Genomic DNA, 229770 nt, shown 5'->3' on the forward strand with positions numbered 1-229770 from the left:
CTTGTCCCTGTCAGGGCCGCCGGAGCGGGCAGCAGCACAGCCTCAGCCCCGGCTGCCCGCGCTTCGCCCGAAAACCAGCTCCGGCAGCCCGCCGCGGCGGAGGAGCAGCGCGCCGCTTCTGCTCTGGCTTCTTTCCACCGGCCACCAGTTCCTGGCGCGTGACTTCCTCCGGTCGGCCTTAAAATTGGGGTCCAATGTAGTCATTTTGCGAAAACTTCCCTTCCGCCCGCGGGTGGTGCGGGAGCGCGTTCGGACATGTCCACACGTGAACGTAATCCCGCTCTCCTTCCTCCTCGGAGGCCGTGCCCTGGCAGAAAGCCCTCCGAAGTAGCTCACTTGAAGACGTAGTTAATTATGGGTTGGATAAAGAGGTGACCCACAAAGCCAAGGAATATAGAGCTATTAATATAGATGTAGTTATAAATACGTTACATAGCAATGTATACGTATCAGTTCTCACCTAGCTTTGCAACGACCTAAACTATGGACTAGATTTAGCACAAAAATAGTGGTGTCTCTGGTACCAGATCTAGACAACTGCACGCGTCGAGAAGTAGGTGTGCTTCTGAAGCCTTGCTAGGTAGAATTAGCAGGCAAATCAAATTATTCCTGATTTATTTAGCATTGTAGACAAGCAACGAGATTTGAAAACCGTTCGGTTTGATGAGAAAACAGCAAGGCCCTGATCCTGCATGCCTTGCACGTCCTGCCAAGTAAGGGCTAAGGCCCTCGGGGTCTAGTTAGGTTTCGAATTCAAGTGGCGCTCAAGTTAGGAATAGTTCGGCATGATTTTATTACAAGGGACAGCATTTCAGCACGCGTGCAATTAATCCTCAGTTATCTAAATATAGCAGGAGACACTGAATTCATCAGAATGAATGCAGGTTCGAGTAATGGAAATAATTTTCACTCCAGCTCCATTTCGGGTCGCGACGTTGCGTGCCTCACCACGGCTTTTGTTGTAACGTGGCCACTTCCAGGAATGCAAGGCAGCTCAAAAAGACACCAGCTACCCCGCAGTTGTGATGCTGGCATTCGTGCGTATGATTTAGCAGCTGGTACGGGAGGAGAACCACAGTAGCATTGAAGGGCCGGGAACCGAGATGAGAGAAGGGTGTGCACGAGGAGAAGACGCTTGGTCCAACGCGGCGTCTCCGAGGAGCCTCTGCGTGTGGCTTTCAGCAGCGAGCCAGAGAAGGCCGGCTGCGAGGCTGTGGCTGACGCTCAGCCTTTTCCCAAAACCTGCTGCTGCTTGGGGCTGATTGCGACCAGCGCAGAAACCTCCTCGCGGGGCGCTTCCTTAGGTCCCGAGGTTCCAGAGAAGCGTAGCGCTTTGACCTTGGGCTGGATTACAAGCTGCAAATCTAGTCCTAAATGATATTATCATCTTTATTTAATTGGCATTGCATTACTGCAGGGGCATTGCCATTAGATCTCATTGTACCGGGTGACGGCTCTGCCTGCATGTGGTAAGAAATGCTCCACTCCCTGGCAGAATTGCAGTCTAAGTAAGGCAGGCCAGGGCGGGAGAAAGGAAATAAGTAAGTAGTAACTCTATTAAAGAGATGATGGACTGAGGCACCGAGCAATTACATGACTCTGCTGAGGTCATACAGGAAGCCCGTGTCAGGACGGAGAAATAAAACTGGATCTCCTGAGCGCCGGCCCTGGGCCTTCACTGCAAGATTCTCTCTCCTCTTCAGAATTCACTGGTGTATCAGCCACACGGCCTTTATCAGCGTAAGTCACGGTACCGGTTCTTCACAGCTCCACACAGCGCAGGTGCGCCCGTGATATTGCAGTTTAGAGGCAGAATTAAAACCACAGTATAATTGTTCCTGCGCATTTTACTTGCCGAATGTGCACGCGCAAAACAGAAAGAGAGAGGAGCCCTCCTTATCGCCGTGCTGTGGCTGGGCCCACTGAAATACGGATAAAAACTGATAAAAAATTGAATCTAAAGCCTGCGCGATTTTCCAGTCTCTTCCTGTAAGTACTTCAATGCCCCAAGGGTGGGTTTTTCAAAAAGGCTCCGTTTATGGGAGTTTTATCGCTGACTTCAACAGGAATAAACTTAGGCCAGCCCTGAGGCCATTTGAAAGCCTCGCTCACTCACGGTGCCTACTTAGACTGCGAGCGTTGCAGGGCAGTGCGGCGTCTTCCTCTGCATCTCCTTTTATCTACTACCCCCGCTCCAGTTTGTATTGGGAAGCCGTGTGCCTGTCGCGGTGCCTGGTCGTACGGATCTGGCGGGGTCGCAGCTACTTTGCAGCTCCGAGTCCTCTCTCTGGGCGAGCTCAGCCGTCCAGGGCCCACGCAGGACCCGTGAGACGTGGGGGGCCTGCGGCACACGCTGCTTCGGGGAAAGCGACGTTCGGACGATAGCCCTCTGGGTGGGAATCCTCGGGAGTGACTTCTGTGCTGAGATTTAACTCTTCTGAGCTGCGACGTTCAACTACGGCGGGCTTATCATCAGCTCAGTTTTCATTCTCATTCTTCCATTTTGCCGATTCAGAGCCTCCGCTTCCTGCGAGAGAAGAGCGTGCCAGTTGGCGGTGGTAACCCAGATGCCATCGCTCCTTCGTTCTGCCACAGCCTTGCGTTCTCCCCAGCTGGTGGCTGGAGAAGCGCAGGACACGTTGCTGGCTTTGCCTCCCTCACACAGGTCTCTTACTGCAGAAGCACGGTCGGAGCTGAAGTTGCACGGTGGGGGCGAGGGACCTGGAACTTCTCGTCGTTACATCGTTATAGAAATCTACTGTAAAGCGTACCGCCGCTCAATAAAACGATGTGATACTGCGGTTACGTTACACAATGGCTGCATTGTCTACACGGACTTCGCACAAACAAGTGTACGAGGGGTTGTTTTGTAAGCCACCTGCAGCCCGGTCTGCCAGAGGTTTGTGCCCACTGCAATAACGCTGCCTACCCCTCCCGCCCACCCCGTGAGAGCGCGGCTCCCGCAGCGTGTTTTGTTGTTTTTTGTTCTTCCCACAGCCCCCTGCTACGGCCTTTAAACGCGGGCTGGGCAAAGGGCGGCAGGTTTTGTGGCTGATGCAGAGCAACCTGTGTGCTGATTAGAAAGAAATGCTGTCTATAAGCCAGCCAGTTTCATACTTTGAGACTTTAACCTTTCTGCTCAATTTGGCTAAAACTGGCTAATGGGTTCCACAGTTATTACAGGGAGATTGTCCGACTGGCAGGTAGACGCAGAACAAGGGTCCAAATTGACACGAAGGGTTTGCCAAAGATGGCTACAGAGTTCTGACTAAAAAATTTCCCTCAGAGTGATGAACAGCAATTTAAAGATCAATTGAAGCTGGGCTTGAGCCTGTGAACTGGCTGACTGACCGCCGTAAGGGAGGGGAGGGGAAGGAAGAGGAGCGCAGTAGCAGAAGGAAACGGTGACATTACTGCTGTGGAGAGAAGAACGCTTTCCTCAGGTGATCTTGGTGTTTGGTCCCCAAACTGTAAAGGCCATTAGTGTTCGTTCAGCTGCGCGTACGCCTAAACTTCAGCACCCACTGCCGAGGAATTCCCGACCCGTTTCTGCACCGTGCGGAGTAAGGTGACTACAGTCATCCACATTAAAAAACAGGATCACCTTTCTGGAAGAAACAATGTTGACAATGAAACCTCCAAAAAAAAAACCCTGGTCGAGCAAGGAGCTGTGAAGCTGAGGAAGTGGGAAAATTCAACCCTATAGCCTCAAACTGTCATTCGAGTGGCCTCACGTCTGCTGAAGCTGCATTGCCAAGGCCCACCAAAAAGCTGCACCTTGTAGGCCGAAAAAGGCTCAGCTTCTCCTGGTTAGAAGTAGTACGTTTCTAACAGTGTTTCGTACACTTAATAACAACCACAAATAGCGCATAGCGGTGTTGCCAGCTTTCTCAGCTTTATTTATGAGTCCTGCAATACTGGTGTTTTCCTGAAATCCCTGTTCTTAAAGTCCCATTAAAGGAGCATCTCAGCTTCCATTTTAAACCAATAGCCAAGTTCCTGATGCTCCATGGATGCGACCCAAGTATACTTTCAGGGCCAGGAAGAAAGTAGGAAAAAAACCCCCAACCCTAATTGCATATTTGAAAATCTTTTCAAACCTGATTTTTAAATTGACATTACGCTACTCAAAAGCTTGCATCATAAATTTTGAATACTTGGGAGTACATGCGATTATTGAGTTTATATCATTAGGGTGAAATGAGTCAAACGGCTAAGATCTGGCAAGGAACTCCACCGTTTTTTTTTTTTCTTTTTTCACTTTTTCACATTTCATCCTCACGACAGCAGCGTCTGTTAATGATTCAAGGAGACATTTAATCATCTCCCCTCGCCTCCTGCCGCATCAGGACACCTCCACGATATGAATGACCTCTCCGATACCTGTGGAGACAGACAGACGACCGCTCTCCCGCTCGGCTGGGGCTGGTCCGAGCGGCTAACTGCCGTTCTGCCCCCCCCCACTGACTCGTTGTGCAACCCGGGCATGTCGCTTAACCCGTCTCGGTTACCCCATACGGGCTTAATTATACCCACTTATCGCTTAATTACTCCATTATTATCATTTAACACCTTCCTTTGCCCACACAGCGCGGGGGGGGGGGGGGGGGCAGCGGCCCTGCCCGAGGACCCGCGGCGGGGTTACCTCAGCGGCGGGGGCGGGGGGGGGGGGGGGCGCGGGGAGTGTAACTGGCGGTTGGGCGCCCGCCAGGGAGGGCCGCCCCTGAGGCGCTGCACGCCGCCGGCTGCTCCCCGCCGACTGGGACGCCCGTCGGAGGGCCGCCTGGCGAGCGGGGCTCACCGACACCCTGCGCCCCGGCGGCGGCGGCAGGGCGAGCGGGGGCGAGGGCGACGGCCAGGCCGCGGCCACCAGCCCCACCGAGCCCCACCGCGCTGCCGGCGGCTGCCGGCCCCGCCCCCGCCCCGCCCCTTCGCCGCAGCCCCGCCTCCTCCCGGCGGCCCCGCCCCCGCCCCGCCCGCAGCAAGCTAGGCTGCGCCGTGCAAACAGATGATGTCATGCTCTAGAGCCGCGCGTGACCGCCGGGGCCCACCCTCGCCGCTCATTGGCCGGCGCCTGTCGCCCGTCAGGGCAACGGCGCTTCCCATTGGTCTCCGCCTCCACCCCGCTGCCGCCCCCTGGAAAATAATAAACAATCGAGTAAAATGCGGCGCGGGGAGGGGGCGCGAGGTGGGGGGAGGGGCGGTCCCGGTCCCGGTCCCGGTCCCGGTCCCGGTCCCGGTCCCGGTCCCGGTCCCGGTCCCGGTCCGGCTTGGCCGGGGCCGCTGCCGGGAGGCGGTGGTGGGCTGGGCGGGCTCGCTCGCTCGGTGGGCGCCGGGCCTGCTGCGGGACCGGCTGCCGGCCCGGCCCGGGGTGAGCGGCGGTCGCCGGGCCCTGGCTGAGCCTGAGGCTGGTGGGGAAGCGGCCGCTGGTGCGCGGTGTGGACGCGGGGAGCGGCGGCTCCGGTAGCGCCCCTGCGAGCCCTGCCCGGGCCCCGTCGTAGGAAGCTGCCCCCTGGCTCAGCGCGGGGAGGCTGCGGGCAGGCTGCCGGGGCTGCCTGCAGCGGCGCTGGGCGAGAAGCCCCTCCTGAGGGGACCGTCACACTTGCACGAAAAATTGCCTTCAGCCAGAAGCTGCGGCTGCACCGCGGGTCAGGCAGAGCCGTCTCTCGGTTCCCCCCGTCTCGAAGCGAAGTTGAAGCCCGGCCGTGGAGGGACTCGCAGGCCTGCCTGAGGCAGCGGAGGCCCGCATGAGGCGGGAGGGAAGGGGACCGGGTACGTGTCCGGCAGCGGGATCCAGCGGGCTAAGTGCCTAGAGGTAGGGCACCCGTAGGGAGAGCCGAAAGCTGCGCCTCGGAAACTGCGGCGTCGCTGGTTGTCTTCGTGGGACGAAAGATGTCCCCGAGGTGGCCGTCCTGTCTGCGTGGTGCTGTGCAGAGAGATGTAGCCTCAGTCCTTGCTTCGTTGTAGTGGTGCTCGCGCACCGCAGCCCTGACGTAACCGCCTTTCACAGCCCTGCTTCCCTCTGCCTGCAAACGCAAGGCACGCTTGTATAGCACAGGCTTTAATCAGGGATCAGGTGAAGAGAATGAGGGTAGCAGGGAAGAATTTAGCTTTGCTGAAATTCACAGCCTGGCCTCTCCTTTTGAGAGCAGGTGCCTACATACAGCCTGTTTCAGTTCCTGCAAAGAATTCTTTTCTCCTGTATGTGGCCCCTGGAGGAAGAAGTCCAAGCACCTGCCTCCCTCTGTTATTCTGTATCTCCAGTGGTCAGAGCACTTGCTGAGGAGCTGGAGATGTGGCTTATGATCCTTTTCTCAGAACTTGGTGTTTTGTCCTCTGACAAACCTTGGATGTAAAGTACACAGAGCAGACTTGGAAAAGGGGACCGAACACTAAGGCTGCTCCCCTCCCTTCCCCATGGCAATGTTGTTATTACTAGGTCACGGCCTCTCCTCGACTGCTCCCCGTGAATCCTGAATCCCCACCCTCTCCCCCAGGCAGCAGTACGGGTTCAACAGGCTGGTTGAAAATGGAGTGCGCGTTAGGCTAGCCTACCTCCCGGTAGATACTCTTCAGGCTAGCCTACCTCCAGGGTAAGATACTCTTCGGGAAGGTCAGGGGGAGGCATCTGAACCCCGTCGGGCAGAAGCGGAGAGACGTTGACCTCGGGTCTCCTGGTGCGGGGGCACTGCAAGGCACATGGGGGAAGGAAGTTCCCCCTGGGGAGCTGAGAAAGGGTTCAAAGGAGCTGCTGAAGTGTTAAGCAAAAGCAGTCAGCAGCTCAGCACATGGTGGGGAAGTCGATGATAAGCATTTGCAGCTGGTTCTCTCTCTCTCTGTCTCTCCCACCCTGGAGGAACTGGGCGGCTGCTGACTCAGGAGCTGCATCCAGTCGGAGGAATGGGAAGGGGGTCACGTTTCCTGAGTGCCTGAGGCGCGCTGCAGCGAGCGATGGGATAGCGACGGGCACCTCCTACCTGCTGTCCAGTCTTGGAAGAGCGATCATGCCACCACGCTGTAAGGAGCTGGAGCCCGCTGGTATGTGTTGGATGTGCTCTGAGCAGCCTGTGCAGCCAGGGCCATGGGTCTCATCTTGCACAGAGACGTGTTTGCACTCCGAATTCCAGCGCTGGGCTCAGGGGGAAGAGAGGCACGGAGCTGCCCAACATGGGGTGGTTCTGGGTATGCAAAAAGCAGAATGTCCTGTATCTTGGGATGCTGACAGCCTAAAAATAGGACTCCAGAGCCTCCGGAATTAGGCATCGGTTGAGCAGGAGCTTTTGGGCAGGCAGTTCTGAACTTTAGTCCCTCAGTTCTGCCCTGGTCCTGCTTCTGGTATTAAAGGCCTTACATTCCTTGCAGCTCATGTGAATGTCACTTAAGCGTGCTCGGGGCATGCAATTATAGCGAACTGCCCTGCAAACTCCTCCTGGAATCTGAAAAGTTGAATTCTTCCATTCGTACACACCCTCGCCTGCCCTGCAAAATCATTTCCTTCAGTCTAGCAAACCGCTGTGTTAAAGGTGTGCATCTTAAGTCGTTCACTGCAGTTTTACCCATGGAGAGCCAATGAGAGGGAGAGTGAGACCTGATTTTATTTTTTTAATTATTTTTTGGGGCTGCCATTTAAGTGAGCAGACAAAATTGAATGCACGCTGAGAACTGATCTGCTGAAGAGCCTCCTGTTTCTAAATACAGTAGCTACTCTTCATAATAGGCATGTTAAGCTTAAAATATATCTAGGTAGGGGTATTATAAGCCTTGTTTTACCAAAATGGATTTTTTTCCTTGGAAGTAAACGGGGAAAACTGGGGAGGAACTGTAGCTGAGGTCTGACAGATGTTCGAATACGTGAAGCTTAAAGAGGAACGTATCCTATTCAGTTTGCTCACAGAGGCTTTGTGACCTGTGTCTTCACAGTAATGATGACACAAGCTTTTTTGAATAAAAGGAAGAAATTAACTGCCTTGGCTAATTGTACCCTTGCTAGCTAGCTAACCAAGGACACCATTTGACTGTGAAAATTGTTGGTGCACCCAAATCTCTCAGCTGGGGAGAATATCTGAAGTGAGAGTGTTCCCATATCTGTGGGTTAGAAGGGCTATTTAAAAATCTTCCTAATTGGAAAATTAAACACTACTGCTTTAAAACAGTGGTGCACTGCTTTGAAAAATTAAGACCATATGGAACCATTTATTACTTTTCAATATGTATTCAGTCTCTGGTGCAATTTTATGTACCTGCTAATGCATAAAGTCTTTTGGAGCAGGAATAAAGCACCACAAAGCATGATTTAATGCTATAGGGTCACCAAATCTGTTTCAGATTACTGGATGTTTCAGTCTGCTGAGAAGAAGGTTCAGTCCCTGAACCAATGAAACAATGACAAGGGTGGAGGGGGGGAAGCCCATCTGAAACGCTTTGGAAATATAGTGCACATATCAACAAAAGCTTTTAAAGGATTCAGTGGGGATTTGGTCACGTAAGAGATACAGTTATGAAACAATTTATACTAAGTAACAGGAAAGTTAAAACAAAGTCAGTATTAATAATAATTAACACTTGGTTGCAATTTAAGACGTCTTAATGAATCATGTTTTCAAACAGTACAGGCCCACATAAGCATGTGACTGTAAGAGAAAATAAGAGCAAGTAATCCGGGAGTGCACAAAAGTGCTTTTGTTTATAGTTCTGCAGTCACTGGAAGTGCCTATTCTTGTGCTTATTCGCAAACACATCTGGCTCTTTCTTCCAGAAATCCTATCCAAATGTTTTTGTTCTGACTTTGTTAGAAGAGGACTTTGTGCTTCGGTTCTTTTCGTATGACTTCTACGAGGTTCAGTCTCGCAGTGCCCTTCCTCTGGCAATGGACTGAGATGGGTCCGATGCCTTAGCTGCTTTTTTTTTTTTTTTTTTTTTTGGCTGAGTCACAAGCCGTGGGGCAATCTTTGCTCTCAGGGCCTGGGCATTTTCCTTTCGCTGGTTCAGCAGGGACCGAGAAGAGGCCAAGGCTGACAACTTAACCGTGCATGGTCCGTGCCACCTGGCAACGAGCTCTGCAGGCAGGGGAGGCAATCTTTATGCCTTTATCATGAACCTGAGAGCAGTATAACCGTCTGGCTAGTTATGATTTAACAGAAAACCCATTTTTCATCTTGCTGTGGTGGTGTGCTTTCTTTTAAACGTCATCTGTAAAGTCTCCCAGCGAGTGGGAGCTTCGGTTTTGCTTTGTATTTCTTACACATACTGACAAAAAAATTTTCATATGACCATGGTCCACTAGCTTACTGAAAAAGAGCCAGATTCTTTCTTAGATACATGAGCAGACTGAAAGAGTTTGTAGTAACTTTTATACTTCAATCAAACTATTTTGTCAGTATAGATTTGTCATTTATAACCAGTGGATTAATTGACTGATTCTTTTATTAAGGTTGAAATCTTACATTTTTAGAAGAGTTATTAAGCAAGTAAATTAATCTTCAGCTTTCCTGTAGCACTGAAGCTTGTTCATCACTGTTGTGCCTTCCATCATTCTTTAAACATTAGATAATCGATAGTAGTAATTTCAAATAAATTCAGATCTTTTGTTTAAAATATAGAGAGTATGCATGCTTCTTCTGGATCGACACCTTAACATGACCTCTCCCACCTGCTCAAATTATAGCATCAAAATAAAATTCTTCAGGCAAAATGAAGCCAGTTGAATGAATACATAATTAGGATTAAGACAAATACCATGAGACCGAATTGCTGTCTGTGAATAACTTTTATCCAGATCCTGTATCTTAGCCGTTGGAAAATCTTAAATAAAATCTTCTTTAAAGTCCTTTTAAAACTTCCCTGAGAGTAGTTGTCAGTTTAGGTATGTATTCCAACTTTAACTTGTAAGTATGACTGGTAAGACTATTACTTGCCCATAGATGGCAATAGCATTACACAGCTGAAGTAGCCCCCAGCCTCTGAAATGAGGCTGTGGTGATGGTGAATGTTAACTTGAGGAACGAAAAGAAAAAATATCTTACCTTTTTTTTTTTTCTTCCCCCCCCCCCCCCTTTCCTGCGGCCGTGGTGATGGGGACTGTTCTACTTGCAGGAATGTTGGGACTAATCATGTGAGAAAAGATCCTGGAGTGATGAGGCAGCATATTTCCCATGTCTGAGGTCAGGATTTATTCTGTGAAGCTGACCTTTAAAACAGCCTGAAAATGAGGAACGTGGCACCAGAGAGCAGAGCAGGAAGCATGAAATGATGTAAGATATGTTTCTTCTGCGTGTGAAATACTTTATTTTTTATTTTTTTTTTAAAGCTCCAGCTTTGTGATTCAGCATTTTCTGCCACTGACAGAATATAAGGAAGGGGAAAATTCTGTGGAAAAAAGAAATTCCTATTGTTCTAGTCAAAATCTAATAAAATATTAGCCATCAAGTATTTTTGTTCCCTTCTGTTGAGATCAGGGGGGTGGTATTATCTTTTCCCCAAATCACTTTTCCCTCAACCTCCTGATCTGAGAACCCTGGAATGGTAGAAAAAGTGGTATTTAGGCTCAGCCTGGATGCCTCATCTGCCTGTAACTGGGTGACTGCTGTTTCAACTCTGACAAGTGATGGCAGGACAGTCCTGCCATGAGAAATCTTTGGGGTGCCGGTGCCGGGTGGAACTTTGATGCAGGATGGGCAGCTCAGGGACCCCCCAGGGCTAAAGCATCAGCCCACGTGTTTGGTCCCAGCTCAAGTGATGGGGATGCAAGACCTCAGACACAAGCCCTCCTCTCTGAGCTTATGCAAAAGTGCCTTTACTGCCTTTTCTTCCTTGTTCCTTGCCTTTTCTTCCTGCGTCCTTTCTCTCGCTGAGGCACAAGAGGCTGCACTTGCTGGAGGCTCTGCTGCGATGGAAATCTTGCCTCTCCAGTGTCGGCATGAGCCCTTAGACCACCACTGGGCAGGAAAAGGACGCCCCAGCCTGTTGCTGCCTCTCTGATCTGAAGCTCTCTGCTGACCTGTCAGGAAAGAGGGCTCGGAAGGAGAAAGCGAGGGAGTCACATCATCCTCCCTCCTTGGAGGCTGGTTCCGTGTTAAGACAGCGTTTATCTCTCTTGGTAAAGGGGGCGGTGGTGGGGAACACTCCCAGGTACTGGAACTCAGCTGGGACCATGGCGAGACTGCAAAATGGTCCCCGGCACAGCGTTGGCCCAGGCTGCTAGCGCTTTCCCAAAAAATTCCCAGGCGTGGATATAAAAAGTCTGGCTGCAGCCAGTCTGCTTTGATGGGTAAGAGAGTTTAACAGCCTGGACACAGCTGCTCTATGCCTGTTGGCTAGTTTATCCCTATGGATGTGGTCTGGGTGTGCCTGGGGTGATCTGTGCTCAGAGCGGTGCCCTGCGCAGGTGCAGCCTTGCTTTTCAGTGTTGAATCACGTTACAGTGAACAAGCAGGGAGACAGCCCTGTCATGCTTTCTCTTTACCTGCTGAGATGGCAGCACCAGTGAAGGTTACTGACGGCTGTTTTTTGGTTGCTCCAAATGCCAGCCAGAAAAAAGCCAGCTTGCATGGGCCTAAGACTCTGAATAGATTTTTTTTTTTTTTTTTTGAGAGTCCTAAGGGACAAGCAACTGGATATGAGCATGTACTGTATTTGTGAGACTGGCACTGGGATGGCTTGTGTGTTTTAAATTGATGTTGAAAAATGGGTGGTGGAACATTAGAGCCACACAAAATGATTCAGAGCCTGAAGAAAATGCCTTGCGATGGGAGATGCGAAGCACTCGCTCTCTCTAGCTTATCAAAAAAGACTGAGCGGGGAATTGATTATGATGGCGAAGGAACTTCCTTGGGAGAAAAATATCAGGTACTGAAAGGCTCTTTAATCTAGTAAATTATGGGACTGTGTAGCAGCAAGCTGAAACCAGAGAAATTCATATGAAAAACTGGGCACAAATTTATTGGAATGAAGGTGATTAATCACTGTAACAAGCTGTCAGGGCAGTCGATGCGTTTTCCAGATGTGTTCGAGCCAAGACGGGCATGTTTCTGATGGATGTGCTCTAACCACAGTTAAAAGCGTGAGTGACACCGTAGTCAAGTCTCGGGCAAGGTAACCAGGTGAGGCTTGAAGGGCTGTGACATACAAGAGGTCTGACTAACCGTTCCCAAAGGAGCTGCAAAGATCTAATGGTTCCCGTCTGTCCTTAACCTCTGAGAGACTGAGAAAAACAGCACTGAGCAGAAAGCGGAAGGGAGGAATCAAAATGACAGCCCCGTCGCTGGCACACTAATGTGCCCTCTGTTTCTGCAAGGATTGTTATCTTTCACCTGCTCGGGCCTCTACTAATGTATCCTAAACACCCGTCGCAAAACCCATCCTTCTCCAGTCCACAAGCGCTCTGTACAGATTGGTGTCAGCCTCTTCCATCTGAGGAGAGCTCAAATAAAAATCCACGATGCTCCGCAGCTCACGTGATAGCTCAGATAAGTAGTTTCCTTTTTGTTTCTTGTTATTTCATCCTGAGCTTTGGACTTGCCTGTTCTCCATGCCTCCTCCTTTCCCTAGTACCCGTTTCCTTGTATTTCCTTTGCCACCCAGCTCAGTGCGCTGTGCTGCGTTGATGATCCCTGGTGCAGTAGATCTTGGAGGCTGCTTCTTACTCGTTCTGAGTAAGAACTCGTGTGTTCCTCATAATATGACAAAATGAACCCTCTCACACAGATTTCACAGGGGATGGGTACGTCAGTGATGTGCTGCGTAGATAAGAGCTTGTCAGGGACTTTTTGGTAAAGTGCCTTTCATCCAGAAGCATAAATTTGTAGATGCTGTAGCTATTGACAGGAACGCACTAAGGTATCTTTGCAAAATACCTGCAATCTGTATCGAGAAAAGTGCTCTAATCTCATTTTAAAAACAAGACTTCTCTCCCAGAAAACCAGTTGGTGGTGGAAATTAAGAATTTCTTATTCCCTGTTGCTTTTTCCAGGGTCTCAGTGCTTTCCCGCTTCCTCCCCATCTGCTTGGGATGATGCAAGAATTTTATTCTCTCAAGCCCTAACTCAAGTCTGCTGGCTTCTCCTTGCTCCAGAGGGTAGTTTTGTACAAAGTCAGAGCTGAAACAAGGCAAATGAAGAGGTGGAGTTGTGCACCAGTTGTCATCCAGTTGTCATCAATACCCACAAGCCATTAACCTAGTGCATGGACTCTCTGGAACATGGGAAATCAGAGCTAGAGCAGGGGTTTGAACTGAGATCTCCAAATGGCAAGTGAGAGTCCTGAGCTTATTTTTATGTGGGGGGAAAAAAACTTTTTAAGAATAAGAAATGTTTTAAAATCTTTTTTTTGAGGAAATGCAAGCAGTCTTTCCTGCAGTTTTCCAGAGGCCCACATGCCTCAGGAAAGCAGTATAAGTATCTGCACGAGCAAAAAGCTCCAGCCCAGGAGGGTACAGAGGGCGTAAGAAGAATAAGACTGTAGCTGGAGAGATGGAAATGGCTTAGTTGGGGTACCAGGTGAAGTCCTGCAATGGCTGGTCTTATTTGCAAAGACTGCAGCTAGAAAGAGACTCAGGCAGGAGCTGATCCATACTATTCCCAGCCTTTGGGGAACATTCAGTTTTGGATCTGAAGGACCCATGGTTTAGGCTGAACTGAACCCCTGAGTCTAAAACTTCTGCAAAACTCTGGGGAGATGTTGCTTTTGGCCTCACTCTGTAGCTTGGATCCATTTGCTTGGATCCATCTGGCTAGTGCCAGATGAAGGTTATTCTCAGTGTCAGGAAAAGATATATCTTTGTTCCCTGGCTCAGATTAGCTTATTGTCGCCCCCCCCAGTTTATCTGCTTTTATATGCACATCCTACTGCTAAATGGGGGTAAAATAAGTGGGTAGTCCTTTTCCTCGCTTTCCTTTCAGCTCGTTGATTGCAGGATTCAGTCATATGCACAGTAATGTGTAATTGAAGGATGGTGGCTTTGCCCAGCTGGCTTAGATCTCACCTCTGAGCCTGTACTCAAAAAGACCTACCTATTCTGAGTGGCGTGGGAAGCTCTCCAGGGCCCGGAATGTGAGAAGTAATCAATTCTTGCAGAAACATTTCTGCGATGTCGTGGAATCCAGCCAAGAGACAGGATGAAAGTAAAAACTGTTTTCTAGGACATCCAGTTTCATTTGATTTTGTCGTGCCCATAGAACTTCTCAGCAAACGTCTGTACCCTTCTGTGTGTCGATTGTGTCCTGTGTCCTTTTGTGATTTGGTCACCCTGGCAATCCAGCTAATTTTCCAGAAAAGTCAGCTCCATCAAAGTTCATTGACTTGTTACATTAATGGCCTGCGTGCTCCTTCAGTAGTCTTCAGCATCCATTGATTGCAGGCTCTTTCATGGGCTTGGACCCGTATGAGAAGAGATCTGCAGAGAGGGTTATGCCCTGGCATGCTTGATTAGAGCTGATACTTTTTTTCCTTGTTTCTTCTTCACTCTAGCTGGACTGATCATCTTTCTTGTTTTTTGAAACACTGGGGCAGCTTTTCTACGTATTACCAGGCTTCTGTTCCAGCGGGTTCTCTATAGGAGTGAAGTTTTCTGGTAAAAGTCTCTTCTTACAAGCCTCCCTTCGACACGTTTGTAGAATAGTTTGACTGGAAAGAGTCTGAACATCATTTCTGCTTGTAGGCAAGACACAGAGGGACCCATGCATAGCAAGTTCATCTATATTTTCCACTTGAGTTTAGCATTTTTTAGAGCTTGAGGGTTAAGAGAGAGAGCCTAAAACATTAAATTAAACATGCCGCAACACTGAGCATTCAAATGCCTGGCTCATTGAATGCCCTGTGGGGTGCTTGTGCTCTATATGGGGACAACTGGGTGCCTCGGAAGAACAGAACCTGACCACACAAGGAGCTGCTTGCACCGGCTGGCAGAGGATATGAGCCTGGAAGGGGAAGTCATACGGGGAAGCCCATGCAGTCAAGAGCTGCTCACATTTAAAAAATAATTAAAAAATAAAGATAAAAAAGCCTTAAACATGAAATGTTAACCAGAGGTTGACCTGTGTCCTTTGATATCTTCCTCACTTCTTTGCACGTGTTTTGGAGAGGATACAGCCTGCACGTTCTCCTCGGGATACTGGCAATGGAGAGGATTGCTGCAGCTGAACCACGTGGGAGGAGGAGGAGTGGAGAGACTGTGGTGACGAAGGGGTGGCAGAACAGGACTGGGGAGCTTCCTGAAGCTCTTACCCAAGCCCAAGCAAAGGCCATCTCTTTTTATAGAGGCATAGTCATGGGGTTTTCTTTGAGGAGTCCACCATCCATGGGGTTTCAGGCTTGTTTAAAAGCCAGGCTCCTCCCAGCTGGAAGGGCAGTGGCTTGTACTATTGGGTAAGAAATGAGGCTGTATCAACTCCAAATCTGTTCCAGGTGTTGTCATTTTTCGAGAGCAACGTCAGGATCCCGGCAGATAAAGAAGACATGTGGCACTAAGATTCCTTCACTGAGATACAGAGAACAACTTGTTGTCACGGCTGCCCTTGAACTTGGGTAATTCGCAGCTGCACCTGAAGTTAGGCTATTCTTGCTTTCTCGTAAGGCCGCTTGTATGCACAATGAGCACCCCAGAATTAAGTAAAATCCCAGGCGTGGATGGCACTACTCACCAGCTCCACTTGCCAAAAAGTCCGCACGTGCAGGGGCAGCAATGACTCCTCCAAAGAGCTTCTGCACCCCAGGGTGGAGAAGGCCTCCCAGCACTGAGCCAACCTGGTGCCAGCATGTGCTAAAAAGGATAGGCAGGAGACAGCGATCCAGGCGGGGATACACCTGCCTGGGAGGTCACGAGGTAGCCATGCAGAAGCCCCAGGCTTTCCAAACGCTTTCGGGGGCCCGCCTGGTGCTTCACACCGGAGCACGCGTGCCTCGTACCCCACACCGAGGGGTTCGGCGTAGTGGTGTGGCTGGGAGGATTTTGCTGGAGCCATCGCAAGGCAGAATCTGGACGTGGGGGGAAGGCTGGGATAGGATCAAGCCATACCATATCTACCTGAATATAAGGCAGCCCCACTTCCAAGGAAGCCCTCGCTTCCCCAAACCAAAACCAAGTAATAATTGACTGCTTGTGTATTAAAAACATAAATCTTCCGTGTCCTGGTGAGGGTCAAGTCATCCCAGTCCTGCACAAGGCTCCACTGCCCGCCTGCCCTGCACTGCCCTATACAATGGCCTCCCCATAGCCCCATGCAATCCCCCTGCTCCCCTGTTTTCATAGACTCATAAAATCATTAAGGTTGGAAAAGACCCTTAAGATCATCGAGTCCAACTGTTAACCTATCACTGCCAAGTCCACCACTAAACCATGTCCACGAGCACCACGTCTACCCGTCTTTTAAATACCTCCAGGGATGGAGACTCAACCACTTCCCTGGGCAGCCTGTTCCAATGCCTGACTGCCCTTTCGGTGAAGAAGTTTTTCTTAATATCCAACCTAAACCTCCCCTAGTGCAGCTTGAGGCCGTTTCTTCTCATCCTATCGCTTGTTACTAGGGAGAAGAAACCGACCCCCACCTTGCTACAACCTCCTTTCAGGTAGTTGTAGAGAGCAATAAGGTCTCCCCTTGGCCTCCTCTTCTCCAGGCTAAACAACCCCAGCTCCCACAGCCTCTCCTCGTAAGACTTCTGCTCTACGCTCTTCACCAACTTCGTTGCCCTTCTTTGGACACGCTCCAGCACCTCCATGTCCTTCTTGTAGTGAGGGGCCCAAAACTGAACACAGTACTCGAGGTTTTGTGATGGTCCTGACTGAGATGGGATACAGGGTGTCCCCAACGCCACCACACGCGTGGCTTTTGCCTCCAGCCAGCCGCCCAGCGTGCCCAGCGCTGCTTCCAAAGGGCACTGCAGGGGCACCGAATGTTTTATTTCACGCCAGGAGCGTGGACACTTGGAATCTCCTTCTTTTTTTCAGCACTTTCTGAAAGGAATCTCTACCCGAGCCAGCACGGTATGCTTGACTCTGTTCTCAGTCTGACGGCAAGGTGAAAGCGGGTGTATTTTAGCCGCTGCTTTACAGAATTACTTTTGCAGAAACTGGTAAGGTCTTTGGCGGGCACATCTGTCCCCTGGCCAGGGCCCCCCTGTGCCGCGATGCCGCCCTGCCATCTTGTGGGCTTCGCCTTCCTTGCAGGCCACCACCGCTCGCTCCTCGCAGCATAACACGGTACCAGCACCACTCAGGCAGCGTATTTTTTTTTTTTTTTTCATAAGTTTTTCCAAAGCAGTTTTAAAATTCGAAAGATATTAAAAAAAAAATAAGAGTGGGAGAAAGCCTGCGGCACCGTCCTGGGGCACACAGTCCTTTTTATCATCAGGGAAACGACTGGCTGCAGAGCAAGTGGACGTGTTTTTCAGAGCCCCGGTAGCTGCAAGCTTTGTGGGGGTCATAGACTGTCCAGGTGTCTCCTTCCATTATCCTAAGGACAGGTATCCGGATAAATCTTTGCCAGTCTAGAATTTTATAGCCCCAGCTCGCTAATTTTTTACCACTGGAGAGCCCAGCGTATGCACGCTCTGGAGAAGACGAGTGAAGGAGAACAGGGAATGCATTTCAATTGAAAGTGCTACCGAACCGCACAAATAATGAGCGTGATTTATGTGAAATTGCCTGCTCGGTGCTATCGAAACACCCCGCTGAAGAGAGAGAGCATTGCTAGTGCTTGCACGTTGGCATAGGAAAGGGTGAGGAAAAAGAAATTCTCTCCCCTGTGGCAAGAGGAGAGATCCCAACGCACGGTGGAGCTAGACGATGGCGTATGACGCGCCCAAGTACAAAGGTATGCCTACAAAACAGGATTAGGCACTAGCTTTCTTTTCTCAGAGTCAGCCTTTCATGCTAATTTACTGCTTATCCCCTCTTAGCCCGGGTTCTCCATTTTGCCTGGATTATGGAACAGCGGTGCCTCAAGTCACTTAAAACACAGCACTGAACTTGTCTGTTGCCACTGACTGATTGACAGTAAATGCACCAAAGTTAGGGGAGAGGGAGCCACAAATTCTGACTGCGTGTCTAGCCTCTCCCTTCATCAGGAGCATCTCAGCCCAAGTGAGACAGTAAAAATCTTCCCAAGAGCCGTAGCACAACAGGGCTTTGTGCATCCCCCTTGCACGACCATGGGAGAGCTGTGGAGTGAAGGCAATGGGAAGAGGGGAGCTTGTGTCTGGTTTTAAGCCAAGAAATGGGAAGCTCTGCAGAAACACACCTCCCCACCCCGTTTTTAGCCTCCGCTCACCCTGTTATATGCAAGACACGTGAATCGAATCATTTTCCCGCTGAACAGACCGGAGGTGCTAAAGCCCAGCTCCTCCTTTGTAGGGACCTACCTTTCACTCTGGCCAGGTACCCAAGTACGTTGGAGGACTTTGACCCAAGGGCTGAGGCTTTTGCAGCTCATTTCTCGCTTGGGACATAGGCAGGAGCATGTGGCATTAACAGCCTAATGGCTTCAGCTCCAAAGGAGCTGGCAAAGGTGTTCTCAGCCCAGAAAGTTTTTCTGTTTTCTTTCCAGCTGTAGCAGTTGATCAGAGAAGCAGGTGGTTTACCAGTTGGTCGTGCTCTCCTTGCAAACCTTGTTTCTCTTCCACACCAAGACACTTAGCCTTTGATTCATCATCGCCTTCTCATTTTGGAAAAACTTGAAGTTAAATAAACCCTTGACCAAACAGGAGAACCACAGGGCTGCCTGGATGCTAAAGTGAGGTGGCAGATGGTTAAACGGGAGGCGGCCGGCTGTCGAGCCTTTGAGTTTCACTGGAGGAAGAGCTGAGGTGGAGGAGTGGGGCTGGGGGAGGAGGGCCGGAGGGGTGCCCGCGCAGCACCGTACAGCCAACCAAGGGCAAGCAAAGGGATGGCAGGCGGGTCCCCATTTGGCACGGGGACACTAGTCCTCAGGCTGAACAGGAAAAGGCGAGCTGGCAAGGACAAGGACACAGCTTTGTAATGGTACAGGGGACCCCTGGAAAGACTGTAAAATGAGAACTATCAATTAACAAGCTGCTGTGGCTTCAGGAAAGCCATTATAGGCATACTGGTGTAATGAGCACATCTGATGCACAGAAGCGATTTAACCTTCAGCCTTGTGCCTTCTAAAGCACCTCTGGGGCACTGGGTAAGGCTGTTAATTATTAGGGTCAACCTCAGCAGACGGAGGTGTCCTCAAGTATACATTGCTGTGATACACTCAGATAATTTCTCCATTATGTCAATAACTAATTTCCTAAATTGTTCAAGAATTGACAGATTAGCGACCATTAACCAAGCCTGAACTCACGGCTAGGGGAGCAGTTACAGGCCACAAGGACTGCGAAACCCATTCATAGGTCCTTGAGTACACACATATATATAGAATATATACACACACACACATATACATACACACTACTGTAACAGCTTGGTGTCAGCCATTAGTAAAACAAATAACCAATGCGTATAAAAAGCCTAAGTAGACAACGACAGACATTGGCTTGAGCAGATGTCTTGATGCTTGAGCACTGTCTTCAGGTGCTCTGAGAGCAGAGGATGAAGTCAGTCTGACTTTTAAAGAACTGTGTATTGAGAAATTGTAAATGAACAGAATCGCAATCAGACCAAAATGCCAATTATATTCTCTACCAAAAGCACACAATTTATTTTTCTGAAAAAAAAAAATATTCCATACAGCAGACATTTAATGGATTTGATAAGCCATGACAGATCATAGAATCATAGAATTGTTAAGGTTGGAAAAGACCCTTAAAATCATCAAGTCCAACCGTTGACCTATCACTGCCAAGTCCACCACTAAACCATGTCCTTGAGCACCACGTCTACCTGTCTTTTAAATACCTCCAGGGATGGGGACTCAACCACTTCCCTGGGCAGCCTGTTCCAGTGCCTGACTGCCCTTTCAGTGAAGAAGTTTTTCCTAATATCCAACCTAAACTTCCCCTGGTGCAGCTTGAGGCCATTTCCTCTCGTCCTATTGCTTGTTACTAGGGAGAAGAGACCGACCCCCACCTCGCTACAGCCTCCTTTCAGGTAGTTGTAGAGAGCAATAAGGTCTCCCCTCAGCCTCCTCTTCTCCAGGCTAAACAACCCCAGTTCCCTCAGCCTCTCCTCGTAAGACTTGTGCTCTAGGCCCTTCACCAACTTCGTTGCCCTTCTTTGGACACACTCCAGCACCTCGATGTCCTTCTTCTAGTGAGGGGCCCAAAACTGAACACAGTAATCGAGGTGCGGCCTCACCAATGCCGAGTACAGGGGCACTATCACCTCCCTGGTCCTGCTGGCCACACTATCCCTGATACAAGCCAGGATGCTATTGGCCCTCTTGGCCACCTGAGCACACTGCTGGCTCATGTTCAGGCGGCTGTCAACCAACACCCCCAGGTCCTTTTCCGCAAGGCAGCTCTCCAGCCACTCCTCCCCAAGCCTGTAGTGTTGCATGGGGTTGTTGTGACCCAAGTGCAGGACCCGGCACTGAGCCTTGTTGAACCTCATGCAGTTGGCCTTGGCCCAATGACCCAGCCTGTCCAGGTCCCTCTGCAGGGCCTTCCTACCCTCCAGCAGATCAACACTTCCACCCAACTTGGTGTCATCTGCAAACTTACTGAGGGTGCACTCAATCCCCTCATCCAGATCATCAATGAAGATATTGAACAGGACCGGCCCCAACACTGAGCCCTGGGGAACACCACTTGTGACCGGCCGCCAACTGGATTTGACTCCATTCACCACCACTCTCTGGGCTCGGCCGTCCAGCCAGTTTTTAACCCAGCGCAGAGTGCACTTATCCAAGCCATGAGCAGCCAGCTTCTCCAGGAGAATGCTGTGGGAGAAAGTGTCAAAGGCCTTACTAAAGCCCAAGTAGACAACATCCACAGCCTTCCCCTCATCCACTAAGCGGGTCACCTTGTCATAGAAGGAGACCAGGTGAGTGAAGCAGGATCTCCCTTTCATAAACCCATGCTGGCTGGGCCTGATCCCTCGGTTGTCCCACACGTGCTGCATAATGGCACTCAAGATGATTTGTTCCATGACCTTTCCCAGCACTGAGGTCAGGCTCACAGGCCTGTAGTTCCCCAGATCCTCCTTCCGACCCTTCTTGTAACAAGTCATTCACTCTTATGCTGCAAGACAAATCTCATTGCTCTTATTAATACAGGCCATATAATTTTTTGTACTTAAATGCAAACATTTTTTTCCAAGCGCAGCCCATGAAGAGCCAGTATATTTGGAAACTGCAATATAGGTAGGTAGGAAATCCCATTGATTCACGAAGAGGTTTTCTTGTTTTGTCTCAAAGCCAAGCATGACTGGAAAAGCAACTGTCCTAAGCGGAGCTGCTGTAAAGGGGCGCAGCGCTGAAGGCTTCGCCGCCCGAGCCGGCACACCGGCCGCACGCAGCTTGGGGAGGAGAAGGGAAATGGCCACGTTACTGTGTCAGGGCATTACATGTGTCTGGGCTTACCTGCCTGCGAGTCCTCTGGCTGACTGCCTGTGTTAAATCAAAGGAGGCCAAGGAGAGACAGGAGAGAGGAGGAAATGAAAGAACGATAGTGATAAAGCCTAATACCGATGGGCCTTCAGGGGATCGGTGGGGAGCGAGGTACTGGAATAAGCGCTGCCAGCCGGCTGCCAGAAGGGTGACAAGCTGTTTTTCCAAGGCCAGTGATGAACACAGAAAGATATTAAACGCTCCCCCAGGATAGATGAAAGGAGCGGGGAGCTGGGGTGTGGAAAAGAGGGAAGAGCAGCCCCTTCAGGAGAGACATTACTGGAGCTGCAGATGCACCTGGGTGTGCAACCCGAGCCAGGGACCGATGGGCTGCAGCGGGGATTTCCGGGGCTGGTCCGAGCTGCTGGAGAGGTGATGAGGGGGAAGCCCTGAGCACCGGGACCTCCCGCAGGCTTAGCCCGTGTCTCCCGATTTGCAGCGGGCTTTCGGCTGTACGGTCAGCCATTCTGCCCCGAAGGGAGAGCTTCATCTGTCCATCGCAGGCTGTTTGGAGGCGAAGGGGCCAGCAGGCAACGTGTTCAAAGAGAGCAGCCCTGTTTTGGATCAACACAGAGAGTGGGGCACGGGGGACAACATGGAGGCACCACCACACCAGTCAGAGGGAGGTGCACATGGTGGCAGCCCTCATCTGCTGAGCTTGTACCCTGGGAGAGATGGCAAGGGGAGGGACACTGCTCCCCCACCCTGAAGGGTGTCGGCTTTATTTTTTTCCCCACAGACATCCTTGATTAGACCTGCTGCTGCCACCTTTCCCCACACACCTCATCTCAGCTGAGTCCTTAGACTGCGAGGGCCCCAGCATCCCTGCTGCAGCATCCCCGCCATACCTGTGAGCAGGGGGCAAGCACCCGTGGGAGAGGCCAAGGGGGGAGAGCGAGCCCAGGTGCACCACGCGCCGGAGCCATCTTCCCACCGAAACCGGCCAGGCGGCTGTGACTGAAATTTAATTTGCCTGGTGCGTTCAGTGGACATTTTAATCAGCATTTCCTACAATCTACTTGGCAAAGAGGCTCAACTGGCAGCTGCCTGACTGAATGGGCTTTGCACCCAGTCTAACCTTCTCCATTCGCAATTTCCAGTGCTGGAAAACCTCTCTGTCTCGCTCTCAGAAGTTTCTATAGCAATCACGGCCGTCCTAGCGAAGCACTGAAAATGGCAGCCCATTCAGATTGTAATTTTGCTGGACAGTAATTGCTCCTCTCTCCATTGGCCTCTGAAATGTTACTTTTCAGGAGACATTAACCACAACTGGAAGAGACTGGTCCTCTGCCTGTGTTTTCAACAAACTTCGTGTCCCCCCCCACCCCAACTAACTTTGTTAGCTGCTTGCAGCATGTTTGAACCTTGACTAAGAGGGAAGGGTTGCTGGGCACACCGTACCTCAGCTGCAGGAAAGACGATGCTCTTAACAAGCCTGCAGGAAAAAACCTCGCCGCCCAACATGTCACGTTGTGACCTGAACATTATCCATCGCTGTAGGTAGAAAAAATTACATGAGTGTGTTTGGCCTTACTAATTGTACAAGACTGGAGGATACAAAGGGAGCTTTTTCTTCATGTCATTGAGCTTACTTTTCCTGGTTCAGTTAACTTCAGCTTGAACAATCACTTGATCTTTTGTTCCGTGCTTCATCTTTCAGCAGCTGTGATCGCTCTTAATTACTGTGACACTGAAGGACCGCACGCTAAAAATATATTAAGTAACAGAACGAAAGGTTTTGCTTCTTGCAAGAAGAGGATGTGGCAGCGTTATACCCCAGCTCACGAAGGAATCGATCAACCATTTCTCAAGCTCTTCTAATAATCTTTCCCTATACTTTTATGGCTATTGTTGCCTGCTGGAAAAATTAGCTTGAAGCTGAGTAAGGGGAATTGTGGATAAGTGTTTGCAATTTGGCTTTGGACTGACACAGTGTGATTGCACTCAAAGAATTTGAAGTCTTTGCACTGGCAGCAGTACTTGAATCTGGGAATATAGGATTCGCATTGGAAAAGAGTGGATTTTTATAACGATTTAAATGAACAATTTCAGCTAGAGAGTGGATTAACAGAGCCAACTAAACCCTTCACCCTGACAAAGAACTGGCGGGAGGACTATAGAAACTCATCCAAAATTTTACCAACATGAATGCAGAGTAATAGGTCAGTGAGAAGCATTTCTGTATTTTAATGGCGCTCTTAGAATTCAATTCAATTTAAAACAAAAGTTGTTTTACAAATACGTGGAGAATGCAGAAGGCTGGAGAGGGAGCAAGTGGCCTGCATCCTCCATCTGCTCCATCCTCCCTCTACTCTCGTGCACGGGACTGCCACTGCAACTCCTCCTTCTCGGCAGACGGAAAGGCAACCGCAGGCACTGCCCTAACCCACGGGCCAGAAACGCTTCCCATTCTGCAGGGGCATGGATGCACCCCCAGACCCGACACCCATGTGCGCCAGAGCAGCGGGAAACTCCAAGCCCAGGGGTCTCAGGGAAGCTGAGCCTCCGCAGACCTGTGCTCCTACCTCAGAAATGAGGTCGCAGAACAGCAGAAGATGAAGCATCCCAAGAAGAGCAGCGCTCTTCTCTGACAAGAGATGGACACGTCAGGGATCGCTCATCTCTGAGAGGAAACGGATCGGGGGGATACAAGAGAAACCTCCATTGGACAGACAGAACTGCCAAGGCAGAGTGGCTGCATCTCTTCCTCAAGTATCTTGGAAGAGCCCGCAAAGCATGCAAAGGGACATTTTTTGAGCAAAATTTCTAATTAGACCCTGACGGCTGACTGCTGCAGGATATTTGAGGCCAAAAAAAAAAAAAAAAGAAGGATCTTGAATCAGTCCGGAGGAGGATTAATAAGGCACGCAACTTTGGGCAAGGATGCGGCCTCCCGCTTCACAAACCTGTGTGAATCTCTAAACAGGGTATTAGGAAGTTTTCTGGATGCTCTTCTCAAACGTTGGATACTGCACTGCTGCAAGCAAGATACTGGAGCAAGTTGGTCACAGCTTGATATTCAATATGACGATCTCTCTCTTTGGAAGAAATGGGGAGATTGAGGGCTTCCAGTAAAAGGTAGGGGGGAACATCTGGAGAAGAAAATAGAAATTGTTCCAAAATCAAACCCCTCCTAAAATATTTTGAAGTGCTGGTTTCTCAAGCCCTAACTGTGAAACGCCGTTAGCCATCTGTCAGGAATACGGACCTGCCACTAGCATCCGTGGAGAAGCGTCATGCCACAGCCTTGCTCTCCCACCCACAGCACTAGGAGGTGCCGCGGAGGGCACCCGCGCTGGGGTGCTGCAGTGACCCTCGGACCCTCCCCACCCACCAGTGCCAGCACTTCTCCACCTGCCCAAATGTTAACTAACTGCTTCCCAGGGGGGGATTTTTAAAGCTTGCGTAAAACCTGTAACAACTAACCACAGAACTAATTCGCTGAGAGTAAAAGCAGATCTCGAACAGTAAGAATCCCAAATGAACGGAAAAAAAAAAAAAGAGCACTTTAATCGTGGTTTGCACTCAGCTGGAGCGCCCCACCCTCGAGCTGCTGGAGAAGAGAGTCAGAGAGGTGGAAATAAGGTTCCAAAACCAAAACCTAGGGCTGCCGGCAGCAGGAACCGAGGAGGACAAGTCTAAACTGCCTCTGGAGGAGGACTCTTTGGACGAGCCCTGGCTACATCTACCAAAAGCTGAGCCACGGGTACGGCAACAGCCTGCGGTGCCACAGCTCATCCAGGCGACCAAGTGCCCAGAAACTGGCAGTGCTGCCACTCCAGGGTTGACCCCTGGAGACGAGAGATTTAAAAAAAAAAAAAAAAAAAAAAAATCTCACTAAGTAATTAACACCAGGCCTATCTATTCAGAACACATACCTTAAAATAGTGTGAATAATAAGTGAAATGTTTATAAAATCTGGATTTACTAATTTTTCTTTATTACAACATAAATTCTTCTCAAATAACAGAAGGGTTTAACAGTGTTCACTTTGTTATATATTAGACTCAAAATGACATTTAAAAAAAAAAATTCTCAGTATACAAGGAAAATCCCAACAGAATTTACAAAGCCACTGTAGCTCACAAATACAGGAGCTAAGTTTGTAAAGAATCATATAAGGAATTTCTCATTACAGGTAGAAGAAAAACTACATGAATTGGTTAGGGTTTTAATCACAAACCTCAGATTTTTTTTTCTTTAAAATAGATGCATTATTAAAAAAAAAAATCATCACTACAAAGAGGCATGTTTTGTTTAGTTGATAGCATTAATTCTGTAACCCAAACAAGGAAACTAATCCACTTTGAGTAGCTAAATTATTTTTTGCACTGTTTACATACTTTACTGAAGTATTTTCATCCCAGAGCCTCAGCAAGCATCTTAGAATATTAATGAGTGAAGCCTGGCAGAACTCCAGTGTTAGCAAATAAGAAAATAACATCATTCCCACTTTAGGAACAGGGAAACTGAGGCACTGGGATTATTCAGATCCAGGTAACTGCAATAAGAAGACTCCTGGATCTTGATACTCTTAGACAGGTCTTGATGGAGAGACTAGCCTTCCTCCTTGTTAGACGGCTGGTGACCATGCTGAGCACTGTTTGAAACCTGGTCAGTTTTTTTAAAGTTTAAAATGCTGCAAAATAGGTGACATCTATCCAGCTATAGTGTCATTATGATCACCTTTGCTCAAAAAAAGCCATTAACGGTTTTCCTTTTTTAGATCAAAAAGCAAAAACGGCAAGAAGCGCATCTTCGATCCCTCCAAAGACCTGTTGGGAGGCGGCTGTCTCGTTACACCCAAAATACTGCAATTGTTCCCTCGATCTGTGCCAAGGTAAATAGAGAAAACCAGTAACTTTGAAAGACAGAATTGCATTATTTATTAAAAAAGATAAGTAAGAGCTACTGCACAAGAATGCAAAATGAAAATACAACTTTAAAGATAAAATGTCTATATGGATACAGTAACTCTGCTCACAGGAGCCATAATTTAAATTTTCAGGCATTGGGAACATTCCTTCGTCAATCAAGTATTTGAAGTAAATTAGCTGAGAGATTCTTAGCCAGGATGCGGCCTTTATAAACCAACACAAAATGTTTCACGTGGTCCATAATCACAAGGATTTTATTTCCCGTGACAGCAAAATATCATACTACATCAATAAGGTTACTTGAAAAGAGCTTTAAAAATAACTCAGCAATAAATGTTTGCTAAATGACTAAAAGGGAAATAAAAACAGGCTGCAGATCTGAGATGAAATGAATTTGCAAGTTAAGAAAAACCTAAAAAGCCAATACTTGAACTTGGGATAGAAGCATCCAGCATAAATCCAGCAATTTTAAGGCCATTAAGGAGTGTGCATCATTTATTCACAGGCATCTCACTGTTTACATTTTGGCAACTAAAACATCTTAAAGTGGGAATAAAAAGCCAGGCACCGCTGCTGTCTGACAGCAGGGAGGAGCAGGCCAGGCGGCAGGGGCCAGGACTGCCGGGAGTGCCCTGGGGCAGGACAGACCTGGTGTCGTCCATCGTGCCCCAGTGACAGATTCTGCCCAGCGCCAGGTGCCTGGAAGTTGCCTGGCCTCAGAAGCAGCCTCCCTCAAATTCACTACTGGAAGGAGACTATATGCATGCTACAGCAGTATTAGCAGCATCGTAAAATAAGCATATAGGGCCTCACTTTCTTCAGGGAAGTGGACAGACATAAATAGGCTTCTTCTGTGGTTGCTGTGGGGATCTCTGCCCCAGCACCTGGCCTGGCTGACAAATTGGTCCCATCAGTCTTTCCTTGTGGTCCTGACCTGAAAGTGGCAATCCACACTCTGCAGTGCAACCACAAATACTGCACAGTGATTTAAGTAGCTTTTCTTGTTTACAGCCTCTTTCAGCCCCAAAACCTTTCTGGAATATTGCCCATTTTTTCTCCTTGACTACTGCCGGCACCTACCAACAGACGGCTTCCTTGCTGGCCAAGGAAAGACTGCACGGTGGTTTTATTTAGGAATATGCCCTGGAAGCCGCACTGGCTCTGGAAGCTTTTGGGAACTTCCCTCCCGTGGTTTGACAGAGCTCACCTACATCCCAGGAGGCTTTCAACGATACCTGAGTCCCACTGCATTTAGGAGCTTCCAAAAAATCTGGGGTATCCGCGTTTGGGATGGGTGCTCAGATTGCAGAAAAGCCTCAAATAGCGATAGGCAAAGCTCCACCAGCTGGAGCACAAGCACCTCTGCCCAGGGAGCTGCAGGGAGCCCCTGGTTAAATGAGGCTGGTCATCACCCACGCAGACCGTGGAGAAACGCTTCACTTCCCGGGCCTGAGACAGTCTCCGTGGGAATGCAGAACCTGCCAGGACCTCCGCTCTCACACGTCCCAGACGTCTCACCTGTGTTCTGCAAGATTATGCATCTCCCCTGTGCCATGCGATGGAGGAGGACATACAGGCTAAACATAAACAGCTTTTAAAATAACGCAAATAAATATCCAGATGCAAGATGCTTTAGGGTGTACTACCACCACCTCCCATTTGCCCACAATACATTCTGGATCAGACAAGGCAGGAGGCATCTGAAGGCTACTAGAAAAAAAGTCAAGGCTGAAGCTTCAGGAGAGTTATCAGCACAGGCCCAGGCTGATGAGTATAGACTGCCATGTATAAATATAGAACCATACACACTTAAATTACATATATTAGTTTTATCTATATTTATATATATGTATAAATTAAGTATACATATGTGTGTGTACATACAGACACACATGCATGAATCTCAATAGTCCCTCTGTTGAGAAACCTAATAAAAATCTCTGAGAATATAAAGCAAGTATTTGGTTATTCTTAAGTATAAGCAATGTATTCTGATTGGGTTTTTCATAAATATGCATTAAAATTCTCCATGGTAGTCACCCTTGTGGGAATAACAACATAGTTGCCTAAGTTGTAAACTATAAATATAGGCTTTAAAAATTCTCTGAAGAACAGGTATAGCCAGTATAAGTAATTTCCAGGGCAAACAGAAGTGATCAGAACAGAAAAGCAGACTTGAGCATATGTCTCCAAAACATCTGTGTTGCCATAACACATGCAACTGCACAGGACCTCTCCAGCCTGCCCCCTGAAAGTCCCTTTTGAAGGCTTTCTGTAATTGTGACAGGGGTTATGACTGAAACAATTTAATCAGGCTTAACAAAGGCAGAGAAGAAAATTTTTGGTAACAGATACAGTACGAGAAAAAGATCATGTTGCAAAATCCAAGAAAACCCCTCAAATTTGGGGACTGTGTGTTATATATCTCCTCCCTAAGAAATTAGGGCAATCTTTTCAGTCCATCTGCATAATATTTTTCCCTATGAAGGGTTTCTAAATAAGCTCTTAAAATGACTTTTTATAAAAATACAGTATAAACCAATACACGCAATACCATATTTTGTTTCGGCTAGATTAAAACCAAGAATGATACAATTGCATTTTTAACTAAAAGAAAGTTTCCAGCTACAAACACGAGGATGGGTCATGTGTTTTGGGGAATCAGTTAATATCCCATCTTTTCCATAAAACACGTTCCTGTTGTAAGATGACGAATTGCCTCAGCAGTACTGCGTACTGCTCCCCTCGGATGAGAGCCAGTGTGCTAGCAGCAATGGGAGGTTTGGTACAGATGAAGCCTGAGAAAATTCAGGGTAGAGAGAGGTCGCTGGTGTAGAGGCAGCATATCCAGGCTTGCAAGAACTGCAAAATTTAGGAAGAGTATTAACTTGCACTTACATGTAACAGTATACCCTGTCTTATTATAGTTTCTTTTCCCATCCAAGATTACTTAGATCTTAATCCTGTGCAGTTTCAAGTATCTTCCAGCTCCTCCTCAGGCTCCTCTCTTGGTTCAAACAGTTAGTTTTCAATGAACCAGACTGAGCAACAGTCTGATCACAAGAAACTCTTAGAGCCTGAAAGTCAGCAGATGGCTACACACAAAAAACAGGAAAAAAAACCAAACCAAAACATGCTACAGAAGTCTTCCAGGATTCTAGCAGGGAACCTATACAGTATCAGGAGTTTCATAAAGAAAGCATCTGATCTTTCTTTTGTGCAAACTGCATTGTACATGACAGAAGCAGTGCATGAACCACAAAGTGCCCTCTTCACGTGACATTACACGTCTACTGTGAACCCTGCACGGCCCATTAACTTTGCCTCTAGACCAATTTTCCAGAAAAATTCTAACCCCATTAAACTTCCTGAACATCAAAGTTGTATTTTACAGAAAAGAAAATGAAGGCAAAATTTCACATGTCCACACAACAATAACCCGAGTCTTCTTAAGCACAAAAAACAACTGATGAACAAAAACATGGTCCAGATGATAAAGTGCAATTGTTATTTCAGTTGTGCTAAAAAGCTTTCCAATTCTGTAGTTTTACTTCTTGATGATTTTACTCAACTTTTAATTATAATGGTTTTTTGCTTCTGTCCCCATCTTTCCAGTACTGTTCAGTCTGCATTTCTGTAAGCCGTGAGACAGTACGCTGAAAGGCAAAGATTTCCTCTTCTCCTGTGAACATGGAGAGTCCTTTGGCAGAATCCTACATTAATACACAAAAACAGCACCACAGAACTGTGAGAGACATAGCTGTACCGACGTGCACCCTGTCTCACCTAAGGCTGAGTGCTTCACAGGCTTTGACAACACAAGACAGCAGCATGGCACCAAAAAAATACAATTAGTGTCCAAAAATTAAAGAAAAACACCTATTTCAGCTACGTAATCCTCTGAAGAAACATAGCAAAACAATAATTTGGGTGACATGTTAACCATCTATTTTCACTTTTCTGTTGATGAATTGTATACTGATTTAGACAAATAATTTAAAAATTCATTAACAATAACTAGGCTATAGGGAAAAGGAAAAACAGAATAAGGAACATGCAAAACAGTACTGTTTGTGAGGATTTGTGAGGCAGTCCTATATGGTCTAGGAAGAGGTAGAACAGACCATCTTTTATTTCTGTATTTTAAATGTAGAGGCTAAACTCAAATCAGTATTTTCATACATGATTGAACAGGTATAATGATTAACCATCAAAATGACCCTAAAAGTTACGCAAAATGGTTCTATATATTGTAACGTTTTCTTTGACTATGAATAAATAACATAACATGCAATTATGAGAGCAACAGACACACTGCAGAAAAAGCAGCAAATCGCTAGTTAAACGTTTACTTGATTCCTCTTCCTAAAATGCTGCTGTAATTATGAGACCAGAACCAATTTTGTTACAAAAGGGAGACGAGGTTAATATCATGTACCTGGCTCAACTCCAAATCGTCCATCAACACTCTGCTGTCCTCTAGCTCACCATTGTCATGTTCTACCAGGAACAAGCTTTGGAGAGGAGTCACCGCAGAACAAATAATACGCACCTGAGAGAAGGAAAACAGGCAACAATATCATCACTTGGGCTTTACAGAAAAGGGATAAAATACATGTTTGATGAAAAGCAAACTTCAAATTACAACCTTGGGGTTTTTTTCAGGTATTTTCCCTATCTCTTATTAGCACTGCTGTTACAGATTCACCTTAGTCATTTGGAATATGAACCTTACAAGACCTTTTTCTCAATAACAACTCATGTCACTTTTACTCAGAGAACAGCAATACTCAGAATATCTGCTACACAGGCAATGAGTTCACAATCAAGTTTACTTTCTAAAATAACAGCTATAAAGCGTTAGTAACCAATGCTTTCTTTCCCCTCGTAGTTAGATTCCTCTCAGCAGGTAAGTGCACTGCACACATATTTCCATCTAAACAATGTTTAAATTCCAAAATCCCCAGAAGGCTGAGTGGAGCCACTCTTGCTGTCACCTATGCTACTCAAGTGCACATTATTTGCTAATAACAATAACGATGCTGTTTTCATGTCTGCTGGGAAGAGATGCAATGTGCAGTGAGATACAGTATCGCTGGGGGGCTGCAATGAAGACAGACCAAAATAGTATTACAGAGGGAGACACTTGTTGAGAGCATGCAGGCAAAATGTTTGCATCGTGGCCAGGTCTCCACAAATACGCTCGCTCAGGTATTTTTTCCAAACAACTACTTGTGACAGGAGTTTAACGCTTATGCTTTTCCTATGGAGGTAGCAATAGAAAGCAGCTGTTTGCTTGCAGTTCTTAATGCCAACACATAGAAAGAGCAGACCACCCCACTCCCCCTATTTCTAACACACTATTATTAGTTTATAAATTTTAGCATGTCCTTTTAGAAATTGTCCATTTCCAAATCATAAAGCACAAAGAATCTGGCTGACTTGAATGAGACTACTCATACATTTGGTTAGTTCAACATCTTGCTGAATCGGGGCCTTTCTGATCATCTTGCCGGTACTCTGGAAAAAACAAAATCTCAATCGATATTTCCTGATTGCATAAATATTTAAGTGTGTGCCTATATAATCACACATAAGACAGGGTTTCATATCTTGTATTACTTTAAAAAAATCATCTTAAACATGAACTTCTCTTTGTTTTAGTAGTGCTGATTTTGCTTCCATGATTGAAACCTCTGTAAATCCACATGAGGTGCTGCATTTATCATTACTATTCCGTTAGCAGTTCTCCAATCTAATGTAAAGCCTACAGTGACTGTTTCCTTATAAACTTAATAATGTAACTATACTACTAACTCCTCAGTACCCCGTTCAGGAAGGCACTGATTCCTGACCAACTGCCCATACAGACTAAAATTTAAAAAATTTAAATTTACTCCAGCACAGTTGGCAGCACAATCTTTCATTATTAAAATGATGACATGGCTTCTGTGGTTTTCCTGGGTTAGGAAAGAAATAACATCACTATTCAAGAAAGGCAAATGAGCTCAGGCTTATATTTATGGTCATGCTTAATACTCACAGAAATAAATAAAAAAAAACCCCAACTGCTTGTTTGCCTTTATTGAAATGGGGCCTTTTTTGTGAAGCTGGAATGATGTTTCTTTGCAGTGCTACTTCATTCTGCTTCTGTTTTCCAAATCATTACTACAGAAAGCCTTACTTCAAACCAATTCTAACAGTCAGGGTTTAGGGCGCCCAATATTATACCTATACATATAGGAACGGCTTGGTTCTCACCTTATGCTCATAAAAGGTATCAATAAGAGTAATGAAACGACGAGCTTGTGTCCTTTTTGCCATTGTAAGAAGTGGTATATCACGAACAAAGACCGTGTCAAAATGCTTTGATATCTCCAAATAGTCACTGGCCCCAAGAGGCTGAAACAAAACAAACCACAAGAAATGGAAACCCATGATAGAATGATACATAAACACTGTATCTTGAAATACTACAATTAGAGAAGAGAAGATGTAAAGTTCTGATTATATTCTTATTTTTGTTTCTTCCTATCTTGCTTCAGGAATGCTTGTTTGCCTTTACTGACATAGATATATATGGGTGCTCATTCATACTGTTGGCTTTACCTGAACAGTGTTTGATAATTAAAAATATGGCTCTTCTGCATCCTGACAATGTTATGCTCTCTCTGACAACCTCAAACAAAACAATCACTATGAACCATAATCCATAGAAGAAAAGAAAAAACATGGGTAAGCTACAAAGTAAGCCTAAAGCATAAATAATTTGAACAGCTATTAGGATGCTTTCCAGCAGCAAGATTTTTAAACGCAAATGCATAGGCCAGTTAATAAATCATAAGTAGACCTGCATTTAGTTCACCCAAGACTAACCCAGACTGAATAAAAATCTTATGTTCTAAGTACTGAAAGCAACAGGACAAACAGACAAAACGCAATTTTGTAGCAGTTCCTTTGTTCATGGTTTCACCTGTCATGATGATGTAAAAATCACGCACAAATAGTAGTAGCAGCTCATTCGAGCACACATTCCAATACATTAATTTAAAATTACTTTTTCATTACATGGAAGATTTTTTCTGCAGGCAGTATTTTATCTTGAGCTATTAAGTCACCGTATTTAGGAGAAAAACTTCATACTCCTGAAATTCATCCCATTAGTTTTACTTGTGCAAGTACTTCAGTATCTTGGATGCAACTACTCCACAGAGCAAGAGCAGCAGCATTTTGCATGATAATGTCACAGCTCCCTTCCCAGCTAATGAAATGTGCTGTACCAGCAGTATCATATGGTTATAAAGCACTGCAATACTGCTAATACCTTAAAAACAGTAAGTAAAAAATATTTTCTCTAACTGAAATTGCTAGACAAATTTGCTGTAGACCAAGCATAACTGCTTGACTAGAACCCTTCTGCAAGAAGTTATTTTGAGCAATTATTAATGGCTGTTCATGACCAGGACTTTGGGTTTTATTTAGATGCAAGAATGAAAAACCCGTATAAATGGTCTATGCGCGAGCACAGGAGAGTGAAGCCCTGACGGCACTCCAAAAGTTCTTCTGAAAATTAATGGGAATAAGCTAGAGCTTCTCACCAGCTACCCCCCCGGCAGGTATTAAAGCCTCTGACTCTAAGCCAGTTCTCCCATTTGCAGTCTCATGAATCACCCTGCTGCCCCATTCACAACCACGCAACTTCCCCGTGACATCTATATAAAAGAATTATTACAAAAACTTCCAAGTGTTTTTAGCAGTGTTTAAGAGTAGTACATACTATATCCTCTCGTCAAAGTTACATACACTGTTTATTTTCTCCCTCCATTTCAGTCCCCCAGCCACTACTATGGACTTCTTAACCAGAAACCAAGAAACTAATCATCACGAGGGCCACCAGCAACAGCTTCATTCATCACCTCTGAAAAAAATCTCATCTGGACAAAGAGTAGCTGAACTCAAAATGTTTTGACGAAATAAAGCATGAAAAGGTTCAAGAAAGTGAAAGGAACTGCTGGATGGAAACATTACAGAGCTAGCCCACTGCATATCTCACCATCAGATACAAGCGACAGCCAGCTGGACATCGTATCAAGTGCAAAAGAAAACAACGGAAGCACTAAAAGCAACACGACTCAGATGCTGCTGGAGATTTTAAGATTGGTGGTAAGCAAATGGTTTAGGTAATGGTAATTTTTATTCCGTACTTAGGACTGTAGTGTTGTTAAGTGCAGAGAGACCAAGTATGCCTGCGTGCTGAGTACCCGAGAGGGACAACAGCAGTGATCTAATTGTATGGGAGAAAGGAAATAATTTCTCATGTCTCTCTTTAGGTAAGAAATTACAGACATCACTGCTATTCAGGTTCACTCTTTTATCACATGAAGAACCCAAGCACTCTTCTGCCGAAGCCCCAAACCCCGAGGAATTATTCTGTCTTGCCCCAATGTGATATACTTTCTCACCCAAACCATATGAATACACTCTTCTCATTTCAAATACAAGGTATCAAATATTAAAAGCTGGCTTGTAAAATAAATAAATAAATAAATAAAAATTAAAGGCTTCCAACTTTTGCAAAATCCGCAAACCGAAGTGCCCAACCGCGAGCTACGTATCTAAGAACTTGGTGGGCACCTTGGTGGATATCCACACATGAAAACGAAAAACCTGGGGAGCCGGAGAGAAGAAACAGGTGGAGGACAAAATTAAGGCTAATGCATTTCAAATTGGAAGAAAGGAAGATGGAATACTCTGCTTTTTATACAGACATGAAACCACAGTTCATAGAGGGTTACAATACACATCTTTATCACAGCCAAACAAGAATTTAATCTACTTCAGCAGTGCAAAAAGCAGGCAATTCAAAAATTCCTCTAATCAAGGACATAAAAGGCAGATCATTTTGAGCTGTTTAACAAGAATTTCTGAAACACCTATGCCAGCGCTAAGTGATAATAATCTGTAAATGTTGGCAGAAACGTGCCTCTGGACACTCCAAAATCTTACAATCAGAAAAATCTGAGCCTAGCAGCCAGGAGTATTTTAATAGAGTAAGTTTGTACCCCCCTGCCAAGACTCAAGTCTGGTGAGATGGAACTGAAACTCTGAGTCAGTCTGTCTGTCATTAGATATGGCTCAGTTGCCATCAGCTGTAGTTCTTTACATACAGGAGTTCTCAAACCCTCTCCTTTCAGAGTTTAGAAAGACATAACCCTGGAGATGAAGACAAAGCTTTTAATCTTGTTTTCAACACGACTTGCTCTCATCTTGGACAAGTCCTTTAATTTCCTTCTGCCTTACTCTACTTACTGCAAAAAGAAGGAACAACAAGCAAATTTGCAAACGCTCCGGGGACAGTTTAAAGCCCTTTTTGTATTCCTCTAACCTTGCTATTGGCCTAATTTCCATGCTGCCTGCAATTGCTTCGAAGCTTTTCTAACTCACCAGCTACACTCAAAATGCTCCAAACGCAGGAGACCACGATGCAGGCGCACCCTGACAACGTCTCAAGCCACATTCTCACTGGCCTGTTGCCCTTGCAAAACTGGCAGGAGGCTGGCACAAGCACCCATGTACCAACTCTGTGCCACACAGAAAAGGGAGCCAGGGAAAACGGGTTCAATGCCAGATTACACCACTCCTACAGATTCTGGCGGTACAGTCCATGTACAGAAGCTCCACTGAGGAGCAGATTTCTGCTGTTTCAGCAGCCAACAGCCCTCCCCTCCCCTTTACAGTACTGCCTACAGGCCCTTTTTCCTCACCCTGCAGCAAGTACTGGCGGGGTCCTGACGGCCAACGATACAGACTTGGGACAAGATGACAAGACTAGTGGCAAATGATTGTAGACACTTACCGTTGTCCTCCATATAACCCTCCAGGGCTGAAATTTATTTTACGAATCTCACCCAGTCACAGAAAGTATTCCCTTTTAGTCAGTAGCATACACGAAGGTATTACTTCCTCTGAAGTTGCTAACGAAGCTACGAATCCTCCTAATATTGACGCATATATATGTAATCCTCTTATTAAAAGTTTAGCCTGATTATTCTGGTCCACTGAACAACATTCTAAAAATAACAACTTGATTTGGTGTGTGTTTCTAGTACTGTCTGATCTTTTTTTGTTTCATCAATTATCGATCAAAACTCAACTTCAGAACCATAATGCATTTGTGTAACAATTGTCACTTACCATTTGTTACCAGTTCTTTCCCATGCTGCAATATTTTTCTTTTTTTTTAAAAAAAAAACATTAACAGATAAGAATCTTTCTTACGGAATTATTGTTCTGCATGTGTATATAAGGTAAAACTGTTGTAGATTTTTGTCATTAACTCTGATGCCAGGAGTCAGTATTTTATAGGCATCATACTAATGCAAAACACATTAGCACTAACATGGGCTGCCCTCCTAACAAAGTGTTTACTCCACTTCAGCCTACTTGACTGAGTTCTCGCCTTCATTTGTTTTTGTTTCCTCTGTCTACTTAATGCATTTTCAGCTATCATCATCGCAGTTCAAGTAGGATGTTTATTATTTGGAGCTCTCTGTGGACTGTTTTAAGAGTTAGTCGTCTCCTGTTCCTATTATATATTCCATTTAATTAAAGTATAAAGCATCCTTCTTCTTTGTTGACTCATCAGTGACAAAGTAGCTCATCTTCCAGAGATCGTCTGAAGAATATAGAAAGCTTTACATATGTTAGAAAAAGATATTTCATCTCAAGAGAAAACTTATTTTTGTTTATGTTGGAAGATATTCCAGGGTCAGTTCCAATACCATCCTGAAGAATTGTGATTGACAATAACTACAATTTAGTGCAGATACTCCAAAACTTCCTAAAACCAAAATACAGTTTAAGACTAAATACTATTTCCAACTTAGACATTAAGCAATAACAAAAAATTATAAAGCGCTCTCTGTTGTTTCCAAAGGACCCACAGTCTATCACTAGTAGGGCTGATAAAACAGACCACTGAGGTAATATTTTAAGACCATAATTCAAGAAGGGAACAGAAAAACCGAAGGCATGATCTCTGATGCAGCTGCATGCTGAAGTTTAAACTAAAATGTAAGATAGTTAGGGCACAGCTAACTTGGTTAAAACATTTAAAGACGCTGATGGCAGTGCAAATCTGTTGGAAAGCTCTGTAAGTTACAGGCAAAGATGAGAAGTTCATTTGAAACGTTATTAATAAATTGAGAATTTAATGAAGAAGGCAATTTCTTATCAAGTTTTACTGAAGGCTTCTGGTAGGAAAAAAAGGCATGTCATGGTGTAATTAAAGGTCACATCAGAGGGCATACTGAGGAAAGATTAAAATAACATGCAGTTTTGTTTTGGAGCTTCCTAACCAAGCATTATGAGCTGGCCTGCGACTTTAAAATCAGTATTTTGACTTGTCTGAACGCTACTTAACATGAGGCTATACAACTTGTTTGTTAAAATATTCACTAATTGATTCATTATTCTTTCTTTTAAAATATTCTTTAATGTATGTTTTAGTTACTAAGATGGAGGACACCAAAAATAAACACACCAATCATGTTTCCAGCAGTAATCACACAACAAAGCTACGTTTTAAAAACGTTATGAAAGCTGAACAGTCAGACACAGATGTTAGACACCAGTTGCCTGTGCACCCTTAATCTTTATCTCTTGGATATATGCTATAGTCTTGACTTATATTAACTGATGCTTCCTCGTCTCCCAGGACCCTTGACCTACCCAGTACGCAAAACAGTGGTTCTCATATAAGGCACACTGATGGATACATGTTTTGTCCTCATTTCTGGTGTGTCACAAGATCTCATTTTTCATGGACTTGTCAAATGCTTGTGTAGAAGAATAATTATGCATTTCTTCTTTGGCTTTTGTTACCACAACAGCTAGGTAATTCATCTGCAGTAATTAATTTATCTCCGCAACTACAGCTGTGAATTGAGAAAGTGACACTATCTTCACTTTAGAAACAGAGGACAGAGAAATTAAAGTTAAAAGCATATGCGAGCTCTTGATACCAGGTTAACGACCTCTGAAAGTTGATTTTTCAGGTTTCACGGAACACTACAAATTCCAAGTACAATGTTCACTGACTTCAGTTAGAGCCGTCACTATGGCAGTCTAGGACTCAGTGCCTCAAGAAGAACGTCCAGAAAATTAAGATTACAATTGCCAACAGTGAAAGGTGGGGTTTTGGTTGGGTTTCTCTGGTTTGGGGGTTTTTTGTTGGTGTTTTGTTTTTGTGTTTTTTTTAAGTAAGAATAATGTCACGCACTAACTCTGGTGCAGACTATGACAGAAGCCAATTATGCAAGGCAGCATTCAGCTGTATGTGATCATGTAATTACAATATCACATAGCAATGATTATTACTATAGTGCCTATGCAGAAGGAAGGAAAAACTCAGCTAACACAAGCAACAGTCATTCTGGAATTTCCTAACTGCATTTTGGTGTTGATAGCACCTTATACCTACTGCACATCCTTTGTGTAAGTTGTTTTCCAGCTTTGACACCCACATGGATGATCAGTAGAGCAGGATTCTGAGATCTATAAACCCTGGAGTAGAAGATATTTTCTGGATCAAGTACAGCCCCCTGCTATCTCAAGTTACCTCATCACAGAATCCTGGTAAGAACTGATTTTGCTTGGCCTTACAGCAGAAGTTTTTTAGTCACATTTCTCATAATGGAAAGCTGTTTCAGACCTTTGCTCTTCTGCTGATTAAGAAGATGCCTGTAACTTCCAGCTTTTTTTTTTTTTGTATTCATAAACAATTTTATATTAATGTATGACAGTGCTACTACTAACTGAGATAGTGTTTTTCCGTTCTTGGTCTTTATTTGCAGTGACTGATGTGGATGAGGTTTTCGCATTTCTTTTTTTTTTTTTTTCCCTCCCATGGGGAAGAGATGCATGCCATTCTAGCCTAGTCCCAAGTACACCTTTTCTGCTCCTGCTCTGCTTGAATTCATTTTCTTGCACACAGATAAATACTGCTTTAGTCATTGGTATTTGCCCATTTCCCTGTTTTATCCCAACTGAGTTGAAATGTCAGTCTCACTAGAGCACAGTCCTATGTTCCTTCATCGTTCAGCACAATCACTCCTGCCTTAGAAGAGCTTATCTATTAAATAGCGACGGACCTTCATACTGAACCTACAAGAAGTGAGATGTCTCAAAGACCTATCAGCTGGTCAAAGCTGGCTACAGACTGGTGGAACAGCAAAAGGCATGCTTCTGCTCCCAGAGCCCTCACTGCCAGATTTCCAGTTCCAACTCCAAAGTCTGGCATTTGTCAATTAAAAGGTGTCCAAAATTAGTTAAGGCTTTAAAAAAAAAAAAAAACAAAACAACAAAACAAACAGTTTCTGTTGCTTTGCACAGTAAGCAAACAAGCCTACAAACAATTTCAACAGCCAGAAGCAGGTAAAACACAGAAGGCCATAGAAAGAAGTATATATACATCAAAATTACACGTAAGTTCCCCCTAAATAAGCTACTAGATCACAATTCAAGTGATCTTGTGATTTTTTTTTAAGTTTTCAGAAGAATGGAGAAACTATGGGAATTAGGTTTATAGGTCATTCTATTTATAGGTCTATTTCAATATTGGCATTTACTGTCAAGATTTCAAAACCGTGGTCAACAAAGCTTTAAAATAAAAAAAGTACATTCAGGCATTTAAAGAAAAAAAGTTGAAGTAAAAAGGCAAACCCTTAAAACTACAATCAGCTTCAAAAATCTTGTCTTTGTGTATTCCCTGGTCCATAAAGTATACGATGTAAAACCTCAAGGTTTATGCAGCTTTCACTGAAGGGAGTGTTTTCTAAAATTAAGCCCTGATACACATAAAATAAGGTATGAAACTGAAAGGAGGTTTGACTAACAATATTACTACATTACAGTATTTCCACCTGAATAAGTTTCTTAAGTAGATTTTATAAAACATACTTTTGAGTTAGATTAGGCAACTTTTTGGGGGAGTGTAGAAACTGATTAAATTCTTAAAGCAAATGTAGCTAATGAAAGACAGACTCTCAGTCCAGAGCTCAAGCTGTAAAAGCTAATCTGCTGGGAATAAAACTAAGATCAAAATCAAACTAAGGAAAACTATGATTCTAAAAAGTTACTGAAAATAGTGCTCACTTCTGAACAACTCCAAGGTATGTTTATTTACAACTACACCCGACAATCCTAAAGATGACACCAAATTATACGGTGGATACATTTAGCAGTTTGTAATGAAGGTAATTCCCTCAAAATTATTCAGAATCATAAAAGTGCAAATGCAGCTGAGTTGTGGTATCCTGTAGGGGAGACATTCAATTGCCTTAAAGACAGACACTTGCATTCCTACATCACTGGTTGCCTTTGAAAATGGTGACACTTTTTTTTAAGCTTAGTTACATCTTCCGTTTTGAAGTGCAAGCTATTCAAGGTAGGAACCACATCTTTCCCCTGGTCTGTAGAGAGCACCTATTGCAATGGAACAACCACCTAACAGAAACTGTTTGCCACTTCTTTGTTGTGTTAATCTACACAAATACTACATTTTGCCAATTACAGAAACGCCTAACAACTTCTAGGAAAAAAAAAAAATCACAGTAAGATAACCTTTTACAACATAGATATTAAATTAATTTTCTTAGCCTTGTCATGCTGTAGTAAGTTTGCAAATGGTTAGTAAGCTAAATTCCCTTGCTCTGTTTTTTGAAGACATGACCTTATTTGAATTACTTTAAAAATAATGAACGCCATAGATTCATCTAGCCCCATATCTTCTAATAGTGGCCAGAAGCAGTTGTCTAGGGTGAATATAGGAATACGGCATATGGCTGATATACTTTCCCAGGTACCAGTGACTTCTTGTTTATGAACTTCCATGAATTTCTATATTAAACCTTTAGCATTTAATATGACTGTGTGTTCTTTAGTTTACCCATCCACAAAATCAGTTTTATAGATATAGTTTCCTATCATGTTAAGACACTATGTTCAGTGGTACTTGGCAGTTGGATGAAAGGATATATTTAATTACCTAATGAAAAGACCATAGGATCCATGAAACAAAGTTATTCAACTTTGTAAAGAAAAGGATAAAATGTGTTTGAGTACACTAAAAAAAAAAAGTCAGTATTTCCAGCAGAGGGCAGTAGTTGCTATGCACAAGCGAGAGGAAGACTTTAAAAGATAATATTGTGAGGAAGAGTGTATCTCCTTACTCCCTTAGGACCTTGGAAGATCACATGTAAGGTACGCTGTTGGCTAAATTACTTATACCAGATCAAGACTCAAGCCAAACTGTCACAATTACCAGTTTTTAAACAAAATTTTAAAAGGGAAGCGAAGAAAGAGGACTGGCAGAGAGTGATTTTTCTAAGCCATAGTGAACAGTGACCTTTATGTGTAAACACAGAGAAACGAAACCACTCTGATGGGGTAGTAAGACTTACATTTGCATGACTGCTAGTTTAGGATATTGTTAGTTTAAAATGAAGTTAACATGTACATTTTATTTTAAAAAGTATTTTCATCTGAACTTTGGATATACGTACAACTGCTGAGAAAACAGATAAGGAAAAAAGTTTTTTATAAACACATCGTGCAGTTCAAGTTATCAGATCTAACCATCCAAAAGCCTTCTAGAATTTGTCAAGGACAATTATAAACTGTATTTGCTTGTCAAGAACCAGCTCCTTAGAATCCACTATCACGGCGATTTTTCATTCATACACTATCTCAATGAAAAAATTAACTACTTATGTTTTGCAACAGTCTAACATTGGTAAATGTATCCCTCAATGTATAGATAGAGAAACTGACAGGAAGAAATTAAAGGCCACAAAGGATGGGGGAAGTTAACATCAGCATTAAAATTCAGGAACTATACGTCAGTATTCTGCTTGGTGCCTCTCCCAGCATTCTCTGGCTACATTTGTTCATTCTAGGGGGCCTTAGAAAAGATGGTATGATAACAAACATTTTGATGAAAACCAAGCATAGTTCTTCTGGATGATTACACTGGAGAAGCACGTTTACAGGACTCCATTCTAGCGAGGAGGTGACTACTTTCAAGCCATGACAAATGCTACCGCGTGCCATACTGCCACATAAACCCTGGTGTGTCAGATCTGAAAAACTGCTTCTCATTTTGCTCTAAAGCAACTAAAATAGACCAATATCCTCTCATCCAGCATTTTTTAGTTTTCCACATGTCCACATAGCCAGTAAAGCAAAAAAGCTAAGTGTATGGATTTGATATTAACTAAATTAGCTAAAACTTGGGATTGTCCTCAACTGGGAAACTATGATTTAAAAATTGATGCACACAATAATGTAACAAGATGCTTTCTACCAACTCAACCGCATGTCACATCAGCACTGCATACAATATATTCTCTGTATTTTATTTTTGTACACATTAATGGACAACTGGTAATTACCAATATCTGATGCATTATTTTAGACAGAAATAACTCCTTATATTCTTGACATGAAAAAATTTGATGCTAACACATGAAACAAGAAATGAAAGACTGTAATAGTAGAAGGGCACCAACTCACAAGGTCTTCAGGTATTAATTACAAAAGCAGATATTTTGAAAATTCTACTTAAAGCTAGGAGATGTCTCAAATGGTATGAAGTTACCAATTGCTTATTTTCTATTTTAATCTATTATGTATTGGCTGACATTTCATGAGATCATGTGATACCAAAGTGGAAAGTCTTTTAATATTTCCCTTTAAAACAGAACTTTGATTTTATTTCAAAGGAAACATAATTGAATTTGAAAAAGTTTTACAGACTGTTCATATGAAATATTGTATTATTACAAAAGGTACTGTCTAAGTAATCGTCTGAGCAATTTCAAACACATCTCTGTAATCCTACACCAACAAATGTAAACAGAGTTTTAGGTCTGGACATTTATCCCTCTGGACTGCACTATAACAGTTAACCAAGACCAGACCAGAAGACCTATTGTTGCAACGATGTGACAGCAGTCATTTGGGTGATAAGCTATTTCTCCAACATAACAAAAGCATCGTCCTTTCACACGTTGACTCTTGCAAAACTTAATTTTTCTTTCTGGAACTAAGGGTTATGGATAGCCAAAGGAATCAATTCACCAAGTTTTGAGTACAATGTTGTCCACTCATGTCGCAATGATTATCGAGAACCACATGAGCAGTGGTATACACCAGTTTTAGAAAACCGAAAAATAATATTGCAACTCCAAGATAATATTGCAACAATTCAGTATAATAAAAAACAACTTCCCAAAACAACTGATTCCCTTCATTACACTCACTTATCCCTCTACCTTAAATTAATGCTTCTGGAATTATGAACCAAATGTAACAGAGGAAATAAGTTTAACCAAAGTTAATTGCATTAACTAAATCAAATTATATGATATTTTGAGTTGTTCTGTCATAGGATGTTGACAATGTAAACTTTTTCACACACACAAAGTCTTGCAATCTTGTATTTACTAGATGGGAAGCATGTAAACAGAAGTCTAAACAGAGCTGATATCCACCTTCCATTATGAAACTAATTTTCATCTTTAAACTTTCCCATTCTGAATGGGTGCCTCAAACTGACTTCATATGAACAAGCATCTGTGTGTGTGAAGGAATATTTACTTGTAAAAGTTTCAGTCAGTTACTGTATTTCTGAGAGTAAGGCTATTATAGACCTTGCTCCTCAAGTTAGACTTTCCTCTAGCAGTGGCTCAGTGAGAAGTTGTAGTGCTTCCATGCTGCGGACCAGGAACGTCAAATTTGGAAGAAAGGTTGCTTGGTATCAGGGAAGTGTCTTATGCGTGTCCTGTGAAACCCCACTCAAATCCAAGGAAGTTACGAGCCTTGGAAAAACACAGTCTGAACTCACTGCACGGATTTATAGTAGACTAAGTATTGTCTGCTCCCAAAAGCATGAGGGGGCTGAGTGCAGGTTGTCCCCTCGAGATGGACTGAGCACGTTCCCCTGCCGGCTGCTGAACTTGTTCACTGCATGTGCAGGTGCAGTGAGAGAGTTGCCAACAGGCAGCGGGGGCCCTGACTCTCTCATGGCCCTAGTTTCAGACAATTTAAGACCAGAAGAGGTCATGAGATCCTCCAATTTCCTGAATTTTAGAGACAGCTAAGCCTAAGAACTAGTACTTAGCTCAAACACAAACACCTCTTCCTAAAATGACACCCCGTTTTGACCCAAACAGAGTACAAGGAGGCTTTGCCACTTCCTTCACTGTTTCAAATGCATGAACGTGTGCTTTTTCTTCTGCTTTTTTAAATCTGAATCTTTCTGTAGTCTCTGGTTTTCATTACGCTGCCTTCTACTAGATTTAGGAGTCCGCTAATACTTGTATTTTTTTCCTGTGAAGATAGCTGTATGTTATAAAACCATCTCCCAGTCCTCTTTTTGATAAGCTGAGCAAAGGGAACTGCAAGTCTGTCATCTGAGGGCACAAATTCTCCAGCTCAAACAATGTGCGGCTTTTTCAACAGCCTCTTCAGGTTTTTCAATGTCTTTTCTAAAATCCTGACGTCAAAACCACACGTAACATTCTGCCGTCAAACTGAGATGTTTTCAAAATTAAAACAATCTTTCCGTCCTCCTGTTTATTTCCACCTTACCCATCCCAGATGAAATTAGGTCTAAATGCTCTTTTGAGAACTCCTTTTGAGCTGCTTTTCCATTACAATGCTTAGATCTATTTCCAAGTCATCACATCTAGGACACAGGCTCTTCCTCCTGTAGGAATGATTTGTATTCCAAATTTCTAGATGTAAAATTTTGTGTTTGCTTAGATTAAAAAAAAAAACAAACAACCAACCAAAACAAAACAAACTCTCTCCCTCCTCCCCAAAATCTCAACTCTGCTAAGAAATAAATCGTTGCACACAGCATCCCCGTTTTCATTGCTTCGCCCCCTCCCCCGCCCCACCAAGCACCACTCTGAATTTACAGCAAATTTGTATTAGCATTTATGTTACATTCAAAACTGCTGGGGGAAAAAAAACGGTTGTACTGGGCTTGGTGTAAAAATGTGCTCATTAAAAATGCGACGCTCAACAACAATCCTTCAGTAATAATTCATTTTATATGTTAGTTAACTAGCTTCTCAATCTATTTAACAGATACTTTCTTGACACTGCATAATGCCAATCTCTTAGTAAGAACAGCATCTACAAAACTCAACCTTTTCCACGAAATCAGGGAGACTGCAATTAATTTCATTTCCATTCTTTAGTTATCTACTGTGTGAATCCTGAACCAACTGTACCATTACCCCTTCTGGACTAAAATCTGACTGACAGCCTGCAGTTTTGCAAGTTATCATGTGTGTAAGTGTTTTGCTTGATTTTTTTTTTTTTTAATACTGGCACATAATAGCACTCTTCTAGTACCATGGAATTTTTCTTGCACTCCAATATTTATCAAAAATAAAAAGCTAGTCAAAGATCTCAGCCTAGTTTTCCAGGACTCCAGCGACTCAAAATGTACTTGCAGGCTATTTTTAATATACTATAACTATTAACAGACTGGTTTCCCATGCTCTCAAGGTGTGTTGGTGCAGATTATAAACCAGTTTGCAGGGCTGTATGCGAAGTGCCTCACATGGGGCATGGAAAGTTATTTTACTATCCTTTAGTGAAACAAACATTTCACTCTGCTTCACCTAGAACAAGTATTTTTTGCAAAACCTTTTGCTTCTTCCACATCATTATTAAAAGTTCAGCCGTCTCCAGCTAAGAATAAGTCAGTAACATTCGGATAATAAAAACCATATCAAAACTCCCATTTTACTTAACAACAACAAAAAGTCTTAGAGCTGAGCAGACATGGTATTTGCCTGACCTTTAGTTTTTCTTTAATTTTCCCTGCACTTCATAACCAGTTGCCATTCATTCTATACTATTTGATTCTGTCTTGACATTGACACAGAACATACTTTTACTATCTTCTTCCTCAAAAAGTCCTTCTTGTTCTTTTTTGCTGTTGTTTACACTTCCCCTACCAGTTAGTTTTGGTCATACTTCCCTTTTGCTTTTGAAAATTACTCTTCCTGAACACTCAAATATGTAATTTCACTGTTGGGAAGTATCTTTTGGTTACACTGAATGTTAGAAAATTATGGAGAATGTCCCTAAGCAACACAAATTTCTAGATGAATTCATTGCTGTATCAGCTCCCATAAAGCTGCTCAAACCAGATGACCTTGTACTGGATGTAGTACATTTTATGCTAGAAAATTATCATTTGCAATTTTCAGGCTAATTACATTTCACCATTTTCTGCATTTCATCTACAGCATAAGTTTCCCATACAACGGTATTTTTTCTTTTTATGCTTTTTATAGCCAAGTGCTCAAGAAGCAATACACCTCATTCTCCATTTGCAACAGACCCCTATGAGTACTACCCTCTTGGGTTTGTTAATTAGTAGACTGATTGATATGTATTCAAGATCCTTGTATTAATTAACTTTAAGGCAGGTACCAGTCTCTTTAATGTTGCATACTGTCCTCCACCTCTTTTAGCCACTCTGTCCTTAAGTAGGCTGTAAGCACTGATTTCACATTCTTATTTTATTAATTGGCCCACGAGCTTTCAATAATATCAATTATATCTCCTTTTTCCCCATTAATGAGAATTTCCCATTTATTGTGCTTGTCACCAGGTCTTATCGCTGATATAAAACCAACTGCAAATCTTGTTTTCAATTCTGTTACAAGTTTAATTGGTTCCTATGACACCAACTTTAGACTGCATTTACCTACCTGGGACGCTTTGCTTGGGCTGTCAGTTAAGCCCCTTCCTGGTTGCTACAGGCTCCAGCTAGGAAGATGCCCCGGCCCTGTGTCCCTTCATACAATCTGCCTTCCCATGGGACTTTGTCCCCATGTCCTGCACAAAGAAACCTGCAGATTCACTCTAGCCAAAGCCACCAAATTCCCCTCCAGTATTTTCTTTTGTGGAACTTCCTTTTCATTACATCTTTCTCAGCCTCCTAGTTTCCTTTTTCTTAATATTTGCACTCATGTTGCCTGTCAACTTATCTACCATTTGGTACCACGAGCAGTACCAGATATGTTGTAGCTATGTCTCCCTCAGCTTTCTGCTTTATCCCTCCACAAATAGTTCCCACTACTAGCCAGCTTACTTGAATATGTATGAATGACTTTATACTTCCTGTCATGTTGAAATGTCTCCTGACTTTGGGGGTTTTTTTGGCTACAAACCACCAGTGCACTCTTCTGGATTCTACCTATTTTTCCTGTTCTGTGGCATCAGTGGGAATGACTTCTCATTCTGACTGTTAAAAAAAGTCACCAAAAAAAAAAAAAAGCCACCAAAAAAAAAGCCACTGAAGAGTTAAGAGAGTTCATAAAAAAAAAAAAAGAAACATGGTTTCATGGTTTGACAACTGAATTTTTCTTTTGCCTTTTAGCAGATTTTAGAGGCAACCAGGCCAGCAAATGGAGCAACAGGGCAGGCAAGGCCTTAAATGCAGCTTATGCCAATGGGAATTTTTTACTATTGCTATGAAAGTTTACACTCATGAAAAAAAAAAAAAAAAAAAATCATATTAGAGGCAACTCGAGCCATTCATCCAAATTTAACGGACAATTCTGAAGTTCATGGCTATACTTCTCTATCTATGAAGTGAGCACAGTGATACCACCTTACCAATACACTGATCTAACATTTATGAAGGTACATCAGTGATCCAAAGAGAAAAATCATGGCAAAATAAATAACTGTATGTAACAACTAAAGGTAGAAACAAATGGAGGCATATGCAAAGAAAATGAGCGACGACTGAGGAAGCTGTTAAAGAAAAGCATTTATTGCCTGCCATGTTGTTTCAGTTTTAAGCATGTGATTATTCCATTAGAGACTATCGTAACACACCTGCAGAAGGTAACTGAATTGAGACACCATACTTTCCAAGTCCTGGGTGACCAGCGTGAGAACAATACTGTTAAATGATGTTTAACGTTTCATAAGGATTCTCTTTACTTGTTCTGAGCGCAAACCAAGCACCTCAGCTCTGTTACGCCAAGATGGTCTGAACCTCACATAATTCTTCAACAGGATCAGAGCCTTCAGACCCAAGGTAGTGGCCGCTGCCACGTGAGCTACCAGAGCACATCTCCTTAGAAGCAATTTATCTTCCCATTTAAGTACACAAGGCATTTACTGGACTAAAGAATTTTACAAGTGTCTGCTGACAGCATAGTTTCCTGATACTTTTTCTTCATTGTGCCTCTTAATGTATCAAAACTTTCAGTGAAAAGCAAGCAGTTCTACCCATGACGTACCTCCATTCTCACAAATGGCTAACTGGTTTTGTCAAACTAAAAACCAACAAAGCCTAAAACCTACAGTCTGAAACGTAACCAGGGAAATTTCTGTCCAAATAGTTATTAACTTGGTAGCTACAAGGAAGTGAAAACGTAACGTGTTAAAACCAAAGGACTGATCAGCATCCTGAATCAAAGGTGCTATCGGCCCAGTTTAAGTTGTGATCATTTAACAATTATGTCAGGTGTCAGCAGAGAGGTCACTGAAGTACAATGCCACTTCTGGGGGACTGTCTTCAAACCCACTGGCGGTTGTATACAAAGAGAGCTTTTCAGGAATCACACCCCACATGTTTAGCAGAAAATTTGGCAGTATTTAGCAAAATTTGGTAAATTTTGAGAAGGCCTGGGACTAAACAGCTCTTGCACAGCTAGTCACAACTAAGGCATGCAACAACAGCTTTACTCTGGTCGTGCCAGGATTACTAGTGCTTTGCTTGAGTATCAATTTAAACCCTAGATTTTAAAAAACAGTATTTGAATGCTACTTACATATCGATATGTTGTGACTACTAATATTCCAGCAATTATGTTAGCCTAGGCACATACTGTATTAGGATTTCTGAAGACAATTTGTGATACACTTAAGTGTGAATTTACTGTATCAGTAAAAAGAAAATTATTATTGTTCTTTTGGGGAGTTTTTTTTTCTGTTAAATTCAAAATCTTTCTGCCAAGTTAAAAAAAGTCCTTTTAATTGAGTACGACTTGGGAAAATAGCACATTTTTGTGTTTCCTTTTTTTTTTTTTTTTTTTTTAAACTGTGAAAAGTCTGAGTGTTAACTGATCTAGATTTGACTGGGTACTCACTCTGTCGCACAGCTCTTCAAACGTGAAGTCTGCAATGGTTCCACACGCTTTATTCAGCCTCAGCTCTCTGCCTTGCACTTTTAGAATCCTTGGTCTAGTTACTATGGGAACATGAACAAAGACTCAATCTTCTCTGGATAATTACTATAAAATTCATCTCTTACAGATAGGAAATGCATAGCTTGATGAATAATAGCACATGATTCAACACATAAATTAGACAAAATGCTGATACAATGACTGCCACTTGAGTGTGGCATCAACCCATATACAGCAATGGAACTTATTAATTGGTCAGTGGAGATTGGGCATTGTGTTCTAAATGTATTCTCTTTCAAGAGAAATTAACTTACGTACAATCATTTTGTTTCTGAGCCAGCTCATCAAACAACTTATCCATGACAGCCTCCACATCAGCTTCACTTGTGCTACAGTGAAAAGAATAATAGAATATGAAATTAATAACACTTGAAGCCAACATCAAACAGCTGCCTGAGCCTGCTTAGCTTTTTGCCCATAAAAAAGGGAACAGGATGTTATGCTCTAAATACAAACATTAGATTTAGAATACACTTAAAAGTAGAGAATATTAACTCTCAGGTAGATGATTCTGCCTTATTTGCATACACTGAAAGACTTCTGTGTTTTGAGCTGTTTCCAGTAATGAGGCAATACAGGCAGAGCAGATCCATTAACACTATGTGTACACAATGAGAAAAAAGGCTTCTGGCTCTATCTTGCATGCAAAACAAGAGCAAATAGACAAGGCAAGGCAGTCAAGCACCTGAAGAAGTATCCTTTGAAATTTCTGAGAGGGGACTTTGTGAAATTATATATTGAGCAGCTTTATGGGGGGAGGAGGGGGGAAAAAAAAAAATCAAGTCAACTGGTTGTATTGATCAAACAATTTGCAAAATTAAACTATGAAATTCAAAATACCAGCATGATCTCTGCATTAGTAATTTTACCAGTTTTCCCCCTCTGTCCTCAATACTATTTGGGAAAAGATCAACCACAGACAGTGAAAATGCAAAATATCTGTGCTGGGAGCTGAAGTAAAGTGTATATTCATCTTCTGGTTGCCATGAGAATTATAAATCATTTCGGTTAGAGAATATTTTTTGTCACTGAATGGGTTAGAGGGCCGACTTTTCTGTGTTTCATTCTTAAAGAAGATAGATAATATTTCTAGACGAGTTTGAAAGCTGAGAATAGTAAATTAATGCTACTGTAGACAATAAACTAGAACTAGGATATAGAACGCATCACTGAAGTTTGTACGACCTCATTTCGTGTGAGAAGTCTACTTTTATAGATCAGGGATGCACTCTAGTTGCATTGCTTCACACAGTTCTAGACCTCCTCTAAATGACAAGTGACGATTGGCATGTTACACAATTACTTTCCTGTTCATTAGGCCTTAAACACCTTAAAAATGTTAATAGCAGAACTGAAATAACTACTTTTTAGCTCAAGCTTAATGATAGCAAACCTTGTAGATACAAAGAATTTAGGAAAAAAAAAACAAACAAACTTCTGCAAGTGCCATTTCAAACACTTTTTTTGAAAAAATCTTTTCTGAATAGGACATTACATGAAATTGTAACTTCAAAAAAAAAGAAGTTTCTCTCAACATTGGTATTTGCACGCTGCTTTCCTCTGAAAAAATGACAAATGAAAAGGAACAGACAAAACCATAAAAAAAAAAGCCACAAAAGGGGGGAAAGAGTGCATATATATCAGAGAGTATGCACATGTGTATGCATATAACTATCAAAAAGTTTGATGTAAAGGCTACAAGAAGAAACAGCCAAACGTGATGCCTAGGTGGATATCTGCACATAATTGCCAAGAAAGTTTGTTCTGAAAATAGACACCTGAGACTGAGATCAAGGAAGTTGCTTTGATCAGGAATCTTGTAATTGTCTTACACTGATTGCTTTCAGATGAGTATGAAATAGCTTTAAGCAACCCTTAGTTGCATATTTTAAACGAAGAAAAGACTACACAAATTATGAAGCATCAAGAGGATTTTTAAAAAAAATGTGATGATGATACAAGAACCATTAATAGGGGAATGTAAACATGTTGGACAAGAACATTTTCTTTTGGGGGCAAGACTGCTAAATAAATTTCAAAAAATTTGTAGCAAAATACCATATAGTACCTGATTTTAAAACAAACCAAAAAAAATCCCCACATACTATGCTAGTTCTGCAGGGTTGAAAGCTCCAATGAACAAGTTTGAATAGAAGAATGGATGAGATTCCCTCAGAAAAAGAAAGGATAGTGAAATAAGTATCTTATTTCCATTGGCAGCTACAGGATTTTTTACTTCCGCCCCCATCTCCCCCCTGCTTCCTAATGATTTACACAAGTTCTAGGGGTAACCAACATCCTTCCAATGAGAGAACACGAGACAGACTTATCACCAATCTCTGCCATTCACTTGATCACAAGTTTTACAGCAGAACACCATGAAATACTTTGGCTGGGTTCTACTCCTAGGGCTTGTTCGTATTTCTTCTCCTTCAAGAGCTGATGCCATAGGCATCATGTTTAGCCTATCACCTGCTAGAAACCACATACGTGCTCTTCCTTACTTCGGAGTATGGACACTGAGAAAAGAACATGGTAGGTGCTCTCCACAATTATCAAAGTCACAGAGTGCAACAGGCACAATAAGTGGAGCCATCAGCAGGGACAGCTACGTAGACATCGGAACAGAAGCCACAATGAGCAACTCTGACGTAACGGTGGCGGCTTCAAACAGTACTTCCAAGCAGACACCGCAAAACATAAAAGAAAGTGGAGCCAGGCAAGAATATAAAACAAGAGTTACTTTTCTTGAGTAGAGATACAGAACCTGCATTTGACCTGTTTTCCATACATAAAATTCCGTCATTTCCTTCCAGAAGCAGAAAGAGTTACCTGTTGTAATTCTACTAAGCAGTACTTCTCCTTCCAAACAAACAACTAAAACTTCTAACTTCATGAAGTGATACAGACACACTTAGTTTCAAATATCTGTCACATCGATGAAAATATTGCACCTTTCTTAATGGAAACATGATATTTAAATCAATATTATACGTGGGGTTGAAAGATACATGGTTATAAATCTCGTTTTAAGTTACTGTTGTCTGCCTTGCTCAGGTTGTCATTGATTAAATAATATTATAAGAGCAAATATGAGACAAAAATATCTGCAATGCAAAGGTTTCAAAGCATTTAAAAAAAAAAAAAGAAGAGAGAATGTTTCTATTAGGCAGATATATGCTGCAACCATAAGCACAACTGTGAATGTATTTTTAAATATATTTATTTGCAAATATAGAATAAAGTGCTAAAGAAATTTTGTCATGATAAAAAGAAACAATCTGTCAAAATAGGAGGGTGTTGGGTTTTTTTTTTAATCCACAGCACTGGAAACACCCAACATTAAATGAATCCTTGTCATTGGATTTCTATAAATACTTAATTACTTAAATACAATAAGGATGTTCTTCTATTATAAGAGAATTGTGCAATCTCTTACAAGAGGATATTCATTACTTTCTAACCATCTGTCACTTCAGTTCTCCAAACACCACACCTCCCCAAAAAATCTAATTAGTTTTTATTCAGTCACACATTATAAATGATGCTAGTGTGGATACTGAAAATGTAGTTTAATGAAGTTAATATCAAGGCATAATGGAAGGCGGTTTGCTGAACAAAATGGACCAGAAGGCAAAGAAAGGAAAAGTCACACTCTGCTAATTCTACTCTACATTTTTCATTTCCCATTGACTAGGAAATTATTGGCTAATAAGAAGGAAAAAGAGGGCAAATACCGTATCATAGATAAACTTACAGGTAGTAGAGTTTTCCAGCAGCAGGAAGCACTCGTTTCCTATAGTCTATTCCAGAATCAAGCTGGACTGTGCTGCAGTATTTCTACAGAGACAAAAAAAAAAAAAAAAAAAAAAAGAATAGCTTTCCTCAGGCCAAAGCTATGTTTATTATTGCCTGCGTTAGAGAGAAGACGCACTGCTGTGATAAACCATCAGCATGAATATCATCTGCAAAACTGAAATCAAGATCACAAAATTGAAGTCTCCTTTACAACTATCGAAGCAAAGAAATAAGCTGGAAATCATTCACATACTGAAAACAAAAAAGTAACAGTTTTCAAAAGTCCATCAACTAGAAAATTAATATAGATTGGAAGCACGGGGAATGAAATGAGGGTGGATATTACTCATTCTCTCTGGGTAGTGCTTTGTTGGGGGGGGGATGTAAAAATAATTATTTTCACATTAAAGAATATATATTTAGAAATAGAAAATTAGGAGCAATAAAAGTTTAACAGATCACAAGCAAATTCTAGCAACAGAGATAACTGAAACTACTTCTACTTTATAAGCTAAAAATAATTTTTCTTTTCCTTCTACTAAGAAGATTAAAAATTTTGAGTCAAACATCAAATGAATTTTGACTCAAAATCAAATGAACCACGTCAAGTCTTGCTGCAAAATGGACTGAAGCATAAAGGGGAATAAACAAAGCTCTATATCAAAAAGATTTTGTTTCATTTTTGTAATGTCTGAATTGACTCAGAAAAGGCTCTTTTTTTCCCCCTTTAAACAACCTGTAAGATTCCAAGTATGATATAGATGTCCCTGAGCAGTCATAATAATTGCTTCTCTCAGAAAACTCAAAACCAGCTGCATTAAAAGGTGCTTTTTTTGATTCAAGGCCTGAGGCTGAGAGCAAAATTCTCACTAACCTCAGTGGGATCAAGATTTTACACCCTCTGGCAAAGGGAATAGCTCTGCTTATCTGTTACTACTACTGCCAACATACACAACTTCTGGGTGTTATACAGCTAGAAGCAAAAGAAGCTATAAAAGAAAAGGAGGAAAAGTTTTAATATTTTAGAAAACATACCTCTATCAACAATTTAATTAAAGCAACAAAACTTTTTTTTGTAGGTAATTCAACACTACCAAAATTCTTTGGATTGCTAGAATCCACTAAATTACTCTGCTTCTTCACTGCACTATGAACCATTATTTTATCTTTAATACTCTCATTAAGCATTTCATATTCTGTGTGTCACATTTTTCAAAGCCTCCTTGAGGCCATTCAAATATCAAAATTGGAAATGTCAAATTTCATTTACTGCAACCACTTGCAGGAAAAAAAACCCTTAAATTTTAGAAGAACTATCATCAGTGATTTAAGGAACAATGGCCCTTTTGCACAAATGCGTTGCATAGGACTTACAGATTACAAATATCTGCAGGAGTGACTGTGATGACTCATTGCACTTATTTTTTGCCCTTGGCTATTACTGAAGGCTCTATACCTATTTTAAACCTCTAACTTCTCTGCAAAGATACACAGCTGAAGAAAGGTGAAAAAAATCACCCTGAAAGCACAGAATCCCAGGAAAATCCATGTATCTTTAATTCCGGTAAGTGAAAAAGCCATGCTAATCAAATCATTATCTTGGGCTAAGGCTACTGCAAACACAATAGCATTGGTGCTACAATATTATTATAATCTATTCCCTTTCTTTTTGTGAAAGCTTACAAAGGAAGAGAATAACAGAGCATAAGAAAAAAGTTCCAGAGGCATGTAATAATATGCACAAGGGAGGGAGGATGTTTAAGCTTTTCTTCAGCATCAGTCTGGCAGTCAAGGCTAGAAGGAAGATTCCTGAAATTTCACAGCAAAGCTGGTATACTTCGCTTTTCTTTGCCAGGCACTGATGCTCAGCATCTTGCTGCCTAATGTTTTATTTTTCCAAAGTAGTAGATGAGCTCAAGTATTATTTTCTTCGTGTTAGTAGGGGAAAAAAACCCAAACACACTACTACAGCTATGCGGACTATGAAATTATTTAGATTAACTTTAGATACTTGGGTATTTAAGTAACGCTTTTTTCCTGGAAACAACAGATAGGAAATTTTGCATTAATTCAGCCTCATCTCTTTGGCCATCAGGATGGGTTTACAAACTCCACCACCCTCTCAGGGTGTTGTGTTGCATATAGAGTGAAGAGTAAAAGCAGAACTACATATACTTAAGAATGTGGCATGGTTATGGTATGACTGAAAGAAAACAGTGTGCACCTGAACACTGTAGCTGGTGTAAATTTATTGTGCTGATATTTACAGCGGTGCTTGTGCCTTAGCTGCTAATGACTGCTGGGTACAGCAGACACTCTGTGCGCTCAGATACAGACCGACACTGGGCTGGATTATGCAGGTCACTGCGACTTGCTGACTATAGATCAGCAGTTGGTGCCATAGTATTTTAGTCTACTTGTGTTCTGCTTACAGACTTACCACTCCTTAAATGCACTGACAGTCTTTTATGACTTCATGATTTAACGTTATGGTGAATTAATTCTGGAAGTAAGAACTGTACATGTAAATACTACCGATACAGCTACGAAGTAGACGCATTTCTTCTGTCTTCCCTTTTCTCTTTCTTCAAAACAATTAGTATTATCACTATTCAGGAAAAATCGCTATCATTAGTGACACTAGTTAAGAAGAGCTTGCGTGCTCAAAAGCTTATTTATGTTTTTGCGCCCTTTTTAAGCTACAAACAGTTACTTAAGTGAAAGATTTCTTTTCCCTATGAACCTTGTCTTGTATGTCTACAATAATGTACTACTATTGATTCTAATGTGATATATCATTACATAGTTTATTTAAAAAAATATCTGAGAGATATTCTGGGCTATAGGACCTTTCAGCCAGAAAAGCAATAGCAGCATCCTATTCGGAGATATACAAAATAGTTATTATAGTCCTACTGATTTTTTGCTTCCTTAGGAGGCAAAAGTCAACTGAACCGAACATCAACAAAATGGAAAAACAGAGTTGATGTACAACAGTTTTCTAGAACACAATGTAGGCATAGAAGTAGGGGCCAGTTAAGGGGAACAGAGAGATACTTAGTCCTTTGGAAAACATTTGGCATTTTGCTATCTTACTCCTTGGATGTTCCTCTTTAATTGCCAGGTTTGGTTTGGGGTTTTTTTTAGCTTAATTCTGTCCTATCTTTCAAATGCAGTTCTGTCTCCTATTTTTCAAACCAGCATTCTCAGTCAAATTCTGGTTTATATTTTACTTTGAATCTCTAGCATATTTTTCATCCATTTCTGTCTCAAGAACCACTAACTTGGACCTCTTTTTTTTTTTTTTTCCTCTCCAGACTGATGCTCTGTTTGGGAAGGCAATCCAGCCATTTAGAGCCTGTGCTGTAAATAAAATTAAAACAGCCACAAGAATTTCCCAACCCTTCTACAGGTTCACATGAGTAAGTATCTACCACTGTTCATCATTAATTATTTTTACTGAGACCATTCAAAGCTCATTCACACCTATTCTGTTAGGCACTATAAATATACATAAAATGGATGGCCCCTGCCATTAAAACAACACATTATAATCTGCATAGCAACATGCTCCCAGAAAGCATTCCTTTAAAACATGATTGCTGTTGTTAGATCATAAGCTTTGTAGGGTAGGAACAACCTTCTCCTTACATGAATTTATGACAGTAGAGTACAGATCTATAGGTGCTACTGGAAAAATACCATAACAAAAAAAAAATCAAACAGAAGTATGAATAAAGAAACCGATCATTAAATGACAACGTGGAAGAAATTAATGCCAACAAAACAGCATACAAACATGCGCTGGTGTGGTCAACGCTGTTTACACAAACTGAGCTCTAGGCAGTAGAGAAGAGAAAGGGTGTTAGAGCAGTACCAGGGAACGGAAGGGCGGCAATGGGAGCAGCTCTTGCATCGCCAGGCAGTAACAACAGCACTTCTCCTCCGAGTTAAGAATGTACCAGTGGAGACGGTTCTAAAGGAGGATTCAGCATATGGTCACCTTTACTCAAAGGCAGAGTCAGAAAGGTCACAGAGAAGCTACGCACTGAGCAGAGATCCAAAAGTTTTTCCTTTTGGGGTTTGCTTTGTAGACAAGGGTACCCACCGTGGTTCTTTGTTTCTACACATGTAAACATTCACTTATCTGCTTTACAGGAGCGCAGAGGACAAAATGTTCATATTTGTAAATAATTTTTTCAAGAGAAATGCTTTAAATGTTAAGACGACAGCATATAATCACGATGTATAATAGAAGAAAATAAAGCACACCAAAATATTGTATATGTCCAAGCTGAACACTTAAAATACTAGATTTACAAGAATGAAAACCAGATACATGATTGCACAGTATGGAAAAACAAATACTGCTCAAAACCGTAAGAATGAAATACTGAACCTCAGAGAGGGTGCATATATGAGTACCACCATGCATCTTCTCTCCCTCTCACAGGTGTCAGTGACATTATACTCCTGCATCACGGAACTAGAAAACCAATACCATCATTTATAAACCCTGCAAACTCCAGGGCGGGGGGGGGTGTGTGTGTGTGTGGATAAAATAAATGGTAGGCTCCTCTACTTTTTACCCTTAATCTTTTTGCAACATGTGGGAAAACCCTACTAGGATTTCATACAGAAGTTTAGTTTCTCTCTCTGTCTCTGGACTAACTTCTCCAGCACTGGACTGATTAAACCCTGCAGATGTGATTGCATCCTCACACTCACTAATCACCACCACGGAATCCTAATCAACAGCTAAAGAACTAACCAGAGCGCTCAGATTGTTAGTACTTAATTGTCAAAGCCACGATTGTAACTATTGGTTTCCATTTTTTAAGATGGAGATTTAAACTTCCCAATTTCATTTACTTGGGCTAAACTTCTACTTTTCTTTTGAAATAAATACTTAAAATTGAAGCTACAGTTAGTCTAGTCTGTCCTTGTGGAACCATCTACAGTTTCCAACAGATTTTCTATTCTATTGAGATATTTCAAGTCTGACTTACCCTATTCAATTCAAATGCATAAAATTAATTAGTCATACAATTTATTTTGAAGTCATTTATGTATTTATGTATACAAAGAACAAATACAATTACAGAATTGAAAACGCAATTAGTAAGTTAAAAATACAGCATGATCATGCACTCATTTCCACTGAAGTGGCAGAAAAACTTTTTATTCCAGAAGGAAAAAAGACAAAGCCCCAAGGCTCAACTCGAGACAGAACACCTAAAACGACAATCTTCAGACAGAATAGATAAAATTAGACTTTCAGTATGCCTACTGTAGGAAATTATTAAATATACACTAATATAAACACTTTTTTCTTCCTGTAAGCACCTCTAATATTCCTTTGTTGCTGCAATCAAGAACGGTAAATGTTTAACTGCTCAAGAAATTAAAGCACATGGCATGATAGATTGTTAAGTAGAGGAATAAAGGTTTCAGAAAATTTCAAAAGGCAGTCAAAGTTAACTGGATAACCTGCAAGTTCTCAAGACGTGTGTTTCCCATGTGTCACGAAACCCCCTGAAATGCTAACAGATGGCCTTGTAGTCCACTGTACTAAATACAATGCGTCCCTGTGAGTTCAAATGTTGTGATCGGCTCACGACCCTTGATAATACAGATGAGTAGATATCTCTTAACCTTATTGAAGACCACCATAAGTCAACCCAATTGTCATTCTCTGCTCTGACTTTTAATGGCATTAAAAAAAAAAAAAACAACCAACATACAAAATCAAACAAATCATCCTGTTGGCCCACAGGATCAGACGAACTCTATCTGAGGACCTCCAGAGAGGGTGTAGCGGGACAGAGATGTAAGAGTTCTTCACCTTGGGATGATTATTACCTTAATTCCCACACTCACCGAGTTTCCTCAGCCTTTCACGCTCGGGTCAAACCAGACACCTGCCAACGCAGCAGTAGCACTGCATCTGCAGTAGCAAAAACACTTTCCATATGAGCAAAGAAGAGTATAGTCCTATCCTCAGACATGCAAAGCTCCACAGTTAATACTCTTGGCCTCTGGTGTAGTGCTTAACAAGCACATTAGAACACCTACTATTAATAACCAAGCCATGCCTACCTGAGACATGTGACTTCTAACCATTCTTTCTAAGCAAAAGGTACCATAATTTCCATGTAGGTATCATCTTCCCTTTTCAAATGCATCCTCAGCATCTAACTCTTTCTATTAGTCTTTATCAAAAACAAAAAAAAACCAAAAAAACAAAAAAACCCCCCAACAAAACCAACAACAACCCCACCCCACTAAAAGCACCCCACACCTGTCCTGCTGATTTGCTGATTTGGCCTCCATTAACAATACACAGGATCACTAATACTCCTTCCCTATCAGAAAATAGTGAGACTATTCATTGTCAATAATTCTTCTCATGCATTTACATCCAGCCTAAGAGAGAAAAATTCTCTCGCATCACACAACGTGTAGACACGTGATGAGAACCCTCAGCCAGCAACAGAGGAGGAGTTCCTCAGGTAAACAGAGCTCACTAGACTTAACCATTTCTATTTTTCATTATTTAACTCCATGTAGTGGTAGATTATCAAGTAGAATATTATTTCTTCTTTCTTAGAATTCTTTCCTAAGCGGTTTTAAGAAAAGATTTCTTCGTCCAAAGGATACCATTACAATTGACATTTTCCCAAATGACTCATAACTGTGGTAGAACAAGAATCCTCTCAAGTAAAAATGCAGTGTGTCATGAAAAAATTATTTCTGACCTACAAAGCATACCCACAGGTTTTAACTTAGGCGTACTCTCAAAGTCATCAGCAAGTGACAATCACCAGCACGTTTCAGAATGTGAAAGCAGTCCAACTGGAACTCACAAGCTGGGCAGGTCTGTCCACAGCCTGCTGAGAGAAGCGTACGAAGTTAAGTGCAGTGTTTCCTCTCTGGTGCACCTCTAAAAGGAGATCAACCAGACCATTAGTCACAAGCAAGCGTGGTACAGGTGCAGGACCTTCAAAGGGCTGCTCCATTTATCCATGCTTAAAATTGGCTTTGTTTAAAAAAAAAAAAAAAAAAGAGTAAATCAAGTTTCTAACACTCCTAACTTTCGGCTACACCGAACCACGGGATCAAGATGTACTCAGGGGGAGGGAAAGGAGAAAGGGAATCATCAGGTATTTAGCGGTGGATAAAAACTTGGTCCAAGCATTGCTGGGTGTGCATACAGTTTTTGTCTCCCTGTTCAGATGTTGTTGAAACAGTAGACTTTAAAGAAAATGTCAATGAATCCTCAAAAGCACTATACATGACCTCTGGGGTAATTAGCAATCATTCAAAAGCAACAAGACTAAAATGTTCTATTCTTTATTACTGTCAGCTCTTGTCTTGATCAGCATTTTAATAAAGATGGTTCATTGCTAAGACAGTTTCATGAATCAGTCATAATTACATTCTGACACGCAGTGAATAGTAAAGCAAAACTAAATATCACTTCATCAACCTTTCTAACCTTTATGCAAGTATTAACTGTAAATAATTTTTACACAATCTTACAACAGAAAATCTGCATATTTCTTAGCTTTGTGCATACTCTACCCTAACTGAATTTCCTGTGACCTATACCTGAAAAAAACCCTTACAATCAGGCATAATTACTTAGTCTTGCATGATATTCAGGTGTTGCCTTTCACAGATCAAATCAACTTCAAGTACAAAAGGCTATTTGTTCTACAAAATAGTGCAATGCTTTAAGGGGTTAACTAAAGTTTTTTTACAGTCTTTTCCCCCATATTATTCATTACCTGCAATAACGAAATAAGGGAAGTTGCTACAATAGCCTTAGACGCTTAATGCTTGTTCCAATTTTAAACACTGCAACAAGAAAAGCCCCAAACCCAAAAAACCTACACACAAAAATTTTGAGGAAAACTTTCAAAATGTCATGCAAGTATACTGTGCCAGATCAATGAAACTAATCACGCTCAGGTTAATTTTGGGTGACAAATATTTTATTTGGGATTTATTTTTAAATGGACCTAGAGCACAAAGATCTGGGAAGTTAAATACTGCCACATATATATTTTTTTTATAATTAATCTGTTTCTTACACTTGTGACAAGAACATTTAAACTGAAGAGTTTAGCAGAGAGAAATTAGAGGTAAAATTAATTCAATGGAAGTTGCACAAGTTTACATTACAGCCTTCAAAACTTTAACAACTAAGAAACCCCACTATTCTTGCTACCACAAGGAACATACGATCTATTGTACAACTTTTCAATAACTTATTTTAATGTCTAGCTACACATCAGCTACCCCCTAAGAAGAGGAAAAATAGACAATTAACTTGTAAAATAATGGTGCATGAATAAAGACAGAGACTCTTAAAATGTACTGTTCTGTGAATAGTATTTCAGATATTCAGACAAAAGTGAAAGAATTCAGGAGGTACAGATGTGGCTGTGCTGGGCAGGAGACAAGTAGCCTCTCCTTTTTCCAGTCAGGGAGTAGAAGAATGGCAGAGTAAACTTCCATGCCATAAGAATTACACTGAACAGCTCTCCCCATTTCACATCACTTAGGAAAAAAATCTTCCTTGCAGAATAAGTATAAATAAACAAAAAAAACCCCAAACAAACAACCCAAAACCAACCCACAAACCACTGTGTAACATTCAGTTTTGCTGAAGAACCAATAGTGACTGTAACTTTCAATCTCCTAATAAACAAGCTGTGGTGTTCTGTGAAAAACAAATGCCAAGAGTTCACTCTGAATTTATAACATGATGTTTCGTAAGCTAAGGGTCAAATTCACCCCTAATACGTGTACCTCATTGGAATTATACCCTGGGTAAAGTTATTTGCCTAGATTTCTTTTTTGCTGTTGTTTTTCTTTTTAAAATTTGATTTGTATTTCTTTTCCCAGTATTAGCCTTTGCTCCTGCCAGAACTGTTGGCAGGCAGGAAAAGAGAAAAAAAAAAAAAAAAGTAGTATTGATTTACGAAACTGGATTTCCCAGAATAAAAAAAAAAATGCGATTAAGATCTAAACAAAGGCTAAAGATGGCTTACACTTAGCTCTGATGAGGTCCACTACCTCATTACCAACAACTGAAAACTTCTGATGCATTTTGTTTCAAGGGAATCCAAAAGTCCTTGCTGTAAAGCAGGCTGGGGGGTGCAGGGTCCATTCACTCTTTCTGTATCACAACCATTATGTAAGAAGTATAAAACACTGCCTTTATGCTGCCAAACCACAATGACTCTTCTTACATCAAAGCGTTTTCACCACTAGGGTTTTTTTTCTCTGAAATTTATTCAAGCCAAGGGCAGGGAGACAACAATTCATACACGCTAATTACACCTAATTATCTATTCCTTTTTTTTTTTTCTTTTTTCTTTCCACCAGCTTCGGCCAGTGTTATTTGCTATCTGGGTTTCTCACAACCTCCCCTTGCCCTGTCCATCCAACTCAACAGTAAAGTCTTTGAAGAAAACAGTTGTGGCTTCTTAGAATTTTAACAATATAAGGTTCAACTCAAATTAAATTATTCTATTATTAGTTTTGACACATTTATGTGTTAAATATGAAGGCCTCTTGGTTAATTTGGCAAATTCCTCACATCTCTTCATGGCTAGAATTGCTGGTAACACCCTCTCTTGTAGGGGCTTCTCCTCATGCTTTCTTTTCATGATCCAAATGAAATGTTTATTGGATTAAAGTTCTTCTCTGTAGACCTCCACGGTGGCCTGTGACAAAGAGCTTAAAAGCTTTATTAATTGGCTCGGGCTTTTTGGGGGGAGGCAGGACCTCATTTCACATTACATCACAAGCAAATAAAACTGCCACGTGTAATTAGACTAATTTACCCTGATACAGCAGGAATCAACTATTCCATATCTATGATATGCTTTGATTTACTCATTTTAATCAAGGTGTAAACAAACCAAGCAAGAGCTCAGGAAATCCTGACAATTAAAGGAAGCGAGAAGGCAGGGAGCCCGACACTGAGCTACAGTAGCAACTATTTTATCCTTAGATAAAGTTTTGATCTGCATCTAAATAAAAGGAGCAAGTATACGGGTGTAAAACAGACGCAGAAGGTAAACAAACTGAACAGCTTAGTATCCAGAGAACACACTAAAGCAATAGATACATTATAAAATATTGTAACAGTTAAGTGTTCTGAACTACAAAATTCAAATAATCCTTGTGTTTAAATTTAACACACGCACAGGCTTAGAAGGCTGAATGCAGAAAGGGCTGCTAACTTCTAATCTGACACCTTGCTTTCGTTATACAACATTTTGTTAGCTGACAGTCTTACAAATTTGTCAAACTAAAATTACCCAGAAATTATACCGATGTTCAGCACAAAAATACTTGCAATCGTGCTATATTTTCTATTTTTCATTTTTTCTATGTTTAATTAGGTACACTTCACAAAAGATGAGTACTTCTATTACTTGCAGAGAGAGAGAGAACAAGAACAAATGCTCCTTCTACTTAGGAGTTTGCTTGGTTACATACTAAGAAGGGAAACAAAAGGCCCAACATCTTCAGTAATGAAAAAGTCAATTGATAGGCGAAGCCATCACAATATCAAAGGCGTAATCCCTGCAATTCTGACTCAGGTGACAGTTCACAGGGGTCAGAGTGGCTGACACTGACCTCAAAAGCAGGTTTTAACTATTCAACATCCTGAAAGCTGCTGGGCTATCACACCATTAGACTGGAACAAACTGACAACTCAATTTCATCAAGGAGATGACTTTTTTTGGGAGGGGGGGAAAGAGGCAGATCCGTCAGTCAACAAATCCCTGCATTTCTCACACAGGTGGTTGGACAAAAGCTGAGTGCACCATCAAAGACATTTTATATCTACCAAATGCCTTTGTACAAAACTAACTCCCACAATTTCCTTAGGGACAGCTCTAAATGTCTTAAACAAGTATTTTTCACATATTCAAACTAAGTTATTGAAAAGTGAAAATACTTCTAAATTCCTCCATTTCTTGCTTTGAAAGAAAGGGTGTATTTTAATTAAAACCAACTGAAGTAGGCAACAATGTCAATAAATGATCATTAACCAATTTCGAGAAAGACAGTGAACAATACCACTTATAAAAATACATTGCTTCCTATTTGAGAGGAGTGTACAATGCTTACAGTTAAGAGTCATTTTAACCAAGTAGTTTTAAAATAAATAATTATTTGGTCCCTAATAGCAGCAGACGAAAAAAGTTCACTATAGGAAGCTTATAGTAATTTCATGTCCTACTGACAACAGGTTTCTGGTTGATTCTTTCCCTTTAGTTAAAGCAAAATGCAGGTAGCCAAAGCCAAACATAATTTTAAAACTGTACCTTTTAAAGGTATACTCAGGCTATGAAAGGCCCTAAAACCTCTTGACTTTCAGCTAGAGTTTAGTGCAGTGCAGGTCTACTGCATGAAGAAAACCTGACAAAATGCAAAAGTTACATATTTGATATTTTGACTTTGCTTGACTTTTTAAAACGTCACGCTATGGTTCCAGGAAACCTTTGGAAAGCAAGAACTGCTCATTTAAATTATAGATTATACACAACAAACTATCTGAGGAGCTTTCCTTCCTGTTTGTCTGAAGAATTACGCATTGAACTAGTCACTGAATTAGAATTAGGATTCCAGAACAGTTAAGGCTTGATGTAAATGTCTTCATTAAATGTCTGCAAAAATGAAAATGTTGCTAAAATGACTGCCAAACCAGTAAAATAAAGCATGCTTTCTCCCCCCCGCCTTTTTTTTTTTTTTAAGAGCCTCGCTTCAGATCTTACATCAAGTTGTAAGAGATACATAGCTTTATTTGTAAACCAGTTTTAAAATGTTTAGAATTTTTTTATATTTCTTATTGGCTTAGATTAACAATTTGTGGAGTATTTCTGCTCTAAGCATTTGACAAAATAACTGTGAGCAATGAATGTTTTTCGTTTCAAGAACCGCCGGGGGGTGGGGGGGGGGGTGCGGATCACTAAGGACTTCCATGCACTTTGAAATGCTCAGTAAGAGATGCTGCAAGATTAAAAGCTCAATCAGAAGGGACTGAATCTAATTGCAATTATAGAATTAAAAGATTTTCCTTCCTAATGCTTCTTATCTCTGTAAAGCTCTATCTTTGTAAAATTTCATGGACTGAAGAAGCACTCGTATCTGTTGCAGAAACTAAGCCCTTCCATAAAGAATATCGTGTCCCAAAGAATTTTAGTCACAACAATGAACCGATCAATTGACAGTTTTCCCCTGTTTATGAAAACTAACATTTAAGTTACAGGATTAAAGAATCGCTGAAAAATTAGATCTCAAACTATTTAAGGTTTCAAAAGATCAGAATACTGGGATAGGTTCAGAATTGGGCAGGGGACACACACAGGGCAGGAAGGGCTGCAAGTAGTCTTACTGGCCTGCCCAACTACACAGACCTGGACCTTTTATGTGGCCACCGCCTGTAGGACCTGGAGCTTTTACGTGGCCCTAAAAAGTGGAACCTATCAGTTGCACCTCCTGCTGCAGGCATTCAGCAACCACTTGTCCCCAGTAATCTACCACCTAAAAAGGCAATACAGACAAGTTTTGCAAGAGAACTCTATCTTCCCTAGCGCGCTGTTTCACCTTTTTGCTTATTCCACAGAAATTGGTTTGTAAGAAATATGAACCCAAATACAGATACTGGAATTACATAGTCTGAAGAAAATAAAAAACAACAACAAAATCAAGGATGAACATGGGTAATTCTAGATCCAGGGAAAGAAACCATTTCATTCGATCATTTGAGGATGGGGAAAGATTTTTGTGTAACAGTTACCAGGTTATCTAGGAACTATGCGTTCCATTTATGAGGAATGGAAACAGCCTGGAATCTATTTCAAGTGAAGCATCTCTTCACAGAAATGTACTGTCAATACTTTCCATTCATCCCATCTTCCGAAGAATATTTAAAGGAATTCAAAGCTCCTGTGTTGAACTTGAACTACTTTTAGTGCTAAAGCCTTATTTTAACATTTATGATCATAAAAGTTAATTTCTGAAACAAACAAAACCAACCCACCCACTCACCCCCCACTAAACTCCAAACAAAAGTCCTGCAGGAGGCTCTGAGGCCAGAGAAAACGAAGACCGGAGTTAGTCCAAGTTGTCAAAGCCACCACCAAGGAACAGGTTAGAAGACTACACACCACAGACACACACAGCTTGGAGTGAGGTAAAGGTAGAGAAGACAGTAAATCAAACATTTGCAAGCACCCAATGTAATATTTTTCTTTTATACTTCCATGCAAAACCCTGGAAGATATCATCTTTACATTTCCTAAAGTCACATACGGAATTATAAACAGCTGAGGCAGAAGCTACTCCATCCATTAACACCAATGCCATGACACAGATTATACACACATTGGGGAGGCCTAAATCTGCATTTCTCAAACCACCACAGCCAGAGCATCAATTTAGTTCTATCCACGCCGTTGTAATGTAAAGGTCACTTGTTAAAATCTTACTTTAAAATACATTCCAGTGTGATTTTTTTTAATGCCTACTTCTGATGTGTTGAATTCAAAATGTAGATTTGGAAATTTTTTATTATTAATACCTTGCCATTACCCTTCCTTTTTCCAACCAAGGTCAGAGAAGCATTTGTTGATAAGCTTCCTCGGATGCACCTTTCAGGCATTATGTTTTTGGGAAAGAATCATGTTATATTAGTAACGTTTATTAAAGTCACATTAAAGGCAGATATATTTAGAGCAGTCTTAAAACACAGATGTAGGGGAAAAAACAACAAGTAATCCAGAATTTTAGAAAGGCCCTTGTGAATAGAGTGTTGAATGAAACCTTTTTTCTCCCTTCATTCATTATTATGGTAATGGTCGTCTACCTCTAGTCTGGGTTGTGCTACTTGTTTCTTTTTGCACTACTCCATCCTCTGTCACAGCTCTAAACCAATCCACCTTCAGGGCTTCTCTCAGCATTCTATCCACAAGGTCCCTTCTAAAAATTCAGATTATTTTCCCAGTGCTGATGAGGTGTTCTATATGCATAAAATACATTTCATTTTTTTTCTTCAGCTAGCCAAAAAGAGAAAAAAGGAAACTACAAATAAGCATACACGACAGATATTCTGTAAGTCTGGTCATCAGCAAAATGAAAGAGGCTTACATTTATCAAGGAAGAAAACTAAGAGTCAACAAGGAAAGATATATAGACGAGAAAGATTTGCCACAGATGCTGCATTTCAAAAAGCAAATGCATGTGAAACTACTACTATTCTTGAAACTGCTCTATGATCAGCCCTTCTCCTGCATCCAACGCAGTCAGCCACAGAATAAACCCTTTTCAAGAATCTGAAGTAGAAGTGGACGTTCATTTATTTTTATGTTTCTTACTTTTCTAAAGCCATCCAGGTAAGAACCACTTTCACTGGTAACCTCCGTGACTATACACAGCCATTCTGAGATACACAGGAGTGCCACATTGATGTCAATGGCATATTAACTTTGAAACCTGGTAATTGCTCAAATGTCAACATTAGATGGGATCTTCAAAGGTGCTTAGTCAATGAAGCAATCTTACGACTCCAAAATGCCCCACTGAAAGGCACTGTCAACTGCTTTACTGCTGACCACCTTAAAAGAAACATCCAACCAATGTATCTATTCAGCAATTCCAAGTTTCTTCTCACTAAGCCAAACCTACTCTAAATTCTACTTTACCTTTCTTTTATCTTAGATATTGGTATAGTTAACATTATTTATGTATTTATGCTAGTGATACTTTGTGAGGTAGGGAAGTGCTGTTATTTCCATTTCATGTCAGGTCAATCCAGGCATAGCAGGACACAGGAGCTGTATGCTAGCCCTTAATAACGTAACAATACAATCAGAGCTTGTGAATTAAAAATATCTGCAACTTGCCCAGAACTTAAAAAGCGTGAGTTCAGCATATGCTCTTTTTTAACAGCAAAATAAGCATTGATTGTATTATTCACATCGAGAAAGGATGCTCCATTTTTTAATCTAAATGAAGCAATTATAGTTTATGGCCTGCCACACCACAACATGCAGACTCCAGGAAGCTTGCCTCAGAACTGCTGCTTGTTGAATATTACGTGTAGCCTCACAAATACCCATTCAGGAAACCACTTACACACGAGGAAGATCCCCCCAGAAACAAGGTAATTGAGGGGTACACACTGAACACTACTTTCCTTACACCAAAGGAACACCAAGTTTTTGTAGCATAATAAATGTAAGATGTCCACAAGTACAACACAGTATAACTGTTAGAGGAATACTGTGTTACATGGCACATACACACCGGTAAGAAAAGCCCTATTCAAACAAACCAATTCTGCCACCTTAGTCAAAAAGGTGGCTTTTTGTCATACTAAAAGTGTCCAGCTTTCAAGACATGTTAATTCTAGAGAGGAAGAGTTCCTTTTTGCCTTACCGTCAATTATTTTTGCCCCAAACAGTTAAAGCATATAAATCTTATCTGGAAACTAGTATCAAAGCAATTCTCTACAAATCTCTAATTTATTAATACAGCAGATGAAATTGAAAAGCATTTAACAAGTGACTCTCCTTACCTTCAGCACAGCAATGAATGGTACAAAATTAGCTCTCTGAAGACCATTTTTATAGAGATCTGAAAGAAAGGAAATCAGTACCATTTTGCTACTTAGTCTTAATAACAATGTCAGCTTGCCTTTTAGTCTGGCAAATAAAACTCAGTGTTACTAGAGAGAGGAAGAACAAAAGGCGGAAAAGGAGAGCTGAAATTGATTTCTCTTCTTTTGCTGTATGAAAATTCAATACATTCTTAAGGAAGAAAGGAACATCCTGAGAAAGTCGCAAAAAGGCAGGGAGTGAAAGATGACTTAAATCTCTAGCGACATATAACTGATTTTAGCAGAAGAAATAAGACCAGCATCTATTTTAAAGTAAGGATATAAAAAAGGATTTGTAATGCTGGGTATACATTGGTATGATTATAAGGCCAAAACTATGCAACTGCTAAGTCCCAAGTATTTGGCAGAGGGGAAAAACCCAATGTGAACTAAAAACATGCTATTTGAGTTTACAAAGTTAGTATCATTCTTATTCAGTGTACTGTGGAACACTTCATCTTCTAGCAATTCTATCAGATACACTCCCTTTTCCAAAGCCAGAAAAAGGGTCATCCCTAAGGCAAAAAAAAAAAAAAATTAATATGTAAACTTACACAAAGTTGCTAAAAATACAACTGAATTAAAAAAAAAATATTAGCATGTTATGTAACAAAAGGCACTCAAAGAAAAGACAAATTATAAAAACAAACGGCAAAGCAGCATTTTATATCTTATTTATCTCTACATTTTATGCAGCATAAAGTTCTCTTCTCTGGAAACTATCCAACTGCCCAACATGGTCATTGAAAATGTTAACACTTAAACTGTATAATGTATAATAACTCTTTTTCATTAATATTAGGAAGCCTTATAAAAAGGCAGTACAGCACCTACAACCAACAGGAGGAATAAATAAGAGAATACAGACACCTGACTGAGACTTCACCAAAATTCCCCACGAAGACCATGACAGGTTATTAATAACACCTATATTCCCCATAATGTCTGAAGGCTACAACTAAGCTAAAGCTTTTGTGCTCTACCAACACCTCATGATGGACAGAAGATACAGTACACATGAGAAACCAGCAGGACACCTACAAAATGGGTTTCACAAAATTAGATACGTACACAGAAACATTTAGGAAAATTACCAGTGAAGGTGATTCCACACCCTAATTACTAACAAAGTTGCATGAAGCCATGTATCATTCTCATTCATAACTCTGCAAATCACGATAGCTATACATTTGTTAAAATAGCAACCGATTGTATATTTACTTGCAAGAATTAGTGAACATGTAACAGTACTATAAGACAGCTACTTCTGTTAGTTCTTCTAGTTAATAAGGCTGTGAGTTTTGTGTTATGTCTCTGAGAGGATGAGAAAAACAAACAGTAATTTTGGTGGAGAAAGGAAGCCAGGATTCCTCGAACATTGCGCCTCAGTATTTCCCTTCATTCCCCTGAGGCAGAAGTTTAACATGATTAAGCATATCACTAACGGTCAGCAGCTGGGTACCTCTGCTCGCTAATGAAAAAGCTGCTTTTCCCCTTTGTATCCACAAGAAATGAATCTCTCAATTCAGTCATAAACCTTGATGCAGCATACTACACTAACTCAACTCTCCTTCCTGCAGGAGGATTTCAGACACACACCGTGAGCATGCAGGAGTAGTGAGAAGGAAAGAAGAGACAGGCATTGACCAACATCTGGACTGCAACATAGCTGAATTCTGGAGACGCCATTCTTGACACTCTCTGTTGGGTAGCTAGTACAAGTGGATGTCTTTCAGGTTGACATGGTGACTTAATATGTATTAAAAAAGCCCTTACAATGATAATGGTCACAAATTGACATCTCAGTTGTGGGTTACAATCCCACAAGATGTGAGATACAATCCCCAAGTTATGATGAAAATCTCTCCTGAACTGCCTCTCTCCTGAAATGAATCTCTCTACTGAAGAGCAGTCCTTCAAAAAACGCACAGATGGTTCCCAACTGAGTAAGGCACCAGCATCCAGTTTATCTGTAGTTAGCCCAACTACCGTAGTTATGATTTCATCTTGTTTGCTCAAACAAGGAAAATAAACCAGTGGGAAATGACTTCCCCCTCTAGTAAAAACATTTGAATGTTTTCTTCTTTTTTTTTTTTTCTTTTTTTTTCCTTTTTTTTTTTTAAGATAAAGTGCATTGTAAATCTTCAGTGATTCTCTTTTACTCAATTTTTGGTAGAAAAATTAACTGGTAGTTACAGTTAATACCATAACTCTTCGGTATTTTTTGCAAACATTTGAAATTAATCCATCTAAAGTGTCATAAAAGTTGCGTAGAAATTATGCATTACGCTAAATGCTAATGCTAGACTATAACAAACATTTTTCTCCTCTACAAAAAATTACAATTACTGCTTGGTTAAAACTCATACAGATTTGGGAACTTTGTAGAAGGATTTACATAGCTAGTCACTCTCTAAAACTATTGTTAGAAGTAGAAACAACTCTCCACTGTAGTAATCCCCAATGAGTGACCTCAAACCAGGCTGTCTGAATGGCACCTTGATAAGGGGCTCTCCTTTGAGCTGGTGGATCAAGTCTGCAAGTTTCCGAGTTAGAAACTGGGAAGGAATGTACTCTCATTTCCCCTCTCTTCTGCAGAATATGATCTTTTCCTACGCTGGAATACATCCAAAACAGAGGCAATATTTGACCCCTCCTCAACTCCCCTGTACCCAAATACCCTCCCACTGGTTTGGATAGAGTAGAGAAGATCAGAAAATACAGAATTATCTGGGGGGAGGAGCACCTTGAGTTTGAGAGAAGAGAGGAGTAAGACTTAGTGAAAAACCTTTCTTCCTTAAGAACACAAAAAAAACCCCGGACAAATTGGAATATCTCAGATTCTTGAAGACTTGAGAGTTTATTACTATTAAATACTATATGATTTTAATACAATTGTTTTGTAAGATACTGAGATTCATTGTATTTGGATAATACTAGTAGCATGTTTGTTTTTACCTTCTGGCGGCCTGTTAGATGTTGCCACAACGACAACCCCATTTTGGAACAGATTTTCAAAAAGCTGCTTCAGAATCATGGCATCAGCAATGTCAGTGACCTGTAGAAGACAACACATTTGTTTTACCTTGCTTTCAGCTTCTGCCGCAATAGATCTGCAAGTGGCTTTGTAGCTAGGAAAAATGCTTGTTAGTGAAAGCCTTGGAGAAAGATTCTAATTATTGCTTGGTGAGAAAAAAATAAAAGGGATAATTAATAAGCAGTGAATGTACCATGGCCTTTCAAAACTTGCCCACTCTTTATTGCGGAACTCCACCATTTCTTTACCAATTGCTAAATGATTCCATGTTAAACTTCTATTCTAAAACTACAGGTGGGAGACACAGAAAACAGACCTAAACATTTAAGAGGCCTAATTAATTTGAAACAACATGAAAAAACAGAAGACAGAAAGAAAATACACACCGGCTGTTTTACATTTCTATTACCTTTGAGGCAAAGGTTTGCAGAGGTGAATTTAAATGGTCATGGGACTTCAGAAATAAAGACAAGTAGCCAACTATACATAATCAGCTGCTGTTGAAAATAGAATGATATGACATAGATACTATTGTGTGATTGTTGCAAAAAAACAATTCAACAGATGGCCCATCACAAAAATAAGCAATTTCATTGTTCTTTTTAAGTGCCTTCTATTACTGTCCATGAATAATCAAAAGGCACGGCAGTCACTTCCAGCACAGTCAGCCTCTTCTAACCTTCAGGCACAAAACACGAATAAAAAACAAAAATGGGTGGGACAAGTGATGGGGGGGGGGGGAGACTAAAAAATACGCCATAAAGTAAAATTTCTTTACATATCTAAGTTTAGCTTAACAAACTTGCTTTACACTACCAAGAAATAAAAGCAAACAGAAACCACTCTGTACAAATGAAAAAAATGTAATATTTTTTTCTGAAAAAAGCCCATTGTTCCAACAGCAATTTATATTTTACAGGAGTTCACCAGCTGAGATCAGCGATCCTAATAAGTAAACCACCTTTATTATCATAACACTTGTTTCTCCCGCATTCCCTTTGATTATTATATAGACACTTGTTGCATTTTGACTTACCAAACAGACCCCAATTCTGAGGAAATAAAAAAGCGGTGGTATGCTGAGGGTTACATGCACCATTACACAACAGACTGACAAATTGCTATGGTTTCACCAGTTTGGATGTGTATGTTGTGATAGTAATACATCTACAGAAAGACTTTAACCAGTATAATTTTTTTCCCTACTCCATGACCAGCCCACCCCCTATTATCCCCCTGTTTCTAAATTACCTTTCTGGGCAGCAAAAAAATTTAATTCTACACTAGAGACAGTAAAAGACTTAGGTTACATTTCTGACAGCTAGTTTGGAAGCAATAACGTTCGTAAGGAACCATATATAAACACCAGTTTCCTTCTTCCAAAGATTTCTTCTAATTGGTTCTATGGAATGCATTAATATGGAAATTTTTTTCCTTTTTCAAAAACAAACTTTTACACAGTCAGTAACACACCCCTCAGATTTGTACATCCCTGATCACTAAGAACCGATATTCCAAAAAGCATGTAGTAATTCACTATTGTGCTATATGTCTAATTTACCTGCTTATACACCCACCTATCGATAATTTATTTCTTCTGAATACTAAAATTTAGGACCTTTCCCTGTTCCTAAAAAACAAGACACACAAGGAATACTGATTTTAGGGGTAACTGAATTTCTTGTATCACAAAGCAAACCTAGTAGCCAAGTTTTAAAAATGTATTATATGAATCATTTTGTTACAAACTTTGTTGTTTAAATATACTATAAGGCATGCTATCTTTAGAAAACAGGGAGGAAAAGAATATTAATGCTCACATAAAAGAAAACAATTAGTAACATTCTCTTATTAATGATAACTGTTATTTGATGTGGAATTCTGATGTTTTCAACTCCATTACAAAAAAAAAAAAAACTCTTGAAAAGTTCTGTTAAAAAGCAAAAGCCGTTTTGAGAATTGGGATGCAAATACAAGCTCTTCTTATCTAATACAGCTTGGGAAACACAGAAAATTTCTACAAGGTAAAGCAGGTAGAAGACAGTAACTAAAACATTGTCACTTCTCATGTTTTTTACTATATCCAGCATTCATTGCAACAGTGAACAAAAGCAAAGGCTACAAATTACCAATAAAGAGAGCCTGCTAATGGAGAGAATGGAGAAATTTCATTAGCATTTAAGAGAAAAGATTTTTATGACCTAGTGCTGCTTTCCATTATGACTCACGTAAAAAAAAAAAAAAAAGAGAAAAGAAAAAACACTAGACTAATAGTTAATTTACATGTGTAAGTGCCTGAGACTCAGTCATCCACTGATTGGTACAGTTCTACGTAATGAATGACAAACATAAGCATGTATTATCAGTAATTAGTATTAGCACAAAAATAAGAGCCTAATTTTTATTAGAGGCTTTTAATAGCATGCAGGTTAGTAAAAACTCACTAAATTGTAGTTTGCTTTAAATCCAAGTGGTACCAATGGTATCTACAAAGACTCACGCTGTATGATCATCCAGCTTACGAGGAAGTAGGGATTCTGTCTTGATTATCAATACTAACTAACATAGGTTACAGTCACACGCCAAAATTAGAGCTTCTAATTACCTGGGTGTAGTTACTTGACTGCTAAACAATAACTAGTCTTTTTTTTATTGGCCAACCTCTGTGTTCTGAAACACCAAAACTATAATTACAAATGGCTTAATTCTGGGGTTTTTCTTCAAAATGAGGACACATTTTTAGAACAGCTTAAGACTTTCATGATTTAAAAAAAAAAAAAAAACAAAAGAAAAACCACTTTAATATTTACAGTAAACTGCATGACAAAGATCAGTAAGAAGTAGCAACACTTTAGCAACCCCAGAGCCTATGGCCCAGGCAAACACTGACAAAAAATTTGCTTCAGAATGGACAAACTCAGAAGTTCAGTGCCACCACTAAGGTCCTGGCTATCACACAGTTATTTGCAAAAAGAAACATTTAAGACACAGTAATTACTTTTTTTTAAATACGACAATGTTTCAGAACACACAAAACTACTTTTAAATGTACTGAAATATTTTTCTACATTAATTAGTCAACTCTTCACCTGTTTGACAGTTCTCTAGGCTTTGCAAGAAGATTCACTTCAGAATACTTCTGTTTGCTTTAGCCCACTGTCAAAGAGGAATGTGCAACCTCAGCAATGCTTCTGTCTTTTGAAGTTCTGCATTTGGTTTCCTCTGAAATATGAGCATTAACAATACTTTTTGCTGTTCCTGTTACAATATCACTCATCCGTGTGTCTCATCTTAAGACAAATAAATAAATAAATAAATAAATAAATAAATTCAGCTTATTCTCCTTTTTTTCCAACAGATATTTGAAAGCAACCTGAAGAGTTTCAAGCAAATCTCAATAGTTTTCTGATGTTTCCTCCACACACAAGTAGCATAGACCCAACTTGACTTTCCATCTGTCAAAACAGGCAGCAGCTTTGTCTGCAAGTCAGAGCAGTATATGTTCTGAGTCTCCAACTCTTTCCAGTTTCATTTTAATCTAGCGATTCTTTAAATATGAGTGAATCAGATTGCAGCGAAATCTAGCCATTATCTCTACTGGGGAAATGAGCTGCAAACATCCTGAATTAGACATGGCTCCTTATTATCAATGTGAATTGTGCCACCATGCGAGCTGTTCTTCCAGTCACTGCACTACTTTATGACTATTTAAGCAGATTTCTTGTCCCAAATTCAGTGCCTTCTGCAAAATTTCAGAAAGCTGGGACTCCTCTTCAGTAGGCAAAGCCTGAGTAGCCTTCCATGCTACAGAAAATCAGCCAAGAAATCCAGCTGTTTAGAAATCTGTGAATTTAGAACATTGGTACACCCAGAACAAGTACATTTTTAAAATTCACATAAGAATGCAAAGTCATAGATACACGTTTTAAATCATAGTTCTGGTATTACTTTCCCAACTGTGACTCACCAACAAAAAAAAGGTGATTTTTACAACTGAAGTGATTGATGTATCTCGAGCAAGGCAGCAGGGGGAGTAGGCAGTTTGGAAACAAAAAATACCAGTTTCTCCCCTTAAAATCTGAAAACATGACAGACAGTCTGGAAACAGCAACACCAGGATATGAAAGCATTGTGCATTTATACAGAAAAGCAGGTATTTACACTAATACACGGTACAGCAACAATGTCTCTTTCTACCATTTGAGCATTTGATGTCCTAACAGTTAACACTCCTGCCTGCCCTCTCCAAACCATCCCATGTCTTCACAGCGTAAATACAACTGTCTCTCTATTTACATTTTATACTGCGAGTTTTGGAAGCCTAGCATTCATATTCACTAGATAAAGCGCAATTTAAATGATCAAACGGCAGCAATTGCAATGACCCCACACATTCTGAAACCATAAATCAAAGGACTACCCCTCATCAAAAAATGCAACAGTAACTTCAAAGCAAGAATCCCTACTACTTTACAGCTACAAAAATCCCCTTCACAGGAGCTGATCATAAACTGGTTATTTTCTCGGGTGCACAGGCTTGTAAAATAATAGCTAGGAGACAGAAATTGCTCTATCCATTTCAATAACATATTAATCTAAGAACATAACAAGATTCACAATTAATAGATGATTCTTTTACTATTGGTGATTTGAGAACTAACACAGATATGTTCTTATCTTGCTCTGCATTTTCTCTCTGAATTAAAAAAATCTCAGCTGATTAGAGCTGCCAAATACCTCTAGCTTCTCTCCTAAAATTTTTTGTAAAGCGATTCTACGCTTAAATTTGTGACATGCCCTTAAAACAAAATTCACAAGCTGCGTAAAACAAATTAAACAACCAAGTTAGTTTTGGCAAAGATCATTTTATGACTTTAGTTTTAATTTTCACATTTAATTCAATAAAAGTTTCTTAAAATGTTAGTTACGTTGATACAATCTGGCACTGCCATGCCAAAGGCTCCAGTGACTCTAGGAAAGAATTTAGGTTGAATTTGACATGTTGTTTTCATGTCCTTAATCACACTGAGACGATTTTGTTGCATTATATGAACTACAGCAAAGACCAAGCATGCCAAGCAAGTATCCGGCGACTACTCTCCTGGGCACTGTACAGACTCAGTAGAGGATGATGGTCCCTGCCCTGAAGTACTCCTGAGCCTCTCACCAAACTCTAAATCCCCCTTGTATGACCAGTAACTAGACTGGTAAATGAAAGCACTATAAGAGGACTTACATCGCCAACTTGCGTCTTCTCTCCTGGGAAAAAAATACCCACCATCTTCAAAACTGTGAAATGACTTCTACTCTTTAACTTCTACAGCTCACTACCAGCCAGTGATTCAAATATTATATCAGCAGTAACAACCGTCATATTTTAAGATTACAAGTAACTTTATGACGTTTCCCTTGAAGCGAGGGAGTAATCTCTGACTTCTTACCTGAAATTCATCAAAACATAAGAGAGCAGCCTCTTCACTTATTTCCTCTGCTACCGGTGCAATTGGGTCATATGATTTGGCCATAAATCCTGCCTTTCTTTTTGGCAAGCTCTGCTTAAGGCGATGTATTCCTGAGTTGATAAAACAGAAAAGAGCAAATATTTCTCATTTCTTTTTCTAAGATAGGGAGAACAAAATTATTTAGCTACCAAATAAAAAGTAACCCAGTCCAGTAAAAATAAGAAAGCTTCAGATGTAGTCCAATTTCAAGAGGGCAAAACAGTTTTCAACCACATCCAAGCAACTATTAAAAGATCACAGATTCTGCGATTCGTATTTTGTTGTTTAAAAATACGTAAAACAAAAATCAAAGAGCCCTTGAATGCTATGCACCTATACTTTATCTTTTAAAAACTGATATAAATTAGTTTTATCTTGCTCCAGTTCATGACCTTAGTTTCAGTTTCACTTTGTAATTTGGTATTTTCTGTCTTAATCGTCGCTCTGAGTGTGAAAAACCCTTACAGTGTTTACAAATCAATGGCACAGCTCTGTGCATTGCATGCTCTGAAGGTATACTTAGAATGCATTTAGTTAAAAGAACTCAGACACAGCAACACAGTTATATTTTAAAATGTAAATATGATGATTCTGGCACAGAGTAAGATTATTACATCCATACTTTACTGTCTCATGGATTGTATTCCATCTGACTATAAACAAACAGTTGGACTTGATGATCTTATGGGTCTTTTCCAACCTTATCCATTCTATGATTCTATGAAAACAAAGATGCTGCAGTAAGAAGCTACCTTTGTCAAGATTAAGCACAAGTGACAAGAAATGGAACCAGAAAAATCTCAACAGTGACCCAACGATGATAGAAAGGAAGGCATTAAAAGTGGCAGAAGTCGTTTACACCAATGAAAGCTTCCCAAGAAAAATGCAGCTGTCAAAATACTTGTAAATTACAGCATTATTTAACAATTTCACAGTATTTTAAGGTCACAGAATTTAGAAGAAAATTTTAAAATACCTAAAACAGTATCTCCGTCAAAACCAAGTGCCTTATTCACCCTGTTAGAAAATTTTCTGAAACTCAGGATGAACTTCCTTCTGTTATTTTTTCCTCTAGATTACTCAGACTGTTACTAAGTTTGCCAACCAGAACAGTTCTCATTCTCTTTGGCATTTATACCTGATTTAGTTGTTGCTTATTCAAAATGCAGACTGAATTTAACCTTTACTGTTTCAGTTTTAGTAATTGCCTTCTTCAGATTGCAAGCAAGCTAACTGGTAACTGGAGAACATTTAGTTAAGGATTTAATCCTAAATATACACCTAAGTTTTCTATACAATCAGGTATACAGAATCTTTGAGAAAAGATACTTGAGAAATAATATGCAATTAATATCTACTCTGGTATGACAGACAGTGTTAAAATCCTTTAAATCCTCTCCTATTTTTTACTTCTTTTGCTTAAATACTTAAATAAAGTTACGCTGATTAATATGAATGTGAGAATGAGACAGACTTTATAGATAGCGTATTTAATAAAATTCTTGTAAATACCTGGGTCTGCACTTACTCTGGTGTACATCTAGCATGAAGCCATGAAAATGGACTCTCTTTTTCCTTTCTACTTCTAAGTGAGAATAGAACATGTCCATCACCATTGTCTTTCCTGTGCCTTCAAATAAAAAACAAAAAAAACCCCACCCAACAGGTAGTTAATTTAAGAACAGTATGTACTGATTATAATAATGATTGTTCATTAGCTTTGAACTAATGATACTATACTCTTCCACAGAATAAGTACAAGACCAGACTGTTTGTGAAGAACAGTTATATTTTCGGTTCGAAAACTTGGAACAACTGCATTTTTATTTTTGTTTTAAAATTTTGATCCATACAGAGATGGCCCAAAGGTTGCACAAATGGCTCCACATGCAGGCAGAAAACATCCTTAGCATTTTCTTTTGAAAAGCAAGTATGTTTTCATGCTGCACTGTTGCAATTAGAATACATAAATTCTTGCTGTGGCCCCCTCAATTACTTCCCAAATTCTTAAATTGCATTCTTAAATACTAGTGAGTGGGTAACACTGAAAAAAAAACTACACATGGTAATGTAGTCCAATCCAACAACTTCCAGAATTCAGAGTATAATTTTATTAAATAACACCATAACATGGAAGAAAACTAATCCTCGAAAATTCATTAAAGCAATAATGCTACATAAACATAAAGCTTTTAGACACTTCAGAATTTGAATAAACGTGCATTTAGAGAGAATTCCATTGGAATGGATGCAACTGAAACTTACCAACATCTCCATAGACATAAAGACCTTTTGGAGGTTTGTTTTTTGCAAAGAGCTGCAAATCAAGAGAAAAAGAATAAATATGAATATGGGGTAAAATAAAAGCAAACACACTGCTGTGGTCAAGTAAGAAAGTAGCTACACTTCACCACCAAAGTAGCACTAGCTAGCAAAGTGTAACCTTGAATAAATTATTAACTCAAAATTGGTAAGCAATCTTAATGTTGTATTTGTGCGAATTCTATAAAAGAAGCCAAACACACATACAGGGCTTGGGTTTTTTTTTAGGTCATTGTGAAAATATCCCCATCTCCAGTCCTAGCACACATGCCGTTTTACCAGAACACATACAAAATGAATAAATGTTTCCCAATCCATCATCATCAAACAAATCCTTTTCCTCATTAGACCCTTTGAACAAACAGTCCTAGGAAAAAGGATATAAAATTAAGCAGTATTGTAGTATTCACAGGTATATGCACTATATACCTATTAAAGCAGCTCTGCTTAAGATATAAACCATTAGGATTTAGAAAATCAGTATTGCAAAGCCAGTGAGCATTGTAGGTCCCCTTTCTCTCCACTTTGAATCTTAAACACAGAATCATCTCTGGTTTAAACATGATTAAAATCAACGGAGTCACAGTAAAAATATGTACCTATATACATGTGCATGTGTGCGTGTATGTGCATATATATATATATAAGGTTATTTTCAAAGTATGCCTTTTATTAATCATTTTCTCAAGTGAGTTATGTTTATCTTGAATGAATACGGCTTAAGAAATTTTAATCTCTTAATATTACTCAGGACATATGTTACGGCATCTGATGGTTTATTCTATTTTACTCAAATATATATTTTTATGGACAAGCTTGCAATAACATCAAGACTTTCAATTTGAAACAGTTCCCCCTCCTCCCTCCCAGTATTGTGCACAGCCACTTCCAAGAATAATTTTAGAAAGAAACAGTTTCTAAAAAACTCGAAGTCTTAAAATTCTCATCAAATCCATGAAACCAAATTGACATCGACAAAAACACTGCAGAAGAGTATTTGGTTATTTTAAAGTGCTTCACTTTCAGAGTTCTATAAGCTGAGCCAAAACAGAGGAAAATTAAAATTGCAACCCTGTGGTCTCATTTGGAGCTGGGTAATTGCTAAACAACTTGAATCTAAAGCACTTTTCAAAATACAGTGCCATGTTAAAGAAATGGGGGAGTCAGTAGCAAAACACTAATTAAATAGGAAAGAGAATATATGACCAAAAGGTAGACAGATAATGTCTCAGGTCTATAGTACCAGTTTATTCAGAAAATACGCAACCATAGCTCTTGTATAAGACCCACTTATAGATTTAATTTAGAGTTATACTAATAAGATAATCAAAAATTTGTATCCTCAATCTGTGGCTGAACAGGGTTTCAGATGTTCTGAAACCGTTCCATTAATAGACAAGGTTGCAACTATTTCCTAGTGCTTTGAAAGCATTGCAAGACAATTTAATTGACGAACATTTTTCAGAGTGTACTTTTTAAGAGCTTGCACTCATTAAAACTACTGATGCTCAAAGTTACATAGCGAAAAAGAAGAAATGGAAAAAAATCCAAATGAGACATTCATAGGAATTTATTTTTAATTTGAGATTAACAACAGTGATTCTAACAAAAGATTATCACATTAAATTTATTACATAAAAAGGCTGTATTAATGTGAATTGCAGCTTCACAAGAAATTACACAAAGCTAGAAAAACAAATCAATGTTTAGAGTACTGCTTTACCTGTCTTTGTAAAGGTTATATAACCAGAACAGTTAGTAATGCCTATATTTTTATACCTTTTTCTTTCATTGTAAAGTGTTTATTAATTACATTTAACCATATTGAAGTTCATCTTTTTAGGCATATTTTATTCTCACTCCAATACTTAACATTTTTAGAAGACACGTTGCAGAAAAAGGTTTTTTTTGGCTAAAGGAAACAAATATAATGGCTTGGGCTCCATAAAAGTCTCAATCAACTTCTGGTTCATTCTAAAACTGGAATTAGTTTTTTGTGAAGACAGCAATTTTTGAGTGATATCTAATTCCTTTGGAAAAAAAAAAAATGGATGGATATTGTGGCAGATCCAAACACATTTGCTGAAGCTGATCAGCTCTAGAAGCAAATCAAATGCCAGAAAAACTCTTATGCTCTTTGAGCAACTGAATATGTTTGTAGGAAATGTTTTACTTCCAGACAAAATTGTCTTTCATATACTTCTGCCAGAAGTGACACTATCACCACTTTTAGGATACTCACTTCCTCAATCCTGTCAGGTATTGTATAACACTAAGAATTTACTTTTATATTTTGTAGGAGTTTATTAATATACATTTTATTAAAAAAAAAAGTAAACTCAACCAGTAGACTTTTAATACTGAAATTCAGACATCCTACAGGTTTCAAGCTATTCTGCATGACCATAAAATGGATTTTTAAATTATTTTTTTTAATTCTTCTTATGCATCTTTTGAAGCCTGGAAGTTGTGTAAGAAAAAGAACAACTTCCACTAGGATTTCTCATAAAATCCAATCAATGCTGTTGGGTCAACTTAAGAGCACATGGCAAGCAGTCAGGAAAAGCAGCAGTATGTGGGGGATGAACAAAGCAGAAGACTGATCTTGATTCTATTGAAACACACACTCCAAAAGAACAAGGAGGGGGGGAGATCTAACACAGAAGATCCTCCAGGTACCCTAAAATAAGAGTGATCTTGTTTATTTCAGGGAGGGAAGGAAGAAAAGTGGGAGATGTAGGAAGACAAACTAAATGAACGAGCTTCTCCTTGCCCCTCACTTCCATATTATCCCGAGGGGTATTTGGGGTCTCGGTACAATCATGTTCAATCGGTTGACAACAAATTTGCTTTTGCAACAATGGTAAGATCTAAAGATGTTAAAGCTAATATTTAAAATGTACAAAACCAAAGATATTAAGGGACGTACAAAATTTGAGTTTGAAGGGGAGAATTTAGGAACCCTTAAACATATATTTTGAATGCTCAGCACATCCTTTCAAATGAGGGCATCACCAAAAACGTGTCAAATCCCTTGAGCCCTCCAAGTTTCTTAATTCCTACAACATTCTTTGCAATAACTTATGAAAGCGTAACTTAAATGCTTCACCGAGTTTTCATCATCATCGGGACATGCTACAGCAGGAACCTTTTTTCCTTTTATAGATCAGTTGACTTAAAGACTTTACTCTGAAAATCATTCATATGCTAAAGTATTTCAATTCCATGAGAAGACACACACACTACTGTCCCCAGATTTACAGACTTCTCTCCTCTGCTATCAAAATGTTTTACACATTTCTGTTTCAAAACTGCATGCCTTGCTTGGATTCTATCATGTCAGATTTTTCTTTTTTGTTTAAACTGCACTTTAATCAATCAATATCCTACCTCATCTAAGGAATTATATTGGTCAAAACATCACCTTCATTCTGACAACTTCCTATTCTTTCTTAAATACCTTTAATCATGTGCAACATCTTCCCACCTTCTCCCATACTCCCTGCCTCAGACGCCAGAAGCAAGTAACTCATTTCCTGGGAATATTTACACACTGATTTGAGAAACTTTTCGGTGAAAATACATGTCAGTACTAAGGTGGTTAATTAAAATATGCAAAATTCAAGAGCGAAGTCTCCAAAAAGCAGATTTTCTTTTAAACACTAACAAAACTGCCTCTTTCTCCCACTCTTTCAGACCTCCTTTTTGGTTGCTGTTGTAGCTGCAGACATTTTCAAGGTCTTGAATGGTGTTTACTATTGTTCATACCTCTTTTCAAAACATGAAATAAGCTTAATTATGTGAGGTCAAGTAATTAGTACAGCAACTCAACAACTCTTAAAATGTCCCAATTGGTATTATTTTGAAAAGCTAGAGATCTGAAACGTCTATGCAAACTCTTAGAGCCTTGAACTTCAGTTCAGAGGATCTCAAAATATCTCAACATACAGGCCATGCTTTCACCAAGTTAAAGATCAAAGTCATTGTTCAAATTTGAGTAATAATTTTGAAAAACAGAAGCCTACTTGGTTCACAGCAACACTAATTGTTTTTCCCCCTCAAATTCATTCTAAGCTGATACCCCAAAAAACCTACATCATAAAAAAAATACATAGTTTTATTACCATAAAGGAAATGTGTCCACCAACTACTGATTTCAGAAAGCTTTGGCCTGTAAGGTAATGCAAGTCTCTCAGATAAACACTGAAATGCTTCTATTGTATCTGATATCAACATTTCTTCCCTAATCCTATTTTTACCATATTTTTAGTAAATTTTCAAAGCTATTTAGATAAAAAGTGACAAATGAAGAACAAAACCAAAAACAAAGCAGATCATTCTTGTAATGGTTTGGAAGTGCAAGAAGTTTCTATTTCTGGAATAACTTATTTTAGAATAGGTTTCTCCAATTCTATCACAGAAGAAATCAGGCAACAAAATAAGGAATATCAGACTACAGAAGAGGCTGAAAGACAGAGGTTTTTCTCTCTCTCTCCTTCTCTCCCTCCCCCCTTTTCTTCACTGCAACCTCTCAACCACATTCTCTTAAATGACAGAGCGAGGAAAAATGAGAATGCTTGAAATGCTGCACACCACTATTTTTTATTTCTAAAAAGTTACCAGTAGATTCTTTTCAACACAGGAGATTTCATACTAAAAGTAGGTTAGTCAAGTTGCTAGAAACCTCCTGAAAAAGCAGAAAGTCAATCTACAAACTACTATGTGTAACTGATTAAAGCGTTTGACTTATTTCCAAAAAGTCCTTCAGTAATTTAAAATACATCAATTTGTTTCATTTACATCTATTAAAACCCATTAAGTATAAAATGTTAAGCAAAACCAATGCCAATCGTTTTGTCATAAAACAATTGTTAACACCTAGAGTATAAGGTTTATCTTTTACTTCATAGCATATTCAAAGTTACAAAGTACCAGGAGAGTGCCAACGAGCTATTCACAAATACAGGATTTACCTGCGCCCTACATCATTAGTACTTCCTGGAGACGCCTTCTACTAGTTACGTGAACTACTTCCACTCATAAGCCTACACAAATCCTATTAAACCCAGGCCGATTCCAGAGAGCAGTACTCACCACTTCTTCTCGGCATGAAAAGCCTTTGTTCTACTCTTCAAAACTGAATGGTCTGCAATAGAATTCCTACTCTGAAAGTCCATCATAGAAGAACATATATTTTGCTTACTTATAAAACTCCTCGACAGATGCAGACATCTGACAAGCATATGATGCCCCTGTCTACAGCTGGTACAGTGCTTGATGGCTATGATTCTACCAACTACGTATTCACAGCTGTGACTCTTATTCTAGGGAAAACCTTCATTAAGGATGTTGATTACAACTTTGCTGAAGCAAAACCTGGCCTGCGCTAGAATTTAAACCCTACTTTATTTGACTTCATTTTCTCTCATAGGAAGCTCTGTTTGAATGTGACACCGTACTCCCCCCCCACCCCGACCTGACCTTTCCCTGTAACCCTGCTCAAGCCATAACCACCAGTGGCAGTCTCGACGGATGCATCCAGCTCAAAGTGGATATGGGGGAGTCACATAACACAATAGCCAAGGGCTAATTGATGGCAACACATCCACCTAACCACAGTGCTGGTCAATGTCCAACTCAAGCCAAATTTGGAAGAAACTAACATCTGCAGTCAGTATGTAGATATGACTACGAGTCAGTCATCTTACCCTCATAAATAGTGAGCAGCCCAAGAGCCCTTTCAGCTCTCCTGCACAGCAGCGGGCTGCACACCATGATCTCCCCTTGAGTAGGGATGCCTCTCAAAGTTACTCCTCGAGGTTAAGAGAACCCTTATCACATCAGACACTCAGTAGGTGAATTGGAAATAAGCGCACTGAAACTTTGTCATCCTAGCTAAGTGACATAAAGGACTGATTGTGCATATATAATCCTTTAGGCATAAACTGTTGACCAAGTCCGTGACTATGATTGGATCCAGTCGCACCTAGACTGCTCTAAGGGAAGGAGTTCAGAACACAAGGGGGCCCTCTCTGAACCTCATGACTCAACAGGAGGGTCTCCCTAACAGTTTTGTCTGACCCTGTCCTCTATGCAGTAAATAATAAAGTGTACCTTGCCATCAAATCTTGTTAAACCACTGTTGCATTTACTATCAACTTTGTTACATTGCTGTTTTATATCAATAAAACATATTGCTGCTTCTCTCTTATGAGTGAAGCACATCACTCTTTCTGCGACATTGAACTGGCGAATAACTTCCTCAAAGATAGCAGAAGAGAAACAAAGATGTTGTGATACTTCTTCTCCATCATCAATCATTATTTGATTTAATTACACAAGCTAGCAGGCTTTCACAGATTTACACAAAACTCACTGCTCTCCTCCTTTCTGGGGTTTTGATGTACAGCACAGCACCAGAGTGCTCAACCTGGTTATCAATCTTCTTAAGATTTCCACAGGGATACCAAGCTCTAGAAGAAAAACCTCAAGCTGCAGCAACACTTATCCCAACACTAAGTAGCTCTACAGCTGCTTCTCACTGACTGTGACATTAGCTCCCAGGTATCAGCAAGCCATGCAACAATTTTTAAAAGCTGGTTTAAAATTAAAGCGTGGAATTGAAGCAATGTTAAATGAAAGAGAGAAGTGCTTTAAAGGAACTAGTGAAAACCACATTCTCAACCCAAGAAGTGGCATTTGACTTTTTGCTTTTAAGAAAGTGTCAGTCAGGCCGGCTTTACTGTGATTAGCACTGTTATACAGGGACAAAGTAGCATCACAATTTCCTAAATAGAATAAGATTAGTATTTGTTCCCTGCAATAGAGATTTTCTTCCCTATTCATGCTTCCCAATCAAAGAAACAGTAAATAACAAACCCACATAATGCTTGATCTACAAAGCCATTACAAGACACCTGCTCTAACAACTATAATGATTCAGGGCACTCCAGTTAACACAAGCCAGCTCTCAAAACTATTCTCAAAGGCAGCACTTTTAGAACAGAATATCCAAATGTCCAAAACAGTTTACCAGAAAAGATCAAAATGCGCTAGCCTACTGATCCTCAGGTTTGACAGGAAGACCAACGCCTTCATCATAGCATTTTTTCTAAAGAATAAAAATGAATAGAAGTCTGGCAGTATGTCCAAAAGATAACGTAGGAGCGAGCCAGGTAACTGGCTTTCTTTTCAGTTTCTTCCTCTTTCACAATCCAGGTACAGTGCTCTAAAGACAATTTTGAGATAAGCAATTTAAAAGATTATGAGCCCAACACCAAAGCTTAATAAGAAGCCCAGACAGATGGAAAAAAAAAAAAAAAAAAACCAAAAAAAAAAACCCTTTTCACATCAAGCATCCTCAAGATACAAAACTCTGGCCTGCTAGATGACACTTACAGAAGTAGTTTGGCAAGCTGAATCCAGCTTGATCTCCTCACACTTATGCAAAAACAGTTCTTATTCAGGCACACTGCCATATTGCTTTGGATAACAAAGATAAGCAATAACCATTTTTGAAAGAGGAAATTTCTATTTGTTATTTGGTACTTGCCCAAATTGAATCAGGAGGCTGGTTTAGACTCAAGAGTTAGCCTACAAAGGCATCAAGACAACACAGATCCACAGGCACACACCGACATACAGTATATTTAAGTGTTTTAAAATACCATAAACATACAGTTTTCAGACTGCATCTATCATTTCTACACTGGTTTTATGTTTTTAATAACTTTAATTAAAGACATTCCAAAAGTAAAAAGGTAAGTAATGTGATGAGCTGACCCACCAGCCAGAGAAGGCAAAAATACACCCCAAACCATTGTTTGGCTCCAATTCCCACATCAGAGTTAGAATCGTTGAATGATTTAGGTTGGCAGGGACTTCAGGGGATCATGCAGCCAAACCCCCTGTTTAACGCTGTGTCATAGAGTATCCCAAGTTGGAAGGGACCCATAAGGATGACTGGGTCAACTGCTTCCAGAACAGAACTTCCAAAGAAGTTCTCACTGCCCTCTAGTAGCAGTCTTGCCTTAGCACTTTGCTTCCTATACTTCAATACTCTCATTTTTCCTTCCGGAGTGCCTGACTTCTGCTCCATGGAATTATTTCCTGTTCAGGTTTCTTCTCACTGTATCTCAACAAAAAAAGAGCGCCTTCCTAGGTCTTTAGTCTGCTTCCTTTCATCAGGAGGCAGGAAGACATTTATGGCATTTCCAGTCAAGCATATGATTAGCAAACACATGATCACCAGCTACATATGAGTTTAAAGCATTCAAGGGATGCTGGAGGCAGTCTGATAGGCAAGCATGTGTCCCAGCGCTCTGCATCCTGCTATACCTCCCTGTCTGAAACAGCCACATTTACAGGTACAACACGGGCCATTTACAAGTATAATACTTGTTCTCACACCAACATTCTCTTCTCTACTTTTTTCATGCCTTGAAGCTAATATACATCACAAGAACCTTAGTGTGGTAACTTGTCATTTGGTGCCTAAAGGGCAGAGGACAGCATGTCATTTAGAGGCACTTGAGCCCTAAATGGCTCCCCTGATCTCATGCTACATCATTTAGGCTTGCCATGCAAACAAAACAGTATTTGTGCCAGGTAATAGGAGAATTTGGGGTTGTAACGGGAAGTATATGGTTAGGTAACAAGTTCAATAGAGTTAAGTATTTAGATTTATGCACGAGATGAGGTGTGTTGCATAAGGGATGCTGGGAAAGACTGGCATAGAGATTTATTAGCAAGGTCTGCAGCTGACAGCATACATTGACTGTAAATGTGAAAGTTACTTCCGATGAAAAATAAAAACAAAAGCAGTGCAAGAGAAAAAGGAAAACACTCAGTGGCTGCTGGGAAGAGCAGTGACAGCTTCCAGACAGCTTCCTCTTAGGGGTAGGAAGGTGTCTCTCCAGTGCAGGCAGGGAAAGTGAAGATAATGATGGCAATTAATATTTTGCCATGCTTTTTTCCCAGGACTATACTTTTATCATCAGACTCAGTCAAACGCCCTATTCTTCTTGTTTCCCCTCACCATGTTTATGACTATTTGTGCTGACTGGAGTATGTTAATCAGGTGCAAATGAAGCATATTCACTGGTCATTCAGCTTCTGTGCACATCTATGATTGCCTAATATTTACCAAGTAATTAAATGTCTTATCTACTTTGCTGGGCACTATGTTTGGTTTTCTGGGATATAAACTCAAATGTACACAACAAGAGGCAAGGAGAACTGGGGGGGCGGGGATTCTCACACCAGTTCTAGTTGCTTCCCACGAGAACCTGCCATAACAATGCTATCAAGATTTGCAGGTGCAAGGCCGCAGGAGCAACGATCTGAGAATAACAGCTCGAGAACAAGACACGAAAAATACTGCCACAGAGGCTATGGAAAACACTGCGTCAACAGCTTCAGGGAAGAGTTACAGAGCTGCAATGGCAGGCTACTAGCATTAGTAATGCTAAGGCACTATGGTTGCTAAGGCGCTGTGCAACAGGAACATGTCTGAATTTTTGTTAGTACTTTGAAAAGGAGCTGTGATGCCCCAAAAACGCAACTGGGGCGCAGATCACACCTCTTCCTTCTATTCTTACCTCACCTGGAGACTAACAACACTGGAAAGAATGGACGTTTTTTTAAAAAGTAATGTCTGATCTATATTATAATGTTTTGCAAAGCTGAAGTATTTAGACTCTAATGGCTAATTTCACTTATGTCCACGGAAGATTCGTTAGAACACAAAATGTCAGTGTTCAGTACCTGTAACCCAAACACACACATGTTATACCAGTGCTTGAGAATTAAAATCTGGTCTAGGCTCCTGTCCTATAGCCAGATGACATTTCCGGAAAGGCAGACGGTGGACACGACCAAAATCATATCAGATTTTCTTAAATAATTATGTCAATAATATTTAATTTGGTTACTTCTAGAGTGCCACTGGAATTTTACAAACCAAAAAAGAAAGAACAGAGATCCAAACATGAACAATGATCTATCTGTAAAGACCTAGCTGCAGAAATAAGACTCATGTTAATGACAGAAACGTATGTATTTTAAGCACATTCTTATAAGCAAACATAAATGCAAAAAAATATTTTTATCATTATAAACCTCACCTTTGAGAAAAGATTTTTTGAACTGATGCTGTAGCCTTTAAGGCTCTCATGCAACTTCTGCAGGTGCTGCACAACTCTTCTTTGTTGCTCATCATTCCTCAGCTCTTCTTGCTTAATCAGAAAGTCATAATGTTCTAAAGGTCCACTGCAAACCAATAAGGCTCTGGCATTAGCATGTTTAAGAGTACCGGGGACTGTCTTCTCATCTGCCTGAGCTGTGTATGCTGTAAAATGGAAAGTAGATTATTAATAGAGAAGTTTTGAAAAGCATCCTCTTATATTCATAAACAACACATTCTCAACAGTTTACACAAAGACATGTATACATTACTTACCTATACAACCACTAGAGTATGTTACCCCTTTGTTTTTCGTTAAATCAGCTAACTTTAGTAGTAAACACCTCTAGTAGTATGTGTTAACATTTATTTTTATTATTAACAAGCCCAGACACTAAAAAGCCCATCTGGAGAGTGTTAGGATTTGGATGAGCTGTTGCAAGGGAAGTTTTGGGTTGTTTTTTTTTTTGAAAATTGGGGCAAAATCATTTAAAAATTCCAAAGTGCATTTCTCTGAATAGAGTAATCCTTCAGAGAGAGGTAGGCTAAACTAGACAGAAAGAATGTAAAAGCCAGCAAACAGGAGACCAAAACAGGAGTTATGTAAGCAAGCTGAAAGAGTCAAAGACCACACTAAGCAAGGGAATAGCTATGAAGCCCTGCAATGCCACAGCCTGCTCCACTGGCATTATCTTCTGCCTAGAAGAGACAGGGCCATGCCCAAGCAGGAATTCTGTTGTGGTTTTGTTTTTGTTTTTTTTAAAAAAGTCAGAATTGCTAGACATAAAACGAGATATAACTAGGAAAGGAAAGAACACACAGCATTACAAAGAAGGCTTGCTAAATCAGCAAGATCAGAAATTTAACAATGGAATACACTGAAAAGATGTTTAATATCTTCTTTGCTTCCACTGTCATTTAAAAGGTTAAGTATAATCATGAGTAACACAATTTATAGCTATGACAAAAGAAAGATTTGAGTAGGAAAAACATGTATCATAGACTACAGTTAGATATTTTGAACATTGTGAAATCTAAGGAAATTCATCCCTACGTGCTTTAGGCAAGTTTCCTAAGCAACACAATGGCCTTTAACAGCTTTCTTCGAGGCCTCACTGAAGGCAGGTGATGTTCCAAAATACTAGGAAAATTAAACAATTTTTGTCTTTAAAAAGAAGAGAAAGGCAAATCCAGAAATTCATAGGTCAGTCATTACAACTTCAAAACACTCAAAAATACTGGAACAAGTACAAGCAGATTTTTTTTTTTTTTTTTAAATAAAGCACTTAAGATAACAAATAAAAGGCAACACCAGCTCCTCAGGAGCAGCGCGAGATCAATAAGTTTTCCTCTCTGATCAGGTAACATGCTTAGTGGGTAGAGGAAAAACGGCTTAATTAACACTTTTGTCACTAGGTCACATAGCATTCTCATATATGAAGTAGGAAAGTAAGTTGGAAATGAAATTACTTTTGAGCAGGTACAAAAACAGCTAGAAAAACTACATGTAATGAGTAATTGCTACAGTTAAACTACGTGCATATTTGCAGTAGAGTTTCAGAGAGGGCTCAGAATCTCAGCTCGGTGCAATCCAGAATTTCCATTCATGATCTGTACATGACAAAATAAAGTACATGGACTGGGAATACAGATAATGGCAAGATGGGGGGGACTGAAAACACCCTGGAAGGCAAGGCAATTCTGACAAACTGGACACGGAATCTAATACAAATAGGATGCAATTCAACAGGGACAAAGTATGGTGCTTAGGGGAAATAAATAACTGAAGAGATGGGGAATGACCAGCTAAAGAGCAGCTCTGCAGAAAAGGATCCAGGGGCTACACGGGATCACAAACTGACAGTGAGACACCATTGTAACACTATTAGAGGAAAAAATAAAATAAAATTAAAAAACCACAAGTACCCTAATGTATATACATGAGGGGCAATATAAGTACACATGGAAAAAAAAACCTGTTCTGTTCAATACTGATATAGTCTGCCCTGGAACACACTTTTCAATTTTCACATCATATTTCATGAGACGTATGAACTAAATGGGAGAGTGGAAGATGATTTAAAGGACTATTTGTTAAACCATGGGTCACAACCCACAGAGAAGTTGTAAGAGGCACAAGAAGAGTTTTAAATTGTTACAAGAAACATAAAATTAATATAGTTATAAAAGAGAAGGATAAAACTGAACAACTGTATCAAATTATGCTTATCTATTGCAAGTAACGCCTTAGTTTCTCCAAAGCAAGACACAAGTCACTGTTTACATCTGCAGCCAAAAACTACACTAAATTCTCCCACCCTGAAGTAACTGAGTTACTGCTATCGTTTAAAAATAATTAGCTTATCCATAGCTAAGGAGATCACATAAAGAGAGCCGAGTTCAAAGTCTGTTATTGCAAAAATTTGAGTAAAACCTTTAGAGAAGACTAAAGACAAACACATAGCTATCTCCAGATACATACAAGGTACCAAGAAAAGGAAATAAACTCTATTTATACAGTTACCTTAATACCTGTAATTAAGGTAGTGAAATCAATTAATAGTCCAGAAGTTGTAAAACTTTCATTAATGGGGAGTGAATTTTAACAGTAAGTTCGACAAAAATCTGTCAGTAACAGGTCAGCAATACCTGACCTGACTCCAAAAGGAAGGGGAAAAGGCATAAATGATCTCTCAAAGTTTTTTCATCTTGTTTTCAACCATTCCACTCCCACATAAAGTCAACCTCAGTCCTGTGATCTGCACCTCTAAACTATCCATGCCTTCACAATGTGTAGAGCTTGACGGTTCCAAAAGCTCCAATGTGAGGGACAGCCAGTGCCCCATTGAAGACACCAGTTCCTACTGCTTACCGTAAGACTGGAGAAAAAAAAAAAAAAAGCTGATTTAGGGATAAGAAAGGGTTTATGGCTCATGACCTTGCTGGCCATGGACAAAACACACCAGTAGGACTGCTCAGAAGCGTGTTTTTTGTATCAGATTACATGTACTTACAGCTAACCATCCCAGGAGTGGAAGAAAATACTTCGTTATTAACAGATGACAGAGATGGAGAGTATGTGCAAGTGATGACAGAGGGTGTCATGGGAAAAATTACTCACTGTTCTCCTAAAATAATATTGAACGCTAGGATTTAAATATGATGGGGGTACACTATAATACACTACCAGGAGACACACAGTAACTGGTAAGTGACAAACTCAAACTTGTAGCTGCAAAATAAAGGCACATGCTCTTAAAAACTGTGTAGAGCTTTTAGAGGTAAGTCAACAGAAGACAGCTATTCAAATGATAAACTATCCTAAGAGACAGAAAAAAATGTGGGTCTTCCATTCTAACCTGCATTTTGTGGAACAGATTGCAAAATCATTCACACAACTATGCTTCTATAGTAATCTATTCCCGAACTGATAAAGAAAAGCAAACTTTAGAAATTTTAATACATAGCAGAGGAACACCAGGCAATTACCTTTCATAATTTTACTTCAAGGAAACTACTGTTAGAATAGGAATCACCTGTGATTCAGTGCATTAATTGTAGTCCTACAGCCTTCTCCTCCATATTGCAGAAGATGGGCTTTCATTTATTTCTTCCTGTTTCATTATCTAATCTTTGTATTATGTAAACTGTTACTTGATTTTTATTAGCTCCCTTCTGAAATCTTTAAATGTCACACACAGAAAAAACATCTTCTATCTCTATGTAGCGCTCTAGATACAGCTATAGAAAAGCGCAGCATTGATTCATTATTCACCTAGTTTTACATAGAACAGTGTAAAACTACGGACATGCGTTTATCCACAACCTATCTTTCCCGTCTCCAGGGTGCAGGACAGTGTTGGATATTACCACATTTAGCCTCACATTCACTGCTTCTTTAAGAGTTGCCACCAGGTTGCAACTTTTTATTAAATTCCTGTTCCTAAAACATACATATTTAAGCGTAATCCCACTTTATTTCAAGCCATAAAATTAGCTGATGGCATTTGCCTTTCTGCTTGCCTATCCGAGGATCACAGACCAAGTTGCAGAGAAGACCTACTGTGATACACACAAAAAAGACCTGCCTTGGAGAAATCTAAGGGGAAAAACTCATCGGAGAAAAAAAAAAAAAAACCAACAAACTTATTAATGTATAAATGCCTACTGAAAATGCCAATCTGAAATTATCAAGATTTCCTTTAAAGTGAGGAACTTAAGACACTTTCAGTAAACTGGCATTAATTTACCACTGCAAAGACAAGTGCCTACATAAAAAAATAGAAAAAGAAAAAGTGTTCTTAACTCCAGGGACCTTCTGCTCTGGATAAGAGCAGCAAATTGGAAAAACCCATCAGTATGTCGTTGAGTTTTGCTACTGCCACTTAGAACTGATGTCTGAGATGACACAGGAAAAAGGCATGCAAGTTTCAATGACACTGCTTATGAAAGCAACAGTCACAGCCGAGGCAGGCACTAGAGTTATTTATGTAAGACGACAATCTGAAATGGAAGCTAGGTTGTGGCATATCAAAAACCGATCTTGACGGCAGCCAGGAGGTTGAGAGCACAGAATGGTAACTGAGGTAAACACCTCTTACTCTGGTATCCCTCATTTCTTTTCCTAGTAGTTGGATTTCATTATGTAAGGTTTTGAACCGTGATGTCTAAAATCTGTCAGAAGAGAATTCCCATCACAAAAATCCTAGCACGTCCTTGTCTCCCCCATATTTCTGGACCTAGGAAAAGAACTTGGGCTTCCCTGACATGAATTTCATCTTTGCTATCTTTCCATGACTGCAGAAACTGACAACTTTTAATTTATTAATCTGTGAGTTTTCAAGTAATGCAAAAAGATTTAATGTGAATTTAAGATGATTATTCACTTCTGGGAGAGAAAAAGTATTGTACTTCCACAAATGAATTCAAATTTGGTCTTCAAGATCTCTTACTGCCATCGAACTAAACATCCTTTAAACACATTATTAGAATTTTAGACCTTTAATGGGATGAAATATAAAGAAAAAAGAAAAACTGTGACAGATAGATAATATCCAGCTAAAGAAGCAAAGATCAAACAAATGGAACTGAACTCCTTTTATTGCAAAAGGTAAGTCATGCTTCAGATTACAATATTCACCTCACTACAGGGTCACTCACAGTACACATGAAAATGTCTATTATTAATTCTGGAAACAAAGTTGAAACAAGCACTTCAGGGGACCGATGATGAAAAAAAAAAATCACCTTTAACCCTTGTACTGTATGTGTGCTTCAAACCACTCCATCATGGAAACGATCAGAAATAGTTTTCATTCATGGAGATTAAGGCTGGAAGACAACATTGACCTTTCTAAGCATAAGGGAAGTTAAATTTATCTAATTACCCCTGAACTATGCTCAAGAATTGTGTTTGATGACAGCATATTTTGAAGGAAATGTATTCTGAAGACATAAGAGATGGAGAATTAACCATTTCCTATGACACTCTGCTGCAATGGTTAATTACTGTTTGTCTTAAAGATAAAAAAAATATTTCCAACTAATAGTTATTTGAGAACTGCATCTAAACCAAACTCACAGAGGTTACAACTGCACCAAAGTTAATGACCCCAAAATCACCCCAACTGCCACCTTTGCTGACAGTCACAATCAAGAAGCTGGAACAGCTTCTGCTAAACCAGTGTTAAGGCACTGTACAGGAATCACATCTGTTTCATTACTTACTTACTTCATTACTGCTCTGCAGACAGAATTCTGCCTTGAGAGCTTTTCACAAACACTGGAATTTGTGTGGTAGGAGGAAAAAAAAGGTAATAGAAATCAACTTTTTAAAACTGTCTTGTTTTCAACAAGCCAAGCTGAAGTTCAGAATATTGGAGTTGGGTCACGATGAAGCCAAACTGCTTCAAACCCCCAAACCCTTAATGTAGAGCTGCTAAAATTGCCTATGAAACACAGCTGCCATGACAGAAGAAGGGGACTTTGACATTAGAGGGCACTTTTATCAACAGGCAGATAGCACTATCAGATACCTCACTAAACTCGTAATTAAGCTGATAACAGAACTGCTGCAAAATCTTTCCTTCTCAGATGATACCACAGTGATGGGGAAGGGCAACAGTACAGTCTTGTAGCTCCAAAGGTTATTTTCCTGCAGGAGAACGGGAGTGAAGGTAGCAAAAGGTCAGAAAAGACAATTTTTTTGCATGCTAGTACCTGTAGATAACAATAATGTTCTCTTGTCTCCTCTTTTATTAAATATATGTGCAAGTTTTGCAGAATCAGACCGGTAAACTGCCCCATGGTGTACAAGGATTTGGATGAGTTAAGCACATGCACTGAAGTTAAGCACATACGTAAACCTGCAGAAGAATAAAGACTTGGCATCTAATCTTCTCAGGAAAGAGATCATATGTTGGTTAGAAAGCAGAAAATATATTTATAGTCCTATAATAACACCAAACAATTGCTCCTTTCAAAATATTTTACAATGCCTAATGAGAAGAATGGGAAAGGAGGCCATCTGAAAAAAATATTTACTTTCCAATGCTTAATAAAACGCTTAGACAAGCAAAGTCAGACTTTTGTCAGACTGGTTGGTGGAGGACGAATGGCGCTGACTAAAGAAAAAAGACCTCTGCTTCTAACCTAAGCCTCAAATTAACAAAACCTAGTTCCCCATAAACGCGTGTATCACGCTGACTTTTTCCGCCAGGCTGCCGGATGGAGCGCAGCTCCACACGCAGGAGGACCCTTATGGGGAAGAAGCCCCTGCGGCCGCCTCAGGCACGGCGACAGCTCTGGCAGGCGCTGGCGCACTCGCCGCCCACCAAGCTCCCGAGGCAGCCGCAGCGCAGCGAAGCCCTGTGTACCAGGGGAAAGCGGCATCGTTAACTCGGGCAGCCGCGGGGCCGTTCACGGATCCCCCGCCGCTCCGGAGGAACGCGGCCGATTCCCGGCGCCGGCCCCCGGCCGCGCCGCCCGGGGACGCGGGGCCCCTCCGGGGCTGGGCCGGCCGAGAGGCCGCCCCGGCCTGCCCGGGCCGGGGAACGCGAGGACACGGACAGGGCACGCCAGCGCGGCGGGGCCGCTGCGCGCCCCGGCGGCGGCTGCCGCCTGCCCCGCCCGCCCCGCCCGCCCGGCACCGGCAAGCCCCCTCCCCTCGGCCCGGCTACCCCTCCGCCGGAGGGGAGACCCGCGGCCGCTCCACGGTGCCCTCCCTGCGCGGTGCCCCGGCAGCCTGTCCCTCGCCCTCCCTTCGCCCGGCTCCGGGCAGGGCCGGGCCGGCAAGCCCCCTCCCGCGGCGGTACTGACCTCTCCGCAGGCCGGCGGCCCGCGCCGGTAGCAAGCGGGCGACGCGCCGCGTCGAAACCCGCAGCAGGCAGCGCGCAGTAACCAAGGGCGACACGGGCGCCGCCATCTTCCCGGCCCGGCCTCCGCGGCGGGGGCGCGGGGCGCGCTGGGAAATGGAGTCCCGCCGGCCCCCGGGGCGACGGCCGCGGTCCTTCGAAGGAACGGTGCTGAGCGAGTCGTTCCAGCGGGGCTCCCCGGCACCTCTCCCCCCCCTTGCCCCCCAAGCCGAGCCGCAGGCTGTGAGGCGGCCCCTGGGGAGCCGGGCGGCGAGCAGAGGAGGCAGAGCCGGCCGCAGCCGCTCAGCACAAATCGCACTTCACAGAGCCCCCCGAGTGCCACACGGGTGCCATTTATATAGTACCTTACTGCCGTATACGCGCACTCAAATTTTCCACACATCTTCCTCATCGCCTGTAATTTATATCGTGTGGCACCGCGGCTGCATCCCATGGAGCAGCTTTCAGGCCAGCCTGGCTGTCACTGAGGAGTTTTGGCAACTGAATTCGTGTTTGTCGATGATTTCTAGCTTGTGTTATCTTTAAAAGCATGGACCATAAAATATGAAGGACAAATATTTGTAAAATATTACGGACAAATATTCCTGGCCAGAGTTACAGCCTGTCTGCACACTGGCAGTACAACCACTTCTATGCCTGTGAAGATACATTTAAACTGTAACAGCAAGATATGTTAATGTAAAAGCAGATTTCCCTGAAGATAATGCAAAACCTAGAGGCTAATTCAGCCCCGCACGGCCGGTGTGCGCTTAGCACGCAATAAGCCTTGTCCGTGGCGGTATCGGTTCGGATACCCACCTGAGAGCGCCCCGGGAGAACGCCGACCGCCCGCCTCGTTTGGCAGGCACCCGGCTGTCTTACCCAACCACCTCCATCGTGACTACGACGCTCTTTTGGCAGAGAGGCACAACGCAAAAAGCCAGTGCTCCCAGGGAAAGGGCGGTGGCACTCGGGAATCGCTACCCGTAATACTCGCCCGTTCGCTGGCTGGCCCTCCGTTCCCATCAGAAACGCACCCAAAGGTCAGGATGGGGCTTCAGAAGATGTTGCCTACAGAGCGCATTGTGCAAGAAATAGGTAACAAAATGTCTGCTCATGGTAAAAGTACAAAAGAAATGCTTTACCTGACTTTTGGGTTTGCAACATCATCATTCCTGTATCTTATTCTAGAGTTAAATTTCTGTTCAACAGAGAAAGTGAACAAGCCATTTTCACAGACTACTATTCAACTTTTTTTTTAAGGAGTATAGCAAAATGTTGCATCAGGGCACTATAGAACTGCTTGCAAACAAAAGCTGATTATATCCTAAATAGTACTGCTAATTTTTAAAATAATATTTTTGATACTGAAAATATTAATGGTGATTAAAGTTACGTTCTAACATGTTCAGCTGTTTTAAAATATGTAGTTGCTCCAGACACATCTTCAGTGCTATTCAGTACCTAATTAAGTAGTGAACTAAAGTGCCAATTTATCACATCTTAAAAGAGCTGTTTCAGTGCATTTTCTTTCATCTTTCCTTTATTGAGCATTTATTGGATTCGCCTCATTCCAGCATGTTACAGCTATCAACACCTGTGCCCATTTAGGAATGAATTCCAGTACAAATCATAGTGAATTGAATAGACGTCTCAAAGATGCATCACAATTGTTGCAATATTTTTAGAAACTCAAACAAGGAAACAAACAACTTCAGTAAAAGTGATTTAAATAACAAACAACTTATCTTTATAAACAGCTTATCTCCTTGAGAACAAAGAATAAACAAGGCAACAAGAGCCATTTTTTCTTCCATTATTAACTCAGATCACAATACGGATGGGTGAAATGTCAAGAATAATTGGAGAAAATGACAGCATAATCTTCAGCAAAAACATCTGATTTATTTAAATTGTCACTGTTTTTTTCTTAACCTTGTTATCCAAGGCAGCATAGAAAAACTTCCCATTTGGGTCTATTACTGACATCTTCTACCTAACTGAATAAACCCTCTGCAATGCTATGAGCCTTCTATACACTGGCAAACTCTGAAATGCCACCATACCGTGTATTGCACACCCCGGGAACTGAATCTCCATTGGCTGTAAGCACTTGGCAAAACCACGTTTTGGTGTTAACCTAAACGAACAGGACTTTCAAGTATACTTCTGCAGATTAGCACGGTTAATGTCCTGCTACAGATACAGATCCATTCTGCGGTACGTTTGTATACCTCATTCCCTGTACCTTGTCCCTTTGCTCACCCCCAAAGATGTGACATTGCAACTTGTTCAACCCAGCTGCATTATTAGTCTGCCTGCTAGCCAAAAGTATAGGTGGTCTTTAACAGGAATAAAAATCCGGGGTATAATAAAACCCCTCCAGAGGCCCCCTCTGGCCTCTAGTGGTATGGACTGCACTCCTTTTAGACATCCTGATGTGCCGAACTCTACGGGGATGTGTGTGTCCAAGGGTCTCTGGGTCTCTGCCAGACCCTCTCTGAGTTTCTGCAGAAGGAGGGCTGGGTTTACCTGCCTGCAAGGCTCCAAGATATTCCCACCGTGGGAAACATCTTTGGCTCTCAAACATAAACATACTTTTGATATAGAACTGACCATTCAGCCTACTCTACAAAAATGGATTTTGTGGCTAGTTTTCATCAACACGGTTTCCATCAAAAGCCATTTTCCTGGGATTATGTCAAAACACTCTGGGGTAAACTTGATATTAAGCTCATCTATTTCGAGCCAATCAAATATGCTATTAATAGTCTACATTGCTTATAAAGCTTCAGATTAATAAAGCTGCATGAACTTTCCCAAACTTACGGACTTACAGCCATTTTCACTATCTGTTCACAGCTTGCATTTCAGTCTGCTCAAACAGCTCAGTGTGTTAGAAATTCACTGCCGTTTTCCAGCTACATGGGCACCACTCATCATCTCTCGGAACAAGGAGTTCACAGTAGAAATGAATGCCGTGAGGTGATGGATGACATTTTAAACATTAAGGAATCTAGAAGCGTGTATGAGAATCATCCCTTGTTGAAAGGGATAATATTGTGTAAAACGAGAGAAGAGGAATTGAATACAATAGTTAAATCAGAACATAAATATATATATATATATATATATAAAAATGTGGATATTACAAATTATATTTATAAGCTTAATATTTTTATCTGGCAGATAAGTACACAATGCAGATATTGCAACACCATGTTTCAAAGCACTGGCAGCTAATGCAGGGATCAGGAAGTCGTGTTTCCACATAAAGCATTGCACAATCAGTTCAATGCCTTGTGGATTTTGCCTTATCCTGAGTCAGCATTCCCCACAAGTTTTAACAAAATATGCCTGTGTTGACTAAAATGTGTTAACCTGGGCACTTGTCAGAAGGCTGGAGAGTCCTAACTGGATAATGGAGAGATTTGGTTTCCCTTCCAGTTAAATGTGGCTTTTTCTTTTAAAAGCAAAGAAACAAACAAAAAACTACTTGAGAGGTATTACTATACCAAATTTAAGAATTAATCATCCATTAATACCTGCTTCTGTAGGTTCATGCTATGAGGCTCTAGTATTCATACAGCCACTTGAAGTTATGCCAGAAAATCTTTGTGTCATAGTTGAATAAATAATGTGTAGTAACAAATCCTCATGTACCTAATCTCTTGGTTGTTACTCTAAACGCTTGATTTCTTGCATCTAATCTTTGGACCTACAAACACAGCTGACCTCTCTCCCTCCAGATTTGAAATTTGGTCCAAAGTTCATGTCAGAAACAGAATTAAAACTTTCTTTTCTGAATTTATGCTCACCTTTGTCCTGAGAGAAGAACCTTTCTAGCAAGCAGAAACAACTACAGATAGTGTAACTCTGTAGTTACACTCAGTCTCATGGATCGCAAAAAGCACCCGAAACACAATTCAAAATAAACAAATGCATTTTCTGGGGGTTGGAAGGAAACAAGGATGCTCACAAGACTCTGATTTTTCCCCTTCTTTCTCTTTGCCTCATTAGCCAGTGTGGCATGTATGCTTTTACATGATGTAAGGGGGGGGGGCTAGTCATGAAGCAGGGCATCTTCCCCTTTGTCTCCCAGGTCAGAGGATTTGTATTTGACCTCAGTGAAAAAAACCAGAGATGGGAGACCTCACCAAATCACTGTAAACTCCGTACTTACCGATGCTATTGGGCACTAAAACATTCACTCCCTGCAGCTTGCCTCCATAGGGCTCTCCACCACCAGTTATCTCTGTTAGGAAAGGCAGACAGAACAGTGGTGCTAAGATGGTATGCCGTGAGAAAACTATTCAACTTACGCCTCACTCTTAGTATCTACCCAGCGTGAGAATAAATTATACTCTTGATTCATCACAGGCTCACCAACTACTACACAAACATACAGTATTAGGCGCTTCTTTAGTTTCTTTGGAATAGATAATGAAACCAGGCTTGGCCAGGAGGCAGACAATATATTACACTTAAGACAATACCAGTGCTCTGCTGTATTTTCACATTTGCAGTCAGATGTGGTAGCATAGGTTGTGTAACAAACAAAAGCTTATCCAGATGCGTGCATATGTAATCCCAGTAGAATTAATGAGTTTTTTCTTGCCTTGTTGCAAGACCAGTTTAATAACTAGTATAATTCAGGTAAGGCTCCTTTTCACTCCCACTTCGTAAAACTCTGTCAGCTTAATTTCTGTTTATAATTATAAAGTGAATAGTTGGCAGCTATTAGCAGAATGAAAGGAAGTATAGAAGGTGCACTAGGAAGGGGGAGAGATAATACTGGAGGAGTGATGAGCAGGAAATTTACAGAAAAGTTACCAAGCAAACCACCTACAGCATACTGGTTATGTGGATGGGCTATTTTTGTACCTTGGGTTCATCTCTGCTTTCTGGTTATCTTTTTATTAACGTAGACAACTGCTAACCAAACTTGCCGGATGTTAGCTTTGAGTCTCTCCGATGTGATCTGTGGGCATTTTACCTGCCATTTTACCTACTGCCTAGACACAGATTTTTAGAAAAAAGTATAGCTAGCTTTCCTACAGTCTTATTCTAGCTGGATAGTAATGGAGTGTCACCAGAACTCTTTCATAAGGAAGGAAGGAAGGAAAATTACATATGTATTTAATCATGGGAGGGGTACTGCTAACAGATAAAAAAAATCTGGAAGACCTCTACGATAGAGTCATTTAGAAATATTAGCCACAGGTTAATATAATATCTATTCACTGATGTCCTAGGTGCATCAAGAAGGTAAACACTCCAGTTCTTTTGGCAACATTTCTTTTACCGTAACACACCATCTACTTGAACCAGGTACTGAAGAATCAAAGACTTTATGTCTTGGAAGGGAACAATTCCATCAGCTCCCCTTCTCCCCTTCTCTTTTGCTCTTTCTCTCTCTCTTCAAGTTACTAAAATAACTTTTTTTTTAATTATTCTGTAAACACAATTTTCCTTTCCTATCCTTTATGAATGAAACGTGAACAAACTCCTAATCTTTGTAAGCTATGAGGATATAAAATCTGGGCCAGTTGGTTATACTGCTATTAAATGCGTATCATTTGTGAAAATTCAAGAACTTTTAAAAGCTTTAATGCTACTACAGACAACATTGCCACCTTGCTTGCAGCTTGGGTCAATAACCTAGACTTTGTTTTCAATGCAGAGCTTTTGGTAGGCATCTGCTCCAGCCTACGTTTGTACCTGGCTGATTCCTTTTGCCTAACACCTTACATATACAGCATTTCCTACCCCGTCTTTTCATCTTGGCTCTCACCGCTTCAGATCCCTATTGTGGCATTGCCTTTTTCCTTGATCTTGATGTGCAGAGTTTCATTCACGTCCATCGACAATGCTGTTGCAAAAATCATTGCTTATTTTCTTACACCGAGACCGAGGTTATGTTTCTGGCTGATATACCAACCTAACCTACCTGGGGTTCCCACCCGCCATGAACAGCAATCCTTCCTTTCTGCACTCTTTAAGGGCCACAGGTGAGAAGTTGCAGCCGGGAGTAATGCATTATTATTGCCATGCGTTGTTAAAACCTTCTTTGGTTTTAAAAAAGTCGGTTAGGTTGCTGCTGCGCTGACTGAACCGCACCGCCGTTGCCTGTCTATGATCCTGCTACCGCCTCGGCCTCACCGAGGGCCCGGCTCAGCCAAGCCGCCCCGGGGTCGCCTCACGGCGCGGCCTCCCGGGGCCGCCCGCACCGCCTGGGGCCCCACCTCCCTACGACCCCGCTCCTTCCCTGGACGAGAGAAGGGGACTCACTGCGGGCCCCGAGGAGGGAGGGGGAAACCTGCGGGAAGACCCGGACCGCCCCCCCCGCAGCCTCCGCGCTGCCGCCGCCGCAGCAGCCTGCGCCCGGCCCATCGCGCCGCCTGCCTGGCGGGCGGGCCCGAGAAGCCAGCTCTCACGGCGGCCGCGCCACACCTCCCGCGTACGCCGGGATCTGTAGTTCGGACGGCGGGCGGCCGCGCCGGGCGCGGCGAGCGGCGCGGCCCTCGAGGACTACAATTCCCAGCATGCCTTGCGGGGGGGGGGGGCGCGCGGCGGCGCATCCGCTGGCGGCGGCGGCGTGGGTGCGCGTTGCTGGGCAGTCAGCTGGCCGCGGGGCGATAAGAGGGCGGGCGGCGCGGGGTGGCGGCGCTCGGTGCTCGTTCCTCGCTCCTCACGTCCCCGGAGGCAAGGCAAGGCAAGGCGCTCGCTCCGCCATGGCCGAGACGATCGCGGACACCCGGCGGCTGATCAGCAAGCCGCAGAATCTGAACGACGCCTACGGGCCGCCCAGCAACTTCCTGGAGATCGACGTGGGCAACCCGCAGACGGTGGGGGTGGGCCGCGGCCGCTTCACCACCTACGAGATCCGCGTTAAGGTGAGGGCACGGCCCGGCCCGGCGGGGCGGCGGCGGCGCTGGAGCCGGTCCTGCTCACTGGGCTCCGGCCGGCTCTTACATAACCGGGAGGGGTGTCCCCGGGGCCGGGGCGGGCCGGGGCGGCGGGCCGGGGCCGGGGCCGGGGCCGGGGCCGCCGCGTCCTTCAGGGCCCGTTTCACAGCTAAGGCGGTGAGTAGCGCTGGGGAGGTGATGGCTGAGCAGCGGCGGACTTCATCCCCGGCGGGAGAGCAGGCACCGGCTTCTGCCGGCGACCGGAGCTGGTGACGCTTGGCGGTCTGGTGGTTACGATAACCAAAGGACAGATGCTCTTTTGGCACTGCTGTGCACGACTGCCATTAGACTGAGATATTGCTGCCCTGCGAGCAAGCGCTTGTCTGTCTCTAAGTAAATAGAAGAGGGCAAACGCTCAGCTCTCTGAGATGTAGTAATATGGGTGGATCTGCCCCGAGAAGGAGGCCAAGTTCAGGATTCCAGCAGCCTCAGAAACCCTTAGAGAATGTGTAAATAAGTCTAGTGGGCACACGTGCTAGATCAAAGCTAGCCGAAGTGATAAGGTGAGTGTATGTGGGGGAGGGCTTCCTGTTTTCTTTTGCACCTGAAGTATAAATTGAGTGCCTAATAAATAGGGCTGTTTTTCACCATGTGCTATCAAACTCTTAGTAGCACTAGACTCCTTCCTAGCTGGAAGGGCTGTGTTCACTGACTTGCCCCAAAGGCTAGCAGTCTTGAACTTGAGAAAAGCTATGTGAAGTTATTACTATGTTCCATGGTGTTTCTAGTTTCATAAACAGGGCCTGGAGGAGTGGACGTAAAAATGCAATATCTATGGCATGGTCCTTGCCTGTGGCTGGTAGGGTCTTGAGGCAGGGCACCCTTTTAGTCTATGCTGCTACGGATAAGTTGGGTTAAGAAAGATAACCTCGTAGAATTTTATCTTTTTTTGTAGCTTGTGGTTGAGTCTACTACCTTGTATAGCTTTACTCTATCACAGCTGATTGAACTTGGTCAGTTATTACAGGCAGTAATAGAGGGGGAAGAGGCCTCATTGACATTCTGCACACATTCTCTGCAATATGAGTTCTTCTTTCACTGGACACCATGGAGTGCATGTGCCTTTGTGGCAAGGAAGGCTTCAGCTGAGGGCTGCTGCCTTGGTCGCTGAAGTGCTTCAGATAAGACTAAAACCCTGTGTGAATTTTCTGGTATTAAAGGTCTAAGTTCTCAGCTTAGTGCAACTTTACTTTAAAAAAGCAAAATCAACTGAGGTCTAAAGCTACTTGGGAAGATACTTCCTTAATTCTGATGTTCCTAAATTGTCATGTTCAGTAGCTATTCTTATGTTTCAGGATGTGTCTATAGGGCAGGAAGAATAAACTAAAACAATTGTGGCCTATGTTTGGCCTCTGTGTGAGGACAAACTAGAACTTGCCAACTTGTGTTGCATTACACTGCCTTTATCAGGACCCTAGCTGTCCACTTAGCAGAAAGATGTAACTCTGCCTTGCTGGGATGTATTTGTGCCTGAAGTTCCTGGTGACTTTTCTTTCCATGAGACTGAGCATTTGGAATCTCTGGATCCAGGGAAGATGGTACAAAAGGGACTTAGCTATGAGAGGGCCTTGGGAATGAGACCAAATTTGCTGGGATTAAAAAATAACCTTTTAAAAAACCCCAATTGAAGTTCTTCAGCAGAAAGGAAAGCAGAAAAATGGGGTTTGAGACAGGATACTCTTAGCCTGTGTGCTGTTTGGGGTAGAAGACTCTGGATTCCTGTTGTAATGAAGACCTAGAAGTCACTTGAACAAACATACACTGTGATAGTACTGTGACCTTCCTCTGTTCTTCCTCCCAGTCCGACTACTATATAAACATTGCTTCCTCCACCTTCCTTACTTGTATCTGTGCATGTCTGTATACAGGGCTGTCTCTTATAATACACAATCATTCCGTTTCCAGTTGTGCACTATCATGAACTGTAAAATTGAGGTTTTTGTCTCTATATGCTGGAAGGCTACAGAGCAGGTAATGCAAGTCATGCAGAATTATGTTCACTGTCTAAACTTGTATCAATTAACTGCTTCTCAGCAGAACACAGACCAGGTTGCTAATGTGCAAGTTTCAGCATGGGAGAAGAGTTCGAACTTGAATTGCTGTAGTATTATATTTCTAAAAGGTGGGCCTTGTACTATAAGCTGCTTGTTGGAGCATGGCAGACAACAGCCACCAGCTAGCCTCTGTGGTTTGACAACTGCTTGTGGTCACAGAAAGTAGCAGCTGACATTTGCGGTTTCCCCCAGCAGTGCTAGTAGTGGCAGCAGAACAAACCTGAGAAGTGAGTTACTTGTGTCGTATCTGGAAAGCTATGTCTTCAACTAGCACCAACTTTAAAATGTTAAGTGGTGCAGAAATGGATGGCTTAACTGCTGCCAAGTTCTGGTAAAAGCTATTGGACAGCCTCCTGTTATGGCTGGAGATCATGCTAAGCCAGAAACATGGTCGGAGAGGACACTGAGATTCAAGTTTGCATTGAAGCAATTAGATTTGTACTATTGTCATGGTGTTTACAAACTCTGTCCAAGGGAAATTCTATCTTTATTGCTTTGTCTGAATCTCAAAGCTTAACTTTTTTTGTGAAGACTGAGCTTGCTAGCGGACTCTTGAACTGATGTCTGATAGCTAATATCTTGCAAAAAGTACTTGTGTGAAATACCGTGGGTTCCCCCAAAGCTTTTATTGGCAAGCTTTCTACTGGTATTGCGGCTGGAGCGTATCTATTGCTTGGAAAGCAACAAGTGGAACAACCTCATGCTTTAGTTCTTGTATTGCTGTACTCATCAGCTTCTGGTGGAAGGTGGAAAGCCTAATGGGGAACTCAAAAGTTTTGGGTAGACTGCTTAGCAGTATGCTACTGGATAAGCAAGTCAATTGTATTTCAGTACTTGGGAAAGTTTTTCATAGCGTGTGTCTCTGTGCAGGCTAGTAGGATGGCTGGGCATTGTGGTAAATGCATGGCATGGTACTTTCACAAGCAGTTAAGCTGTCTGAGTGCTGCAGGTAGAACCTATACAGCACTTCCAGTGGGGCAGCTTACTTCACAGATGGTCAGTTGGCCAAAGTGTTGACTTTCTGAGCCTGAACTTGCATTAAATAGCATTCTGTTCTCAGCAAACTGAACAAGGTGATGAGAGAAAGCTTTCCACTGTAGCAATCAGTATAAGGCACACAATGTGGCAGTATGCCACTGCAGTGCAGCTTGGCAATGAAAGTCAAATGTCGTGTTCAGTGATGGAAAATGCCAGCCTGCAGTGCTAAAATAGCAAATTTGAGTGGGTCATGTTCTTGACAGGGTACTTGAGAATTTGCTTTCCATCAGCAGCATTAGGCAGTGAATTTGTACCATTCTAAGGTATCCTTTGTGTGAAGGCTTAGGGTGAGCTAAAAAGGAGATCAATGCAGTAGGGTATAAAGCTCCAAGTGCTTTTTCTAGTGAAATTGGACTTGATAAAGCAGACATCTCATCTAAAGGTGTCTAGATGATCACAGTATGGTGACTGTGCAGCGGTTGGAACTAACATAATCAACCGGACTGCCTGCTAAAGTAACACAACAAACTATTTTGCTGCCCTTACCTCTTGAGGAAAAGTGTGAACCAACAGTTAAGTTCTCCATGTAAATATCCTTGCATGCCATACGCTGTTTCTCATGAGCCTTTACTAGCTGTTCACTCAGGAATTGCCACCAGAGGGGTGGTGCCTCCCTTCTACTTGTTACGCCTTTTCAGGGCGGGCTCGTGCATGTCAACACTCCTCAGCAAGAGCACGCCCATACCTGTTACTATTTATGGGCTGTAAGCCAGTCCTCTCTCTGAATTCCAGGAAGCAAATGTAGAACAAATGGCAGTTGTCATATTATCATCCTACAGCATGTCTGCAGTCCTCAATCCAGTTCCAGGTATCATTTGACTTCTGCTGTAGCTGAGACATAGTTTTCCTGGTAAGTGGGTCAATAGGAGCATCTTTGCTCAAACAGATTCTGTGCAACAGCTTCAGTTGCTAAATCCTTTAAGGAGACAAGACTTAAGCTTTACAAGCTAACTCTTATCCCAGCAACTGGTGACACACTTCAGAGCTGTACACTGACTGTAAGAGCAGTGCCATAGGAGATAAGCACATTTGTTAGAATGCAATAAGCACATCTGTTAGACTGTCAACAAAGCATATGGATATCCAGGAACTTGCTATATTTGGAAACGTACCCCTTTGTTAACACCATTTTGTCTTTTATTTCTGTAAAAATAACTTCTGTGCTGCCCATTTTAGCTGGGTTTGTCACCTAGACTAAAAGGTTAGATTGTCTGTTTATGGTTAGTGAGAACTTGGAGAGAAGTCATTAATATTCAAACTGACAGTTAGAACTAAAATAAAATACCCATTACAGGAGCAACTAGTCCAAGTAGTTGAAGAATTCTATTTAGTCAAACCAAAGTTAAACAAAAAGCCTTTGTCGTCTTAATTCTGTTATTTAATGTTGAATGGCCTGTTGTCTCTAATCAGTATGCTTAAACTCGGCACTGAGGCACACCTTAGCTTCTTGAGGTTCCACAGCTCAGTGGCTTGTCTTGAAGTGTAGAAAGGTAATGCCTTGCTGCTGTGCTTCCAGATGTTGTGAAATGCATCACTTAGGTGGTGCCAATGCTCTTTAAGGCAGCAGTCACCTTTCCAGTATCTTCTGCAGAAGGCCTTCTGTAGACCTGCAGAGGTTCTTGACTTGCCTGGTCTGGGGAAGGAAACAAACATACAGGCTGTGAAGTGCCTGCAGTGTTAAGAATAGTATTAGTCTCAAAGGATTTGGGGAAGTATATCAAAATACAGCTAAACTTGAGCTGCTTTTGAAAGTCTGTTCTCATCTTAACCCATTTTTTCAAGACCTAGCTTGGATACAATACGTGCATTTCAGCATGTTTGTAGTAGTCTGACTTGAGTGACTGATTTGAGTCTGACTTCTGTGATCAAATCAAGTCAGAGTAAGATGGTAAATGAACCGAATGTATAACTTGCTCAGAAAGCACGTCTTATGCTATGGTTTTGCACAGTGGCACTCTTGATCTGGTGAATGTCTTTGAAATGTTCTGTCCTTGAACAGTACCAAATTTCCTGTCCTTCATGTGTTTGGCAGCGTTTGAAGTTGCAGACTCTGCTCCCACCATGAGAAGAATCAAATCTGGTGGTACACATAGTTGAGTTCAGCATTGTTCAGTTTCATAGTCCGTGAAGCTTGTGGTGGAGTAACGACTAAACACTGACTCAGTGTGGATGTATTTAGGAATGCATAATCAGCACTAATTCTCTATTTCTCTACTAGTGCAAATCTTGCATCACACTGCAAGTCTGCTCTAACTGTAGTTAATTACTCTTTTAATACCCTATTCTAGACACTGCTACCAGATAGGTATTTTTAGACTCCTCTTCAAAGAATAAAAATGCACTGATTCAGGTGACTTAGTTTTTTCTATTCTACAGCCCAGGTACTGCATCTTTACAAACATTAACTGTTCCTTCGAGCAGTAGTTCAGAAAAGGATAGCTGGAAGGCTAAGAACTTGCCAGGACACTGACTAGGGAGACATAGAAGTGGAATGGCTTGGATGAAAGAAACTTCCGAAGCAGGGAGAATGGGTTTACAAGTCTATTGCATGTATTTGCTCTGAGCAGCTGATTTTTCTGTAGAGGTCTTTGATTAAACAAGGTTCAAGAGCCTAGTCCAAAGGTACTGAACTAGTTTGGTGCTGATGTCTGTTACTGTGTAAATAAAATAACCAAGTCCCTGAATAGTGCTTCTTATTAGTATATTAGTTTAACTGGTGACTTGGACTCTTTTTATTTCTGCGCAGACAATGTGGGCCTTGAGTGCACTCTTAATACGTGACAATCTAGTACAGTGCTGAGCAGACCAAATCAAACAGAACAATGACTAATCTTTGTAGGACAGATGGCTGTGATCCAGGTAGACATGTGATGCCAGAGTATTTTGATACATCTTTATTTTTAGATGGCTTGCCAAAAAAGTGTCAGCTTGAACTTTGGAGCAGTCAGGTCTCTACTGTTTTTTTTTATCTGGGGAAATAAATAATGCAGTGTAGATTTGTGAGCTTCTAACTGTTTGGGAAGTATTTTCTTTAAAGTTTTCTCACTTGGTAATGCAATGCCAGTTGTACTAGTAGAGGGTGTTTTAGCAAGTACATAATCTGAATGCCCTATGGAGCTGTAGCACTGAGTGAAGGGTCTGAAGTTGCTGTTGCTGCTGTAACTTTTTTGATCTGAGAAGGATGGAGAAACCCTAACCTTCTGGTCAAGGTATAAAAACAAATACTTTACCAGCTGAAGACAGGTCCAGGAATATATTCCTTCTGTGGCTATTTGTTGAGAATCCAGCTCAAAACTCCTGTTGTGGAAAGATCTTCTGGCACACATGACAGTCTAGTTTGTGTTGGCCACAAAGCCAACCTTGAAAGTATAACTATAAGCCAGTGTAAAATCCAGAAGAAAATTAACTATATCTTAAGTGGCTTAAAGCCACCTCTATATCTGGAAATAAAGCTTCAGAGACTATTTCTGTGGGCCTAAGCTGCAGCCCAGCCTAAGTGTTAAGATGTACTACACATTAATGAACAGGAGCTGTTGGTATTTCTGTAGCTGTTAGGTGGCTACTTAAGAAAGTGGATATAACTGCTCCAATTAAACTGGAAATACAAAGAGATTTTTTTGCTACTTGGTATACTTACTTCTATACTAGTTATTTATCTCTTGTTTCTTGCAAGTTTGTGAAGTGTCGGTATACTGGATTGTCTCTAGCTCTCAAAGCATGTTAAAACTTTTGTTTCTGATAAAAAACTATCAGTTGTAGCAATTCACTGCAATTTTGTTGGCCCCATTTGACCGTAGCTGGTAGATGTCAGCTAATGATGCTAAAGCATCAACTTGACATGATCCCTCTTCAGTCATTCTCAATGAGAACTGAATGGTAACCTTACAGTAGGCCAAACCAGAGCATATGGCAGTTATACCTTGCAATTGTGTAAAAGTAGCAGTCTCTTCTCTTTAAAAGGAATTGTTTGGTGTTTCAAAGGAGGCTTTGGCTTGCTAACCCTGAAATAATTATCTAGAGTTACTAATTCTGTCTGGGCGTTGTAAAAGCCTTTGCCTGCATGTGTCCTTCTTAAAGTGGGCTCCTGTTTTTACCCTTGGCTTCTGAGGATGCAACCTGCAGAATAAAGAATCACTAAACAATCTGTTTTTCTAGACTTACCCTGCTTTGAGCCTTTTGACCATGGCACACCATAATTCAGCTGTTCATGATGTTGGTGAACTTGATCAGGTGATGATAATGCTGCTTGGCAAAAACCCAGATACCCTTACACTAATTTTCATAGAGTGGCTCTAGGCTCGAGGCATTGGACTTGGCAAAGGTTAACTCTTGTCTAAAGACTGATAGTCTTTGTGGTTGTGTTGCTATTAGGAGTTTACTGCCTTAGTCTTTAAGATGGAAAACATCCTAGCTCCATGTCTCAGTACTGCGGAGTGGGAAGTTCTATGGCTCTTGGTATAGCTTGAGTCAGCATTGTTTAAAACTTGGGAGGACACATATGGTCAGATTTTTCAGTGTTGTATTAACTTCAGATTTTTTGCATGTAATCTACCTTCAGTAGACCTGGACACCAAGTAGACAAAAAGGGAGGTAGAACTCTGCTTTGATCAAAAGGACTGAAGCTTAGAAAAATAACAACCTCTTATCTGACCTTTTGCAGTGGGGAAAGAGGTTTTCCTTCAGTGAAGTACACAGCAAAAAATCTAAACTTCTAGCAACTGAAGTTTGGAGCATGTTTGCCTTCTTTCTTGCTTTTTATAATTGCAGGAAATGAGGAGGTAGCTGCTTATGTCAAGTTGGGAAGGAAACAAACCACTGGCAAGGTTTCAGCAATAACAGTGGACTGCTGGAGCCAGTTTCTTGTACTAAAGGAGAGCAGGCTCTTGCGTTAAGAAAACCATAATACTTTTTTATCCACGCTGAATGCTACTTACTGTAATACCCCAGAGCTCCCATTGGCTGACTGTAAATGTAGCCAGAGGGTGTAGTCTCTTGACAAAGATTACAGCTTGTATGAAGAGATAGTAAGAAGCTTGAATTTAGCTTCTGAGAGTCAAGATACAAGTCAAACTTGTATCAAAAGTGAGCAGAGTACTTTCTTTCACTCTATTTTAATGGAAATAGAGTTGTATCAAGGCTACCATAACCTACTTGAAAAGACAACATCAAAGTAGGTACTATGGCAACAGCGCAGCTTTATTCTCAGTCTGTTAGGAGTGGGAGACATGGGCAATGCAGTGCTGAGTGTTACATCGGCAGATGAGGAAATGAATCAAATTTACCTCAAACTATCCTGGAGAACGACAGCTGTGGAGTTTCTGCAGTTGTGGGAGTGGACTGGGCTGCAGTGACATTCATAGTCAATCTGTGGAGCATCAGTATGCTCTTTGAAGGAACACAAATGCTATTTACGTTCAATTTATGTCTAGAAACAAATGTGTAGGAGCAAGTCTGGCTGTTTGCAAGGCTTTTTCCACTCACTGGATAAATTAGTCTAGATAATAGAGCACTTAAAATTACCTAGAATTATAAACTAATGTGTTTTAAATAAAGTACTCTAGTTTTCCTCCTGCATGTAAGGTAACTTGTATACCAGAATGGCTGCATTGGAGAGCTGTGTATCTGAAGCTGAATGGACAGTATTGACTAGTACTCAAACTACTTGCATTCTGCCTGTGAATGTCTCCTCACATGTATACATAAACCATTTTTCAGCTTCTGTCTGGGCATAGCTTGGGGATTGACTGTAGTAACAGCTAGAAGACTGTTACCTGGTTATCCAAGCTACTGTCTTAGGACTATCATTTGCTTCTGAGGTGAATTGGGAACCTCCTGAACTGGGAGTTGGACTTGTAGTTTGAATATGTTATAATAACATAGATGTAGCTGAGGAAACATGCTTTCTGAGAACGCAGGTTTTGCCCTGAAATCTATTAACGGGCAACCGCTGCTTCCCATTCCCTGTTTGTTGAGCACTAGCCACATGACTGTAGAAACTCATTTGGCATCTGAGCAGAGGAATGCAGGAGTGACTTAAGGGTCTGGGTTTGTCATCTGCTGTTTAACTATGTAATTTAACTTGGCACCAGCCCTGACAATGTTTATTGCAGTGTACTGGCTTGGCCATTAACTCACCCAGCAGAATACAGACTGCTAGTTTGACAGTAGTCAGAGAAAGCCTGATGGGTATGTACATATAGTCTGATACAGAAACAGTACTAGACAGGATCTGTCTTGTCTTAGCATCTTTCTGTGCTTAGGATTTTGGGCTATGTGGGACTTTGGCAGAGCTGGTTTATTGGTCCTTCTGGAATAATGCTTTATCTGCAATTCAGACTAGTGACTTCTGGTTGTCTAATGTCTTGAGTAGTGCATAATCCTTTCAGGTTGAGGACCTGCGTTCAAACTGCTAGGAGGCATGATTTCAGACTAGGAAGTTGTTGAAAATGCTTTTGATAAAAATGAGATTAATTATCACACTGTAGAAGAAACAATTGCTGCAGCAATTATGCTGAATTTATCAGAGGAATGAGCTATGCTGCAGGGGCTGTGCCAAACTGGGTCATAAGTTTCGTGACAGTAGACTTAGCAGATGAGCAGGCCAGGAAACTGACACTATAATGCTGAATGAGCATGGGGAGAAATGTTTGTTACAAAATGAAATTAGCCTGTCTTCAAGTTTTGTGCCTTAGTCTCATCTCTATTCTAGCAGGCAAATGAAGCACTAACTGTTCAGAATAGCTCCTGGCACCTCAGTGACTAAACAAGGATAACTCAACAAACTGTGAAGCTGAGAATAACTTTGATATGCTCTATGGTCTTGAAGTGACACTTCAGTAAAAATTTAAAGTTTCTGTTGACACCTTAGAGTTGCCTCCTACCAAATTCTTGCCCAGTGATAGCCCATGCTTCAGCAGCTGTCTGGCTTGCTCAATGAAAACCATCTATCCATGGTAGATGGAGGCAGTAGGACATGCAGAAACCCTTCCTACTGAAGGAAAAAGTGGTCTGCTCAAACAGGGCAATAATCCTTAATGAGAAAGGCACAGACAGTAACTTCAGGTGTGGATATATCCTGACTTAAAAATAGGGACCTAAGGTGTACATAGGTTAAGCTGTATAAAACTGGACTCTCAAATTGCCTTTTTTAAATAGATCCTTTCTAACAGCTGCATGTCTGAAGAACGCTGCCCTATCAGTACTGATTTCTGGAGGAAGGAGAATTGCTGCAGTTCCTGGGTTTTAAGGAACATGAGGTTTAGAAGTTGATCTCAACAGGTAGCTCTAATTTGTACCCAGACCAAAGGACAGAGGGGACACACAGTTTCCTTCAGCATGTAGTTGTCAAGTTGTGACTTGTAAGCCACTTAATTTAATGGAAGCCTTCTAGCATACACTTTTGTTTGAACATTTCCAGTGCTTATGATCAAAATTGGAGAAGATTTTTCAACTCGAAGGGAAAACAAGTACTCTAACTGTCCTTTTCTCCAACTTGCTGGCTGGGCTAGCATGTCAAAAGTTCAAAAGGGAACATAGAAGGTAAAATGAGCTCAATTGTCACTTCTACCCCTACATTGTACCTGTAAGCGTGATATGTTGTTTAGAGATTAACTTTATAGACTTCATGCCTGGAAGCATGAAAAGAGTTCCTGAAGACCTGGGAACTCATTGGGTTTTAGCAGCTTTTATTCAGTTCTAATCCCTTGTGTAAGTAACTTGAGAGAAGAATGGAATATTTTCTGCAGGTGAGAGCCTATATGCTAAATATTGTAAAGGACTTTCTACCCGAGACACTGACAAAGAGTTGATGTTGTAATGTGGAAGGCTGAACTTGGTTAAAAAGCCAATAGCTGAAATTGGAGAAAAATAATCCAGTACTTCACTTCTGGGAATCTCCTTTATGCACTCTGGGGAACCTAGTTTTATTCACTCTTGAGTAGAGTATTCTTAGCCGCAAGATGAGTGTTTATTTATAAAGCCTGACTTCTGACATAACAAGTGCAATTTTATTATTAGTCACTAGTACAATCAACAGTGCTTTACCTGGGAAGGGGAGCCTGAGTACTTTTAAACATTTAGCAATAGGTGATTTCATAACAAAATACTGTTCTGTACTTTATCATCTGTAAATTATGGACTAAATAGCTGTGTACTTTCACATTATCCTAACTTCCCAAATACTTTTGAACTGCGACAGCCAAAAACTCATTATTGGCAGGCAGTAATACAATGACCTGTGGTCATAGGCCTGCCTAGTGCAGGAAAGTATCGCTGCAATTAAACCCATTTTGAGCAGCCAAAAGTATCACTCGATAGCTTAAGCATAACAGCCTACAGATGATATCGTACAGGCATATCCACTCAAACTGGGACCAGAAACTGAGTGAGATGGCTTACAACTTAAAAAATAAAACAACAAAAACCAGAAGGTACTAGCTGAGAGTGACTACTGTGTTTCTGCTAACAGGAAACCTGGGGATAACTGTAGTCCTATGTGAACATCAGCTTCCTAGGGTACTCCTCAAGAGTCTTCTTTCAAGGTGTATAAGACAGTGAATATGCAGTCTGACAACAGTAAGCTTTATTCTATTAGTGCTGGTTATGTATGGCAATTACAGACTCTTGGTCTTGCTTTTAGTAGGTCCTAACTCCTACAAACGTTTTTGTAATGTGCTGGCTGGTTTGCCATCTCAACAATATTTAAGCTTCAGATTGTGATCTTGGAGCTTTCCATTCTGGGGATGTCATTAGGAGACTGCTCTCTTGATGTCTATTCTTAAAATAACATGCAAGTTGGATTACAACAGTGGGATAACCCTGCACCCCAAGAATGAATAGAAGTAATAAATGTTCTTACACAAGTTAGTGTAATGACACCTATCAAAATGCTTATGTGTTTAACATAGTCTTGTGCAGCGTTATAGCCTGGCTTCCATTTGATGTCTCTTTTGAGGGTGTTAGAGTTGGTTGCTGTCTCCTAGCCTTGTTTAGGCAAGTTCTGCCTCATCAAGCTCTGCTTGGTTTAAGTTTGTAGCAAAACAGTCTGAACTCATCAGCACTGAATGTTGTGTTGCATCTCAGCCTTGTTGGCTTTTTTTGAAGCTATCCAAACTTGGCAGCTTGTACTAGCAAGTCTTCAGCTTCATCTGTCCTGAGTGGGTTTGCTGTAGGACTTAATGGTTTTTCTTTTAAACATGTTGGAGGCCATGTTGTATCAGATAGCAAAAAAAAAAAAAGTACAGGAGGCTTGGTTAATGTCCTATGCTGGTACCTGAAACACTTCCTTGAAGGCAATAACAGGAGCCTGTGTGGATTAAGATGACTTTTTCTTCCTTCCTCCTCTCCCTCTCCCCAATTCTGTACATATATTGGCATTGGGAATCCAGCTCCCGAGACAGTAAGAATAGAATATGCTTGTGCAACCTTAGGAACATCTCCTCAAGTGACCAGCAAATGTGCTATTCTGCTGGGTGTTATGGTGGCAAAATACCAGCAATTAGGATGCCGTATAAATGAGGCCCACAGTTAAGCAGTTTGAGGCACAGCTTACTCATGTCGCTTACAGAAATACACTCAAGACAGAGCTTTATCTGTATCTCAGTACTGTTGTTGTTGCTGAAGTGGAACTAATTTGTAATGTAACAGCTTGTTTCTTGCTTTTGCTTATCAAAACTTCTAATTTGTCTAATCAATAGCTTATGTTCTTTTTTTCAGACAAATCTACCTATCTTCAAATTGAAAGAATCTACAGTCAGAAGGAGATACAGTGACTTTGAATGGCTAAGGAATGAACTAGAAAGAGAAAGCAAGGTGGGTAAAAAGAAAGGTAAATACAAGTCTTCATAGACATACAAAGAGTAGTGATGCTGAAACGTTATCATTATGTTGTAAAGCATATATATCATATAGAGCAGATATTGTGGTTGAAAATGTCCAGAACTAAAACACTGACTTTCAGCAAACCTCAGTTGTACAACACTAGAGGCTGTTTAATGGTTTTGAGTTAATTCAGGGTTAAACTACATGCATTCAACTTACCTCTATGGCAGATGCTGTTCTTCTGGTCATGTTCTAGTATGTCACTCGGGATGTGATTGAGTTGGGTCCTTTAGGAGGAAGAGGCGGCACAGCAGGTGTATGAAGTTACTTACAGGCTGCACTTACAGACACTTTTCTAAATCTTTCAGGTTGTGGTACCACCTCTACCAGGAAAAGCTCTTCTCCGTCAGCTCCCCTTCCGAGGAGATGATGGCATATTCGATGATTCCTTTATAGAGGAAAGGAAGCAGGCTCTTGAACAATTCATAAACAAGTAAGTGTTGGGTCTAGTTATCTGGAGACAAACCCAGAACTCGACTCTGGAAAACTGAATTAAAGCTTCTAATCCTCTAACTATGGTAGCTGCACTAGGTTTGGAAAAGTAACTTTCACATAATCTTGCAGTAGGACATACTAGCATTGCTCATCCAGTGTTTAGTTTGGATATCTTAATGCTGACCTGAACAGCTGAAAGAAATGTTAGTGGTGTTAATTTATGCAAATTACTACTAAAATTATAACATTCAAAATAGTTCTACCGTTTCATTTCTGAAAAGGTATCCTCCATTGGGTGAACAATGGAGCTTACAGTGGGCTTACAGCAGTTTACTTTGATTGCAGATGTGAGGTATTATCAGCTTGTGTAATGATGCATATTTTCTCTAATCGTCATGAGAATCTTTCTGAAGTGTAAAAACACTACCTGAGGTATGCATCTGAGTATATGGTTTGAGGTGGGCATTTTGGGTTTTGTCACTGCCTTTCAAAGGGTGAGCAGAAATTATAGTAACAACATCTTATTCTTTTTGTACCATCTGACACTAACTGCTCTCCATATAGTGACCTGAAGAGCTACTTTAATCTCTTTAACAGTGTGGATCCAAACAGTGGATAAGAGTACTGTCAGTTAACCAGCTCTTCTGGTCTCTAGAGCCAACACTTCAACTGGATTTGGGACTGCTCCCTTAAAGTTCAAGCTTGTCAGTTCCACTAGCATTTTAATGTTGTTCAATAGTAATGCTGTTCAACAGAGACAGAGGATGTCCGAGTTAAGCCAGAACTTCATCTGCTTGTCACTTGTTGTTAGTCAGTTCAGGCATGTGGCTTGGAGTTGCAAGTGACTAATTCACTAAAACTGTCTGTCTTGTGCAAGTAAGCTAAGTGTGGCTGTATAAAATCTGTTAAGTTTTTCTTCATGTGGTTACTTGTTATCTCAATTTAGAGGTATTGTTAATGGTTCTGAGCAGGTAAAATGCTTCGGAATGCTCTTTCCTCTGTTCAAAGACAAGTGGAATGAATTTCCAAGGCATCTAGTTTTGCATTTACACTACATGAAAGCAGATGTGCTTATAGTAAGATGGAATGTGGGCAGTTTTTTTAAGGCTGTACAATCAAGGCAGTCCTGACTGTAAAGTACAACTTTCACCCATGCAGGCTTGGGACTCTACGTTAAATGTGGAAGAAGTGGACTTAAAGTTTTGTATGCTGAGTCTAGCAATATGGGGAGGAAGAGGGCTGTTTATGTTCTGAAGCAGCGAATAGTGACGCAGTCATCTTAACTGGAATCTCTGAAAAAACTCAATATAGCTGACAGAAATGGAGTGGTCAGTTTACTCATATCACTTGTTCAGTCCTACAGCAAGTAATACATTGGTCTTGTGGAAGTGTAAAATTTCTTGGTCAATTTTTCCTCCTTTGAAACATAAAAGCAGGCTGTTAATGTAGGTATTGATGTAGTGGCAGACTTGAGTACAGCTGCAACAAGATTCTTCAGGGAAAACTCCTAGCTATTCAACCTCATCAGTTTATTCTAATGGCATGATTAATTCATCAAGCAAATATTACTAATGAAAGTTTTGAACCATGTAGAAGCTTTAGGATTTCTACCAAGTACTCTGGGTACTAGTGAAATTAGTCCTGAAGTTAATTTGCCTAATACAGTCACATTACTGCATTCTCAAAGCTGGTCTTAGCTCCCAGAACTAGAGAAGAGTCCCTCGGATAACTGATATCACTGTATCAAAAAAAGATCTTGATGCACCAATGCCAGTTCTTGATATCCAGGATGTTGTTGAGAAGCTTTGTCCCTCTAGATGCAAAATTGAGAGGGACTAAATCACAGTAGTGCAGCTTATTTGAGTCAGCTCTCTTGGGCCAGCCTGCTGGCACTACCATCAGTACTGCCTACAATGACATTCACTATTTTGTAACAAACTTGTCCCCCTGAACCTGACTTTGGGATACATGAAAATTTTTGAAGTAGCTGCTCTATGTAAAGTTCACCTCAGAGAAGAATACAGAGGAAAAGCCAATGCAGAGTGAGGTATTTGTGAAACCAAGAGCTGCATCTGAGAGATCAGATCTAGTCTTGCAAGTCAGCCGCCAATTTGCAAGTCTTCCTGAAAGGGAGAAGGAATATGCTGCTGCCTCATCATCTTCTCCTGTATATCTTTCTTTTGAAGTTCAAGGCCAGCAACTTCAGTCTGATGGGTAAGAAACTAATTATTCCAGACTGTCCTCCTTGTGAATTAGTGCTTGAGACTGCTGCCCATTTACTAGAACCTGGCAAGATTGATAGATTATTTCAAGTGCAGTCATAAAACCTATCAATGCTGAATAGGAAAGCTCAGCTTCCTCATTAAAGGACACCCTCAATGACAAGTGAGTAGTTACAATCTGTCCTGTGGTGGAATAAGCACTAATAGATACATTTGGAGAAGAGGCACAAAAGTGCCTGGAAGTACTGATGCTGAGCCAGTGGAGTTGACAATGCATTACATGTGTTCAACTAGATAACTCCATTTAGAGTAGAAATGTTCTGACAGGTATGGAGACATTAAGGCTGAGACAAGCTGTCCTAGGGAGCATGTGGGGCCTTCTCTCTTAAAGAAGCCTATCTTGATTGACCAAACTGGATGTAACTTCTTTCATAGAATCCTTAAGGTTGGAAAGGACCTCTGAGATCATCGAGTCCAACCTGTTAGCCTAACTGCCTGGTCTACCTCTAAACCATGTCCCTAAGCACCACATCCACATGTCTTTTTGAATATTTCCAGGGACTGTGGTTGTACCACTTCCCTGAGTAGTCTGTTCCAATGCCTAACCACTCTCTCAAACCAAACTGCTTTAGGTTTTCATATCCATAAGTGATAAACTTCCAAGGATTCTGATTCTCTTGGATTTTTACCTACACAGAAGGTTGTGTGTTATTTTAAGAGTTTAAATGCAATACTTTGTGGTTTTCTTCCAAGCTTGGGAGTATCTTCTAATTAAATTTCAGCTCCTTTACTGTTAAAAGGATGGTGGCTCAGTCTGTATGAGGAACAAAACTAAATCTACAGTAGAGGTGCTGGTCTCTTCTGGAGCAGACAAGCTCTGTGTCTCCTATGTTTCTTATCTAAAGACATCTGCAATTAACATAGTGGCCAGTACCCTCTGCCTGTGCATCGTGCATCAATGCTGCTTGTTCATGCTGGGAATAGTGACCGTGGTAAGTCACTGCTCTGAACAGTGTCAGGGCCTTCAGAAGACCTTCACACCCCCTGGTGGAGTAAGTCTTTAACTCTGCTTGGGCCAACTGCTGTTGAATAGACTGAGAACTGAGGGGTTAAGCTGCCTTTAGAAAGGTGTTCTGTGTCAAAGGCATCAAGACCTGTAAAAATCCGCTTGGCTTGCTTGACTCTAAATTTCCTGATGCTAGGATGGGCACTTTGATAGTCCCCTCAATTGCAGGTGACAGATGATGACATAACGTGCTTCCAAATGATTAGGGTTCCTATGGACTAACTTCATTTGGGGAAGAATGACAGATCTTGCTGCCAGACATCATTCTAGTCACCAACAGTGAACGGGAAGTGGGATGTCTGCTTAAGTGCAGAACCATAGGTTATTGGTATAAAACCTTGCTCTGCTGGCTAGCTGCAAATGGACTCAATTTGTTAGCACTAATGCTTGTTTTTTCCTCTCCAGGGTTGCAGGCCACCCACTGGCACAGAATGAGCGCTGTCTTCACATGTTCTTACAAGATGAAGTAATAGACAAAAACTACACACCATCCAAAATAAGACATACTTGAGTTCTGAAACCATCTTCTCAAACATTAGTGGTTCTTATGCTTGGTTTTAAGAGGTTGTAGTTTGTCTTAGCATGCTGAGGATAAACAGTCACGAAGTCTCCACTAACATCAGTACACTGCTTGGTCTTTGCATATGCTTTATAGCATTAAAGAACTCACTTGTCTTCTAGCTAAATCCCTCTGAATCCTTGATTTAAGAGTATTATACTATGAGACCATCCACCCCTTGCAATGTCTCACAAACCTTTCTACTCTTATTTGCAATGACTTAACAATGTTTACTGACTTGGCCTTACTTGAACTTGCACAGTTGTAGTGTCACATGTTCACTTGTATTTGACTAAACTGCTATGCTGTTTCTGAGGTGGTCATCTGTCTGAACTTCTGTAGAAAGACTGCTTTATTTCTGATACCCTGTGTGAGACACTTATGCAATTGTCTTCAAGCTTGTAAAACACTTTATACTGAAGTAAATGAGGGAATTATCTTTATATTCTGTAAGAGGAAAAAAAATCAAATTTATATACTAAAGTAACTTGTCTAAAGTTTTGAAATAAAAGTGAAAATGCACTTCAAATGTTTTGTCACTCTTGACCTTGAGTGTGGGGTATCTCATGCTTTCTGAGAAGCAGGGACGTGGCTATACTAAGTGAACTGGTGTTTCAGCCTTGCTGTGATGCTCTTCTGTAATGTAATCTTGTGTTACTAACAGCCAGCACTAAGTACCCTTAGATGCTGGCACTCACTGTTTAAGTGTTAAAGAATATATAAAGGTATTGAAGGCTGTTCATATGTTGCGGAGCCAAAGCTGGAACCCCATTCATGGTAGGCAGTCAACAGATCTGTGGCTTCTGTATGTTTGGGAAGAGGGTACCTTTCTACTTGGCATGAGAAGCATCAATCTAGCTTCAACTAGCAAGTGAAAATGATACCATCCTACAGAGAAAGGAATGTTGACATAACCTATAATATATTAGAACTTCAGTTCTAGATTAAAGTAACTCTGCTCTACAAATACAATTACAGACATGAAGTCATGCATAAGATGTGATTGTAGACCACTTCCCTGAACATTAAAGGAAGGGGAAGCTGTAGCAGTGTGCTTGCATGACCACTGGTGAAATGCAGGTGGTTGATGCCTGAACTGCAGTTAGCAAGCAACACTGCTGAAGTCTTCTTTCTCACTAGATGCTTCTATGGCTGGAGAAGCTTCCTTAGTGCTTCTGAATGTGATATGGGAGTTACCTATCCAGATCTTGAAAACAGATTCAAGAACATTCTAGTAGTAATCTGATCCAGTGTTTTGTGCTATTTGGTAAAAGTACATGTTGGCTTGGACTTGGATCTGCTGCTTTTTTCCTCCTGATAATACCTCTTAGCACTGTTGAGAACATCCAACAGACTTACTGGCAAAGTTATTAGTTTCCTTTAAGACCATTAACCTCACTTATGGCAATCTGGATGTAAAAGATTGAACTGACAAAACAGTGGTGGCTGACTGGATTATATGTAGTACTAGTGACTACTACACTGAATAGTTAGATGCTCAAATAATTGTTCCTTCCTCCTTGTACTTAACAAAGACTGTGCTGAGTCTCTCCAACAGTCCTATTTGTGAAACCAGGGACCAAAACTGACAGAGCCCACTTGCAGCCCAGAGCTGTCTAGTGTTTCAAAGCAGTCTAGCTTTTCAAGAAGCTTTTGATAATGTAAAATCAATTCTAAAATTCCCTGTACTTGTTGAATCACACTTGGAAGTTGAGTTACTCTTGGAAATGGGGAAAGAAGGGCTAAATGTATATGAAGTTTTATTATTTCGGTTGAGATACATAGTAAGGTGTTTTTTTTATTTTCTCAAATGTTCTTTTCTGAGAGAAGCTTCTTTCAGAAATGGGAGTAAATGCTCCATCATACTCCTAAAAGATGATGACACAATCTGTATCATCTGCTGTGGGGAAAAAAAAAATTTGCTGAAGAGGGAAAAGCCGCATGCTTGATGTCAAAGTATTCCTATTTCCAAAGTAAGGACTTTGGAGTGTTAATCTCTGAGGTTGACAGGACATCTGTGCTGGGCTCTGGGATTTCACCTGGCCTTCAGTCCTTCAAGGCTAACTAAAGACCCTAATTCTAGTGTAGCGTAACTGATTCTGCTTCTGTGCAACCTGCAGTACTGGGCAGAAGACCTGGTCTGAGATTAGCTGTGCCTAAACCACAGGGATCTGGGCGTTGTTCCCAGCTTGTGAGCTGGGCTCTGCAGCTGGGCTAGGTCCTGCAGGTAAGAGGGTGAGATATCGCTGTGCACCCATTGCCCTGCCTTCTGTGCAACTGGGAGAAAGCCAGTACACTCCGTTGCATTCTCTAGCCTCTGTGATCTAGGGACTGGGATTGCAGCACACTATAGAGTGCATTTGCCTTGCAGTGTGGATGCAGTTCACGTTTATTGCTGCTCCAGGATAGCAGCATGAATCTTACTGAAACGAGCGTTCTGTCATGGGTTCTGCACAGCAGTGGGTTCAACTTCTTTAGCTCATAAACTGAATTGTCATGGAGTGGAGAGCCACAAGTGATTTTTCTGCCCCGTCCAGTTCTTTTTAGTATAGAGAGCAGAAAACGGTTGAAGGTTATTACAGGTGCAGTAAGAACACTTCATAAAGTGTTTGTTGTTTTTTTTCTAAGAATATGCTATGCCCTGTGGTAAACACATTCTCAAGTGCTCCATGCTGGCTTGTATAGAAGATGTTTCAAAGTCCTATAGTCCATACTTTGTCTCACCTGACTCATCAAAAGAATGGTCTTGTATACTTTATGGTCTGGCTGTCTTGGAAAGGGCAGAATGTGAGACCTAGCAAGCTGCACAAATGGTAGAGAGATGGGGTGAAAACTTTGACCTCTGAAACACGTGAGATTTTTGTGCTTGGAGTCAACGGAGCTAGGATTTTACTTGTGAACTATATTCCTTGACACTGAAAACCAACGAGCCTTTGATGTACAGTGTATGTTTCCACCTGTCATGTTAGTGTGCATGGCTCCTTGGTCACTTATTGCCATATGAACGATATGTTGTATTTCCCTTCTCCTATTGCCAACTTGTTCCTGTGCACTGGGAGTTGGTTACCTCTTTCTTTGGTGTGATTACAAAATTGGACTCCTTAATAAAACCTCGGAATCTTTTTAATTGAAGCAGTGTTTTTGTACTCATCACCCTTTGTTAGCTGCACAATTCACCGATATTAGAAATTGTAATAACATGAAATGGAAGGCTTATACTAGGTTAGACCTCTGACCCATTTAGTATTGTGTCCTAGAAGAAGCTGTGTCCGCTCCTTGAGAAGGAAACCTCGCAGCAGGTGTATATTTGAATTATAGAAAACAGCTCTATGCAGGACCTCAAAGTCCCTTTACCCCAATGCAGGATCACCTAAACTATTCCTTAAATGTTTGTCTAACCTGTTTTTTAAAACCTCTGATGATGGAGACTCCACAGCATCCAAGGCAATCCATTTTAGTATATTTCTGTTCCCTGGTAAGTAGGCTACAGTGGAATAAACTAATCCAGAAATAGAAGGACAAGGATTAAAAGAACAGTGGAAAGTAATTTAAATGCAATATATTTTTATTCTTTGTAAATACAATGAGTACAACTTTTTAACTTCACAAATCAGTTAATCCACTTTGTACAGGAAAAGTTTTACTCATTCTATGATAGTCCAAGTGCTGATTTTTCTCAGTGCTAGTTCCTAGTAACAAATCAAATTTTGAAAAGTACAGCAGCTATCTTTAAATGTTTTTTCTACATTTTTCATACATCAAATAAGCAGCTTATAATGTTTTTGTGTGTGAGAGGGTGTAGGCGAACAAGGCTTCAAAATTAGAACCTGGAGTTTTCTAAAAAGGCATTGGAGACTTTTGGAAATGGTTAGCATTGTATCAGTCAACAACCTTTATTTCTTTGAGATAAAATTCCTTCCATTGATTTTTTTTTTCTTTTTTAATAGTCATTTCACTTCTCTGCACATCTCATTGACAAAGAGTTTGGCCACCGTTGCCTTTGGTTTCAGCACTGTGCCAACAGGACAGCCAGCAGGTCACTGAAGCGGTCATCTCCATTGTATTTGGTTTTGCTGTTTTAGTCTTCCTTTCTTGACTTGTATCTTTTCAGGTGTGTCTGTGAACGTGTGTCTGTGTGTGTGGAAGAAGAAGGAGGGAAGGGCGGGGAGGAAGTGTATAAAGCTCTTCTGTCTTTGAGATGTTAACCGAACAAATTGTGGTGACATCCGCATCAAAGATCACCAGTTCATTTTGCAGGAAAAATGGAGCTGCCGTCATAAGCTACTTTTTAGTCAGTTCTGAAGGCCACTTCATGACGTATTATAGCAGAAGCAATGTTTTGGTAACCTGGTCTTAAATGTTGCCTATCGTATTAAAAACATTTTCCCACCATAGGCTACTTTTAAAACAGTTCTGAAGGCCACCGCATCTCATGTTACGACAGAAGCCAGGTTTGGTCACCCGGTTCCAAATACTGAACAAACCAAAGTACCTTCTTTCACATTTTGTCTCAGATCTGCCAGTTAAATGAGAGAATAGCGGAGTCTTTGTTAACTATGACTGGCATCTGAATTGCCTCCATCCTGTAGTAACAGGAATAGCAGCCAAATTCCAACCACTTTCACTTTTTCTGTAGAACAAAGCATTCTCTCCATGATCTAAATCACTCTGTTCAGAGCAGCAGAATCATATCTACTGGGGTATTTTTTGTCAATGGGTTTAAAGGCTAAACATTCCCAGGCTTATGCTTCCTGTAGGTTTTGTTAGTTGAGGCTTATTCTCCGTAGATAAAAGTTCTTCTCAAACTGTCCATCCCGATGGTTTATTTTAAGGTAATTTATATGTCACTGGATTTGTACATATCTGAAAGCAGTCTTGTAATTGGTACATTCCCAATGGTCTTTTTGAAAAACACTTCTTCTATTGTAGATGGACTAATTGAACGTAAAGCTGGTAAAAGCAATAAAAGTTTTCCAAAACGACAGGGTTGTGTGGGATACCTGGGAGACAGAGAAAGAAAAACGTGTTGAAGTTTTTAGATATTTTTCCGAAGAAAATCTTTTACTTTACAGAAAAGACCGATATTCAGCAAATTGTACAGATGGGTGCTACCTGTGCTAAAATCCTGTGTTTTGTATTCACATGAGCCAGAAGGTTGACCCCAAGGAAAACTCTCATAACGGAGGTTAGCAGAATATAGAACCAATGTCTCTGAGTTTTGATTAGCTCCTTCGTTTATTCCCTCAGAGCAGTAGCAATACAGAGACAGGATCTGCTCTGACACGTCCCTCAGACAACACCTATGTTCTTGGTGCGGTTCGGGGAAGAGCTTGACCTATAATAAATACCCTGTCATTTAAAGTGCAATTTAAACCTAGCTGGGTTGTCACAGTAATCGTTTTGCCCCCGTTCTGGTTGCCTTATGCATTAAATACCAATTGACATTTAGAAAGATTTTTTTGGTTAAAGAAGCTGTGTTTTATCCCCAGGTAACGTATTTGTGTAATAGGATATTTTCCATCCTTTCTCCCAGCTTTTGAAGCCAACACAACATAGGATATGTATTCTAGCTGCGCTTACGCTGGCTTTACACCAGTGATTCTCAAGCCTCTGCTTGCAGTGGTCTCCCTAAAAGAAGGAGTAGGTCTTTTGGAGAAACATTCTGCTTCTCCAGTCTGCCCTCCCTTGCGTGCTGTTGAGAGCAACTCCACTGAGATCGAAGGGTTGATACTGCTGTCACACTGGCAGGGAGGTAAATTCAAGCCTGAGGAAGAAATGCAAGCTGAAAGCCCTGTCCCACTGGAGTCAATGTGACCGTCCTGTCAGTGGACTGCACTTTTTGCCTTGTAAAAGGATATCTTTTACAACAGATACTGTTTAGCCCACTAGCTAAATATTTCCAGCAACGCAGAAACGCAATGGAAAAGTCGCCATGCCTGGAGTGGAAACCATGGCCATGTAAAACCATTGCTCCCCGGCTTCTCTCTCCAATGGGCCCTGGCTCACTCAGAGTCTCCAGGGAGCAGTCTTCATGGGAAAGGCCTTCCATAAGAACAGGAAGAGGTTGCTATGCAGTGGTTATTCTTTTTGCTCTAAACTAGCTGTAACTGGATGGTATTTGCAGTTTTCCTCCATCCCTAGGGCAGGCCCTTCCCTTTCGACTAAATAGAAGTGCTTCAGAAATGGGGAAATGACATGGGGAAGTGTATTGGAGATGGTGGGTCAAAAGCGCTCATACTGCTGTGAGATGTGATGTTGTTTTGAGCATCACTATTAGCAGTGTTTAATTGAATAAAACGTAGAGGAAAATGCAGCCTTCTGAAATGCAAAGTGTTCCACAGCAGGTGTCACTTCCCAGGGGAAGATCTCTCCTTTTACCGCTTTTCAGTTTGTCTGAATAAATCCCAGGTTCCTTGTTTCATCAGGAGATGCCAAACCCCAGCAGGCTGACAGCCGATGTATACATGCTGTAACAGCCCAGTCCCCATTTCAAGTCAGTGGAAATGTTGCCTTCGCTACAGTGGGAGCATGATTTTACCCCTACACCTGCAAGAAGTATTGAGAAAAGACACCGATCACCTGGTATGAATGTAGCTGTTCAGAGTGAGCTGGGCTTCGTCTTGAAGGGCTGCTATGGCGGCAGCATTTCGGAAACTCCTCAGTTCGGAACCGCTGTGTGTAGGCACTGGAAAGCAGATCAGTTACTAGTTCAGCTTGACTCTTGGGTGGGTCAAAACAGTTCAGCTAGTGCTAGCAATGGAAATTAAACGTCCCCATTAGTTCCCCAGCATGCCACTGTCAGCCTTTCAAAATGCAACACCGACTATTGGAAACCTGTTGGATGACATATAATGCTATGTCTGGTTTAAAACATAATTTTTGCTTTAAAGTAGTAACCTCATAGTTATCAGACCAGACGAACTAGAGATTCTTTCTGCTTACCAGCTTTAAAAGTGACAATGCATTTGAGACAGGCAAATTCAGTAGCATCTAGCCGAAGTTGTCTAAATCTAGCCACAACCTCCTGTAAAGCCTGTATTTCTGAAATAATTTTATTCAGCTTCTGAGAATCTGTATTGTCACCGTTCATGCCTAAAACAGAAACAGATGAAATAAATATTAAAGGCATTTGGTTTATTTTATATTGATTTCTGACAAAATCCTCTGTATCAATATCCACTCTATTGTCACACTTGTCTATCTGGTTCCATGTAAACTGACTATATTGTATGAAAGTTAATATAAAATCTTCTCTTGGATGATAACAAACACAGTAATTTGCATTTAAATGACAATGCAAGCAGTCATGAATACAACAAAACAACATTATTTGCATTTAAATATAGATTTATAAATGACAGGTATGCTCTATTGTTCAGTAGGAATTTGTTATTCTTTACATGTTGTTCTTTTTTCAGTAATGTATTTTTATGGTAATTTTTGTAACAAAGTCATTAAATTGTGCAATTCTTACCAGATACAGCCAGTAGAGTGTTAGCATCAACTGGAATGGCCCATTGTGCTATTCCTAGAACAAACAGTTCTCTCCAAGCATCTTCCAAAAGCATCAGCTGTCATACAATAGATGTACAATATAACATAGTGTATAATTTATAGATTTATAAACAATTTAAATATGTAAATGTCTGTTATTTTAAAAACTACTTTAAATGCCTGTCATGGTGTTTTCCCCACAGCATTCATTAGCTCTTCTCTTAGCTTTTTGAGAAGGTGTCTAGAAAGAAGTCTATATGCATTGTAGAAAAACACGGAGGGTTGGCTCACTGTGCACCATGTTGTGGACCAAAAGGGAGGAGAAAGAAAAAAGGAGAGCGAGAACTCCCTCCCCAGAGAGCTTGCTGACAACGTGAACACTCGCCTGTGTTTCTCAGCACAGCGTGGGCTCTCTCCTCCTCTCCTTCGGCACATATAGCTGTCCTAGGACAAGCTGGACGAGTGCTCTCCTATCGCTCTCTAGGGATTACCCTCCTTTCCCTCCGGAAGGCAGGATTTGTGAAGAAAAGCCTGGACAATGTCCTGAAATTACATCACTCTCTAGGGAGCACTGCTTTAGAGCACACATGTATCTTTAACCCCTTCCTTACTACGCAAATCTTTAGCTCTTTCAAGCACAGCATCTAGACACACATGCAGTTTCTCAGGGTCACCTGTTTTCCCGCTTTTTGCTTAAAATCACTCAGAAATTCCAGGCACTAAGAGGTGTTTCCTTTCAGAGAACTGAGTGTCCAAGCACCCAAGCTGACAGCATTGCTAGTTCTCTGCAATTTTTGTACATTGCCTGGTTGTATGGAGGATGTGTTTTTCTCTGTTGGGAGGCAATGCCTTTGATTTCCGTGGAGAGGCAGTGGTGCATCTGAAGAGGAGACCTGGCTCCTGGTAACGCAGACTGGCAAAGCCAGAACAGACATGTTTAGTCTTGAGGGCATCTATGGATTGTTGGCCCAGACCAACTCTTAAGAGGGGTTTGGAGGGCCCCCAGTTCAGCTGAAGTTCATGGCCTAAAGGACATGCTGTGGTGCGTACACATGGCCGGGGCCTCATGTCTCTCAATAGGGTGGCAGAGATTTGGAAGGGTGAGAATTGTAGTGGACTCAGGAGGGATCATCTGGTAGCTCCAGGCAGTGAAAACAGATTGCCCAAAACTCATGCAGAAAAAAAAGCAAACCACAAGTAGTAATATTGCTATGGTCCCTGGAAGTATCAGCAGCTTAACTTCTTAGGAAAATAGCAAGGAGGGTATTTTAAGTCTATAAAGATTCTGTAACAGGAAGAACAAAGTAAAAAAATACATCTTACAAAACGAATTATGATTTCTCTGGAATTAGATATATGAAAGTAATAGATGATACAGAAAGCAAGCGGTAAGAGTGAATCCTTTATCTATGTGCTAACTCTTAACAGTGGCAGGAGTTTTAAACCACCCTGTCCCGGTCAGAATGGGAGGAAGAGCTCTCAGAGTCTCTGCTCTCAGCTTATCGCTGCAGGCTTATGCCCATTTTCTGCCTTTTTGTGCTATGTGCTTTGCAGAACTTCTATATAACTTGACTAAGGAAATCATGACGGGAAAGTATCTCTGCCTCTGTTTGCATATAGTTACTGTTTGAAATAATTAGATTGGATTTTACAGTACTGGAAGCTGCCCAGATCATCGTATGAAATACGGAGGGGAAAGGGGGTGTAGGGTGCAGCACCCATCTCGGCTGTCTCCTGAGAGCAGCCGAACCTGCTCGTAAGTCTCCTAACTGCCGCTGCCTGCGAACCCAGCCCCTCCTCCGGATAATCCTGCCTGATGGATGTGCAGGTTTCTATATGACATAGGAAACGATTCGCCAGCCTTTCATCTGCTTTTGTAAAACTTTTTTTGTCATTCATTCATGCAGACACAATGGTAATGAATGGTGGTTCCTGGAAGATATCAATTTCATACGTTCTTTCCCACTAAGTCTTTAAAGTCAGAAGACTTTAGAACTAAGAGACTATTCCAATAGCTGAAGCTTTCTTCATGCCTATGCATAAGTCTGTAAAACCACCAATTAAAATAATTCATGCTGAAGTCATACTCGGCCCTCCTTCTTCAAAGAAACAAGAAATACCAGGCTTTCTGAAGGACTGGGTTTTGCTTCTTAATCAGCCCCATCCTGTTAGTACGACCTTTTGTTGGTGGCCTCCATTGGGCCAACCTGTCTTATGGACAAGCTGGGCAGGTGTGCAGGCCAGCAGAACTTGAAGCGTGGCGATTTTGTTGTGTGGCTTCCAGTCCACGATGGGATTAGCTCTGTGGAGCTGGGGAAGGGACACAGCCTCTGTTTTACTGAGGGCAGTGACACAGCAATCCTCAGACTTGGGTTTTGTCAGCAATTTGGTTTCTACTTATTTCCTTGCTTTCAAGATGAAACTGCCAGAGACTCCTGGAATCACAATGCGTTTGCCTTTTCGGAAAAGCACAACAAAAGCAAAATCCAGGAGAAGGTTTTAGACTCTCCTTGGGCAGATGTCAGGGATACAAAAAGAGAAATGCAGACATTTACAGCTGGGCCATTGTCAAATTAAATAATACAATGGCATTATGGTAAAAATCAACTGATTATTCATGAAATAAGATGATTAAAATCAGAGTTATTTCTTCTCCAGCTCTCCTGAATATGACAGGGGAATCATGCAGAAAGAGGCCCAGGTCAAAGCTTTAGAGCTGAGCAGCTCTGAGTTTTGAGGAAGCTGGCTTGCAATAAGGTACAACAAGTCAAGGGGATGTTAAGGAAAGGCTGGGATTTTAATATGTAATTCACTAACAGTAGTCCCTGATATGAAAGTGAAAAAGGCAGTGGGTTATTTAAAGATAACGGGAGCACTCTGGTATCTCTAGGTAGATAAGCAGGCCTTGCTGTTTGAGGCATGCTTGGTCATGTGCAATGGAAACATTTGCTCCCAAATCCTGCTGCCCCCTCCTCTGCACCCTAACAGAGATGACCTTGTGGGAAATGCATCCATATTATGTCGAATAAAGCCTTCGCCTAAGGACCCTCCTGTGGACATCACTGGTCTAGAGATGGACCCAGCCTCTTCCCGTGCACTGAGGCTCCTGCTGAAGCGGCACGCTTGCTGCTTGTCCCTGATATTTGGGCCTGTTTCTTTGGTTGCTTAGTATGACAGACCTGATGCTCCACAGAAGCAGCGGCAGCAGAAGACAGCATTAGAGAACAGCATGCCGCTGGGACCGCTCTCTTCCTCATGGTGTGTGTAACCTCCTGGGCACTATCTCATTGCTCCCCCCAGGCTCACTCCGTAGCAGGGCTGCAGCCAGAGCTGAGCGGCATCCCCCTTTGTCTCCTTTCACAACAGGGGTTTCAAAACATGGGTCTGGTGCTAGAAAAGGAACATTTCAACGTACCTTAGCTTTATATCACGTTGCGACCATCATGATTTACCTTTAGTGTTTTACCGAAACACTTGGTTTCCTAAGAAGCTCTTTTCTTTCAGTTCAAAATCCGTATTTGCATATCAACTGCAACATTTGCGACATGCATCCGTGGAAGGGAACTAGTTCCTCTGATGACTGCTATGTAACATCTAAGGTACAGCGTTTCTAGTTACCATTTTGGGAAATTAGCTCAATCATATCAAAGTATTAGACGTCTTTTATGATTGGAGCTTTGCGTAGATTTCCCCTCTTCCATTTTATAATTATCTGATTACTTTTTCTTAAATTAGTGCATTATACAAAGCACACTGAGTCCTCATCAAGAATCAAGTCATTAAGAAATTGCTTCAGCTCATATGGTTCACATATGATTTACTTGAGGCAAAGGCAAATTGTCACAGAGGAAAACAAGACAAATTAAGGAATATTTTAATTAATAATGAAAAATATTGGGGGTTGGCCAAATTTTGCTTCCACCATATTGGTGTAATTGTAAGTTCACTGAAGCCAACGTGAATAAGGAAAAAATGTTGGCTCAGTTGGAGAGGAGAGGAGAGGAGAGGAGAGGAGAGGAGAGGAGAGGAGAGGAGAGGAGAGGAGAGGAGAGGAGAGGAGAGGAGAGGAGAGGAGAGGAGAGGAGAGGAGAGGAGAGGAGAGGAGAGGAGAGGAGAGGAGAGGAGAGGAGAGGAGAGGAGAGGAGAGGAGAGGAGAGGAGAGGAGAGGAGAGGAATGCTTTTCAGAAATCGCCTCACTCATATCCTGGACCATATGCTTAACTAAGCACTTCTCATCCCAAAATAGCAAAGTAAGATGCTTTTCCCCATTTTATGGAGGGGAAAGTTGACCCACAAGTAGAGAAGCAGTTTTGGCACACTGATTTTGGTCTGCAGCCTGGTGGCTTTTCCTCTAAATCTTGTTGTCCCATAATATTCACTTTATATTAGATTTTCTTCTGGCTTGATTTTCACTTGCTTCATGAAATAACAGTTGGAGGAAAGCAGTTTCTGAATCACTGCCTGGTTTTTAGGGACAGGCCAAAACTCTGCCCTGAACTTCAGAACTGCTGAAGTCCATTATGGATTTAAAGGTCTAGGACTGAAGGTTCCGGACCCAGTCTGAGCTCTGAGTCTTCTTTTACAGGCAGGCCAGGCCAATGCCGTTCCCACCGCAGGTGCCTTACCTGGTCTTGTAAGGACAAGGTGGAGAAGGCTGGGACACTCTTGGCCCACTTGATGCTCATGAACAGAAGTCTGGCTGCTGACTCGCAGACGGATTCAGTAGCCACTTCGTAGAGATACATGGGGGTACCATTGACTTCATGTGGGTACTAATGTCGAAAAGAAAATAAAGCAACTTCATACAACGTCACCAAGGCAGCCTGGTCTTCCTTTCCCATACAGTCCCATTCAGCCCATCATGCTCATGCCCAATACAGGGTGCACTCTCTTATTCTGCAAGCAGAGGGCATCGCTTTCAGTGGGCCCACTCCAAACCGCTCTCTGCTGCTCATCCGTGTGGATGAACTGTACTACAGAAACAGTTCTCCGGAGGAGGTCGAAGGGAGGATGAAATTATTACATCAGGGGAAGAAAATCACCAAAATGTAGTGTCATCCTTTACCCTGTTACACAATAGCACACCTCTGGTAGCAGAGTTAGAAGAATACAAATTTGATTAAGAATTTGTGGGTTGTGACCTGTGCTTCAGAAGCTGATTTAGCACTCCAGCCTTGCTCAGCAAAGCAGTGAATACTCGTTTAGCCTTAACCCTTCGTCAAGCTCCCTTACTGCAACAGGCTGTAAGCAGATGCGTAGAGCTAAGCATAACTGCCTAAGGTGCCTGTAGGATTGGAATGGAGTTACATTTTCAAGCATGTGCTATGTTTTCTTGGGAAATAATTTCTGATTGAGTATTTTCCAAAATTATAATATAAAACTATACGTTATGATCACGTTCATGATGGATTCTGCCAAGCTACCAACTCTGAAAATGCATAACTGTTTAAGTTGTCTCTTCTATGATTTTCTAGGTGCTGTAAATATGCAAAATGCCATTGCAAATGGGTTAATGAAAAACATCACCTTATGGCTAATTCCTGTGCAGTTGAGGCCACGGCAGTACTTTCTCTGGGCTGCTTGGGAAATGTCACAGCCAAGAAGCGCAGAGCCAGCTTTGACACTTTTGTGTCTGTGTGGACAAGCTGCAGGCTTTGGTCAGTACAGATAGTACTTTCTGGACTGCACCACTATGGAGATGGGCATTTTGCTGAAGAAAACTCAGTGATTGCAGCTCATCCTCATGAAACAAGGTTTAAAATGGACTTGTGGATGGGCTCCAGGCAGGAGGAGCACCTCTGTAAGCTTGAGGGTGTAAGGACGTAGGAGAGACAGGGGTTGTATAGAGCAGGTTATCAGTCTGTCCTTCTGCATACCCTTTCTGCAGAGGGCCTCTTACCCCTTGCACCTCGCATCTTCAGAGCTTTTGGGGCCGTAACAACAGAGTCCCCACCACAACCCGCAAGGCCTCAATCCTTGCTCTTTCCCACATCTATCCCAGAGGCAGGAAGGGGCTGGCGAGTTGCAGGCACCCCAGCAGCGAGGTCCGCAGGCCCGCCGGGGGCCGGGGCGATGGCTGACCTTTGGGGTGGGCTGCGCCAGGCCCACCAGAGCCTGCCTCTCAGGGGTGCCGGCGACGGCGGCCAGCTCCAGGCCGTGGGGCTCCAGCTGGGAGACGGCGGTGAAGAAGGCGGGCGCTGGCAGGGCGGCGGCGGGGAAGTGCGGGGCGCCGCCGCTCTCCTCCTTGTGCCCGCGGAAGTAGAGGGCCACCTGCTTCCGTATCGTCGACGTCCGGGGGCCCCGCTCGTGCTGCACGGCTGCGGGGCACCAAGGAGAGGCGAGGGGTTCACCGCGGGGTCCCACACTGGGTGCCCCACGCTGCGCAGCTGGGCTTCCCTCCCTCCCTCCCCGCAACTTTTCGGGGCTGACCCCATACCCCCCACCTGGATGGTGTCTGGGGAGAAATGGGTGATGCTGCCGCGGGATGGGGGTCATTGGGGGTCCGGGGGGGGAGACCCCACAGCGAGACACCGCTCCCCCTTCAGAGCAAGCCCCAGCTCCCTCCTGCCCGCCCCCCCGCCGCCCCGGCCCCGGGAGAGGGGGAGCAGGTACCGTCTTTGTTCATGTTGACCTCCAAGCACTTCTTCAGCCGGCAGGCCCGGCACTGGTTCCTGTGCGTCTTGTCCACCGGGCAGCCTCCCTGCAACACAGCCACAGCCGTCGGGCCGGGGGAGCAGCGCGCTCACCCCGCCGGCCCCCGGCGGCGGGACCACGGAGGGGGCCGTGCCGGGCCGTGCCGTGCCGGGGTGCTGGGCCCCGCGGCGGGCCGGGCCGGGCCGTGCCGTGCGGTGCCGTGCCGGGGTGCTGGGCCCCGCGGCGGGCCGGGCCGGGCCGGGCCGCCTTCAGCACCCGAGACAGCGACGGCGGCGCCGCCCCCTCGGGGCGCCCCGCTCCCGGTGCGCTCCCCCCGCCCCGGCCGCGGCCCCGGCCCCGCATCCCCGCGGGGACGGTCCGCGGGTGGAAATGAGCGCGGTCGGAGCGGGAAGGGGAAAAAGCGGAGCTGCCTCCGCCCGCGGAGGTGGAAATCGTGCCGGCTGCCCCTTCCTTTCCTCGCCTTCCCTCGCCGTCCTCCCCGCTCCCCGCCCGGGGCGCACCGGTGGGCCGCGGCCGCACGGCCCGGGGCGGGGCAGGGGCACCCAGCGCCCGGCCTCGGCCCGGGAGCCCCGGGAAGGGAGGAGGAGGCTGCCTGGCGGCCGCAGCCCACCGCTGCGGGCGTTTCTGTTGGCGGGAGGGGCAATGGGGGGCCCTGGGGAAATGCGGGGTGAGGGGTGCAGGCGGTGAGGGGGCCGCGCTGCGGCTGGTACCTGATTTCCCGATTTGCAAACATAGGTCCTATTCCTCCTGATGCTCCGCTTGAAAAATCCCGAGCACCCATCGCAGGCGTAAACCCCATAGTGTTTCCCGGAGCTGCGGTCCCCACACACTTTGCAAGGGATGTCTAAAATGCGACCTGAAAGCAGAGAAGGGAGAGAGGGAGAGAAGGAGCGCTCAGCAATCTGACCTCCGGAGGGATTAGCCCCAGAGCCGCGGTACAAGCAAATAATGAAGTGATTTTATAGCCAACTTTCTTTTCCTTGAGCAAGTGTCAGTTTTCTACAATGAGCATTATTCATGCCCCGCTACGTTTATTCGGATCTTCTATAATCGCCAAGACCCATTTTGGGAGGGAAGATTACAGCAGCGGGAGCAGCAGCCTTGCCTGCTAGAAGTGGGGATGCGGGGGGGGACCCGGGGCGGGGGCGGGGGGGGGGGGGCGGTTTCCCTCGCTTTCTGGCGCTCAGCAGAGGACGGCGTTTCCCTGGGCAGGAGACCGAGGCACCGAATAAACCAAAACCAAATAAAATGACCGGGAAGCCAAGTAACCTCCTCTCCCCGCTAGCAACCCCAGCGAAAGGGGGCTGGCTCCTGCCACAGACGAGCCGTGACATTTTCTTCACCCCAAAACCCGCGGCAAAAAACTTTCCGCCTCGCCTCTGTGCGCGGAGGCGGCTGCGGGCGGCGGCGGAACGGGGCGCGGGGCTGGCGGGCGGGCGCTGCCCCTCCGCGCTCCTCCGCGCCCCTCCGCGCCCCTCCGCCTCGCCCGCAGCCCCCGCCCCGCCGGGCGCGGCTTTCGCACCGACTTTGACTAGAATTGCAAATGCTTTGAGGGCGATGGAGAAACTTGAACAGAGATTATTGCAGCCCGGTTCAAGAAACGCGCCAAAACCCCGCTCGGCTTCTGCCGTTTCTCCCGTTTTGCTCTTCTCTTTTTTCTTTTTCTTTTTTTTCTTCTTCTTTTTCTTTTTCTTCTTCTTCTTTTTCTTTTTATTTTCCTTCTTCTTGTTCTTTTTCTTTTTATTTTCTTTTCTTTTTCTTCTTCTTCTTCTTCTTCTTGTTCTTTTCCTTTTTCTTTTTCTTTTTCTTTTTCTTTTTCTTTTTCTTTTTCTATTTCTTTTTCTTTTTCTTTTTCTTTTTCTTTTTCTTTTTCTTTTTCTTTTTCTTTTTCTTTTTCTTGTTCTTTTTCTTGTTCTTTTCCTTTTTCTTTTCCTTTTCCTTTTCCTTTTCCTTTTTCTTTTTCTTTTTCTTTTTCTTTTTCTTTTTCTTGTTCTTTTTCTTGTTCTTTTTCTTTTTCCTTTTCCTTTTCTTTTTCTTTTCCTATTCCTTTTCCTTTTCCTTTTCCTTTTCCTTTTCCTTTTCCTTTTCCTTTTCCTTTTCCTTTTCCTTTTCCTTTTTCTTTTTCTTTTTCTTTTCCTTTTCTTTTTCCTTTTTCTTTTCCTTTTTCTGTTCCTTTTTTCTTTTTCTTTTTCTCTCACTCTTATTCCTTCTCTTTATCTTTTTCTTTCTTCTTCTCTGTTTCTTCTTCTTTTTCTTTTTCTTTTTCTTTTCTTTTCTTTTCTTTTCTTTTCTTTTCTTTTCTTTTCTTTTCTTTTCTTTTCTTTTCTTTTCTTTTCTTTTCTTTTCTTTTCTTTTCTTCTCTTTTCTTTTCTTCTCTTTTCTTCTCTTTTCTTCTCTTTTCTTTTCCTTTTTTTCTTTTCTCTTCGATTCCCTTCGATTCTCTTTCCTTTCTTTTTCTTTTCCTCCGCCTCAAACAGCCTTCTAGTTCTCCTACCACAACTTAGGCTGGAGATTCAGTCCCTCTCGCCAAACCTCGGTCTCCAAACCCGGACGGAGAGCGCTCGGGGCCGCTGTCTTTGTCTGGCAGTAGTTCAGGGAGAGCCCCGGCCGCGGGTGGGTGAGGGTGAGGCTGGAAGGGGGAAGGCGGCAGCGTGCGGTGCGGTGCGGTGCGGAGCGGAGCGGAGCGGAGCAGAGAGCACTGCTGGGGGCGGGGAACAGGCCGCAGCGTCTCCTCTCGCTCCCTAGAGAATTTAGGAGCCCGAGATACTTTCAGACATGTCTCCGCTAAGGCTCTAAGACAATGCCTGCTGGCAGACAATAGGGACATTAGATAAAGTGTTAACTTAATGATTTTGCCCATTGAAACTCGTTTGACTGCCTCCAATGAGCACAAGCTGCCAGCTTCTCCCCTAAATGAAACCCGACAGCTGCTATACACAACACGGCGAGAGGGACGGGGATTAGGTTAGGGACTGCGAGAGGGAGGGGTGGCGGGGGGAGGGAGGGAGGGAGAGAGGTTAAAGAATAGAAAACTTTTACGCAATTAATAAGGAGCGCAGCGAAAGGAAGCCCCCCCCCCGCCCCACTGCCTGCGAGCAAGCCGCGGCTTTGGAGCTGCAGGTAGGCGCCCGTGAGGAGGGCTGAGGCCAAGGCACGGTTTCTGGGAGTGTGTAATTACAAGCCCTCCTTGCCACCTGCCTATTGGGGCACCAGTGACCCGTCAAAAAGTGTAGCATGGGAATTCGGATATCGCACAATGCCAACGGGGGAAAGCGCTCGACTTCCCTCTCCAGCCCTCAGCATCCACGGGGAGAGGGTCCGCACGCACGCACACAAAGGAGGAGGAGGAGGAGGAGGAGGAGGGGCAGGCTGGGGGTGGGGGGGAGACACCGAAGCGGGACGTGCGGCGGCGGCGCGTCCCGGGCCAGAGCCCGGCACCGCCGCGCTGCCCCCGCGCACCCCGGCCGGCCGCCGCTCCCGCCGCCGCCGCCGGGGACCCCCCCGCTGCCCCTGCCCTCGGCAGCGGGCCCGGCCCGCCGTGGGGCCGCCGCCCGGGGCACCGGGCAGCCGCGGGGGTCCCCGCTTCCCCGGCCGGCCTGCGCCGCGGGGCAGCCGGCTCGGCTTCGCGGGCGCTGAGAGCGGGCGGCGGAGAGGGAAGAAACTTGGGCTGGCTTTGCAAAACTGTCTTCCCCAGACGGGTTTCAAGTTTGGCAGCCGCTTTGAAAAAATCATGCGCATTATATATATGTACATAGCCACAGCATGCGTGTAAATATACGTTCCGTATAACCTTTACACGCCTACATAATCCGTCTGTAAAACCCGAGCACCTGGAGCATCCCTGCCAAGCCCCACGCCCGCGTTCCCAGCCGTCGGAGCGGCGCGGCCCCCGGCCAGGGGGACACGGCGGAGGGAGCGGCTGGGCCCCCCCGCCCCGGCCCGCCGCCCCCCCCGCCCCCCCGGCCGCGCTCTGCGCCCCCCGCCGCCCCCGCCCCGCCGAGGCCCCTGTGAGAAAACTTTCTGCAGGGCAAAATATGAAATAAATGGGGGGGGGGGGGGGGGGCAGGGCAGGGGGTGGGAAGAGAAAAATGTAAGCTTGACACGGGGTCATGAGATAACTGATTAACTCTGTTTAAAAGCGCGCCGGTTCCCCGAGGTACCGCTTCGTCTCAGAAGTTTAGCGCTAAGAAAATGGGATTTCTGTTCAGCTGGGAAACCGTTTTGAACATCCCACGACAGGGGGTCCTTGGGGGCTTTTTTTGTGTGTCATAATTGCTTAAAGGATATATGGCAGCCCCGATTACTGTAATTACCATCAGAGGCTGTTGAAAGAAGTTAGTCTGGGCTCGGGGGACGGCGGGATGGGGTCTCGTTACCACCCAGGCAGGCATCGCAGCTGACATCGCCGGACGCCCACCGGCAGGCAGAAAAGCCAGGCCGGACCCCCCTTGCCCGGGAGCCCCGCGGGACCCCCCCGGGACAGCCGGGACGGGGGCCCAGGCCCCGGTTCAGCGGGTCGGGCTTTTGCATGCGCTGCCCAGGCCGACTGGGCTCGGGCCACGGCCCGGGGCGGTCCCCGCGTGTCCCCGTCCCCGCGGGGCCTGGCCGGCTCGGGCCCGGGGGTCCCTTTCGGGCGGTCCCAGGGGGCCTGGCGGGGGGGGGGGGGAGTCGGCAGCGAAAGCGGCGGCGGTGGCCGGGGGTCGCCCAGCGCCGTGCGGCCGGAGGCGCGGTCCAGCCCTGCGGGTTTTCTCCTCCGCAAAATGTCTCCGGCAGAAGCTCTGCCGTCCTTCGGGGACGAGGCTCCCCGGCCCTTCCTGCCCCTTCCCCGACACTCAGAGATCCGCCAGGAGCCCCGACAAGGTCCCGGCGCGTCTGCCCACGGGCCCGATCCCGCTCGGGCTCCCCTCGCACTTCCCGGGCGCTTCGGGCAGCGCAGCCGGCGGGAAGCAGCCCCGGCCGCCGCAGCTTTTTTTGCCCGTGCCCCCTTCCCCTCCGCCCGTTATGACCTCCGCCCCGGCCCCGCTGCTATTTTTTTTTTTCCCCTCGGGGGGGGTCTGGCGCGGAAGAATGCCGCGCTCAGCCCCACGGGGGGGAAGAAGGCAAGCCAACCCACGCCGAAACGGCGGCAGCTCGGCCGCAGCACCGGGCTCCGCGCCGCCCGCCTCCTCCACGCGTGACTTCCACGCCACGGCCCCCGCCTCTTCCCCGGCCCCGCCGCCGCGGTGTGTCGTCGTCGTCCCCCCCCCCCGGCTTCCCGGCCCCCGCGGACAAAGGGAGGACCCGGGCCAAAATAACGGAGGGCAGCGGCGAGGAGAAGGCCGTGGGGCTGGGGGGCGGCCGGTGGCAGGTACCGCGGCGGGTCCCTGCCGCCTCTGCCTCCCTTTCTCCGCCGCTCCGCAGCCCCGGGAGCCCGCCAGAGCGCAGAGGAAATAACTGTCCGATCCATCACTTGTCAGACATTAAATTGGATTGGGTATTTTTTGCCCCCTTTGTTACTGACTCCATCCATATTACAAACTCCGAAAGTCCCATTGGGATTATACGGATTGAGCCATTCTGTAAGAGCGGTTAGTCATGCTTTAAATTCCCCAGTTATGAGGTGCATGGATTTAGGATTAAGGAAAATGTGACTTTTAAGTTGTTTCTGCTTTCCTCGTTGCAGGATTATTTGTTGTAACTGGAAACGGTGTGCAAAGTATTGCATTTAAATCCTCCTTCAATAGGGTTGCTTACGCGATTCCGTCTAATTGAGTGACCGGAGTTTCAAACTCTTAAAAAGAAATTATTATGTCGCAGAAGATTCCATAAAGTCCGTGAGAAAAGCAGCACGTTTCAGCTCCGCAATGCCCTTTAAACCCAAACCTTCCCCCCTCCGCCCCGGGACCGCGGACCCGCAGCCGACGGCCCGCGCCCCGGCGGGACGAACCCCCTCCCCGCCGCCGGCGGAGCCGCCTTGCCCGGGGCTCGCTGCCCCCGGGCTCCGGCCCCGGTTCCCGGGGCGGGAAGCCGGGGCGGGCAGCCGGGAAGCGGCTTTTGCTAAGCCCCGGGCCCAAACTCCATCGGGGCAACTCCGAGCCTATATATTCGTTGCCGCTCCGGATGGAAATATACACTTTGTTTTAAATCGGGGCGGGGGGGGGGGTGCAAACCCAAACCACAAACCCCCCCTCCCCTTCCTCTCCCTCCCCTCCACCTCCCGCCCCCCCAGGCCAGGCTGCAACCGCTTTCGGAAAGGCTGCTCGAAGCCTCCGCCGCGTTATTACCCACTTGTTGATCCCGCCGGCTTGCTCATGCTCGAAGCCCCCGGGAGTCGTTAAACTTGGGGCGAAGTGTCGGCGCCGGGGCGAGGCGGTGGCCGGTGTCCCCCGTCCCCCCCCACCCCCGGCGGCTCGGCGGGGCAGGTGCCTCCCTCGGGCGCTCACTGCTGGCTCCGCCGCGGGGGCCGGCACATCCTCGCCGCTGCCCCGCTTTCCCCAGCGGTGTCCTCCTCCCGAGGGACGGGGACGGGCGGCGGGGAGGCGGCGAGGGGAAGGAAAAGGAAAAAAAAAAAAAAAAAGGGAGGAAAAAGAAAAAAAAAAAAAGGAAAAATCAAAAAAGAAACGAAATGACCCAAAGTCGGCGGCCGCTCGCTGCCCCCCTGCGAGCAGATGCTCTCGGGACGCCGGGAGGGTGCAGGGGGGTGGGAGCGGGCTCGCCACCGCGCTCCTGGAAGGCGAGCGAGAGCCACAGCAGCCAGGACAACAATGCGCCGAGGGAGAAGGTGGGATGGGGAGCGGGGCTCTGCGCCGAGCGCCTCGGTGCAGCGAGCAGGGAGATCAGAGCCTGGAAAAATAATGGAAGGGGGGAAAAGGCGTCAGAGGAGGCTGTCTCTGCCTCTCAGAAACTGAATGGTATAAAAAGGGAAAGGTTTCCAGAAGTTCATTACACTGGCTGACTTTCCGCTTTGAGCTCCAGGCTTCGGCCCCTATAATATCGGCCGAGAGGCTGTGACAGGCAGCGCGGGGAGGGGAGAGGGACGCCCCTCGCCCACTGAGCTCCCCCGCTTTCCCCCCAGCCCCTGCCGCCGCCTGACGTCACCCGCCGCTGGCGAGGGGCGGAGGGGGAGGGGGTTAAATGCTAATGATATTAACGAACCCCCGAGCGGCTTCCACACAAAACGCGGCGGCCGCCGAGATGATTCCGCCTCCTCGCTCGCCTTGTGCCCTCGCTGTCATAAAAAGGGACCCCCCCCCAAAAAAAAAAAAAAGAAGATAAAAAAAAAGAAAATAAAAGGAAAAAGAGGAGACAAAAGAAAAGCAGAAAGAACGGATCAAGATCCCGTTTCTTTTGCGTTTTCCCCTGGCGAGGTGGGGCCCGCCTGCGGTTCGCCCCTGCCCTTGCCCTTGCCCCGGCCCGGGCAGCGGCTGTGCTGGCGGCCGGCGGGGAGCGGGCCGGGGCTGCGAGCGGTGCCGAGCCGAGCCGGGCTGGGCCGGGCAGCCAGCCTTGCCGCCGGGCGGCCGGAGCTCCCTCCTGCCGCGGGAGCCGGGGGCTGGCACGGGGGGAGCCGGGGCGGGGGGCTCCGGGAGGCGCCCGGCGGGGCGTGGGGGGAGCAGGGCGGGAGGGCTGGTTTCGCCCTCGGGAGGAGCGGGGAGCGCTCTGCCCTGCCCCGGCCTGCGAAACCCCCGCGTCTCCCGGTGCCCGCAGCCGGAGCCGCCTCCGCCCGCCGCCCGCTGAGCCGGGCAGGGCGCACCGCCGAGCTCAGCCCCGCGGCTGCCGGCTCCCCGCTCCCCGCTCCCCGGCGCCGGGACTTGTTGCACGGGGGCCGCGCAGGGAGCCCGCCCGCGGCCGGGGGTCCCTCCGCCTGCCCCCCAGGGCACCCAGCGCCCCGGGGACACTGACGAGGGTCCCGCCTGCCCCGCGGGGGTGCTCCGGTCCCCGGGCACCGCCGAGCCGGCAGCGCCTCAGCAGCCCTCCCCGAGGGTCCCGGCAGCGCTGCCAGGGCGGGGTGCAGCGGGGCGGCGGGGGGACAGAGGCGGGACCGCTTCCCGGCTCAGCAGCTCTGGTTTCACCGAGAGGCTGCCGAGCTCTCCCACTCCTGCTGGAAACTCCCTGTGAGGCGGGAGCTGCTGGAGCAGCCCAGGGGTGGGGAGAGGTGCGCATCTGGGGAGGGAGGAAAGACCATCTCTCCTGCGGATGCGAGCTGAGGCGAGCAACAGCAGCGGAGAGCAGGGCCAGAAGCTGCTGAGGCGTTTGTGAAGACCTCGATGATCCTTGGTGACTGCTTTCTCGTCCCTGCCACCGGTGCGAGGTGTTAATGTACCGCAACTAAGGTCTCCCTTGCTGGTCGTGATCCAGCCCAGCCCCAAACGCGCTGTCCCTGTCCTTCTGCACTTTGTCTTTCGTCCTTCTGTCCTTCTGTCCCAAGATACGTGTGATTCGTTGTGCTGGTTTTGGCTGCGGTAGAGTTAATTTTCTTCATAGTAGCTAGTATGTGGCTGTGTTTTGGATTTGTGCTGGAAACAGCGTTGATAACACAGGGATGTTTTCGTTACTGCTGAGCAGTGCTTACACAGAGTCAAGGCCTTTTCTGCTTCTCACCCCACCCCACCAGCGAGTGGGCTGGGGGTGCACAAGAAGCTGGGAGGGGACACAGCAGGGACGGCTGACCGCAGCTGCGCCTGTACCATACCTGTGTCGCAGGGCTGCGCAACCCTGGACAGCACTGGGATCGTGGTGACTTTCTGCTCTTTGCTCCCCATGGGACCCGTGCCTACATGGCACAGAGGGAAGCCTTCAATCCGGACAAGCCTGGTCCTGCCTAACACTGAGGGACACTGTCCAGAGGGCTGGGAAGTTGCTCAGGGAGATCCCAGAAAGCAAAGAAGCTGGTGGATCAGGGAACGCAGACAGATTTTCACTCCCTGTCTGCTTCCAGAGAGGCGGGGAAAGTTTCACCACTTTGAGCGACAGCCAAAGCAACAAGGAAGGAGATGACCGTGCTACGTTAACAGGGCCTGGGGCCAAAACAAAGACATAGCATTAACCTGGCCCTGGGCATCCCCTGCACTAGTGAGGCAGCTCTCTGGTCCTACAGCAGCTACAATTCTTTGCCCTGTAAACTTAAAGTCACCTGGAAAACTCTGCAAAGGCTGGTCAGACTTCATCCACAGCTTCCAGCCACACCTGAGACAGGCTGCCCTGAACGTGAGCAGGGCTTTCCCTCCTGTGTACAGCATCAGGCTCTGCCAGGAGGGAGAAAAAGAAGAGCTTGATCTATCCACCCCTCAACCCAAAACTCTGCTAACATAGCCCAGGCACCCAAAGCTGGCTGGGCAGGTGGGCTGGGGCTGTGGGTCACTGAGAAGGTTCCCTGTCCCTTGGGCTGTGCCTGGGGTTGCTTTGCAATCCTGCACCAGCCGACATTTGTTGTTTTCGTGATTGACAGAGAGATCTGAGCCCTGAAAGTGAAGGCAGGGTGCATCCTCCAAGAGTACAGGGAAGAGCTCGCTCTCCCCACTACAGCTTTTCACTGCAGCTTCTGTCAAAGCTGTTTCCATGGTCATTTGGTGGAAAAGTAGTCCAGCTCCAACAAGGCAGGAAATTATAGATAGCATTTAGTATTTGCCATTACTACCATTTAGCATTTACCCTTATATTTAGCATTTTGTTTATTAGGCAGTCCTACATATACAGAAGATGCTAATATAGTAATGAAATTTACTGTTTCCTCGTAATGCCTTGGAAGTACAAATAGTTATCAGTCCTGCTACAGAAGCCGGTGCGTGTTCCCTTTTCACCTTATCTCCTTCAGGACTCTGGACTATGACTACAATGGCATGGTGACATTTCTCTGCGTTGTGCCACGGTCCCTTGCCAGGTGTCTTTTCTTCTGTTGGAGTCTCAGCAGCCAGACAAATCCAACAGGAGACCCATCTTCAAGTACACCGCTCCTTCTGCCTTTACCTCGCTTGTCTTCTCTGCTCTTCAGATGGGGAGCCAAAAGATCTTCAGTGAACAAAAAAAAGGAAAAAGAAAAAAGTGAAGGAGGTCAGATGAGGGAAAGTTTTAAGCTTCCAGAAGTGTATGGATTTAGCAGCAGAATATATGGATGTGCTGCTTCTATCCATTTTTCTCAATGGGAAGCAGGTGGGTAAGATCAGGCAAATCTAACGTATCCGTTTTCTTGGAAAGGAGATAAGGAAGGAAAGGATAGAGCTATTTTCTCCTGGGAGGAGGAGCTGCTGTTGCTTTGGGGCGCACGAGAAGCCATCTCCACTACCCTTCTTTGGTGCCTGTGCCAGGGAAGAGCCAGGGGCATCCTTCGGCGCCCCAGGCAGCCCCGTGCAGGGAGGTGAGCACGGCTGCAGCATAAATACTTGCTGGGTTTAGTTCCTCTGGGTTGCTAAATCCTCCCTGAAGTCTGAGGCGCCTTCCCTTCTTTGTAGGTCACAGTCCGTGTTTTTGCGGGCTGCCACAAACCCCTTTCTGCATCCACCTGCATGCAGATGGACGGGCACCGGCACTACAAAAGGCGCTGAAGGGACTGTGCTGCTCCTCGGCCGCCCTGCCATGGTCCTGGGCTGTGACATGGCTGTGCCTGACGCCCAGCTCAGGCTGCTCCCCACGCGGGTAGTATAAGTGCACCTAATGAGCTCTTTTTGCGGTATTGAGCCTCCCGTGGGAAGCCCTCGCCTCACGGACACCTCCTCTGGAGGGCTATGCCCGGGGAGGTGTGGGGCGATGTGCTGGTCCGGCAGCGCACACCCAAGGATGGCGGCGTTGGCCTTCCCCACGCCCTGCCTGGGCCATCATGCCCAGCATGGCTGGCCCCGGGGGCTGAGGACGCTGCGGGGCAACCGCCCTGGCAGCCATCTTGGCGCCTCCTCATGGCTACCCCAGGGCTGGGCGCCTTCTGGAGCCGCAGGGCCGCGCTGATTTTCCTGGTTAATTTGAAAAAAACCGAACACCACAGGTTCGTGCTGTGGGCTTTCTCTAGGCGGGGCGAGACAAGGCTTTTTTTCCAAAAAGTGAAAATCCAAGACACAGAAAGATGATCCAGTGAAAAGACTGTCCTATGAACACTCCCTCTCCCCCGGCGCAAGAGGGATTTCCTCTTGTTTATGCATTCTCTGTAAAGTGAAACTGCCTTCCCACTGCAGCCGGGGACGACTTTCCCTGCGTTCAATCTCCGCGTGCCGAGGCGTCCTGGTGAATGCACCAGGTACCTCTGGTGGCTTTTGGGCTTGAGTTGCTCTCAGCCCATCCTCCACCTTGAGTAATCCATCCAGCAAAAAGTTGGGGAAGACCTGCGCTCCCCGCAGATGCCAGTGAAAAAGTGGCGAGTTTCTCCCTCGTGCCTGTGCATGCTTGGTTAAATAAGTTAATGACGGCATGAAACAGTGGCCATATATCTTTGTTTCCGCACGTGCATCTGATGAGTGTGTGTTAGCAAAGCTACCTTACGCAGAAGAGCGGGAAAAATTATACCTAAGGAAGATACTGAGAAAAGAGTATCTCTGTAAGTCATGGCACTTCTTCTCAATACTCGTATTCAGGGGTGGAACAAGCCTGAGTTCACTTGCAGCAATGAAATGCCCCATTAATCACGTATGCCTTTGAAAGGGATATGTCAGGCTTGGCTTATACGCCTACATTGGTACCTGATCCCATCTAGACAATGCGAGACAAGCGCTTAACAAAGCGGCTCTAGTTAGTAACTTGACTTATTTGTTAGTTTGCTAGTTAGATATAAATCAAAGTGTCGTAATAAGCCAATGATGTAGCAGCAGCTGCAATCTAATTTAGAGAGAAACAGCCTCATTTTAGTTTTCCTGACATGAACACAAAAGACAGTATCAATACTGAAGCCGGTAGAGACACAGCTGTATAAAACTAGTGAAAGGTCTGAATACAAGGGCAAATATGTTATTATCTCAATAAAAGAAAACTTAAAATTAGATCAGGTCTATACTTTAACAGTTTTCAATTGCCAACAAAAGAATGCTGACTACAAGGAATAAATACATCTTGGAGTTACGCTGTGACATTTAAAAATCATTTTACCAATCTGTTAAACGAATAGCTCTGGTTACGTCCTAAGCACTTGTGTGTGCGTAGGAAAGGGTTGCCTCAGCTATGACCCTGATTGATCGCACTTTGAGCGTAATCATTTCTATGGTACATTGGCCTCCCAAATTTTGCTCTAGAAGCCTATTAACAAGCTGACCTTTGAGGCAATTGCACAAAATACTGTGTAGTGGCAGCAAAGAATGCTCTTAGGAAGGGCTGTATTTCTGGCTGGCAATGTAATGGCTCAGCTCCATTGACTTCAATTTAGCTATATCTCTTGATATTGACTGGAGACCAGATCTGTGGTATCTATTTCGGGAAACGAATTTAGAACCAACAAAAATAAATACTTCCAGATGCAGCATTGAGTCAGCATATCGCATTCAGTGCTGCTTGAAAGTATTGAGTCAGTTGGTGCAGACAGATCTTTAAGAAGAGAGAAATAGTTTTCTGACTGTCTATGACATTTATAGATATGCTTGCTTTATCTCTTGCTTCATAAAATATAGGTCACAGGATATCTTTGCAGGTAGAGCAATTACTTGCAAGTCCATGCAGAGAAGAGCATGGTATGCGTCACTCTGTGTCGTGGTTTAACCCGGCAGGCAGCTAAACACCACACAGCCGTTCGCTCACTCCCCCACAGTGGGATGGGGGAGAGAATACGAAAAAAGGTAAAACTCATGGGTTGGGATAAGGACAATTTAACAGGACAGAAAAGGAAGGGGAGATAATAATAATGATAAAAGAATATAGAAAACAAGTGATGCACAATGCAATTGCTCACCACCCGCTGACGGATGCCCAGCCAGTTCCCGAGCAGTGGCCATGCTGCCCCCCACCAACTCCCCCCATTTCTTTTGTTCAGCGTGACGTCATACGGTACGCAACATCCCTTTGGCCAGTTTGGGTCAGCTGTCCTGGCTGTGTCCCCTCCCAGCTTCTTGTGCACCTCCAGCCTCCTGGCTGGCAGGGCAGTGTGAGAAGTTGAAAAGTCCTTGACTTAGTGTAAGCACTCCTCAACAACAACTCAAACAGCAGCGTGTTATCAACATTATTCTCATCCTAAATCCAAACCACAGCACTATACCCGCTACTAGGAAGAAAATTAACTCTATCTCAGCCAAAACCAGGACACTCTGCAACTAGTTAGATGTTATTACGAGGTTGGTTGAGGTTTTCTGCCTTTTGAGATTTCAGACATTGATGAGGCCAGGATGGTGAACTTGAGAAACCAGTGGTTTGAGTCTGCATAACGAAATCCAGCACTCCTAGCTCTAAGCCAAGAGGAAACCAGAGATCTGCCATGATCCTCTGTAAAATGAATTAACTCCTGCAGCTATTTGTACTTGTTCTACCTCAACAGAAAATGCAGTCCAATGAAAATTTACCACTGAGATAGATTCTGATCCTGCAGTCCTTCGTCATGAATATGAAACAGTAGTTTAATGGGCTTCAACAGGATTGCTGGTGTGCACAAGATCTGCAGAATTTGGCATGAACAAAGTTGCAGGCAGCCTCTCTGAACTGAAAAGTCCTGTCAGTCCTCAGCCAAGATTTCACCATCAAAATATAATGCACATCCTTGAACTTGCAGTGTATTTAGGTGGTTCACAAACCCTGGTGCCTGGAGCGCTTTCTGCAGTGTGGGACAATCACATGCTACCGACGCAGGGATTCCAAGCTCTGAGTGCTCTCGGATATTTTCACTCATGTCCCCATGCAACTTTGCCAGATGTAATTTTGCTGCAATTGCCACAAGAAGACTGTTATCATCATTAGGGAATTAGAGGTGCGTGGATATGGGAGAGGATCTATCTTTGGTGAGATGTGATCCAGTAACTGTATGTCCCTCTTTTTCACGAGGAATGGCTCTTATAAAGAAATATAAATCAGGGGAACGTGTGATGGGAATCCCAGGCAGAGCTTTATCTTGTGACTTAGTTCTTTGTGCTGCAATACCGAGCACAAAGTATTGAAACATTTAGTCTAAAACTCTGACAATTGGCATGGATGGCAATTCAGCATGGAACGGTGCATGTGGAGTAATAACAACTAGTAATGTTTCCATTAACTGCTTTTCATACTTACTCCGTTCTGTGGCAGTACTGACACTGGTAAGCAAAGCTGTATGGCAGATCACTTAGTTACAAGCAGTAGAAGTCCAATGCGCAGATTATTGAACAACAACGCAGAGACGATACCGTGTATTAAACCATGATGTTTAAGAAACCCCAAGAGTGATCCAAATACTGCAGTTTGGCTGCAAATACACATGGGAAGTTGCTTAAAATCTACTGTATGGTTAATTAACCAGTTTTGTACTGTCAGGAGCATTTGTTTGTTTATTATTGACATTTTCTATGTGTTGTCATTGCAGTCAGTGTTGGCTGATGCTGCTCAAATCCACCTAGCACTTTTGCTGGCATGAGGTTAACGTGATTCAGCACCTGACAGACAAACAGAGGAACTGGGTTCTTCTTCTGGTCATTTTTCTGTGCACATGCTAAATATACTGTAGCTGGTAGAATATTTTCTGTCATATCCAGTAGCTGGATTTTTCTGCTATTGGAAATCATAAGCAAACTCGCTACTCGAGGAGGAAGAAGAGTTTTGGTCTTGGGAACCCCATCGCTTTGATTGACGACCAGGGCCAGTCATGCTAAGGGAATAAAGGGTGGGACAGCTAGGCTTCCTGGGGAATATCACTGTCCCTGGTACCAGTGTTCTTCCCGTACCAGGGAAGAACAGTGTTAATTTACTTTTACATTTCCAGGAGAGCTGAACGAGTGAGGCCTCCACAGGAGAGATTACACATGGGCATCTGCCTCTTTGGACTTAATGGAGAAAACTCTATTTTAACATATCTGCAATTACACCGCTTGACTCCTAGCCTGTCTCAGTGCCTTGCACCATTGCAAGGTGTGTCCATCCTTACTTACCTGCCCTTATGGTCTCCTAAAACTCCTCTGCAGATGGGGAAGGTCTTAGGTCTTACACCTGCCTGCTGCCACTGAGGACGCTACTGCTCCGCAACTGTTTGTTAAACTCTTCATCCCCTGTTTTGGAGGCCACCGAGAACATGTTACACCTACTGGTGTCTTCAAGCGTGGAGCCCAACGTTTCAGTTTCAGCTCAGTGTCCTCTGCTTTTGCTGTAAACCTATTCACTTGGAATAGCCCTAACCTAATTGTAAATGACCCCTGCTTCTGTCTGGTTTATAATTAGGTTACAGCCACTTGTACCCTTTTCCCTTTCCAAGAGCAGGTGTAAGCAGGCTTAGGTGAACTTGATGGGTATAAAGCAGGCTGGTGACATTTTTGATGTCAGTTTGAAATTGGCCTTCATTTTTCTTGTGTCTTTCAGGAAATGCCTTGAGAAGGCCATCAAATAAACACCAGTGGGTTGGGCAATACTCAAACAATGAGGTCCTTTGAGTAATGTAGATCAAACCCATTTAAGATACAGCGAGACAAAGTAGTCTGACAGAAGAGCTGGACCGGCTGTCACCCAGCAATGAAGTTTCCAGAGTTCACTGCAAAGTTTTAGGACTGCGTAGCTGCCTTGCATCCATTTCTCATGCCCCTCCTTCTGGTCAGAGAGCTGCAGCAGACCTACTTCAGCAAATTGGGTTTCTTCAGCTTTGTTTGGGAAGCCAAACTGCCTGAATAGCAGTAGATAAACACTGTGACTACAGCAGAACTACACGTTCTCCTGTGAATTTGGCTTCTTTGCCAAGCAAAGGTCTCTGGAGCAGGAAAGGCTACACTTGCAGTCTCGGTGATGAGATCACAGTTTGTTGTACGCAAAGGTGAACCTATGTAGGGCTGAACAACCTCTTCCAGCCTTTCCTAGGAAGAAGCAGGGCTCTACTTTTCAGCACCATGGTACTCAGAGAAACCTGCTAGCCACCCTCTCGCCACCCACCCAGCTGGAGTAACAGGATGGGAAGTGGAGTCACAGGTGAAATTAGGCATTTGGTTTTTCCCCCCAAATTTGTGCTATAAAGAGAGATTAGTCTGACAGGGTTGGGGCCCTCCCAGTTGCTACCGTCCAATGTGAGAGCTGGGCTGCCTCCATGATGCTGGGGGCGGCTGTGTGTATATGGACATGGATCTGCTGGAGCCCAAGCTGGGGAGAGAGTGTTTCCTGCGCTTTCTCTCTTTCTGGATTTGGAGCATGTGGGGAGGTATTGTGGGGAAGGGCAGGTCCCATGTGTGAGCCAGGGATATTGGGCAGTACTACGATCTGAGGCTGGGAGCCACAGCGGTGCATGTGAATAGCTGCAGTTCGCAACAGAGCGGGTTCAACCCTCACTTCATGCAGACAGTCCTCGAAGTCCCAAGGGGAGCCTGCCCTTAAGGAGCATAGCAGCATTGGTGCGGGGGCAGAAAGTACCTGTGGGTTTGTTTCACCTTCTTCTGCCTGGGGTATGGGCCCCAGTGCACTGTGCATAGGAAAAGCTGCACCAGCCTGTTTGCAAAGAACTGCTTGTATCGGTTTAAATGTAGATTTTTGGTGGCAAGGCCGCAGAGAATGAGGCCTGCTGCTCTCAGAGTTGAGCTGCTGGTGGAGTATTTGAGGCTGGGAAACCCTGGCCAGCCTAGCACAGTGCTGTGTAGCAGGCATGACAATGCCATGTAAAAGAAGTTCCCTGAAAGGCTTTCAGAAGTCAGAGCAGCTATACAACAGCCTGGGAGCTTGTTAGCTCCCTTGCTACATCTGCCTTCAGATGAACAAGAGCCCCCATCAATGCCATTTCGCCCTTCTGTACCTCAGGCCCTGCGCCCACCCCACCTGCTCAGGACAGACCCCCAGACAGACAGACGGGCAAGGATGCACTTGCTCTTCCCCCCACACTTCTTTTTCTCCCCTTTTTCCTCCATGGCTTTTTGCTTTTAAAGGTTGCTGCTGACAAATCTATCTATTTGGGGCAAATTGTCAGTGAGAAACTTCCGCTCGAACTCTTTGGGACAAAACTGCCTCTTTGAAAGGGTAAATCCCGTTGCATGAAGGTCTGAACAATGGCCAAATGTGTTGCTGCTACTGCTGCCGCTGCTGCTGAGGCCGGGGCTGTGACAAAGAGCGGATTAATTGGTGCCGCGGCTGACTGGTTCGAGATGGCTCCACTCAGCCCGCGCTGCGGGGAGCCCCATTGACTGGGCCCCGAGTCCCACTTTTCACAAACTCCAAACAAAAGTCAATTTCTTTTTTATAAGGCGAGGGAAGAAAAAAAAAATCAGTTCATGTTTGAGCTCGGGAAGTTGACTTGTTGGATTATAGGGCGTCATGCTCTCTCTGTCTGTCTCTCCCATGCTTTAAAGTTGCTTCTCCCTCTAAGAGAAGAGTGAGGGGGGAAAAAATGGAAGCAGAAGTGAGCCGTCCCCATCAGCGTGAACATGAGAGTGAGCTCTGGGGATAGAAAGCTACCAAACAGCCTGGACTCTGTGACTGTGCTGGGGACTCAGCCGGAGCTCTTATTTAGTGGAGATAAACTTCTCCAGCCATCTGGTGCTGTTCTCAAAGGTGTTTGCAGCACATTCAATCCTAAGGTCAATAGCGCTGTCAGGGAACGAGACTGAGTTGATGTGATTGAAGTCAGCATATCCATACAGGACTTCATGACTGGCAAAGTCTCCTGCCCTCTTCTAAAGGGAAGGTTTGCTCATGTGGAAGTGGGCAACACAACTAGATGTCTTGTGTCCTCCTTGAATAACCTTTGGCTTCCTCTGACTCTAAGCAGGTCCCACCAGGGAATGGGGAATGAGGTTACGAAGTGGTACATCCTGTGCACTCAGAAAAAATATAATATATATAGGAGCAATCAGAGAGAGAGAGAGAGGGAAAAAGGGAACAAAACCAGGGGATTACTCTTTTTCATACAGATGTTAATAGCCATTACCAAGTTGGCACAGTTTCTGCAGCTGAGGTTATACTGGAGCATTTTGGGAAGTTAATCCTTGTAATTGGTTTGATAATCTTGTGGTATTTGAGATATCACTTAATCAATATTTAGCTTTTCTTTCGGAAAATAGTGAGCCCCAAATAAAAGAAGGAGGCTATTATCAGATGTAACTGCTGACCCTCTCCTCCTGGCGGTGGTATAGTATCAGATCTCCTAGTTACCTGCAATTTATTTGCATATATTTTGTCTTTGCAAGGGGACACTTCACACTGGATTCTATTTCTTCCTTTTCTGCAGAGTGGATCCTTTGATCTGACTCTCACTAATTGCTTTGACAAACAGGGGAGGGAGGAGTGCATGCAACAGTTAAAGTTAATTCCCTTGGTTTTTTAAACATCATAATTTTCTGCAACCTGTTCTTACTTTAACAGGAAACACAGTGTGTTTTATCATCCACAGCTTTGCTGCAGACTATATGGCAGGCAAACAGAGCTTGAAACTAGGGTAGAAGGGTACAGAGTGCAGCAGTTTGATTTGAAGTTCATGACAATTCTCACGTGTTACATCTCTGCGCACTCTGCGCATGAACTTCTGGTTTTTTAAGGTTCACATAAAGTGATTACGGATTTTATTCTGTCCACTTTTCAAGTAGAACTATCCTTGTAAAAATGGGTACAGTGACAGCCAAACAGCAGAAACGTCTGTTCACGTTATCCATGTAGCTCTCTGCAAATATAGCCTAACTTGAAAAGAGCCTCTGGCTTCATTGCTGAGCTATAGGATTCAACCCCTCCCCGAACCTTTGACTGTGACCTTCGCTACGTCACTGCATTTGCTTTTACCCTGTATGATGTTCTTTGGCTTTCAGCTAACCTGACACTGGAAAGACTCCACTATCTTCCCAGCCTGATCCTCTTTATGTCTTTTTTGTATATCTATATATAGTTCAGAATTAGTCCAGCTCTGATTGTGTCGGTAAACAGAGAGAGCCATGAAACAACAAATCTGTAGAAAGGCGAAATTATTGGTTTAATTGTTCTCCCTTTTCTTTCTCCTTACAAGAATCCATCAGGGAAACTATGAAGATATGAAAGGTGAAATCTCTCATATGTTAAGTCTGGCATGGAGGTCTATAGGAAGCAGAGAGATCCTGTGCTGTGATTTTCCTTACTGTTGGGCTTGCCCCTAAAATCTCCATGATTTCCTAAGAGGAGCTTCATTAGTGTGCAGAAGACAATGCAAAGAATTATCCTTTTCTTTGTGCCCCTATTCTTACGCTTCTGGCTGTCAGCTACCGAGCTCTCCTAAAACTAAAGATGGCAATTTTCAGCAGAGCAGCTGAGTTGTGGGAAACTCCAAGGGAAGGAATGGTCTGATATGTCAAAGGTGTTGGAAAAATCAAAAGGAAAGAGGCTGGAGAAGAGGCGGTTAGAATTGACTAGAAGGACATCATTAGTGATTTTAGAGAGAGCAATTCCTGCAGAGTGAAGTGGCTGAAAACCAGACTGCTGAGTGTCAGAGAGGTGAGTTCAAGAGAATGGCAGTAAACTAGTCATTTGAAAGGATAAGAGGTAAAGGAGATGAGAAAGGCATAATGGTATGTAGAGGAGGGTTGTTTTTGCAGGGACTTCAGAGGGTTATTTGAAAACAGACGAAGAGAGCGATCCACAGAGAGTATGCTGGTGAGCCTGGAGAAGGAAAGTGCTAATCAAAGAATGAGTAAGGATGGGAGGAGGCTGAAGAGACCCTAGCAGGGAGTGGATGAAGAAAGCCTTTTTTTCCAGGGATAAATGCAAAGGTGCAGAGGATGAACACAAGACTACAGAGGCATTCATCAGACCATGCGCCTGGATGAAATAAGGCAGTTTAGAGGCTGGCAGAGTTAGTAGTCAGTGGGTGTGGAAGGGCAACGAAGGAAGCTGAGAGGAGAGTTATGGGTAACTATCACCAGACAGATGGGCTAAACGGGGAACAAAGCAAGACAAAGAAATCAGAGCAGCCAAAAGGTACCTGGAGAGTGCACAAGGTGTAAAAGGCAGAAACAGCTATGCAGTGAGGTCAGTGACTCTCTGTCGAGCTGGCAGCTGAAACCTGAAGCTCTTAAAATAGGACTCAAGCTGCAAAAATCAACAAGAGAAACCCAATCAGCAACAGTGAGGAGAAGAAGGAATGGTTACCAGGAACACACTATAAGTCAGCAGATAAGAAAACAGGGGAGAAAGGGACAGGCACCACAGCTGGCAAATGTAATGGAATTCACAGGCAAAGAGAACTGGGGAGACAGCAATGCCATTACGTGCAAGGGATTTTGGCATATTAATCTAGTTTCAGGTATGGCCATATGGGTTTCCAAAGCCCGTAGTCCTGCCTCAGTTGGTGTAGTTGGGAAACATAAAGGAGACTCTTCAAATAAACCAACAGCAACCAGGGAAGAACCTATGGATCCTCTTCTTCTCTTTTTCATCCATATAAAACCCTTGGAATCCTCAAAACTTCTCGGATATCAGGGTTTGCATCTTGGACAGATGGGCCTGCATCCTGAGCCTGTCATTGTTGCTCCCTACCTAGAGAGTCTAGTGTTTGGCAACGGACTTTCCTGCTAGGGCTGAGCAAAGTGCTTTCCTTTCACTCCTGGTTTTCTCTTCAGTGCCCAAGATCAACATACAGGTGCCTATATCAACCTGGGGGCACTTAAAATACCTGGTTTTGGAGAGAAAGCCTTTGCTTTCCCTACATCTCTGCTGCTGGGTAATGCTGAGCAGCTCAGTCACCCTTCCTGTGTCTAAGACTGCTTTGTAAGTCTAGTCCAGCTCATCCACAAAGCTCTGGCAATGTAAAGGGGCCTGTAGAGAAATAAGAATATGAGTTGTGCTTTTTTATGCCACAAGAACTGTATGGATGGCTCTTGGCTTCCAAGAGAAGCAGGCCTATTGCATGAAAGCTTTACTAAGGTGATCCTTGTGTTGGGCACTATGTTTGCTGGCACAAGTTAGGCAACAGGATGGAGCTGATTTTTCATGTCTACCAGACATGTTATAGTACCTACCAGGATGCCAGTTGCACTGGGCTGCACAGCGCTCACCCCAAGCAGGGCCCCATTGGGTAAAGATGTGTAACATCAGCCCTGGGACAGCTGAGTGTGAAGACAAGAGTGTGGCAGAGCATTGAGGTGATCAGAGGTGATCAAGCCTCCTGGCTTCTCAGAGCCAAGGCTGCCTCTGCCAGAGTTCCAAGCAGGGAAAGAGACACTATCTTTTTTTTAATGTAAGTTAAGCACATTTGGTGTGGAAACCGACAAGAGGCAACAGATGTGCAGCTTTGCTCTGCTTTGTATAAGGTCACATTTGAGAGCTGAGCACACTCTAAAGCTGCGAAGGACAAGGACTGTTTCTGATGAGTCCATGGGCTTCTCCTCCACATAAAAGTTCAGAGGATGGAGAAAGCCCCAGTGAGCTTCCTGGCCTGGGAAGCCAGCTCATCACACTCCTCAGGGCTGAGAAGGTAGCAAGGTGGGGTTTCTAGTCCAGGCAATAATACTGGAATTGAAGCGTTTGCAGCTCCTGAGGTCCAACTCTAGTCCTGCCAAGGCAGTTGGATTCAATGAGCTATGTGCCCAGGACATCGCTACCGGTTTGACCACAAAAAGATAATTTTTGTGTTGTGAGAAGACAAGGTAAATGCATTTCAGGAGCCCTGGTTTACACTCTCTGCCTGTAACTTCTTTTTCTGGTTATTTGTATGAAATTGTTGTTTCTGGATGACGACTGAGCATAATTTAATTTAATTTAATTTAATTGCATGCCACCATGTTCTACAAGGCTATCTGGCAAAAATTTATTTATTTCCTCCTGAAAAAGATAGGCTGAGCTGGAAGGAGGCGTCAGCCTCTAGCTGCTGCCTCTTTCACAGGCTGTGAAATATGACTTTAATGTAAGTGTCAGAAAGTTAAGTTCAGTTCTGGGTACACACAACCCTGTGAGCTGTGTCAAGAAGAGAGATAATGAATGTCTCAGTTGCTGTGAAATATTTCTACAGATCATTTATTTAGTTTGAAATAACAAGATTTAAAGTGTCATGTTCATTACTGAGGAAGAAGTCTTATGCTCTATTCTACTGAGTGTTAACCAGCTTTTCCCAATTAATTAGTCATTGGATTATTTAAGATGCAAAGGCAGATAAAACAGCATTACAAGTTACCTAAATCATTTTCATTGGAGCACTCTGTTGTACAAACAAACAGAGGAGATTAATCTGACTTGACTTTAGAAATCCAAATTACAGAATTGATTATCTCCATCTCCCTTTATGCTGAGAAAAAAGCATTTTTATGATGCATTCCTCAGATCTATTTTAGATTTTGAATTTTGGATGAGATTAATTGCATCATAAAAGTACCAATTTAGTAGACCAATTTTGTCTACTTCCTGCCAGGTGAATCCCAGACAGGTCTTTAATGACCTTACAGTTTAAGAGGGCAAAAAGGGCAAAAGATAGAAGAATGGAAATATCATTATCTCCATCTCACAAATGGGGAGCAGAAGTGCAGAGGTGGGATTCATCTGACCACAAACCAGACATTTACAGAACTAACTGCAAATGTTCAGGTTTGGTATGGACTCTTCATAGTCAGTTGGGAGAAAATTCTTCTGGGGCACAGTTCATCTTCCCTGTACCAGACATCCAAAATAGGCGATTCTGGCTATTGTATGATGTCTTTCCTTCCACTGACTCTCAAGGCATCCAGTCTCACAAGGCTCAGATGCAGATATCTTCACATGGATATTAAAAGTCAGGTGAGAAGAATCCCCCCGGCTCCGTGTCACATGGGAGGTTTGTGTTGGTGTCTGAGAATGACCCCAGTTTTCCTGAGAACCTTAATGGTGATGCCCTTCTCCAAAGACCTCTTGCTTTAGTACAAATACTCCTTCTGAGGCAGAGCCTGACACTGGGGATCCTGAGAGCTTTCATCAACCTATAAAGGGCAATAGCTAACCATTGATGTGGGATCGCTTGTCTCCCAAAAATGTCTGTCCTCTGAATGGTCAGGTAAAACATTGCCTGGTTGTGGTGTTCACTTGGAGCAAGGTAGAGCCCCGGGCTTCCACCCGTCCTCCAGCTGTCCGGTGGCAGTGACTTCCAGAGGAAGGGAAGGTGTACTTCTTCTTTTCTGTATCTTGATCCCATACATGTCATTTGATTGTCTTTCCTCAGCAATCAAACTCACATGATGCCAAACCTCCTTCAGGACCTTGCAGGCAAAAATGCAGAAGACATGTTTAACTGAAGATACTTTTTGTAAGGTGCCATACTTCAAATTTGCTCAGAGTTATGTATCCACCACCAGGCTGTTCCTAGGACATACAAGGGATGCTTGGGAGAATGATTAATATACCTTACACCACTTGACTGGAGAATAGAGCAAAGAAGCAGTTAGACGCCATCTTACACGCCAATTATTCCATTAGAAGATGTGTACATGGTGACAGAATCAAACTGTCAAAACAAGAATTTGGCTATTTGAAAACTCAGACTTGTGGTTTGGCATGTTGCATTTTGCATGGCTACAGCTTTCATACCTGATTAGTTCAAAGCCTTTTTTTTAAACGCTACTTCAGTGAAACATAACTCCTGTAAAGACGGAGAAACTGAGTCAAGGTCAAAGGGCCCATTTTCCACTGCAAACCAATGGCAGTGAGGGATAAGACTGGAGATAGCCTGATTTTTGGGCCTCTTTTAATCACCACATTATGCTTCCTCTTCAGTTAATTCAAAAAATTCTCCAAATTATTCTGTCCTAGATTTTTTTTTTCTTTTTTTTTTGTGATGTACATTTTAAGCTCAGTATATTCTGTCCAGGAGTACGGGTTGCACAGTCGGATATTTATGCAGGGATGTACATCTGTATGTTTATATTGGGGAGCAATTATTACTCTCTTCTACCCTGCTCTGTTGTTCTCTGCTGAGTAGAGAAAACTAGGAACAATTAATTTCATGTCTCTTCCATAAGCCAAAGAAGCACTCTCAATCTTTACTTTCAGGAAGCAATTAACTTCAGGTTTATTAGTCAAGTTGTGCTATGAAGTTTCAATCTTTCATTGTACGCTGTGAATTTTAATTACAATTTATTAAAATAATTTAATTGACTTCAGTCAATGGGCGTGAATGAGGGCAGAATTTCCCTGAGAAAGCTGTAGACAGAAGAAAAGGCCACCCATCCTAAATGCCTTCTGCCTGCCCTTTTTTGGGTTGCATCAGACTGTTTGAAAGAGGGCTGCATTTATCATCTTTGATGCCTCCAGCTCAATGGTCAATTCATATTAGATTCCACAAAAGGCAGTGAACCAAATTCATCTCTGATACAATTCCATTGACTTCAATGGTCTTACCACAGGGATTAATCTGGCCTAATATTATAGTATTAGAATGCGTGTGTGTGTACTATTAGCCCGGACTCTTTGCTGGAGATCATGCCGTGTAAAAGCTGATAGCTGCTGCAGTTGCAATTTGCTCAAGAAATCCAATTCCTTTTGTTGACCCACTGAAGTTCACATTCCAAAAAAAAAAAAAAAAAGAACGAGAGACCAAAACCCTCTCCAAATCCCTAACCAATTTGAAACCACAGCTGAATTTAGATGCATATTTGCTAATTTGGTTTATTATGCATGCAAATATTGGTATAAAAGGTGTTTCAATTATTTTCTAAGGCAGGGACCTATGCATTCTCCGCAGTCACAAAGAGTTTAAATGGAGTTATTTTTCCCTGCCTATAATCGTTCTCCCTTTTAAGTACCCAGGCAGAAAAAGTAAGTTTACTGCTTCTAGCACAATGGCTCTCTTCACTTTTAGGTTTGGGAGACCTGGGTGACCTACGAAAGTTAATTAGAAGGTTAACAAAGACTAAGGCAGAGTAGAATACCGCGCCTCTCCTCCAGCCAAAGATGTCATCCATTAATTAGGGAAATCGTTAAGGTGGCCTTTATTGAATCCATAGAAAATCGGCAGTTGGCGGTCGACAGTTTTGATCAGATTTTCCTCTCCCCAATAATACTACCCTTAATCGTAGGAGACGCGGAGGGTTCGGGGTGGGATGGGAGGGGTGAGGGGGAAAGTGTGTGTGCGCGTAGGGGGAGTATGTGTTTCAGCGACATTACAGTTAAACAGCCGCCAATTGTGACGGCTTTGATTCTCAGGCTTACATGGCATACTTTTTCCATGATGTAATCTTTATTGAACCTGGAAGCTTGGGGGTGGGGGGCAGGGGGCAAGTGAAACTCGCTGCTGCTGCTGCCGCTGCTGCCTCTCAGCCGCAGGAAGCCCTGGGAGTTAATATTGCAGTCATCATAGGCAGAGCTTGCTGCTTTTGCATGGTAATACGCTATCTGACTCCCCTTCCCTCCTAACCGAAGACTGTCTGCTTCTAGCAATGAGAGCAAACAGCCATCTGCACAACAGACCCTTCATTTCTCCACGAATACATTCACTTTAAAGTTGAAGGGCCTTTTTGAAGACCTAAGATTTTTTTATACTCTTTTTTTCCCACTACAGTACCAAAGTGGTGTTGCTATGGAGAATTTCAAGTGAAACATTAGACAGTCCTGGCATTTTAACATGTATATTTTTTAACCTACTGGGAGAATAGGCTGGGCTTTACCCATTTGGTTTTCATGTTTTTCCCTACATGTTGAATCAGCTACATCGAGGACAGTGATTACAGCAAGTCCAGCCTGTTCGGCGTTGTAACCAAGTGACCTTGCATCGAAGTAGGATTTTGTTTGAACATGGGAAGCCATCACCTTCCAAGGAAGGAAGGCAAAGGCAAGGACTACTGCAGTCTAGGATGTTTATGTTAAAGCAATGCTGTCCCAGCTCTGACGTCCTGGGACATATTGGCTGGAGCCATTGGTTTGAGGGTTTTAAAAAATGTGGAATCAAGAGCTGTTTGAATACGTAGAGGACTGTATGCTAGGCACCACACGGTACAAAATGTGTTAGAAAGATTAAAAAAGTAAAACAATTGGATTAATAATACTTCAATTGACGGGTCTTGTTCAGGATAAATTATACACAGTTTCAGGCCATTAAAGACCAACAAGCAGCTAAAAAAATCTTGTACTTATCCTTGCTCCTCGTGTTCTGGTAAAAAGCTGCTTCACGTTAACATTAATTGCTTTACGAAAAAGGATTCAAATGTGAAATACCAAGAAAAAATGGCTACATTTTAGAAACAAGTTCTACTATGCACAGGGCACATATCTGCCTTATTGCCTATATCTTTCTGTATACTGCAGTAGATAGTACTTTATTTTATATATAGCCTATAATTCAAGCTCTCCCATAAAATATTTCAAGCTTTACTTAGTATTTTTAATATGCAAAATATGTCATATTGAAAGCAAGTACAACACAGAAACAGGAGCAAAGAAATGCCAAGCTGCTTCCTATATGTTCCACGCGACCCTTGGCTTTTCTGCGTCCTTTTTCTTGTGTCAAACGGGAGCTGGAGCAAGGTATACTCCATGAGTAAGGCTTTCTCTGTGCTTTGAAGAGCTCCCAGAGAATTGTGATTTGACCTGGAGAGGCGTTGTGTTCCCACAGCTCTGTTTTGGACCTTTTTCTCTTTTAGGCTAAGAGACAAACTAACTCACCCATTGTGTAGCCACTGCGGTCCCCAGATAAAGTGCTATAAGAGGGCCACACACTATTATTCTTTTATTATGGAGCAGTTCAAGAGTTACTGTGGATTTTTATATGTTTTCCTACTGCCTTTTGTCTTCTAGTAGCAGTCCTGTGGCTTTGAGAGCTTTGGTCTCCGACTAGAGGAGAGTTCCTAAATTTAAGGTGGCATCTTTGGGAGGCTTTGGAAATCATTCCTGGTAGGGGAATGCAGGGTCCCTGTTGCTTAGACGTATTTTTGTAGCACTGTAGCTTCCATATCAAAAAGCACGTGAGGGTGGAGAGCTGGTGTCAGTTTTAACTTCAGCACTCCTGCAATGAATTTCCTGGCGATATTGAACAGCATTTGTACAAAGCTCCTGGTAAGCAGTGCAATGGAGATCTTGTTGAGAGTATAGACAGGATGAAATCTCAAGGGTGGGAGAAGATTCTTGTAGCTATAGCTATATGAAGCATAAGAAGGATGAGATGGTGACTTACAAATGTTTTTTTCTCAGCTGATGCTCCTGGAGTTGCACCCCAAATTTGTATCCTCGGTATGGAACTTTACTGGATTTTTCATGTGATTTTTTTTTTCCCCTTGGTGGCTGTGACTGGGAGCAAAGCAAACACAAATCATTGCAAACAATTTTACAGTGATTCACAGTTAGTACAGCTTTGAGAAGGCTGGTAAGAGGTGCACACTAGTATTACTTTTTAACTATGTTCGATATAGCAGCACTTAGAAGTGACTGAGAAGGGGGAAAGCGGGTTTGGGCTTTTTTAAATCCACTTAATTTAACTTTCCTAAAACAGCACAGGAAGGAATCAGTACAGGAGACAAGGTGAAAGAAGTCCAGTCAAAACTGTAGGAAGTTCTCTGGATGTCCAGGAGACTGGTTTTGGCTGCTAGTGCAGTTTCTCCCTCTGCCATCTTCTCTAAAACCATTATGAAAGGGATTTCTCAGGAAGGCTGGGTATCTAGAAGGTAGAAAATTCCACCTAGCTTTAGGCATCTGCTCCTGTTCGTGTCCTGAGTGTCTTTTTCTATTCAAGGGGGGCAGAGGAACACTTGTAAAGCTTGTTCTTTTGACCTATTTCAGACTCCGATGTCAAGATGAGATGAACTGTGCCCTCAACATGCCTACTCCCCTCCTTGGAGTATAAAGGGGATCTGGGCAACAGCTTCATCTGAGTTAGGCTCAACCTTGAAACTGAGTGCTGTAGCTAAAGCAGAAGCATTTTCTAGTGAAGGGACTCCAGCATATAACAGCGTGTGGGAGGAATGGAGGATCACTGGAAAGCTATAAGGTGGAAAAGTTGCTGGGTAGAGAACAGGAGATAGTTGGCAATGCTGAAAGGGGAGCTGTCAGATCAAGGAAAATCACTCCTGGAATTTCTCAAGAAGGTGCCCAATTTATATTTTTAATAAATATCTGTGTGCAAAACATAGCAGCATCAGCTATACAGATGTCCTGGTTTCAGCTGGGATAGAGTTAATTTTCTTCCTAGTAGCGGGTATAGTGCTGTGGTTTGGATTTAGGATGAGAATAATGTTGATAACACGCTGCTGTTTGAGTTGTTGTTGAGGAGTGCTTACACTAAGTCAAGGACTTTTCAACTTCTCACACTGCCCTGCCAGCCAGGAGGCTGGAGGTGCACAAGAAGCTGGGAGGGGACACAGCCAGGACAGCTGACCCAAACTGGCCAAAGGGATGTTGCGTACCGTATGACGTCACGCTGAACAAAAGAAATGGGGGGAGTTGGTGGGGGGCAGCATGGCCACTGCTCGGGAACTGGCTGGGCATCCGTCAGCGGGTGGTGAGCAATTGCATTGTGCATCACTTGTTTTCTATATTCTTTTATCATTATTATTATCTCCCCTTCCTTTTCTGTCCTGTTAAATTGTCCTTATCCCAACCCATGAGTTTTACCTTTTTTCGTATTCTCTCCCCCATCCCACTGTGGGGGAGTGAGCGAACGGCTGTGTGGTGTTTAGCTGCCTGCCGGGTTAAACCACAACAACAGAGAAGGACAGGAATATCTAAAAGGAAGAGTTGATGGCCTTTACAAATAGAAAGGAGATTATTTGTAGTCATGTAAAATGCCCTTATGGATGAATCGGAAGGATTTCTGCTTGAAGCTAGAAGTTCATTACGTAGAAATGCAAAAAGAAACAAAAAAGACGTCCTTCTATTACTGACCACGCTCTGACCATGAGACACTAAAGTTATAGGGTTGCCAAGTAGGGAAATGCAATTCTAGGTTATATCAAATGAGTTGTTTCCAGTAGAGAAAGAAAAACAGGAATGCTGTGCTCTGCCATGCGATGAGACTTCTTGTGGAATTCCGTGAACAAAACCTTGCAGAAATGAAGGATATCACAAATGACTAAAATAAGGTCTAAAGACCCGAGAAAAGAGCATGAAACTTTGCAGAAGGGATTAAAGCAACATCTGAAGGCTTTGCTGAAAGGCTTGGGAGATGGCCTGAGACGGGAGGTAAAATTTTTTGGGGCAGCAGAAGCTGGAACAAGTTCAAAATAGATGAATAAGGAACCAGTAACCAGATGGCTGAGGACCAGCAGCTTTTCCGGGGACAGGGGAGGCCAAGGAATCTTTGGCAAGCTTGGAGGTTACTAACTGAGCAGGACGGCAGTGAGGATTTAAAAAGCTAAAAATACCAATAGCACAAGGAAATCAGAAAGTTGCAAAAGTCAGAAACTTGATGTGGAATTAAGGCTGTCAGAGGACTTCTATTGCCTGGTCGTACCTACCACTGTCACAACTGCAGAAACTGGAAGGGAAGAAGCCAGACAAACTGTCCCAATACATAAGAAGCTGCATACAAAATGCAGTGAATGATCTGAGGACATAAGCCCGGAACCTTTATGTCAGCATTTAACATATAGCCCAAATCAATGGCAGAGAAGATGGACAGCAACAGTGTTTCACAGGACCCAAACAGGTCTGAAGCCTTATCTCCAGCAAAAAAAAAGACTCAGTTGTCCACTCCGTTTCCAAACTGGGGCACACGGTCCAAAGCCAGAAACCGGCCCGATAGGCTGAGGCTCACCAGGGATCTCAGAGAAGAGAAGGTAAGAATCCACCTAAGCTGGGGGGGGGAAGAACCTGAGGAGCCTTCCCTCCGGGGACCCCTCCAGCAAGGTCTACCAAGATGCTTTGTCAATGGACCGGTTTAGAGGGGCTCAGCTGGACTTGGCCTGGCCTGCAAAGATCAGCAAAAGGAGGCCAGAGCCATTCTGAGAGGTGATGGAATTTGCTGCAGGGATCGGGTGCAGCTGTAGGCCAAAGGGGGACATAGCTGCAGGAAAGAGACGGGAGCCCAATGCTGTGGACACGGTCAGTACGGGAGAGAGTCTGATATGTGGGATGGGAATCCTTCTGATGGCACTTCTGAGTGAGTAGAAGAAATTACACAATTGGTTTGTGTGACAAGAAAAATGGTTGCTAAGAGAAGCAGCCCTGTCAGGTGCTCATTTAACGGGGTGGGTAGGGAAATACCACCATAAGGATAGCCTGGAGTGTGACCAAAATGGAGTAACTGGTGGTACCCAGTGAAAGCCCTCACCCAGCTTTGAAGGGGAAAAGGTGCAGCTTATGACTTGAAAGTCAAAGGGTGGAAGTACGAGGGTCAGAGCTGCTGACCTAGCCATTTAGGCTATGTCCACACCTAGCGGGTGGATTGGCTATGGCCAAATGTGTGAGGGGTTACCAGCTCTGGGCAACAGTGGGCACCAGCTGAGCATACAGATCATTACATGGGCCTGGGCTGAATTGCAGAGAGACCATGGTGGGGACCGTGCAGCCTGCTCCACATCTTGTTGTGAAAGGCCAGTCTCCGAACGGTGGGGTCTGGCTATGGTGAGAGCGGACTGATGCCCTTGCAGATGTTGCACAGTTGAAGTAGATGAGCTGAAAGCATCTGATCTGTAGGGCATGAGTGACCTTGCTTATAGCAGAAGAAGGTGTCATAACACAGCCTGTACTCTGCTAGTAAAAGAAAGATGGGGATGATCCAAGATGTGCCTTGAGATCGGGGAAATCTTGGCAGTGAATGCTCCTGTGCATCAGAGGCGGTGCCTGCATAAGCAGGTTGCTTTGGAGCAGCGGTGCAGCTTTGAAGCTAATCTGTGATGACCCCCACTTGCTGCAGGTTGGCTCAGTGACAGAGCAGCTGTAGTGCGTATGAGCTCGTCTCCTGTCGGAGAACACTACTTGAGAAGCTCAGATGCCCACCAAATGCGCTCCAAGCATCCCATCCATTTCTGTGGTGGAGTGTTTGGTCCAGAGAAGGTGACTAAATGTTACATGAAGGAAGCCCCTCAGGCTACATGCGGTGTAGATTTGGAGGCCAATTATTGTTTCAGCCCTCCGTTGAGCCAAAGCACTTGCTAACACGGTCGCAGCCAGAGGATATGGTAGCTGTACAGTTGTGAGCTATGGGCAGCAAACAGAGGAAGGGTGAGCGCTAGGTCAGGACGTCTTTTAACGGCTTTAGTTAACGAAAAAAAATATGAAGCTATGCCTCTGGTAAGGGTTCAAGGATGGCTCCTCTGAATCCTGAAGTCACTGGTTTTACTTCATAATGAAGACTCAAGGCTCATCTTTAGAGGCACTGACCCATTAAACTGCCCCACACTGTCTGGGCAGAAGGCATTGTACAGACCACTGAAGACCTAAAGGTGCCTTCAGCAGTAACTTGGATGTCATCCACAGGTTTGGTTAAGGCAGACGATAGTGTGTACCTCAGTACAGAGTAGAACATGCTGAAAGAAATAATGCCGTAGCAGGTGCAACTGCTGTTGTGAGCGGATAACACCTTGGATATTGCAGGGTTTCAGTCTGGTTTCCATGCTTAGTTTTAAGAAGACTTGGCAAGTGGCAGTGGAAGCAAAGAGCAGGGGTGAAAGGCAGGAGACAGCATTTCTACTGCGTCAGTAGGCAGCACTTGAAAGTGCCGACTTCTGGCTGACACTGCGTGATCTTGGAAGCGGTCACTGCAAAATAGGTCCCTCTCAGCCTGTCTGCTGTGCCGAGATGGCTCTGTGCAAACTGGGAGACTGCTGGTAAGAAAGACTGCATTTACAACCAGCCTGGGATCAGATCAAGGCTGCCACTGAACTTCAGCTTCCTGAAATGAGAGTTGCTCTGAAAAGAGGTACCTTCTCATGGACACACAACCCGACGAGAGAGAGTTTTCTCTAACAAAAAGAAAAATACGGCTGTGCACAGGGCTGGGCAATTTCCCAGGCGGTCACAGATGTGCAGAGTTTTGCGGGGCTCTGAATTTACTACGAAGGGCTTATTTGTGGATTTGCCAGTATTGCAGAGACACGACATAAACTGGGTGAGAGAGAGACACCAACTCCAGTGGCATGTGAGACTTAACCACTTTTAGAATTAGAGTTGCTTTCGTCTTGGCAGACCCAATGTTAAAACCCTTTCATATAGGCCCAGATGCTGGTCCCTGTAGGCTGGAGGCCGCTCTGAAACAAGAACACAAGGGATTTGTGAAGTTGAAGATTTAATATTTAATCTATAATGTTGAAGATCTAATATCAACAATGGTCTAAGTAATCCAGAGACTGTGCAAACAGGAGTTCAGAGAGGCAGTTTGCCTGGAAAGTGGGTGCCCTGAATGCTACTAGGCACAGGATCAGTAGAGAAAAGTAGATACTTCCCAAAAACTCTGCCTTGGATGTAGCACGTCGGGTAACTAGAAAATGTATTGGCAAACGTACTCATCCATGAGTACTGCAGAACCGTCATTGTGACAAAGAGATTAAAGAGAAAATGGTGTAAAAGATGGGAAAACTTATCCGGTGGTGGTTCTGGTACAAGCTGATGATCTGAAATACCTCATAGCTCAGTTCTGAACTACACAGGAGTTTTGAAACTGCCAGATATTTGGAGAATGCAAAAAATCTTAGGCAAATTATTAGAGGATTTGTGCTGAGTAAAGCACTAGAAAAAAGCATAAGAAATTTGGCAAGAAATGAGCTCTTTGCAATAATAAAGCTATTGGGATAGACTAGACATACAAGAGTAAAGAAGAAACTGGTTAGGGATTTATTAGAGAAGGGATGTAGAAAGGAAGCCCAAGACTTTCTTTTGGTCTCCCGAACCCTTCCTGCAATCAGGAACATCCCTGATGAGGGAGAGAGTCTGCTGCATGGTTGTACACGGCACCAATATACAGCACACATTATACAGCTAAGGACTGTAGGTCATGTCATCAGCTGGGAGAAATCAGCACAGCTTCATTTACTTTCATGGAACAGCACCCATTCCCCCCAGCTGCATGTTTGGCTCCTCTGTGCTCTTCTGCTCCCCTAAGTGAGCTCTTTTTCCCGGCAGCTTGGTTTTCTGGGTGTTGCTCTTTGCTGTGGGAGTTGGGAGAAGAGCAAGACGCATCCTCCAAGAGTGGACCTTGGAAATAGCTGGGAAGATAGCTCCTTACACAGCCACCCTTTGCCACCTTCCCCTGCACCTGAGGTTAACCCAGCGTGCTCGGTTAGGGCAGTTCTCTTATGCTCTGCTGCAGAGAGGGAGCCGCCTTCCTGACTCCTGCCAGCTCTGCTGGGCCTGTGAGGCCTCAAACTTAGTTTCAGGAGGAAGGAATTTTTTTTTACTTTTTTGGGGTTGGGGGGGGGGGAAGATGAGATGGATCCTCAAAGGTTACCTGTGTTCTGATCGACATGAGCTCCTGTCTACCTCTCCAGAACGTACAGCCGAAGTGCATAGTTATTTCATAGTGAATAACATGTAACCCCACCTGCTGCGGTGGGAATGGATGAGGGGGAAGACTGGGAGGGGATAGGATACACTGAGGACATGACTTAGGAGACAGTGAAGGGCAGAGACCCGTTTTCCCCCTGCATCCTGTACAGCACCTCACCCAATAACTCTGACTGCCGAGAGACTGCGAGGCTTTTCTGTGGCATCCAGAACTGAGAAGGGGATTTTGGTAGGACCAAAGACATGGAACTGTGTCCCATGAGCTGGGGGGGATCTGGGAGGGGCAGAGGCACTCACAGGGGAGGGCACAGAGGTTACAGATTGGGGCAGGGTGGGAGGTATGAAAGAAGTGGGGGTATGTCAGGTTTGCAGCGCTAAGAGGCCATGCTGGGGATGGCAGGGACCCAGCAGGTGTGAAGAAGAGAAATTTCTGCTTGGAAGGAATGTTCAGCAATGCCTTCTGGCACGTCAGGATGAGGGGAGAGGTGCCCCTGGGGTACCTCCCCCTTACTTAGCCCTGCAGGAGTCACTGCCTCCGCTCCTAGTCCTTGCACTGGCAGTGCCTGGAGGTCCCAGGGGAGCTGGGAGGCCCTCTGTGCTTAGCACCCTCAAATGCATCGGAAAAGAGGGGAGAGCGATGCGTGCCTGGAGGGGCTCTCCTGCTCCAGGGAGACCCAACAGAGATACAGGCTGGCAACGAGAACATGCTACTTCTTAATCAACAGACCTTGCTCTAATAGCCCGTGAACAAATGCTGCTTCCTACCATGCCACATTGCTTACAAAATCACCACATTGCTTACAAAATCGCCACATCGCAAATAAACTGAAAATCCAAACTTCCCAGGTCGTGAACTCTAGGCTGTCGCAGGCTGCGCCAGTGCACGCCAAAGCTCAGAGCACAGCATCCCTCCCAGCCGCGAAGGCGGCTCCATGCTCCCTCCGCTGGGGCCGTTATCCAGGGAAGCTGAGGAGGATCTGTTCTTTAACTCCGGTGGGCTTGGGATCAGGTTTATATTCCTTTTGAAACCCTTGCCGCATGTGCAAACAAGTTGCACTGGGTGGTGTAATTTGAGAGCAAAATTAAATGAAGAGATGACACAACAAGGGAAGCGTTTCCAAATCGCAAGCTGCCACAGAGCGAAGAGTTTTTACATAATAGCAAAATGAGTGTTTGGATGACTGGTATTCTTCAACAAACTTTTCAGAAATATTTCCCGGAGCAAACCCAAAGAGAGGATCCTCATTTACCCTATTCCTTTCAGAAGTAATTGAATTCACTTGTTTAGGGTTTCTGCCTCCTCCACCTTTCATTCAGCAGTGATGTGAATTCTGCTAATCTCTCTACAAAACAGTCAATCTCCTCTAGTCTCACTAACCATCATTCAGCCACGCAGTACTGAAAAATTGCTTTCATCCTCTCCATTTACTTCATCTGCAAAAAATATCTCCATTTAAGAAAATTTAAAAAAATCTTTAATAAACTCTGCCACCATAAGGAATGTGTATGATTAGTTCAGTAGATTTTTTTTTTTCCCCTGCAGTGGGTGGTTTGAGAAACCCTGGGAGCTAAGAAGACTGCAAAAGTGGCTCATAGCTTTGGGAATGGGTATACAGCATTCATGTGAGTGTCCAAATGGTTATGCAAAACGTGGAAAATTACGCAGAGGAGAAGAGGGAAAATGTAGGGAGCGGATTAGTAGGCACTGTTTCTGGGTACCGCATTTACAAGTAAATCTTGGCTACCAATTTTTCAGACTGTAGCCGTCCTGCTGCATGCAGCTACCCAGTGCTGCATTCACACTGTATTAACTTGGATAAGCAGGACCGTGCTTTTGACATCTATTTGGGGAGGAGATCTGAAAACCATCTCCCCAGGAGATTACATTACTTGCCAATCGTCTATCTACTAGCCAGAACACTCTCCCCCCATTTTGGGGGGGCAGCTTACGGCAGGCTGTCCACCTTCATCGAGTGTACACTTTTTTACTGGTCCATTTTCAAATATGAATTTTCACAGCAATTGGCAAAAATTAAAACCTGTTCTGAGAAAACACATCCACACTCCGTCTTCTCTGTTCTCCTCGGGGAAAGTTCAGGGTTGCGGAAAGTATAAAAAATACTGTACTTCTGTCTGAGAGGGGATACACAAAAATGAATCCCTCTTGGTCCTCGTTTTCTCAGGTTCTGTGGAAGCTACAGACGCAGTCATTTCTCCACCGGTAAAAGCAGGTGCCTCTTCTCATTCCTCTACATCCCTTGGAAGAGAGTACAGCCAGCCTGATACAGCACAAATCTCCGCTATTTCTGTGCTGAATTTACAGGCTAATTTCCTCCTGCCTGCTATTCCGAGTCATCAGTTCATGAGATGTGATGCTGTGAAATACTCTGTAACACCTGGAAAGAACTTACGGTGCTTTGAAGTCATGTAGCGCTCTTCAGGCGAGAATCGCAAGGCCCGCTGCAAACACTTGGAGCCAGATCAAGGGAACGCTGCAAGTGAGTCATTTTACTTGAATGAAACACACTTCCATTCCCCACACAAATATGTGTCTATATGTGTGCTTTTATTTTCCTAGACACATTAGTTTTAGTTATTTACCCATTTGTGCTCCAGATAATTACATGCTGCGGATTCAATTGGATGCAGATTTATTCTTCACTTCCTGTCCTAAATTCTCTGCAATTAAACAGCTGCTGTGTGCTTGGTGTAATAAATTTACACAAAATCTGGGATGGTTTGGCATAGCAGAAAGGTTGTTTGGCACGGGCTTAGGACGGCTACATTACGTACAACTGGCAACCCCTGCGCGGGTTATGCTTCCTCTCCCAAATGAGAATCGCCCTACCTCTATGCAACCAGAACGGGCCGTTTGCATGACAGAAATGTTTACAAATTTATAAGTTGTTTTACTTGGCTGTTTTGAATATTGTCTCCCAACCTGAAAAAGAGAATTTCCTTAGCTTTCTCAGGCTAAGTCTTTCGGGAAGACCTAGTTGGAAAGGAACAAGAAATTCTTCAGGAAGCCTCTGTCTGTGGAAATACCTCCACATCATTTTACCAGGTGGAGCTTTCTCCCCCTGCTGCCGAGAAAGGTGGGAAATAGAGGAGTACTTCTGTGTGTACCATGACATTTTGCAGCATTTTGCACTGTTATTAACCAAACGCAGATCAGACGGTGATCTTAGCCTTTGGAAGGGCACACAGTGTGCAGCATCTCTCAGTCCTCGCTGGCCTGCACCCATCCGCCTCCCTCGGGAGCAGTTTTCACACCACCTCCTCCAGAGTCAGACAGCTCCCTTTGATATCTGCCATCATCCACGCTGCGTCCCCGTCTCCTGTGCCATTTGCGGCCTCAAATGACTGCGTGAGCGGCACACAGTCCTTTGGGGGAGCAGATGTAAAGTCTGCTCTAGTGGGGCCCGTGGACTAGAATTAGCCATGTACTTCTGTTTATGAGTTAACACACGTGTCTTTTTGTTTCCTGATACCTTCTGCATAATGAAGTCAATGAGAGTTAAACTCCTCAGCTGTGATTCACATATTCATTAATCTCCTGCAGTAACAAGTACGAATTTTACAGCGCATACAGTACGCTTATTACCAGTGCAAACAACTTGCTGCATCCAAAAAAAGTGTTGCAGGAATTAGGTCCCATTGTATCGAACTGAAGGGAAGAAGAGTTAGAAAAATTTGCTGTGCGCTGCTGCCTGGGCTCAGACGGCTGCGATCTGGTTGTTGCATGGCCGTCATTCTAGGTCTTTGAGGGAGAGCTAGCCCCATCATTTCCACAAGTGTCACCGGGGTTTGCGGTGGCCCTGCAGGAATTAACAGGGATTTAGCAAACCCTGGGAGTCGCTAAAAAATACCTAGAAAAACAGCACATCCGAAAGCAAGACAGATTATTTATTTAATTTATCAATTCAGGGGTGAAATAATGCTCAGGCAAAACTGGAGAGCAGATCACATTGGGTTTCTTCAGCAGGAACTCCCGAGGTAGCTTTCCTTCCCGGAGGTGGTCCCGCAGGCTGGCTTTTGGGGTCGGACGCTAAGGCATGCCTCTCTCCCAAAGGGCTCTGAAGGCATTTCTGTGCCGTATCTGCTCCCACCCTGTCTCGACAGAGTTGCACTATTATGATTCCCTTCAGAAACCCACACGTGGTACCCGTGCAGCTGCAGGACCGCAGATGCCTCTGGGATTAAAGGGAATGTGACGTGCCCAGGATAATCTTAGTAGGAAAGGCTAAAGGAACTCACTTCTTTTCAAGAAGAAACATCCATCTCTTTCTTCCCACTCTTTCCACAGCCTGTGCCTGTGCCTACCCCTTCCCTGGGAATCCCTGTTCCTTCACTTCAATAAAGGGCAAGCCCAGCACCCCCTTGGCCCTTGGGCATTTGGGGAAGGATCATTTTCCATTTCCGAAACCCCTTTGACCCATCTTCTTTTCAGGTTATAGAGGATTTTCCCCCTTCTTTTTCCTTCTTTTCTTCTTCCTTCTTTTTTCCCCCACTGAGCTGAAGAGGAACGGGATCAGGCCCATGATGTGACACTATGATATTTCTTGTGCTTTCTGCTCCTCGACGATTCAACTCTAATCCACATATTCTTCCTCCTGTGAAACGAAGTCAGAATTACCAAAGCTTCTGGTCCAGCTACAAGGGAGCTTTGGGCCAGATAAAAATCCTGCGCGGATGGGAGCAGTTAGCAGGTTATTAGCCCAAGGCCGCCTATAAAGATGTACGGAGGGGAGCATCTCTGCAAAGGAGGCTGACATGTTTAGTGACATAAAGTGGCTTGACTGTTAGCTTCTTTTTTTCTCTTTCTAAATGACAAGACAAAGCCACCTCTGCTCTCCTCCAACTCCCCTCACCCTCCCAGCCATCCCCTTCCCCCTAGATGCTTGGTGTTTCTTCTTTTTAGAGGGGGGAGAAAAAAAAAAAAAAAAAGAAAGGGAGAGAGACATTTTCTTTCACACAAGCCCTCAGAATTACAGTTCATGAACTATTCAGTAAACTGACCGGCATGAACCTCCCTTCAACGGCCTAATCTAAGGGGTGGATCTATGTGTTTTGTTGCTTGTCAAAAACAATCACTGCTCGGCCCATTACATTTACAGCACGTCGTCCTTTAATTGGTGTAACACACTGAGGGCTGAAAGGAAGAAAGTCCTACAAAAGCCCCCGAGTGAATGAACCCTGACTCACACAAAAATACTCTTCAGAAGTTCAGAGCTGGGCACTAACAAGGGAGGTAGAGAGTTAGTTTGAAAAGGGGTTAAGTTCAGAAATGTGCCACCTTGAAGACCCTCCCATCAAAGCCATGATAGCATTGACAAGATGCAGGGGGAAAAAAGTTAATATTCCGGCCTTTCGGGTTTGAAGGGAAGGCGGGGAAGGGCTGGAGAGTCCTCCCAGCTCCCCTTCCCGGCCTAACCCTTTTCACTTCGGGGCCGTTCTCATTGTGTCCTTCGACCGCTTAAGAAAAATACGAGAGGAAAAAAAAAAAAAAAAAAAAAAGCCCCACGAAAAGCGGAGTGCGGCCGGGCCGGGCCGGCGGAGCGCTAACCCAGCCCGGGACAAAGCCTTCCCTCCCCGCCGCATGCCGCCTCCCGCCCGGCCCCCTCCCCGGGGCGCTCTCCCCGGCCCTTAATGATTAGACTAATTAACAAAATCGATGTTTAAACGGCCGAAGCCACACTTCGGGGGGAGGGCGCGGCCAGGGTGCCGAGCCCTGGGCCCCCCCGCCGCTCGGCGCTGCCCAGCGCCCCGCGGCCGGACCGGCCCCGGCCCCGGCCCCGGCCCCGCCGGCCCCGCCCGCACCGCGCCCGCCGCCCGCGGGCACCGACGGCAGCCGGGCCTCGGGGGCTCGGCGGGGCCCGGGACGGGGACGGGGCTGGGGCTGGCGTCGGGGCCGCCGCGCCCCTGCCCCTTCCCTCCGGCCCTCTACCTCTGCTGACATCTCCTCTTCCCTTCCCTTCCCTTCCCTTCCCTTCCCTTCCCTTCCCTTCCCTTCCCTTCCCTTCCCTTCCCTTCCCTTCCCTTCCCTTCCCTTCCCTTCCCTTCCCTTCCCTTCCCTTCCCTTCCCTTCCCTTCCCTTCCCTTCCCTTCCCTTCCCTTCCCTTCCCTTCCCTTCCCTTCCCTTCCTTCCCTTCCCTTCCCTTCCTTCCCTTCCCTTCCCTTCCTTTCTCTCCTCTTCCTTCTCTTCTCTTCTCTTCTCTTCTCTTCTCTTCTCTTCTCTTCTCTTCTCTTCTCTTCTCTTCTCTTCTCTTCTCTTCTCTTCTCTTCTCTTCTCTTCTCTTCTCTTCTCTTCTCTTCTCTTCTCTTCTCTTCTCTTCTCTTCTCTTCTCTTCTCTTCTCTTCTCTTCTCTTCTCTTCTCTTCTCTTCTCTTCTCTTCTCTTCTCTTCTCTTCTCTTCTCTTCTCTTCTCTTCCTCCCCTCCTCACTTCTTTTCTTTTCTTTTCTTTTCTTTTCTTTTCTTTTCTTTTCTTTTCTTTTCTTTTCTTTTCTTTTCTTTTCTTTTCTTTTCTTTTCTCTTTTCTTTTCTTTTCTTTTCTTTTCTTTTCTTTTCTTTTCTTTTCTTTTCTTTTCTTTTCTTTTCTTTTCTTTTCTTTTCTTTTCTTTTCTTTTCTTTTCTTTTCTTTTCTTTTCTTTTCTCCTTCTTTCTCTCCTGTCCTCCACCTCTTACGCGGACTGTTGCTGCTGCGGGATTTCTCTCTCTCTCTAAAGATACAATAACTATTTTGATGTAAATGGCGAGCCTTGGGTGGGTCCCTGGGGTAGAGAGTTAATGATTCTTCTTACACCGGGCCGTTCTTTCACTTTTCCTGCGCGCACCATGTTAATAAATTAATGCACCTTTCATTACTCCTACACGCCTCAAACCTCAGCTTTGTATTTTGCAGCCTGACCCTCGTTCCTACACTTTTGTGAGCAAGTTGCCCCCATGCTAAGGCTGGGGCACTTTTAAATGCAGCCCCATAGTCCTACCCAGGTTTGTAATCCGTCAAAAAGCCGTTGATTGCTGCAAGCGTTACTTTTCATTAAGAAAACTTAGAAGCAATTTGGAAGAACCCTTCTCAATGAATACATTTACCCCCAAATGCTTTTTATTCTTCGCCTATACTTGATGAGTTTCTCTGGCACAAATCAGTTCTTACAGGCACAGAATGGGCAATCCCCTGATCCCCATCAATTGTCATCCAGAGTTTGGGCCACTTTGACCGCCAATAGTGGGGAAGTCAGAGCTAATCCTCAGAAGGAATCACGGGAAAAGAAAAGCAACAATAACCAAGTCAAGCGTAAAAAATGAAAGAGAAATCTCTATTATCACTCACTACATTTCCCAGCGATGTACTGAAAAAATCAGCTCGTTTGTCATTCGAGTCAGACACCCGGAGAAGAATATGGGGTCGTGGTGGGTTGGTAGACTCACACGACGTAAGGAACAATATTTTAGAGCAAAAGGCCTCTTCATTTGCCAAATCCTCCTCACATCCGCCATAACCATTAAATACAGACTGACTTTATTCTCTATGGGAAGAACAAGGGGAAAGGAGCCTTCAGCCACATAGCCAGACAAAAGTCCAAAGAGCCGGGGAGCGGGCAGGCGAGGCGGGAGGAGACCCGCCGCCCTCCTCCGCTCCGGCCCCGGGCCTGGGCCCTGGGTCGGGGGGTGTGCGGGGGGTGGGGGGATTGTGAAGCGGGGTGTCTGTCTGTCTGTGTGTCTGTCTGAGGGCGTGTGAGCAGGTGAGCTTGCAGGGAAGGGGGGGTGGTATGTGCGTGTGAGCGTGCTGGGGCGTGCAAGGGGGAGCAAGCGTGCAAGAAGGGGTGTGCGCGGGGCTTTGTGGATGCCAGGCACTCGTGCGCCCGAGGCGCCGACATGCGTGAATGCGTGAGTGTGGGTGGTGTGCGTGCGCAGGGGATGCGTGCACGGCGGGGGGCGGGTGAGAGAGGACCCGTGCGGGGAGAGAAAGGTGTGAACACGGGGGAAAACGAGAGGTGGCTGCGGGCAGCCGGTCCTGCGTGTGCGTGTGCGTGCGGGGCAGCGGGGCTGACCGGGGAGCTGCTGGGGGCGAGGGAGACAGTGAGACTTTTGAGAGGCGGCAAACATTGCCACTTTCCACGCTGACACCTACGATTAGCCCAAAGAAGGCCGTGAATCCTTTACTCCCCGGCCAAGCGAGGGGCAAAGTTAGCGCTGGCAGCCAGCTGCCAAGCCTCCCGCGGCTGATGCCTTTCGGGCAAGTAAACAACTTTATAGCTACCAGCCCGCTGCTGCGCGCCCCGGCTTTTGCGTGGAGCTTCCCCAAAGCCCCACGGGTGTCCTTCCTCCCCGGAGGGCTGCCAGGAGCTGAGGGGCTTTGCTCGGCTTCGGGTCTGCCTGTGCGGGCAGAGAGGGGGAACGAGGGGGAGGACGGTAGCCAGGGTGAAAGGAGGGGGCGCTGGCCCCACTCGTGCTCCGTGGGGAAGGAGGTGTGCGGGTGCCCGCAGGGAGAGGCGGACCCCAAGCCCGTCCCGCCGCGGCGCGGCCCCCCGGGCTGCCGCGGCCGCCCCGGGCGGCGGCGGGGGCGGCGGGGGCGGCCGGTTGCTCCCGTGCCGGCGGAGGCGAGGGCTCTGCTCGCAGGCGGGCAGGCTGCCGCGAAACGCTTCCCCTAGCTCTCAGCAACTCGGCGCTGCCCGCAGGCTCCCGGGTGCCTGGGTGCCGGCTTTTTAAAATTTTATTTTTCATTAGAGCGAGGCTTATTTTCCGCTCCGTTTTCTTAAAACCCGACGAATAAACCTTTGAGCGAAGCTACTTCTTTCTTTTTTTTCTTCCCCTTCTTGTCGTGTCCCCCCACCCCGCAGACTTCAGGGCAAGCCCGGCACTGGCTGCGGCCGTGTTTCCCCCAGATGCCCGGGCCGCTCCGGTGTCCCGGAGGCTCGGTGCGGCGGCGCGCAGCGGGGCCCGGCCCGGCTCAGCCGCCAACCCCGGAGCGGCCCCGGGGACTCGGCCCGGCCCCGGGGACTCGGCCCGGCCCCGCTCGGCGGTCCCTGCCGGGGAGCAGCACCCCGGCCGCGGTGTCCTGCCCTGGATTTACATAAAAGTGCGGTCTCTTTGCATCATCCCTCATCTCGAAAGGGTGCTTGAAGAACTCGAGACACTCTGCAGTCCTAATTAGTGATTTTTGTCCTCTTGTTACGGGGCTCAGCATCTCATGCAAATGAACTCTTCATCGCCGGCACCATTACTCCTGCGCCAGAATTAACTGACTCTTATCTTTAATGATATGCCGCTGAACTTCTCGGAGCCCGGCTAGCTTTTTATCTTGATTACTCTAATCAATAAGAAATGATAGAGTAGAATTATAAACTCTATTGGCTTTTGAATGTTGCCGACAAGCCCTCTAGATGCGCTCCCCTTTCATTGTTATTTATTAAAATGATCTTCAGCTAACAGCGGATGCAAATAGGGAAATGAGCCAGCGAGGGGGCCCGCCACGGAGGGATCCCCCCTTAGGGAGCTCTGACGGGGGGGGCTCAGATGGGGGCAGAGGGGCTTTGTAAACAAATGGCTCTTTTTTACGAGGAAAAAGAAAAAAAAAAAACCAACCACAAAACAACAAACCACGACCCCCCAAGCAAGCATTCCGCAACAAATTAGGACATAACCTTCCCCCTCCTCCCCGAGGCCCCGGGAGCTGCCCCGGGGCGGGGGGGGGGGGGGGAGGCGGGGGTGCTGCCCCTGGCCCGTGGGGGCAGCAGCCAAAGGGCCCGATCCTGGCCGGCCTCCCCCCACCCCAAAGGAGCCAGGGGCGGGGGTGCAGGATCCGTCCCGACCTCCCCTCCCTCACCCGCAAGGCGAGCAAACACCCGCTCCCCGCCGCCGGTAACGGGGATCAATACTAAACCAGCAGCAGCCCAAGTCGCCGTGGCGGAGACTTTTCCCCAGCCTCCTCCCTGCAGGGCTGGCCGGGGAACGCGCCCCGCGCTCCGCCGCCCCCGCTCCCACCCCCTCCGTCCACACGAAAACGTCTTTTCTTATCTGTCAGCAGTAATTAGATATCCTTGCGGTGACAGAGAAATGCACAGCACCAGCACTTTGTCTCGGGGGGAAGCCATACGTGGGGATGCGCGCACACACACACGCACCAACAGCGAGCGCCAATTTTGCCGCTGCCTTTTTTTTTCCTTTTCTTTTTTTTTGTCCTTTTTTTTTTTTTATTATTTTGTCCTTTTTAACCTAAAAGAGCGGAACCGAAGGGGCGCCCGGCGGTGCCCAGCGCCCGCTGCCCGGCGGCCCGGGCGGCCCCTCGGCCGCGGCGGGGCCAGCCCCTGCGAAGGAATTCGGGCTCATCCCGGGTCGCTCCCCCGCCGCCGCTCCTCCCTTCCCCCCCCCCCCCCCCGCCTTCCAGCGAGGAGTCGGTTCGCTGGCACCGCTGGAGATTTTAGCTAAACTGTTTAGGTGGGTGCGAGGAGCGCTTGGCGGCTGCGAATGGTCAGGGCTGTCGGGCAGAAAAGGGCACGGTTAGTTATCATCATCTGCGTGGAAATGAAACCTCTCTCAAACGAATTTCTAGGGGAGAAACACGATGGCTAAAAGAAGAGCGGTCTGGGGGCCATCATTTCGTCCCTCTATGAGAGGCGGATTTCCCAGCGTTTCCAAACCGCGGGGCTGAGGTTATTTCCAGTCCCCGGCTCTCTGCCATCACCCATGGCAGAAACTCTCCATATTTATTTCCCTCCGTAGTCTTTAAGCCCGTTCGTAGCGTACCAACTCCTGCGGCAAATATTTTTTTTTTTTCCCTAGCAGTTTAATTACTTTTAATATTTTCAGTATACGCCTGTGCTTATCTCTCAGGGAGATAATTAATCAGAGAAGAGAGACAGTCGCAAGCTTCCAGAGGAGTTGGACAGGAAAAATAAAATTAGAAATCCATGAGGGACAAAATTATTTTTCTATCCTTATATGGGACACGCGTTTTGGTTTTTTTTTTTTTTAATGTATATATTCAGAAGACATAAAATATGTAATTGGCGTATAATGGAGCAGTATACAGGGTAAGCCTAACAAAGTAGTCGTAGGCATGAAAATTGAAGTTGTGTGCCACAAAGGCAGACCCTTTCATGGGGGAAGGGCTGAATGTGGCAAAATCATGTAAAATCTCCGTTCTCAGTAACATCTCGTTATTAGGAATGATGACTAAACCTCCAGGATTATTCTGGACTGTAAGTTATCAAGAGCCCACTAATTTCACATTAAAACCCATTGACTGCAACAGCGTGATTGAAGGGTTTTTAACAATTAACATAATCAGAAAATGAGCGGAGATAATTTTTATTCAACTCATTACTTTTTAATCATGTATTTCTTTTAATTAATATCTGCTCCGTGAAAATAACAAAAAGCCGAGTCCCAGCGCGGCCCCGGGCAGGGGAGGCGACCCCGCCGGCGGCGGCGGGGCGGGCCGGGGGCGGCGGGGCCGGGGGGGCCCGGGGGGCCCGGGGGGCCGGGGGGGGGAGCCCGGCATCGCTCCCAAAACCACCGCCGGGGCTGCAAGCGCGGCACCGAGTGAGCCTTCCCCAGCCCCTGCCCGCGGCCCTGCCCTGCCCAGGAGAAAGGGGGGGGGGGGGGGTGTTGGAGGGGTGGGAAGCCGCCCCCCGCCCCGGGAAGGCTGCCTGGGCAGCCCCGGGTTGCTGCTGCCTCTGTTTTCTGGCTGGGGGCCGCTCAGCCCCGCTCCCCGCGGCGCCAGCCTCACCTGGGACTTCGGCAGAGCGCCCGGCTCCCGGCTGCAGGACGGTCCGGGCTGCCCACCCGTGTGCGCGGGGGTGCGTGGGGGTGCGCTTCTACCCCTGTGTGTGTGCGTGTGTGTGCTGGCTTTCATCGGCTCTTTCCTCTTCTGAGTTGTTTAAGCCTCCCCTATGGCAAGTTCAGGGCTTGTGGCGACGAGGGGAATACCTGGCTTGGGAAAAACCCCCAAGAGCCCCAAATCTGGTCTCCAGATTTCCGCGCTCCGAGGGGAAAAAAAAATCACGGGGGCTCTCCAGGGGTCTGCGGGGGAGTGAGCCCCACGGGGGACTGCCCCAGCACTGTCCTCGGCGAGACAGAGCCGTGGGCGAGGGGAAGGGCACACCTGAAGTCTGTCCATCCGTCTGTCTGTCCCGCTTTCACCGGGAGCGAAGACATTGAAAAAACCGTGGGAAATTCCCGGGATCATCCGTTCCTTTTTTTTTTTTTATCGTTCGTGGACAAAGATACACAGGCTCTGAATAGCTGGAAGATGGTGGGACATCAGTTCACGTCAGACAGTCCAAGACATTCCCAAACCCGTTACTTTGCTGCTGAGAAAAGCTTGCCCAAGTTGCTGAAGAATTTACAGGTTCGTGTTGAAGGAGTAACTCCTCTCTTTCAAACACGTCCATTAATGCAGTCTAGGTAGAGCAGGAAAATAAAATTTTATTCTTTTCTAGACTCCCACAAGCTGACCTCTCCTCTGCTGCTGAAACTTCCCTTCTCGATGAGATGATTTGCTTGGGGTCCCTCACCCTTGGGAAGAGCCAGTGCGACTGTCCCCTTGAATACGGAACAGGGCTAAATCCAGGGCCAAATCCAGGGCTAATTCCAACCAGAGATTTCAGGGCCGTGCGGTGGCTAGGATAGCCCATTTGCACCTGCATTGGCTCTGCAGGTAGGCTTCTACGGTTCCTCCCAGCAGAGAAAGATCGAGCACACAGTATTAGGTCAATTTTAAGACCAGGAATGGGTTGTGGGTTTTTTTTCTGTTGGTGGTTGGGTTTCTTTTGAGGGGGGTGGTGGAACCAACGTGTTTTTTTTTTTTTTAATGAAAACACTCCAAATGGAAAAAAGAATTTGAAAAAGAAGCTATTAAAAATAAAACATCCGTAAATATCATCCCAGCAGTATAAGATGCATTTGCTACATGTGACATTTACATGAGATACTACTTGTGGTGTTTTTTTTTAATAAATTCCGTGTGAACCTGTGGAAGAGGGGAAGACTTTCGGGTCACAGCAGCGGGCTGGGATTGAAACACGGCAATGAATGCTGCAAGGTGCAACGGCGACTGTTTACAAAATTTCATCAAGTCTTCAGCTGCCTGCAGCCTTGTCCTGGTTTCAGCTGGGATAGAGTTAATTTTCTTCCTAGTAGCGGGTATAGTGCTGTGGTTTGGATTTAGGATGAGAATAATGTTGATAACACGCTGCTGTTTGAGTTGTTGTTGAGGAGTGCTTACACTAAGTCAAGGACTTTTCAACTTCTCACACTGCCCTGCCAGCCAGGAGGCTGGAGGTGCACAAGAAGCTGGGAGGGGACACAGCCAGGACAGCTGACCCAAACTGGCCAAAGGGATGTTGCGTACCGTATGACGTCACGCTGAACAAAAGAAATGGGGGGAGTTGGCGGGGGGCAGTGATCAGTGCTTGGGGATGGGTTGGGCATCCGTCAGCGGGTGGTGAGCAATTGCATTGTGCATCACTTGTTTTCTATATTCTTTTATCATTATTATTATCTCCCCTTCCTTTTCTGTCCTGTTAAATTGTCCTTATCCCAACCCATGAGTTTTACCTTTTTTCGTATTCTCTCCCCCATCCCACTGTGGGGGAGTGAGCGAACGGCTGTGTGGTGTTTAGCTGCCTGCCGGGTTAAACCACAACAGTTCCTTCTGGTGCCCAATGTGCAGTGTTTAGGGGTGAACAATGTGCTGCTTTTGGCTGGGATAGAATTAATTTTCTTCATAGTAGCTAGCATGGGGCTGTTTTGGATTTGTGCTGAAGACAGTGTTGATAACACAGGGATGTTTTCGTTACTGCTGAGCAGTGCTTACACAGAGTCAAGGCCTTTTCTGCTTCTCACCCCACCCCACCAGCGAGTGGGCTGGGGGTGCACAAGAAGCTGGGAGGGGACACAGCCAGGACAGCTGACCCCAACTGGCCAGAGGGATATTCCACACCATATGATGTCATGCTCAGCATACAAAGCTGGGGGAAGAAGAAGGAGTGACGGCATTTGTCTTCCCAAGTAACCGTTACGCGTGATGGAGCCCTGCTTTCCTGGAGATGGCTGAACACCTGCCTGCCGATGGGAAGTAGTGAATGAATTCCCTGTTTTGCTTTGCTTGCATGCGTGGCTTTTGCTTTACTTGTTAAACTGTCTTTATCTCAACCCATGAGTTTTCTCACTTGCACCCTTCTGATTTTCTCCCCCATCCCACTGGGGGGGAGTGAGCGAGCAGCTGCGTGGTGCTCAGTTGCCGGCTGGTGTTAAATCACGACAAGCATTTTGGAAGTGCCTGCTGGCTCCTGCTAGCATAAGGAAAGCCATCTGGTATTCAATATTATGTTTACAGCCTCTTGACCAGAGCATGCTCCCTTTCTGGCATGCACGCAACCTCGGTGAACTCCGCTGAGCAGACTTGCAAATTCACAGATGAGAAAGTTTGGCCCTTTGTGGCAACCACAACGGACCAACGCTGGTGACATAGGGCAGGAACGACGCTTGGCTTTTCCCGAGTTCCTCACAGCTACCAACAGCTCAGAGCCCCCGTCCCATTTTGGGGTGCGGTGGCTGTGGCTGGCTGAGGCCAGGTGGGAAGGAGCCGTGGTGGACTTCACCCACCGCGCCCCAGGCTGTCCCCTCCAGCAGTGTCTCTGCTGACTCCTCACCAGCAGTCACCCTGCTGTTATAATAACCTGAAATTGTGCCAAAGACTCTTTTTTTCCTCAGAATCAACATAGAGGGGGAGTACTTCAGGTAAGACTGCAACTCTGTAGGATAATCAGTCCCTAAATTTTTATATCTTTACTGAAATAACCTGTCATGTTTATGTTATCTTCTGTTATGGCTCATCTTGCCGTGATCCTCTATCCAGAGAGGAAAGGAAAAACTTTTACTAGGGAATTATATTAGTAAATAGATAATTTTCTACTAAGGGTAAAAGGAAGTACCTAGGTACAATGCAAAGAAGAGATGTAAAGCAAAGAACTCACCAGGACAGATATGTCTGGAATGGAGACAGCTGTCAAAATGTTCTCCCTTAGCTCAGGTGATTCGTTCAGGTGTTCACATCAGCTCCTGCACCGTCGCTTCAATCCCAGCCCTGTGTGTGCAGGAGGGAAGGACTCCCGCTTCTGTGGGACTGCTGGGGGGTGTCCGCCACTGACCCGGCCGGGGGCCTGCAGTACAAGGAGTGAAACCTGATGGGTGCACAAGCAAATGCAACGTCTGCTGAAGCCTGGCCTTTCTCTTCCCTTAGGAGCCATGTTTTCGGCCTGTGCTTTGGGAACTTGACGAAATTCAGTGGAGATATATGAGTAGCAAGAAACAATCTGTGCAAAAGAGAAGAACAGTTTTGGATTACTTCCTTCTGAAGAGGAGACTGGGATGATACCGTACCGACACCAGGGTAACTAAAAGCAGAATTTGGCTCACTGGTTATTTCTGAGTGTGGACAGTCATCCACACTTCAGTGAGCTATAGAAAGAATGTACCTTTCATACTGCTTGTGTTGATCAAGAAGCTATTTGTGGTAATTTCACTGTTATGCCGCTTCTAATGTTTCTACTGTGTTTTAAACATCATTATCTTCCGAAGTATTTTTCTTCCCCCCACATACTTTCGTTCTTTTTCTATACATTAGCTATTTCATCAGTATCATCCTGTTTTACTGTCATGAAAGATATCCAGTCTAACAGCTCTTCTTTCATTTCATAACGAACGGCACAATTAAGACTTAATTAGATGCATGTGAGTAAGGAAATGGCATGCCAGCCAGGACCTTACATGTGATATCATTGAATTGCTCAAGTGCAGCATCCTGAAAAAATACAAACAAAAAAAATCCCGTAAACTTATTTCAAGCTGGATCTTTTCAGACTGGCATGATTGCCAACTGACAATTAATTGTTTTCTAGTCATGATTCTAAAAAGATAATGTACCTTTTTTTTTTTTCCTTTCCACAGCAAAAATTCTGACAGGTGCATGGAAATGACATTTCTCTGTGTATTGGATTCACAGAGAGTATTATATGCGAACATTTCAGGTCTAAGCAAAGATCATCTGGCACTATCTATGATTTCTTAAGCTATTACACTGTTATACACTTACAGAAAACAAAAGCCCTCATATGAAGATGTGGGGTTGTTTTCCCTCTTCAGAAGTGTGATGGTGCTAAATAGGGAAGAGGGTTAGCTGATGGATGGCCTGTCTCGGTGTTCTCTGTACATCTGGTTGGAAACAGGAAAATTAATGCTGTCTTTCTGGCTCATCATCTCAGGTCACTTCAGTTCCTTCTGATATCTTAGCCTCAGGGACAGGACAGTGTCCAGGACTCCTCCACCCAGCTTGTTCTGGCTGAGGTGGCCTGATTATCCACCAGAGGCTACAATAGCCAGAGGCTTCAAGACTGGGTGCCTATGGAGAAATGCAGATGAGTCCTGGTCAGCTCTCCATGGAGAGTGGTGGTCAGAAAAGTAACCTCTCATCCCTTGAGGATGTTGGGTGCAGGTTCAGCCTCCCCCCAAGTGAACCAGCTAGCCGTAAGGAGGAGCTGGAGGTACTAGGTGGCATATGACTCTGATTAAAGCTTACTCTGACGTGGAGGAGGTTGATGACTCTCCAAAATGAAAACGTGGTGGTTTGGATTAGGGTGAGCAAATGGTCTGCTCACAAATTGCCATATAATTGACCAAGACAAACACACTGCAGATCCTGGTCGAGTTGGCTAGTCAGGCTCAGCAAATCTACTCAACAGCTCTTTGGAAAACTTTGCTGCTATTAAGCCTTCCTTGTTTCATTTGGTAATCTTAGGGAATAAACCCTGAATTTGCAGAGCGTTCCTAAAAAAGCATTTTGTATGAGGCACTGACACCCATTTTCTGTAAGTCTAAAGTTCCTGAAGTTTTAGTTGGTGACAGCAGTTTCTTGTCCTCACCCAGAGAATGATGTTCCTGAGTGTGTCTTCACATTTCAAGTGTCTGACCTTCCTTGATTCCCAAGTAGCCGATGCAGCGTTATTGCTCCCGAGTGCTCGAGGCTGAAGGACAGGATTTGGCATCTGATTTGCAAAGCCAGTGATAAATTTTGGGGTTCTTCTGAACTAAAGACTGAAATGATTGTAAATCAACTGTGGGGTTTTTTTTTCTGACTCGTTATTTTGCTCATTCTTCGTGGTTTAGTGCAGATGTGACTCTGTCTTCTTGCCCTGAGTGAAAAGGCTTTCATATTCTTGCTATGCACATAGAAAAATAATGCTTCAACGGGACAGTGCTAACAGGCACGGTGGCTTAGGCTGGTCAGAAATAGTGCAGCTAGACAAGTGTTTGTCAATCATTTTTAAACAAAGCTCACATAATCTTTTGAAAAGAAGAATTGGCTCAGATGATTGTAAAGTATTGCAGGGATGATTTTTCACTTGCAACTAACTAAAAACGCATCAACATGCTGATAGTTTATTTAACGTATTTATTTCCTCACAAGTTCATTTTCTTGGATGTGATGGGGATGTGTGCGTGCCCTTAATTAATTACTTACATGCAGCTGTCTTCTGGACCACTTTCTGATGCTCTGTGGAGTTTGGAAAACAGTCATTGAATTGGGTGACCCACTGTTAGGCTTCAATATCAGCCACAACCAGCGCATGAAGGAGCTGACATTGGCCCTGTGAATTAATAGGGACATGCAGGACTGTAATGGAGATGGGGAAGAAAAGCTTTCCATAGGCAGGGGATGGTTGTGCGAGGAAGACATAACAGGCTGATCCTTTGCTCATGTTGAGCTTGGCCATCTTTGCAATGAAATTAGTTGAGATTAAAAAAAGATTTCCATTTCCACAACCCCAGAGGCGTCTGTCTGGGGATAGCCCTCACTCCTCCCTGCTCTTGCTAGCCCATTTCAGATGGTGAGCAGTCTGTCTCCTGGGCAGCAGTTTCGACTGAGGAGGCAGAGCCCTTTCTCCCCTTTCCTCCTGCCCTCCGAGCTGCTGCCTGCCCCCGTCTCCCTTCCCAAGGCCGTCCCACTCCCCAAGCACCCAGCCTCCCAGTCGTCCCTGACTCCTTTCCCTCTTTATTCCTTACATTCAGGTTATCACTTAATTTTCTGGCACTGCCTTGACATTTATGGTCTGTTCCTCCTTTTCCAGCCCTTTGGTTAAAAGGCTTTATCCAAGCTATCATCCTTCAAAGATAACAACAAAACTTGAAAAAAGGGTTCAGTTCTCAGCTCACAGCAGCATAAATCAGGAGAAAGAGCAATGAAGGCACCAGGGAGACAAACAGAGGCGAGAACCAGGTTCACAGCTTCAAAGTGCTCATTTTCCCTGGTTCGTACTGCCATCGCCAGATCCAGCAAGACGGCATAGGAAATCAATATTCATTTGCTGTGTTCTGTTTCTACACTGCTAAGGTAAGGCTCTTGCTTCTGCTGAATGATGCACACTTCTTCCTGTAGTCAGGGCAGGTATTTAAATACTTGGATGTGTTTCAAGAATAACGGGGACTATATAACCACACGAGCCTTCCGATAGAGTTATTTCTGAGATTTCCTGGCCAAGGCCAAATCCTGCTTGCTTTAGTTGTGAATACAAGCCCTTTGATGAGGTTGAGCAGAAAGGCAATGGCACCAGTTGTATAAGAAAACCAATCAAGATTGTTTGCCAGCTGAATTCTCAGTTAGGGTAAATGCCAATTTCTGCTTGGTAACAAAATTCCCCCATTATCAGAGAAGAGACCCACGCCTTCTTCAGGCCCTGTGTCTGAACCACACCTGAAAAAGTTAGCGACTTTCTAATTTTGCATCGTTATGTCATGTTTATTATTATTATAAAAATGAGAAGTATGTAACAATCAGATGTCTTCCTTACAGGTCTGCAGCAACGCATTTATTAATGCTAGAAATGTTTATATTCTGGTCATGTCTCAGAGATTTAATCTGAAACTCTTAGGTGTTTTTTCTTTTTTTCCTTCTTTTTTCTTATTTTTTTCCTTCTCTTTTTTTTCTTCTTTCTTTTTTCTTTTTTTTTCTTTTTCCTTTTTTCCTTTTTTCTTTTCTTTATTATTTTTTCTTTTTTCTTTTTTTTTCTTCCCCCCTTTTTTTTTCCCCTCTTTTCCCCTCAGACTAGTTTTCCACTCGCAGAATATTTAACTCTCTCAGGACGTGGGAAAACGCATCCCTCTTGACCCACAAAGATGAAGACGCAGCTCTGTCCCCCCCGCCGCCCCCCAGCCGGTCCTCCCCGGTGCCCGGGCCCACGGGAGGGAGAATCCCGGTGCGGAGGGCGGGGGGCTGCTTTCCATCGCTCCCCGGGGCTGCAGATGCTGCGTGGGGCACAACGAGGGCCCTTTCCAGCCCCCCGGCACCCCTCGGTGGGGCGATGCGCGGGAGTGCTGCTGCCCTCTCCTGGGGGGATGCGGGCAGGCGGGCCGCCCCTGCCTGCCTGCCTGCCCTGCCTGCCTGCCCTGCCTGCCCTGCCTGCCTGCCCGCCTGCCTGCCCTGCCTGCCCGCCTGCCCGCCCACCGCCCCGGGCTGCCCGGGGGGCTGCAGTGCGGGGCCACCCCGTCCCCTGCGGTGGGCAAACGAGGCTCTGTGGCCGCAGCCTGGACCGAGGGTGGCTCAGGGAGCCACTTACAGGCCCCTGTCCCCATCTCAGGGCTGCAGCTGCCAGCTTAGTACAGGCAGCACCGCTGCTGGCAGAGTTTCTGGGTGTTCAGGCTGCACCCCTGCTAGTGAATTAAACAAGGCGGGGGGCATCCTCTCCCCCTGGAGCCACCCGGCCACACACGTCCTGTCCTGCTAAGCAGCTTCAAGCTTCCAAACGCAGTGGCCTTGACAGATGGGGTCCCCGAGCCGGCAGGTGCTGTGCGGGGGGGATTGCCTGGCCTGGGCCAGCACCCCCGTGGGAAGGTCCGGCACCCAAACCAGGGCCCTCACCCTCATCAGTTTACAAGTACAGGCAATCTGGTACATTTTTGCCCACACTCTGTCATTTCTCTGTGTCATACTTGTGACGTGGTTTTCATCTGTTTTCATTCATTGCTTTGAAATCCCTTTCTTCAGAGCTGAGATATTCAGCCCACTCAGAGAAGTCAGGTGCTCTCTGTTGGGTGCTTTTTACCTGCCGGATGGCATCTTTATCATCACCTTTACCAGCGTGTTTTCACCTGGCAGCACGAATCATAGAATCATAGAATGCCTTGGGATGGAAGGGACCTTTAAAGGTCATCTAGTCCAACCCCCAGATCCATCCTGGATACTTCCATGCTGACATTTATGGCACAGCTGGCACGAGATTAAGGCCAGGTGACACCGGCCAAGCTGGGTACGGCTGGGCACACGGGGAGTCGGTTCAAGCAGCTCTGAACTCCTGGCCCTGCCATGACCATCCCGCCACCGTCAGCCAGCACTGCCTTCCGTCACCGGTGCCGCCGGTACGCTGATCGAATCAGCCGCAAGAAACGGATGGGGCCATTCCTGCCTGGCTCTGTTACTCCCGAAGGTGCCATGGCATGGAGTTGCAGGGCCATGCTCTGCCTCTCTTGATGTGGATCTGACCAGGGCACCAGGAAAGCCAGAGCTGGCCACAAGCCCGTGGAGATCACTGGAAAGGGATTTAGTCGGATGGGACAGGCACTGGGTCAAGCTCCTGCCAGACAGAGGAGCTGTTGGAGATCCTGGCACTGCAGCCCCCGGTGAGGGGGTTACCCCGGTGAGGCTGTACTCATCCTCCTGCTCTGGGAAGAGCTTTCCTTTGGGGACTCGGGTTTTATCGAGAAGCGGCCATGGGAAAGTCTGGGGCCGGGTACCCACAAAGGTGTCCAGCTTGAGATAACACCTGGGAAGTGCTCTGACTGCAGAAAGATGTGGTTTGCTCCTCCCTCATCAACTCTTTCTCTGGTTTGGGGATTTTTTTTCCTAATTGTTGCTGTATTTCCAGCGTATTTTACAGTCGCTTCCCGTACGATGGATACTCTGATATCTCCTTTTCGGATGAAAAGAGTTCCCTGGCTGAAAGCTACGGCACGGAAACCGCACTCCCCACGGAGCAGAACGCTTCCCGAGCCGGCGGCACCTCCCCGGGCACCACAGCCCCTGCCCACGCCCGGGCCCGGGGCCGCCCCACAGCCGGGACCCGGCCCCCGGCCCCCGGCCCCCGGCCCCCGGCCCCCTCCCCGGCTCCGCCCCTTCCCCCGCCCCCTCCCCGCCGCGGCCAATGAGCGGCGGCGCCCCGCGGCGGAGGCGGGCCTTTTCCCGCTACGGCACTTCCGCTTCCTCGGCGCGGCCTCCATGGCGCCGCTGCGCTGCCTCCTGCCGCTGCTGCCCGCCCTGGCGCTCGCCCTCGGCCCCGCCGCCGGGGACCCGCGCCGGCCCCTGGCGCTGGAGGCGCTGGGCGAGGTGGGGGAGCTGGCGGAGGAGCTGTGGGGAGCGGGGCTGCCCGGCGACCTGCCCGAACTGGAGCCCGAGTGCCGCCGCCTCCTCGCCGCCTTCGCGGAGGGCAGCGCGGCGCTGACCGGCTGCCTGGGCCGCCGCGCCCGCCCGGTGCGGCTCTGCCAGGCCTGCCACCGCCACTACCGCCGCCTCCTCGCGGAGTACGGCGACATCGCCCGCGCCGTCGGGGTGCGTCCGGGGCGGGCGAAGGGGGGCTGCGAGGCTGCCCGGGGCGGGGGCCCGGCGTGCGGCCCTCCCCGCACCGCTGCCGGGGCAGGGGGCCTGGGCTGTTGCTTTAAGGCTTCCAGTCGTGTAAGGGCTGTACCGGAGCACAGTCGGGCCCTGAGACGCTGCTGCTGGGAGCCTCGCCCAGCGCCGTGGGGAGGGCCAGGAGAGGCAGCGGGCGTTGGGCCAGGCCTGGGCGCGGCTGCTGGCACGACCTGTGGCACTAACGCCCTGACCCGGGCACCCGTGTTTTGGGTAAGCGGATTTCCAGCCTGCGAAGGTCAGTTCCCACGCTGGAAGCCCCACCGGGTGGGTAAGGTGGTTTAATGGAGGCTGGGAGTTGTTTGGGAAGCACCGCTGCCAGTGATGGCTGCCTTCTGCTGCCTGGGGTTGTGGCGTGGTCGGTGCAGCCAGCTCCTGGCGTGGTTAGGGGCAAGTAGCTCCACCTGCAGAAAAAAAGCTTTGCTCCTCTGTGCAAGTGGAAAAACTTGAGTTATTCTTGCTGAGGTAGCAATACCTGAAGCAGCGCTCTGGCTCCGGGTTGTCATTGTATAGCACTAATGAGGAACGCTGACAGAGCTTAGTTGCCTGGTACTTCTTGGAAAATTGATGGTCTCTGAAGCTGTGGCGAGTGATGCACATCATCTGTGGGGAGCCATGTCACAGTGTTCTTGGCTCCGAAGCTGGTGGGAGTGTGGCAGCAAACTAGAAGTCCTGAGCACGGGCTGGCGTCTGTGGACCCCACCAGTGGGAAACCTTGACTGAAGCTGGGCCTTCTGTTTACATCCTCCAGACTCTTAATCATCTTTTTTTTTTAATTTCATTTCTTAGTGTTGGAGGTGATTCATGACTAGTTTTGTGTGTTCTCATCCAGTTTATCCATTTGCAAAAGTTAGTCCCTGGGATAATGGGAGGATGACAATAGTGGATCAGACCAAAGGACCTTTGTCCTTTCTCTGGTGATGGCTAGAAGCAGTAAGAGCACAAGCAGAGAGAAAGTTTATAGCAGTGTGTCCCCTGGATTGTGCTTCCAGTCTTGGGATTTTTGAATCTCTATTTAGTATTGCCATTGACAAGAAAGATCTGTTGCTCTTTAAACGCAGGTAAACTTCCAGTGCTGCAATGTCCTGCTGCAGACCATTTCACAGCTTTGTTACCTGTTGTGCGAAGTAGTATCACTTTCTGGTTTTGATGCGTTGTCTGCCTGTTTTGCCTCACCACCCCAGAGCTTGTGTTGGAAAAGTGGATGGACGTTCATTTGATAATTGTCCTCTCCGGGCAAATACTTAGCCAGTGGTCTCTGGTTTTAGTTTGCAAGCCTGTAGTCTGTTTATTTGTTTCTCATATGGAAGCTGTTTCATACCAGTGACCAGGTAAGGTGAAAGTGAGAAACTGAGTGTGTAATTCTCTTGGGTACTTTCAGCATGATGTTTTGGCTAGGATTATGTTGCCAAACATATCCCAGTGCTTACAATATGTATGGACGCGTTGCAGCTGCTGTTCTTGAGTACTGGCAGCCTGGGAGGACTGGTCCCCTCTGTGGTCTGGAAGACCCATCTGTGTTAGCATTTGGCTTTCCTTCTGAGTGTGGATTAACAAACCAAATAAATAAAGGAGGTGACCTCTTGCAACCTCAATCCATGATGGCAAGTAATCAGATATCTGATGTTTTTATCTTTGCCATCCTACAGTCGTTATAGTGCAACGTGAAAGAAGCAGCCAGGTTAAGTTTTGGACATCTCCGAAATGTAAAATCCTCCTCACTAGGCTAATTAAAGAATACATTGGGCAAACGTATTTAAGGAATGATACAGTTCTACTTGTTTCAGTTTGGGATTTAAAGTGCTTTTTCCCACTCATGAGTCCAGCTGGTGAGGAAGTTTCACAGTTAAAGGCCTTCATGAAGCAACCAGAGAGTTTCCCGCATAAGCAACTTTCTTGCATATCTGTTTGTAATTTAGTAGAAATGAAAGCGGGTGAACGTAGGAGTTACCAGATGTGGCAATATTCAATTTCTGCAGTTGAGTCTCCAAGGGAAACTTCTTATGTAAAAAATAAACCTCTTTTAACAAAGAGAGGCGGAAATGATCTCTTGTAGAGCTCTGTAAGGAACATGTTTCTCGTTAAAGAGATTATTTTCTCGTATGTCCCATGTCACTTATCAAAGAGGCTTTTGGCAGCTTTGGCAATTTTGAGAAGTGCTTAAGTCAATTTAGCAGCCAGAAACCAGGAGCTAGAGCACAGGAGTCAGCTGACTGGAGATCGTGGTTTTGCATCAGTGATTTGAGGGAGAAAATAAAGCTTTGAAGGAGGAAAAACATTGTTCTGAATTCTGATAGGGATACTTTCTGTTTACTCTAACTGCTTTTTTAGTTGCTCTGCATTTTTTTTTTTTATTAACTTGGTCCAGAGAATAAGTTGCTGTAAGAGTTGCGCCAGCGCCTGCTTTGAGGATGGGGTGCGTTGGGTGGCTCGCTAAGACCCGCTGAGCTTGGTACCTGCGTCTGAGGAGGACGAGAGCCCGGCTTCGTCGTAGGCTTGGGGGAGCAGCCGCGGGTGCTGCTTCATGGGGCCCTGTGTTCCTGGTGTTGCTGCATCAGGGGGAAATTTGCTGCTGATACAGTACGTTGGTACAGTGGTTTTGGATGTTGTTTTCTGTTGTTTGAGTTTGTTTTGTTTTGAGGACAGTCTGTTGGTTCAGCTCCTTCAGATGTTCCTGCAGTCTAACGTCCTCTCTGGCTGCTCATGCCTTGAGCTGGCTCCTGGGGCAGCGGCCCAGAAAGGGATGAATATGATGAATATTTTTTTCAGTCACGTATTTTTGACTGACTTGCTTGCAGTCCTAGTAGGTCTTCAAAGACCATGGGCAGCAAGCTGTGTTGCTCATAGTATGATTTAGAGGATCAAAAGATTTTTATTGTTCCGTCAATTCTGCTCTGCCTATTCTAGAAATATCGATGTGATGAGACGTGATTGCTTAGATGTGCTTGCCTAAAATATGTTTCAAAATTTTCCCTTTGTATTTTTAACACTTGATTGCTTTTTTTGTTGTTTCCTTTTTTTCTTCTAGAATTCTTCTGAGAGCCACAATTGTGCCAAAAGCATCTTGACCTCAGACAGGCTGCAGATAGTTGTGACCCTTTCGCAGTTCTTTAACGAAACCTGGGAGGCAGCCAACTGTGCAAGTACGTGACTTGTTCTGTAGCTTTCATGCTACTGTTATTACTTAGCTTAACGTTGCCCCTAAAATTGGCACGGATCAGAATTATATGTATTGGTTTAAATACAGACAGGATATAACACAAAAATCCTAAACTAGAGCCACTCCAATGAGGGGTACGGAAGCTTATTATTTTGTAAGAGATACTGCCAAAATCTGAGGGCACTAGACTGTCAGAAAAATTAGTTGTTATATAAATATTTCTTTTAGGCTATTCTTTCAAAAGGTAGTCATTTTCATTTTCTTTGTGATCCGCAGACTCTGCTGGAGACTTTCCTAAGCTTCATTGCAGTTTCTTCTGTTTTTCCCAGTCCTCCCATTTTTAAAAAAAACTTCCATAGGAAACTTTTCCTTTTTTGTTAATAAAGTCAGTAACTCTGGAATGCTTACACGCTGAACAGTATCTGCCTCCACAGCCATGCTCTTTATTTCATTTTATGGGTGGAGGGTGTCCAAATCTACCCCCGTATCTCACTGTCGCCGTGCTGAAGGTGCTGTGCCGCAGTTAGAGCTGAACTATGGCTTTTTGCCATTCCCCTGGTGTGGGAGGTGGGACCCTACACTAATAGGCGCACTAGAAAATAGCGGGAATAGCATTAGAGTTGAGCGTTAAAGACGCTGAGTTTGCTGCAGAGTGCCTCGAGAGCCCAGAAGAGTTTGTTTTCATCTGTGAGTCTGGGCTGGGTGAAGACTGGAAAGGCAGTACAGGAGCAGCTGTGCTGTCTGTGCTGTGCTGCTGTGCTTACCCTGTCATCTGCGTGCTGCCTGCCCAGTGTCCAGCAGGATGCTTGCCCTTGATACTGATGGCGCTTCCTTCTTTCAGGAGAATTTTCTAGGGTGTTGGCTTGCTCTCACGGTGCTGTTGCTGAACACCTAAATTCCCAAACCACTGTTGTTTTCAAGGGTTTGTCTGGTTAGAGCGCCTGAAGTGGGGTGGGATGGATGGAAGCAGTAACGTGGTAGGGTTGAGCCTATGACTGGGAGGAAAGCCCCAGAGCTCCCCTCAAAGCTGGTGAAATGGTCAGCTCTTTTCTTAAACAATAATAACCTACACTCTGATTTGTACTATTGTGTTCATGGTCTGGCTGTTTCCTGGATGCTCTCTGTTTCATCTTCACTGCTGGTGCTTCTGCTTTCACGTAATGGCTGTTACCGTTGCTGGGCAAAGCCAGATTTGCAGGCTAGAAAATAAAAGTAATGTCTTGTTTTATCTTAAAGTCCAAAGATAATTCAGACCCCCTCTTCAGAAAGCTCTTGATGATAGTCTTCATCTTTCACTTAATCAAGGCCAATTAATTCTGAAATATGTTCTCGATGAAGAGTTAGGTCAGCAGGTCTGAGACATCAATGGCAGGCAGATAAGGAAACCGCAGTGTTGACTAGACCTGTCTTTTATTGTCGAGAGCTCTTTTTGCAGGAGTGGAGTGTCTGGGGCTTGTTGGCTATGGAAATGTTAGAAATTAGAATATCCTGATGTTTTTCTTTCTCTTTGACAGATTGTTTAAAGAACAACAGTGAGGGGTTATCAAATTCTACTGTAGAATTCCTGGATTTATTCAATAAATCTCTGACATGTTTTGAACATAACCTTCAGGTATTTATACTGTGTATTTAAGAGAAGTACTAAATCGTCTAATTGCTAGCAAAATCTTATTTATGCTGAATAAACTGCAGATACAGATTAGGCAAATAAACTGCTGGTGAGTTTGTGGATTTTAGGCAAATAAAGCAATGATCTGTAAAATGCAGATGTTTACAGATTGAGAGCCTAAAATTAATTCTAATTGATATTCACCTTGACTTCATTTTGTATGTAATTGCAGTGCTGCTTCACATCAGAATTTCTGAATTCACAGTAGTTGATAATTATATAGTAAGAAATGGCATGTCTGCATGCTGTAAGTCTCTTTTTTCTGTCTCTTTGTGGAATTGTTGTCTTCCGACTTAATTCAGTCTTTAAATAACCTTTGATAATATAGACTAGTTCAGAAAGACCACCTACCTTAAATCGTTGTAACAGTTCTTTTGACTATTAAAATTATGGGTAGTTAAAGTTTGTCCATATTGCAAAGGCGATATAACTTAGTGAAATAAATGTGATAATTGTCCTCAAAGAAAATGCCCTAAATAGCCTAAGAAACTGTGCGTATTCCATTTCAATCAGAAACCGGCCAAGTTCCGGGATCATTCAATAGTAAAAACGGGAAATGATGGGTATGGGACAATCTCTGAGGAAGCTGTCTGGTTTTTTTATTAATGATTTCTAGGAAATGTGCCTTAGAGGCTTTGGCCAGGAGCAGCGTGGACTGGCCTATTGATCACTTCAAGTGTCTGAACTAGAACTTAACCCAGTGGTTGGTGGGTAGCTGGTACAACCGTTACTGAGTTGGAATATCTTTAGAGATTGTAGTTTTGTTTTCAGGTGTGTTGTATCACATTCAGGGGTGGTGAAGGTCGCAAATGAAAAGGATTATTTACTATGGCACAGTCTGTCCCTGTCGATATGGCTCAGCAGTAGCAACCTAACAGTTGTTAGGTATGGGAAAACAGAAACAAAAACTGTTAAGGAACCCGATATCTCTGGCTCCAGAATTACATTTAATTACTAGTAATTCCCTGCCCTGAAAACTGGTGTATTAAAGTGTTTAAATAAAAAAGCTGCTAGTTCAAAGAACAGTTTGAGATGCAGAACCTGCAGGAGATGGATCCTGTCCCTAGTGAATTACAGTTGGTCCTTTTTCCTCCTGCATTCTCATGCAAGTTGTCAGTCTGGGCCCCTAATCAATCTAGGATGCTAAAAATCTGGATTTTGGTTCAAACTTGACTCTAGTTTTTAAGGTTTTTTTTTTATAATACCTTAAAACAGCATTCATACAGAGTTTTATAACCCTAGGGACAAGCTGTCTATCTGTCACCAAATAACTACACAGAAGTATGTAAAAACTGCAACGAAACCTACAAAATGTTGAATGACCTGTATAACAACTTGCAAAGGATGAACAGGCAAGGTGGTGAGTCTGGGCACTCCGCACACTTGTGTATCGACGTGGAAGACGCAGTAAGTATTTATTAATACTCAACAGGGAGACCTTGTCACGGAGGTCTTTATTAATCGGAGCCATTTGTGCTTGTCTTGCTAGGGATTGCCTTTTCCCTTTCGGTGTGGGACAGTACTGGCAGCAGTGCCTTTGTCAGGCTGATGTCCCGTGAGGAAGAAGTTAGCCCGGTGGGGCTGTCTTGCTAGGTCCTGTCCTCAGTCAATGCAGCAGGAGCGTGACTGAAGCTCCTGATCACCCGAGTGCATTCCAGTTTAAGTAGCTGCACTTTAATTTCTTGTTACTGTGAAGGGGATGGATTAAAAAAAAAAAAAATCATCTTAATCTTCTGGCTTTTAATGCGAAGCTTTCCTGCTATTGTTCTAGCTAGTGTAATACTTGATTCCTTATTGCAGCAGCTGTTTCTAGGGGTCCTCAGCATTGGCGACATATGTTTGGAAAAAGCTTTGTTATATTGTGGGGCTTTATGCGGTTGGGCAAAAGGAGTGCTGTCGAAAGTATGGGATTAGCTTTGTCCCTGAAGGCTGTCAGAATTCTCTGGGAAACAGGCATGTGGCAATGCTACAGCGTATCTGAGTATAGTCAGGTTTTGAAGCTTGTAAAAGTTCTGATGTGAAATTATGGCTCCATTTAAATGGTCTGTTTCTACATTTCCAGGCATTGCTTGCTTCTGGGGCTGGGGAGATCTGTTAAAGTATTATTTTCTGAGGTCGTATTTGAACACTTGAATGCCTTGAGGCCTGAGCGTTTGCCATGCTGCACAGCAAAAATGCATGTGCTCGCTTTCACGGCTTGGTTATGTTTTTCTTCTAGATGAACATCACTCGGAAGCTTTGGAGTAGGACTTTCAACTGTTCTGTTCCCTGCAGTGATACAGTCCCAGTGATTGCAGTTTCATCCTTTATTCTCTTCCTACCTATTGTTTTTTATCTTAGTAGCTTCCTTCACTCGAAGCAGAAGAAACGGATACTCATTTTGCGTAAGTAGTGGTGCTGGCTTTTCACTGGTAGAGTTGGGTGGTGCCAGGGGCTCGCTTGGCTCTGGCGGGAGAGGGGGGCCCAGCCAGATCTGCCTGCAGCTGTGCTGACGGCGCTAATAGCGACTATTAGTCTGCTGCTGTCCCCTGAAGAAGGGTAGTAAAGAGCTTCAGCCACATCTTTTCATTAAAGTTTCTGGACGTGAACAGAAAGCTGTTTGCAAGTCTGTGTCAGATAAATAGAGGGAGTGGAGAGACTAGTTTTGTGGAATTCTTTGTGTTTAATTTTCATATAATTTTTCCCTTTCCAGCCAAGCGCATCCAGTCAAATGCCAGTCTTGTGAACATCCAAGAAAAATACAGCTGAGCTGCAAAACAAAACCTGAGAACTGCTGCTGGTATACAGTGGGTACAATTGTGTTGGAATGGGGCCGGCACAAAAGAGGAGTTAATTATGGTTTAGTGTAATGATACAGAGCAACACAAGTTAAACAAAATGCTGTCTGACTTCTAAGCGAGGATATTAACAAACATGACAAGGCAGGGCTGTGTGACACTGTATGGACTCTGGTTTTGAAAAATCTGTGGTTTTTTCAGTCTTGGGCTGAAGCTGGTGTTTTTCTGTTTCTAAGCTTTTGTATTTCTCATCAGTAGAATAGTTACACTTTCCTTGCATGTTTTTTTTTTTCCTCTTTAATTTATCATATTTGTTTCACAGAAACCTGAGATTCTGAATCTTTTTGAGGTGATTTTCATAGACCAAACTTGAAATGATATTTGATGTTCCTGCTTGAAACATTACGTTTAATTCCACATAACATTCAGTTTTGCCAGACTTGGGATGGACAGGAAACCTTTAAAAAGGAAAGTTCCCACCTTTCTGATACCTCTCTGTAAAGTCATGCTGCTGGTCTCGGGGGGGGGAAGAACCCAAAAGCCATGAAATATGCAGAGGAAGTGGTAATATATAATGTCCAAAGCCAGCAACAAAAGCAACAGAACTGCCAGTGCTAGACATGAATAATAATCATTGATGACTACAGTATTCAGCTATCTGTGAAGCAGGCGGCATATTTAGTCATTTGTACACTTTAACCGCTAAAATCATTGCTTTTCAAATGTTAAATTTTCTGAGGCTTATTTTAGATGTCTGCTTGGGTAACTGAATGCTTCACTGTTTGCCTGTTTATTGTGTTATTTCCTTTCCTTTTTAATTATCAAGGATTTGGGGGGGGGTTTTGGGTGCTTTTTTTTTTTTGTAAAGGAGAAGTGAGGTAAAGTCAAGTCACTGGAGATGCTGAATTTCCTGGTCTAGAGCTTGCTATGGCTTAATACAGAGGTGTTTACAGGAACTTTGCAGGGAAAAAGTTACCTTTTCTAGATAATACGTATTTTAGTGGTAAATGAACCAGGGGGTTCTCTAACTTAAACACTGTCCTGAAGGACAATGAAGATACTCTGCTGGGAATTGATGACTTTCAAGAAATAGCTTCAAAAATTAGACCTGTGAAATAGATGAATGTAAACAAATCCAAGCTTGCAGGATTCCAAAGCTGATGGAGAAATTTGTGCAATAACTGTGGGGATGGATAGTGCTACTGAGAGGCCGTGGGCACAACTCGACAGCTGCAGCAATACAGACGGCTCGGTTTGGTTATGACGGCCCTGATTTGGGAGAGTGGTGGTGTTGAAAGGATTTATAGCTGTATTTGAGGTTAACGAATGCCAGAGTCTTTGCTCTCATTTTTAAATGTGTTTCCTAACCTTGAGATAAAAATGAATGGCCATTACAGCTAAAAAATTAAATTTCTCTAGGAATCTGTGTCTGACATCTGTCAAAAAACCCTGTGAAATAGGCTTGTGTATTTGACTTGCTTTGGAGCCTAGAATGATAAATTTTTCCTTTGCACTAAGGCTCAAATAAATATATAATGATGTAACAAAACAGTCCTAAAGCTCTTCAAGTCATTGGTTTTCTTGGTTTTCTTGTTATTTTTTGTCGTTTTTTTGAGTTAGGACATACTGTCAGTTTTAAAGTCAAGTTGACGGTATGTTTAACATTAAGTAAAATACTGTGTTAGCGATTGGTCCCACCCACGATTGCCTTTTTGTATTTTATCAGTAAGAATTATTTATCTCCCTCTGTTAAACATGTGAATTACTAGGTCAACAGTCAGTTTGTTCTAGGGAGTTTACAACAATAATGTAAAACTGTGTTTCTCTTACTACATAGTAAACTTCTTGCAGCCAGAAGAGGCATGCTGCCTTTAAAAAAAAAAAATATTTTTTTATGTCTCTTATTCTTAAACTTCAACTTTCTGGGACTTATTCAGCTGCCTGCTCTAATAGCATTACATTGATTTGGGACATCATATGATTGAGAGCTGTTCAAAGCAATCTTTCATTCGTGCAGATAAAGCCAGTTTGTATGTGCAGCATTTCAGAATGACAGCTTTTATATTGTAAGCAGTGGCTTTTTGAGCACATTCATGTTAAGTAGGTCTGAAAGTCATTACTTTTGGATATGGTGGTTAAGCACTTTAAAAAAAAAAATCAGCTTTTCTTATTTTCCTGGCTGCTAAGCCAAACGGAAATACTCATGTGACTTTTGTTGTTTTTTAATTTAAAGCAGCAGTAAAGTTTACACTTGAGACTTTTAATATTACATGTACTATTTTCTCCTTTTTCTTCTCCTCCTCCCCCCCCCTCAATTTGTACTACTAACTTTCTTTACACAGTGTTATATTTTTGGTAGGGTATTTCATATGTAAATTGATTGAATTCTCTTTATACTCTCTGTTTCGTAGAGAAATGTGGAAGCACACAGACTGTGTTGAAGGAGAACTAGAATTCTTTTTGCTGCTAGTCTTTCATCTTGGTTTACTTTTGCCTTTTTGGTATTATATGTACTAACTAGGATGAACTTTGAAATACTAGTTGTTTGTATCTTTTTGTGCAAATAAAGATTTCTTACTGTGGGGTAGCACTTTGATTCCTATTTATACTTACTAGAAAAGCTCTAAACACAGAAAGTCAGCTCTAATAAAGATTGTCAATAAACAGTGAACAGTGTGTTTACTTAATTGCTTCATTTATAGTAGTTTTATACTCCTGCTGTTCTGGGTTTGTGTTCAGGAGCACCTGCTTATTATTCCTCATTATGCCTTTTGCAGGAAAACAGCATCAGAAGGATGTTTTCAAAGCAGTGCTGTGCTGAATTACAGAACAAATGAACTGCAACTGCTGAGAAAGGGGGGAGTTTCAGCTCAGTCAAAGCCTGCTGAAGTGTACGGAAAGGCTCCTGTTCGTTGCAACGGAGTTTCTTGGACGGGTGCGCGTGGGTAAGGCTAGCGGGGTTGACTCACTGCCTTTGTGGGGAGGCTTTTGGTTGCCTGCACTGGCTGCTCTCTCAGCTTCAGCAGGCGTGGTGTTGGATTGCTGTTGGGTTGGGAGATTTCTTTAAAAATGGCAGCGCAGTGCCTCACCATGGAGAGAGCCGGGTGTCTCGCCTGATGGTAGTAGCCTTGTGCGCTAGTGGTAGGATGTCTCGAAGGCAAATTTGAATCTCAGGGTGTCGCTTGCAAGGGGCTTCCACAAGGGCTGGGAAAGTTGTAATGCCAGCGCGTGAGGCATGGCTTCAGCTGGAAAACTAGGAATGGTTCTGGTTGCCTGTATGCTTGGGAGAGGGACTGGAGAGGGAGCAAGCACAGGAGAAGTGCAAGCGGGAAAAGTCGGGGGATTTACCCAATGAGTGGAGCAGAGGGTCAGAGAGTGAGGGTGGAGATAAAGGGTCTGTAAGCACACTCGGAACAAAGTGTTTTGGAGGGAGAGGCTGCTCAAGTTCACAGGTAGTTGAAAGACCCTGAGAAAAGAGGGTACAAATGGTTAACGGTTGGACTCGATCTTAAGGGTCTTTTTCAACCTTGACGATTCTATGATTCTATGAAATGGGGTCTTGATAGCAGCTGAGCTGGAAGGGGGAGGCTCTGGCTCGTGCTGGAGGTGAGGTTGGGGACCGGTAGCAGGGAGATGGAGCAGCTGAGCCCAGGTCCCCCACTGGTCTGTGATGGGACAGACAGGTGGGCTGCCTGTGCGGGTCGGGAAGGGGAGCAAGTAGTGGGATGGCAAGAGGGACTTGCTTCTGAGTTACTTAAAAGCAACTGCTTTCTTCTGGGGGGCTACCTGAATCATGTGATGCCGTGGGTGGTGTTGAAGCGATCCTGGTTCACAGGCTCTTTACAAAGCTCCTGGTTTATTTCAGGCTGAGTGAGGTTCCTGTTTACCACTAAACAGGGGACTTTTTTCTTTAAAACAAACCAAAAATACTTGTTTTTTGTGTAATGGCTGCTTTTTTTCCATCTTTATTAAGTACTTGCTACAATCACAAAATGGCTTCAGTTTCCTAATGTTTTGCTTGTGGTACTTACTGTCCAGTTAATCAAGTACCATCAAATCTACTTGCATTTCTGCTAATTTATACATTAGTCTTCATGCCATGAATATAGAGTTTCTCTGGAATGATAAGCTGTGTGATCAGCAAAGTCACTGCACTCCTAATCAGAAAGCATGGGTAACTCACCAATTTTTGTTCGTATTTTGGTGAAAACTTTCCTTCTGGGACTGGTGTAAGCGTTTTTAGCCTGATCTTAGTGAAGTTTGTGCAGGAAGCACCTTCTGTATTTTTGCCAGCGTAAAAAGTTACATGTTGGAAGAGCAGAGCCAATAAATCTTGCAACTTCTCTGAAGCGTGGCTTCTCCCAGCATTGCAATTAGTGTCTGTTGCTACCTGCTGGAGTCAGCCAGGATGATTTACGTGCAACTAGCAGCCTTGTGTCATGCCGAGAGTTGAAATTCGGTTGCTGTCTTGGAGACCCTCGTCTAATCCAAGGCAAAAATAACATGTAAAGAAAGAAAACAGGACGTGACCTGATTGATGACCGGAGTCAGTTGTGTAATAACCTTTTCCAAGTGCAGGTGTTTAATACAGAGATACCAGCATCTCTGCTGGCCATCGGGAGGGTTTCTGGCATGATCCATACCTGGGACTGGGTGTGGGCTTAAGGAGCGGTCTGACCAGAGTCTTCTGCTACAGCACACAGCTTCAAGCCCTTGCAACTGCTCTGCTTGAAAGATGGTGCTGGTACAAACTGGTTTCTCCCAGCATCTGCTTTGGGGCCAAAGGAGCTGCCTGGGGCACTTCTGATTTGTGCTGGCTAACGTGAGCGTGTGGGAGCACCCATGAGCATGCACACTTCTCTGGAGGCACAGTGGGCTACGATGGTTGACCTTCATACCTTGCACGGATTAGAGGTGAGGGAAGAGGGAGGTTTTTGTTTTGCAGGGAGTTTTTGTTACTTTCAGCCTTATACAGAGAAGAAAAAGCTGCAATTTTCCTCCGGGTAAAAGAATTTCCCCACCCCTGTTTCACGCTGAATCCGTGCTATGATGTGTTTGTGTATGGTGTGTGGGACAGGAGCTTGCTTACTGCAAATGTCACTGTTGTTTTACAAGGGATCTCTGCTCTACGTGGACGTAGACAAATTGCTGAGGGGAGTCTATTAGGCATTGGGGGAACACCTTGCTTTCACCTAAACCTTAACTGTGTTTCTTCTCCTCCTGTCAGCCCTACTTTGAGGCCCCTGGAGGTCACCTGGTCCAAGTACCTGCTCAAGCAGGGCCATCTCCAAAGTTGGATCAAATTGTTACTACTCATTTCTCTGAGCGGTGGCAAGGGTAGTGCCAGGGAACTGGCTCTGTGGGGACGGAATATGGGAATACTCTATAGTATAGCATAGCTTTAAAAGGAGCCTGCTGCTTGAAGTGTGAGCTGGGTTTGGGCTTCTGTGCATCTTCCTTGCAAACGGGACTGGGCAGAATAGGGCTGACAGGGTGGCAGGATGGCAGGGATGCTGTTGCAATGTTTTGCAGGGTCAGAGACACGAAGTTTCATTGAGTAAACTGCTAATTATTTTTTAAAAATAACTTAATGAGCTGTGGTAGAAATAAGTTAGTTACGTGAACTCTGAAATCTTCCCCTACTCCCATCTGAGGTGAAAATATTGGAAAGCTCTTTCAAATATTTAATAAAAGAGAGACACTCGCTAGTAGCTCGGCTGAAGTTTTAACTTTTAATACTGAAAATTCCCCTCTGGTGCCAGTGCAGTAAGTATCATGGATTGCTGCAATTAAACCAGTGCCTTAAGTTATTCATAATACTCTTTCTGGGCAGCATTCCCACCTGCTTAATCTGTGCTATACAAGTGTTTATTAGAACTGACTGTTGAAAAACGCCAAGCTAAATCGGACACTAAAAAAAAAAAAAAGGAAAATCAATATGATGCCCTAAACTGGTTTAATATGTCTTTCCTCTTCAATAATCCTACACGTTGCTGATTTATTTGCTGTAATGAACATGCCATTCAACCAAAACAAGATTAGCTGCTTAAACCGCAGTATTAAGCACAGAGCGACTTTAATGCTGCCTTATGTTTCATTGTAATGCTCAGCACTTACAGTGGTGTCCCTTTCTCTCCTCTGCAATAAAGAGTTTGTGTGAGGATCACAAAGGGCTCCAGAGCGATGTTTTGTTAAAGCATTCGAAGCAGTAAATTTGAGTCGGGGTTGCAATGCGGCGCCTCCTCCATCCAAACCTAAGTGGAACCAAACTGGTGAGCAGGATTAATGCATGAATTTATATTCCCTGCAGGATTTTTCCGGGGTTAACCATGAAGTAAATGGCTTATGTCAAACTGATCTAGGTTAAGAGAGCGAGAACAGCCACTGGCAATCAGAATATTCCTTTGGACTTCATTCAAATTTTTTTTTTCAAGTACTTGAAACAGTAGCAACTTACTGTGCTGCAGGAAAAACAGACTGCAAGGAGCAGGCGCCTTGGTTTTGCAAGGAAGAGTCCTAAGATAGATGTGGTAAAGACTGAAGATTTTCAAAGGAGTCTATAGAAGGGGGCAGGGAAATATGGGTGATACAGGTATTTTACACCTGTCTGGTATTGTATAATAGAAAGTCTGTTCTATTGTATAATACTGGCCAGGTCTGAAAAGTTTAAGCTCTCCAGTTTCCCGGTAAAACTGTGTGTTCTTCACTTGCTATTACAGGGGCAAGCTTCCACTGGGAGCTTCTAAAGTCAGTGGGTTTTGGTTACTGTTTTGTTCTTTCCCTCTGCCATGAAAAGACTGCTTTAGATAATTACCTTCCCTTCTTGTTGATTAAGAAGCAAGTTGTATTTGGTAGGGCATCCATATGTTCTCCATAGTTCTAAATGTTACAGTGAAGTTTCTGTTTGCAGTACTATGTTATGTTTCTTTTTCTTTGGAAGACTATGATCAATTGCATATATATTTCAGCAGCTTTTGGGGGTCTTGGAGTCAAACTTAGAGTATTAAAACCAGAGAAATGGGCTTCAAAGTATTGCAGAAGCGTGTTGAGTTGAGAGCAGTTACTCAAGCATGTAGAAATAAGAAAAATGTCTAAAGTAGTGTGTTTGCACTGTGCTGGAGTAGACTTTCAAATGGCGACTGTGGTTCTGACTCTGGAAAGTGCATGTTTCTTCTGGTGAACGCTGCTTTTCTCCAGGTGATCAGAGAACCAAAAGTGATGTGACAAGGGGAGAGTCAAGGGATTGAAGGCAGCTATTTCTGGAGGAGGAAATGCACTCTGAAAGTCTGTTAAGAGCAGCAGCCTTACTTTACATTGCTCCATTGAAAAAAAAAAAAAAAAATAGCCTGAAGATGCTTTCAGAACATCTGCCTGGAGGGTGAGTGCTGGGGTGCAAAGAGAGGGCTGGCGAGCGTTGGCAAAGATAGCAATTTGCCGCTGTTAGGGGACTTTTTACCGGAAAAACAGAATCTCAAGGTGAACGGGATGGAGTGCCCCGAGAGGAGCATGCATGCTTCAAAGGGAGAATAATGTCCTCAACAGCTGGTTTAAAGTTGGTCAGGGGATGAGTAATAACAGTCATGTTATTTCTATGAAACATGCATGCGGTGTGTTTTCTCTCAGTTATCAGGAGCCCCCTCAGCACCATTTGCTGGTATTGTCCAGACTGCACAGGTCTAAGTGATGATTGCATCTAGCCCCTGGGGTCTGATTGCTCTGCATTACAGCAGGCTGAGTCCCTAGTGCAGAATATGCTTTTTTTTTTGTCTGTTACACAGATAAGCAGCATATAAGGAGCTGCCTTTATTGCAGCCACTCGTGAGTTATTTTAGGTCCGTTCATAAGCTCCCACACTCATATTTTATTTGAAGACCAAATGATGTGTGATCTCCTAAATCATGGCAATGGAAGCACTTGGGTTGATATGTTTGATGTTCAAGCAAGCATCAGGAGAAGGGACAGTGAGAAGGAAGGAATGAGGGAGCAACAGCAAAACTGAGCAAGAGAAAGCAGGATTGAATAGTCCTGGGAAAGCCTCTGCCCTGCCTTGGCTTGTATAACGGGGGCTTATACAATGCGTAACCTAATCTGACCCTGACCCTGCCAGTGTTCAGGGACTATATTTTTACTAAGATTAAGCTTTTCTTTCTTTTTCTTGGAACAATTTCCTTGGCTTTTAGCTTGCCTGCTGGCTGGCACGGCCAAGGCAACCTCACCTGTTTATTTCTATGATATTTAGCTGGCTGCACTCTGCAAAAGGCAGCCCAGCGTGTGCCCAGCTTTCCCCGTGAAGTCCCACAGCAGCATCTCACCAGGGAAGGCCACTGGCAGGAGGTTCACCACCCGCCACAAGTGGTGTCTGTTCTCTGCTGGTAACAGCACTGTTCGGGAAGAAAACCGTGGTAAATACACCACCACCCTTCAGTTTAGCAAAGCAACTGTAAGCTCCCTAAATAAAATGGGTGTCTCGCTGCTTGAAAGGCTACAGGACCTGCCAGAGCTTAGTTTCTCCAGGAAGCTTAGGGCTTTCTGCCTTTTGGATTTTTACTCGTGGTAATGTGAGGCACCGGAGCCTCTGGCCTCAGCCTGCTGTCAGCAGCGCTGCTGCATCTTTGTGCACCGAGCACTTGCTGGAGTCTGACTCGCTGATGGGCCCTGCCAAAGCCCAGCAGCCTGGTTTTACACTTGCAGCTTTAAAGCATCTTTCCTTGTGACAGCTGTCCCCATGTCTATGGTATCCACGGGGGAACAGGTAGGACTTCCGAGGGGGAAAATGGTTATCATTTTCCCCATTAGTGACTTCAGAGTCCAAATCCAGCCTTCAGCAGTGTGGTCAAACCCACTGACCCAGAGTACAGTGTAGCATCCCAATAGCCAAGCTACTCTGAAAGGAGGACTTGGGCTCCTATGAGACTTACTATTTCTGAATAATATTCCTTCTTTTTCTGCTGTATGGTATTTTTGAAAACACTTGGTCAAGTTTAGCATTCAAATGGTCTTTAGTTCATGTTTGTCAACCTTATTTCAATTGATAGTCTCCTGTTTTTTTCACTAGTGGGGCTTTGAACTTGCTTTATCCAAGGGCTGCTGTACAGGGTATGTGCACTTGCTTTTCCCAGTCACCTCTCCTGGAGCCCTTCTGTGCAATGTGTGGCACCCATGAGGCTGAAAACCACAGCTCCAACTCAACCACAGGCTGTTAGGGTCAACGCAAGGGTGAGCATCCGGACATCCCTGACTGGTGCTCTACATCAGGCAATCCTCAGCTTCTCTGACTGTTTCTTCTGGCTTTAAAATCTACAATCAACACCTTTCAGGTGTTTTCCTGTTCTCCCAGGCCTTGGTGCCACGTCTCCTAGCTCTAAAGTCCATGATGTTTGCGGGTTTTTCTGACTCTCTACCACTGCAACATCATGGAGTAACATTTGCCGTCTCAGAAAGGTTTCTGTCCCCCTTGGTTGCTGCTCTGTCTTCAACATCTGCAGTCCTGATTCGAGCAGGGTGGATGCAGCTTCCTGCAGTTCCACCAGATGGGAGCTGGGTTCTCACGATACTGCAAATGCCGACGGCAGCTTCCCCCAAGGAAGCGTTATTGCAGCTGACTGCAAGGCACAGCAGAGATTCACGATCACGGGTCAAAAAGCAAGAAGTCCATAGCCTGAGAGGGCAAGAGAGACTATTGGAGATGGAAGCAAGTTTACATAGATTACCTTCCCAAGTGCTGAGCGAAGACGGTCTTACAGCAGAATCACTTTAACACTTGGATATTTTGCAGCACAAGCAGATTGTGGCTTTTTACTAGGAAGCGCTGTTTATCCCTCACTGGTACCCAAATGCTTCAAAAAGAGCTTTACACCTGCCCACTGAGATTTGCATCCCAGTAACACATGCAACAGTAACTCCAAGTTCACAGTGAATGAAAGATACAAATCCTGGAGCTTCTCGGAGCGCTGCAGAGTACCGGAGCCCTTAGCAAGCAGAGGCTGTTCCCAAATACTCTTGTGGCACAGGGCTGAAAGAAACGCTCCCTGCGAAGCTAGTAAGCAAACTTTAACCTGATGCTTTCTGAGCAGAGAGTGAGGAGGCTCTTCTCTCCTGCCTGGTGTCTGTTTAGAGGTTGAAGCAGTACTGACAGGTTTTGTTTTCTCTGTGGAAGCCTCCCTTTGCAGTTCACTCGGCCCTAGGCTCCTTTCCCCGTACGGCTGCTGTCAGGGACCCACAGCCGTGCTGCTGCTGGGGCTGCCACCAGCGCTCCTGCTGCCCGTCTATGAAGGCAGGCTGCAGGGACCAGGCTTTCGTCGTGGCTTGTGCAGCACGTAGCATAACGAGGTTCTGGGATGTAAGTAGACATCCAGGGCACTAACAATAACAGTAGTCGTTGGCTCTACATCTCTGAGTAGAGGCATAGAGAGTCCCAAGAAGCAGTGCCATCAGCGTGCACAATATCTGCATCCTCAAAGAGCTGTGTAGCGGAGGCCGCTTTGACCCAGAGCCCTGTGTCTGCTAGCCTTGCTGGGGAGCATGCGGCTGTCTTGCACAACAGCTGGAAAGTGAGAAACAGGTCCAAAAACGGAGCTGGTGAAGGGGCTTCCCATGCCCATTTCCTTCATAACAGCTTCTCCCTTGCTTTCCTCGGTAGATTGTGCATGAAAGCTGATGCCCAGTGACTGGTAACAGGGGCAGCTTTCTGCTGCTTATGCAGACATCCACGCACTTTAGCTCAAGTAAAAGCACCCCTGTAAAAAGAGGTAAGAAGTAAAACCACGTCTTTGCTTTCTGTGGGCAATGCAGAGGGACTACAGCTCTGGGAGGGGGCCCAGGCTTCTCCCTCGGACTCGGGGCTTATCCCCAGGCAGGGTGGCTGCCCCGCAGCGCACACCTCGCTATGCAGCAGCCAGTGGTCTCGTGTATACGCAGGTAACCTCAAGAAAAAAGCAAAACGTATACAGATATGTTCCACCTCTGCCTGATCTCTCACCTCCTCAAGGCTTTTGCTGCTGCCATGTCTAGCTGCTTTAAGCAAAATGGCCATGACACAGGGAATTTGGACACGTGGCCGTTCTGCAGGGGGATGCCAGGATGTGACCCACGTGTTCAGCATTTGAACTATTATGAATCAGCTATAAGATCTTGAAGGCATTTAAGCTGGGCAAAGCCATGTTTTCTTCTCTGCTATGGTTTGTATTTGTGAATATTTCAATTCAAGATCTGTGCATTTTTTCCCCAAAATGTATGTTGACCCAGCTCTGAGTGCTGAGTAAAGGAACAGCACCATCCTTTACGTGATCGGGGCAGAAATTAAGCTGTGTGTTATCTTAATGGTTTGACACTACAAAACTCTCATATTTTTACATTGGAAACTTATTCCAAGGGGACAACAAGCATAAGACAACAGGGACAGGTATAGAAGTGACAGATAAAAATGTCTAGAATGGATTTTAAAAAAAAAAGTTTCTTTTTCTGCTAAGTGCATCTTCTTGATTTCAGGGCACATTACTTCTTAGCTGCTGTACTGTAAGTCAGACGATCTGTGAAATGGGGGTGCCCAGACTGTCTAACACACTCGCTTCCAGGATCTGAGAGGGAAGATGAGGGAAAAGAGGAAAAAAAAAAAAGTGGCGATTGTTAGAACTGGGACTAAGAGACTCCATCTTACTCATTGGTAGAAAAAAATGTGTATGCTGCTTTTAGCATAAATAGGGGATAAAAAGAGCATAAATTCCAGTCAGATGTGCCTCTCATGAAAAATGACTAATTCAATGACATTGGTAGCTTAAAAATAGACCTTGCTTTAATGGGAAAATATTTTGGAGGTTGTTTAAAAGGAAATCAAAAAACCAGGAAAGATGAAGACAGTACGGCTGCCTGCCTGGGTTTTGTTATTTCTTAGAAGTAAATCTCATTTTGGGGGCAGCTTTTGAGAACAGCAGCGAAGCCCAGCACACGTACAATAGCCGTGCTCATACAAACAAGCCCCGTCCAGGGCTCACAAAGGGGCTGCAGGGGTCAGAAAACAAATACTGAGCGGTGGGTAAATGAATTCAGTCTCTCTCGACGGTCAGGCAAACCTTCCTGTGCCCACCAGTTTCAGAGGGACCCACCCCAGGTTTGCCCCCGTGGGCACAGGAGCCTTTCTGCCCTCACCCCCACCAGGAGGGATGCTCCAGGAGGAGGAAAGCCGCCGGCTCCCTGCACGCACCGCGAAACCCAAGGCCGCGCTGGTGAGCCCAGGAGCGGGCGGGCAGGGTCCCGGCTGGCGGAGCAGCGCAGCACCACTCATACGTTAGCGAAACGGGGCTGGTTTCATGCATTTCTTGTGTTGTTGAAATGCACGTCCTGGGCATCTGTAGCTTTCCAGGGATGAGCTTAAGGGTGGCAACTGCATAGGAGCAATGCCGACCGAAGAACATAAGAGCTGATGTGCGGGTCATCTCTAGTCTAGGAGCCCGTCTCCTAGAGCCTGCCAGTTCTGGTACAACGGGTAGGACTCACAATTTTTGGTTCCCATTCTCCTTCATTTCGTAAACCTTTGCCATTTGTTTTCTGCAGTTGCCCCAACAGCACGTACGCCCCAAATATCTATTTCTCAAACCACGTGCCTAAACACCTGCAGGATGAGGTTTTTAAAATTTAGTTTATATACTGAAAACATGAAAAGGATTAATGCAAAGGGGAAATGTTTGATCTCTTTCACCAAATAACCATATCAAAAGCTCTTTTCAATGCCTTTTGTTGGAACATATAAAAGTCATGAACTCCTCGGATGCTAGCCAAGTACATCAGAGCTTATGGGCCAAACTGTTGCCTAGTGAAAGCTAATGTCCCTCTGCTGATCTCCAGGGACATAAACTGACTTGTGCCATGCCTAGATTCAGCCTCTGGGGATTAACGAGGTGTTTGTATGACTGGTAATGCTGTATGTTCTGCAAAGAAATGGGATAAATGTGTTTGAAAATCTGTGAATGTGTTTGAGGAGAAAAGCTAGCTCCTGAAATACAATAGATATTATCTCCAAGAGAAACAGACTGGTTATCTTTGAGATGATTAATAGGAAAAAAACCCCCACATCTTTTCTAAAAACTTGGGAAATTTTATTCAAAAACCTCACTTTGCTCCGAGTACTCCAATTTTCACTTCCCTTTTTTTTGGCAGGGAAGGTTGCTCCCCGGTAAAGGAGAAGTTCTCTTCAAGGTCTTGTTATAATAACAGCAAAGCTTAATTACGGGAAATTCTCCCTCTCCTCACCTGAGCCGGTGGTTCAAAGAGAAAGGAAGAGGTTTCTTGCTTTATTTTTTCACCCTGTATTTTAATTCAGAGATTTTCCAGCTAATTTGGAGGGGTACTGAAAAAGGCAAAGTTAAAATTACAAGGGTGCTTTGCAGCGACAGTGAGGTTTATTACCAGGGCTGGGACCTCTGGAGGTCATCTGGTCCTAAGCCCCCTGCTCAAGCGGGACCACCTAGAGCTGGCTGCCCCAAGGTGAGTCTACGCTGAACTTCCAGTAATCCGCTTTTGTAGGGACCCTTCTTAAAGTGAGCCCGGCGGCTCCAGGAAGGTGCTGAGAAGAGGCTGCTGGGCGTCAGAACCCGTACCAAGTTCCTTGCTGGGGCAGGATGGCGTCAAACATCATCCTACAAAATCTCTCCTCAGGCACCCTGCACCCTCTGGGGGCTGTGGCTCCTTCTCCTGGTGCTGTGGCTGTCCCACGGTGTGTTTCTGGTGGCACCTGGCCCCAAACGCAGGTGTCTCCAGGACGGGTGTTGTGCGGATTTGGTGTCTAAGCTCCTGCTGTGGTCCCAGGGTCTTGACTCACCTTGCTGTTTTAAATGGTATTCATTCCACCACTGTCTGATTTACCATCAAATAATAAAAAAAGAGATGCAGCAAGCCATTCCCTGCTTGTCTGTACCCCCTCTCTGCCACAGCCCAGCACTTGGCCCTCCGTGATCTTGGACCGTGAGAACTAAATATGCATTTTATGCATTTCTTTCCCCACTCTTGCCATCTTCTCTGCTCAGGCCTTTGTAGGTCATTTAATCATGAGAGAAGCTGCCACTGCTATTGCTGCTGCTGTGTGACACTCAGTGCCTGTTGTAAATGTGGAATGGTTAAAAGTGTGTTCTCAACACGGTGTTTCAACAAAAAAGGCCCTCAATGGACAAAAGGGCAAGCACATTTCTGAGCTTGGCTTCCTGGGGAAAGCCAGCTTGCGTGCTCACGGGGTGTGAATGCAGATTACGCCCTCCTAGCTGCTGCATCTTTTGGCAAATCTTAATCAAACTGGACTGTGGGGAGATGATGCAAAGAGAAGTGAGTTCCTACAAGTTTCACAATAAGGGCAGCTGAGAAGAGGGAAGAAATTACCTAGGAATTACCCCTCAGAGAAAGGCTGCAGCCTGACCTCGCTGTCTGTTAGACATGACAAAAATCCCACGTGACAGAGCCTGTACAAGTCCCAGTGGCAGGGAGACCTTCAGTCAGACTTTGCATCTTCCTGGGTACCCCAGTCAATTGACCACGGGGCAAAAATGTGGCTTCGTTAGTTCCAGTCCTCGGGGGCTACCAAAGCCAGCCTGCCGGTTCTGGTTTACCCCCCTGGTCTTTCTGTGCCACGCTGGCAGCGCTGGGGCCCTCCCAGCCCTGGTGCAGCTGCCAGACTGGTGTGAGGGTGAAATAACCAGCCCAAGGCAGTGGTGGAACCACCCGTATTCAGTAGGATGTTGGAAAGGTGCGGTTCATCGGAAACGTATGTGCCCACAGTGCTGACTACTGCTGTGTTTCTCAAATAGAAGGGGATTTTCTTTCCCCTGGGTACCAAGGAGTTTTGTGCTGAGTTGACTGAATAAGACTTTCCAGCAGAATAATTTCCCTGGAAGATTAGGAAAGTCAAATATTTCTTAGGGTCTCTATCATGTCTGAAATCTCTTTATCCTGCATATGAATGACTTCTTTCCTTTTAAACTGACAAACACACTAAAGCTGAACTCAGTGCTTTCCCTCCCAGCTGTTGCTGTTTAGCTACTCCCCTATCTACTTAAAAGCTTTTTAATTTTTTTTTTTTTTTTTTAAGGTGAGAGCCTGAGAGAGGTCAGCTGGAGCATAAGTGCTCTGCTTTTCCCTTTCATTAGCACAAGTGATGGCTACCCACAGATTTCAGATTTGTTTCAGCTCTTACCGGGAGCTCTTTGCAACCTGAGGCAGGGATTGATTGTCGGTGAAGAGGCTCTGCGACAAGAAAGGCAGAAGTCAGGCAGGGAAGGTCTGACATGTGAGCTGTCAGAGGTGGTGTCACCGCCAGCTGACCCATCATAAGACCTCCGGGGAAAGCCAACGGGCACCCTGCTCGGGAGGTTCTAGTGCCCTGCTCCCTGCTAGTTTGTGCTTGGAAACAGATTGACTAACATAATAGAGTGATTTTGTAATCTGTCATAATACCATAAGCTACAGATCCACAGACTTTGACCCCTCGCAGGTATAATGAGCTCCTTTATTCAGCTGCACATGCTCTCTCGATGGGGGAGAGAGAGGGGGGCTTTTTCTAATTATATATCCAAAGCATATGTTTTGCCCAGAAACAAAGCATTATATTCATTAGTAAAATCCTATAAGCTAGGCTCTTTTTATTAGCCAGTTAACTAATTGACAGTTAAGAACGTATATTAATATCATGGTGTAACCATTCAGTCACTTAATCTGACAGATTTATTAAAATCATAGCATTGCTCCTCTAAGTTGCTACAGGGAAAGGCTGTAGCATTTGCATTAGGAACTCTGGTGTTTGGAAATACATAGCTCAGCTGTGAAAAAAATCAATATAACATCAGACGAAGTCTCAGCCTTGTTGCGGTCTCTGTTAATCTTTTGACAGAGTTGGAGAAGAGCACTAAAGGTCCTTGCATTGGTCTTTAAAAATCTGCTCAATCAATTTTAAGCAGGTTTCAGGAGCACACAAAAATATATGTTGGTACATTTTCCTTTTCCCTTCCTAAAATTCAGAAAAAGATCTCATTGTAGCAAAATGCAGAGATTACACTCGGTGGAGTTCGGGCAGGGGGTGTATGCTGTGCTGGGGAGAAGGAGGAGCCCAAGTGCAGCTGCAGATACGGCACTGAGCACAGCCCTTCCATTTGCTATGGTATTTTAAAAAGGTAAATGACCTGTATATGGAAAAGCTTAGAAAATAAATACTGGTAATGGAATCAATGTCATCACAGTATGATGACATTGTGCAAATCAATCTTACATCCTCACCTCACCTAAGTAATAATCCCTTGTAGTAGATCGTGTTTGAAAAGGTTTGTGGTTGCAGATTTATGTCATGAAGTACAGTGCTTTCATGAGGAATGATAAAAAAAACTCTACAGAATTACATTATTCCCTTCATTATGCTTGCACAGCCTCTGCATTTCGTTTACAGATCTTTAGCACCTGGTGCCTGACATATAAGATGGAGAATACAATACGGCTTTGGGTTTGTCAGTCTGATAGTTAAAGAGGACAAAAAAAAAAAGGCAAACAGGGAATTAGTAAAGGAAAAATAAATATGAAAACAGATAATGGTGTTCTCACAGATCTTTACTTCATACAGATTGACAGACATGAAGGTAAAAAAAAAAAGCTTTAAAATAGACCTGCACTGGGCAGCAAAGCTGCCCGCTGTCTGGACCTGCCATCCCCGTTGCAGCTGTGAGAGTTGTGTTCAGCTGGGCTGAAGCTATTGTGTATTTGCTGGCCTGGCATGAATCACTAGGTGGTCAGGACCTCCTGGAGTGGTGGCCTGGCCCTATTGATAGAAAAGATGTGCACGTCCCCGTCCCCCCTAGGTTAGGCTAAATCCCTCTGATTCAAACATTTACCTGCACTCCCTGCCTCCTGTGCCTGAATCTCTCATGATCATTATTTTAGCTCACTGAGCAGAAGACCAGAGTCTGGCACCAAAGGCCATCTTACTCCTGATGCCCTGAATACACGATTCAGGCAGGCACTCGGCGTGCCCGGAGCTGCGCAGCTCTAAGTTGTTGATGTTCTGTCCTGTCATGAGCTGTCCCAGCTCCTCACCAGTAAATCTCACTGCCACAGCTGCCCCATACTGGAAACGTCACAGGCTGGGCTGCTGCGGGCAGCAGCACTCCCTGGCTCCACAGCTTACAAAAGAGGCTTCACCCCCATCTTCGTTTATTGCAGACTTCCCATCTCTTACCATGGGCAGCATTGCAGTACGTGTCACGGAGCTGCGTGGCCAGACTGATCCCGCAGCCTATTTCCGTTGCATGAAAGATCTCGTCTGGGATGGTTGGGATCAAGTGGAAATCACCTTGGCTGAGGAAGATGAATTTGGGCTGGACATTTCTGATGCAGAAGGAGAAAAGTCAAAGTGTCTTCAAGAGACTGTTGATTACAGTGCAGAAAAGAAGGCTGTTCATGAAAAAAAAAAAGTAGTTTTTTGAAGCAAAGAAACCTCTCTACCAGAAGAAGTGGGCTGAAGTCAGTGGGTATGCATGAATATAAGCACACACGTTGCAGCTTTCACTGGGCAGAGGCAATAGGAGAGGCTAACAGGAGAGAGCACATGAGCCTAGCCCCCTCCTGTAGCCCATTGCCCCCTTCTCTGCTGTACCTAGCGCTGCTGTGCTAGGGGTGTTCAGGGGTATGTCCTGGCCTAGTCCTTTTGGTAACCATCCATGGATCTATTGTCCACCTAACCCCTTTATCAACTTGCTGATACTGTCTGACTCCCCCAGCCTTGTGTAGCTGCCAGCAACAAAAGTTCATTACCGTCTGTATAAAAAATGTCTGTTTAAAACCGATCTCCTACCAGTTTCCTCCAGTTTCCCCCATACTGATGTTGCCATACTTGCGAGCAGCTCTTCTGCTGGGCTGTTGTTCCCAAAGCTTTGTAAACCTCCAACGCGTCCTTTCTCAGCCGCCTCCTCTGCCAAGTCCCAGCCTGCCTCCTTGCTCCCTGTAAGATGATCTTAAGACGAGCTCCTTGAGCATCTCAGTTGCCCTTCCCTGTGCCTCATCTAGCTCCGCTTTCTATATCAAAGGTGTATACCAACAAGTGTCTACCTTAGGCACAAGCCTGAGGTGTAGATCAGTTCAGCCAGGAGGTACTATTTTTAAAGTCCCTTTTATTTTTGCCATGCCTTCTCTTTGATATTAATTCTTTTTAATCATAATGAAAAACAATTTTTATCCTTTGCCTTCTGACACTTTAATCTAAATCCAGACACTCTTGCCCCTTAAAAATGAGCAGAGGACAAAGCAAACAAGAGAACTGTAGTTAATTATAAATCATTAATCAAAGCTGATAAAAACTGTCTGGAAGCCAGCACAAGCCCCTGTGCATACCATTGCATTCATGGTTTTGCAGCTATTTCTTGGGCAAGTCTTGCACCGGTAGCAGCCAGGCAACGGTGTCAGTGCAAATTTTGCCTGATCACTGGCAGCATAATTGAGATTATTGAGGAATAAACAAAATGTCAGGGAAAACCCTTCTTAAACATTCAAACGATATTCGTTAACGAAGCCCAGCCGTGGTGAACAGACGGCAGCGTTATGCTGTGCTAAGCTGCTGTGTCTTGGAGCGGGCTCGGGGGGCAGACCATAATATCACACTTCCTGAGCATTTTCTGAGCGGCAGAGGAGTAAACAATACCTCTAATGCGAAATCGGAGGTAAAATGAACTAGGTGGTGATAACCCTTTAAAAAGAAAAGGTATTTTGTGAGTTTCTGTGCAAAGACCATTTGAGCCCTAAGCTTCATAATCAGCTTGGAAAATAGTTTAACCCACAGGAATCTTTGTGACTTACTTCTGTCTTCCCCAATTTGCAAGGTCAACTATCAAAACAGATATTGTTTGGAGAACTCTGAATGCCAAGCAGTAAGCATAATTTACAAATTATTTTCTGTTCCTAAAGGCAGTGCTGTTGCATCATTTTTAGGCCATGTTTAAAAATATGGCATAAAATAGTTAATTTAAACAAAAATGGGAAACTCGGAGGAAAAAAGGGGGGAGAACTTTTCAGATAATCCACTTACTGCATCTTTGCTGTGCCTATCCTCATAATACCCCTGAGTCCCACTTGCTGGATTTAAACGCAACACTTATTAATTCCCAGAGAAGCAGCAGCCGTGCTCCAGCTTTCCTTGTGAGTATTCCCAACATTAGTGCCCTGTTCCTCTGCCTGTGAAGCCCTGCGGCAAACCCTGCACCTCCTCAAGGGCAAAACCCCCATGGCGGCTCCCTGTGTGAGGCTGGGGAAAAGGTAGAGAAAAGGAGAGAGAGAGAAAGATGAGAAAGAGAGAAAGAAAGAGAGGAAAAGAGAAAGATGAGGAAAGAGACGAAAGAGGAGAAAGGTCAGCATTTTGGACCTAGGTCAGTGGAAACCCTCAGCCCCTAAAGCACTGCTCAGCTTCAGCATTGCATCCCCACAATTGCTCCCTTGCACCCAACAGGAAAGAAGAGAGCAGGCCAAAATGCCAACCAAACTGATTCCTGAGGTAACTCAATCGCTGGATTTTCTGCTAAGGGTAAGACTCCAGAGAGTCACAGCCCAAATGTCAGAGATGAGCTTACGAGGTGCACAAGCTCTTATCTTCCCACTCTCCTGGCTCTTCTGGCACCGCACTTTGTTCAGGAGCCTTGTGGGGTTTTGGGTTGCCGTTAACCTCTACACAACTGAGATACAAGCTGCCACCAACTTGCTCTAGTACCTTTTTCCTGAATTTGTCACCTCTCAGCAGGAAACCCCCCCAATTACCTGTCACCTGTAACTACCCACTGCATGAAGCTCTGCAGTGCTCAGCACGCTGCCCAGGGAAGCTCCATTTCCCCATCCTCCAGGTTTCCATACCACTGCCCTTCAGCGCTTCTCCCCTGCCTCCCCCATCCCATTGCTATCGGTCTGGCCCAATCCTTGTGCCTAGTCAGGAGTGGATCTACAGAGGTTTTTGTGGAAATTGCACCAAAACGTTACGAAGCATGCCAAGGAGAATATGATACATATATTTTCTCACCCCTGTTTGGAAGCGAATCGGACGTTGGGGGATGCAAGAATGTGGTAACCCCAACCAGAGGGAGTTATGCTCTTGTGGGCCCCCCAAGAAGAGGTTACAACATGGGACCTTTCTTCCTTGTATCATCATGTCAGATGTGTTCTACAGCTCGACTCCTCTACGGTCCTGGGCAACTGCTAGTTTGATTTCCATCAAAACTAATGTGCAAATCTGAAGAAGACAGGTCCACTGTGGTCCCAGGGTGGATCACTGGGCCATCAATTTGAATCTGGCTTCTCTGCCAGAAATAAATAAAATAGCAGCAATAAAAAGTGCCGGTGAGAAAGGCAGTAGTGTTTGCAGGGAAGCTACTGGACCTAGTTGCAGGCACCTTCCCTCCCATAGTGTATTTCTCTTCATGAGAGTCTTTTTTTGGTTCATGGCTCTTCAGGTTGGTCACACGCAACTTTTGCTGACTGGAACTAATTGAACGGCCCATCTTGTGGCACAAGACACACACAGAGGAAGAACATTTCTAAAACAGCTGGGCCAAATACAAAGGCTCCTGTGTGACACTGCCTGCAGAGTGGACCAGGAGCAGAGCAAAGGCAGGGATCTGCCTGGCCACCCAACACCACTGGGCAGCCTGAGGCGAATCCCAGCTACACACGCAGTGCAGATCCTGCTGCCTTTCTCATGCCTGTAGGTTTTCCACTGCTACAGGTGCTTCTGAAGCTCTTACAAAGAGCTATTTTGTTAGCAATGTTCATTTCAATGAAATATGCCATGCAAACCTGTTATCTTCTCTCTTTCTCACCTATACACACTAAGAGCCTTCTTCCTTTGTTGGTTTAATGATCCAGATATGCTAGACTTCTATAACGTCACACTGCATTTTGATGAAAACTAATATACCTACAAAACTGGCAAATCGTTCGAAATCCATCACCTTCTTATCAGACTTGTTTGGCAATGGCCTGAGCTGGAGAACTTCCCAGCACTGTGTTGGATTGCTATTGTTGTAGAAAAAGTTAGTTGAAACTTAGTGCTAGCAGCTTAAACGTTAATAGCTAGAGTAGACAAAGCCTATAGACTGTGGTATATGAACTGTAACAACTGTATTACAACATGCCGAATAGCTAACTACAGAACCGGCCGAAACCAACCTAAGAGGACGTGGAGCAGGGTGTAGAACCACTGTATATTGTATAAGAAGATGGCCACTTAGCAACCACTTAGTAATGAAACAGCAAGCAAATCAAACCAATAAAAAGCAAAAAGACCCCAGACTTTAATGTTACTATTGGTCCGAACTGTCGCGTGAGGGGTGGGGAACTCTGATTGTAAGGGTATAATTGCCCAGGGATTTCTTTGTTCGGGGTGCCTTTTCGGAGGCAGCCACCTCGAGCTGTAGCGCTATTAATGAAAAGGACTTTATAGAAGAATCTCTTTTTGGCTTATTGATTCAGCAGAAACCTGGAGTTGAACCCTGTTATGGTGGCTGGCATGCGTGATTTCCGTAACAGTTTGGTGACCCAGATGGGACTCTAGGGAACCACCACTGGACGTTGGACCCTCTCGTCTCCAAATGTCCAGCCGCCGGCATCGGGTGAGTTCACCTGGGAACTTTGAGGATGGGAGGCATCCACCAGTGAGTGTTAAAATTCCGCTACTAAATTCTTGATATTCTGGGTTCAGGTGGGTTCCAGTCCCAGCTTGGAAGTGCGCTAGGAGAGGTGTGCGAGCCTGATCAGCATAAGGTGCACGAATTTGGCGTACAGATATGGGGAACGTACCTGGCATAGAGAAGGGGACGCCCTTAGCCAAGGTACTAGAAAACTGGAAGAAAACGGATGGCACTGGAAGTCTATCAAAAAAATGAGCAATAGCATTGTGCCAGAAGGAATGGCCAGTGATGACTGGACGGTGAGGGGTGGCCCTGTGAAGGATCCTTCGACCAAAGGAAATTAACTTTACTACAACATATTCTGGAGGATGAAACACCTTATCAAATGGATTTTTGGTATGTATGGGGCAATTGGGCATAGGACCACCATAAAGAAGGTGGTCAGAAAAGTTCACAGAGAACTTGGGTTACGACTCCAGCTGCAACAGTCATAAGTGATCCAACAGATATGCTTGTGGAAGCTGCTCCACCCTCTGCACCCCCCCCCCCCTTCGCTTTCTTCTAACACATCTTTTGCTACTGCTTCTGCCGCTCCTCCAGCTACTGCTTCTGCTAATGGTCTTCCAAATCCAGCTGTGATGCTGGATTGGTGTGCCCAATTATTTTCAAACATTTGTAGTGGACATAATCCATTGTGGGGGGAATACTCAAATATTACTAAAGGTGTTATTTTGATCTGATGAAAGGGATAAAATAATTGAAAAGGATGCAGAATTGATGCGACAGGCTGGGTGAAATAGGAATCCTTGGCCAGCAAATGATCCAAATGGGGATTATAATAATGCAGGAGACAGAGCCAACTGTCAGACAGCGATTCGGAATTTAGTGGAAGCTATTAGAGCTTGTGGAGAATCGGGACTGAACTGGACGAAAGTACAGGAATGTAGGCAGAGGTTAGATGAACACCCTAGTGACAACTGGGGACGATTACAGCAAGCTTGATTAAAATCTGGAGGAATGACCACGCAGAACTTTAACAGTGAGCTATCGGCAAGCGTACAGGTTGATCAAGTCGCCCCAGATACACGGAAATATTTTAAAGAACCTATGCCTGGGTGGCAAGGGGAAACATTACAAAAGATCCTAAGTGTGGCAGTGTTTATGTTCGATGGACGGGAGGAAAAACACAGAGCTGAACTCGCAAAGGAAAAGAAACAGCAAAAGCAAGAAGCAGCTAGTCTTTTAGCAGCAGCACTGGCACAGAGTTTACAACTAAGAGGGCGAGGGAGGGAATTTCCCCCTCAAAGGGAACAAAACAGGGAAAGAGGTAGGTCAGACCAGAGATTTGAAAGAGGAATGAGAAGACTTGGAAATAACTGGGAGGAAAAGTGTCGTTACTGTGGGAAACTTGGTCATTGGCATAGGGAATGCCCGCTTCGTCCGAGGGGGCCTCGAAGGGAACAGGATATGAGAGGTGTAGGACAGGAATCAAGCAGTAACCGGCAATGACTGGAGGCAGGGGGCTCAGAAGATTATGTGGAAATTGGAGTCTATGGGATGTGGAAAGCTCAGCTGAATCATAAGTGACATATAATTGGGAAAACAGAAGGAAAGGAAGTTGAATTTGTAGTCGACACAGGAGCAACATTATCACTTTTAAATTTTATCCCCAAAGGATCCGTATCACAGGACAAGGTATTAATTCAAGGGGTAACAGGAAAAGGAAAACACGTTTTAAGTAAACCATTACTATTAACAATAGAAAATAAAGGGATGTGGGGAAGATTTGAAATAGCAGAAGAGTCCCCAACTTGTTTATTAGGAAGAGATCTCCTCCAAACCCTGGATGTACAATTACAGCTATCACCCGGGGTACTGATTTGATACTCGCGGGGGTATACGTAATATCCAAAGTCCAGGATCCTGACCTAGAGATACGAAAAACCCTGGAAGCGGTGCCCAGGAGTAAATGGGGAACTGAGGTAGGACTGCTGAAATCGGCACAACCCAGACACGCAAAAACAAGGGGAGCCGCGCCCTCTGCTGTAAAGCCGTGTCCTGGCCCCGGGAAGCAGGGAAAAGTACTCAAAAGCAAATAGATCAGTACCTTGCCCGAGGAATCTTGGAAGTGTGTGAGTCCCCATATAATACCCCAGTGTTACCAGTAAGAAAAAAACAGATTGGATAAAGATGGGGATCCTGCCAGATCCCTCTACTGTACTCTTGCAAATACCGCATTGGGCTAAGTGTTTTGCTGTGATTGATCTGACCGCAGCATTCTTCAGTGCTCCCATAGGTGAAGAAAGTCAACCCTTGTTTGCTTTCACTTGAAAGGGACAACAGTTGACGTGGCCTCGCCTTCCACAGGGTCTCCCACCATATTTTCTTGGATATTAAAAGAAGATTTAAAGGATACCGAGTTACCTGGCAGATCAGTTTTAGTGCAATATGTAGAGGATTTACTAATAGCTAGTAGAAATTGTAATGACTGTTTAAAAGATACTATGCATTTACGTACTGCCTTAGTAACTAAAGGGACATCGTGCATCTCCATCCAAGCTCCAGTCAAAAGGAAGTAAAATATCTGGGATTCATTTTAAAGGAAGGTCAGGGAGGTAATAGATCCAGGCGTAAAAGCTATAATTGAAATTCCTTGTCCAGTTACAAAAAAACAGCTACAAGGGTTTTTAGGTGCAGTTGGGTTTTGCTGACCATGGATACCAGGATTAGGGGAACTAACCAAACCTCTGACAACAGTGGCAACAAAAAAAATGAAGCATTAGAACCCATTACATGGGGGCCAGAATGGGAAAAAGCCTTTAGAGCTATAAAAGGGGCCTTGGCTTCAGCTCCAGCTTTAGGACTTCCAGACTATACAAAACCTTTTGATCTGCATACACATGAACAAAAAGAGGTGGCTAGTGGAGTGTTAATGCAGAAATTAGGATCTCATCAAAGACCTGCGGCATATTATTCTGTTTAACTGTACTGGGCGGCAGCTGGAGCTCCAGCATGCGTCAGATCACTGGCAGCGGCAGCTACAAGAGTGGAAAAAAGTCCATCTTTAGTATTAGGGCACCCAGTTACTATCTATGTGCCACGTGAAGTTGAATTACTTCTCAAGCAATACGTGACACAAGCGTTTTCTCCTCAACATGCACATAAATATGAACTCTTTTAAATGCGGATAACGTGGCCCTAAATAGGTGTAATACATTGAACCCGGCACCACTACTCCCAATACTTGGAGAAGAGGAAGAACACCACCGATGCGACATGGTAATCCAGGCTATTAGTAAGCCACGAGCAGATCTCACAGACCTCCCCTTACACAATCCAGATCTTGTTTTATTCACAGGTGGATTGTCCTACTATTTACATGGGCAATGAAAGACTGGCTACGCAACTGCAGACAAATGGCAGGTTGTAGGCACCAGACCCCTTCCAGCAATGGTTAGTACTCAAGGGGCAGAGTTAATTGTGTTAGCCCGAGCAGCTCACCTAGGAAGCGGAAAGCGAGGAACCATCTATACAGATTCAAGGTATGCTTTTGGCATATGCCATGCAATAGGCATATCGTGGAAAGAACAGGGTTTTCTCACCTCCTCGGGAAAAGCTGTGGCTAATGGAACAGAAATTTGGGACTTGTTGGACACAATTCAACTTTCCAAAGAGATTGCTGTGGTTCACTGCCCATACAAGGGACACTACTGTAATCAGCAAAGGGAATGCCTTAGCTGGTGCAGCAGTGAAAGCTACGGCTTGTCAAGCTGCAGTGAAGATTATGGCAGTTACTTCGGATAAGAGCTCATGGCCCAGTGTTGACCATCCAAAAGAATTATAGCAATCAGATGTGACAAGTGAAGAAAGAGAACAGTGGAAAAAGTGGGAAGCAGTGGAAGATGAAGATGGAATATGGACAATAGCGGGAAAACCTATCTTACTGAAGAAATACCTGATGACTATAATGAGATGGTTCCATGATAAAGCTTATGGAGGACTGGAAGCAGTGGCTAATCAAGTACAGCAAGTATGGGCAGCCTCGGGTGTCTATGCAGCTGCTAAAAGAATTATTAACACCTGCCCTACCTGTCAAAAATTCTCAAATATAAAATATGCAGGTGAATTGGGAAGTCGACCATGGGCATTTTTCCCATTCCAAAGACTGCAAATAGATTATGCTGATACGTCTGCAGCGCGTGGATAAAAACATTTGCTAGTGATAGTAGACCAATTATCAGGATGGGTAGAGGCTTTCCCACCAAGAAAAGCAGACACTGGAGGAGTAATAAAAGCTCTTCTTAAAGAAAGTATTCCTCGATACAGAGTACCAGACTCTATTGAATCAGACAGAGCGTCGCATTTCACTGCAGAAATAATTGACTGACTTTATAAGAGTTTAGGGATAGAAAAAAGATTGCACGCTCCTTATCACTCACAAGCACCTGGGCAAGTAGAAAGAATGAATGGAACTATTAAGGAGAGTATAGCAAAAATTTGCACACGTACAGGATTAAGATCACCAGAGGCATTAAATTTAGCTTTATGGGACATTTCGAATGCCCCAAGGCAACCCTTAGGACTATTGCCTGCTGAAGCTCTTTTTGGCAGACATTCAGCTATACCGGGAACTTACATTCTGGCCAAAACCAGCCTCTTGACTGGAGATGAACGTTTAGCACACTATGTTCTAAATCTACAAAATCAAAAGGAAGCATGCTCAGTGGTACCAACCCACCCCTCCAGAGATACAGGTACATGATTTGCAGCCTGAGGATGAAGTTTTATTAAAAGTATTTTCCCGTAAATCTAAACTGGAACCCAGGTGGGAGGGGCCGTATACTGTCTTGTTAAGTTCTTACTTTGCTGTAAAGGTTACAGGGAAGGAAGCCTGGATCCACCACTCACATGTAAAACGGCTACCTGAGGATCATTTAGTAGATGAACAATGAGGGGCAACGGAGGAATCTATCACAATCGCTACTTTGGAGACTGAAACCATTTGAATTTCCAAAGGACAAAGGAGTTCCAAATTTGTGTCATTTTTGTTTCTTTTCCAGAGCTACTTGGACGTGGGACTCCCCAGACGCCTGGTTAAGTGAACCATCTGAGACTGTTAATAAGGGGTTTTACCCCTCTTGGTATATACAGCACCCTTATAGGAGAGATTATGGAGATTTTATGGGTAAAGTTATTAACATTCGCTGTGCTTATTACACAAGTAAAGGGAATATCTAAGTCTGTACAGCCCCATTACCAGTGGAGAGAAAACCTCTATTTAACTTGTCACAAGCCATAGTCCAAATTACTAAGAAAACTAACTGTTGGATATGTACTCACCTCCCAAGTCACTCAGCATCAAGCATTCCCCTGCTAGGGTTCCCTATGCCAAATAACAACTTTCCATCTAGACCACATCATTGATTCACAACAACGGGAGGTGGTAGTCCCAGGAGCAAAGAGCAAATATGCAGTATGTGTAAAGCGTCAGGCTCTCCCTAGTCAACTCAAGCTCCTATACCATGGTACTACCCTTGTGGGCAACTTTAACGATTGTAACCGAACAACGAAAACAGGAAGAGCGGGAGCACTTGGGCACTTTCCCAATACACCTTGGCCTGTACCTGAAGGAAAAGGGTGGTTTTGGATATGTAGTAAGAGAGCTCACAACCCATTACGAGGAGATTGGTCGGGAACTTGTACCTTAGGAGCCGTTACTCCTAATATTTCTGTGTTCTCAAATTTGACTGCGGAATCAGGATCACGGTTACAAACATTTGTTCATAGGGCCAAACGTAGTAACCCACTAGTAGAAAGGCTGACCGCATTCCACTCCTTGGCTAGATGGTTTCTTCCCAGATGGTTGGGAGCAAGTGAATTAGAAAAGGCCTTAGTTATCGTTTCAGTGGCAATAGAAATTCTTGGCAATAGTAGTGCTGATGTAAATACAGCATTACAAGAAGAGGTTTCACAGCTCTCCAAAATTACACTGCAATGTAATGTAATGTAACGGCATTAGGTACTTTGTTAGCTTCACAAGGGGGAGTATGTACAACTGCTAATACCAGTTGTTGCATGTACGTTGACCAGAATGGAAGGATTTCGGAAGCCGAAGTCCAGAAGTTGTGGGAACAAGTAAAATTAATGCATAAAGTACAATTGGACAATATTTCAGCAGGATTCCAAGAAGCGTGGTCTTGGCTCACCTCCTGGGTACCAGATTTAGGAGCCTGGGCAAAACAAATTCTTTATGGGTTATTAATTTTTATAATGATCTTTGTAATACTGTTTGTTTGTATTCAATGTTGTAACATTGCGGTACTCAACTGTGCTCACACCTTAGCGGCTACAAATATTCTGCTCCCAAATGATAACAGGAATATTAATAAAAACAAAGGGAGGACTGTTGTAGAAAAAGTTATTTGAAATTTAGCACTACCAGCTTAAACGTTAATAGCTAGAGTAGACAAAGCCTATAGACTGTGGTATATGAACTGTAACAACTGTATTACAACATGCCGAATAGCTAACTACAGAACTGGCTGAAACCGACCTAAGAGGACGTGGAGCAGGGTGTAGAACCACTGTATATTGTAAAAGAAGATGGCCACTTAGCAACCCCTTAGTAACGAAACAGCAAGCAAATCAAACCAATAAAAAGCAAAAAGACCCCAGACTTTAATGTTACTATTGGTCCGAACTGTCGCGTGAGGGGTGGGGAACTCCGATTGCCCAGGGATTTCTTTGTTCGGGGTGCCTTTTCGGAGGCAGCCACCTCGAGCTGTAGCGCTATTAATGAAAAGGACTTTATAGAAGAATCTCTTTTTGGCTTATTGATTCAGCGGAAACCTAGAGTTGAACCTTGTTTTGGTGGCTGGCATGCGTGATTTCCATAACACCATCTGCCGGACAGTCCCTACCTCTGGAAATGCCCGCTCTCCAGACTCCATCGGCTGCGGGAAGGTGGCCCACCACCTCACAGAAGATCAGGAAGGTCATGACACCTGGGACACAAGTTCCCACAGCTCTAGGCATACCTGCTAGATTGTAATTTCGATTCCACAATCATAAAGTCTTCCATTCCGTTTGGAAACTACATATCTGTTACAGCTGAAATGTTCTCAGTTTCATCATTTCTATTTGCTAAACCAGTCTGACTGTCATCTTTGGTACCTTACTAGGTTTCTGGTTGCTTTTCTTCCACAGAGATTATGGGATCTTGTCAAAGCACTCTTTCTCCTGCCAGTAATTTGGCTGATGTGGTTAGGAATTAAGGTAGGATTGAACTCAGCATTTTTGTAACATTCCCTTGATAAAAGCCTGAAGGCACACACTTGGTAGAGGTGGTCAGCAGCTGACAATCTCCCATGAGATGGGAAACATCACCCGTGGATGTGCAACAGATGATGGTGATTATGAAACCACTGCACGAATGGCCATGCACATAACACTGAGCAATTTGAGCCTGGTGCAGGGTGCTGAAGGGAAGCCAGGCGGACGGCAGCAGCGTGCCGTGAGATGCCGGGGGCAGCCCCCACGGCTGCAGTAACCCGTTTGTGCAGACCCTGCCCACGTGGAAGAGCCCATTACAACTGCTAGTAACATGACAGCGCTGTATTGTGAAAAAAAGTGCTTTTCTGAGTGGACACAATGGGTGCTTAAAGTATTCTGATAGCATTTTGGGAAGATCAGATTCCTCTAGCTTAGAAATAGTTATCTACTGGGGAGTTCCCATAATCTGTCTTCGCCTCCAGTGGACCCAGCTGCCCCTGAAATCCAAGCAGGTGGGGCTGTTTTTACCGGGATGACCTTCCAGACAGGCCGTGAGTGGAAAAAGTAACATTGCTTCTCCCTTTCCCCTGGGAAGCGAGGGGTCACCATCACTGTGTATGGCGAAATTGTGTACATAAGGAACAGCGCTCAAACAGCCTGTTGGGGTTTACGCTAGAATGGCCTCTGCTCACTGCTATTCAGATACTGGGCATCCCACCTCCCGGCCAGGGAGCCCTGCGCTACCAGACCTGGGTGGCAGGAATTGTTTTTTTCAGGCCCTCCTTTCCAGTGGATCCTGGTTAGTAGCTGCAACAGGCTGGCAGGGGGACAGCAAAGACAGGAGGAGGCTGAGGGCAGCCCCCTAGGATTCCCTCACTAGGCCAGTCAATGCCACAGGCAACCCCCTCACACGCCACCGGGGCAAAGGAGCGATGTTGCCAACAACTGATAGAAAATCCATAGCTGGGCTCCAAAACAATGGCATTAAGAAGCAGCCTCGTGATCTGCAACATGAGCGATGCCTGCTTTCCTCCTGATCTGGCTCCTGGGATCGGCCGAACGCATCGACCGGAGATTTTCTACAGAGCACTTACCCACACCGTCTCCTGGGTGGATTTTGCAGTGTCTAGTGAGATCTTAGCTCACCCACTGCTGGGCCTTCAAGCTGGTGCACCCACAAGCCTTCCTCATCGAACAGGGTGCTTTCACAAAACCTGCAGTAACTTAACCGTCTTTGAGAGCTCTGCCCCTTTATCTGACTGAAGTAACAGACGCAGCAGATGAACGCAGTTGCAGAGAGCATTTCCTCTGCTTACAAAACTGAGCTAGGTACATGTGCAGGTTTTTACCTGTCTTGCATCTTTTTTTACTGTACAGAAGCCTTTCACTGCCTCACTGTGAAACATTAAGGACTAGAAACCCACACAGGGAGGGGAGTTTCATGCATTCAGGTATCTTCTAAAACAGCTACTGCAAGGGTTGTCGTCACTGCAGAGGGTGTACAACACTCAAAGGCAGCAAAAGACATAGAAGGAAATATCTTAAACTTTGCCTATGAACTCTACAAGGATCTAACAATCACAAAGAGTATTGATGAAAAAAATAAAATCTTTTTTTTTAAACATTTTAATTAACACAAAAACCTTTTCCAGAAAAATCAAAGAGATTTCTTCCATCTATGGATCTATATCATGGCAACAGGATATTTGGTGCCACCCATTGGTTGTGGTGTCATTACCGTTCTCTCCACTTCCCACATCAGCGTCTTCCTTCATGTTGGGACAGCACTTCTTTCCCACTAAGGTGTGCCTAGCACCTCCCTTGCATGTGACGCCATCACAAGTTCTGTGCCATGTTTTCCCATACTCTGAACTTACAAGTACTGAAACTGTGAGATATTTATGAGAGCACATTTATGTGTGGCTGTACGCTGGACGGTGAAGCTGTAGAGACAGGCATGCTCTCATGAACGGGTATGAATAGCAGCCTTTTCTACTTCGAAGAGGTAACTTGCCATTAATGGCGTGATGAATGCCAACACAGTATCTGCCTTTTGATTTCACGCCTTTAGGGTCACATCCTCTTGCAGAGTATGATTGCTCCTGCAACTAAATTCAGCATTAGACACATTTTAAATGTTTGCCCTCACACGGCTGGTCAGGGCCCACCCGCCAAATCTTTCGGACTTTGTCTGAACTACTTTCTTTGTCCGACTTCTTAGGCGTCTTAAGAAGCCTGTGCCTTTTGGTCCCTTACCTACCCCCTGAATGCTGCTTCCCTCAGCGCCTCCCTC

At 44.2% G+C, this 229770-nt stretch overlaps 5 protein-coding genes, 1 long non-coding RNA gene and 1 pseudogene across 21 annotated transcripts; 5 read left to right on the top strand and 2 right to left on the bottom strand.

The window, feature by feature from the left end:
- Positions 1-5410: 5410 nt before the first annotated feature.
- Positions 5411-20758, top strand: LOC148053387 (uncharacterized). Of its 4 annotated transcripts, XR_015708781.1 has the most exons (4): positions 5411-7038; positions 10093-10250; positions 15400-15519; positions 20645-20758. It is a non-coding gene; the product is annotated as an uncharacterized LOC148053387 (long non-coding RNA). The 4 variants fall into 4 exon arrangements; XR_015708780.1 differs by lacking the exon at positions 20645-20758 and having other exon boundaries at positions 15400-16293; XR_015708779.1 differs by lacking the exons at positions 15400-15519; positions 20645-20758 and adding an exon at positions 12968-15293.
- An 8981-nt stretch (positions 20759-29739) lies between these two features.
- AFG1L (AFG1 like ATPase) lies at positions 29740-104008 on the bottom strand. 5 transcript variants are annotated; one of them, XM_087773556.1, is made up of 14 exons: positions 103325-104008; positions 101739-101810; positions 90145-90368; positions 79964-80015; positions 79227-79328; positions 77639-77769; positions 72119-72218; positions 69080-69138; positions 53432-53514; positions 49933-50003; positions 49576-49676; positions 32642-32782; positions 30819-30932; positions 29740-30093 (listed from the first exon to the last, which is right to left on the bottom strand). In XM_087773556.1, the coding sequence occupies exons 1-14, from the start codon at positions 103335-103337 to the stop codon at positions 29959-29961; spliced, it is 1398 nt and encodes a 465-aa protein (XP_087629682.1). In that variant the 5' UTR covers positions 103338-104008; the 3' UTR covers positions 29740-29958. The 5 variants fall into 5 exon arrangements, with proteins under 5 accessions (XP_087629682.1, XP_087629681.1, XP_087629684.1 ...); XM_087773555.1 differs by lacking the exons at positions 101739-101810; positions 103325-104008 and adding an exon at positions 97521-97652; XM_087773558.1 differs by lacking the exons at positions 79227-79328; positions 101739-101810; positions 103325-104008 and adding an exon at positions 97521-97652.
- A 136-nt stretch (positions 104009-104144) lies between these two features.
- SNX3 (sorting nexin 3) lies at positions 104145-128675 on the top strand. Of its 5 annotated transcripts, none has more exons than XM_087773563.1 (5): positions 104145-104451; positions 117330-117425; positions 117803-117927; positions 125724-125812; positions 128202-128675. In XM_087773563.1, exons 1-5 carry the CDS (start codon positions 104290-104292, stop codon positions 128306-128308), a joined length of 579 nt encoding a protein of 192 aa, XP_087629689.1. In that variant the 5' UTR covers positions 104145-104289; the 3' UTR covers positions 128309-128675. The 5 variants fall into 5 exon arrangements, with proteins under 5 accessions (XP_087629689.1, XP_087629691.1, XP_087629690.1 ...); XM_087773565.1 differs by lacking the exon at positions 128202-128675 and adding an exon at positions 127310-127347; XM_087773564.1 differs by lacking the exon at positions 128202-128675 and adding an exon at positions 125888-126107.
- On the bottom strand, positions 125818-142883 carry NR2E1 (nuclear receptor subfamily 2 group E member 1). Of its 2 annotated transcripts, XM_087773562.1 has the most exons (10): positions 142850-142883; positions 142192-142746; positions 136635-136780; positions 135883-135970; positions 135352-135587; positions 133896-134042; positions 129251-129347; positions 128719-128868; positions 128356-128461; positions 125818-126776 (listed from the first exon to the last, which is right to left on the bottom strand). In XM_087773562.1, the coding sequence occupies exons 2-10, from the start codon at positions 142214-142216 to the stop codon at positions 126614-126616; spliced, it is 1158 nt and encodes a 385-aa protein (XP_087629688.1). In that variant the 5' UTR covers positions 142217-142746; positions 142850-142883; the 3' UTR covers positions 125818-126613. The 2 variants fall into 2 exon arrangements, with proteins under 2 accessions (XP_087629688.1, XP_087629687.1); XM_087773561.1 differs by lacking the exon at positions 142850-142883 and having other exon boundaries at positions 142192-142835.
- A 47676-nt stretch (positions 142884-190559) lies between these two features.
- Positions 190560-226794, top strand: OSTM1 (osteoclastogenesis associated transmembrane protein 1). Of its 3 annotated transcripts, XR_015708354.1 has the most exons (8): positions 190560-190895; positions 194002-194116; positions 195648-195745; positions 197045-197209; positions 198021-198186; positions 198495-198588; positions 201357-201514; positions 225266-226794. XR_015708354.1 is itself a non-coding variant. In XM_087775437.1 (7 exons), exons 1-6 carry the CDS (start codon positions 190566-190568, stop codon positions 198548-198550), a joined length of 930 nt encoding a protein of 309 aa, XP_087631563.1. In that variant the 5' UTR covers positions 190560-190565; the 3' UTR covers positions 198551-198588; positions 201357-203237. The 3 variants fall into 3 exon arrangements, 2 of the variants coding, with proteins under 2 accessions (XP_087631563.1, XP_087631562.1); XM_087775437.1 differs by lacking the exon at positions 225266-226794 and having other exon boundaries at positions 201357-203237; XM_087775436.1 differs by lacking the exons at positions 201357-201514; positions 225266-226794 and having other exon boundaries at positions 198495-201250.
- Positions 205940-225252, top strand: LOC148053388 (uncharacterized; annotated as a pseudogene). The gene is made up of 4 exons (XR_015708353.1): positions 205940-205957; positions 220048-220187; positions 220277-220601; positions 223564-225252. The product of XR_015708353.1 is annotated as an uncharacterized LOC148053388 (transcript).
- On the top strand, positions 215616-216026 carry LOC148053389 (acyl carrier protein, mitochondrial-like). Its single transcript, XM_087776389.1, has one exon. It carries the CDS (start codon positions 215616-215618, stop codon positions 216024-216026), a length of 411 nt encoding a protein of 136 aa, XP_087632515.1.
- Positions 226795-229770: the final 2976 nt, after the last annotated feature.

Source organism: Nipponia nippon, unplaced genomic scaffold (genome assembly GCF_047370975.1).
Source record: "Nipponia nippon isolate SJK-2023a ecotype South Korea unplaced genomic scaffold, ASM4737097v1 scaffold_4, whole genome shotgun sequence".
NCBI classification, from domain to species: domain Eukaryota; kingdom Metazoa; phylum Chordata; class Aves; order Pelecaniformes; family Threskiornithidae; genus Nipponia; species Nipponia nippon.

Bases quoted from the DNA above. Each gene is read 5' to 3' on its own strand.
- AFG1L (XM_087773555.1), bottom strand. From the start codon at position 97,626: ATGGCGGCGCCCGTGTCGCCCTTGGTTACTGCGCGCTGCCTGCTGCGG. The intron at 79,329-79,963 runs GTAAGTTTCAGT...TTTTATTTGAAG, and splicing joins TTATGTCTATGGAGATGTTG to GCACAGGAAAGACAATGGTG. The intron at 69,139-72,118 runs GTAAAAACAAAC...CCTTTCTTTCAG, and splicing joins ATCTAACAGGCCGCCAGAAG to ATCTCTATAAAAATGGTCTT.
- SNX3 (XM_087773563.1), top strand. From the start codon at position 104,290: ATGGCCGAGACGATCGCGGACACCCGGCGGCTGATCAGCAAGCCGCAG. The intron at 104,452-117,329 runs GTGAGGGCACGG...TCTTTTTTTCAG, and splicing joins CCTACGAGATCCGCGTTAAG to ACAAATCTACCTATCTTCAA. The intron at 125,813-128,201 runs GTCACTGAAGCG...TTGTTTCATCAG, and splicing joins GCCAACAGGACAGCCAGCAG to GAGATGCCAAACCCCAGCAG.
- NR2E1 (XM_087773562.1), bottom strand. From the start codon at position 142,216: ATGAGCAAGCCGGCGGGATCAACAA. The intron at 128,869-129,250 runs GTAAGAATTGCA...TTTCTGTTTTAG, and splicing joins CACTCTACTGGCTGTATCTG to GCATGAACGGTGACAATACA. The intron at 126,777-128,355 runs GTGATCGGTGTC...TCTGTCTCCCAG, and splicing joins AACAGCTACATTCATACCAG to GTATCCCACACAACCCTGTC.
- OSTM1 (XM_087775437.1), top strand. From the start codon at position 190,566: ATGGCGCCGCTGCGCTGCCTCCTGCCGCTGCTGCCCGCCCTGGCGCTC. The intron at 190,896-194,001 runs GTGCGTCCGGGG...TTTTTCTTCTAG, and splicing joins ACATCGCCCGCGCCGTCGGG to AATTCTTCTGAGAGCCACAA. The intron at 197,210-198,020 runs GTAAGTATTTAT...TTTTTCTTCTAG, and splicing joins GTATCGACGTGGAAGACGCA to ATGAACATCACTCGGAAGCT.
- LOC148053389 (XM_087776389.1), top strand. From the start codon at position 215,616: ATGAGCTGTCCCAGCTCCTCACCAGTAAATCTCACTGCCACAGCTGCC.